The sequence below is a fragment of the Sarcophilus harrisii genome, chromosome 2 (assembly GCF_902635505.1).
Source record: "Sarcophilus harrisii chromosome 2, mSarHar1.11, whole genome shotgun sequence".
Taxonomy (NCBI): domain Eukaryota; kingdom Metazoa; phylum Chordata; class Mammalia; order Dasyuromorphia; family Dasyuridae; genus Sarcophilus; species Sarcophilus harrisii.
In genome coordinates, this window is record NC_045427.1 from 310,703,223 (window position 1) to 310,960,869 (window position 257,647).

The 257,647-nt window shown below is 35.3% G+C and overlaps 1 protein-coding gene across 4 annotated transcripts; it reads left to right on the top strand.

Annotated features, from left to right (window-relative positions):
- The first annotated feature begins 48,366 nt into the window (after window positions 1-48,366).
- SMOC1 (SPARC related modular calcium binding 1) lies at window positions 48,367-242,703 on the top strand. 4 transcript variants are annotated; one of them, XM_012548162.3, is made up of 13 exons: window positions 48,367-48,808; window positions 145,246-145,411; window positions 147,505-147,617; window positions 171,850-171,949; window positions 173,653-173,700; window positions 187,016-187,105; window positions 193,815-193,895; window positions 225,367-225,559; window positions 226,337-226,419; window positions 228,846-228,951; window positions 240,602-240,849; window positions 241,792-241,845; window positions 242,336-242,703. In XM_012548162.3, exons 1-13 carry the CDS (start codon window positions 48,710-48,712, stop codon window positions 242,350-242,352), a joined length of 1,398 nt encoding a protein of 465 aa, XP_012403616.1. In that variant the 5' UTR covers window positions 48,367-48,709; the 3' UTR covers window positions 242,353-242,703. The 4 variants fall into 4 exon arrangements, with proteins under 4 accessions (XP_012403616.1, XP_023358204.1, XP_023358207.1 ...); XM_023502436.2 differs by having other exon boundaries at window positions 242,339-242,703; XM_023502439.2 differs by having other exon boundaries at window positions 187,049-187,105.
- Window positions 242,704-257,647: the final 14,944 nt, after the last annotated feature.

Genomic DNA, 257,647 nt, shown 5'->3' on the forward strand with positions numbered 1-257,647 from the left:
ACCGCTCTTTTTCCATAGAAGCTGTCGATGTTCTTTTCATCTTTTTATTCATGTTTTAAAGCCTTTAGGGTAGGTCTCCTAGGCAAGGGGTTACCGCTTCCTCTGGAAAAGTAAACATTTTCCGCTAGGTATGGGGTCTCTGAGGAGGTTTTCCTTTCCCAACAGGAAGTGGATTCAGCACTGGCCGAGCTATCAAACGCTTAGTAGGGCTGGGGTTAATTCCCTCGGCGAGACTAAGGGGTGAAATGTCACTGCCCCCAGGCCGGGCCTTGTGGGACTGTATTGGGCAGCGACCCGGGACCAGCCCACAAACTCTGCCCAGCCCCGCCTGATGCTCGGCCCTGGAAAAACCTTGGCCCGCCGAGCTCCCCACTGCCAGATTAGGTAACCCGGGGCCCCTCCCTGCCGTGCAGGATCACAACTGCCCCCGGGAAAAGCCCCTCTGCGGGTTGGGGCTGCGCGCTTGTGAGATCTGGCCTTCACCCTCGTTTGGACTTTCCTCGGAACCAATTTTCTCTCCCTGTCGCGTGATCTCCCCCCCTTTTGGAACCAACCTTTTTGGGGACTGCAAGATTTTCTTCGCCAGTGGTTGTTCTACCTTATCTTTACAATTGTAGCGTAAGACTATTTTTGAGGCTCATATAATATTGATAAAGAGGGAAAAGAAAGAGCTTAGAAAGTGGGGTGTCTTCTCCCAAATCCGCTCCCCCATTTGTAATTTTTTTCATCAGATTTGCTCAAAGAGGAATTCAGGGATTATTTCCTTCACAGAGAAACTTTCTTACCCATAAAGGGGGAAAAATGGGGAAAGGGGAAAATGAAGGAAAAACAAAGAGTAGGGGAAAGGTATAAGAAAGGGGGAGGGCTGTTTGAGGGAGGTGGTGGTCAGAAGCAAAATATTGGGGAGGAGGGAAAGGGGGAAAGGAAAGAGAAAAGTATAACGGGGAAAATAAGATGGCAGAAAATATAGTATTAGTCATTTTAACTGTAAATGTGAATGGGATGAACTCTCCCATAAACCAGAAGTTTATAACAGACTGGACTAAAAGCCAGAATCCTATAATATGTTGTTTACAAGAAACACATTTAAAGCAGAATGATACATACAGAGCAAAGGTAAAAGGCTGCAGCAGAATCTATTATGCTTCAGGTGAATTTTTTAAAAAGCAGGAGTAGCAATCTTGATCTCATATTAAACAAAAGCAAAAGTAGATCTAGTTAAAAGAGATAAGTAATGAAACTATAACTTGGTAAAGGATACCAGAGATAATGAAGTCATATCAATACTAAATATATATGCACCAAGTAGTATAGCATCCAAATTCCTAGAGAAGTTAAGAGAGTTGCAAGAATAAAGAGACAACAAAATTATGCTAGTGGGGCATCTCAACCTTGCTCTCTCAGAACTAGATAAATCAAACCACAGAGTAAATAAGAAAGAAGTTAAGGAGGCAAATACAATTTTTTAAAAGTTAGGTATGATAGATCTTTGGAGAAAATCGAATGGAGACAGAAAGGAGTATATTTTTCACCTGCTAAAATTGACCATATATTAGTGCATAAAAACCTCAAAATCAAATGCAGAAATGCAGATATAGTAAATGCATCTTTTTCAGATCACAATGCAATAATAATTCTATGTAATAAAGGATCAGGAAAAATGACCAAAAATTAATTGGAAATTGATTCTAAGGAATGAGTGAGTGAAACAACAAATCATAGGCACAATAAATAATTTCATCCAAGAAAATGACAATAATGAGACAACATACCAAAATTTATAGGATGCAGCCAAAGCAGTTCTTAGAGAAAGTTTTATATCTCTAGATACTTACTTGAATAAAGTAGATAAAGAGATGATTAATGAATTGGGCATGTAACTAAAAAAGCTAGAAAAAGAACAAATTAAAAACCCCCAAGTAAATGCCAAATTTGAAATTCTGAAAATAAAAGAGGAAATTAATAAACCTGAAAGTTTAAAAATGTATTGAACTAATAAACAACAGTAAGAGCTGGTTTTATGAAAAAATCAACAAAATAGATAAACCTTTAGTTAATTTGATCAGAAAAAGGAAAGAAGAAAATAAAATTGTTAGTTTCAAAAATGGAAAAGATGGACTTTCCATCAATGAAGAGGAAACTGGAGTAATAATTAGAAGATATTTTACCTAACTATATAATAATAAATATGATAATTTAAGTGAAATAGATTAATATTTACAAAAATATAGATTGCCCAGATTAACAGAGTTGGAAATATATTATTTAAATTTCCTTTTCCAAACTATTTGGAAAAATAGGGAAAGAAGGAATTCTACCAAATTCTTTTTATGACATAGATATGGTGCTGATACTTAAACCAAGTAGGGTCAAAACAGAGAAAGAAAATTATAGATCAATTTCCCTAATGAATATTGATGCAAAAACCTTAAATAAAATATTATCAAAGAGATTACAGCAAGTTATCCTCAGGATAATATGCCATAACCAAAAAGGATTTATACCAGGAATGCAGGGCTGGTTCAATATTAGGAAGACTATTAACATAATTGATTATAGCAATAACCAAACTAACAAAAATCATATGATTATCTCAATAGATGCAGAAAAAGTATTTGACAAAATTCAACACATATTTCTATTAAAAACACTAGAGAGTATAGGAATATTGGACTTTTCCTTAAAATGATCAATAGCATCTTGGAAACAATCAGCAAGCATCAGATATAATGGGAATAAGCTAGAATTATTCCAAATAAGCTCAGGACAACAAGATTGTCCTCTATCACCATTACTATTCGGTATTGTATTAGAAATGTTAGCTTTGGCAATAAGAGAAGAAGAGATTAAAGGAATTAGAGTAGATAATGAGGTAACCAAATTATCACTCTTTGCAGATGATATGATGGTATCTTAGAGAATCCTAAAGAATCAACTAAAAAAACTATTAGGAACAATTCACAACTTTGCTAAAGTTGCAGGATAGAAAATAAATCCACATAAATCAACATTTTAATATATTACCAACAAAGTCCAGAGCATAAAATACAAAGAGAAATTCCATTTAAAATAACTATAGATAATATAAAATATTTGGGAGTCTACCTGCCAAGGTAAAGGAAATAACTATATGAACACAATTACAAAATGCTTTCCACACAAATAAAATCAGATCTAATGTCTTGGGAAAATCTCAAGTGCTCATGGATAGGCTGAGTTAATATAAAAAAAAATGATAATACTAACTAAATTAATCCACTTATTCAGTGCCATATCAATCAAAGTCCCAAAAAATTCCTTCACAAAGCTAAAAAAAATAACAAAATTCATCTGGAAGAAGAAAAAGTGAAGGATTTCAAGAGAATTAATGAAAAAAAAAAAGCAAGTTAAGAAAGCCTAGCTGTGCCAGATCTAAAACTATATTATAAAGCAGCAGTCATCAAAACCATTTCATAGTAGCTAAGAAAGAGAATACTCAATCAGTGGAAAAGATTAGGACAGGACAAAATAATCAATGATTATAGTAATCTAGTGTTTGACAAACCCAAATACCCCAGCTTTTGGGATAAGAACTCACTATTTATTAAAAACTGCTGGGAAAATTGGAAACTAGTGAGTCAGAAACTAAGCACTGACCCACACCTAACACCCTATACCAAGATAAAATCAAAAGAGCTCATGATTTAGACATTAAGAGTGATATTATAAGCAAAGTAGAATAACAAAGAATAGTCTACCTCTCAGATTGTGGAGAAGGAAGAAATTAATGGCCAAAGTAGAGTTTGAATGCATTATTGAATGCAAAATGGATAATCATGATTATATTAGGCTAAAAAGTTTTTGAACAAATAAAACCAATGCAGACAAGATTAGAAGGGAAACAATAAACTGGGAAAACATTTTACATTCAAAGATTCTGATAAAGGCTTCATTTCTAAAATACATAGAGAATTGACTCAAATTTATAAGAATTCATGCCATTCTCCAGTTAATAAATGGTCAAAGGATATGAATGAGCAATTTAGATGAAGAAAGCAAAACCATTTCTAGTCATATGAAAAGGTGCTTTAAATCATGATTGATTAGAAAAATGCAAATTAAGACAACTCTGTGGTAACACTACACACTTCTCAGATTGTCTAAGATGACAGGAAAAGATAATGATGAATATTAGAAAACTGGAATACTAATATATTGTTGATGGGGTTGTGAACTGATTCAACAATTTGGAACTATGCCCAAAGGGCTATCAAATTGTGCATACCCTTTGATCCAGCAGTGTTTCTACTGAGCTTATATCCTAAAGAAATAATAAAGGAGGGAAAAGGACTCACATGTGTAAAAAATGTTTGTGGCAGCCGTTTTGGTAGTGGCAAGAAATTGGAGTAGATGCCCATCAGTTGGAGAATGGCTGAATAAGTTATGGTATATGAATGTTATGGAATATTATTGTTCTGTAAGAAATGATCAGTGGGATGATTTCAGTGAGGCCTGGAGAGACTTATATGAACTGATGCTAAGTGAAATGAGCAGAACCAGGAGATCATTATACATGATAACAGTAAGATTATTCAACAATCAATTCTGATGGACATGGCTCTCATCAGCAATGAGATGATTCAGGCCAATTTCAATGGTCTTGTGATGAAAGCCATCTGAACTCAGAGAGAGGACAGTGGGAACTGAATGTGGAACACAACATAGTATTTTCACTTTTTTAGTTATTTGCTTGCATTTTGTTTTCTTTCTCATTTTTTTCATTTTTTCCTGATATTTCTTGTCTAACATAATATTTATGGAAATAAGTATAGAAGAATTGCACATGTTTAACATATATTGGTTCTCTTGACAGCTTGGGGAGGGAGTAGGAAGAAAGGAAGGGAAAAAAATTAGAACACAAAGTTTTGTAAGTGTGAATGTTGAAAATTATCCATGTATATTTTTTGAAAATAAAAAGCTTTAATTTTTTTAAAAGGGGCATTTGATATGGTAGAGAAAAAAATGTAGACACTCTAGTTGGCATAAAAATAATTATTGAATAAAAGTAACTCTAAAATTCTTCTGTAGACTATGCAATACTAAGTCACTTCTTTTTTTTTAAAAGCTTTTTATTTTCAAAATATATGTATAGATAATTTTCAACATTCACCCTTTGTTCCAGATTTTTTCTCCTTTCCTTCCCCTCACTCCACCCCTAGAAGGCAAATAATCCAATATATGTTAAATATGTGTAATTCTTCCATATATTTTCACAATTAAATTAAAAAGGAAAAAATATTAGAAAGAAAACAAAATGCAAGCAAACAATAAAAAATGAAAATACTATATTGTGATCCACACTCAATCCCCACAGTCCTCTCTGTAGTTGCAGATGGCTCTCTCCATCACAAGACCATTGGAATGGCCTGAATCACCTCACAAGGGGACCCCCACTTTGAAATCTTCATTGCATTGTTTTGAATGTATGTAATATGGATCATTCGAGGCCAGTACTTAATATGTTTTATTTCTTTATTGAGAAATGAATGCTGAGGTTGCAGAGAGAAACAAAGCTATTACAGAAGAAAAATAGTTCAATATAAAGCTCTCAATTATGAGGTTACTTGTCAGTTATTGTAATAAAAATTGATTAGCAATTTCCTTAAAGTGAAAGGGAAAAGGGAAATGAAGTATTCTAAACTCTGTTATTGTGGCAGTAGGAACAATTTGATCTTCAGGAATCAATCAGGAATAAATACTTGTTTGGGCATTCCTCTGTCTACTGAGGAAAGGGCTGGTACCAACAAATCAGCATCTTTAGGTTGAAATAAGACCCAGAGCAAATCCTACTATGTGTCTCTTCTATATAATCTTTTCATGTGAGTGAAATCTAGTTAATATATACATCAAGGTAAGCTTTTAATTATTGGAATCATGTAACAGGTGGATGTAAGATAAAGGAAGAAATCTAAAGGGAAGAAGTGTTATTAAAGATAAACTTAGGATTCAGTATGCATGAAAGAAGGAAAGAGGTTTTTATGGCCAGGCAGCCAAGATGAATCCTATGAACTACTTTATCTTTTCATGGTAGAATGTACGTATTTGGAGGAAGGACAGGGCATATCATAAACTTTATAAATATAGATACTATATGACACACATATACATGCATGCATAATACATATATACACATTTATATGTATGTGTGTGAATATCTTGAATATCTCTCCTTTTTAAAAATTAATAGCCAGAAATTCATGTTCTAGGTTGCAACCTCAACTACTTGATCTCCATAGCAGAATGGCCTTCCAGCTCCAGTCCCCAAAGCTTACTAGAGTAAAACTGGGGGCTAGCAACTATCTAAAGTCATAAAAGCATAAATTTAGTTAGTAAGTCAGTCCTTTAGTCAACAGATATTAAGTGCTTATTTCATGCTAGGCACTGTATTAAGTCCTAGAGATACAAAGAAAGATAAAAAGACAATGATCTCAGTTTAATGGGAGGATCATATAAAAATAATTATATACAAACAAGTTACTTATAGGATAAATAATCAACAGAGATAAGGTGTATCAGGAAATCATTGCTATTTAAGCTAGGATTTTAGCTGATAGTTTAAGGAAGCCAGAAGGCAGAGATGAAGATTTTAGGCATACAGAACAAACCAGTGAGACAGTGTCTTTTGAGCAACAGCCAGAAGACCATTGTCATTAGATTGCTAAGTACATGCCTGGAAGGGATTTTGGGGTACAACCCCTTCACTTTAAAGATAAGTGGGCCAATGATATCATGGGATAAGGTCTTTACTTGGGCCTTAATTGGATTTAAGTGAGGCAGAGTTGCATAAAATCATCAGTTATACTCTTTTTTTCCAGAGTCATCAATGTCCAGTGGCAAGACAAATGTCAGGATGACTGGTAATGATCCAGGATGCAGTGAATGACCTTGGCATCTCTGATACCCAACCAAGCTCTAGAGACTCCAGAGTGCCTGCATCAGTCATCTGTTAGAACAACTTGTTCATAATTGCATGAAAGGTAGACACCAAAGGTGAATGAGCAGTCCTGAGAAAGACGTGGCAAGGATTCCTATCAAAGGTGCATGTTTCCATATTGAATTATAAATAATTAATTAACCAATAAGCATTTATTAAATAACTATTGTGTGCCAAGCAATATGGTATGAGGTATACAGAAAGAAAATTCTCCTCAAGGAGTTTGTCTTTGATCAGATAAGGAAACTGAGGTCAAAGGATGATTAAAGTCTCATGGATAACATGATATTCTAGTCCAAAATTCATACTAACTTTGTGACTTTGGGCAAAGGGCATAAACTTTTCTAATCCTCAGTTTCCCAATCTGTAAAACAAAGAGTTGAACCTGATGTTCCCCAAGGTAACTTCCAGAGCTAAAGCTTAGTTCTTTAAAAGAAATATTTATATTGCCCAAATTTCTCCCTATATACTTTTCTCTCTTTCCCTGTCCCCCCACCCCCATCCAAAGAGCCATCCCTTATGATAAGGACTTAAAAAATAAAAAGAGAAAAATTCATCAAAAAATCAATATATTGAAAATCTGGCATTATACACGGTATTCCATATGTGGACATCCTACCTCTGCAAGGGAGATGGGGAAGTTTCAGCTCATATCTCTTCTTTGGAACTAAGCGTCTTCTTTTTTAAAAGTTATATGATAATTCTATTATATATTTGTAAGAAATAGCAAGTTGTACATAATAGATTTACATTTTCATGTGCAAGCTACTTTTTCTAATTCTACTATATAATAAAATGCTTGTTCTATTTCATAAAAAATAAAATGTATATAGACACACATATACATATGCATACATACAAACATATATGTGTGCATGTGGCTTTCCCAAAGGGATGTGCTTATCTACTTTGAGGGAAGCAGTTTTCTCCTTAGGTACATTTTACCAAAGCCACAATCTCAATCCAGCCTATATCCATAAAGTATGGACAAAGTACCAACATTATCTTCTTACTGTAGCTATGTTTGCCCAGAATCTTGATGGTCCAAAGGATCATCTCCAATCCCCAAAATCAATTTCCCTCTAGCCATTTTGGTGACCTCTTCTAAGGAAGAACCTCTGAACCATGGCTCCCAAGGAGAGCTCTCTGTTCCTGCTCTTGAGAGGTCATTGGTTTTGGACCTGCCCCAAGCACTGCATCCAGACTTTCCCCTGGGAATGTCTGTTCCCAATCCTGGCTGACTACATGCATCATGAATCCAAAGCAATGGCCAAGCCTGATGAGCTCAGGACAGACCTTTCAAATTGTGTTAATGCCAACAGCCAGATTGACTTTTCATCCTGGTGAGCTGATGACCTTTCTTTAAGCTTTTATTTTCAAAACATTCACCCTTGTAAAACCTGGTGTTCCAAATCTAAGCATCTTCTTTATAATTTGAAATATTCATTTTATTGTTTTGTGATTGTTCTTTTTATTGACATTGTTGTAGCCACTGTCTAATTTCTTATCCTGTTTATTTCACTTTTCATCACGTCTTTCTGTGCTTTTATATATCATTTTTGTTGTTTCTTGAAGAATGCTAATATTTCCTTTCATTAGCATACCATATTAAGTTTAGTCATTTCTCAATCAATGGGCATAACTTTTATTTCCAGTTCTTTGCTACCACAAAAAGTTCTGCCATAAATATTTTCAAGTATCTGAATTCTTTCTTTTTGCCAATTACCTCTTTTAGGTATATGGCTAGCAGGAGAATTGCTGCAATGGGTGAACATTTCAGTCACTTTATTTGCCTAACTCTAAAATGTTTTCCAGAATGATTGCACTAATTCACAACTCCACTGAAAACTCATTAGTGTGTCTGTCTTTCCACACTCCTCCAACGTTAATTATTCCCATCTTTTTGTCATTTTTGTTAAGTTTACTGAATGTGAGGTGAAACCTCATTGCTTTGATTTGCTTTTCTCTTGTTAGTGATTTGGAGGATTCTTTCATATGGTAATTAATAGTTTGCAGCTTTTTTTTTTTTTTTTTTTTTTTTTTTTTAAGAACTGTTTGTTTATATCTTTTGCCCACTTATCTCTTAGGGAATGGCTACACCCTAATTCTTATGTTTTAGCTTTATTCACTTTACTAACCAATCAGAACTTTGTGATCCTGTAACAATGATCTCAGTGCTATTGCTCAGACAAGATAGTCCATTTTCACTAATTTTCCCTATGCCTGGAATTCTCTTTCTTCCCACTTCTACCTCCTCTCTTCACAGGATTCCTTCAAGTTCTAGCTAAAATCCCACCTTTTACAAAAAGCCTTTCCTGATTTTCCTTAATTCTATTGCCTTATTCTGTATGTATCTTGTGTGTGTACATAATTATGTACACATTGTCTCATTAGACTATAAATTCCTTGAAATCAATGACTGTTTTGTGTCTCTACTGCTTAATACGATACCTGGTACCTGGTGTATGTTGTTATTGTTCAGTCATTTTTAGTTGTATCCAACTCTTCATGACCCTATCTGAGGTTTTTGTGGCAAAAATACTGAAGTGATTTGCCATTTCTTTGTTCAGCTTTGCTTTTTTTTTTTTTTTCTTAACAGATGAAGAAACTCTTGCCCTGGGACATATAACAAGTAAGTATTTGAGGCTAGATTTGAATTCAGGAAGATGAGATTTCCTGAATCCAGACCTAGCACTCTATTCACTGGGGCATCTAACTGCCCTATGTCTGATACATAATAGAAGCTTAATAACTGTTTGTTAACTGGCTGGCTATCATGGCTTATCTGAACTTGTATTTAGATTTAGTTGTGCTATATAATAGGAAATGAGATTTTTCTCTTCTATGCACTCATCTTTCAAAGTAGGAGAGTTGATTTTACTTGATTTTTTATTTAAAAAATCATATTGGTGGTTTGGAGTTGTGCCCAGGGGGCTATGAAACTGTGCATACACTTTGATCCAGTGGTCTCATTGCTGGGTCTGTCTCCCAAAAAGATAAAAAAAGAGGGAAGGGGATCCATATGTGCAAGAATGTTTGTGCCAGTTCTTTTTGTAGTGGCAAGGAACTGAGGATTGAGTAGATGCCCATCAGTTGGGGAATGGCTAAAAGGTTATGGTATATGAAGGTAATGGAACATTACTATTCTATGGGAAATGATGAGCAGGCTAATTTTGGAGAAGTCTGGAAAGACGGGCATGAACTGGTGCTGGGTGGGGTGAACAGACCTAGGAGAACATTGTACACTATAAGAAGATTATATGATGATCAATAGTAATGGATTTCGCTCTTCTCAACAGGGCAATGATTCAAGGCAATTCCAATGGACTTGGGATGGAAAATACCAATCACATCCAGAGAGGGAATCATGGATACTGGTTATGGATCAGGGTACAGTATTTTCACTTTTTTGTCTGTTTGTTTGTTTTTCTTGCTCATGATTTTTTTCCCTTTTGGTCTGACTTTTCTTGCACAACATGACAAATATGGAAATATATTTAAAAGGATTGTACATATTTAGACTATATCAGATTGCTTGCTGTCTTGGGGAGGGGGAATGTAAGGGAGGGAGGGAGAAAAATTTGGACATAAGGTTTTATGAGAATGAATGTTGAAAACTATCTTTACATGTATTTGGAAAACTAAAATGCTATTTAAAAAAGAAAAGCAGAATATCAAGAAAAAAATCATCTTGGAGTTTGAAAAGTCTTGGACTAAATGAACATAATTTAGTGGGTTAGAAACAAGCAGGGCTTCTAGAACCCTAGTTTTTGCCAATTCATAATCTTTAACCTAGCATTTTTTCCATGTGTTCTCCACATGTAGAAAGAGTGAAGCTAAAGAGACAGTCAATATGATAACATACTGGCCATCTAATATTATATTGTAGAGTGATCTACATTTGCATTACACATGTATACAAACACAAGAACATATGTACACAAATACTTCTTTATACACATGGAGACTCTTTGTATAAAAATCATAATCCTCTCCAAGTTTTAGTAGATGATTATCATGAATTTCTGTGACTAAAAAAAAAATTGTCATGTGATGTCCTTTGTTGTTGTTGTTTTTAAACTCGTGTGTTTGTACATTTTTGTGCCCTTTTGTGGGGAAGTGTGGCTTGTGTGAGAAAATATGTAATATTAATTGTTATTCAATTCTATTTAACTCTTCATGAGCCCATTTAGGATTTTATTGGCAAAAATACTATTTTGGCTTACCATCTCCTTCCCCAATTCATTTTTCAGATGAGGAACTGAGATAAAGAGAGTTAAGGGACGTGTCCAGGATTACAGAACTGGTAAGTGTCTGATGCTGGATTTGAACTCCTATTTTGATTTCAGGTCTGGTTCTCTGTCCACTGAGCCACCTAATTATCATGTAATCTTAATAGTTTTTCCTATATACATATGTGTTTGTTCAAGGAATGGAATATGATAATCTAGTCAAGCTTAACTCCCTTTCCCTGAAGGGAAGATATAGAATATGTTGACAAAAACAGCCAATGTAATGGTAAAACCTCCAATCTGCCTCTCTGAGTCAACTCAAGGTTAAGAAATGAATGTTCTTTAGGGTACATGATTGGCAAATATTTCGATGTGTATTTTGTTCTCATAACAATGTCTTGTAGCTTGATAAGTTCTCAAAATATGAGCCATGTCTTTTTCCTCCCTTGAAATCTTTGATTATAATAACTTTCTCCAAACTTAGATATGTGGGTCCTCAGAGAATAGACCCACAGAAGGAGTCACCAAGATTATAATGAAAGCTATTCTAGTTGGTAGGACCTATGAGATCATGTGTTCTACTTTCAAGCCCATGAGCACCCAGAGTCACTTACATGTCTTGATGAAACATTGGAGTAAGGTTTTAGTTTTACATGGGGATCTAGGGGGCACAGTGGATAGAGTATTAGGCCTAAAGTCAAGGAGACTCATTTTCCTGAGTTTGAATCCACCCTAAGACACTTATTAGTTGTATAACCCTGGACAAATCACTTAACCTGGTTGCCTCAGTTTCCTCATTTGTAGAACTGGAGAAGGAAATGGCAAATCACTCCAGTATCTTTGCCAAGAAAACCCCAAGAGAGGCTCTGAAGAGTTGGTTATGACTGAAAAATGACTAAGCTCTTTTGCTTGTACTAGATAGAATATTTAGCGGTAGGAGTACAAAACATAGTCCTTATTCTCAGAGTTCACAGTCTAATAGGGAGACAATGTGTAAGTAACAAATACAAATATACACAAATAAACACATAGCAATACATGATTGGGCAAAGACTTACAACACACAAATAGATTTACATTAAGGAATACATTCACAAGTGTACAGATATAAAATGTGTATAAAATATATGCACATAGCATATACAAATAAAAGCAAACCCCCAACAAATATCTGTACATATGTTCATACATATCCCTTACATAGCATACATTTTTCCTATTTGTCTCTTTAACCACTATTTCTTGCCATCTTACTTTTGTTGCTAAAAGAAACATTTTTTAAAAAGTTTTACAATTCTTTTTTTAGTGGCAAAGAACTAGAAATTGAGTGAATTCCTATTAGTTGGGGAATAGCTGAATAAGTTATGATATATGAATGTAATGGAATATTATTGGTCTATAAGAAATGATGAGCAGGTTGACTTCAAATAAGCCTAGAAAGACTTACAAGAACAGATGTTAGGTGAGTAGAATCAAGAGAACATTGTACATAGTAATAACAAGATTATGTGATGATCAACTGTGATGAACTTGATTCTTTTCAACAATGAGGTGATTCATGGAAATACCAATAGACTTGTGATGGAAAGAGCCATCTGCATTTAGAGAAAGAACTATAGAAACAATGTGGATCAAAGCATAGTATTTTTACCTTTTATTATTTGCTTGTTTTTTTTCTTTCTCATTTTTTCCTTTTGATCCAGTTTTTTTTTGTGTGCAGTTTGATGAATATGGAAATATCTTTAGAAAGATTGCACATGTTTTAACTTAGATTGCTTGCTGTTTGGGGGAGGGGGAAAAGAGGGAGAAAAATCTGGAACACTTAAGTCTTACAAATGTGAATGCTGAAAACTACCTTTCATATATTTGAGAAAATGGAGTATTATTTTAAAAATACAAAAAAAAATACTTTAATGGTGTTTTTTGTTTGAAAGATAGTTAAGCACCACATAAGTCATCAGCATTCTTATATATCACTAACAAAATCCAACAGTCAGAGTTACAAAGAGAAATTCCATTTAAAGTAACTACTGATAATATAAAATATTTAGGAATCTATCTGCCAAGGGAAAGTCAGAAACTTTATGAGCAAAATTACAGACCACTTTTCACACAAATTAAGTCTGATCTAACCAATTGGAAAAATATTAAATGCTCTTGGATAGGGTGAGCAAATATAATAAAGATGACAATATTACCTAAACTAATCTATTTATTTAGCGCTATACCAATCAGACTCCCAAAAAACTATTTTAATGACCTAGAAAAAATAACAACAAAATTCATATGGAAAACAAAAGGTCAAGAATTTCAAGGGAATTAATGAAAAAAAAAATCAAATGAAGGTGGCTTAGCTGTACCAGATCTAAAATTATATTATAGAGCAGCAGTTACCAAAATCATTTGGTATTGGCTAAGGAATAGATTAGTTGATCAGTGGAATAGGTTAGGTTCAAGGGATAAAACAATCAACAAATATAGCAACCTAGTCTTTGACAAACCCAAAGATCCCAGCTTTTGGGATAAGAACTTACTGTTTGATAAAAATTGCTGGGAAAATTGGAAACTAATATGGCAGAAACTAGGCATTGATCCACACTTAACACCGTACACCAAGATAAGGTCAAAATTGGTTCATGACCTAGGCATAAAGAATGAAATTATTAATAAATTAGAGGAACACAGGATAGTTTATCTCTCAGACCTGTGGAAGGGGAAGGACTTTATGACCAAAGCAGAACTAGAGATCATTACTGATCACAAAATAGAAAATTTCGATTATACCAAACTGAAAAGTTTTTGTACAAACAAAACTAATGCAGACAAGATTAGAAGGGAAGCAATAAACTGGGAAAAATATTTTTACAGTCAAAGGTTCTGATAAAGGCCTCATTTCAAAATATATAGAGAATTAACTCTAATTTATAAAAATCAAGCCATTCTCCAATTGAAAAATGGTCAAAGGATATGAACAGACAATTCTCAGATGAAGAAATTGAAACTATTTCTAGTCATATGAAAAGATGCTCCAAGTCATTATTAATCAGAGAAATGCAAATTAAGACAACTCTAAGATACCACTACACACCTGTCAGATTGGCTAAGATGACAGGAAAAAATAATGATGATTGTTGGAGGGGATGTGGGAAAACTGGGACATTGATGCATTGTTGGTGGAGTTGTGAACAAATCCAACCATTTTGGAGAGTAGTTTGGAACTATGCTCAAAAAGTTATCAAACTGTGCATACCCTTTGATCCAGCAGTGTTACTATTGGGCTTGTATCCCAAAGAGATTATAAAGAAGGGAAAGGGACCTGTATGTGCACGAATGTTTGTGGCAGCCCTTTTTGTAGTGGCTAGAAACTGGAAACTGAATGGATGCCCATCAGTTGGAGAATGGCTGAATAAATCGTGGTATATGAATACTATGGAATATTACTCTTCTGTAAGAAATGACCAACAGGATGATTTCAGAAAGGCCTGGAGAGACTTACACGAACTGATGCTGAGTGAAATGAGCAGGACCAGGAGATCATTGTATACTTCAACAACAATATTATATGATGACCAGTTCTGATGGACCTGGCCATCCTCAGCAACGAGATCAACCAAATCATTTCCAATGGAGCAGTAATGAACTGAACCAGCTACGCCCAGAGAAAGAACTCTGGGAGATGACTAAAAACCATTACATTGAATTCCCTATCCCTATATCTATGCCCACCTGCATTTTTGATTTCCTTCACAAGCTAATTGTACAATATTTCAAAGTCTGATTCTTTTTGTACAGCAAAATAACGTTTTGGTCATGTATACTTATTGTGTATCTAATTTATATTTTAATGTATTTAACATCTACTGGTCATCCTGCCATCTAGGGGAGGGGGTGGGGGGAGTAAGAGGTGAAAAATTGGAACAAGAGGTTTGTCAATTGTTAATGCTGTAAAGTTACCCATGCATATAACCTGTAAATAAAAGGCTATTAAATAAAAAAAAAAGATAGTTAAGCAAAGAAACCCAATGCAGTGACAACATATCCAACACTCTGTTCCCATTGTCTTTCATCCCTGTTGAGAGGAGGGAAGAATGCTTCATTATCTATTTATTGGGATGAACATCCAATCATAGGATAATGGATTGTCAGACCTAAGGAAAGTAAAATGACTAGTTCATTGTCACATAAATAGTAAGAATCTAGATGGATTTGAACCAAGCTCTTCTGACTCCATTGTTCTTTGTGCCAGATCACAGTGCTTCCAGTCAATGGGATACCCACTTGGTTTCTAGTTCTTTTACTTCCATATAAAGTATTTCTATACATATAGGTTTATTAGATCTTTGTCTCTGGCTTGTACTTCAAGTGTACTGGGATCACTAGTTAAAAGAGTGTGAATAATTTTGTGATTTCTCTTTCATAATTCCAAATTTGTTTCCCAGAGAGCTAGTTCAGCTCATAGCCAAAAGACTGGTTTTTAAAATAGAGAAGACATGGGAATGTCTCTTCTTCTCTTCCCCCTCCCCCTGCTTGGCTTCCCCTTCAACTAAGGGGGTTATGCTGGCCTCTTTTGCAGAGATAAGTTGTACTCTCTGACTTCATTAGCTGTTCTACTTCCCCCCGCCCCTTGCTCCCCATTCTGGGACAAAAAATAGGGCCCTACTGTTCAAAAGCACACATGGAGTCCCCATTAATATAGCCCTAATTGTGTCAATTCAAAGCCCTTAATAGCTCTAATTAAAACCTGTCTTGTGCAGGGCACTGAACAGTAACAAAGCTGTCATCCCAAACAATCACATAACAGAGTAGGAGCAAAAGGGGGGAAAATGTTATTCCTGCAATTTTGGGTGGTGGGTGTTATGGGAAGGGTCATTGGGAGAGGATTAAGGTGGTGGTGATGGTGGTGGGGAATCTTTCAAAAGTGTCTCTATCGTTGGATCACAGTTTGAAATCTGAAGACCTTTAACTACTTTCTCCCACCCCCACCCTCAACCCCTTTTATGTCCCTTGTCTTGCAAGTAACACCTGCAAACAAAAGTCCTAGGGGCCACGGTCACCAGACACACGGATACCGCAAGTTGATTGAAACATCTGAAGGAAAACACAATATACACACCACATACACCAAAAACAGAGAGAGGTTCCTTCTCCCTACGACCTTGTCCTTTAGGATCCGGCAGTGCTTTCCTGTGGGTCATAAATAACTCCTGCAATTACTTTAATTGGTTGCATATTTGTTGACACGAAAGGAGGGAGAAGCCTTTGCTGTTGTGGAGGAGGCGAATTTCAGCTGCAATCGAACACTTCTCCTTTCGGCCATCCCTTCATTCCTCACCCCTGGTCACTCCGTGTAGTTGGTCCTGACAGCGGGGGGAGAGGGGAGGGACTGGGGAATTGACAGGCTCTTTTACTGAATGAGTTTTGACAGCCCCCACCCTCCACCAGCCAGATGCACATCTGTTCTGTTGGATGTCCCTGGATAGGTCTATCAATCAATTGGAAAGTTTATATCCCCCCCTGGGATCATTGAAGAGCCTGGTTCCTGGCAATAGTAAATGGTTTTTAATCCCCCTTCAAGGGATAGAGGGTTGGGGGGAGGAAGGGAGGGTGATATAGGGTGGGAGGGGGAGTACGAGTTGTTGTCAGGTAACTTATTTAGCTCAAATGAGAACTGAGCCAAACCTTTACATAAAACCACAAGGCACCAACTGCAATCGTGTTACTCACCCAGAGGTTCTTGTCTGACATGTGTTCTACAGGTTTGACAAGAATCTTAAATCAGACACCCTGGGAGGCCGTGGGATGTGTGTAAGCTAGCACACTGTATAAATCAATGCGGGAGAATTGGAAGGCCTAATTACAAAACAGGACCCCCAGCTAGAGCTGTAACTAGAACAGTGTGGTAGGGCCTTTGTCCCAGGGTGTCTTAATTTTGAGAGTCCTGAAAGTTCCCTGCATCATTTGTACCCCAGGTGAGTTGCTCTTTCCCCATTCCAGGTGTAAAAATCCTTCCTTCAAGCTCTGTCCCCCATAGCAAGGATGGGGGCCCAAGGTCTCGTGAAGGAAGGTAGTGAATTATAATGCTACAAGCAGGCCAATAGGAATCAGACTCAATGCCAGATGTTTGGACCTCAGTATGAACTCCAGATCACAGGCTTTGGCAGTTCCCAAGGGTGTGGCTAGGAAGGGAGGCCCAGATGGCTATTTTTCCCTTAGCCAGTGACAGGAATGAATTCTTGTTTTCCTCCCAGCATCTCCAGGTGAATGATCACCTTTTCCTTGTTGAATGGGCAGAGACCAAGACAAGAACGTCTGGTTTTCAAATTCTCTGACTTGTTCAGATGGAAGGAACAATGTTAATTGAACACAATTTCTCCTAGTCTAAGCTGCTGTTCTTGGCAATTCTATCTCTATAAATACAATCTTATTTAGCACCAAAGAAAAGTGAGCTGTATATAAAAAGAGATTTATAGTTTCATGTATATCCCCCTCTTTGTGCTCTGTTGTATCTGTTAAAATGCTTGTTTTAATTAACTTTTACTAAGTTTGGAATTGTTCATTCTAATTGTTGGTTCCTATTTTAAAACATGAGGAGAAAATCTCATTTGGTTCTAGAACTTCATCTATTATCTCTTTATAAATGGGTCTAGATCCTCTGTTGCTACTTCTAACACTTTCTCCTGAGTACCGGTCCTCCCCTGCCAAACACCTACCCAATTGATACCCCAAAGGGAGATCTTCTCTGCCTTTTACCCTAAAACACTCTCCTCCTGCTAATTTCCTATTCCTGTCAATTGCGTCACTATTCACCCCGTCTCCCATGTTCCAGATATTGGTGTTATCTTTGGTTATTTCCTCTCCTTCACCTCTAATCAGTTACTATGACCTGTTGATTCTATGGGCACAATATGTTTGACATCTGTTCCTTCCTTTCTATTCCCACTGCACTCTCCTTTTGCAGGCCCTCATTACGGTTGCCTAAACCATTTACAATAGCTTTGTTTCTGCTCTCTCTCTTCTCCATTCCAACATTCATACAACTGTGAGACTAATCTTTCTCATGCATAGAATAGGTCTAATAACTCACTTTTGAAAAATGGTGGAATTCTAGGTCTTCCAAAATAGGGCATCATGCCACCATTTTAGCTTAATATTTTACTGTTCTTGCCACTTACTCTGTCTTCTAGCCAAATTATTTATATTATTCTTAGGAAATACGCTGGGTTAAGTAGCTTTACTCACTGTTCCCTATTTCCAGAATACTTTTCCTTCTTTCCAATTGCATGTTCAAATTTTACCTATTATCTTAATATTCAATCCAAATGCCACCTTCTAGATGCCTTCCCTTATTTTCAGATCTCATATAATTTTTTTCTGTTTCTATCTTTAATGCATTTATCATCAGTTATTTGTATTCCAGTTATTCATGTATGTGTCCTAAACATTTGTTAATCTGCAGACCCTATAAAGACAGAGATTGATATTTAAAACTTGATATTGCCCTTAGCACCTACCTCTATATTTGGCACACAATAATGGACTCTTAATAAATGTCTGTAGACAAGCAATGAACTAAAGAAGACTTGAAATGTGATCTAGTTAAATTCCCTCATTTTGCATGTCACCTGTGATCCAGAATACCCATAAAAACTGTTCACTCACACTGAACAGGTTCAGTCCTGAGAGCTAACCTAAAGAAATGATCTTCTTACTTAAAAGGTCTTTAGAAAAATCTCTAAATAAATCTTAGATATAGAGTTTATTTCAGTATTTCCCCAGAACCCAGGGGTTCCCAGCTTCCTCACAAGTATTCAGTGTTCTGTACAATATATAGGCATGAGGTATGGGCCCAATACAAAAAATTCACAAGAGTTAAAAGACTTCTTGACAATCTTTATGCAGATGATTTTCATTTATCTTTATCCAGATTTAACTTCTCTTTTGACCACCAAACTTGCATCACCATATTTATATTGGATATCTCTAACTGGATACTTTGTAGGCATCTCAAATTCAATATGTTCAAAATAGCTATTTATATTCATTTCCCCCAAATATTCTGTGATGTTGAACAAATTGCTTAACCTATCATTATCTAAGACTGTAAGTTGTAGAGAAACAGAAAGGTACATTGGTAAAGGGAATTTCTTCATTGCAAATTTCCTAATACTAATTATACATATACATATACACACCCATATCTATATCTATATGGAGGGAGAGTGAAGTAAGCAGTTTTCTTTTATGATTATTTAAAATATGATGTTTATATTCTTTGTTCTTGATCATGAGTTTAAAGTAGTCCAATGATTCTTAAATTATCTCTCCTTTAACTATTTTCTAGGTCAGTTGCTAATGCTATGAGATATCTTTTATTTTCTTCTATTTTTTCCAGTCATTTAACCTTATTTTAATATTTCTTATTGATTCATGAAATCAAAAGGTTCATATTATCATTTTTCAGGGAGTTTGTTGCTTGGTCAGGGGGTTTATACTGTGCCTCATGTACCAAATTGTTAATTCCCTTTCTAAACCTTTCTTCAATACCCTTTGTTACTTTTCAATTTTTTTTTTTCTAGAGCTCTCATTTTACTTGTAAGGATAGTTGTATCTCCTCTAAATTTTTTAAAAATTTATTTGTTTATTTCAGGAATCCTAGCTGAATTTGTATTGAAGTTGTGTTTTTTCTTTTGAGGCTTTACTTGTAGATATTTTGGAGTCATTCTTTTTATCTGTTTTTGTATGTGTGTGTATGTGTGTTTGTGTGTATGGGCCAATGCTTTTTTTATTGGATGATTCTTCTTATATATTCAATTTTCTAGCTGGATTCTCTATGCTTCTATTAGAAGATTATTTGTACTGTTTTTATTTCTGCTTTCTTGGAGTATTAGAATATTGAACTAGTTAATAAGAATAGTTGAATTCAAAAATAAATATGCTAATTATAAATTATCTTATTTATAAAATTCTTCATTTCAGCAGGTTATATGCATTTATATGTGATGCATGGTCTATATGGATATGTATACCAAAATAATACTTACTTTAAAATGTTTAGTCACATATATTTTTATTACTTTAGATTTATCCCTCATTGTTCACTTTCTTTCCCAATCAAGGGAAATTATGAAGCTTTCCATACTTAGGCACCTTGGAATCTTCACTAGAGAAAGAAGAGTTAGTATTAGAGAGAGAAATAAAGAAGGAAAATGGGGGAAAATGGAAAATGAGAAATGAAAAGCAAAGGGGAAATGGAAAGAGAAGGAAAGGGATGAGAGAGGAGGAGGGTGAGAGTGAGAAACAGAAAGAGATAGAAAACTGAGAAAGTTGAAAAGAGGAAGAGAAGGAAAAGGACAGAAGAAAAGAGAAAAGAAGAAAAATAGTAAGGGGAAAAGGGTCTGAGTACAAGAAGCCAGGCCTCTGTTATGTGCATTACAATATTGGAAATAAGAATTTAGAAAAAATTTAACGTCCATTTTTCCTAAAAACAAAGGTGAGGAATATAAAGACCAAAATTTATTAATGTCCCTGCAATAGGGTCTAGATCAGAGATATCAAACCCAAATAAAAATGGAGGTTACTAAATTATATATAATGGTCCTTGTGGGCTCCATATTGACTTAGAAAACCATACCTCTAATTTTTTTTATTAATCATCAACACATTAAAACCAGATTGAAACCACATTTTAATCTGGTTCATGCTGCACTTGGAAGTGTTGTGGCTTGTGGCCTATGCATTTGACACCTCTATCTAGCCTGGATTTTCCTTTAAAAAGCAAGTGTCCTCAATACTTGATTGGTTCCAGGCACTAATACAAGGGAAATGAGCAGCTCAAGTCAAAGACCAGCTTTCTGGATGCCTAATAAAATAAGCCCTGTACACAAAATATCCTCAGTTTCAGATTTGATGTTGTTGACCCACTCTACCATTTGGGAGTTATATCTACCTGAATATGCTCTCAATGGCATGGTTAAACTAACTTCTTTTAATTAATCATTAGATATTCTATGAGTAGTTCATTTTATTCCATCCCGGAACCTGAGCCACTGAACTGATGTGAGTCAGGTATTATCCACACCATTCAGCATTGCTCAGCAAGATTGAATTAGAATAATTTCATGGCTAAAGTAGAAAAAAGATAATGCAGAGAAAGGGAAACTTCAGGCAATCTGATGCCTTGATACTGGAGCATTGCACCCTCTATCTACCATGTTTCTGGAAGAGCTTCTACTTGTATTTCTGTTCAAATGTTTTCAGTGACCTAAGAGCATTAGAAAATAAATTGTTGGTAGGCATTTAACAAGGAGAGACAGATGTGAAGTGTACTGAATCTTTAAAAACATTGCCTTGTAGATAAATATTGTAAACTGTAGTTTATTGAATTTAAATACATTTATATCTGAGAATGATTTGAGATTTATGTCTAGGATTATCAGATAGAGTAGGCTTCAGTGCGCCTTGAAGACTTAATTTAGAAAGCCTACTGAATAGAGTATTTCAGAGTTTTAAAATAAAGCCATAAATAACAATTGTGTTGCATGGGTTTTAAGACTTTAATGCAAATCACTGATGAAGTCATTGAGAGAGAGTATTTGAGTTTCCCCAGACTTATATGGACCTTTCTGGAATTATAAATATGGACAAATGTGTTAAATATATATCAGTTGATTTTCTGAAGATGGGAAGGTTTCATCAGTTTAAAAGAAAAGATATATTTGTTCTCCTTCTGGAACTATGGATTGTAAATCTCTTTCCTACTGGAATATCCAGTGTTAGCTGGGTGAAGAACTCCAGAAGAGTAATCCCCAGCAGATGTCCAGGCATCCTTCTTTAGCCTAGAAGAAATGGCAACTGCTTGTGCATGGCAGCACCTTTACTGATGTAAATAAACTTGTGACTGCCTCTTCTGATTTATGTCTCTTTCCTGAGTACAAGTGAGTGAATAGTAATCTTTAGATGGACCTTCCTAGCATTGACTTTAGCCTTATGAGAGAACTACTGAGTCTTCCAGTAAGAAATGATGGACACCAGAATGGTTATTTTGCATAAGAGAAGATTATTATTATAATAAGAGATGCCCACTTCCTTGACTGGCTGGCCACAATCTTATAAAATTACCTGACCCATTATGCATGTCTATTTCTGACCTTAGTATTGTAGGAATTAGAAATGGTTATTTCCTGAGCTGTGGATACTGAAAGTGCACAGTGCAGCTCTGGTCCAGGAGGTTAATTCATAGTTCAACACAGTATTGCTCTGGTAATTTGCATGAGGTCCAGTGACAATACTTGAGCCTAGACATAGAGAGACATTGCTTGGTCCTCAATATAGGGACACAAGGGGCTCAGTTTCAATAAAAGGGAGCAGAGGTTGGACATTATTAGCACAAGAATAGTGGTAGGGGGAAGGTGCAGTAAGAACAGGGGGATAGAGCTCAGGTTCTGGCAAAGGCGTGGTCATTGTCAAAGATATAATAGGATATGGCAGGCCCATAGTATCTCTTTCTTTAATATAATATGGGATTCTTAAGGCTCTTCTATATTGTTGCCAGTACACCAGTAGGCACTAGCCAAAACAATTCCTTCTTAGGAAAGATCTGAAGGACAATGTCTTCCTTTCTAACAATAAAGGAAAGACAGTTGGCTGATGGGTTAAGGAATATCAAGTGGGTGGTACAGAATGACTCTTCACACTGAAACAGGCTGCATTCAAGAAGGTAAAGGTCTCTTTTTAAAATTTATTTTTTAATTCATTAAATATTTCTCTACTACATGTAAAAAATTTAACTTTCATTTTTTAAAATTTTAGGTTCAAAATTTTTTCCCTCCCTTGCCTACCTTGAGAAAGCAAGCAGTATATATGAAGTTATACAAAATATTCCATATTAACTATGTTGAAAAGAAAACACACACAAAAACAAATCAGAAAAATAAAAAGTAAAAACAAAACAAAAGAAAACACTATGCTTCGATTTATACTAAAGTTTATCAGTTCTTTCTCTGAAGATGGATAACAATTATCATATGTCCTTTGGAATTGTCTTGGATGATTCATTGTCTTGATCATAATAGCTAAATAAGGTTTTCACATTTGAACATCCTTTATAATATTGCTGTTAATATGCACAATGCTTTTTTTTGTTTCTGCTCACTTCATTTTATATCAGTTCATATAAGTTTTCTTTGGTTTTTCTGAAGGCATCCTGACTGTCATTTCTTAAAACATAATAGTATTTCATCACAATTATATACCAAAACTTGTTTAGCCATTCCCCAACTGATGAACATCTACATTTCCAATTCTTTGCCACCACAAACAACAACAACAAAATACAACCTGTCATAAATATTTTTTGTACAAATAGTTCCTTTCCCTTTTCTTTGATAGGTTAAAGGTCTCATAGCTACTAACTTATGATGAGGATTGGTGAGTGTGGCAGACGTATTATCTATGACCCTAATGCTTCTAATATTGCCTCCATTCCTCATCACTGCTTTACACAGTGGGACTCACTGCAAACTAAAAATATTTATCATCTTTGGACCAGATAGTTAAGATTCAAGATTCAGTCCTTTAAAGAGAAGAGACAAAACCTCAGATTTCTGACCTTCATCCACTTTGGTCATCACTTCAAGAAGCTGTTGTTCAGTTGTTCAGTTGTTCAGTTGTGTCCAATTCTTCATGACTGCATTTGTGTTTTCTTGCCAAAGACCCTGTAGTATTTTGCATTTTCTTCTCCAGTTCATTTTACAGATGAAGAAACTGAGGGAGAAATGACTTGTTCAGGATTAGGAAGTGTCTGAGGCTGAACTCGGGAAGATCCGTCTTCCTGACTCCTGGACTGGTTCTCTATCCATCATGATCCCTAGCTTCTCTTCTTCTCTTTCTTCCTCTCTCTCTCTCTTTCTCCCTCACTCTCTTTTTCTCCTTCTCTCCCCTCCTCCTCCCTTTCCCTTTTTCTCTTCCACTCTCTTCTCCCTACCTCCTTCCTTCCCTTCTCCCTCTCCTCCTCTCCTTTTCTCCCCCTTTTCTTCCCTTTCCCTTTTTCTCTCCCCCTCTCCTTCCTTCTTCCCTTCTTCCCTTTTTCCTCCTCCCTCCCCCTTTTTCTCTCCCTCTCTTTCTCCCTCCCCCTCTCTCCTTTTCTCTCTGTCTCTTTATATTTGTGTTTTTCTTTTATTGAACTAAGCTCTTTCTCCATTGCTACCTATGTCAAGTTATCTAATAAAGTCTCAAAGGCACTTAAATGGAAGCAAGTCCTCAAGAAAACCTTCAGTACTTCATTGCCAAAGAGTGGGATTTAGTAGAAGGAATAATATCTATGGAGTTTCTTGCCACATTGGCTAGGCTAGATGTTTCCTGAAAGACAATGAAATAATTGTTGAAACTAGATTGTTGTAGGGAACTAAGACTTGAGGTGTTGACACAGCTTAGTTGACTTTCTATTTAGTGGTAACTTGTTTGATCAGTGGAGCAACCATCCAGTGGAGAGTTCAAATCCAGCCTTAGACACTTGCTACTATAGAATCTTGGGCTAGTCCTTTAACTTCTGTCTACCTCAATTTCCTCAAATGTAAAATGGGGATCATAATAATACCTGTATCTCACAGAGTAGGATCAGTTGAGATAATATCTATAAACCATTTATCATATTTTCACCTGATACATAGTTGGTATTTAATACATTCTTATTCTTCTCTTCCCTTCCTGATAACCTAAATGATTTTTTGTTTGCAATGACTGTAACCTTAAAATGTTACAGTAACTTCCAAAGACTGTAACTTCCAAAGCTGAGATGCAACAAATTGTGGATTGATTCTCTGCTGCTTGTGCTAATTTTGGCCTAACAATTAACAAGAAAATACAGGTTTTCCATCAGCCAACAGCACACCAGCCATATGTGGAACCATCAGTTACAGTAAATGATGAAGTTTTGAATGCAATGGATAAGTTCTTTTACCTTGGCAGTATACTTTCCAAGGATGTTTATATTGATAGTAAGATTAACATACTCAGTGCCAGAGCTAGCTCAGTGTTTGGGAGACTCTGAAGGAAAGTGTGGGAAAGGAGAGATATCAGGTTGATTACCCAACTGAAGGTCTATAGAGCCATTGTGCAGACTTCATTATTGTACACCTGTGAAACCTGGACAGTATACCAGCGTCATGGCAGGAAAATGAATCACTTCTATTCTGATTCTGAAGAACACCTAGCAGAAAAAGATATCATGGAGGTCATTTTCAAATAAACTGCCCAGCATTCCAACTCCATTGCAGAGTACAACTCCATTGGACTGGACACTTTGTTCAAATGCTTGCCTCTATTTTCTTATTTGTAAAATGATTTGGAGAAAGAAATGGCAAACCACTTCATTGTCTTTGCCAAGAAAAGCCCAGATGGGGTCACAAAGGGTCAGACATGATAGAATTGACTGAGCAACAAAAAACCTTTTTTTTTTTTTGGTCCACAATTTCCTCATCTATAAGGAAGATACTCTGAATCTGTGATGCTGTAAAAATACCTCTAAAGTAAATTATTAATTGTGATAGTTTTCTTTATGAACTTATTATCAAATCTCTTCTTAGGGATACTTTGAAGGATGGGGAGACTTTCAGAGAAATGAGATGACAGTCTCTTAAATGCTCTCCTTTTAGACTTATATCTGTTTCCTGCATGCATTCCCCTCTCTCTCCCTGGTTGTCCCCACTCCTCCACTCCCCCATTTCTCTACCTTCTGCTCCCAGGTTTCCAGGGATGCTTTGCCACAAGCCTTCTGTTGAGCCTGCAAACCCTGCCTGAGTGTTTAATCTCCACCAGGCCTCCAAAATACTGTGGCTGCTGGTGTGTGGTCTTTCACATTGATGTGCCTCAACAGCTGGAAATAGTGAAAAGGGGGGGGGGAATCCAACATAAAACCCTGGCACTTTTCAAAACAAAACGGAAAGACTCCAGCTTTTAATCAGTTTAGGGCTGCAGAAGGAGAATTGTGTTTGGTTTTAAATAGACAAAGCCCTTTTTAGGTCTTTGCTTTCAGGGTAGTCAGTGACTGGTCTCCTTCCATTCAAACAAAGCAGAAACAGAGTGGGCTTGAGGCCTCTGGGCTTTTTCTGTCATAAATTAAAGCTAAGGACTGACTTTGAGGAAGATAGAATCCCAAAGAGTCATGATTTGGACTTTAATCAACTAGAATTGACTTTTTTTCTGGCATTGATAGGGGCTGGGTTGGTCTAGGTGCTAGGAAGTAACAGAGCCTCTTTTCATGAAAGAATATTTTGTGGTCCACAGGAGCAAGGGCAGTGGGGGCTATCGTTGTGCCTTAATTTACATAATAGATGGACCTTGGGGGAGTTGAGTAAATATATGATGTTAAGAAATTAAAAGGTAAAGGTACAACTGTGCAGTGCAGTAGATAGAGTGCCAGGCCTGAAGTCAGAAAGACTAACCTTCCTAACCTCAGATTTTAACTGTGTGATCCTGGTCAAGTCACTTCATCCTATTTGACTCAGTTTCCTCATCTGCAAAATGAGCTGAAGAAGGAAATGGCAAGCTAGTCTACATCCTTCTAAAGCAAACCCCAAAAAGATTCAGCAAGAGTTGGATATGACTGAGCAAAAACAACAAAAGTTATGTTTATCATATTGAATTAATTATCATTTTGAGATTTTTCTCACCCTGGAGTCCAGAAGAACTGAATTCAAATCTGACATTAGATATATACTAGCTTTATGACTCTAGGAAAGTCATTTAACCATGTTTGATCAGTTTCCTTATCTGTAAAATGAGTTGGAGAAGGAAATGATAAACCACTCCAGTATCTTTGTCAAGAAAACCCCAAATGGGGTCACAAAGAATTGGATATGACTGAATATCAAAAAATAAATTAAAATGCATGTTAAACAAGAAGTTTCTATTTAAAGGAATAAGATAATAGATCTTTTGGCTAAACAATCATTTTCCCTAATTTGGCCTTTTATATAAATCCAATTTTAACCTATTAATTTGATTTAAAGTGAACTGATTCTAGAGTAGTGCCTAGAGAAATGCATTGTTAGTATGAAAAGTGCTTTTTTTCCAGTTCTATTTCTGTATGAATGTCTTCTGCTCTAATTCTCTAACTCCCTTTAGGTTTTCCTTAGTTGTTTTTTTAGAGTTTCTGCCTCTGGCTCTGTGTCTCTTGTGTACTCAAGGTACTTCCTTTCTGCACTTTCTTATCCTTTCAATATCTCATTCTTGGTATCTTCCTCTTCTACAATCACATCCTTTTTTGCTTTGGGGCACTTTCATCTTCTCTCTCACCTCAGCCCCAACCCTTTCATTCCCTTCCTCATTCTCTGCCTTTTTATTAATCCAGAGACCAGAAAATTGCTGAATATATGACTATCTTACTAAGGGTGGTACCTTTGACACTCTAATGCATATGCAAACTTTTCTGTCTTGAAAAAAATCATTCTTGAAAGATGCATGATAGACCTCTGAATAGGTGCCAGAGACTGGATTGGAATTTGCATGTTAGAAAAATTAATGAAAAAGTATTGAGGTACCTATTATATGCTAGGTACTGTGCTGGATAGAGGAATATAAATAATAAAAATGAGATTGTCTATGACTTCATATATCTTACATTTTAGTGCCCCTTCTAAGTAAATCTTCAAATACTACTCATAGTTTGGATCACTTGAGGAATGATGATTTCAGTTTCACGAGATTCTGTGGTTCTATACTTCTAAAAATATAGTTCATGAGCCCACCGTAATACATTTACTTACAATAATCAGCCAATTTTGAAAGCTGGGAAACAATTTTTATAACCAATGTTTCTGATAAAGGTCTCATGTCTAAAACATATGGAGAATTAAACCAGATTTATAGGAATACATATTAATTGATAAATTTATTTTATCACCCCACAGTGATGAATTTTCTCTGTAGATGATTTTCTGATGGAGTCAGTAAGGGGAATGGTGAATCCCTAAAATAAATTATCAATTGATATGAACAGGCAATTTTCAGATGAAGAAATTAAAGATAGCTATAGTCACATAAAAATGCTCTAAATCATTATTGATTAGAGAAATGCAAATTAAAACAACTCCAAAATTCTTCCTTATACCTGTCAAGTTGGCTAATATGACAGAAAAGGGAAACGATAAATGATGAAGAGGATATGGGGAAAATGGAACACTAATACATTGTTGGTGGAGTCATGAACTGATCCAACCATTCTGGAGTGCAATTTGGAACTATATTCAAAGCGCAATAAAACTGTGCATACCCTTTGATACAGTAATACTACTGCTAGGTCCGTATCCAATAAGATCATAAAAAGGGAGAAAAGGTCCACATATACAAATGTTTATAGCAGCTCTCTTTATGGTGGGAAAGAATGGAAAATCAAAAGGATGTCCATCAACTGGGGAATGTTTGAACAAGTTGTGGTATATGAATGTAATAGAATACTATTGTACTATAAGAAATGATGAGTAGGAGTATTTCAGAAAAACCTGGAAAGACTTAAATGAACGAATTGATGCTGAGTGAAGTGAGCAGAACCAGGAGATAGAAGCACCAACATTTTGCAATGATCAACTTTGATAGACTTAGAGGTTCTCAGCAATAAAATGATATAAAACAATTCCTAGAGGTTCGTGATAGAAAATGTGATCTATATCCAAAGGGGAAAAAAATGAAATCTGAATGTAGATCAAAGTATACTATTTTCACTTTGATTTTTTTCTCATGTTCTGATTCTTCTTTCATAACATGACTAATGTGAAAATATGTTTAATATGATTGTACATATATAATAATCTATATTAAATTGCTTTTCATCTTGAAAAGGGAAAAAGAGAAGGAGATTAAAAAAAGAAATCAAAATCTTATAAAAGTAAATGTTGAAAACTTTATATGTAATTAGAAAAATAGTGGGAAAAATAGCCAAGCAACTGACACAATTATATCAGAATAGCAAAAGTTGCTAAGGTGGGAATTTTTCTATGTCTAACCCCACAATGATGAATTTTCTCTGTAGATGATTTTCTGATGGGGTCATTAAAGGAAGGGGTGAATTCCTAAAAGATGCAATTCATGAATTAGATTTATTTCCTCTTTCTAATCCCCTACCCATATCATGAACAATTAATTTTATCTTTTGAGCAGACTGACTCTTGAATAATGTCAGGCATGCAATTCAGGCCTCATTGACATAGTACCTAATAGAGCTAGAAAGATCAATTGGCAAAATTTGAATGGAAAATTGGAACATATCAGGCAGCTCTCCAGGAAAAGACACCTGTCCAAACAAATAGGTGGTCTGGTAATGGTGGGAGTGACACTATGTTTCTTGCAATGTTAAGTGGGTAAAGAGTGACATTATCTTCTCCGAAAAGAAGCCTTGTATAAGACTCTTAAAATATGGAGTTCAAAAGATTACTGATCATCTGTAGGATGTGTTGGTAAAACTGTAATGTACTATCTGAAATAGAGGCAGTAAGGGTCTTCCTATCTTTCTCAAATTTAGCTTATTCCCTTAAGGTTCCCACCCACGTTGATAACTCTGAACTATTCAAGTCTTTGTATTCAGATTTCATGAATTCAGGATAAATCTTCACAGGGAAAAAATCAGGTTTCCTTTTGCAGCTTGGATTGTTCTAAAATTAAGACTGCAAGGAGCCTATAAGCCATAACCTTGAATTGTAGTGGCTTCAAAAGGACATATAAAGGAATCAGTAGCAAGATTACTATAGTAGTAAATGACTCTTAGTTGGATCCATAGAAGCACTTCAAGATCCATTAAGGATTTTGAGAAGATCACTGAGGGTAGTGGTGGTTGTAAAACCAACCATCTGGGTAACAGTTGTGGTGATTAATCAGAGTGAGTAATTTGTGAGAATGAATATTATATATTTCTAGGAGTTGTTATATCATTTCTTTTTTAATGATGGAAATGAAGGAGGCTGAGGTATTTTATCATATAAATTCATTTATAATAACTGTATGTGACTGGTGGAAAAGATATGTATGCTACCTGAAGGATTACAATATGTTATAGGAATATGAATAATTATGCCAATGGCTGAGGCCATTCTTGACTTTGTCAAAATGATGGACTAGATAACGTAAGTAGGTGAGTGATAAGATTTTTCCAGTGACTTTTGCCTGTATTTCCATTACTGACTATTCATCAGCAATTTGTCTTTATAAGGAAAAGACTGTGGTAGAGTTTCATTGTCCTTCTTCATGGTTATTTTCTTTATATTGCCACATCTAGTGTGCAGAGACTTGACATCTCATTTCCTTAGGGGACTGATGTTCAACATTGTTTTGGTGATGTATTGATGATGTAGTATTGAATGTTAGAGGCCTTCAATCAAATAGTAGTTCATATGAAAGACTAGAATTGGGAGATCAAATTCAGGGTCCAGCTCACCCAGGTGAATTTGGAGGAATTCCAATTGGGTGGGGAGAATCCAGATGATTTCAAATGTAGTCCATAAAAAGCTGTAGACAGCATTCCTCCACAGTTGCAAAGGGAAACGCAAATGAACTCTTCAAATTCTGAAGTATTGGACACTTTGATGGTTCCCATCAAAGATAGTTTCAGACACTATCTGCATGACCCTGCCTGCCTCACTTTTCCTCATCTATAAATGTGAATAATAACAGCATTTACTTCTCGAGGTTATTGTAAGAACCAAATAAGGTAATAATTATAAAGTGCTTAGTTTATAACCTAGCAGCACATAGTAAGTGCTAAACAAATATTAGCTAGTATTACTGCGTCATTTGTAAATACCTCTTTTGACTGGAGTTCAGCATAAGTTATAGCCCTAGAGGACTATCCAGAAGACTCTTTCCATGGGTCTTTATGATGGATGTGGAGACTATATTTTTCAGAAGTCCTGATTTATAAGGGCAAGAATGAATGGAGTTTTTAGTTGATACCAAGAAGTGGTCAGATTAAATGACCATTATGCTTCTGCAATTGTTAATTCCCTGAAGCATAATCTAGTCATGATTTTTGTTTTTGTTTAGTCAAATAGTTGTGTCTGACTCTATTTCCTCACTTGGGGTTTTCTTGGCAAAGACAATGGAGTGGTTTGGAATTTCCTATTCTACCTCATTTTACAGATGTGGGAACTGGGGCAAACAGGGTTAAGTGACTTGCCTAAGATCACACATCTAGTGTCTAAGGCCAAATTTGAATTCACCTCACCTCAGAGCTGGCACTTTATCCACTGGGCCACGTGGCTGCTCCTCTAGTCTTGATATCGCTTTTGAAAAGCAGTTGACTCTTGTTGCCACTAAATGGTAGCATAGTTTCATATCATCACTTTTGTTCCATAACTATTCTCACTGGGTAATACAACAAGATCAAAGAAGATAGCAAAAGATTTCCATCATTAAATGGAAATGGTATATTTAAGACAACATTTCCCAGGCTCCTTGTGGGTTGGTACCTTTTGTGAACAGTTTATGATTTGTTAGAAGTTGAGACCTCCAACCCTATCTACAATGTTTTGCTGTCTCTGCTAATCCAATAGGCTACATCTCCATCATTAGTATGGTAGTAGATATGAATACCTTTATAAAGTAAGGCCTCTTTCAGGTGGTTTGCTCACCAAAATGGCAATACACAGGAAATTCAAATAATCCTTAGGAAGGACAGTGAGAAGGTATTAAATCTCTTCTTCTATTCAAGAAATTCAGCACTTAAGGAAAGCTTTTTTACCGACTTCACTATTTGCTCTGCCAACTATGAGAGCAATATGCCACTGGACCTTAGTTATCATTAATCCTGTAACAAGGTATACTCTGGGGTCCTCGTAAATCTTTCTATTAAAACAAACTGTAAGCCATATGGCTAGCACGTGAAAGACATTTTAAGAATGGAGCAGATAAGATCTTCATTAATACTGATTCCTGGGCAATAGCCATGTGTCTGCATGAATGGTCTGAACCCTGGGAAGAATAGGAGTGGAGAATCAAAGCTTCTTCCCTTTTGAATTAGGACTTCTAAAGGAATTTTGCCAAAGTTTTCCACTAAAAACAGCTGTTTTTAGTAGAGCCTGTTCACATCCATCACAGACCACATGCTCAATTTTGAGCTGATTAATCAAGATGATGCCAAAAGAATGATAAAGATTGATCCATTGATAGAGGATCCATTATTGATCTAATCTGGATGTGGGAGCTATGATCCCATATGGCATGGTTGGTATGAGAGCACATGACTGCCACAACTAAGGATTAGGTATCTCCTTTTCAACAGTGATCCTTGCATTGAATAAAGCAATGCAATAAGGATGACATGATTCTTCTTAACCTGTTTCTGACTGAAAACTGATCATACCAAACTCCTGAGCCCATATTAGGGCAATTAACACTTGTTCAAGATATTGCTTTACAATGTCAGTCAATTCTTTTTCCAAGGAAACCACCATCAAATCTCTTACAAAACTTAATTTTTCTTCTTTGAATCCAAGCCTTTATCTCAAACTATTGGCTCTGGTTAGAACACCTATCTCACTGCAAATGAAGGTCCAAGATTGAACATACCTTTGTCACATTGATGAATATTTTAATCTTTTTTTTAAACAATGGCAGCGATATATTCAGCATTGTTGAATGTTTGAATAGATTCTTGAAAGAATAGCTTCAACTTCAAACCCCTTCTTATAGGGCCTGGACCTCACAAAAGCTTTGTCTAGGACAAATTAGCACTACTCCAGGAAGGAGAAAGGTTCTGCAGTCTAGCAGTTTCTTAGATTTGACCTCCAGGAAAACTTAATTGATAAGGAGGAACTATTTTTAGAAATCATTCTGGTTGACTTTCTCCAGCTCTGCCTTATTTTTCCCTTGCTTGTACTCCCCTGGGTCTTTAGGTTTTTTTCTCTCCCCAGAAGATTCTACACATGCCAGGGAAATGACTTAGGTTCTCTACTTAACTGGCAAGTCTTCTTTCTTTCTTCCATCTCCCTCTTCAGGATATTTTGGATAGCTCCTTTCTAGAAAGTTTGCAATATAAAAGGGGTGGAATTTGGGAGGATTTTTTTGCTTTCTAAAAACATATGGGAGGCAAAACCGTCTTTATGTAAGTAGGGGGATATAAATTCATTTGAAAGAAAGGAGCTTATTTAGCCTACATGATGGCAATTCTGTGATACTGATGAAAATGTTAGGGAATCTTTATTCAACCCCTGTAGAAGAAGGTGTTTAAAGGGATAAAGACTGTTATATTATCCCCTTGATGGAGCCCCAGGGAGAAGATAGCTTTGATTGCTGGGCCAGGGAATACTAAATGCTTTATGTCATAAAAGGGGCTGATAATTGCCCTATTATTACCTGATAATAAAGTATTTAATTGTAGAAATGTGTTATGCCAAGTGATTACTCTATAGCTTATAAACATCCCTTTGCTTTCTTTTTTTTTCCTGAGGTAATTGGGGTTAAGTGACTTGCCCAGGGTCACATAGCTAGGAAATGTTAAGAAGTGCCTGAGACCAGATTTGAACTTAAGTCCTCCTGACTTCAGGGCTGGTGCTCTATCTACTGTGCCACCTAGCTGTCCCTCAAAAACACTTTCAAGGAAGATGGATCCTGGCAGCACAGAAAAGAGCCATCTACTGAAGGGTAAACTGACCAAGGAAGACACCTGAGCTATAGTTTTAGAAGAATGGTCCCTCAAGATGTTCCCTTGAAACACAATGGAGCAGTTCAAATCCTGCCTCAGACACTTATTATTTGACTAAGTCATTTAACATCTATTTATTTCAGTTTTCTCCATTCTAAAATGGAGATTAGAGGATCACCTACCTTCCAGGGTTGTGTCAATGAGATTAGATAATATTTGTAAAGCACTGAACACTCTGGCATATAGAAACTCTATGTAAATGTTGACTGTTCATCATCATCATCATCATCATCATTATTATTATTATTATTATTAATCTCTTTTGGGATATACCAGAGGAAAAGCTACACTTGGATTTTCTTTCATTTTTCCCCCTTGTTTAATTGACATCACTGGTGATTGTCTAGGGCAGCAACACCAGACTCAATTTTATTAGAATTAGCTATACAATTCTATAGGAGCCAAAATAGTGTAATTTCAGTTGTGTTTCCTTTGTTTGCTTTTGCAAGATAACTAATAGGATAGGAATAGAAATAAAGAGAGGACCTACAATTTCATTGATATAAGAAATTTCTGAATAGGGAAACTCCCTCCACCGATGCAAGTCAGCATCTTCAGTAGTTTGTCCAGGATCATAGCAGTATTTTTCAGAGCTGAGACTTGAGCCTAAGTCTTCCTGGTTTAGAGATCAAATCTCTATCCACTATGCCATACTGACTTTCTTAAGATTATTAATAACAATTAACACTTCACATTTATCTTTAAAATTTGTAAAATGTTTTCCCTAAACAACTTTATAAAGCAGCCTTCAAAATTCACTTCATATTCCGTCTCCCCACCATGAAATTACTTTGTATCAGTTTTGAATTTTTTTAAGATCAGATATGTTGTTTCCCCTTAGGAAATTATGAACTCTGTGAAGGTAAGGATTATTTAATTTTTGTCTTTGTATTCCCAGAGCTAATACAGTGCCAAAAAACATGGTAAGTATTTAATAAAAACTCAATCATTGATTAAGAACAAAGGCTGATATTTGGTTCTTAAATATCCTTGTGCTTTGTACATTTTAGAAAATACCTAATAAATTTTTAATTGAATGGAATTGGAAGAGCTTTTGACTTCCAGACAAAATAAAATTCTTATAGCTCTTATATTTTCCTATTAGACATTAGCATGGAAAATAGGTAAGAGTTGCCTGCTCAAAGATTTTCCATCTTAATTAAGTCACCAAAAAACATAAAAAATGCAAATTAGTGAATAAATTGTGAAATCCACAAGGAAGGGAAATAGAAAGGATGGTATTCTTCACGTGTTAAGTTTTAAAGTATAAGGACTTATATTATGTCAAAATTATAACTAGTCATTGAATGTCTTAGCCTAGGCTCCAGACAAGTAGCCTTCTTGGAAGAGTCATTCTCTCTAAAGACTTAAGAGCAACTTAGAGGAGGAGCAGTAGCAGAGGAAAGGGCCAATCCAATAATAGAAACAAAGTGAATAAAAACAAATTGCTAAGGACTTATTCACAAGTATGTGCTTAATTCTCAGTGATAGCAACTGGCAGTTGGTTTGTTCTTTGTGGTGATTTCTAGTCATCTTCCTACAGAATGACTTGGCTTTCATCCCAAGATGTTCTCAGTTTCTTATGAATTGAAAGTCCTTAAAGGAATGGATAACAAAAGCAATTTGGGGGAGGTGGTGAGGTGAAGTGGTTTTTTGGTAGTCCAAATGTCCTATCCTTAGGCAATTAAAATCAGTGACAATGGGCTCAAGCAGCCCTGAAAGGACTGTTCATTGAAGAGCTCAGAGCACTTGATAAAAGTTTCATACTTCCTCAATAGGGTTGTCAGGAGTAATAACCCTTAATTAATTTTTTCTTGATATTCTATATTTAAGGACTCTCAGGGTGAGTCATCTCATCCAACTCCTATTATAGATGAAGAAACTGAGACACAGAAAAGGAAATGATGATAAAGCATCATAGCATCTTAGAGTTGGAAAGTACTTTGGAAGTCATCTAGTCCAATTTGTACCTGACTGAGAACTTTTTCTGAAATAGATCTTTAGGGATACCTCTTTCTGAAGGGAAAACTTTCCAAGGCTGTCCAAGGAATACATAGCAATTTAGAAGTTGAAAAATACAGGCAGGAATTTTGGAAGTAGGAATGCTGAAAAACAAGTTAGACAGACGTTCTGCTGTTTATCCTTTGTTTCTGAAGACAACCAATGATATAATAATGGGATAGGTGACGTCTTGATTTGTGGTGGACTGGATTTAAGTGAAACAAAGTTGTGCATAGTAGTCAGCTTCACTCTGTCTTACTGAGGTAATTCAGGACAAAAGTCACAAGAATCCAGCAAAAGGGAATTAATGGTGGAGTGACTGACCTCAGTCAGGTGGCTCGCTTTGCTAGCAGGTCTGCTAAAACAGAGTATTCAAGATGAAAGGGGCCTTGGGATCAGTCAAACGGGCTAGGCATAGAACTAAGTGACAAACACAAAAGGAATGGCAAAAATAAAAATTAAAATGGCAGTCTCTGCCCTCAAGGAGCTCAAAGTCCAGTGGTGGAGTCAATATGACATGGAATAAGCTGGGATCAGAAGAACCAAGGCAGACTGGAAAAGGCTTCTTGGAAAACTGGGGATTTTACTGAGACTTGAAGGAAGCCAGAGAAGCCAGGAGGACAGATGAGGGAAAGAATTCCAAATATGGAGAACAGCCAAAGAAGGTGCCCAGAACTGAGACACTGAGTTTCCTGTTCAAAGAACAGGAAGAAAGCCAGTATCACTGAACCAGAGTGTATGAGAGGAGACAATGAATGAATCTCTCATGGCAAAGTGTTCTTTGCCAGTACACTGAAGATTTAAGCTGGGAATGCAACAAACAGGTGAGAAACTCAGACATGCAGAGTTTTCTTTCAGTAAGAGTATTTCTTATGTCTGATGTATTTTGGGATCAGTGCCTTAAATAATGAGCAACCTTTGTTAATTTTTCTAAGAATGTATTTATATCACTACATATGTACAAAGTAAAATTTATAATTAAATAAATGTATACATTTTCTTTTATATTCAAATCAGTATTTGTGCCAGACATATATGTCCAGAGAAAGAACCCAGGAAATCATGTCTTCTAAGTTCCTGAGCTTAGAGGTTATTTTTCAATACAGCACTGGGCTTTAGTCACAACCCATTTTTATTTGTGAGAAAAACCACAGTGGGCAACAAATCTAGGACACATGTTCCAGACACACTTGATCTCTAGAGCTCAGCTCAAGTCCTAATTTCTCCATTAGTTACTTGCAGTAACAGGGGATTTTCCCTTATCCTACTGCTATGGGATGGATCATTAGTACTCTTCTTTGACAACTTTTTAATGCATACAGAATGAGTAGAGAATTGGACTTGGAATAAGGAAGAATTGAGTTCAAATTTTGTTTGATCACTTACTGTATGATTATGGGCAAACCATTTAACTTCTTTCAGCCTCAGTTGTCTCATCTGCAAAATGGGGATAATCATACTTGCAATACCTGCAATACCTATCTCATAGGGTTGGTGGGAGAATCAAAATGAAATAATGTATGTAAATTGCTTTGCAAACCTTGCAGCATTATATAAATGTCAATTATTATTATCATTAATAATAATTATCTCTCCATCTAGGTTGTAAAAATCTTGAAAGCTATGACTTTCTCCTTTGTAACTTGTAACCCATAGTATCAAGCACAATATTTACAATATAGTAGAAACTCATCTTTGCTGAACTCAACTAAATAATAATAACAATAATAATGACAATATTATTGTGGATATTTATAGAATACCTGAAGATTTGCAAAGTCCTTCACTTACCTTATCTCATTTGATCTTCATAACAGTAAACTCAATTCCAGGACTATTACTAAAGACTATTTTACAGAAGAGGAAACTAGCCAAAAGAAATTTGGGTCTTACCCAAGTTTATTGAAGTAACAAATATATCAGGTGGGAATGAATCCAGGTCTTCCTGACTTTAAGTTCAACAATTTATGTGCACAGTAAAAACTAAATAAGTGCTTTTTCTTTCGTTCACATGGGTGGCAAATTGGAAAACAACTCAGAATCTTTATAGAAAAATCTTTTCTTAGGAAAATTTACCTGAATGAAAGACATAAATTCCTTCCCCCCACTTTTCTAATTGAAAAAGCCACATAGAAATGAAAATCTGATGTGATCAGATAAACCAGAAGCCAGGACAGCTGGACTATTTTTGGAATATACACCCAGCCTCAAGGGAAAGGACAACCCTGTTAGCTTCACTTTCTAACTTGAATGGTTTGAGAAAACCTGGTAGAAGGGGGGTTTGTGTGGTTCTAAATTCTCTGGAATTTTTAACCTTGTCTGAGCTTGGTAGGACTCAGGAGAAGGAAATGCATTGTTTGAATGGCAGCCATGGTTACAAAAGGTCTCCAAGCCTCTTATGCCAACTAGAAAGAAATAAAATACTTGGTGAGTAGAGTAATTGGAAAGCAATTGGTCATGTGTTAAAGTAGGTTGCATGGGTGAGATCCAGAACAATGAAGACTTCTGGCTTAGTAACCATTTGGAAATAAGATTTCTGCCTGGAAGGTAATATTTGATGTTAAAAATGGAAAGGACTATCACAATCCACTTTATGCTTGCTCTTCTTCCTGCCAAATCCAAGACTGTCCTCACTAGGTCATTTAACAATATTTGCTGCAGTCTCTTACTCAATAATCCCATTAACAAGACATTGGCCAGCTTGATGGTGACAATCTGCCCAACTGATGTGTCCAAGAAAAAACTGTCAGGCTGATGAATGAAACCTTGTGACATCTGCTCAATCAATAGGACTCACAAGGAATATAGTGAATTAGAATCAGGGTTGGAAAATTGCCATTCTAATAGGGATGTATGCAGTCCTTCTGGGCCATAACCTTTTCTCTCATCATCTTCCCAGAGTCCTTTTTGAAACTCCCACCACCATGTGTTTATGCAATCAGGGTCCATATTAGGACAAGATCATTAATTTGTTATGTCCTTTTTACCAGTGGCACCCAAATAGAAACAGCATATGAAGATCTCTACTGTCAGCATATTGACTTAGAAAACCACTATTTTATTCTTGTTTGTGTTAATAAATATATTCTAATTTCATTTTAATTTGATTCTGGACTCACTTAAGAATGCCATCAGTGAGCAGTATGGTTGCTATCTCTGCAAAAAATCATGGAAAATGGGAGGTTCTATAGGACCGGAGGAAGGCAAATGTTGCTTTAATTTAAAAAAAAAAAAGCTGGGGGAGGGAGAAAATAGAGTCTACAAACTAGAGGCCAGAGAGTTTGATTTTAATTCTTGGAGGAGAAAAATGGTTAATAAGTTAATCAGTCAGCTAGCATTTGTTAAGTGCTTTTACCAGGCAGAGGCAGCTGGGTGGTTCAATCGATAGATCACCAGGCCTGGAGTCAGAAAGATCTAAGTTCAAATATGGTTTCATACTAGCTGTGTGATCCTAGCCAAATCATTTAATCCTGATTTGCCTTAGTCTGCTAGAGAAGAAAATGGCCAAGAAATTCCCATGGAGAGTATTGGGGGACTATAGTCCACAGGGCCACAAAGAGTTTAACAGGATTGATTGAGTGAATGACAGCAAAAATAATGTGCCAGGTGCTGTGGTAAATGCTAGGGATACAAAAAAGGGCAAAACTCACTGTTTAATGGGGGAGACAACATAATACAAGCAACTATATACAAACAAATTATGTACAGCATAAATCGGGAGTAATCTCAGGGAGAAGGCACTAAGATGAAGGAGGACTAGGAAAGATTTCCTGCAGAAAGTTGGGCTTCAGGTAAGATTTGAAGGAAACCAGGGAAGCTTCCAGAATATCAAGAAAAGGCAGCATTGACAAAAGAAGGGAAAGGAGGAGGGAGGGAGGGAAAAAGAGGAGAAAACAAAAGGGTGGGAGGAAAGGGTTAAGGAAGGGAAAGTAAGGGAGAGGAAGAAAAAACAAGGATCACAAAAAGTTAATGTGATTTCATCAAGAGCAGGTTATGCCAGATTAATATTTTTCTCCAGTTTGATAGGTGAACTAAATTGTTAGCTCAGAGAATGTTGTAGATACAGTTTATCTTGATTTTTAGCAAAGCTTTTAACAAAATTTTTTATGCTATTTTTGTTTGAAAAAATGTATAAATATGAGCTAGATAAGAGTACAGTTAGATAGATTGTTGATTTTCAGTCATTTCAATCATATCTGACTATTGGAGTTTTCTTGGCAAAGATGATAGAGTTATTTGCCATTTCCTTCTCTAGTTCATTTTTTTACAGATAAGGAAACTGAGGCAAACAGTTAAATGATTTGCCATGACCCACACAGTTATGAGGCGTCTGAGGCCAAATTTGAACTCAGGGAAATGAGTCCTGATTTCAAGCCCAGGTTCTATCCACTATGATATACCTAGATGGATTTAGAAATTATTAAATGACTGGTTCTTAAAAGTTCTTAAATTTTAATGTCGACTTGCAAGGGAATTACCAGCAGAATGCTCCAGGAATCTGTTCTTGGCTTTGTGCTATTTAACATTTAAATTAAGGACAAAGGCAAAAAAATTAAGGACTTAAAAGGCAGGTTTATCAAATTTGTTTATGACGTGGAACTGTGAGGAAATACTAACACATTGGATGACAGATTATGTGTCCAAAAAGATCCTGACATTAGAATATTGGACTAAATCAAAATTTAATAGGGATAAATGAAAAGGACTGGACTGAAAAATCAGTAGTACTAGAAGTGAAAAGGCATGCTTGGACAACAGTTGGCTTGAAAAATATCTGAGGGTTTTAGTGAGCTGTAAACTTAATATGAGAAAGTACTGCGGTAGACCTGCCAAAAAAGCAATTGGGATCTTGGAATGCATTAAGGGAAACCTAGCTTATAGGAGAAAGACAGCAATAATTTGACTGTACTCTGCATTGGTCAGACCACAGTTGAAGAATTATGTTCAATTCTAGATACCATAGTTTAGGAAGAGTGCTGATAAACTGAAGAGCATACAGAGGGATGCAATTAGTATAGTGAAGGGCCTTAAGTTCATCTCATTTGAAGTCAGGTTTAGCATTATCATGTTGGATAGTTAGATTAAAAAAATACTTATTAAGTACTTACTAGATGCTAAGTAAGTGCTGGGAATACAAATAAAAGAAAGCAAGAAAAGTTCTCCCTTTATATTCTAAAAGCAGAAGAAAAAAGCATAAAGCAGTGTGAGAAAGAGGTTGGGAAGTAAGCTTATGAAGCCACATGGAAATAGTGGCCCAAAAGTGAAATAGAAGGCTTATTCAGGGCAAGATAAGGCAAAAGTTTCTCTATTAGAAGAGAAGACTGGAGGGTCAAGAAGAAGGGTTGATAGCTGTCTTCAAGTATTTGAAGGACTGCCATATTGAAGGATTAGATTTGTTCTCTTTGGCTTTAAAGAATAAAACTGATAAGAAGGGTGATAATTGCAAGGAAGATTTAGATTTGGTGTCAGGAAAACTTAATAGCTACAGATACCCAAGAGTGAAAGGAGCTTCTTTGGGAGTTACTAGCCTCCTCTTAATTGAAAATCATCCAGCTTCTGCTGTATTGTGGTTGAAAGTATTTTTGGTGTGTGGATTGGAAAACATAGTCACTGAGGTCTTTCTCCATTCTAAAATCTGTAAAAAATTTGAATGTGCTAATATTAATTCATTTTTAGTTTTGGTTATTGTAAAAAATTTTTCTCTGAAAGAACTATCCCCAGGGGAAGATAAGTATTTTTTCTTCATGTCTAGTTAAAGACAGAGATGGAGGTGACCAAGAACCAGGAAGGATGTCCAATATACTTTGATTCTATGGATCTGCCAATAAGTCCCCTAGCAAAAGTAAAAGGGTGAAGGTAGAATCAGAAATTTTTAACACCAAGAACAGAGACAGTCCATTAAGATGTAACTATTAAAATTTTATTCATGTAGTACAAGTGAAGATAGACAGCACAAATCTAGACAAGAGAAAGATGAATGATACCTGGGCCAAAAAAATGTCATTCTCCCAAGGACAGGTGAGAGGTGCCATGCCAGAAACTTGAGGATAACACAGGATGATCAAGAATAATCATTCTGGCATGAGTTTTGGTAAGGGGAGAAATAAGTATTTCACCAGACTTTAGTCAATATTGGAGCATAAAGTATCTTCATGAAAATGTTTGAAGGAGCAGAACAAAAATTCCATCCATGTCTTTTTTTTTTTTTAAGAGACAAGTAGATAGTGTGGTAGATAGATCATTGTGCCTAGGGTCAGGAAAACCTCAGTTAAAATCTACCCTCAGGCATTTATTATCTGTGACTTTATTATCTAAGTGACTTTGGACAAGTCACTTAACCCCTATCTGTCTGAATTTCCACAACTGTAAATGGGAATAAAGTAGTAGTGCCTACTTTATAGAAATATGAAGACAAAATAAGGTAATATTTGTAAAGCATTTAGCACAGTACCTGGAACACAGTATGTCCCTAATAAATGCTTACTTGCCTTCTCCTTCCCTCTTATATATAAAGAAGAATCAGATTAAGGAGTATTAGGATACCCATAGTCTTGCTAACCCAGTCCATAATTAGAATTTATCTAATAATAAGGACAAAACTTAGAACAAGTCAAGAGGGAAATAAAGAGCAAGACAGTAATGTCAAGTAGTTAGTATATAGAATCAATTAATACAAACCATTACAACTTAAAACTTTATCCTCTTCATCTATTGTTAAATTCTTTGCTTAAGGTTTATCCTTCTAGTACTTTATACTAAATCTTAAAAAAAAAACAATAGAAATAATATTCTTTTTAAGTAATGGGGAGGAAGTCAACTTGTAATCTTTCTTATCTCTCAACCTCCAGAGGAATCTATCTAAGGAAACTTAAGACATGAAGGTTCTTGGTGAAGAGCACTTAGTTAAAGAGCAATGGAAACAGAAAGAAGATGATGTTATTACAAAAGAGACTAAGGGGCAGATAGGGAGTACTGGGCCTGGAGTCGAGAAGACTTATTTTCCTGAGTTCAAATCTGATCTTAGATACTTATTAGCTATGTGATCCTGGGCAAGTCATTTAACCTGGAATGTTTGCCGCAGCTACCTGATCTGTAAAATGAACTGGAGAAGAAAATGCAAACCACCTTAGTATCTTTGCCAAGAAGACTCCAAATAGAGTCACAGAGAGTTCACATCCGAAAGATGACTTAACAACAACAAAGTAGGTAGAAGACATTCCCAAACTACAAAAGGGGAATATTTTCATTCATTAATTCCACAATTTAATTGTTCATTCAACAAACATTTATTAAAATCCAATGATATGGAAACTATAGAGATTAATATTTTTTGGTGACAGGGCTGGGAGAGGTGGCTGGTATACAAAGGTGAATGAGAGAGAAAAAAACAAAGATGAATGAGACATTGTCTATAATAGAAACTTTACAGTTTAGAAGAAAGAGATAAATATATATGCACATAACTATAATGCAAGGTAGATTATGAAATATAAAGAAAGCCCCATGGGAGTTCATATATATATATAGTAATTCATGCATAGTAACTCTGAGTTCATAGGTGCAAATTATATCTCTTACACTTATTACCTATAAGACTCCACACAAGTCACCTCACTTTGTAGCACTATGTCTATGATTTGTTGTTCAATTGTTTTCAGCTGTATCCAGTTCTTTGTGACCCCATTTGGGGTTTTCTTGGCAAAGATATTGGAGAGATCCATCATTTCCTTCTCCAGTTCATTTTTTAATTGAAAAAAACTAAGACAAACAGGATTAAGTGACTTGCTCAGGGTCACACAATCTGAGATCTGATTTGAACCCAAGAAAATTAGTTAGAGCCCAACACTCTGTACACTGTGGTGCCTTCTAGCTAAGAAACTAATTATATTATTTCTGTATGGGAGGCAGTTTAACTGAATGGAAAAATCATTTAACAAGGCAATTAGGAAATTGTCCTAGATTTACCAAGTTGGATGACTTTGGGCAACTCACTTCATCATACCTCTGGGTTTTATTTCTTCATCTTTAAATTGCGTGTGTTGGACTAGATGATCTCTAATGCATTCCTGCCAGCTGTAATATGCTATGGTTTTATAGTTTTTCTTGACTCAAGAAAAGAATTCTGGATAAAGTTAACATTTAAAATGAGGATAGGAAGAGCCAATGGAAGAAATAGAAGAAACAATTATAGAAGGAAGGGGAAAGAAAGAAGTCTAAAGAAACAATGCCAGGACAGTTAAGGGAGAAAGTAGCTTTTAGGAGAGATGGTTAGTTGTACCAAATGTTGTAGTCATGTCAATGAAGTTGAAGATGGATAAGAAGTCATTAGATTTGGTGATTAAGGCATACTTTCATTAAGGATGGTTGGAGATAGAATATGGATTGCAAAAGACTGAAGAGTGAATTATTGGTGAACAAGTGGAGGCAGTGAGTATTAAATATAGACTTTTGGGGAGGAATTTATAATGGAACAGGACAGAATAAACTGATGGTAGCAGAGTACTTGCTAATCTGCATTGGTAGAGGGCACTTCTTCATCTGGCAGATCCCTACACCAGTGAAATCTCAGAAGGTATGTGTAGAAGTGTGGGGAGGAGTAACAAGTATATTTATAAGCAAATAGATAAGAAGCAGTATTGCTGAAGAAAAATAAAGATGTGAGAGAACAAGAGAATATTTAATGAAGGAAAGATCTGATGGATTTGGGAAGGGATAGAATTGAATAAAGATATAAAGAAGTTATCCTTTGAGACAGAACTCGGTCATCATAGCTAGGGTTTTAGACAGCTAAGTGGCTCAGTGGGTAAGTGTTGTGTCTAAAGTCAGGAAACCTGGGTTCAAATCTAGCTTCAGACACTAGCTGTATGACCCTATGAAATACTTATCCTGTTTGCCTCAGTTTTCTCATCTATAAAATAAGTGGGGGAAGAAAATGGCAAATCATTTAAATATCTTTGAGAGGCAATACTTATTTGTGACCCCAAATGGAGTAATTTTATTATTCAAACTATTGAAATAACCTCATTACTCTATCTGCTTCTGGTCTGTCTCCAATGTAGTCCTTCTCCATATAGCCCCTAAAATTATTTTCCTAATGAAAATATCCATGTCATGCCCCACCTCAAAAATTTTCCATGACTCCCTATTGTCTAGTAAATATAATGCAAAATCCTTAGTCTGATATTTAAGAATATCCATAATCAGCCTCCAGGCTTTCCAGCCTTATTCCACAATATTCCCATTATTTCATTTCACTTAGCAAACAGTCTGAACCAGTTCATCTCACCCCAATCTCTGCTTCTATCTGTACTTCCTATTTGAACAGTCCACTCCCAGGTCATTCTTTCAATCCCACTGCTTGTTGAAATCCTATTTCTCCAAAGTATAGCTCGAATGCCACCTCTTTTCCCTGATTCTCTTGATGACATTGATTTGCCTCTGCTCAAGTTTTTTAAACCATTTGCCCAGATCTCCTCTTTGCCTTTTTCGCATTCTATCTTATATTTGTTTATTAGGCAGAGGCAGGATGGTGTGCTAGAAAGAATAGTGGACCATCTAGAAAGTCTTGGTTCCAATATCCTCTCTGATACTTAATTGCTCTGTGACCGTGGGGAAATCACTTAACGTCTCTGAGTTTTTTCTTCATTTGTAAAATGGGGATAACAATATCTGTAGCACCTACCTTAATAAGTTTTTGTGGTCATCAAACAAGATAATATAGATAAAATATTTGAATACACTGAGCACCATATCAATATTAGTTGCTATTATTGTGTTATCGTGTATGTGTGTGTGTGTGTGTAAATCTTGCACCTTTCCACCCTCATTAGATTTTTAAATACTTTGATGGCATGGATAGTATTTCAAGTTCCTGACACGTTATTCGTTTCAGCTGTGACCAACCTTATTTGAGGTTTTCTTTGCAAAGATACCAGAATGGTTTGCTATCTCTTTCTCCAACTCATTTTACAAATGAGGAAATAGAGGCAAATGGAGTTAAATGACTTGCCCGGGGTCACACAGCCAGTAAGCATTTGATGACAGACTCAAACTCAGGAAATTAATCTTTCTGATTCCATTCCTGGTGCACTATCTACTGTGACACCTACATGGCCCTAGGAAGAGCTTGGGAGCTTCTAAAAAGGAGGGAGGGTGTTGAATTGGGAAGTGTCAGGAGGAGATTAGGGTAAGAATGTTGGTGTTGGAGATAAACTCCACAATTTATCTGCTCCCAAATTCTAGTTACAAGATAACTCTCCCAGCTTAAATTCATCACCTCTAATCTCATTCCCATGTGCTAACTCATGCCTTTATTGATACCAACTACTTCAACCTTCTCTCTCTCTCTCTCTCTCTCTCTCTCTCTCTCTCTCTCTCTCTCTCTCTTTCTCTTTCTCTCTCTTTCTCTCATTGGGCTGAGGATGGTGGAATACCAAACACTTTTCAATGCTTTTTCATTATAAAAGGGCAGAAACTGGATTTTACAATGTATTCCATTCTCTATATGCTTTTCTGTCAGGTTTCATCTCCACAGAACAAAATATCTTTGGGTGTCCCTCTCCCAACCCCCTCTTTCCTGTCTTTTTGTATTTTATTGGCTCCCATTTGATTGTAAGCTGCTTGATGGCAGAAATTGTTTTCTTCTTTATTACTTGCATGCCCAGTGCTTAGCACAGTGTCTGGCACATATGTGCTCAGTTAATTTTTATTGATTGGACTGGATGTGACCAAACTTCCCATGTAATCAGCTGGTCAAATATCCCTGGGATCTCAACCCCTACCATGGAATCCACTATTGTAGGCAATAAACAGCCACTTTGTGTTTTTAAGAAGAACCACAGCATAAACCTTATAATTCATCAAGTCCAAATCCTCTCACTTTATAGATGAGGAAATGGAGGCCTGCGGTGATTAAATGGTGTCATCCACCAGATTTGCCCAACATCATATAGGTAGTAAATATCAGAGGGAGAGTTCAATGGAGGTCCTCTGACTGAAGAGCTAGTCCTTTTCATTCTTATATATTTTGACAGGACAGCATAATTTAAGAAAATAGATTTGGAATTAAAAGGAACCTTAGATATCAGCTAGGTTACTCACTGGATCGAGTGCTAGATCTGGAGTCAGAAAGACCTGCATTCAGATCCAACCTCAGACATTTTACTAGCTGTGTGACCTTGAGCAAGTCACTTAATCCAGTTTGCCTCATGTTCCCAATTCACAAATTGGGAATGTACTGAAGAAGGAAACGGCTCCAGTATCTTTGCCAAGAAAACCTCAAATATCTCACAAAGAGTTGGCTGTGACTGAACAAGAACAACAATATAACCCCTTGGATTTTATAGATTAGGAAACTGAGGCAGTGAGAAGTGACCTGACTTGCCCAAGACTCCACAGATAATTGTCAATAGAGCTAACTTTCAAATAAAAGTCTTTGACTCCAAATCCTATGTTCTAATTGATTGGAGAGGGGAGAGGAAGGAGCCTGTTAGAAAGTTGTGTTTTATAAGGAAAGATGAGAATCCTAGATCTGGGAACTGGAATTTAGCAACTTACTTAAGAGTATTAGAGCTTTTTTTAGAGTTGGAAGGGGTATTATAGGTCATTTAATCCAACCCCATCCAATAAATTAATGTCTCATTACCAACCAGCAGGCAACCAATCCTCCTTAAACACTCTCATGTTGTGTAATTTAATTTCTCACTTCCAGTGATACTTAAATCAGTTTCCCACTCTAATCTTTCCCATGCTTTTATTAACAACCCTTTCTCCTTCTCTCTTTTGCTTCCTCCAAGAAGGCATATACAGTACCCTTTCCTCTTATTTCATCTTCTAATATTACGGGATACAGAAAGTAGTAGAAAGAATAGTGGACAACAAGAGAAGTGACCTGGGAGGGAGGGAGGGAGGAAGGAAGGAAAGGAGGAAAGAACGAAGAAAGGGTTTGAAGCCCCTGTCACTATTACCACCCTTGGTTACTACCCTTTTCCTCCCCTGCTTCTCCCCCTCCTGCCCCGCCCCTCCTTAGCTTCAGCTTCCTTATTTTTAAAATAGGGACACTTAAGAGTACCTACCCACCAGGGCAGTTCATAATAATTTTTTAAAAAGTATTTCAGTAATGGTAAAGTGTTTTGTATGATTATTATAACATTACCAACCAGTTGCTGCTTTTCATGAGATAATGGAATAGGAGGTGGAAGTGTATTCTGTACTAGTGTAAATCCTGTTGTCCAAGTTGAGGGTGGAGTGTCAAAGGAGAAAGCAGAGAGCAGAGGTTTTCTTTTTATCCTCTTTACTCACGTATTAGGCTGGGCAACCCAGTTCCTTTGACTAAGTCCACTGAAGTAGCGGAGGAGCGTGGGGGAGAGGAGAGGGAGGGAACGACCCCTCCCCCTCCTTTCTTTTTCCCATTGGCTTTTACTTGTCATCATTTCGATCGGTACTGGCCCTCCTAGCCGTCCATCAGACCTGCCCAGATCCGCCCCTCCCAGAGTTTATAACGGGGATTCTCATGGCCCAGGGATAAGGCTTTTAACCTGCTACCTCCGTGGGACTGGCAGAGCCCAGCCTAGCCAACTAAGAAGAGCACGCGCTCGGGGTCGGCTGCAGCCCAGACTTTCCGACTGCCTCCTTCGCAACCCACCTCTGCTCCCTGTTTCATGACAGTGCTTTTTGAAAGCAGCCTCCAGGAGCACCCGAATCGGGACCTCTCCTGTCCTCTCCCTCGAACCGCGAATCTCCACCAGGGGCGAAGCAGGGGGTGGGGAGGCGGTGTGTGCGGAGCCTGCTACCCACCCCACGACCGTCGCTGTCAAAATGCTTCCCGGGCGCTGGAGCCGGCTGGTGACTTCCCAGCTGCTCCTGGTGCTGGTGCATCTCCCGCAGACTTCCAGCCACAGAGCTACTGGACCCCGGGTAAGTGCGTGCCTGCGTAGCCTTCATCCTGTGGACTGTGTTCTCCCCGGAGCAGGCAGAAGGACGTATAGACAGATCCCTGCCTTTGCTCCTCCATTCCACCACCTCTCACTTTTCCATCTAGGAAGAGGCAGCTGTGCTAGTTTCGATGGCTATTTCTCCGTACCGCTTAAAAAAAGAGCTAAGGTCCGTTTTTCCCCACTTTCCAATGCGTGCTCTTGTTGACTTAATTTGAGAAGAGGTTAAAACAGAGCGGGTTTTCTTCAGCTGCTTCCGCAGCTTCTATGGGACTGTCAGATTACTGGTATAAGCTAGATGAGAGATGTGTTTTCCTCCACCTTGCTTCTCCAGAAGTATTTTGATCCAAAGGTACTCAATGTCCCTTCCTGCTTTGTGATTAATTACTAGTTTCACTATCTCCCCAGACGTTTCAGCATCCTTCACTTCCACAATTTACTCTGCGGATTGCCCCAATCCCTGCTGATTCCTGCTATGGAGTCTCATCTAAAGTATGGGTTTCCTGTTGTCACAACCTGCAACTGCTTCCTCAGTGCTAGGGGCTCTGGAAGGGAACAGTACTCTTCCTCGTCCCCACCTTCTCCCTGCCCCCCCCCATAGTTTTGAGTTATCTGTCCAGTAGCAAAACAAGATCTTGTGGGGTTTTTAATGAGCATTTTTAATTAAATCAAAACAGAAAATCTTAGTGCTCATATGTAGGGCATAACTGAAATGCTAGAGGTGGGGGGACTGTCGAATAGCTATACAGTGAGGAAATAGAAGGAAAAAATGTGCAGTATGAAGTAGCAGCTCTACATGTTTCTAACACCACTCTGTTTGGAAATTGTATGAGTGTGACCTTTGCTCTGTTTGGAAAAAAGGATAAAATGCAATTCTTATTCGGAGAACAGGATTGTCCCTAGTACTCTGCATTGACAACTTGTGAATTTCCTTTATAGATATCCCTCCTACAATTTTTTAAAAAAGGGAAATCATCCTGTAGTCTTTAACACTTTATTTATTTTTTTTTGCAAACTCCAGGCAATCTCCAGTCCAGAAATGACTGCATATAGGGATAGCTGTTATACCAAGTCAACATGAATGTTTGATGAGTTAAAAAAAAAAAAGAAATGTTTTTTATGAAAGCCAACTGAGTTTCCATCAGTGTGTACTTCTATAGATAATCTCACTGGCTTTCCCCTTATATCTGTTTTAAAATCTCAGAATCTTTTAAACCTCTCACTGCTATATAAGAATCATCTTCATAGCAGTAGCCTAAGTGTGAAAAAAGAAAAAATGGCAAGGCATGGAGAGACTTAATCACTCATCAGACATAGTGATTTTGTTTGAAGCCCTTTTATCATTGTGAGATCAATGCTCTAGGCATTCTATGGAAGAAAAGTGCTTGTCTGTGTTAGGTTGTACCTTGCTTTTATGACCAGATGTGTAACAGCAGCAGTTAAAATGTGGCAGATTAGACCCAGTATGTGTCCTAAATCCTTGGCAGCAGGATTTTCAAGGTTAGAGCAAGTAAGGGCTCTCTGTGTAAGTGACTTTTATGGATGTAGATGAGGATGCCTTTTAAATGAAGCCACTTGATTTGATATTAAAGCCTCTTAAACTGAGAGGTTGGTTGAACAAGGGTGTTTCCTCCAACTAATTAAGAACAGCAAAGTCTGTAGAAATAGACTAGAGCTCTCTCAAATAAAATAAAGATGCCAGCTTCCCTGCCATGATGGCCAAAATTAATTTATCTAAAAATGGTTTGGGAGTGAAATCTTGCTTTACAAAATTCCTACATTTGTAAATCATCTCCTCTCTATTACTTAGAATAAATTGTTTTTGAGAAAGGCAGCTCTTATGTCTTTTATTTCGTACTACAGTTATTTATGTTTTTATTATTTCCCCATAATACCATGTTTTATACACAGGAGGTTCTTACTAAATAAAAATGAATTGAGCAATTAATAAATCTCCCCTTGTTTACTCCCCTCTCCCAGCTTCTTTAACTCATCAATTCAATACAACTAGTGGGACATAAACAATAAATAGAATAGACTTCTGTGCTTTTCAGACATTCTCTCTCTCTCTCTCTCTCTCTCTCTCTCTCTCTCTCTCTCTCTCTCTCTTTCCTCACCCTTCAAACATGTAAGCCTATGGTATTTTTAGGATTGTACTAGGAGTAAATCCTCTGAGTTTGTGGTTATTTTAAGTTATTTAATAGATTCTTAAGCATCAAAATTATACCTATATAAAGGTCTTACATGCCAGACTTATCTCAGATTGTCCTGGAAGTTCAGATTTGAAATTGGAATAAAATAAGATGCTTCTAGACCATCTAACTGTTACCAAAAGAAGATCTACTTATCCTTGGTTGGAAAGGATATAGCACTGGTTCAGATAGATGCTGCCCTCTTTGTCTCTGTAGAGAAATATATCTAGTTAGCAGAGAGGGATGGCTCTTGTGATAGTGGGATCTCTACCAAGTCTGAGGAGACTCTGACTCTCTGTAAACAGGATTCTTTCAATGCTCTTAAGCAATGAGGAAGCCATAACAATGGCTCAAACCTTATCTTTTAAGGGTAAAACTAGCATAGGTAAGATTTATAAAGTACTTTAAGGTTTATAAAGTATATTAAAAATATTATCTCACATAATCTTCACAACCCTGTGAAGTAATGATACTATTATCTCTAGTAATGAGGAAACTGAGGAAAGGAGAGGATAAGTGATTTGTTCAGGATTACATAGTAGTAAATTTCTGGAATCAAGTATAATTTTCATAACCCAATACACTTTCCACATGGTAGATACTGTACCTCTCACATATCATACAATGGTGGCCAGGTCCTAGAGGTCTTCTAGAGAACCTTTCACTACTTAAATGATTTCAGACTGGGAAATACTAGCCTTTGAAAAATAAGAAGCTTGACATAGAAAGCACTGGAGAAACAAAAGAAAAACTAAAACAAAAAGATAGTCACTCTTAGCACCATATAAATTACAAATAAGCAGTGTAAAGATCTCCAGAAGTAGAATATGAAGGAGAACAAAAACCAAAAATCCTAGCTTTCATATCCCTATCCCATGAAAATACTGAGTCCTGGATGATACGAAATCTGTAGTTCACAGTGGGTTTTCTCACAAAAATCTCACAGTTTCACAATGAGTCGTGATAAAGAACAGGAGCAGCACTAAGAACATCAGATCTTCAACACATGACACCCCAATCTAAAATTCTCATCATGTCTCAAAGTCTTCTGGAGTAAAATAACTCTCTTGTATATATTTTGTCCCAAGATCTGAGTTGATACTGAAATTTCTCCTAACAGCCATTCATTCATTATTCTTTGGCACATCACTCCAAATCTCTTCCTCTGTGGGAGCTCTATTATATAAAAAAAATAAACTCTTTGCCTATTTGGAGACCTCTGCTAAGGGGTTATTCCCTAATTTTACAAGATCTTGGTAAATACTCCTCCTCATGTTCATCTAGGGACTCAGGTTTGCCACCAAGTTGGCTAATGGATCTTCTTTTTATCTTAGTAAATTTGCAGTGATCATGGTTATATAGCTTTGCCTTCCCATATATTGTTAGAGACCAACAATTCCATTCTTTTGTCCCTGAAACAATTTCCTAGAAGTTATATGGACTGTCCTATAAGAAAGAAGAACTGCCAAATAAGTTATTTCCTGCATTGAACCCTCTGAGGGATCTGGGACCTTGTGAAACTGTATAGGAATGGAATAATGATGGAATAATTGAAGCAACTGAGATGATGTCTAAAGTCAGTTTATCCTTATCTGGTAAACTTTCCAGAAGCCAGTGAACCAGAGACATTTGCCTCTTCCAGTAACGAATGATAGAATGTCCAAAATTATTTGTTCATTAGCTACTTGGTCTCAGGAGTAATTGAGTCACTGCTTTTAAAAGTGGCATCAAGAATGACCATTGGGGGCAATTCTAGAAGCTGTAAGCCTGCTGATTGTTTGGTTTGACCATGCCTAGATGCCTGCTAAAAGCTCTATCCTCTTCCTCATGTGAAATAAAACCTTAAAAAACAGACTCCTGGACCTTATACAGATCTTTCAAACTTGTAAACTGTTCTGAGCTACAGCACAAGAAGTAGATATATGGGTGACTTTAGTAAATGAGACCATTAGCCAGATAGAAAATGTAAGTTCTCCAAAACCCAAAGAGCCCAATAAATCAGTAGATTTTCTTTTTAGATTGTGGGAATGTGGTTGACTCTATCCAGAATCATCTGAGTTTTTGCTATCTGTTCTTTCCCCAGAATTTGACTAAATAATTGGATACCTAGATGTTTTTAGGGATATATTTTGTTCGGGTTTTACCTAGCATATATATCATCACGGTGAAGAGATGAATATAGATATCTTAAAGAAGAAAAACTTCTTTCAAATTTTTGCTCCTCAGACTATCCCAGAATTCAGGAAGTTCAGGTAACCAACCCTAAAGAAGAATGGTGAAAGTATAGTAGATTCCTTTCCAGGTGAAATTTAACAACTTCTGAATAGTTTTAGGGGGAAAAAGCATTAATGAATTTAGTAATTCCATGCCTTTTCACTAGCTGCCTGGGCTGTCAGATCTCCTATGTTGATGTGACCAGGAATGGTTGCCATGATGAGTCTGAAAACTTTGTTCAGCTATTTTTAGTTCACTATGTACCAGGCACCATTTGACTTTTTCAACAGCAGCATAGGGTTGTTGTAAGAGCTATTGCAACTTCTTTCATCTCCATTACTTTGTTGTTCTGTCATTTTAGTTGTGTCTAACTTTTTGTGACCCCATCTGAGCTTTTCTTGGCAAATACTGAAGTGGTTTGCCATTGCCTTCTCCAGACCATTTTATAGATGAGACAAATAGGGTACCCATTTCTACTATACTTTAAGCCACAGTTGTGATGGCCATTCTGCTGGGATCTTCTCACATTCCTTGATATTCTGTCCCTTGAAGTCTTCCATGCAAAGAGAATGGAATGCCTTTATGATCCCATTAAGGTCCTCCTGGTATAATGGTATAATCTGGTTACCAGTGTCTAGAAGGTCTAATAGGCTCTTCCCTTTCCAAGCTAGTATGGCTTGTGCACATAGCTCTGTTGCCTTTGAAGTCCTACATTAGGATGAACTTAGCTTTAAGAGAATTTTGGCTTTGGCCCTTGTCCTTCAAGCTCTTTGAATCTGGGTAGAGTCCAGGACTTCAAATGGGTAATGGCTTAGGGGACAACTTAAGCTTAGGTGGGGCAGAAGAACCCTTACCTATCTGACCCCAGATATCAGAAGATAATTTCACTAGCACTCATATAAGTTGTCAATCTATTGATTCCCTTTCAAGTTCATGTTTAATGAACCACACACAAAGCTTCCTCTGAGAGAGAAACTTTTCCACCTTAGCTGTGGCATACGACTCCTCCAACCATTTCCAGAATTACTATTTGCACTGACAACCGTATTTGTCCACTACTATTCTTGATTTTCTACTCATATGTCACCTATTAATATGCATAAGTCCATAGCTAAAGCTTGATACCATTTGGGGATAACTCCATCCCAGAAGATGGGATATAATTGTCTTCTGCACACATTTGTCAGAGAATATGTGTGCTCTCTGTTGGTATTAGAGTAGAACTTGGGGAACACATTGACTTGGTCTACCAAACTCTTTTAGGTACTTCACCTCCTTCCTTGCAGATGCACTTTAGACAACCAGATAAATGGGAATCTTTATGGAATCAGGTATGTAAAACTCTCCTTTTTAGGTACCTCAAAGAGATAAGTAATAGTTCCTATATGGGGTCTCTAACTGCTTTAATTTGCTTTGCAAAAGTAAGTCTTTAGTAAGCTCCTCAAGTCTTTGGAACTCAGCTGTGGAGATCTCTAATTTGGCTCTATTGGACCACAACCTCAACTATAATTGTTTCAGTGGCTTATCAAATTGTGTTTAAACTTCTGCAACTTCCTTAAGTCCTTGGTAATAAATGTAGTTCCCCACCCCAGTCCCAATCCCTGAAGGGAGAGGTATAGATAATAATAATATATGACCAAAGCTTTTGTACCCCCCATGAAGGTTCCCAATTCTCTTCCCTTTGGTTCCTATTCTCTTACTTTACAGCCTGAATTTCAACAGGATTTAACACCTTTTCCAACAAAACCTCTGAGTTAGAGACCATATGTCCTGCCTGTCACCCGACAGTCCCACCCCCATGAACATTACCCCTCACTTATACTGTTAATAAATCCAAAATCCTTCTGACCTTGTGTCATGATCCTCAAAAACCAAGAACTTGCTTGTTCTTAGTCGTTTTTTTGTTTTCATTTTCCATGTTAGCTATCCAGCTTTTTTAGAACTTTTTTAGAACATTGAAGTGTGTTCCTTCTGGCATTATCTTTAAACTCTAAGTCAATCTCCTTTAGTATAAAACAAATTTATTTCCTCAGTGGGAACCTCTTTTTGTCCAATTGAGAGGATTTTCCATACCTCACTAAAAGAGTTTTTTTTTTTTTTTTTCCCCCCATAGGGTGCAGTGTTACTGTATTTGCATCTGCTAAGTCTTTCCTCAACTTCAGGTGTGATTCCTTTTGGAATCCTGACTTAATATCATCCAAAACTGAATCAGTCTGGTATCTCAAGTTCTGGATTGGAATTAAATTTAGATATGAATGGACAATCTAACAATAAACAAAGGAGATGTACTTAGCCATAGAATGGAAAGGATCTTAATAAAGATAGAGGATTGGTTAAGATGGATTTATCCCATCTCTATTCCTTGTCTCCACAGATAAATATATTTTATCAGCAAGGAGAGGAGATTTCCATGGCAGTAGGTGATCTACCAAGTCTGAATGATGCTGACTTTTCATAGATGGCCCTCAGACAACAGGAAAACCCCATAATGGCTCAACTCTTTAGCCCCCTGAGACAATCAAGTCTGGAGTGGGGGTGGAGGTTACATAGATGCTTTTTTTGAGGTATGGTGGAGGAAGTAAATTCTCCTTTTACAAAAAGAATGGAGAAGAAATAAAAAAATATTGAAGTCAAATGAGTCTTAGTTTAACTATGCTATTATACTCTCCTTGATATTAAACTTTTCATTTTCAGAGTCTTAGAATTATCAAAGACTGTTTTGGTTCTGTCTCTAATCAATGATTGTAGAATGACCAAGATCAACAGTGTAAGAAGAGTAAGAAAAAATAACTATCTTGTTGCAGTATTCCTATAGGGAATCCCTGTGTGTCTTGCTTTATTTTTTGAATGATAATAAACAGAAAGTTGTCATTTTCCATGTTCTTTCTAGGAATTTAAGACTGTGCCCTTTGGGTTTAACTTTATCTAACTCACTAGATTCCCTTGAGGGGAACATACCCCTAATGTTTGCTTCATTTATTTTGTGCTTTTGTGAAATTTCTGATTTTTGTTTGACATTGGATATTAGTGAATATTAGATGTCAAACATATGCCTACGTTAAAATTTTATGATAACACTTCCAATTTTAGTCCTATTCACACACAATGCTAAAACTTGATTTGCTATTCTTCACTGGTGGTGGTGTTTTCTTCTTTTTATCCCACCCTCATCCCTAACTCTGAATATCTCTAGTTTACTAGTTATAATAGCTCAAATTTTATTTTTCTTGGTCTAGAAAGGTAATTCTATTAGTTGGATGGGGGACATAGAGAAAAGTTCCTTCCATAGATGTCAATCAGCCAATTGCCTTTAATTTATAGAAGTCTGAAGGAAACTGAGAAGTTGAATGGCATTCCTGTAGTCACATAGCTAGTATATTTTAGACTTAGGCTTGACCTGAGTCTTTCTGACTGGAAGATCAACCTTACATTCATTTTATGATACTGCTGCTCTTTAATAAAAATAATCCTGCACATATAACATAAAAAAAATTCACATTTGCATTTTCTATGGGCCTCAGAGTTATAATGGATGTGGTCCAATAGCAAATTTCCAATCAGCCAACAATCAAGGACTTTGGTGAGAACAATGAGAAGTTAGTAACTGAAAGTATGGTACTCTGACTTTCTAGTTGAATATTCCATCTCAGTCAAAGATAGGAATGGAGTCAGAAAGTTGAATTAGTGCCTTTATGGTCTCTAATCATCAGGATACCTGCCTTTTAGATATGGAAGTAGTATGCTTGAGAAGCTCCTAATGAAAATGAAAGACAGACAATGCTGTAAAGTTACCCATACATATAACCTGTAAATAAAAGGCTATTAAATAAAAAAAAAAAGAAAATGAAAGACAGAGGGATCTAACATAAACACTTTGCCTGCCTTAAGATTTTCCCAGCTCTCAGCCTTCATTCAGCTAAATTATTTAGATGATTTAGTCTGATCAAGTTTTATCAGGTCAGTCCCCCTGCTTAATAAACTTCCTTTGGCTCCCATTGCCTTCAGGATCAAATACAAAATACTGTCTGACATTCAAAGCCTTTCATAATCTAGCCCTCTCCCATCTTCCCAGTCTTATATTTTATCTTTTTAATCTAGTGACATTGATTTCCTGGCTGCTCTAGGTACCAAATTCTCTATCTCTTCACTTCACCTGGAGCACTCTCCTTCCTCTTCTGACCTCTTTGGTTTCCTTTAAGTCCCAACTAAAATCCCATCTCCTATAGGAAATCTTTCCCAATGCCTGTTAATTCAAGTTTTTTTTCTTTTAATTATTTTCTATTTATTATGTATATGTATACACATATTTGTATCTGTGTATATATATCTTACTTTGAATATATTTGCATGTTTTTTCTCTCATTATTTTATAAGATCCTTGAGGGCAGGGACTGTCTTTTACTTCATTTCACATCCATGCACCATGCCGGGTACATAGTTGATGCTTAATAAATATTAATTGAGTGGCAAGGAACTGGAAACTGTGTGGGTGTCCATCAGTTGGAGAATGGCTAAGTAATGGTATATGAATGTTACAGAATATTATTTTTTCTATAAGAAATGATTAGCAAGATGATTTCAGAAAGGCCTGGAGAGACTTACATGAATTGATGCTGAGAGAGGTGAATAGAACCAAGAGAACATTGTATACAGTAATAAGAAGCTTATGTGATGGGATCAACTGTGATGGACTTGGCTCTTTTCAACAATGTAAGTGTAAGAAGATTCAAATCCAGCCCATGTACTGACACAACTCCTTTCTTATCCCAACTTTTTCCTGAAATTCATTCTCCCTTCTGCCTATCCTCTGCCTCACTCTTAGATAGATTATCAAAAAAAAAATAGATACTCCAATTCTACTGTTCTATGCAAGTCAAGCAAAGCTCTGCATCCTTTTACATCTCATTCTGTTCTTGAAAAGGGAGTTATGGCACTAAGATGAGTCAGGCCAATTCCAGTACACTTGTGATAGAGCATCCAGAGAAAGATCTATGGGAAGTGAATGTGGATCACAACATAGTAGTTTCACTTTTTTGTTGTTGTTATTTGCTTGCTTTTTTTCCTTTCTCATTCTTTTCCTTTTTAATCTGATTTTTATTGTGCAGCATGATAAATATGGAAATATGTTTAGAAGAATTGCACGTGTTTAACTTATGTTGGATTAGATGGGGAGAAGGGAGGGGGGAAAATTTAGAGCACAAGTTTTTGCAAAGGTGAATGCTGAAAATTATCTGCACATATTTTGAAAATAAAAAGCTATTATTTAAAAAATAAAAATAAATATTAATTGATTTATTGGGATTCATATGCAAGGCCCTGGTAAAAGTCCCATTAGCTGATTCAAATGGTAATCTTAATGATACCTTAGATAGGTATCTAGCGGGTAATTAAGTCAAAAGCTTCAGATTAGAAAACTCATGCCAAAAGATTTGCTTCTGAGCTGATATTTTCCTTTCCTCTTAATGCCCTTCCCACCCCCCCTTTTTTTTTAACCAAGAGACAGCCATGCCCTATTTATCTGGTGTAGGTCCCCTTTCTCTCTAAATCACATAGAGGTTTAATTGTTCAGGTATCCAGGTTTCTGGCATTGTTGTTTGGAGCATCAGGCTGGAAGGCCCCCCTCCTTCCACATTTGTCACTGAAGAGTTGTTTCAGGAAGGACAAGGGTTGATTTGCTGAAGAGAAATCGATCAGTGCAGCTCCCAAGGCCTGCTAAACAGGGTTAGCATTGTACAATATTTGCTCAGCAGGGATCATGATTCAAAGTATGAAATAGTCTCTCTGTCTCTCTCTCTCTCTCTCTCTCTCTCTCTCTCTCTCTCTACCCCTCTGTCTCTCTTTGTCTCTTTGTCTCTCTCTCTCTTTTTCTCTCTTCTTTCCCCCACCTCAAAGTAGAAGGTAGTTAGAGGGTAGATGGAAAACTGGATCTCCATTTAATGTCTCTATTTTCTTCTTTCACTCCTTAAAAAAGGCTAGTAATTTCTCTATGTCTTTGTCTGTCTTCTGTCTGTCTCTCTCTTCTCTCTCTCCCCTTCCCAAAGTAGAAGATAGATGGAAAATTGTATCTCTATTTAACACCTCCATTTTCTCTCCCCAAAAAAGGCAAACGATTTCTCTTTTTTTCTCTCTATTTCTGTGTCTGTCTCTGTGTCTCTGTCTCTCTGTGTGTCTGTGTTTCTGTGTATGTCTCTCTCTATCTTTCTGTCTTCCTCCCCCATCCCAAACTAAGTTCTTTTTTTTACCAATTAGTTGATTTTACTTTGTCACATATATTTTCATTTTAATATTAATATTTTCTTTGAGCTTCTTGTGTTAAAAATGTCTAGTAGATGTTTCATTTTTCAGCATTTGAAGTAAGATTGTGATTTCATTAGATTAGGGTACTTTTGGTAAGGAAATGTCCTCTACAATGTAGATCAGCATACAGTCTTAATATTATTTGAGTCACTTAGAAATGAAGCCACTTCCCTAGGATCATATTGCCAGTATACTTCAGACACTTATTAGAAGCATTAAATCATCAGCCCTAGTCCTTTTCTGGAAGATCAATAGCTGCTCTATGAGGAGCCCCAAATATTCTTTTGGAGTTCCTCAATAAATTTCAATCAAACTTTTGGCTAGATAGCTTCATGAAGTAATCCAGGCAAATCCCAGGATACTCTAGGAATTCCAGAGCACTATCCTTTGTTTATCTGACTCCACAATGGAGTGTCCTCTAAACGAGGCTGGAAAATATGTTCCTCATGTCTCTTATATATTGCTCTCCCCTAAGGCTGATAATACATTTGAATTGGTTCATTGCCAATGCCTCTGTCCTGTAAAAGATGGTTTTTTTCCAGGTTTTACAAATATGTATTTATAAGAACTATTAAAGTGTTTTTTGTTATAACCCAGTTAACTTACCACTTTATTTACTCTTATTTATTGCTTTACCTAATAGTCCAACTCCCAAATTCAAGTTATCCTTGAGATGATGCTGAGAAAAATAGATTTGGTGAGAGAACTGAGATTGTCTAGTTCAATTTTTCACTTTACAGATAAGGAAACTGAGCATAGGGAGATTTTTTTTTTAAGTTTTAAAGACTTTTATTTTCAAAACATATGCGTAGATAGGCTTCAACATTCACCCTTGCAAAACCTTGTGTTTCAAATGTTTTTTCCCTCCTTTCCCCCTACTCCTCCCCTAGACTGAAAGTAATCCAATATATGTTAAAAATGTATAATTCTTCCAAACATATTCCCACAATTATTATGCTGCACAAGAAAAGCAGATCAAAAAGGAAAAAATAAGAAAGAAAAAATTCAAGCAAAGAACAAAACAGTGAAAATACTTAAAGAAAACATTAATATTAAAATGAAAATATATGTGAAAAAGGAAAATCAACTAATTGGTAAAAAAAAAAAAAAAGAACAGTTTGGGGTGGGGGAGGGAAGATAGACAGAAAGATAGAGAGAGCCACACAGAAATCAATTCCCATGGTCCTCTCTCTGGGTGCAGATGGCTCTCTCCATCACAAGACTACTGGAACAGACCTGAATCACCTCGCTGTTGAAAAGAGTCTTATCTATCAGAATTGATCATCGTACTATCTTGTTGCTGTAGACAGTGCTCTCTTGTTTCTAGTCACTTCACTTAGCATCAGCTTATGTAAGTCTCTCCAGGCCTTTCTGAAATCATCCTGCTGGTCATTTCTTATAGAACAATAATATTCTATAACATTCATATACCATAACTTATTTAACCATTCTCCAACTGTTGGACATCCACTGAGTTTCCAATTCCTTGCCACTATAAAAAAGGCTGCTATAAATATTTTTGCACATGTGGGTCCCTTTCCTTTCTTTAAGATCTAGAGATATAGGCCCAATAGAAACACTGCTGGGTCAAAGGGTATGCAATTTTGAATATATGCATTCCATAATGTACACTAGTTCTTCTTCAGCCACAAATTCCTTTCTTCTTCACAGAGCTGAGAGCAGACGATCTTTCTTCTTCTAATTTGCTTATAGTATCACTCTTTATGTCTAAATCATGAACTCATTTTGGCCTTATCTTAGTAGGGGGTGTTAGATGTGGGACAATACCTAGTTTCTGCCATACTAATTTCCAATTTTCCCAGAAATTTTTGTCAAAAAGTGAGTTCTTATCCCAGAAGCTGAGATTATCATCTCTAGATTACTATAGTTATTGACTATTGTGTTTTATAAACCTAATTTATTGCACTGATCAACTACTCTATTTCTTAGCCAATACCAAATGGTTTTGATGACCACTACTTTATAATATAGTTTTAGGTCTGGTAAGCTAGCTTATCTGGTAAAACGAGATTATATAAGTAGAAAGCTGGGAATTGAGACCAAGTTAGAGGATCTAATCTAGAGAATTCTAATCTAGTGATTACAGAAGAACAGTATTGTAAGGGAAGTCCAGAGAGCACCTAGTCTAGCCTGTTCCTATATAGGAATTCTCTTTACAGATGATCATACCCCTTTTTTCTCAAAGACATCACTACAGTGTCCTTTCCTCTATTACCCCATTTTACTTTTAATGGCTGTAGCTGTTAGGACATTTTTTCATTATCTCAAGTCGTTTTTCAATTATATCTAAATCTTCATGAACTCATTTAGGATTTTCTTGGCAAAGATACTGTAGTGATTTGCCATTTTCTTCTCCAACTCATTTTACAAATAAGGAAACTAAGGCAAAAGAGAATTAAGTGATTTGTCCAGAGTCACAGTAAGTATCTGAGGCTATATTTGAACTTGGAAAGATGAGTCTTTCTGACTCCAGGTCCATCACTCTGTGTACTATGGTACCACCTACTTGCATTTACTTCATACCAAATATTCCTATTTCCTTTAGTTGATTCTCCTATGGCATGGTCTTCAGTGCCTTTACTATACCAATCAATCTCAGAATACTCTCTAACTTCTTAATGTGTTTCCTAAAAATGTAATAGCCAGAACTGAAACCATGTTTCATATATGGGGCTTACCAGGACAGAATAGAGCAGAAATGTTACCTTCAGAGTCTTGGATGCTAAGTTTCTCTCAACGCACTCTCAATTTTTTTGTCTACTATGTAGCATTGTTGACTTAATGAGCTTTAAGTCCACTAAAAACTCTCATCTAACCATTGCTCTCCCATCTTATATTAGAGAAATTGATATTTTTAAATGTGAGTTTATTGCTATTAAATTCTGTCATATTTATCTTATCTTTATGGCATGACTTTTGGGGTCTCAGCTAGTGTCCAGTGTTATCTATCTTTCTAAATTTTGTGTCATCTATAAATTTGATGAATGCCATCATATGCAGTATACTTTTGTTCAAGTCATTGACAAGAATATAGCTTTCTACCTCAGGGATAAAAACAGGTCCCCAGGGTGTCCTAGTAAAAACTTCCTTCTAAATTAATATTGGATTGTTGATCATTCAAGCAATTTTGGATCTACCTAATGCTGCTGTTCTGCTACTTTTCTCCCCTTCTTGCTGTGTTTTTTCTCTTTCTCAATCTTTTCTCACCAGAGGCAATGTGATGTAATGGATAGAGTACTAGGCTTGGAATTTGCAAGATTTGGTTTGAATCTCACCCCTGATACTTACTACCTGTGTAATCACAAGCAAATTGTTTAACTTTTCTGAGTTTCACTACGGGTGGTTGTGAGACTCAAAAGAGATAATATACATAAAATTTTATGAATTTTAAAGTTCTATAAATGATAGCTTTAATTTAAAAACTTTTTATTGATTTGATTTCAGTCAATTAGCTAGCAGTTATTAAATATACTACTGTACCAAGTGCTAATGATGTAAATACAAGTAAAAAAAATCAATACTTTCCCTCAAGGAGCTTACATTCTAATGGGAGATGATGTTCCATAAAGAGGAGCAAAAAAATTGGGAGTAGGGAGAAATACAATCATAGGGAGAATTGGTGACAAAAGTCTGGAAAGTCAGAAGCACAGCCAAATGGGGAATGCAGGATGACCATCCTGAGTTTCCCCCTAAAATGGAGGCCCAAGGAGGAACACTTCAATGATGAAAGGGAATTATAGAGGTTAAGGTATGGTGATGAAATCTGGAGAGTCATAAGCAGAGCCGAGAGGAATGAAAGATGGCCCTCAAAGCATCTCACAAACATTCTTTCCCCTCCTCTTTCCATACAATGTACTTCCAGTTGAATCATTCAGGATCATGTTGTTTTATTCCCATTTAAATTTGTCATCTTTTATATAGTTGAAATCAGATATATATTTTTGTAAGTATTATTTTCTTCTTGCATTTATTCTTATTTAAATTCTTCAAATTTGCCATTCTTTATGGCACAATCATATTTTATTTCATTCACATATCACAATTTATTCAATCATTCCCAAAATTTGTGGCCCACAATTTTCCAATTTATTGATCTTATGAATCGTGCTACTATGAATATTTTCATCAAAATCAGTCTTTCTAATTGTTGTCAGATATCTCTTTTATAATAGTATAAACCTGTTAGCAGTTGGTTTGACAAGTGAACAATTCTATAATTCTTCTTATATTTCCAAATCATTTTCCAAAATGGTTGGATCAAATCACAACTACCATCAGAGAATTAATGTCCTTAGTTTCCTTCATCCCTACCATTGAATTTTTATCTTTAATAGGTGTGAGGTGATCTTTTAGATGTATTTTTGGGTATTAGTGAACTTAAACACCTTTTTTAGATAGTTGTTGATAGAATGTGCTTCTTACTTTGAGAATTATTCTGTTCATAGTTTTTCTATAGGGAAATTTCTTTTGTCTTGATTTATATTAATTCCCTATAGATTTTGGATGTAGGGTTTTATCAGAGAGTTTATGTAAAATCAATGGATTATATATTTAGAGCTGGAAAAGACTTCAATTTAAACCAGCCTTCTCATTTTATAGATAAAACTGAGATCTAAGAAGTTCAAGTCATATATGTTATAGGTATCAGAGGGAGGATTAGAAGGGTCACTAGGTGGCATAGTGGATAGAGTGTTGAACTTGGAGACAGGAAGACTCATCTTCCCTAACATTAAATTTGGCCTCAGACACTTATTAACTGTGTAACCCCGGGCAAGTTACTTAACTCTGTTTGCCTCAGTTTCCTCATCTATAAAATGAATTGGAGAAGGAAATGGCAAACTGCTACAGTATTTTTGCCAGGAAAATGAAATTGGGTCACAAAGAGTCAAACATGATTTAAAATGGTTAAATAACAGTCTTTTAATATAGAGCCAACTTTTTCTTAATCCACATTCTTTCTTTTTATTCCAATTTATTTCTTCAAAATCCTTTTTATTTTCATTTTATTTAAGTAGTCAATCTTAACCATTATGTTTCTCTGTCCATAGCTATAGAAGAGCACTTTTTTGTGGCAGGATTTTTTAATAATACTACCTTTTATATTTATGGCATTGATCTGTTTTGAATTTATCATTGTATATGATGTAATATATGGAATTCAGATTATTGTTCAGCAAGTTTTCTTAGTAATTCTTGCAAAAGAGTTCTTTCTTTACTACTTTGTATTCTTATATTTATCAAAGATTAGAGCACTGAATACATTTCTTTCTAAGTCTTAATCAAAGATTCAGCAACTTTTGAATTTTTTATTCAGTGTATATAGTTTCAACGTATACTTTGTGATATAATTTGAAATCTGATTACATAACTCCTTCATTTATGTTTTTTCATCATTTCCCTAGATATTTTTGAATTTTTTCCCATTCTATAATAAATAAACTCTGGTGGCTCTCTATAACCTCTAGTGTAAAAATTCACTGACTTTTAAAGCCCTTTTTGATGGGACTTTTTTCTCCCTTTTCAGTCTTCTAATACCTTATTCTTCTCTCCAATGTTATCCCATATCCCCTCTCCCTCAATTACTCTTTGATCCAGTGATACTGACTTCTTTGCCTTTTCTTGAATAAGATACCCCAGGCTGTCCTCCATGTTTGGAGTTCTCTCCTCTTCATCTCAGCCTCTTGGCTTCCTGGCTTCCTTCATGTCTCAGCTAAATTTCTAGTTTCTGTGAGGTTTTCCTAGTTCTCCTTCATCTTAGGACCTTCCTACTGAGATTACCTCTCCCAATTAATTTTTTATATATCTTGTTTGTGCAGAGTAGTTTGCAGGAGAGAACAGGAATTGAGATTTTTGGTCATTTTGTTTTTGCCTTAACATAATGCCTGATATATATCAGGTACTTAAATACTTGTTAACTGTCTGACTATTTTATTTTGTCTAATAATGGAAAATATTCCATTAGTATGGCATTAAATCTATAGTTAGTATAATGAACTGATGATTTTTATGTGGTCTGGTTGTGAACATTAACTATCTACTTAATCATCTTTTATTTATATTGAAATAGATTTTTATAGGTATATTTGTTAAAAACAATTCTAGGTTAATTCCAGGATATTGAATACAAAATGTAAATTTTGTTATTTTAAGTTCTTTTTTTCCCCTCTTTTGGTTTTTATTACTAACATATAAAGATGCTGATTTATGCATTTGTTTTTCTCTCCTGCTAATTTGCCCAAACTATTGATCAACTTGATTAATTTTTAAGTTGATTCTACCAGATTTTCTAAGTTGTTCATCCACTGTATTTGGTTTTCTTTTTCCCTACTTCCATTTGGAGGTTTCCATAGAAGAAGCAAACTAGCTAAGGATGCCAAAAGTAACAGGTCCTTCTTTGGCATGTTTTACTTGTACCAGGAAAGGTGCTTAATAAGACATCTGGAGGGAGGGTGTAAAGAGAAGAGGAAGTCGTAGTGGGGTGGAGGTTAAGATATATCTGGATCATAGTCACTGGAAAGACAGGGATTCCACTTAATACTACGTCCATGATTTAGGTAGCAGGGGTCCTCGGTGAGATGATCTGCAAATAATAGCAAGAAGAGGAGGGCCATGAATGACTCAGTGAAAAGTGACCCTTCTGACTTGGCATATGGACTATACTTCCTCCAGTTCTGTTCAGGCATGTCTGGGTTTTTCTCATAATACAATTAATGTAAAAGAAGGTTAGATGTTTTATATAAAAGAGTAGAGTATCAGTCAGGTGAAGATGGTTTTCCATATCTTGTGTCAGGCAGGGAGAAGTCAATTAGTGGTCATGGAAGTTTCAAAGATTAGAGTAATAAACTAAAGATAGCCTATTGCAAGTGTAGGCAGCAGGTGGCACTATCGAGCAAGTTAGACATGAGCTGCCAGTGGGCTAGGTGGGTGAGTTTATGGAAACATGACTTTCTTTCCATTTCCTCCTTCATCTATAGAATGACTTCCCTCTGCCCCCCAAACTTGACTTTCAAAGAATGACTATTAGTGGTTTGAAGATGAGGGTGCTCTTACCCCTAATTTGTTCCTCAAAGGATTTTTTTCTTATCAATTCTAATTTGTTTCTAGGAGTAATTGAATTTTGATTTAATATGTCACTACCAAGTTCATCCTTTGTCTTAACATTTCAAAACCCTTAGATTACTCCCAATGATCATATTTTTCATCTCTAACAAAAGGAATCTTCTCTACCCACTTTCTGTTGCTAAGTCTTAAATAACGTAAACCACTATTTCTACTGGTCAATATAGTTTTATAGTAAGCAAATAAGGTCTGATTTTTGAAGACAAGGGATAAGAAAATCACCAGTTTGCCAACTTGGTTAAATGGAAGGGGTAAGAAGATGGAGGGGTTATAATTTTGCTAATGGGTAGAAGGGTTCTCAGACCTACCCCATTCTTTGGGCCAACTCTTAATGCCTTGGACATATGTATTTCTGACTCTGGGGTCCCCACTTATCTCATATTATCCATATCCATATTCAGCTCTCTAATAACTTCTTCCTGCTTAATTAACTTTTCTGTCTCTTCTTCTCATAACTTGTCTTCAAAAGGAAGGGTGGGGTAAGCATGGAAGTCAAGCTTAGTACTTCCAGTAATTTCTGGTCAAAGGCTGATTACACAAGAAAAGTTAGGTTAGAACAAGATTTTTTTTTAGACTTTCCCAAGAACAAACCCTCATATTGTTGACAAATAGAGAGTTTTGCCTCCTTTTTTAAATAACTGGCACTTATATAGTGCTGTAAAGTTTGTAAGCACTTTATATGCCCTATCTCATTTTGTCTCACAATAATCCTATTAGAGAGATACAAGTGATATAAATATCTATATTACAGATAGATAAATTGAAGCTCAAAGGTTAAATAACTTATCCATGGTCTTATAGTTATATGTATATATAAGAGATAAGATTTGAACCGAAATCTTCTAGCTTAAGCATTATTTCCTTTAAGAGGCCTTTCCTGATTTCTCTAGCAGATTAGGTGGATATTCCATGGGTGATTTTTTTTTAAATCATGCAAAATTTTAAATCATGCAGCTAATTGCACAGTAGATAGGGTATCAGGCCTGGGGGAAGAAAGACTCATTTTCATGAGTTCAAATTTGGTTTCAGATATTTACTACTTGTATGACCCTGGGCAAGTCACTTAACCTTGTTACCTCAGTTTCTTCATCTGTAAAAATGAGTTGGAGAAAGAAATGGCAAATCATTCCAGCATCTTTGTCAAGAAAAACTTTAAATGGGGTTATAAAGAGGCAGGCTTGAAAAAGGATTGAACAACACAGCAGCAGGATTAGGAAGTATTGCTAAATTACATTTTGACCTTTAGAGGTAAAAAGATGAGATCCATTAGAATAAGAAATAAGGTTGTATATTGAAGAACGAGAAAATTAACTAAGCAAACAAACAAACTCAAAATATAGTCTGTACTTATATTATAAAGTCAGAATTATAAATAGTATGAGACTAGTATAGCTTTGCCCTCAGGAAGAGGATCTTTAAACTACTGCTCAGAACCAGATCTTTCACCTGCCTGTTAAGAATGGTTTTTATATTTTAAAATACAATAAAACTTTATAAATGTAAAAATCTTTCTTTGTTTCATAAGTCTTACATTTTTTAAAAGTTGCTGACTCCTGCCCCTAGACTATGAACATCTAGGGATGGAGTACATTTTCACGCTGTGAGGTAACTGGTCTGGACAGACCATTGCTGTCCACATGGTGATTACTGCTACCTTACCTATCCACTTTTTGGTTCTCCCCTTGACTATATGTGAAGGTCACTTTCAGGATATTTTCCATGCTCTCCTCTCCCCATCCTTATCTTTTCCATCAACCTCACTAAATTTCCATTATTGTGTTACCTCTCTTCTAGATCTTCTCTCTTTAACCTTCTTTCTTGATCTCAACCCATAATTTCTCTATGGATCTCAATGTTGAACCATCAACTGACATGGTACAAGTTCATACACAAGTGCATATACATGGACTGAGATCTGTGCTTTCTACAACTATTTTTTTGCCCCTAAATGTGATTCTTGGTGATACCAGTGATCTTTCCTTCCTCACTTCTCACATAAGGGAAGCATATAGCACCACTCTGAATTTTGACTCAATTTTGGTGAGATAAAGGAAGCATATAGCACCACTCTGAATTTTGACTCAATTTTGGTGAGATAAAAAGTGAAGAATTTGGAGTAACTCGAATTATATAGCAGGGGAGTTGGCTTTTCTTTCTTTGTAGCTAAGAGTAGAGAAGTTGAAGGCAAGAGGAAAGAGAATTAATTGATTTAAATCCCCCAAATTTATAATATATGTAACCTTATTGGGACCTGATTTTGAACCTTTTTAATACTTTTTAACTTGGATAGTGTGAACAGAAGAATTATTATACTTTGATTTTTTTTTTTGCTTCTCTGGCATTGTCTCCATAAATTGATTGGGCTGACATTACATTATGGCTTTAGCAGAGGATTTAGAAATAAGGCTTAACACTTCAATGTCCTTTTAAAAAAAAATAAGTAATACTTTATACCTTATATAATTCTGCCTGAAATAGGTTTGTATAATTTTCCATTGGCTATTAGCACTTGGCATCTTCAGTGGAGGAGATTTCAATGTTTTTATGTCTTTTTCAGGGATTATAAGACAATGTTATATGTGGAGTTTCATGTTGCAGGTAGAGTAAGGCCTGTATCTTTATAGAAATCTGAGCAGAAAGGATTGGATCTTAATTGAGAATCTAAGAAGGAAAACAATTCTAATTTGGGGTGAAAGGAACAAGTTTATGGCCACAGTTATAACTAAGTCTCTGGGGGTTGAAAGCTGTATGTTCTTCCCAATGCAGCGAAGACTGAGACGATTAGTAGCTGATTGGGATAAAATGGTGCTGTGGAGAAGTTGACCCGATAACCCTTAAATTAATTGATTTCCTTCCAGGTTAATTGAATGGAAATATAGAATATAGAAGAGAAGTAACAAAAACAATAAGGTCTGAATCTTTTAAAATGTATTTTCATTTTGTATCACATTATGAGGTATGAATAAGGTCTTAGATCAAACTCAGGGTATTAGAGGGTAGCTAGTATTGGTTGGCCAAAGGCAAGATGTGTTCTGTTGGCAGTTAGATGAGGTAGAAAATAATTTTGAATTTTCTGAGATCTGTAAATTGAGAAGATAGGTAGTTATGGAATACCCCAGCACTTGAAAGGGAATAATTCATTGACTCTGGGGAAAGTTTTTTTCCCTTCCCTTGTCTCACCCCCATTGAACCTTGGAGTAGAGGTTATCCAGTAGGCAATACCAAACCTAGCAAGAAGCAGGTCTAGGAAGTCTGGCATTTGTGTTGTAGGTAAGGGATTGAGGGAAGGAGCAACATTAGGATATCATGAGAGGAGAAAGGACATTGAGACACTGTAGGATGAACTCTTTTGCTCACAAGTATTCCCTACATATATACTTTTCTATTGATGTACACTGCGTATTTGTTCACTTTTCCAACTCCAACTGTAGGAGAGTATACATCAGGTTTAGGTAAAGAATGTATTATAGCTACTGTTCTTATAGAACTATATCAGTAAATGTCTTCATTTTGAGTAATTATGTCAGCTGGCAGACTTAAAAATAAAAAAGACATCAGTGGGGGCTTATGAATCTTTTTTTCCTTTTGAGAATGCAACCCCACAGAGTGTCTAGAATCTGGGAGTAGTAGTGCTGCTGAGCATCTAATTATCAAGGTCAACTCTGAGATGATGTTGCAAAGAGAATAGGCAAAGAATAAAAGCCTCCTAAAAGAGGCGGACAATATGAAAAAGAAGGAAATAATATCAGAAAGGACCTTAGAAATTCTTTATTCTAATCCAACTCATTTTATAGATGAGGAATCTGAGATTGGGAGATATTAAATATACAATCATAGAACTAGTCAGGGAGAACTCTGGGTGTGGAACCACGTGGGCTTTTGAATATTTATTTGGTTTTCTTCTGTCCAATGTTAACCTCTAAAAACTCTATTGGAATAGCATGGAATATGGCAAAAATTCAGAAGAGGGGAGAAAATGGTTTATGCTTTAGTGGAAGATTATGTTTCTGAGTTGTTTTTGGCTAATACTGTGACAGAAATTGGAACTTATGGCTAAAATTCTGAAGCAACTACTTTGCCCACTCTGAGTATGGCTTTGTTATTCTTTCTTCCTCAAACTCTTCTCACTCTGAAAAATGAATGGAACACCTGGTTTGGCAAAATGTAAAGACCTTGCCTATGAAATGGTGCTGCTTTTTCTACCTTTTGACTGTTTAAAGAAAAAAATCAGGGGAAAAGTAAAAGCTAATCTAGTTCAGTGTAGATATTGAAAAGATGAAAAGATATTCATGCATAATAACTAAATTAATTTTTTTCTCAAGTTATCCAGAACCTAATGACTAATGGGCTTTTTTTTTTTTTACAATGCCTAGTACAATAGAAGGGGGGAAAAGTCATGTTTTACACTGAAGATGGGTTTTGTCTGGAAGCGTTTCTATAAAATAAAGCAAATTAGAATTTATTTAGGGTGAAAAACAAAATGTCTAAAAATGGATTGTTGGTCACCTATTGATTTTTTTGTACCTGCTTCCAAGGGGCTAACTTTCAGGAAGAATTGTGAAGCCTAACACCACAGTCTCTCCTTCCCTCTACCTTCTTTTCAATGTTCTGGGATAGCCCATCTTCTTTCAATCCTATACAAAGAATGTTTTGGCAATGACTTTAATTTATCACTAACCACAACACTTCCTTCTGAAAAAACTTTCAGGGTTTTAAAATGGCAACAGTAATAGTAACTTATATAATACTTTGAGATTTGTAAAATTATTTCTTCACAATACCTTACTGGGGTGGATGATAATATAAATATCCCTCATTTACCAGATGATGAAAATTTTTACATAATTTATCCCAGGTTCCAGGTAGCTGGGGTAACACAATGGTCAGAGTGTTGGGTCTGGAGTCAAGAAGATCTAGATTCAAATTAGCTTTAGGGACTTTCAACTATATTATGCTGGGCAAGTCATCTACCTTCTCTCTGCCTCAGTTTCCCTTTTCTGTAAAATGAGACTGTAAAAATAGCACCTATCCCTCTAGATTATTGCGAAGGTCAAACGAAATATTCCCCTACCCCATTAGATTGTAAATTCTATGAAGGCAGGTACTATCTTCTGCCTCTTTTTGTATCCCCAGTGCTTAGCAGAGTGTCTGGCACCTGAAAGTGTTCAACAAATTTTTATTGATTTTCATGGGTTGAAAGAGCACTGACTCTGGAATCAGGGGATCTGGGTTTAAATTGCTCTTTTCATGTTTTCTGCCTTTTGACATGTCATTGAGCTTGTCAGGATCTCAGTTTCTTCATCTGTAAGATAAGGAGCTTGGATTTCATGGCCTCTGAGATGCCATCTAGCTCTTATAATTTGTGATGCAGTTCATCTTGTTATATAACATAGTAACTATATTACAGTTAATTGTATAATATTAATAAATATTATATAAAAATGATAAATAGCTGACACATCCATATATTATCTAATTTCATCTTTGAATGAAGATAGGAGAGTCATATAATCTGAGCTAGTCTCTCCAGCTATAAAATGGCAACAGTAGTAGTAATTTATATAATACTTTGAGGTTTGCAAATTTTTCTTCACACCAGCCCATTGGGGTAAATAGTACAAATATCCCTCATTTACTAGATGATGAAAAAGACTTTGAGATATTTGCATTATTTGTTCATGAGCAAAAAAATAGGTGATAAATGTTTGATAAGTTTTTTTTTTTAAATACAAGCAAAAATAATGTTCAGTATTCACCTTTTCAAAACCTTATGTTCTACATTTTTCTCCCTCTCTTTTCCCCTCGACATCAAGTAATACGATATAAGTTAAACATGTGCAATTCTTCTTTACATATTTCCACATTTATCACAGGATACACACACACAAAAAAAACAGCTCTAAAAGGGGAAAAAATGAGAAAGAAACAAATAATGTAAAATACTATATTGGGATTCACATTCAGTCCCCATAGTCCTTTCTCTGGATGCAGATGGTTCTCTCCATCACAAGTCTACTGGAATTGGCCTGAATCACCTCATTGTTGAAAGGAGACAGGTCCATCGCAGTTGATCATCATATAATCTTGTTGCTATGTACAATATTCTCTTGGTTCTACTCACTTCACTTAGTATCAGTTCATGTAAATCTTTCTGGTGCTAAATATTTGAAATGGAATATGGTGAACTCAGGTTTCCTGATTCCAAGTCCAAAGTCTATCACTAGGCCACAATGCCTATAATATCTATATGAAAAAGTGTGGTATAAGCAAATGGAGTACTGGCCTTGAAGTCAGGAAAACCTGTGGTCAAGTCCCACTCATAACACAAATAGGCTTTGTGACTTTGGGCAAGTCCTTGGTGCTTTAAGCAAATTAGAGAATTGTTATAAATCAAAAAGTATGTGACAATAAGGATTGTTAAAAATTCCCTTAATCTCTATACTATTAAAATCAGAAATTGGGAAGAAAGAAAGAAAAGAAAGGAAGAAAAGAAAGAAAACAAAAGAAAGAAAGTATATTAATATCTACTAAGAATTTTTTCCTGCCAATCATAAGAGTTTGCTTTATTTGAATTTTGTACAGGGCTTCTTCACAAGTTCTACATAAAATTGCACAGATTAAAGTAATGCTTGAGGAAAATGTAGATAAGAAAAGGTAAGATAGTAGTTAAGAAAGGTATAATTGGGATATCTTGTCATTGTTGTGTTTTTGATTGCAAATGCTAATAAATCATTCAAGTCCCAGTGTTTAGATAATGGGAATCAGAGTAGTGAGGAGAGAATGCTAAATTATCATTCTCTGAAGACCTGGACTAATCTACCTAACTAACCATAAAGAAGGACTTTCTCTCCCACTTTCATTTGAAATAAAGGCTCCTCATTTTACTTTTAGTCTTGACAATGATACTTATTTTCCTTAAAGATTATATGTTTTCAAGTGAGTTCAACAAACATCTATTAAGTACCTACTCTGCAGAACATTGTGTCCCTCCAGGTGAGGAGATTCAAAATCTAAATAAAGCATTCTTTCAGCTTTCACGGTAAGGAAATCTGCCACTAAGGTAAATAACCACAGAGCCCCAGAATAAGTTTATATGACAGATTTCAAAGTGTTGTGAGGTCCAAGAAGGATAGAAGGAGATGTGGATCAATCAACAAACATTTATTAAGCATCTACTATGTGGCTGGGACTATGTTAAGTGCTGAAGATATAAGGAGGCAAAAGATAATCTCATGGCAAACCCTTCAGTATCTTTGCCAAGAAAACCCAAAATGGGATCATAGAATCAGGCATGACAAACAACAGATGTGACACCAACAAAAATCTTTACCAAGAAAAGTCCATGGACAGTACTGGCATGTAATGGTCCATGGAATCACAAATGATTGAACAACATTGAAGGTGAATGCATTGCAGGGGCATATGAAATCTGTTTTAGGAGTACTGATCAACAGAGTACTTTGAATGTTAGCTGCCCTCCTCCCTGCCTTCCCACCAAGATCCAACCTGGGAATTGTAGAAGGTAGGGTAGTCTAAAGAGGGCACTAGATTTATGTTAAAATAATATATACTCTAGCAGACATTTAAAAACTATATCCCTGCTATCGCCTGGGAGACATGTCACATCTAAGAAAATCCATGAGCCCTACTTTGTGAAACTATAGGAAATATATATTTCCACATAGGGACAAAAACAGAGAAATGTCATGTCAGTTAACTGAATTAGTTGTACATAAGATATTGAGCCACTGAACCAATAAACTGGTAAAAAAAAAATCATCCTAAAACAAGAAGTGGATAAAAAGTAATTGTAAGCACTGAGTGTGCATGCTTAATGAGTTAATGAATATTAACTTTTTTCTCCCCAAAGGAGTTTCTGCCATTTTGAACATGGAAATATATGATGAGGGAGGGCATGAGTGGAGGAGGAACATGCAGTGGGAGAACCAAGAAATCTGTTAACTTCCTCATTCCCAGCCAATTGGAGCCTCAAGGGAAAGACCTTGTGATTCAGGATAAGAAAAAAGTCTCATTCCAGTATCTATAAACATGGATCCACCTAGTTAATGTCCCTGAGTATATCACCCTTTCTTGCAAGAACCATCAATAAGCTTACTTACTTCATATATTCCTAACTCTTTTTTTATCTTTGTAGCATATTCCCAACATACCTTCAAAGAGCTTGTAGTCTAGTAGGACAAAAGAGACAAATCTGAGAAGTATAATTCAGTAGGAAAAGTCCAGGATTTGAAGTCAGAGGACCTGGATTCAAATCCTAAATCTGTTATTTTTTTTACCTGGATGATCTTGGAAAAGTCTCAACTTTTCTGGGCCTTTAGTTTTCTTATATATCAAATGAGGTTTTTTAATAACCATTTAAATGATCTTCAAGATTGGCTCTCTAGATCTGTCAATCACCTGTGAGCCTATATCTCAGGTTAGTATAAATGGACTCTGTGGTAATGGAAATCTATGGAATACCTTGCAAAAATTTTCCTTGATGGTGGTAGAAGGTCAGTGAGATACATAGCTAGAAAATGAAACTAGATGTTGGAGGTTGAATGAGACTAGACATTATATTAGTTATTCTTGTCTGACTACTATCCTTTCTTCTTTCTTCTAAAAGAAGAACATTTTGAGGTGATTCAGGCCAATTCCAACAGACTTGTGATGGAGAGAACTACGTACATCCAGAAAGAGGAATATGGGGACTGAATGTGGTTCACAGCATAGTATTTTCACATTTTTTGTTGTTGTTTGCTTGCTTCCCCTCCCCCCCCTTCTCACTTTCTTTCCTTTTTGATCTGGTTTTTCTTGTGTATCATAATAAATGTGGAAATATTGAGGGGGGGTGAAATTGTGTTCCCTTTAATCTGTAAAATTAAAATTGTGTATCCTTTTATCTGTAAAGAAGAGAGATTTGAGTCTCAGGCCCTCTTAGGAAGCATATGTCTCCAGACTCCAGAAAGTCTATGAGAGCATATCCTCTTGGCTGGGCCATTTCTAAGGCAAATCACCTCTGTTGATAGCTGGATCTCTATTCAAATTCAGGCTGAAAAAGCCTTCAAAACAATTTCATTTGGGAGATCATGGTCTGTTCAGCTCAAACTGCCCCAACATCCCCCCACCCCCTCAAAGTCTGCTCATATAATAAGTTTGTTTACTCATTTCTTTGTAAAAGGTCAAAAGCAGCATGCTCTGCCTCTTTGGTATAGCTAATAGCTACAAGGACCCTGCCCGCTGAGAAGACATTCTTTTCTCAGTGCCAGCCTCCATTTCCCTAATAGGACTTTGCCACTAAAGAAGTCAGTTTTTTTCTAGCAGAGCTGACTTCTCATCCAACAATAAACCTTCGTTTTTGCCACCTAAGACTCTTTGGGTTTGTGAATTCTTTCATGAAGAACCTGTGCCTCCGACCAAAAGGGGATTTCCACAACTCTCTGACTGCCACTAGAACCCCATCAATATGTTTAAAAGAAAAAAATAGCATTTTATTTTGTAATTTTTCTTTCCTTCCCCTCCTCCCCCTCTCCTTTCATTTCTTTCTCCCTCCCTCTCTCACTCTCAGCTCTCTCCATTTTTCTATCTCTCTCTCTTTTCTCTCCTTCCCTTTCTCTCTCCTTTTTTCCCTCTCTTCCTTTATCCCACTTTCCCTCTTTCTCTTCTCTTCTGGTAGAATGAATCCTAGCCAGTATGCTGCTAGTGAGGAAGGATTAGATGAAGTTAAATTGGCCTTTTCTCCTGGCTTTAAGCTTAAGTACCATTGCAGCCAAAATCTTACAAACTTTTTTTAAGAATCTATTTCTCCATTGTAATTCCATTCAACAAATACTTATTCAGCACCTATTGTGTGCAAATCCCTGTGTTTGAAAGATATTTTTAAAAAGAACCCTAAGAATGTTAATTCTTCCCTTTTTCCATTCCCATTCTACCTCATCCTTGAACAGGTTCTTCATCTCACCTGGCCTTTTGCAATTATGCTAAATTATGTGTGTTAGTAATATGGTCAAAAAAAACATACACATGCAGGGAACTATTTCTCTAACCTCTTTGTATCCCCAGAACCTACTATGACCTACTACACATCCCCTTTCATACACACACAAACACACACACACCATAAAAGTACACATTCAGTGTTCTGTAAATGTCTACTGATATTAACTGGTATTGCAGTAGCAGAGAAGAGTGTGTGTTTATTTTAAAAAGTTTCCATGGTATTTCTGAATTTGGAATTTATGTTGGTTTTTATTTCATTAAGAATATCAGTCTAACTAATACATTGTTGGTGGAATTGTGAATGGACCCACCCATTTGGCTGGGAGCAGTTTGGAACTATGCTCAAAAAGTTATCAAACTGTACATACCCTTTGACCCAGCAGTATTTCTATATCCCAAAGAGATCTTGAAGGAAAGGGACCCACATGTGCAAAAATGTTTGTGACAGCCCTTTTTGTAGTGACAAGAAACTGGAAACAGAATGGATGCCCATCAGTTGGAGAATGGCTGAATAAGTTATGATATATGAATGTTATAGAATATTATTGTTCTATTAAAAAATGATCAGGAGGTTGATTTTAGAGAAGCCTGGAGAGACTTACATGAACTGATACTGAATGAAATGAGCAGAACCAGGAGATCATTGTATATGACATCAATATTATACGATGATAAATTCTGATGAACATGACTCTTTGCAACAATGAGAGGATTGATGCCAGTTCCGATGATCTTGTGATGAAGAGAACCATCTGCAACCAGAAAGAGTTCTGTGGGAAATGAGTGTGGAGCACCACATAACATTCTTGCTTTTTTGTTGTTGTTCACTTGCATTTTGTTTTCTTACTCATTAACTTTCTTTTTTTATCTGATTTCTCTTATGCAGCAAGAGAATTGTATAAATATGTTTATACATAATGGATTTAACATATATTTTAACATGTTTAACATATATTGAATTGCTTGCCATCTAGGAGAGGGGGTGGAGAGAAAGAGGAGAAAAATCTGAAACACAAGGCTATGTAATGTGAAATTATCCGTGTATATGTTTTAAAAATAAAAAGCTTTATTAAAACAAACAAACAAACAAACAAAAAACAGAGGGTAAAACAATTGATACTGGCTTCTTTCTACAGACGTGGGCTGAAACTACTGGTTGTACTATTGAAATACTGGTTATATATTAGTTTATTTGCAGTTTGGGGCAGGGGAAGATAAGGGATAGAGGAAGAAAAAATTGGAAAACAAAGAATTACAAAAATGAATGTTGAAAACTATCTTTACCTATGTTTGGAAAATAAAATGTTATTAAAAAGAATATCTGTCTGCCATTATGGGATGTGATAGTAGCATGAAATTTTAGGACATCTTTTTCCTCTTTGTCAGAGGTCATATTTTTGGCTGATTGACATCTTCTTCACCACAGTTATTAGTGTATTATCTCATCATGACATGGAAATCCTTTGAGACTATGATGGCAGAGGATAGGCAAAACTAAGAACAAAAGGAATCAAAAGGAGTTTATGAAAAGTATATCAAAATAGTAACACATTGAAAAATCAGCGAGGAAATCAGGAAGGGATTCAAGAAGAGGCCAGCTTTTATTGATAACTTTCATAATAAGATTAAGATAATTTGGATGGATCCAGGCCAGCAAAAGAGGATGGACCATTTTATCTTAGCTCTTCTCCAAGGTAGCAGATGTGTGATAACTGCCAGGTATAAACTGGCAGGGGGTGACTTGCTATAGCAAAGAAAAATCAAGTTTCCTTTTGCACTCATGCGCAGTGGACTTTTTCCTGCCTCACCCCCATTGTCACTCCTCTGGCATCTTATGATAACTGTTACTTTGTTAAACCTATTATGGTTTAATGGGAGTGTATTGAAGCATAGTAAGTATCTTCCTCTCTCTACCCACCAAAATCTACTTCTTTGTGGGTACTTCCAAGATGGAAAGTGTTCAAATGTTTTTTTTTTCCTTGGAAGAGCAACATTACTTAGCTTAGAAAAGCTAAATAATTGTAGGCTAAAGTCAGGATAATACATTTGAATAATCTTATCTGGACCCTTCTTTTACAGATGAAAAGACAGGAGGAACCCAGGTTGAGCGAGCTGTCTCACATGTACTAATGGTAGAGCCCAAATGAATCTAGGTTCTGTAAACTTCAAGTTCAGCATTCTTCTCACTGAATCACAACAATTGACCGCCAGTTAGATTGCCTACTTAGGTTCCTGCAAACAGCTTCCATTGATGGAAGAAATATCCACCTTGATTGAATGAGATATCACTAAATTATAAGATATCTCCTTAGTGTTTTTGTACCAGATTGATGATAACTTGGATTTAGAATTAAGAATATCTTAATTCTATTCCTGTCTTCTTTGCTTATTATAAGACTTTGAGTAAATCATTTAACCTTTTTCAACCTTAGTTACCTCATCTGTAAAATGGGGATATTAATAAACCCCTATCTCATAGGGATTGCTGTAAGGATTAAATGAATAAACACATGCAAAACTTTTTGCTATGCAAACCTTAAAGCTAGCTATTGTCATTATCCTTTCAAAATAACTCAAGGAGACTTCAAATGTAGGCATATGAATCTTTCATTACTACATTCAGATGATGAGAATATCTAGCTTGGAAGGAGAAGGTCATAGGGAAAAATAGTTCCTAGTCAGATGTTATATAAAAATTTTTCAAGGTTGTAAGGTCCTTTGAAAATGTGTTTATACTCCTTTTGCAAAGAGTTATTTTCCTTTTGAAAACATTTTTGGTTTTAAATTACGCTTTGAAAAGAGTTTTCCCAAAAATTTTCAAGGTACCATAGGAGCTCAGGATAGTAAAACTTTTGAAATAATGTCCTGCCTCCATCATACTACAGAATTAAAAAAAAAAGATTTATTATTGATCATAGAATTCCAATAAGATGTGAATGAGAAATTTAAGGAGTTAAGTAATCATTGTTTTGATATAAAAGGTTAGCAGTTCTGAAAACTTAAACTAAAGACTCCTTATTTGGAGTGTCAAGATTACAAAATCAAAACTTATTACCCTTATGAAAAAATATATAGGAATAATTGACTTTTTCTCTTCCCTTACACTTATTCATTTCTCTTAACCAGGGTCTTTAAATCTAAAGCAAGAATCCTTCCCATCCCCACTGATGGCCTCCATCACTCATCTTTGCTTAGTGAATTAGCCAGAATTTTTAGGTTTCTGTGGGGCTCATGTTATTAGGAAAAAAATTGCCACTATCTAAATTAGACATGTTGGAACAAATGGGAATCTTAGCTATTAGAGAAATAGAAACAGGCTGCCATGTAGCAACTCTCTTCTACACTAAAAAAATAATAATCTTTTTAGGGTGGCCACAGTGAAAGGCTTGGAGCTGGCAAAGCTGCCTTGGCTCAGTAAGCTCATAAGACAGGCTCTGTTTACTTTTGTTTCCCAAGATTTGCATGCCAACTATGTGGAGGGCAGTAGCAGTGATTTATGTCTAAAAGTTTATTTATTTATTTATTTGCTTGACAAAATGCTGCTATTGCAGTAAGCCTTGGGTACCTAACTTCTAATAAACCACACAGCCTAAGCAGCTGGGTGAGGTCAAAAGAGACAGACTGTGTTTATACTGAGGAGGTGTCAAGTCAAATGTGTTACTTGCCAGAAATCCATCACAGATGAATTTGCCATGTCCTGCCAATTCAGGCACCCAATACTTCCAATGTAGTCAAGAACAATGTCTATGGAGGGCTTCCAAATGGAGAGACATCACCAAGGACACCTTTTGTAAAGGCTGAAACTAGAGACTTTCGTAGCAGTGGTTCTGTATGTATATATATATATATATATATATATATATATATATACACATACGTACATATATATATATGTATATATATATATATATATATATATATATATATATATATATATATATATATGTATGTATATTCCAGAGAGAGTTTTCAAGTACAGAATCCAAATCCAAAGCAATAGATTTAGAAGTAACAAGTTGAATTGTGTCCAGATTCAGTGTCAAACCAGGCAAATTCTCAAATTCTGAGAGAAAAAGATTAAAGAGAAAAAAAATAAGAAAAAAATAACTGTGGAACTTGGTACAAATGTTTATTCATTGACATGTATAGAGAATGTTGTTTTGCTTAAAGGACAAGACTGTTTTTCAAAAATTCCTCATTATTTCTGACTTTTGAGTACAAAATTGATTGGAATGTTTCAATATTTGAGTATTAATTGTTTACCTATTCTTAGAACAAACATAATGTAATCCTTATTTTCAAGGAAGTCCTTGTGAAAACTTTTGGCTTACATATGTATGCACAAATGCACAAATTTGGGGGCATAACTGAGACTTGGAGAAGAGGAATGGAATATAATTCTGAAATAATATGGCTTATTATTTTGGTTTTTAAGTAATTTTCTATGTTATTATATGACCTGCTTCTGGCATATCATGGCCTAATGACCCTTGCCAAATCATTTTACCTCTCAATTCCTGAGAAAGCTTTCTAAAACTATATGTTATAGATGGTGCTGCCCTGCATTGGTAGAGGAAATTTTTTCATTTGAGAGAACCCTGTATTAATGAAATTACAGGTCCAATTCTTGTCCTACTTCCCTTCTACCACTTCAACACTTATTTTAACAATTAAAAAAAAAAACACAACACTCCTTCTAACAAATATTGGTTGGCAAACAAAACAAACTTTTATATTGGCCATGTCCAAAAAGGTAGAATTCATTTTGCATTTTAAATTCATCACCTCTTTAATAGAAAGGGTTGTATCTTTCATCTTCTGTCTTCTAGACTCATGTTTTATGTTTACAGTGAACAAAGTTGTTTTCTATAATATTGTCATTGCATATATTTTTCTCATAGTTCTCATTTCACTGTACCTTAGCTCCTGAAGAATGTTTTACCAGTTTCAATCAAAATTTTTCATTTTGTAATTTCTAACAATATCATAATATTCCATTATGTTCATATCCCATAATTTGTTTAGCCATTCACCAATATGTGGGAACTTCCTTAGTTTCCAGTTTGGAGCTACTATGTTACAAAAACAATAAACAATGTTACAATAAATATTTTTGTACATACAAGTCCTATTTCTCTTGGATCCTTGGAGAATAGACCTGGTAGTAGTATGGATGGGACAGAGACATGATTTAGTAACATTTTTTTTTTTTTTGCCGTGGTTCTATTTTGCTTTCTAGAATGGTTGATCTCATTCACAAATCTACCAGCAGGACACTGTTATGCCTGTTTTCCCACAGCCTCTCCAACACTTGTCATTTTTCTTTTTTGGTCATCTTTGCTGATCCTGTGGATATGCGATGGGAACTTAGAGTTTAATTAATGTTCTTCTTTCTTCTTTCTCCTTCTCCTCCTCTTCCTTCTCTTCCTCCTCTTTCTTTCCTTTTTCTCTACTTTCTTCCTTTCCCCTCCTTTCCCCTCCTTTCTCCTCCTTTCCCCTCTATTCTTTCCTTTCTTCTTTTCTTTCCTTTCTTTCCTACTTTTCCTTTTTCTTTCCCTCCTCCTCTTCTTTTCCTCCTTTTTTCCTCCTCTTCTTCTCCTCCTCCTCCTTCTCCTCCTCCTCCTTCTTTTCTTCTTCCTTCTTGTTCTCTCTTTTTCTTCCTTTTTTGATGAGACAATTGAGATTCTTCCAGCTCCACTGTGTATATTTTTAGAAACATTTCATTAATGTTCTTTTTTGGGGAGAGGAGCAATATATTCACCCATATACTTGGTAATTCCTGGTATCTTCAAAACACAAAAAAACCCAAAAATCTCCTTTTTAACAAATAAGTTTAGTCAAGAAAATAAATGCAACCATTGGCCATGCCTAAAATAGATGGTGCACTCTGTACCTTTGAGCCCTTACCTTTTTGCCAATAATGGGGTCAACATAATTCTTCATCAGTCTTCCACAGTCTCAACTGCTCCTTAATCAGTGTTCTTAAACCTTTCAAAGTTGTTTTGATTAGTAATGTTGTAGTCATTGTGTACATTAATTTCCTGGTTCTTTTCACTTTACTCTTTTTGTTGTTGTTAGTTGGTTCAATTGTTTGAGTCATATCTGACTCTTCATGACCCTATTTGGGGTTTTCTTGGCAAAGGAATTAGAATGGTTTGCCATTTCCTTCTCCAGGTCTTCTGACAGATGAGAAAACTGAAGCAAAGCAGGGTTAAATGACTTGCCCAGTGCAACACAGCTAGTATCTGAGGCTGAGTTTGGACTCAGGAAGATTAAGATGAGTCTTCCTGACTTCAGACCAGCATTCTATTAATGTTATCATGAGTTGTCTTACTTCACTGTACATCAATTCATACATCTCTCAAGGATTTATCTTAATCTCTCTTTTGACATTTCTAATGAAATAACAATATCCCATTATAGTTAGGTGGTATAATCAATTGATGGTCACCCCTTTGTTTCTAATTCTTTATTTCTTTGGGGTACATGCCTGTATTATCAGTGGGTTATTGGGAATGCACATTTTAGTGACTTTAGGGATAGAATTCAAAGTTTTTTTTAGAAAATGGTTGGACCAATTCATAACTCAGCCAGGAGTATAGTAGTATGCTTCTCCTCTCACATCTTCTGGAACAATTTTAATTTTTCTTTTTTGTCTTTGTCATTCAAACAATGGAACTTCAGAGTTGTTCATTTCAATTTGGATTTCTCTCATTAGTGATTTACAGCATTTAAAAAAATGTAGGTGTTCATAGCTTGCTTTTCTTCTTTTAAGAATTACCTTATTCCTTTTCTTTTGAAAAATGATTCTTAGTCTTATATTTTTTAATCAATTCTTATTTATTTAAGATGTCAGTTTATCTGAAAAATTTGTCATAACAAAAATTATTCCCAGTTAGTAGTTTCTCTTAAAATTCTAAGTGCATTTATTTTGTTGTGCAAAAACCATTCAATTTTAAGCAACTAAAATTTCTCCTTTTATTATCTCCTATGATCGTTTCCGTCCTTTGTTTGGTCAAGCATTCATCCCCTCTCTGTACTTATGAAATTTCTTTCCTTGTTCTTCTTAAATGTTTATACTATGAGCTTTTATATTCATGAAACATTGAGTCACCTTGACCCCCATTGCCTGAATTGCTATATTTCATTCCTCTTTCAGGGTTTTCTGGGAATTTGGTGTAGGTTTAGGCTTTCTACAAATGTGCCCAGCCCTAATGATAGTTGTAGGGTATGGTGTTCTGAACTTCACTTCCATTTAGCTACTTGACAATAGAATTAGTTTTTACAAAGAAATATTTATTTCAAAAGGTATAATTTTAAATATACAAATTTGTTGCCCCAAATTTGATAGAAATAATTTTCTGTCCTCCCTATATTATCTCCTTTTCTGAGGTAGGAAAGAGAATTAGGTTTACCTCTTAGCTCAGTTCCTATAAAGCCTAATCCAAAGTCTAAATCTAAAGTACCCCTCAGACTTACAGTCACACTGGTTGGGTTGGCTGTACCATTCCCCAGCCCGTCTCACCAGGAATCCTGACTTCTAGATTGTCATGAATCAAACTCCTGGATCTAGTACACTGCCTGTATCTCCAATTGAGAAGTACAAAGGACATAGAACAGATGCAAATATGAATATCTCTATGCCCATTTTTCATCTAGGATAGTAGAAGTAGAAGACAGCCTTTCCCCTTCAGTAGTTCAGTTCTTGGTACCCATGCTGTACATGAACTATAATCTTTATTCTTTGGATATAGTAGGAAAGGGTACAAGCCAGAAAGCATGATAGGAAGAGCAACCATTTCAGTTCTGAAGAAGATGAAACTTGTTCTGATTAGATAGCCGATCAAAGGAGGCTATACCAGCCCATATAGTAGGGGACATAGAAGCATATTATGTTAGCCTATCTGGATATATTCAGACAATCCTGAGTTAAATCTAGGGTCTTTATCAATTTGGAGTCTTGTTACTCCAAAAATTGGAGTTTGGGGTTTTTTTCAAACATAATTTTTTCATGTTAGATTGCTTTTATAACAAATATGTTCTGATATTCAACTTTTGTATCTCTTAACAAATGCCAAATGGTTTTAATAATTATTGCTTGGTAATAAAGTTTGAGATGTAGTTTTCAAAGCCATATTCTGCCCTTTTTTGTCCCTTTTTAAAAAATTTAGCATTATTAGCCTTTTGTTTCAGTAGATATTTTTCTTATTTTTTTTAAAATAACTATCAAATTACTTCTTGGTTGTTATAATACTGAATCTGTTGATTAAGCGATATTGTCACTGTTGTTGTAGAGGTATGGCCCAAGTATGGTCAATGAACAATTCTTTAATTTTTTAAAAAATCTCTGTAAAATGAGTTTTGTAGTTATACTAATGTAATTCATGTATATCTTAGTAGGTAGATTCCCAGATATTCTTACTAGATATTTCTAGGTATAAATACAACATGATTTTGTATTCAAAAGATGGTACAATAATTGATGTATGTGTTGAATATGTTGTTATAGTCTCTTTACTAATATCCATTGTATATATTTGTTTTCATTATTCATTAAATATCTTGGCATATATATCCATATATATATATCCATATATATATATATATATTTTTTTTTTTTCCCCCTCTATTTTGCCTCTCCAATGTATCAGGACCATATTTGTTTCCTGGAAAGAATGTAGTAGAATTCCTTCTTTTTCTGTTTTTGTAAACTACTTATATAATATTGGTATTTTAAAAAAATTTTGACAGTTCACGTCTGCTCCTTTATTTTCTTTTGTAATTGATATGTGACTTTTTCATTTTCTTTTTAGGAAATTAGATTATGTAAGTTTTGTAACTTTGCTATTAAACAGAATATTTCATAGTTTAAAATGTTTTCATCCATTTCATTTGTTATTAGTTTTGTTGACATGTATTTTGACAAATTTTTAAATGTCCTTTGTTTTTTCTTAATTTGTTGAGATATTTTTTTCCAGTTTTGATATGGTAATTTGGTCATTCCTTCCCCATCTCCACTCTATGTGTGTCTGTCTCTATGTGTGTTTGTCTGCCTCTTTGTGTATCTATCTACTTCACTTCTAGCCTTTTGATTTTGTTCTAATATTTCTTGGTGTCTTATAGAGGCCCTTGATTTCTGTTTTGTCCATCCTTATTATGAGGGAATTAGTTACTTGGGTAAGATTTTGCCCTTCTTATATTGAATTGCTTACTTTCTTTTCCTCTAAAACTCTCATTTCATTTATGATATCTTTTTATTACTTATTTTGGAATTATAACAAAATTTGTGGTAAAACCATATCTCTGAGGGTTTTTCCATAGTTACTATGGAATAAATTCAAATATTTCTTCCTCTAGGCTTTTGTCCTGAATGTCTTAAGAGCCATTAAATCTCTTGATCATTAGTGTATTTTTCCTTTTTATTCACATTTCCAGCTTTACTTTCTGAATTCCTAGAACCTTTAATCAAGGGTCGATTTTAACTGTTCCTGTACACTTAGATAGGATGATGGGACTCTGCATAGTCCTATTTTTGTCATCTAGGTCCTGATATTGACTTTTTTTTAAACAAATATCCACTATACAAAATACTGGAAAGTCTTAGGCTTGTCTACATTACAGAACTGTTTAGGACTATCAGCAGCAGTTCATGTCAGCTCGTTTCAAACTTTCAAAGCCCTTAACATATATCATTGTCTTCTTGGTAGAAATATTACTGATTCTCATATTAGACCCAGAGCTCTACATTACCTAACTATGAAGCATACTAATCTGCAAATCTCCATATATAGAGCATACCTCATTCTCTGTGGGCTTCTTGATTACCACATTCCAAGGCTATTAGAGCTGGAAGACCCCTAAGTGTTATAATGATTTGTCTAGTTGAATTATCTTTTTTAGTGCCTTCAGGCTTCTGGTGTCTTCTTTTGCTGATGTTTATCCTTCCACTTATCACCAGTATCTTTTCTTCCACAGCATATTTTCTCAAAAAATAAGGATTAAACTCAGATCTCTCAAATGTCTTTTCAGAATTTCTCAAAGAAAATATTTAATTCACTTGGCTTTTCAGGAAAATTCTTTCAATCCTTTCCGAGTTTGCACAGTTCCCTTCTAGCTGGGATAGGGAAATCTTTACAAAAAGGCAAACTCTAACTCCTTAAGTTTCTATTCTTTCTCTCTTAAATATATAGTAGTAATGTAAACATTTCTGTGAAAGAGTTGACCTAAAACAGGTTTACATAAGCATGAGTTTTGATGTTGTTTTTGTTGTTCTTTCACTCAGATACCTCTTTGAGACTTTTATGTAATGGAGATGAAACAAAAGGGAGTAAATAAAGAATACTGTATCACCATTTATACAGTATCTACTTTACAAATGTGGGTATATAAAATAAGTGTATCGATTACTATGCTAAATACTTTTTACAGATTATCTCATTTGATTCTCACAATGGCCATGGAAGAGAGGTATTGTTATTATTCTCATTTTACAGTTGAGGAAACGGAGGTGTAGAGGGATTGAGTGACTTCCCTAGTTTATTATACAGCTAGCAAATATCAGGAGGGTAGAGATAGGTAAAATGTGCTTTTTCCCACAAGATGTATAAATATAATAAAAATCATTGACATTTACACAGTGCTTTTAATTCTTCAAGATGTTTCACCCATATTATTTCATAGAATCCAAGAAATAAAGTTGGAAGAGAACTTAGATATTATCTAGTCAAATTCCTTCATTTTAGAGATGAGGTAACTGAGACCTAGAGAAATACCCAAGTTCATGCAGGTAAGAATTAGGGTTTTAAATATAAGAAGTTCAAAATCATCTTCTTTGAAGATTTTTATTTAAATTAGAAATGATTTATCACATTTTCCCTCATATCTCCCCTTTCTCTCATGTTTTCACTTTTCTTCAAAAGAAGTTTTTGTTGTGGTTGAGTCTTTTCAGTTGTGTCTAATTTTTATGATCTCAACTTCTTGTTGTTGCTTTTTTGGCAAAGATACCAAGAGTGGCTTGTCATTCTCTTCCCAATCTCAATTTGTGAGGGGTGAGGTGAGGGATGAGGAAATAGAAGTAAACAGGATTAAGTGACTTGCCCATCACGCAGTATACTGAGGCCAAATGTTAACTCAGATCTTCTTATCTCCAGGAGCTGATTTTAATACTACTGAGCTGTCACTGTTCTCAACTTTTATTTTATGTCATGAATTCCTTTGGCAAACTGAAGAAATTTAAGAACCCCTTCTCAGGATAATATTTTTCAATACATAAGATATAAGAAAATATATTATTTTGAAAAAAGAATGCGATTTTTCTATCCAATATCTAGATTTAGAAGATCTGACTTCAAAAGTAAGTTCAGATGCTTACCACCTGACTTCAGACAGTCATTTAACCTTTATTTGCCTTAATCCACTGGAGAAAGAAATGGCAAATCACTCAAGTATCCTTGAAAAGCTCATGAATAGTATGGGGCATGAAGTCACAAAGAATTGATATAATTGAATGACTGAACAATGACAAAAATCAGGCAAATCACTTAACTCTAGGTCTTCATTTTTTCTTCTGTTAAATGTAGGGTTTTGTTGAGTTGACTTCTTAAGGATCCTAAATGAATGATTCTATGATATTCTGGAATGTGAGGTATTGCCTTATTGGATATTCCCCTTAGCTAGTAACTCTCCATATCTATTTAGGATTTATTTTTTTTAAGATTTTGGGGAATGAAGGGGCTAGTCTTTTCATGATAGTGAGAATTTCTGATGTAATGTAAACATTCCATAATTATATCCCAATTGCTGTTCCATAGTCATCATAGGATTGATGGAAATTTCCTCAAGTAAGATTCAATGATGTCCACTGGAAAAATGACTTTAAAAACAAAACAACACAAAATGAACCCAAATGCTATTAAAAAAGAGAAAATTATTTGAGACAAAAATTATCACCAGTTCTCCTTCTGTTCTCTTCTTTTTTCGTATCTCTCCTTGCTTTTTCTCGTTTCTTTTTTCCCTTCTCTTTCCTCCTCCACATCTCCATTTGATCCTGACTCCAAAAGTATAATAATAATGAAGTTATAGTTTTGATTAGTTTTATCAAATTGTTAAGATTTTGAGTAAGTAGGTATGAAATATACACATATACATATTAACATATGCATATATATTTATGGGTACATACATGTATACATACTTGTATATGATATGCATATAAACATATACATACATACATTTTCTAATCTCCATTTAGCTAAGTTTAAAAGGGGCAGCTAGTTGACATAGTGACTAGAGTGCTGCTGGGTGTGAAATCAGAAAGATTCATCTGGTTTCAGATACTTACTGCTATGTGACCTTAAGCAAGTCACTTATCCCCATTTGCCTCAATTTTCTCATCTATAAGATGAACTAGAGAAGAAAATGTCAAATCACTCTATTATCTTTGCCAAGAAACCCTCAAATGGGGTCATAAATAGTCAGACACAATTGAAAATAATTGAAGAAAAACTTTTTGACTTACCAGCTTGACTACATGCTGATAAATTTTTTGGTCATGACAATTCTGTTTTGCCAGAATTCTTTTTTGTTGGGGGAGGGGGGAGAGACAATTGGAGTTAAGTGAGTTGCTCAGGGTCGCACAGTTAGTAAATGTTAAGTATCTAAGGCCAAATTTGGACTCAGATTCTCCCGAATCCAGATCTAGTGCTCTATCCATTGCACCATCTAACTATCCAATTCTCATAGTTTATGACATTATAAAAGGGATTTCAAATTGCAAAAGTAAAGGGTAGTTGCTCGCACTGTTAGAATTCAAATCTTGACATACTAATGAGATTCTGTTATGGAAAGCTTCTTCCCAGTTCTGCCTCTACCTTATATAATTTTGAGGTAGAAAGAAGATGTGTTTCAGAATGGTCTTTCTCAAATTAAGATAATTCAACAGACTGTCTTAAGTGGACTCTGATCTTTCTACTTCACAACTTGGAGAGGAGAGAATTAGTAATGTGAGAAGGAAGGGAAACTTTACTATGTGTGTTTTTACTATTCAATCTTTATGTGAAATCCCAACCCTATACCCTTCCTTGCCTTTAAGGTTTGCATCTATGTTACCTGTTTGGGTTGGCATTATTGGCCATTTCCTAGTTTTAAAAAAAGGCTATTTGGCACACCTAGAATCAATGGTATGCTATGGTATGGAATTCATTGTGATCGGTTTGATAGAAGAGCAGTCTTCATAAAGTTGGGGTTTTAATCCAGATCTACTTTATTTGAAATAGAGTTTAGCAGGTTATCCTTTTTGCTCTATGCTTCTGGTTCCCCTATCCTGGTAAATGGAGACAATACATTCTTCCTTTATAGTGCAGACTGTGGGAGGGATATATGAGATCATGTCTAAGTGAAAGACTTTGAACTTTGGCAAGAAGTTGTATAAGTACCAAGGAGGATTCTCATTCTTCTATCCCAACAAAAAGACCATCATCCCAAGAGATGGGGTGTACTCTTAAACTGGGTGGTCTCTACAATGCTGTACAGCTGGATTCAGAGCTGAAATTTATCATGCATTTTTCATAAAAAGGTCAGAGAAGTCTTGGGAACAGCTAGGGCTTTCTTTCATGGAAATAAGCCAGAAACAGCAGGTTAAGAATAAATTAGAAACTAGAATGATAGAGCAAGACAACAGAGGGCTGGCTAGTTAAGAGTTAGTGTCTCTGGGCCCCTGAAGTGCTGGTGTTAGAGAAACACAGATGGTGTGGTGGTATGAATTATTGGCTGGCTCTGGCAATGTAATGTTCCTTCTTCTTCATGCTCCAATTTCATTCTCTCTTCTTATCCATAAAAAATAAGGAGGACTTCAGTTAATAAAGTAGATTATCTTTTTTCTCCCCTACTTAGCTTCAGGTTGTATGAACTACGATCTATAATATTATAGTTACCTTATCTAAACCCCTGATTAGGAAGCATTACTGTTAAATGAACTTTTCTTAATAACTTGAAATTTCCTTGGGCAATTGATTTTATGTGCTCAGGTAGCCACCATTCTGGTGTCTGTTACAGTAAATATTTGATATACTTCATGGTTTCATGAACTTGATTGATGATTTTATTTTTAAAAAATTTTTTCTTCCCTATCTGTATTTTATTTTTAATGTAATTTTATTTTATTGTATGTTTTCTGAAAATTGCCACCTCCTCTCATTAAGAAAGCTGTAAAATAAAATCCATTGCCACCATGTATTGATCAATGTATTGACCAGAGTCTTTTAGGCCTAATTATCTTTATAGTATTGCTGTTGCCATAAAAATTATTATCCTTAGTCTACTCAGTTCACTTGACCTTAATTTATATGAGTCTTCTTAGGTTTTTCTGAAACCATCATCTTGAGCATTTCTCATAACACAATAATATTTGATCATATTTATAGGCCATAATTTGTTCAGCTGGTCTTTGATTGATGGACATCCAAAAGTTTCCAATTTTTTGTTCTCACAAAAAGAGCTATTATAACTTCTTATACATATGGGCCCTTTTCCTTTTTTTCAATCTCTTTCAGATATAGAACTTGTCATTATTCTACTACTAGGTCAAAAGGTAGTTTGATAGTTTTTTGGGCAAAAATTGAAATTGTTCTCCAGAATACTTGACTATTTCACAACTCTACTAATGGTGTATTAGTGTACCTATTTTCCCACGTCCTCTTCAACATTTGCTATTTTTAGGATCATCTTAGCAAATCTGATATGTGTGATAAAGATCTTTTAATTTGCATCTCTAATTATTAGTGTTTCAGAATTTTTTTCTGATGATTTCCTCCTCTGAAAACTGCCTATTTATATCCTTTCACCACTTATCAATTGAGAAATGGCTCCTATTGTTGTAGGCTTGACTAATTCCATTTATATTATTTTAGAAATGAGATATTTATCAAATTAATTTGCTACAAAGATTGTACCCCAGTTTACTATTTTTCTTTTTTAACTTTAGCTATATTGGTTTAGTTTGTGCAAAAATTTAACTTTCATGTAATTAAAATGATCCATTTCACCTCCTGTGAACCTCTTTGTCTCTTTTTTGTCATAAACTTTCTCCCTATCCATCAATCTGATAGGTAATTTCCTCCTTGCTCTACTAATGTGTTTATATCTTTTGATATGTTTATGTCTAAATCATGTATCCATTTTGAGCTTATTTTTGTGTACAGTGTAAGATGGTAGTCTTTGCTCAGTTTCTGTCAGACTACTTTCTAGTTTTCACAACATTTTTTATTCGATCTTGAATTCTTCTTTCAAGAGACGGCTTCTTTGAGTTTATCAAGTATTGGGTTCATGTGATTGTTTGCTTCTATAAATTGTGTACCTACTCTGATCCGCTGACCTATTTTTCTGTTCCTGACCAGTTCCAATTGTTTTGATTACTGCTTTACAGCATAGTTTGACGGCTCATACCACTGATTCCTCTTGATTTTTTTTTTCATTGATTTCTTTGATTTTTTTATCTTTTATTTAGCCAGATGAATATTGTTGTTATTCTTTCTAGTTCTATAAAGTAACACCTGGAAAATATGATTAATATGACACCAGTTAAATAAATTAATTTAGGAAGTATTGTCATTTTAATTACACTGACTTGGTCTATCATAAGAAATCAATATTTCTCCAGTTATTTAAATCTGTCTTTTGTGAAGAGTATTTTGTAATTGTGTTCTTATAGTTTCTATGTATCTTGGTATATAAACTTTCAAATATTTTATGCCTTTTGTTGGGGTTAAGTGACTTGCCCAGGGTCACACAGCTAGCAAGTATTAAGTGTCTGAGACCAAATTTGAACTCAAGTCCTTCTGACTACAGGGCTGGTGCTCTGTCTACCAGCTGTCCCTTTAAATGTAATTATTTCTAATTTTTATCTTAAATTTAAAAAAACAACTTTAAAATCTTAATGAATTTTGTTGGTAATACACAGAAATGCTGATACTCTGTGTGTATTTATTTCCTATTCAACAGCTTTTCTAAAGTTGTTCATTGCTGTGATTAGTTTTTTATTGGATCTCTAGGATTCTTTAAAAAAAAAAAAAAGCCGTCATATCATCTGCAAACAGTTTCATTTCCTCATTACTCAGGTTTATTCTTTCAATATTTCTTTCTTATTTTATTACTATACTTAGCATTTCTTAATAAAAATGGTGATAATGGACATCCTTGTTTTACCCTTGAACTTATTGGAAAGACTTCTATTTTATCTCCATTATAAATAATTACATTTGCTTTTAAATAGACACTATTTATCATTTTAAGAAAAGCTCAATTTATTCCTGTCTTCCCAATATTTTTGATAAGAATGAATGTTTTTTGTCAAAAGCTTTTTCTGCATTTATTTATATGCCCATATGCTTTTTGTTGTTTTTGTTATTTATTTGGTCATTTATACTTATGGTTTTTCTAATTTTGAGAATCAGTTATAAATTTTTTTGTTTGAAAGTCTGTATTATACTTTATTTAGTACATGTACAATTTTTAATATAATTATTTCATTTGAATCTCAGAAAGTTCTAGGAAGGAGGTACTATTGGAATTTCTTTTTTGTCTTAAGATAATTTCATTGAGATAAATTTTTTCTGAAGAAATTTTTTCTCAATAGCATTTTATTTTTCCAATTAAGTGTAAATATAATTTTCAATATTTTTTCTCCTTTTTAAAAATTTAATTATTTTCAAAATATATGCAAAGATAGTTTTTAAAATTCACCTTTGCAAAATTTTGTGTTGCAAATTTTTCCCCTTCCCTTCCCCCCATACCATATCTCTGGACTAAATAATCCAAAATATGTTAAACATGTTCAATTCTTCTATACATATTTCCACATTTATTACACTATAAAAAATCAGATCAAAAAAGGAAAAAAAAAAGAAAATAAGCAAGCAAAAAAAATACTGTGTTGTGATCCACACTCAGTCCCCACAGTCCTCTTTCTAAATGCAGATGGTTTTCTCTCCATTACCACTCTATTGGAATTGGCCTGAATCATCTCATTGTTGAAAAGAGCCATGTCCATCAGAATTGATCATCACATAATATTGTTGTTGCTGTGTATAATGTTCTCTTGGTTCAATTCACTTTACTCAGCTTTAGTTCTTGTAAGTCTCTTAAGGCCTTTCTGAAATCATCTTGCTGATCATTTCTTAAAGAACGATAATATTCCATAACATTCATATACCAGAACTTATTCAGCTATTCCCCTACTAATGGGCATCTACTCAGTTTTCAATTCCTTGCCACTACAAAAAAGCTGCTGCAAACATTTCCACATTAAAATTTGTCTTTGTAAGTTTTTAAATTCCAAATTTTTCCTCCTTTCTCCTTTACCTTCCCCCTCCCCAAATCAGTAAGCAATCTGATATAGATTATACATGTACAATCATTTAAAACATATTTCCATATTTGTCATGTTGTAAAAAAGAAAAAAATCAGAACAAAAGAGAGAAAAACACAAGAAAGGAAAGGCAAAGAAAAAGGAAAAGGTGAAAATATCATGCTTTAATACTCATTCAGTCTCTATAATTCTCTCTCTGGATGAGGATGGCATTTTCCACTCCAAGTTTATAGGAATTGTTTTGGATCACCACATTGCTGAGAAGAGCTAATTCTATTATAGCTGATGATCACATAATCTTGTTGATATGATGTAAAATGTTCTCCCAGTTCTGCTTACTTCACTCAGCATCAGTTCATATAAGTCTTTATAAGGCTTTTCTGAAATCAGCCTCTTAATCATTTCTTTAGAACAATATATTCCACTATATTCATATACCATAACTTATTTATCCATTCTCCAATTGATAAGCATACACTCAATTTCTAATTCCTTGCCACTACAAAAAAAAAAAAAACCTGCTGCAAACATTTTCCTCTCTTATGATCTCTTTGTGATAAAGACACAGTAATGGCACTTACTGGATGAAAGGATATGCCCTTGGTTTACAGTTCCAAATTGTTCTCCACAATCAGCCATAAATTTCTGGTAAAAATGCAGGCTAGTTACAGTATAGGATCTTTGTAACATATTATCATAATTTCTTTTAATATTTTATTTTAAAATTTTGCATCAGAATTCATTAGTAAAATTGGTCTATTGTTTTATTTCTTTGTCTTGGCTCTCTCTGGTTTAGGTATCAAGACCACATTTGTATAATGGAAGGAATTTGGTAGATTTCCTTCTTAATCCCCATTCCAAACAGATTTTAGAATTTTAGTTTTAGAATTAATTATGTTATAAATATTTGGTAAAATTCTCTTATAAATCCAATCTAGGGTTGTTGTTGGTTTTTAAGAGATTTCATTTATGGCTTGATCAATTTCTAAGATAGGATTATTTAAGTATGCTATTTATATTCTATTAATCAGACTATTTTTATTTTTGTAATTTCTTAATTCCTTAAGATTGTCCATCTTTTTGGCATATACTCAAGCAAAATAGCTCCTAATAATTGCTTATATTTTATCTCCTTTGGTCATGAAATCACCTTTTTCATTTTTGATACTGCTAATCTAGTTTTCTTTTAAAAAATTAGTCAATGATTCATCTATTTTATTGCTTATTCTTTAATACTTTTAGTTTCCATTTTCTTAACTTTCAACTTTTGTTAGTCTTTATATTTTCAAGGTTTCTGTTTTGGTGTGGAATTTTTAATTTGTTGAGTTTAAAATTTTTTTAAATTGCATGTCCAATTTGTTGATCTGCTCTCTCTCTCTCTCTCTCTCTCTCTCTCTCTCTCTCTCTCTCTCTCTCTTTCTCTCTCTCTCTATCTTACTTATATGTTTTGAAATATATTTCCACTAAGTTTTTGGTTTGACTATATCCCACAAATTTCAATATGTCTCATTGCTGTCTTTATCTTTAATAAAATTATTGTTTCTATAATTTGTTCTTTGACTTACCCATTCTTTAGGACTAAGTTTTTTTAGTTTCCAGTTAATTTTTAATCTATACTTCCAAGGCCCTTCATTCAATGTAATTTTTATTGCATTCTGGTCAGAAAAAATGCATTTAATGCTTCTGTTTTTCTGTATGTTTGTGAAATTTTTAAGCTCTAGCATAAGGTCAGTTTTTGTAAAGGTACTTTGTATACTTGACACATAGTTTACATTCAATATTCTTCAGATATCTATCATATTTATCCCTTTACTTGCTTATTTTATGATTCAATTTATCTAGATCTGAGAGAGGGTTTAGTTGAAGTCTTCTGCTACTATATTTCCTCTTATAATTTAATTTTTTTATTCAAGAATTTAGATAACTTTATCATTTTTGCATGTATGTTCACTATTGATATTAATTCAATTTGCTGCTTTTTAGGAAAAAAATGTAGTTTCCCTATTCGTCTCCTTTATTTATTTTTAAATTTTAATATTCTGTCTTTGCTTGAGTGTGTTTCTCCAACCCTGCCTTTTTTACTTTTGGTGAAACATAATAGATTCTGCTCAACCCCTTATTTTAATTCTATGTATATTTTTTTGTTTCAAGTGTGTTTCTCATAAACAATATTTTATTGGATTCTGACTTCTAATCCATTATGATGTTCTCTTCTATTTTGGGGTGAATTTATTCCATTAATATTTACAATTATGACTGCTAACTGAATTTCTCTCTGTTCTATTTTCTTATACTTAAGTTTTTGTTTTTTTGTTTTTTGTTTTTTGTTTTTTTTTACTTTCTATCCTTTTTGAGTCAGTTTTGCTTCTGGCCATTGCTTTCTTTAATATATCTTTGATTTTATTCCCCACTCTTTTACTCTTAACTCAATTCCCTCCTATTTCACTGGTGGATACATTTTTACATGTAGCTATGTATGCATATTCTTCCTTCCCCAATTCATATGAGAGTGAGGTTCAAGTGTTGCATACTCCTCCCCACCACTATAACTATCATTGTATAAATTCTTCTTTACATGCCTCATTTATATAATTTTCTGCATTCATCTCTTCATTTTCACCTCCTAGTACATTCCTCTTCTGTCTAATTAGATTCCCTTTAAGACTCTTTGTCTTATAAATTGATGATAAAGTTAGGGATTACAGTTATCATCTCTCCATATAATGTAAAGGTTCTTTTTAAATCTCTTCTGATTTCTCATCCATATTTGTCTTTTTATGCTTCTCTTGAGTCTTGTATTTGAATGTCAAAATTTTCTCTTTCACTCTTCTTTTTATGAGGAATCCTTGAAAGTTTTCTATTTCATTAAATGTCCATTTTCTCCTATAGAATTATACCCACTTTTGGTGGGCAGATTATTCTTAGTTGGAAAACTAAGTCCTTCAAAATATGTTCCAAGCTCTCAGTTTCTTTATGTTGATGACTGCTAAGTCTTGTGTGTTTTGCCTGTGACTCCATATTTGAGTCCTTTCTTTTTGGCTATTTGCAGCACTTCTTTGACCTGGAAGTGCTGGATTTTTGTCTATCATATTCCTGGGAGGTTTTGTCTGGAGGCTTCTTTCATGAGGTAACTAAAGACTCAATCTCTACATTGTCCTTTGCTTTTAAGATATATGAGAATTTTTCTTTATGATTTCTTGAAAGATGATGTATAGGCCCTTTTTATTTTTGTTCTTGGTTTTCATGTAAACAAAAGATTCTTAAATTATCTCTCCTAGACCTATTTTCTAGGTGAGATTTTCCCCTATAAGTTATTTTTCTAAGCATTTCAGATTTTCTTCTTTTTTGCAAGTTTTTTACTTTATTTTGTTATTTCTTGATGCTCTATGCCTTTTATCTCATTTGTCATTCTGTATGGTGACATGTTTCATCTTTAATCCTCTAGATTTTTAATTTATCATTGAATTCATCAGAATTTTAAAAACTTTCAAAATTGTTTTTCTTTACATTGAATAAATTATTTTCCTTTTTTCCCACTTCACTTCTCAAGAGTTTGAAGTTAGTTTCCTTCGTGCTGTCCATTTCAACATTTCTTACGGCACAATAATATACCAATGTAATGACATGCCATGATTTGTTTAGCTGTTCCCCATTATATGGGCACCCATTTAGTTTCCAGTTTGGGGATACTCAAAAATTAGCTGCTATACATAATTTTTTTGCACAATATAAGTTCTTTTCTTTTTTCTTTATTCTTTTTGGAGTATGGGCCTAGTACTGGTATAGCTGAGTCAAAGGATATGTAATTTAGCCATTTCTGAGGACAGGTGTATGGGTTTCTTCTTAATGTATATTGTTGTTGTTCTTGAGCCAATTTTCAGTTGTATCTGACTCTCTGTAACCTCATTTATGATTTTCTTGGCAAAGATATTAGAGAGGTTTGTCATTTCTTTCTCTTAACTCATTTTATAGATAAGGAACTGAGGCAAACAGAATTAAGTGACTTGTCCAGGATTATACAGCTAGTAAGTATATGAATTTAGGCTTGAATTCAGGAAGATAAGTCTTTTTAATTTCAAACATGGCACTCTACCCACTACATCACTTAGCTACCCCTGTATTATACTTTGGATTTATAAAGGAGATCAATCAAGGATAGAGAATGGAAACTTATATTTACTTTTTCATCTAAACCTGTGACTTCATTGGTTAAGGGGATTCCAAGGTAAGGAAACTAACATATAGGCTTAAAATAACCTGGAGCACTCTCTCAAGAAGTCTTTAAGGGACTTGCCAGTATCACACACAGATGTGTCAGAAACACAATTTTAATTCAGATATTTCCAAATCACAGGCTGACTTTATATTCACTGTGCCATGCTATTTCTCTTTCTAAAGAGCTTTTTTTGGAAGAAGCCATTCAGTTCTTCTGGGGATAGAAATAGACAAAAAGAATCCATTTAGTTTAGAAATATCTCATTTAAAAAAACAGATTTTTAAACCAATACCTTTTGTTTTTACATCACCTAGATTTTCTCTTGTATCCTTTACCTTCATTCTCTCCCAGACTCATCTCTTAAAACAATTTTTTTTAAAAGCAAGAGAAAATAAATCAATAAAACTAATCAACACATTGGCAATGTCTGATGTCCCATTCAATGGATGTTTCACTTTTTCTTTTTTCATTTTTTTTCAATTCCTAATGGTTCTCTCTATTTAATTTTTAAAAATTATTTATTTAATATTTTTCCCAGTTACATTCAAAACAATTTTATCACATTTGTTTTTAAGATTTTGAGTCTAGATTCTTTATATTCAGACACAATCAGTTCCTTCTCTGGATATGGCTAGGATTTTTTTTCATCATAAGTCCTTCAGAATAGTCATGGATGATTTGCATTATTGAGAATAGCAAAGTCATTTATAGATAGTCATCTCAGAACATTGCTATTACTTCTTATACAGTATATTTCATTTTGTTCATGGAGGACTTTCCAGTTTTTTTTTTTCCTGAGAGCATCCTGCTCATCATTTCCCAGAGCACAATAATAATTCCATCACAAACACATAACATGGTTTACTGAGCCATTCCCTAATTGATGAGCATCCCCTCAATTTCCAATTTTTTTTATCCTGAGAACTGTTATGAATATTTTTTGTATATATAGGTCATTTTCCTTTTTTTCTGAATCACGTTTGTATTCATATGATGCCTCATTTTTTCAAAGGAATTGTAAGAAAAGAAGTTGTCTAGAAATACCTAATGTAAATTGAGGATTCAATCTTGATTTTATCTGGAAAAAATCCCTAGAAATTAGTTGATTTGGTTTTATTTGTTTTTTATTTGTTTTTATTTTAATTTTTTTTCTAATGAACCTTGGAAGGAAAATAGTGGAAGAAAATAATGTTTATTTATTCTCCTTTTTAACCATATTGTCCTGCTCTTAGTCCATTAGGCAAAAATACATGGGAAGGAATCTACTTGGAAGGAATCTACTCACTCTATTGATGAATTGTGTGACAAATCCTAAAGAGAAAACACTTTATTATAATGATACTTGGGGCCAGGAATGAATTCTTTCTATGAAAAGGCTCAAAATAGTCTTTAATGTCCCAGAATTTCAAGTTACTATATCATGTGAGAAAGGATTCTTTTTTATTCTCCTCTAAGTGTTATTCATGTTTAATCTTTATCATTTACATCTTATCATATTTATTATAAATCCTGGGATTTGAATTCATATGTTTCAATTATCAATTAACGAGATACTTTATGAGCATGCCTTTGAATAGTGGAAAATAAAATTTTATTAGAGAAAAAGTTAATTGGAGATTCTGAAGATCGCAAGAATATCAAGCCAACAACACTTCCTGCTTAGGCTTTTGGACTAATTCAGATTCACTTCCTTCCCTTAAAAGAGGTAGTCAAGCTCTATTGATCACATTTCTGATTTTAGCAACTCATGCTGATAATTTCCATCTTTTCTGGCATATCTAACTTCAATATTTGGTAAACTAACTAATCTACTTTGTTCCCTTCCTACTTTCTCTGGATTTTCTAGAGAGCACTGGATTACCAATCTCTTGGGACATTTCTGATCAGAACTCTGGCAGCTTTCAGACCTCTTGTCTTAAACTTCTCTAGCTTCCCTGGTGGGCCACTTTTCTCAGTTCCTGAGAATCTGTGTCTGTGTTGTATAGTCCTACACTGAATGGAAGGAAGTCTTTGAATTTCTTTATCATTATTCATTCTGATGCTCATTTTAGGTCTCTACAATGCAAATTCCTCACTCTTTCACTTGGAGTTCTTCACAATGAAGCTTTAAGCTACTTTAACAGCCTTATTGGTCACCACACACCCTATATTCCCCTTGCAAAAATCATAGAAGTTGTGCTCCATGCCTGGAATATGTTTTCCATATTTCTTATCTTGCAGACAAAGAGGTAATAGTCTCACTATACATTGTTCTGGTCAAGTCCCATCTGAAGCTCTCCGTTCCTTTCTAAGAATTAGATTTTTTGTTAGGACACAGACAAACTGGGATGTATCTACAGAGAAAATCTTGGATGATGAATGGAGACCATACAATAAAAGGACTAATTGAAGGAACTATGAACGGTTAGAGAAGAGAAGGCTTATGGGAGATATGATAATTATCATTAAATATTTGAAAGGATGGTGGAAGGCATGTTCTTATTAGCCCCAAAGAGCAAAATTAAAACCAGTGATGAAAGTTGTACTGAAACAGCTTTGGATCTTTGCAGCTAAATCAGTTTGCTTTAGTCCTTTTTCATGGCTTACTTTGTTCAAATTGTCTGTGAGCCTCCCTTTGCTAATTTAAAATATCTGCCCCCAAAGCCTAAGAATAATTAATTACTTTTAGGCCTAAGAGACTGAGGTAATCATTCCTTTAAAGGTCCCCTCTGCTCCCAGAGAGAGTGCTCCCAGGGAACCCTTTCTTTATTCTGGCTGCATTAAGTCTTGGAAGGAAATTAGCCTCCAATGAGAAAAGTTAGTTTTTCTTTTCTAATATTGGTAGCTTGTCTCCCTCAGCCTTTGGAACACTTTCCTTAAAGCTAAGTTTTAGTTCACATCTGGGATCTTCCAACAAGGGAAGTGTCCATAAAAAGGTACACTCATGAGCACACATTGACAGACTTAAAGCAGAATTCAGTAACTTTTTATAACTGCATTTATCCTCTCCTAGAAGGTTGATACCTAAATTTCATTGAAACATAAAGGAGAGTTTTAGGTATTTTATTTCTTTTAATCAACTAAAATCTGTCTTTGCTCCCCTTCCCCAACAGAAAACATTAAAAAACAAAGAACAGTACAAATATCTACAGTCAAAACAAATTTCCACTTTGCCCAATTTTCAAGCCCCCTGAGCAGGTGTTGTTGCAATTCATTGTGGCTCTGTTTTGTTGACTCAAATTCTGTGTTCACCAGCCAGCAGGTGCAGGCCACTTAGCCAGTCAACTCCATCTCGTGGTCTTATGATGTTGGGACCTATTTGGACATAGCTCCAAATTGTTCTCTAGAATGGTTGAATCGGTTCACAACTCCATCAATAATGCATTCATGTACTTATTTTTCCATATCTCCTCCTGCATTTTTCCTTTTCCTTTTCTGTGATACTTGCCATTCTGAAAGATATGAGGAAGAGTTGTTTTAATTTACATTTCATATGACTATAAATAATTTTTATTTCTTCTTTTGAAAAGTGCCTGTTCATATGCTTTGGCTATATATCAACTGAGAATGACTCTTTGAAAAATTGGTAACAGTTGTCTATATATTTGAGAAATGAGGCCTTTATTAGAGAATCTTGCAATAAATCCATCCCTGCCCCCATTTGCTATTTTTTTTCTAATTTTGGCTGCTTTAGTTAAGTTTGTACAAAAGATTGCAATTTCATGTTATCAAAATTATCAGTCTTCTTTTAATTGTCTTTCTGTCTCTTTATTTCTGTTTCTCTCTCTTTCTCCCCCTCTCTGTTTCTCCCTCTTTCTCTCTTGTTTGATCATAAATTCTTCGCTTATCCATAAATCTAATAGGTACATTTTTCCATGTATCTCTAATTTACTTATGATGTCATTCTTATATCTAAATCATGTACGCATTTTGGTCTTATCTTGATATATGGTGTGAGATATTTATTGGTCTATGCCTACTTTCCAACAAATTACTTTCCATTTTCCCTAGCAATTTTTGTCAAATAGTAAGTTTTTACTCCAAAAGCTAGGATCTTTCAATTTAGCAAGCACTAGATTACAGACTATTGGTTATAGGCTGCTGTGTGTTGTGTACCCAAGAAATAGCTAGATGGCTCAGTGTATACATTGAGTCTGAGTCTGGAGTCAGGAAGACCTGAGTTCAAATCCAGTTCAGAGACTAATTGTGTGACTCTTGGTAAGTCTCTGTTCACCTTAATTTACTGGGGAAGGAAATGGTAAACCACTCTAGTATCTTTACCAAGAAAATGGCACAGAAAGTATGAGTCCATGAGGTCATAAAGAGTCAAATGTACTGAATGACTGGACAACAATAACATTGTATGCCTAATCTATTCCATGGATCCACTTTGTTTCTTAGTCACTAATAGATTGTTTTGATGATTACCCTTTTGTAATATAATTGGAAATCTGGAACTGTTAGGCCACCTTCCTTAACAGTCACTCCCTTTTTAAAGGCCCACTGAGTCAACACTTCTTCCTGCTCAGTGGCCAATAAGGAAATAGTTGTGTCATCCCCAAAGTACTTTTCAGCATGGATTTACTGGAAGCAGCCAACTGCTTTGTCATCAGCAAAGCTACTCAAGGAGTGAGCTAACACACATGGTCAGCCAGAATCACAAAGGGCCACTCTGTATTTTTCTTTGTTGAACCAATTTTTGGTTACAGTCAGGAGAAATGAGATTTGACCTCAAAAAACAATTTGGGGAAACTCTTCTTAGACCAGAATGACCTACCACACAACTTAATTTTCACAAGTAGATATAGATGCCAGTTTGAATGACCTCTATAATCAGTGATTACAAACCACTGACTATATGATAAGATTGTATTATCTTATTTCCCCCCCCTGGATTATAAATTATAAATGGAGTCTCTTTATTCAAGATGAATGGATGGGTACATTCTTCTGTTATGTTTTAGAGGCAGTTGGATTGTGCAACGGATAGAGCACTGAGCCTGGAGTCAGGAAAACTTGAGTTAAGTTCAGCCTCAGATACTTAATACCTATATGATTCCAGGCAAATCATATAACGTCAGTCTGCCTTGGTTTCCCCAACTATGAAATGGGGGTGATGATAATAGCATTACCAGGGTTATTGTGAAGATAAAATGAAATAATATTTGTAAAGTACTTAGCACAGTGCCTGGCATATAGTAAGTATTTAATAAACACTTATTTTCTTCCTTCCCTCTGTTAGTTCCTAACCATCACGTAATCTTTCAGAGAGCTTTCAAAAGACTGTAGTGCTTGGCTTCCTTTTGGTCATATATTATCATAGTGAGCTAAAAGAAGTTACTCATTACTCACCATTCACAAGAGATAGAGAAAGAAAACAAACAGCTAGTGCACTTTGAAGATGGGTTTTCCTCATACCCGAAGAATTGTGTCCCTGGGAAGAATACTGTGTAGGAGGTGAGTGGGTGGTGGTAAAGAATTCAATATAGGAATCATTGATTACAGATGAGAATTATGATCCAAGAGTCCATGAGGAGAGAAGCCACCTCCAGGGGGAAAATGTTAGTAAGCAAATAACGTTACCCCGGATTAAATGCAGGTGGACTTTCTTTATTGGTAGCAACTGGGTATTTTACAAATTGTTAGTTAAATGAACAACAGTTCATAGAGGGGACATAGAAGAAACAAGCAAAAGTTTGGATCCTGCAGAATAAAATGGGGGAGAGAAAAGGAAATCTTAAAGTTCCTTGTCAGGGCAGCTAGGTAAAAGAGAAGGCTGAGCCTGAAGGCTCATCTTCTTGAATTTCAAAATGGCTTCAGACACTGAGTTCTGTGACTCTGGGCAAGTCACTTAACTCTGTTTGTCTCAGTTCCCCCATTTGTAAAATGAACTGGAGAGGGAAATGGTAAACAACTTCAGTATCTTTGCCAAGAAAACTCCAAATGAGGTCACAGAGTTGGATACACCTGAAGATGACTAAACATTAACAAATCTATTTTCAGTGTTTGCTGCACAGAGAAATTTCTCTAGTTTCTAGCAGGGAGACTACACATTGCACTCCAATGAGAATTTCACAGAATCTCTCTATACTTAATATTGCCACTTACTGCAGGGTGTCAAGGTGATAATCTGAGGAGAGGCTGATGATGGCGGACAAGCAACAACTGCATAAGTTAGCACCTTTTACCCTAGTCTATCTACACAGACCAAGCTAGACAATTTAACCATTTTGTTGCCACATTTTCATACTTAGTAGTGGGCTTTTTTCCCCTTTTGTTAGTGCCAGCTCCTTTAACATCCTTTAAAAACAATTTTATCAATGTCTTTAATTTTTCGTGCTACCATAGTTAACTCCAATTTTAGGTGTTCAATGATTCTGACTACTTAGTTGGAAGTTAGTAATAACATAGTATCTTGCAATGCCCTCCCCAACTCCCGCCCACCAGCCTTTTTGTAACAAAAGAAAAAAACAAGCCTAATCTATCAGTGGAGATAGCATGTGTAGCATTCTGTATGGAACTACAGTTCCATACCTTTCTACCAAGAAGAGGGAATTTTATTTTATAATCTGTTCTTTGAGATCAGGATTGGTCATTGCAATTAATTTGATCTTGATTGCTTCTTACCATTATTTATATTTATATTATTTTAGTCATTATGTAATAATCATTCTCCTATCTTCATTCTACTTCAATTTATATAAAGTATCAAATGTTACTCTGAATTTTATATTTATATGTATATATGTGTGTGTGCATATATACATATTATGCATACATACATATGTATATGTAATTTCTTATGGTATCATTATATGGCATTCATTATATAGTATTCATTATACAATGAAGGGATTTCATTATATCCATAAACAACAACATGTTCAGCTATTTCCCAGTGTAAGGATTCCATATTGATTGCATAGTTTGATTTTTTTGCCATTGTAAATAATTCTCAGGAAAAGACTTGGACTTAAGAAGGATGATGTTATTCACCTTCAGAGAAACAGAGAGCAAAAAAGTGTAGTATGGCCTTACATAGATATACATGAATGTATACGTGTCTATATATATATATAGACAAAATCCAGTGTCTATATATATATATATATATATATATATATATATAGACAAAAATGCATAAGGTTATAAATAATTATCTATATGTGTATATGTGTATGTATATATATGTATGTATAAATATATCCATGCTTAATTGTAGCCTTATTGAGGTAGGTGGAGAGGAGGGAAGGGAAGAAAAAGAGTAAAATTTAAAGGAGACAGCAGAAAACAAAAGAAAACCTACAAGAAAGCAAAAAAAAAATGTTCAGGTCTGAACATAATGCATTGTATTTATTGTATAGGCTTTCTTGAAATGGAAATATTTTGAATTCGCTCTTATGTTCTGCTGTGTACATGGCAATACTTTTTTTTTCTTTTTTGATTTTTTCTATTTTTAAATTTTGTATAAAAATTTTAAAATCCTTCCATATTTTCTTATCTGTAGGATCTCTCTTTCTGTCTTTGCATTCTTTGAGTTATAGGCCTAGTAGTAGATATTTTTGAGTTGCTTTGTATTGTTTTCCAGTGCATCAATATGTCAGTTTTCCCATAACCATTGCAACAATGACTATTTCTATCTTTTCCTCAACTATCATTTGTAGTAAGACAAGCCCACATCTATCTTGGCTATCATTGATTTCCACCTCTAAAACCAGATTTATTGTACATCTGGAATTTCAAACTCAAGAACAGGTGACCCTCCCTCCTTGGCAGAAATGCAAGGCACACACACACTTGTATGGAAGGGTACCAGTCTCACTTCTGTGAAAGCCTGATTTTTCTGAAGTGATTATTGACCTTTAGACAGGAGTAAGGAGGTGGGAAAGAATGAATGGCAGAAAAAAAAAACGAGATCTCATCCCTTTTTGGAGACTAGTGAAGCATGTGTGTGCATACACGGTACTCCAGTTCCCTTTAAACACAAACTTAATTATTTTCAATCACTTGTCTTCAGTAAGGTAACTATAACCTTATTTCTTAGGGTGAATTTATGAATGACTAGGAAACTTTTTAAAAAGTCCTGGAGATGAGTTGGAGTCTCTGAGGAACCAAATTGGTAACTTTAAGCATGTGTCTTATTAGTCTCTACCTAGAATAAATGGCAATGAGTCAGTAAGCATTTATTTTGTAAATATGTATGTGGGGGCTATTCAGGAGGACTAGCATCTCTGATATGAAAACTTTTGCAGCCCTTCTCAGGGCTGCTCATCCACCCTTAATATCCACATGACACTTGACTTTCATCAGAGCTCATATCTCAGTTCAAATCTTCCTGGACTCCAAATTCAGTGCACTATCCACTGCACCACCTAGCTGCCCTTATGGGAACATAGTAGACATTTAATGAATATTGTTCCAATATATATAATTTTAACATGCTAGTTTTCATATCTGGCGTGTTCCAATGAAAGGAATACTCTTCATTCCTCCCCTTTTCTAGATTAATAGTACATGTCAGCCAAACTAAGAAAATCAACAGGTGGAGTGATACATAGATACACCCAGACTTAATTTCAATAGTACTTACGAACGTTGCTGCTAAAGCAAAGGCACTCTCTCTTACTTTTGTGCAAGGTAAAGAAGATGGGTAAAGAAAAAAGGCACAGTGCAAGTAAGACAAAAAATAAAGAGAATGATTTAGGGGTATGAAGAAAAAAAGGGGTGGAAGTAAAAGACCTTTGGGAAATATGTTTGGGGAGTCTATTTGGGTGTCACATGCAGCCTTGTTAATACAGGTACAATCACTTTCATTGGACAGATTAGTGTCATTTAGCCTTTGCTCCAGCCTCACCAGCCACACTTCCACACTATTTATTAGTAAGCTGCATTGTGGAACTTGGGACCTGCCCTTATGTTTGGAGGCACTTTTCCCCCATCCCACTGCTCTGCCCAACTTAGGAGTTGCTGGCTGGACATGTGGATGTGGGCAACTTGTGGTGGCCCTAGGAAAGGATGGTATTCATTCTGCTGGGAGCCACTGTAGCCGCAGAAAGATCCTTACAGTGGTGGGAAGGTGTGAAAGGGTAGTAGTGACTAAACTCTTCCTTCATCCAAAGGGAAAATTCTAACGGGTTGAGCTATAAAACTAGAGAAGTAGGAATTTTTCTAACCTTTTGAAATCATGGAATATTTAGACGTTAAAAATCATAGATTTTTGATAAAAATTTGTCATGGATTTTAGGCACAACCCTAGTCCTCATTAGAATGGGAATTCATAGGCCCCATATTCTATGGTGACTATCTGGACTCTATTAGAAGTTGGAATACCTGAGTGATAAAGACATCCAATCACTCACTTAAGCTGGTGTTCTTTCCCATGTTTCTGGAAAAGGCATAATTTCATACGTCTTCTATGTTAGTTATAAAGCATTCTTAATTATAGCTGCATTGGTTCTATTTAGTAGTGCTTTTTCCTGACTGGACAGAGGCAAATCAGCTTAGCTCAGTTCAGTGCAGGGCAGATATTTCAAGCAAGCATAGATCCCCAGCCAGGTATATCCTTGTTTCCAGGTAGAAGTATGAATTGGGTATCATAGCTTAAGAAGGAAGCATAACTCTTTGCTTGAGTTTTCATAACTTTTCTTGTTCTATAGTCTGTATTGAAGAGATGGAAAGGAATAATTAATTTTCTTCTAATTTTGCCTGTTCCTTTTGGATATGTATGTGAACACAACTAGAATTTGAGGTGGAGCAACTTTGAACATCACATCCTACCTAGATCACAAACACAGATAAGATATCTTAACTCTTTTTCCTTGGTGCTGAAGAGCAACTTATTGCTAATGCAGCCCCCTTCCCTTAGTTAGGGGTTTTGGTATATCATCAATTCTTATGAAGTGGTTACCTACTCACAATATTCTGTTAGGTGGTATATGGTATTCAGGCAAATAGATGTGTCTTTTTACTGAGAGCTTATTATGTTCTGAAATGCAGAGAATTCATGTAGGTCAGAATCTGGTAAATACTTAAAGTCATTTTTGTTGCTGCTGTTTTCTAACGTGGACTATGGAACTTAAATCTTTTGCCTTTCTTCCCAAGAAACTTTCTTATAAACAGGGCCAGAAATTGAAGGGTGTGGTCTGCTCAAAATAAGGAATTTCAAAATTTCCCAGTTGTGTTGTTTGACCCATAGGGGAAAGGTTCTAACATTGGTACCATTTATTGAAATGCTTGATCTATAAATCCTATGACTCCTCAAAGCTTAATACTTTGAATCTAAACCAGAAAGAGATGGGTAGCCTTCAAACTATTGTCAATCTGAGGGACTCTGATGAGACTGAGGGAAAGATTTTAGAGATGGTTTGGAGAGTTTGGGTTATTCCACGGTGACTTTCTGAGTTCCAAACTGAACTAGCTCTTTGGATCTGCCTTTAGTTATCATTTAGATTAACTCGGGGACTAAATTTTGTAAAATAGAATGCATTGGCCCAGACTTTCCTTGTCTACTTTCACCACCACCTCAATACTGCTACTGCTGTTCCTCTGAAATTACAATTTCTCTGTGTATATATATTGTATGTTGCCTCCCCTTAAAAAGGTGTCCCATGATGGCAAAGACCTTATTTTTGCCTTTTTTTCCATATCCCCAAAACTTAGTACAATTCCAGGAGCATAGTAAATGTTTAATAAATACTTGTTGACTGACTGTAATTCACTACTTGAGCAGTTTAGTGAGCTGGGTATTGTTTGTGAGCTAGAATCATCATTGTGTTCTGAAAAGGGTTTTCACTTGACAAGAGCCGTTTACTGATTCTTGAGGAGGCAAGTGGTGGAGATTAGAAATGGCACAGTGAACTCAAGCTTTAAGTCTGGAAGTTCGAATTCAAAACCTGTCTCAGACACTTGTTTTTTGACTCTGAGCAAATCACTCTCAACCTCATGGCCTCTTAGTCTGTGAAACCACAAACTGGTTGCTAAAAACTAAGACTTAGGTAAATGCTTATTCTAAGACATTTTTCAGGAGCAAAGACATCTTTAATAATCTATGCTATTGATTCTCCTGTTTTCTTTTTATCCCTCAATTAGGAACTTCTCCTTTTCCTTTTCTGTGTGTGTTTTCATTCTATGTTTCCAATTCATCCCCCCTCCCAACCTTTCCTCTTAGTGTTATATTCTATGTCCTTTGTCTTGAAATCTGCAATGTTACACCTGAGTGTTTCTAATACTCCTCATCCAAAAATTGCATTTGACAAGACAGGTTATATTTTTGTCTGACTTAGTGAAAACAAGAATTTCTTCATTCTTAAGGATCTAATATTGCATATAGACTTGCTGCCTAAACTGTGGAACATGATAGGATAGAAAGGATGATGATGCCTGATGATTTGTTATTCAAGGGATGACTTTTCAGCCTGCTGGAAAACTGTCAGATTTTTAATTTTGATACAGCAGAAGCTACATCACAATCAGATTAATGTATTTCCAGACTTACTTTTTAGTATGGTTAAATGCTGTCTTTGCTTCTGGCACAAGTAGATTGATGAGCACAAGCAGAGGATGGAGGGTGTTTTGTCAGAGCTCTTAAAGAAGAAAAAGTAAGCTGTCTTAGAAAAGGTTTCCTTTTTGTGTTTATGCCTGACCTATTCCCTCCATTGAATAACTCTGTACGATATATCGGGATTTGCTTGAGTTAATATGAAGAATCCAGTGACAAAATATAGGTCACTATTTTGCTTTAGGAAGAGAATTCTTCGGAAGAGGAAAGAGGATTTGTTTGCTGGAGCCCTTTGGCAATCTAGTAACATCTCAGTGTTTTTAAATAATTGAGGGAAATGCTAAACTTCCAAAAGATAATAGTGAAAATAAAGGGGTATTTTTCCATTCAAATTCATAGACTACTCTGAAATCCATCTGTGAACTCCTTGTAGCTCCCTGGACCCCAAGTTGAGAAATCGTGCTTTAGAGGCAAGATGTAGCCTTTTAGTTCAAATCTTTGTGGAATAATCTTTCCCCCATTGTCCCACCCCATAGCCAACTTAGACAAACTTCCTCAAAAACTTGTCTGACCTAGTTAAAATACATATAGTTCTGTTTTGGGAGTCCCTGATTATCTGTTCTGCCTTGGAATGAACCTCTATTAAACCTAGAGAACTAATATCTATCCTAAATTAAAAGGCTCCATTGGTAAGAACTTATATGATTTTGGTCTTACCTAGTGGATCTGGGCATATCATTCTTTTGTTGAAATCCATAGGTTGAAATTAGACTAATTAGTTGCTGACACTTCAAAGGTTAACATTCATCCTAGTTCATCCTTGATCATGTCTGCATTCCTTATTCTCTGAGCGTTGGTGTTCAACATTAGAGACCTTCCCTGCTACCTGAAACAAGAATGCTGATAAAGAGGGAAAGCTGACTAGAAACAAGGTCCCATCTTTTTTTCTGAAACCTTTTTTGATGCCTCCTTCTTCACTAAAGTCTGTTGTCATTACAACATTAGCTTTATTGCACATTTGTTGTTGTTATTCATTCTTTGACACAAAGAAGAGCAATTGACATTATGGAATGATGTCTTCACCTGTGCATGAATTAGATTTAAGTGAAGCAGAGTTGCACAATTAGCCTCACTCTCCCCTCTAGAGTCATCTAAGTCCAGTGGCAAGACAAAGGTTAAGAATAACTGTTGATGGCCCAGAATGCAGTGGCTGACCCTGGCCTTCTAAGTTAATAATCTTTCCCAAGTCTCAGTTTGTCTGAAGGATTGCCCAGTCAATGACTAAGAGCTGTTATAATTAAGACAAAGATGGCTTAATTTATCATAAAAAATTTCAATCAGGGAGGGGAAGACCCTTAAAGTTTTTGGCCAGGACAGAAATTGGTGTTCACGCTCATTTTAAGTCATTAAAATCTAAACAGTGAGTCACAGAGACTTGGGATGGGTGCTGTTATTGGTTATCCAGTGAAAACCAGAGTGATTTGGGTTTAAAGGCATAGTCAAATACCATTTGAAACATGAAGGAGTTTTTAAAAGCCTGTTTTTCAGAGCTATGTTTCAAGAAATCATGAATGAAAACTTCGCAGGACAAAAAATAAATTGTGTATTTAGCCTTTTTGAACCCAACATAATATATCTTTTCAGGACATGTAGTCTTCTCATCTCTTTATGTATTCTTAGTGATCTCATAAGTTTTCATGGATTAGTGCATCATCTCTATACATATAACTCCCAGTTCTATCTATTCAGCCCTCCTTTCTCTCCTAAACCCCAGTTCTTCCTGACCAGATTCCTGCTAGGCTCTGTAAGTGGCTGAAGCAAGCACCTTGGAGCACTTAGAGTTTGGTCAGAAAAAATCATTCATTAAATCCTAGGACGTTGCCACTTGTCTTTTTTCTTGCCAGTGAACTCTGATGAATCTGGAAAATGTCACAGATGACTGTGAAATTCTGCTTCACTAAAACCCAATTTAGGTATGTATCAGAATGTCATCCCAAGATATCATTGGTCCTCTTTGAAATGAAGGACAAATAACAAGGTTTCTAGGAGCATTAAAAACCACTCACAATCTAGCTCTGATCTATTATTCTAGACTTTCTCCCCATTATGTACTTTTATATCCCATCAAATTATAAGCATATATTCTGTGTCTGGCATTGTGAAAAGTCCCAGGAATACAAAGACAAATTAAACAATTCCTGCTCTCCAAAAGTTTATATTCTATTAAGGGAAGCAATGTGTATACATATAAGTAAATATGAAAAATAAATATAAAGTGATGTGGGGGATGGAGAAAGAGAAAAGCCTCATAGTTGGGGGTAAATAAGAAAAGTCTCATGAAGGAAACGGTGCTTGAGCATTACCATTCTTGTAAGAATTCTAAGGAAGCTAGGGATTTTAAGAAACAGAGATGAATTGGGAATGCATTTTATTCATGAGTAAAGGTACAAAGACAGGAATGTCATGAATACAGGACAGTAGCAGTGTGTTTTGCTGTACTGAAGAATTGTCAAGGGGAGAAATGTATAATAAATCTGAAAGGATAAAGCAGATTAGGAAGGGCTTCACATGCCAAGTTGTTCAAGCTCTCTCTACTTCCAATTTTACTGTGGGTATATTTTGTTTTGATTTTTGTGTGCATATGCTGACTATAGAATGGAAGGTCCTTGAGGGAGAGACTATTTCACTTTTGGCACATAGTAGGTGCTCTATAAATGCTTGTTGAATGAAATGTATATGCAACTAGATTCCACTTGACAAATATTTAATTCCATGCATACTTCTGTGGAAAGCTGCCAAGCCATTGATAACCATGTTGACGTGTGTGTGTGTGTGTGTGTGTGTGTGTGTGTGTGTGCCTTCATAGATTCTGGAACAAATTGTTCTCCTCCACCTATTGCACCAGGGAAAGACTTCCCATGCTTGGGGTAAATATTCCTTTAAATCACTAACAAATTTGAGCCCTATTGATTACCCTCAGTCTGATTTAGCCAAGATATACCCCCCCATACACACACATGTAGATATAAATTGTTTAACCGTTTTGTACATTTCTTTGCTTAGTGTTATGTTCAAAGTCCAAATATAATAAAATGCTTGTTCTTGATATTGTATTGGAGAAGAGTTTCTCAACATCCTTGAATAAGACCTTGGCAAGAGTGTAACCATGGCTGATTTGAAGACTTGGGGATTAAAATTGCAAACAAGGCTGCATTTATGTACCCTTAGCTGGTGACCATTTTATGTACCCCATTGTATAGGAATGTGGATCAAGAGCCTAAAGTGCTTAAGAATCAGTGATGGAATCTTGTCTAGGTTTAGGGGATTTCGCTGGTCTTAAGGACAAGTGTATTACTTTTTCTTCCCATAGAGAGAGCTTTAAAATAATTACATTAAAAATAATAATAATTGACATTTATATTATGCTTTAAGGTTTCTGAAGTGATTTATACTCTATCTTATTGGGTCCTCACAATTCTGTGAGTAGGTACTATTGTTTTCCCCATTTTGCAGAGGAGATACCCACGATAGGGGATAACATAATATTTTAATTTAATATCTTATGATCTATACTTGGTGAAGGACCACGTGCTTCAGCAAAGCTGCTCAGGGAGTTTTGGGCCACTATGACCCACCAGACACATCTGGTACCTGGGCAAATGCACAAAGCAAACAAAGTGTGGCTGGTTCAACTAGAACCAGTCATGAGTGAACTATGTTGAGGATTAATGCAGAGTGAAGTGAGTTGTTTCTTTCTTTTTTTTTTTTTTTAAGCAAGCCTATACATTTTTTTTCTGAAATAAACTATAACCTTGGCTAGCCCATAGCTTTTGGGGAAAGTAGCCAGGGGGTATTTCTTCCTTGGAGTAGCTTTATTATTGCTCAGGATTCTATAAATGTTTCTCTACTGCCTTAGCAGACCTAGAAGTCTACTACATTATTATAGCATCTTGAAAATAGGCTGCTTCCCCTGAGGTACTTCTGGCTGGAGGTCAGGAAGCTTTGGCTTCTACTCCTGGCTCTGTTGCTTGGACTTGGGGCAAATCATTTTGCTTCTTGTATACCTTCTTATTCTTTCTCCTGCCTCCCTTTCTATCTCCCATGCCAAATCCTGAATATATAACCATTTTCAAGTTAGTTTATAAGGGTTTGATGAATAGCTTATGACTTTCCAATCATTTTCCTTTTTCTCAAGTTCTATAGACAGAAGATTGTTGTAAATCTTACACAATAAAATTTGAAGCAGAACTTTACTGATTCAGAACAACTGGAAATAAGGAAAGGTTGTCTGAGTTACAGAATACATTTTAGAGGAGATGGTTTTATTACTTTTTTTAAGGTTCATACAGTAAGTATAGAATAATTTACCTTTAATGAATGTGAATTCATAGGATCATTATTAGACTTAGGGCCACTGGGACGCCCAGAGATCATCTGTCTTGATCTCTTCATCTTGTTGATGAGAAAATGAAAGTTTATAAATAAAGTGACTTGCCCAAAGTTATGTAGAATGTGAGGAATAAAGCCAAATTAAAACCCATGGTTTTTCATTCCAAATTCTTGTTTTTGTACTTACTCTACACTGTCCCCTTTTGTAATTAGCATATTATAAGGCTGATATTTAATATGTACATGGTGTTTTTCACTTTTCTGTGCACTTTCACAGCCATGATCTCATTTTATAAATTTCAAGTCCTTAATGAGTTTATTTTCTTTGGTAGGTTAAATATACCCTTTGTAAACCTTGATTACACCTTTTGCTAGCAGAACCTATTAAGGAAAATTTTTAACTTAAGCTTGGTTAGACTTGAATTATTACAGAGTTCTGAGTGGAGTCTGAAATCACAAGAGTTCTAGCATAGTTATTATTATATTATATGTTATATTATAGGTTTATTATTATTCTATCCGAACTAAAACAAAAATCTTTTGAGTCAAGCAGAGGTAGTTTTGCTACTTACTGTATGACCCTGAATAAGCCACTTCACCTTGATTGGCCCAAGTTCTTTTATCCATAAACTAAAGGAATTGGATGATTTAGATTATGTCTAAAGTCCTTTCTACATCTAAAGCCTATGACCTAAGGGTAGAAGAGGAAAGAATTTTTCTTTCTCAACAGTGAGTTAGGTTTGCCTTGGTTTCCTAAATAATACCTGTAGAATTTGTCATGATTTTATTTACCTTTCCTTGGACTAGTATGAGGTCAGCAGGATTTTTCTCCTCTATTCTAATCACTCCCATATTTGAAAGAAATATTCAATGGGTCAGGGGCTTTGGAGAGGAGCAGTTATCTATCCTTGTCTAGGAGATATAACAGGGATTTTGAGTAGGAGACAAATCAGACTGCCAGTTTCTAGCTACTATACTGTGTCCACATGAAACAGTTTATATGTTTTTTTCTTTAAGAGCAACTTTAAAAGTGTGTGTGTGTGTGTGTGTGTGTGTGTGAGAGAGAGAGAGAGAGAGAGAGAGAGAGAGAGAGAAAGAGAGAGAGAGAGAGAGAGAGAGAGAGACAGACAGACACACAGACACACACATACATACACACACAGACTGGAATCAGGTAGCAGTATGACCCATTTTTTTATTATAGCTTTTTATTTACAAGATATATGCATGGGTAATTTTTAAGCATTGACAATTGCAAAACCTTTTGTTCCAACTTTTCTCCTCCTTCCCCCCACCACTTCCCCCAGATGGCAGGTTGACCAATACATGTTAAATATGTTAAAGTATAAGTTAAATACAATATATGTATACATGAGTATGACCCAATTTTAAGATGAAAGCAGCTCAGAGAACATTTGATAAAGAAATACTCAATACAAATAGATATAGTATCACCGCAGCATGAAGATTATGTAACAAATTCTGTGTGGTTTCTTTTTCTGTTTTCTTTTTCATCTACATTTCATCAAATTTCTTCTTCATAGTTTAATGCTATAGAGTTTGGGAAAAGAAGAAATTTCCAGAAATACTTTCTTTTTCTTCTGCCTGGTTATCTCCCTCCCCTCTAGAAATTGCTGTAGGATGGATATTGGATAATAATAGACTGAATATAAATTATAGGGATAAGCCCTTGATGTTAGTTTCATTGGTATGAATGATGAGGAAACTCCTTCTATCCATATAGCACTCTTGCAACTCAGTCTTAGAGAGTTGCTTAGATCCATGGTATTAAACCCAAAAAAGAAATGGGAAGCTAGGGCAGCTAGATGGCACAGTGGAGAGAGAGAGCCAGTTCTCAAATCAGACTACTATAGAAAATTGGACATAACTGAAAAATAACTGAACCAAAACTTTAAAACCACTTTCAGTTTTAATTTCTCAATTTGTAAAATGGGAATACTTATGAAGAAAACATTTTAAAGTTTTGGTTCAATTGTTTTTCAGTCATGTCCAATTATCTGTGACTACATTTGGGGTTTTCTTGGCAACAATTATTGAGTGGTTTGCCATTATCTTCTCCAGTTTATTTTACAGGTGAGAAATTGAGGCAAAAAAGGTTAAGTGATTTATCCAGGGTCACATCACTGCTAAGTGTGTGAGACTGGATTTGAACTTAGGAAGATCATTCCTGTGTCCAAGCCCTGTGCTCTTTGCACTCTGCCACCTAGCTGGCATTTTGAGGTTTACAAAGTACTACATGTGTTGTTGTCTTGGTAATAATTAAATAGGAATGGGTGTTTAAAACTTACCTGGTGACAAAGACTTGTTAGAGTTAATTTTAACTCTGACCATAATTACTCTCTCAGACATCACCAATAACCTTTTAATCTTCATATCCCAATGTTTTTTTTCCAAGTCTTTCTTGATCTTCATCATTTGACAGTGATCATACTCTCCTTTGTCTTCAGACACAACATTTTCTATTTTGTAACTATTCCATCCCTATTTCCTTCAGTGACTCCATGTCCTTTTCTTAATTTGTCTTTCTTCTTTATTAATTGTAGCACAGTGCCTCACACATAATAGGCTCTTAATAAATTATTGGATCGGATTCTCCCCTCCACATCTCCCAGGTGTCTCCAAAAGCTCATTCTTATTATTTTTCTCTCTCCATGCTATTTCTTAGTCATCTAATTTGTTCTAGCAGGTTCAGCTGCTACCTCTAATCAAAGCCTATTAAAGCTGGAAGGGACTATAAAGTTCCCTCAGTATAATCCCCTCATTTTGTAAATGAAAATTTTTGTCTTCAATCCTAGTCTTTGTTTTTTGAGCTCCAGGTTTCATCCTCAACTGCCTGCAGTGCAGTATGTTCCACTAGCCTTTTCATTTCAATGTGTCCCAAACTGAACTTGTTTTCCCTCTGTCTATTGAATGAAAGAATAAATGAAAAAAAAGTTTATTAAGCATTTACTAAATGCAAAGCATTGTGTTAAAATTTAGAGATACTAATGGAAAAAGAAGGGTCCCTGTTCTTAAGAAGTTTGCATTCTAATTAGAGAAAGTGAGACAGGAAAGTACAACTGCATATAAAAAAGTACAGTAATTGGGACATTGATGCATTGTTGGTGGAGTTGTGAATGAATCCAACCATTCTGGAGAGCAGTTTGGAACTATGCTCAAAAAGTTATCAAACTGTGCATACCCTTTGATCCAGCAGTGTTACTAGTGGGCTTATATCCCAAAGAGATCATAAAGAAGGGAAAGGGACCTGTATGTGCACGAATGTTTGTGGCAGCCCTCTTTGTAGCGGCTAGAAACTGGAAACTGAGTGGATGCCCATCAAATGACCAACAGGATGATTTCAGAAAGGCCTGGAGAGGCTTACACGAACTGATGCTGAGTGAAACGAGCAGGACCAGGAGATCATTATATACTTCAACAACAATACTATATGATGACCAGTTCTGATGGACCTGGCCATCCTCAGCAAGGAGATCAACCAAATCATTTCCAATGGAGCAGTAATGAACTGAACCAGCTACGCCCAGAGAAAGAACTCTGGGAGATGACTAAAAACCATTACATTGAATTCCCAATCCCTATGTTTATGCCCACCTGCATTTTTGATTTCCTTCACAAGCTAATTGTTCAATATTTCAGAATCTGATTCTTTTTGTACAGCAAAATAACAGTTTGGTCATGTATACTTACTGTGTATCTAATTTATATTTTAATATATTTAACATCTACTGGTCATCCTGCCATCTGGGGGAGAGGATAGGGGGTAAGACGTAAAAAATTGGAACAAGAGGTTTGGCAATTGTTAATGCTGTAAAGTTACCCATACATATAACCAGTAAATAAAAGGTAAATAAAATAAAAAAAGTCCAGTATTGGTTATGATACACTGGAATGGACCACCATCTTTGGAAGGGGGTAAGGTCGGCCTCATAGGGATGGGAATGTGGAAGTGATTCAGAACTTTATTCTAGCCAAATTAAAACACAGAAAGGGTTGGGGAGAACACTGTCCAGTCAAGATGGAAAGAAGGGAAAGAAAGGAAAGAGGACTTGATTAAAAGGTTAGGACCGGGTTTGGGGACAGAGAAACAAAGCATGTTTCTCCTTGGTATCAACCAAACCTACTTTCCCATAGGCCATCCCAGACTCCTCTGGGAACACTTGGAGGACCCCAGAATTGGGATGTGCCAAGTGGGACCACCATCTGGCCTACTTTCTGACTTTACTATATATCTGTGATACTGGCATTCTACCTCTTAACTCCCACTTTAAATTTTTGGTGTTACTTGACTTTCTTACTTCTGACATTCCCAATAAATTATAAAATTCTGGAGTTTTTTTGGTTTTTTTCCCTGAGGCAATTGGCGTTAAGTGACTTGCCCAGGGTCACACAGCCAGGAAGTATTAAGTGTCTGAGGTCAGATTTGAACTCAGGTCTTCCTGATTTCAGGGCTGGTGCTCTATCCACCTAGCTGCCCTAAAATTCTATAAAATCACCTCTTTTGTGTTTCAACTGCATGACTCTAGGATAGTTACAAGTTGTAGATTTAGACCTGGAAGAAGCCTTAGAGCTCATTTAGGTATTACACCCTCATTTTCAGATGAGAAACTTTGGCCCAGATTAATTTAATAATCTGCCCAAGATCACACTGGCAGTAAATAGTAAAAATGATTTTCAAACGTAGGTCTTTTGATTACAAATCCAGTCATCTTTCTACAACCTCCCTTTATTTTATTACAAATCCATATAGCCTATTTCAACAGCCTCCTTACAAAATCATCTGTCTCTACTCTTTGGCTCTTTTGGTACAGCAGCTGGGTCAATTTTCTTTAGGCATAAATGAATTTGGCTGCATCATTCATGTCAATATTACATTGAAACTCAGAACCTGGAGCACAGTTGTCCACAGTGTTGCTCATTGATGAGGGTGAGTGTGGATACTTCACCCCTAACACATCTCAAAAATTGTATTTGAAGGACTCCCATGTACCACAGAAACCTCTTGATCCTGGGGTTTACAACAATTTGGTTCTGAAAGGAATTCAACAACAGTATTAGAACATTCCATTTCACTGCCCATTAAAACTGGATAACCATCCCCAATTGGATAACTCATAGACATCTTAAACTTACCATTGCCTTCTCCAATTCATTTTATGGATGAAGAAACTGAGACAGAGTTAAGTGACTTGCCCAGGCTCACACAGCTAGTGAGGGTCTGAGGCCAGATTTGAAGTAAAGTCCTCCTGATCTCTCAGCCAGTATACCATCAGCTGAACTGCCTAGCTGCTCAAGTGTATGCACAGTACTTTATAATAATAAATTTATAGGATTCCCCCTAATTGTTAGGGCTTACTTCTTTCTCACATTATTTTGATTTGGCAGATACATGGTGCAATGGATAGAATGCTGTACCTGGAGTCAGGAAGACCTGAATTCCAATCTGAACTTAAAATACTCACCAACTCTGTGACCCTTGGCAAGCCACCTAACCACTGTTTGCCTCAGTTTCCTCATTTGTAAAATGAGGATAATGATAGTACCTAACTTCCAGGGTTGTAGTGAGAATGAAATGAAAATATAATTATAAAGCATTTAATGCAGACTGGCACATAGTAAACCCTATATGAATGTTAGCTATTAGCTAGTATTATTTTAGTTATCCAGTTATATGTTACATTCCCTAAGCTATTTGAGGACAGAGGTTGTTTTTTTCATTTTATCTTTGCATCAACAGTATTTAACCCAGCACCTTGCATAAAAGGAGCTGTGTAAGATTCTTTATCTGAGCTGAACTGGTCAAAAATCTTCAGTGGCTAAAGTAATGAGTATAGTTTTAAAAATTCTTTTGGTTTTTAAAGCCTTTTGTGATCTGGTGTCACTCTACCTTATATCATTCTATTGAATATTATCCACACAATATTTTATCCAAACTGGATTTCTTTTTGACTTTCCCTTTCTCTTCTTTTCCTGTTGATTTCTACCAAGCATCTAAAACCCAATACAAAAATCCACCTTCCTCATCAAGAATCCTCAGATTTAGGGTGGAATGAATCTTGGAGACCAAGAATTGAAGTCTGGAGCAGTGAAAGGAGCCATTTATTCTCTGTTCTTACTAATCTTAGATTTGATATACCTTTTCCTCTGAAGAACTAGTAATTTGGTCTTTTCTAAATTTTATTTTATTTTTGCATGATAGTGTGTGTGTGTGTGTGTGTATGTGTATGTGTGTGTGTGTGTGTGCTAGTGCTATTTTACTTTACCTGTGGAAGTTATATATGTCCAATGGATCTCTTTGGATGTAGCTAGCATGGAAGCAAGAATAGATATCTCTAGCATCTCCTATCTTACCCTTCTCCAAGGGAAACTTTGGCTCCTATCAGGAGGCTTAGCAATATAACTGTCTGTCTATCTATCTATCTCTATCAAATTTCAATCACTGTAAATTTTAAAGCAAAAAAGCACAAAATAGTAATAAGAAGAATAGGAGGTTGAGGTCAGAGGTATGAACATTCTACTTTCCTCAAAGAGAAGGAGTACTGGGCTAAAATTATGTCAATGTAATCTATTAAATATTGTTATTCTGCAGAAGTAGATTATAGTTTCAAACTAAGTTCCTGATTGTTCTTTATTAATGGAAAAGAAAGTTGAACCCCTTTATATCAAATACCATTTCCATATTAAACACATACAGCAAATTACAAATAAACCCATTTATTCAAGTCAGTGACAAAACAGAAACCTGGAAACATATATGTAAGAAAATACACAAGAATAAATAAATTGTCTCATTGGGAACAAGATAGCTGAAATTGTTTCATGATTGAATTATCAGCCAAGGGAAAATTCCCCTAAGTCCGTAGTCCCCATGCTAGGGATAAGAACATGTTAGAGAATGTCAACTTCTCTATATATCAGCTTCTTCCTAGAGTCTTTTTCTCCTTTTAGCAATCTGGAGAGAGATTGAAGTTGAGCATTTTCTCTCTTGAAGCTGAAAGCTGAGAAGTGCAGACCTCTTCTTTTGCTCAATTCTGCCCACTCGTCTCAGGTACACTCATTGAGTAAGCAATTTTTCACCAATGAGGAGAGAGTCCTGTACAACTGACCTTATAAGCCAAGCATAATGTTATTTTATTTCACTTTTTCTAGGCAACTTTGTAATACAGCAGATAGAGTCTGGTATATAGAGTTAGAAAGGTCTAAGTTCAAATTCTACCTCAGACACTATCTGTGTGATCTTGTGTGACTTAGTCTTTCTGTATCTTAGTTTCTTTGTCTGTAAAGTGAAGATAATAATAGTAACTAAATCACAGAATTCCTATTAGGCTCAAATGACTTAATATATGCTAAGCACTTTGTAAATTTTAAAATACTATATAAATGCTAACTATTATTATTTTGTTGTGTTTTTTCTTTTGTTCTGATTCTTCTTTAACAATACAACTAATGAAGAAATATGTGGAATATGATTGTACGTATAACCTATATCAGATCGTTTGCCCTCTTGGGGAAGGGAGGGATGGAGAAAAATGGAAAAAAATCTTACAAAAGTAAATGTTGAAAATATATATGTGTGTGTGTGTATACACACACACACATATATATGTAATAAAAAACAGATCAAAAGGAAAATTATTTTGTTCATGATATATGGTTGAAATATGATCATTAAATATGACAATGTACTCTATACAAGCTATGCGCCTTGAGTACCCAGAATTTTTCCATAGGGTTTCTTAAATTTGTTTGTGTGTTAATATTAGGCGGATGGGTGGGAAATGTTAAGAGAATCAAACAATCTATTTTGGAAAGCATATAGAGTAAGTAACAAGAAATGAAATGAGAAAAGGCTGAGATTGTGAGTGTGGAAGGTTTTGCACATAATAGGCACTGAATTAAATATTCGTTGAATTGAAAAGATTTTGTGCCTTAAACATTAGGCAATAGAGGGTCCTTTTTGAAAAGATATATAAGAATTGTATCTGTGCATCTATTTAAAAGAATGAATTAAGAGGGGGAAATAGAGATTGGGAGAAGGACTTAAAAAGTACTAATATTGGATAAAGACAGTTTTTAGTTTGGGAATATTGGATTATACATATACATATTCATCTCTATATACATATATATATGCTTATATGGGTGAAAATAGAAATATGTATACACTTTTGTATATTACATATTTTAATCTTTTATATTATATATATATATATACACACACATATGTGTGAAAATATATACCTTTGTTCATTATATATTTGTATCTTTTATATTATATATACAGACATGTTTATATGTATATATACTTGTATATATTATATTTTTATCTTTTATATCAAACACACATAAATGTGTATATATATATATATATATATGTATATGTATATACACACACACACATACACACACACACACACACACACACACATACAGAGTTTATTGCTTTTTCTATTTTTTCCTCCTGGGTCCATCTTTTCTATGCTCTCACCAGGACTGAAGTCATTAAAATATTCTTATAATCTTGGAGCATAAAGAATCTCAGGATTACTATTAGTAATATTTCAATGACATTATGAGTTAGGTAGGCTTTTGTGAGCTTGCCTAGGTACCTATTCATTATTTTTACCTTGATTTCTATGCAAGAAAATCTATTTCTTATTATTGTTCTGTAAGAAATGACCAGCAGGATGATTTCAAAGAGGCTTGGAAAGACTTACATGAACTGATGCTAAGTAAAATGAGCAGAACCAGGAGATCATTATACATGGTAACAATATTATATGATGATCAATTCTGATGGAAATGGCTATCTTTGGCAATGAGAGGATTCAAATGAGTTCTAAATGATCAATGATGAAAAGAACCAGCTACACCCAATGAAAGAACACTGGGAAATGAATGTGGAACACAATATAGCATTTACACTCATTCTGTTGTTGTTTGCTTGCATTTTTGTTATTCTTCCCAGATTATTTTTACCTTCTTTCTAAATTTGATTTTTCTTGTGCTAGAAGATAATTGTATAAATATGTATACATGTATTGTATTTAACATATACTTTAACATCTTGAACATGTGTGGAACTGCCTGCCATCTAGGGGAGGAGGTGGAGGGAAGGAAGGGAATAGTTGGAACAGAAGTTTTTGCAAGAGTCAGTGTTGAAAAATTGCCTATGCATATGTTTTGTCAGTAAAAAAAAAAAAAAAAAGAAAACCTATTCCTATTTAGCACCAAGAAGCTGGTGTGCAAAGAAATTTTTGGAACATGATGCGCTGGGGCTTTCTTTTCCTAAGATCTCCGTGACATCCCTAGGTGGATAAAGAGAGAATTGAACTTAGGAAGACACGAGTTTCCAGTTCTGCCTTATATACTTAGTAGCTGTGTGACCCTGGGCAAGTAAGTCACATAATAGCAACAATAATGATAATAATATTAGTAATACTAGTACTTGCCATCCCAGCACATATATAAGCACTTACTACATGCCAGGAACTGCATTGAGTGCTTTACAAATATTATCTCATTTGATCTTCACAACAACCCTGCAAAGTGCTATAATTATCCCTATTTTACAATTGAAGAAACTGAGCCAAACAGATGAAGTGACTTCTCCAGGGTCATACAGCTAGTAAGTGTCTGAGTTGGATTTTACTTTGGCTCTTATTGACTCCAAGTTTAGAGCTCTATCCCTTGTACCACTTACCTGCCTTGGCTTAATTTGGCAAAGTTGCTCAAATATGTCTGGACAACAGAAGCCTCATCAGTAGAATGAGGAGTCTGAATTAGATGCTCTTTAAAATCCTTTATTCTCCTTTAAAAGCATCAGTGTTCTCATTCATTAAAGAGAAATAACACTTACCTCATAGGGTTGTTGTGAGAGTCAAATGAAATGCTTTGCAAAGCTACATAAATACCAGATATTATTATGATGTTGATATATGAATGACTATGATATACAAATTATGTTTTTACTATTATGACAGAAATAATGTGATATTATTGTGATTATATTATTATGACACATAAATGATGATGATGATTATTATTAAATTACATTTCAAACTTTGAGCCTTTCAAGTAGCCACTTGCCAAGGATGAATAACACTACCTATGTTGGGAAATAAAAAAAAAAATCTGATGTTACTGAATTTTATTACTGAACTCATAGGATGTTAGAATCATAGATTTCAATCTGGAAAGGACTTTGAAGGTCATCCAGTCCAACCTCATTATTTATCAGGTAAGAAAACGGAGGTCCAGGGAAATTAATGACTTGCCTAAGTCACACAGTGAGTAAATAGCAAAGGAATTTAAGCCCAAGTCGTTAGCTTCATGTCCAGTATGAAGGGCAGACTAGTCATAATAAAATCAGACTTCTGAATAAAGGGAAGATTGTACTCTGCCCTTTAAGCCCTATCCATGATGCAGGGAAAGAGTACTATATTTACAGTCAAACAACCTGGGTTAACATCTTGACTCTGTTTCTTACTGCTTGTGTGATCCTGTTGGCCAAGTTACTTGAACCAATCTGGGCACCATATCCCTCATTGGTTAAAGGAAAGGACTGGACTAGAATCAGGACTTCATAAACTTTTTCTACTCGTGACCCTTTTTTGCCTGAGAAATTTTTATGTGACTTTGACATATAGGTTTTTAAAATAGGCACACAAATCAAACACGGATAACAAATAATAATTTCACAACCCCTACATTCAGTTATGAGACCCCATATGAGGTTGTGAATCACAATTTAAGAAGCTGAGGACTAGATGACCTTTAAATGATTCCTTTTGCCTGAGAAATTTTTATGTCACCTTGAGCAACTTTGCTAAACTAAGCCCAGGCAGGTGGGTGGTACAAGATAGAGCTCTAAACTTGAAGTCAATAAGAGCCAAAGTAAAATCCAATTACTAGATGTATGACCCTGGACCTATATAGATTTTTAAAATAGGCATATAAATCAAATTCTTACTGATAACAAATCATAATTTCATGACCCTCACATTCAATTAGAAGATCCCATATGGGATGGAGAACCCGTTTTTAAGAAGCTGGGGACTAGAGAACCTTTAAAATCTTTTGTTCCTATATATCCTTTGTTCCTATGTAGCTGAAAGAAATTTTAATTGGGAATACAAGGTAACTTTGACCCTCTTTTTTATTCTCAACTTTTTTTCCCTTCCCATGTGTATGCATGTTTTAGCATTTTTGTTCAGAATTCTCTAACCTTTTATTAGTCATTGCTTATGATTCAGAGTTAGAAGTTTTTGGTGGCAAAATTTGAGGAAAAAAGAGGATGGAGCTTTCTCGAAACTTATTTTATAAACTCTACCTAGTGTGTTATATTCATTTCATTTCTACCAAATGGCAAACAAGCAAAGGCTTCAAATACTGATTGAAAGATTTATGCTGTTCCATCTGTCTTACCAGAAGTTTACATCATAACAGGCAAACTCTACAAAATATGTTTTTGTACTGTTAAAGCTCACGAATCCAGAGAAATATTGATCCCTTTCTTTTCACCTTTATCTCTCTCCTACCATGCTCAACCATTTGCTTTTCTTATTCCTATCTCCTCCTAGTAAATTTGCATTTATAATCCTATAATCTCATTGGTTAACTAAACCAAACCCAGCTATATCATGAATCACTCATAAAATAACTGACAAGTGGTTCTATAACTTCTTTTGAAATCTTCCAGTGATGGAGAACTCACCCCTCTTCTAAGGCAGTCCTTTCCAGTTCTAAATATTATAAAAATACCAGGCTTAAATGTTTCTCAGCAAATTCTACCCACCAGTTCCCTTCTGCCCTTTAAAATTAGTCCTCTGATGAGTGATCTTTCATATATTTGAAGGTAGCTAACATGCTTTATCTTCTTCAGTTTAACTATGTTTGGGTTTTTTTTCATAGAGTTCTCCATATGGTATGTAGTCATTTCATTTTAAGTCTCTTGCTCTGGGACAATGAAACACATGATTTTTTAAAATCAAATTCTACCTAAGCCTTTTGTTTTCTGTAGTTTATTATAAACACTAGGAGCACTTGAGTCATCATCCTCATTGGCAGTCTGATAAAGCATATGGATCCCTTTTCAGAATGATATATTTAAATATATGTGATACATAGGATTACAAAGAAAATCAATTATACTAAAATAGTTATCAAAATACTCTTTAAAACAAGTTTGCAGATACTGATAAGAACCTTTAGCCTGGAACATGATGCAACTTAGTCTAGTACAGTGCTCAAATGTCTAAATGATTGACTAGGTCTAAGCAGGATGAATGGATTTGTTAAAACGGTACAATATCTTTGGGGGTGGATCTTAAGGGAATGCCTTTGTGAATGTTGGGGTCCTTGAATGTTTGCTAAGCCAGTTATCATACCTCAAAGAGACTCACCTTTCCAGAGAAAACTGAACCTCTTTGAGCTATGTCTTTAAAAGGTAAAGTCCATGAGCCTTTTAGTCCCTACAGGCAAGAGGGATAGATGAGAAGGGAGGAAAAGATGAAGTTTACGTGGAGAAAGAGAGGAGAGGAAAGAAGAGGAGAAAGAAAGAGAAGAAAACAGGAGAGAGAAAGAGAAGAGGAGGAAGAAAAAGAAGAGAAAAAGGAGGAGAAGAGAAAGGAGAAGTGGTCCATTTGGTGATTGGAGGGGGAGGGGTAAGGGAGAGAAGGCTATTACGGGGCCATCAGAAACAGTCTCTCAGATGTGCCTATGGAAACAAATAAGCTCTGCAAGCTTGTTTAGCTAGCTCCCCAGGGACTCTGAAGGTTTGGCCTAAGTTTCACCTATGCATTTATTTCCAAGAGGCTGGCTGATGGTTTGGGGACTTAGGAACTCTTTTAGACTCAAGATCTTGAGCAAGATTCCTTCTCTATGTGTTGGTCAGTGTCTGAACCCAGAAATCTAAACGCTGAGTGCATTTTCTCTACTGGCAGTTCCACAATGCACAACCCCAACACACACACACACCCCACTCAAAGACTCTTGTTCTAATTAAACCTGCCATGTTGTCTTAAGATTGCTCTTCAGTCCACAAAACCACGATGAACACAGAAGGGAGAAGGAAGAGGCAGAGGGACTACCAGATCCCTTGTTTTGGCTTGCAGAGACCGGTCAGGACTTTCCTGGTTAAAATAACAGAAGTATTTCCAGCTTCCCAACAGCTGGAGACGGGAGGCTGCTTTCTCACAGTGTGGTGAAGAGAGCTTTAATCAGTGTTTTGCTGTTTGTCAATCCAGGCAATTGAGGTGTAGAGAAGAGCAGATGTGGCTTTTGTTGGCAGATCTCTCTTTCCCTTTGACCTCTCTTATCTCCCCTCTTCAATCTTCCCCAGATCTCCGTCTGAAGCCAGCCAAGTTAGGGAATCTCCTGTGCACCTGTGTAAATGCCTTTACAGTGGGGGTCAGGGAAGGGTTAGAGTTAACAGAAAAAATAGTGATTTAAATTTCCAATGCAAATTGCAGATTAGATAGTGGTGGTAGTAGGAGCTCCAGTCAAGGGATGCTTAACTTAATGGTTTTTGTTTCAAAGGATTCAGGCCATTGCTGGCTCCCTCAGGAGATGGACTCCATTACTGGAGGTCTTCAAGCTCACTTTTTTGAGAATTGTAGAAGGAATTTTGATGCACAGAAGGGATAACCTAGATGACCTCTGAAATTCCTTCCAACTTTAAGATGACTTAAGGCAGCTGGTGACCAAGTGGATAAAGCTTGAGCCTGGAATTGGGAATACTAGTCCAAACCCATCCTTAGATGGGTATGTGATTTTTGAGCAAGTCACTTAACTTCTGTTTGCCTCAGTTTCCTCAACTATAAAATGAGGAAGATAGTAGTACACACCTTGCAGGACTGTTGTGAGCATCAAGTGACATAATATTTATAAAAAGCACTTAGCACAGTTCCTGATGAATAATATTACATAAATGATTATTCCCTTTGGAATTCTTTTGTCTTTCATCCTGATTAAATGACAAAACTCAGAAAAAAGAGGATTAAAATGAATTTATTTTAAAAAATATTTCAAGGTAGCAGTCCATCAATGTATTGTTGCTTTGACATATTTTAAAATAAACTTTTTATTAAAAAAATTCTTTTTTCCTGAGTTTTGCCTTGATGATCAGGATGAAAACCAGAACAAAAAATTGTCATTTTAACACCTTCCCTTCACAGCTTTACTCCCACCCTACCTCCCTACCTAATGAAAATAGGTCTTAGTAATGGGGAAGCTCAATTCTCAAAGCAGAGACAAGAAATCTAAAGTGTCTATTCTTTATCTCCTTTCATATAGCAATCCTTAGAGTATCTTGTCTTCATCTAGACAGTAAAAAATAATGTCAGAGAAGTCTTTCATAGACTAAGTTCCAAAAGGATTTAGCAAAGGACCAAGAAAAGGACATACTTTTACATTTTCACTTGAGCTGTTTTTCTGTCCCTTATGTTATTGATTCTGCTCTTCATGATCTATGATGAGAACTGGAGGATTAGAAAAGGACTCTAAGAGTTCTTTCTTCAAATTCTATGATGGGATTGAGGGCTAACTTAATTCTAACCTTTTCCTCTCTAGCTTCTTTACAGGACTTCTTCATTGATCTGACAAGTCAACATTTTTTCCCTATTTTTACTCTCACTCTTAATACCCAATGGTATTAGTAGCCAATGGGGATCATTAACTGATAGATTTCATAATAGAATAAAGATAAAATAGCTTGTATTTACTTAGTGCTTTAAAGTTTGCAAAGTGCTTGAAAAAATATCTAATTTTATACCCACAACAATTTTGGAAGACAGTTCTATTATTATCTCCATTTTACAGATGAGAAAACTGAGGCAGACCACAGTTAAATGATTTGCCTGTGATCACACTATAAATTAGGAAAGACATAAATTCAAGTTTTCCCATTTCCAGTACTCTAGCTGTTTGGTTACCTAGCTACCCAAGTGGAAGTGATGAGGTTCTCAGTACTGGGTGCAGTTGACAGAGAGAAACTATAACATTGATGGAATTGTTCTTTGGGGCAGGCAGAGAAAAGGCTCTGATAGAGCTCTGTGGTCCCACCTTCTGGCAAAGTCATCCAGTCAGAAATCCAAGCTATATCAAAATCTTTTGTGAGTCCAGGGCCATAATCCAGTTGTGTCCCATTAGAAATCCCCATCATGTCCCCCGAGATTAAATTACCCCTATAAATTTGCTCATGGTCCATGCCATTTTTGCTGCCCTCCTTTGGTGTCTTTCTCCTTACCTCTCCTCCATGCCATGTGGTGTTTTTCCTAATCTTACTATGCCTTATGGTGTCTCTCTTCTCAAAGCTCACTTCTCCTCCTTAAAGATAACTACCTCTGTTAGGTGCTAAATCCCTTTTAGGATTTAGCTTGCCATTTAAGGGTAACCCTCAACCTCATGGAGTGTTTCTTTTCTTCTGGCTAATTGGGAGGTTCTACTAGGGAACTTGCCCTTTCCACCATTAATTGTTAAAACCTCTTTCTTGGTAACTATATGCTCTCCCACTCTTTCATATTTACCATTCCTGGCATCTATTGTATCTCTTCATTTTGTCTGTAACTTCTTCTCCTAAATAAAATCTATCTTTTGCCAAAGAGAATGGCCATTGTGAATTCTTCACACGACTAAACCCCAACATTTGGTGCTTTTTCTAAAGCTTATCATCTGGTCCTACATCAGGCATATCAGATGGAAACCTATATGTTATTTAGTATAGTGGTCCTCAAACTTTTCCATCTGAGGATAACTTTACACTGTTAAAAACTGAAGACCTTTCTCCCAAGAACTTTTATTAAAGTGGATTATATCTACTAATGTTTACCACATTAAAAATTTAAAAAAATTACAAAAATAAATTTTTACCTCATAAACACTTGAAAGGATGTCGGGGAGTGCTAGGACTTCCCAGATCACACTTTGAGAAGTATTTATTTAGACCAACTCCCTCATTTTACAGATGAGAAAACATGTTTCTAGAAAAATGTCTCTCTGGACAGTTGGGTAACAACACTTAATTAGCAGCTAATTAATGACACTGCCAATTGAAAACATAATGTTCTTAATAAGAAATAAAATGTTCTCTGAGATGGAACATTTCACTTACACTGGTCCATCTTCCATAATCATGGAGTTCAGTCGAATAGTAACACTGAAAACTTCTTGAACAAATAGAAAAAAAATCCAAAGGCCACAGTCACAAGTTATGACTTTGCATCAAAGCCAAGGGGATCAGTGAAAGCCAAGGAGGTCAATGTAAAAGGGAATATTGGTTGAACATTCTTGCTAGAAATGTGGGAAGGTAATCATGGATGAAAACATTATTCACCAATCTATACCTCAGTTTCCAAACAGGAAGAACAGATTGTTTATGAGAATAAAAATATGCTTCTGGAATCTGTTCTGTGACACAGAACAAAGCATTCTGAGTTTGCCTTGGAGTCATTCATTCCTGCAAGTGGAGAGGGGAGGAGAAAACTTTGTTTTCTCCTTTTTGTGTGGTTTCCCATTGTACAATCTTATTGAATAGTTACTGTTTTGTTTCTTTGTGATTTTTATCTGGGAGAGGAGTAGGAGTGTGAACAAACATCTTTATAAATAGAATTAACTTTTTTCTTCCATTCAGAGAATTGCTTATTTGATGGTGGTGATGGGAAGCCTCAAAACTCCAAGGGCCAGAGGAGATACCCAGGAACCACAGGTTCAAATCCCAGCAGGGTGACTCAATCTGTTGGTATAAGGCTTTGTCTAAGTACTAAGTGACCAGGCCCTGTACACACTAGCAGTGGCATTTGACTAGGAACAAGGAGCCCATTTTCAGAATTTTGTTCATCTAGGAGATTGAACTTTGAATTAGTCAATAAGCTTTTATTAATTAATTACTATGTACTAAACCCTAGGAATATGAAGAAAGACAAACTACAATCCTTGTTCTTAAGGGGATCACATTCTCTTATGGGAGACAACATAAAAACATCTGTATTAAAATTATGTATACAGAATATATCAGAGGTAATCAACAGAGTAAAAAGTACTACTAGCATTAAGGGGGATCAGGAAATCATTGGTTTGTCTTATTTGACAATGAGTAATAAAAATTTCAGGCTATTAGGGAGGGAGAAGAAGTTTATATTCCCAGATTTAAGTCAATTTTTACTTCCCACCCAACAGTGTATGAATTATTCTGAAATCTTAAATTTGGAGGAAAGGGAAACATTTAGCCTGCTTATAAAGATGGATGTTTTTCTGCAATGTCTTGAACCTGTGGGATTATAGACATTACCTTTTTGCTTCTGAGAAGCTTTTCTCTTGCAATACATGGCTATTGCTTTTCAGCTGAGATAATGGATTTTATTTCCAAGATGCTTTGTCTTTCATGAGTTTCATATCGGTATTTATATTCTTCCACTTCCAGAAGCAGTGGTTTTTTAAAACACAGGTAACCAATATCAGTCTCAGTTTCTCTCTCTCTCTCTCTCTCTCTCTCTCTCTCTCTCTCTCTCTCTCTCTCTCTGTGTGTGTGTGTGTGTGTGTGTGTGATATGTATTATCTACTTCTTTATTTGGTAGAAGTAATAAGAGGAAGACCTCAGCTACAGCAGGAAAAGAAATTCTCAAAGAAATTTAGGGAGATTTTTCTTTAATAAGGAACATCCAAAAAGATTTGACTTGGGAGAATTTGAGAAATTAAAAGAGGAAAATTAGAGCTGATACAGGAAAGGGAAGAAATAGTTGGGAGAAGAAGGAATAAGATAGGTATATATGTATGAATTCAAGTTCCCAGGTGCTTTTTTTGAAAAATTGTAGAGAGTTTGTGAGAAGTTTCACAATGGAAGGAGGGCAGATGTTCGCTGCCTGTGGCTTGCCAACTCCTTTCTTTTCCCCTGCTCTCCCCGACCCCATTTTTGGAGGCAATGGGGTCACACAGCAAGTACATATCTGAGAGCTGGATTTGGACTCAATTCCTCCTGACTCCAAGCTAGTGCTCCATCCATTGAGCCACCTAGCTTCCCCTGTCTTCCCTTTTACCTGTCTGTGGCCATAGTGAATGCTACAACTTCTTGTAGCCACAGGTGAACGTTGAGTGAATCAGGTGGACACTAAAACTGAATGAGCAGACTGAAAAGGGCTATCAAGTCCTCATACCAGTGATATCAAGTCCTCCTGAAAATGCCATACACATACTAACCAAAAGTTTACATAAGGTCATTTGCAGAAGGGACTGAAAATGAGCCCAGTGAGATAATAGAAGTGAAAAGACAGATTTCCAATTTCATCAGCTAAGTTAAAAGTGCTACAGTTCATTTTGAATAAGTCAAGCTGGGCAAAAATACCACTTGAAAGCAAGGAATCAGAGAAATCACAAGAACTGATTAGTTTGACTAAGTCATTGTACCTAGAGAGATGTTAATCAGGCAAAGTATATGAACCAACTCAGATTAGCAGTAGAAGCATGTTCAGCACAGAAATTACATCTATAAAGGGATTTTTATAGAAAGTTCCTCAGATGAAAAGAAGACACTGAAGTTTACATTTCCAGATTTATGAATTACTCGAAGTACATGGTTTTCTTTGCTTGGGTATCTTGTCAGTTTTATAGATGTGATCACCAACTTTTCACCACAGATGCTGAGCAGTTTGGTGAGAGAATGTTGCCAAAGTTTAAGTGTGGATTGTGATGTATTTATTATTCTTGCATTTGCTTTATATATGAGTATCTGTGTTGTTATATATTTTTTGCTTTCTTGTTTAGTATGTGGTTATGTTTAACCTAAAAATAACACTGGATGGTTTTTAATAAAGGGAAAAATAATTAGTGCAGGTTTAAGAGCTAAAGTGGCTAGTAGAGTGGAATGTATTTCTCCCACGACAGGGTTACTCATAGAACTATGAGAAAATTTAAGGAAGGGTAGAAATGGTCCTTTTTTGAAAAGCTAAACTGTCAGTGTGAAAGCATATTGGGACTGATGAATATAATAGGAATTTTCAAGTATTAATAGGGCTGTCAAGTGACATAGAAATTAGATGTCTTTTATATCACTTTAGAGAAGGCATAGGTAAAAGCAATGAGTATCCATTGAAAACAAATGGACTTGGGCTTGATGGGCTTTTCTTTAGAAAAACTTCCTTCATTGGAGATCTTCAAACAAAATAACAGGTAGCACATATTGGAAATGTTAGAGAACATATTCTTGTTCAAATATTACTTGGTCTAGATAATACTAATAAAGACATTTGACATTTCTGTGAGGAAAGAAAAGAAATCATCTCTAGGTCAAATACCAAGACAATAAAAGTTTTAGTAATGAAAACTTTCATTTGTGAGTCTTGTCTTTTTCAACAGTTGAAAGCTAGTTTGGGGGTAATTTCTCAAATTCTATGTGATCAAGAGCCAATTATTATTTTTTTAAAATTCTGAACCAAATAACCAATAAAATGATCATTTTTATATGCAAAGAATTACATAAAAATAATTATCTATAAAATAACAAATCTCTTTTACATACAGCTTTTCTCTTTTAGGTATATGATAAATTCAACTCTACTTTCAAACCTTTCTTTCTTTGTTTACTTCTGACCTTCTTTCTGCTATCATCTGTGTATTTTTTTTAATGATCCTATGATCTTATCTCTTTTTACATTTTCTTCTTTTAAATTATTTTTGGCTACTCTATCATTACAAAACACTTTTAACAAAACTGCTTAATCAAAATAGATGAATAAATTGGTGATGTTCAAAATTAGGCCTCATCACTGATCTTTTGGAATTGTAGCTGATCCTTACATTGATCAGAGTTCTATGTCTTTCATAGTGACTTTTCTTTGCAATGCTTTTGTATAAACTGTTCAGTATATCCTGCTCAACTTAATCTATATCATTTCATGTCTCTTTTCAGTATTTTCTCTGAAATCATCCCATTTGTCATTTCTTACAGGGCAATAATAATTTTATTATATTCACAATGCACAATTTGTTTGATCATCCCTAATTGATGAGAATCCCCCTGGTTTCTAATTCTTTGCAAAAATAATAATAAATGATAAATGAGTCCCTTTGGTCTTCAGTCTTCTTGGATTATAAGCTTGTAGTGGGATCATGCTGTTAAAGAGTATAAATTGTTTAGGGACTTAATGACAAATTGCTTCCTGGATTAGCTAGACCAATTCACAACTCCTTCAAAACAATGCATCAATCTATTTTCTTGGAGCACTTTTAACAATTGTCATTTTCCTTTTCTGTTATCTTTGTCAATATGATATATATATATATATATATATATATATATGTATAAAGTCTAACATCAGAGTTATTTTAATATGCATTTTTCTAATTATTAGTGATTGGAAGCTTTTTTTGATATGATTGTTGATAGCATGTTTCTCTTTGGCAAATGCTTGTTTTTGTCCGTGATCTACTGGGACATGATTCTTGTTCTTAGATATTTAAATCAGTTTCTTATCTGTCTTGGATGTCAGAATTCTATTAGAGAAATGAACTTCCACCCGAGTTATCTGTTTCATTTCTAATTATAATAGCATTGATTTTATTTGCATAAAAACTTTTAATTTGTTTTATGGAATCGGATTTTTTTTTTTATCTTTTGTGATCCTATCACTGGTATGGTCATAAATTCTTTCACTATTCAGAGTTGTAAAATGATATTTATTTCCTGAATCCTCTGATTTCTATTTGTTATAGTCTTTAATGTCTAAAGTCTAAATTATGCATTCATTTGGATCTTGTCTTAGTTTTTAATAGGAGTGTTAGTCTAAATCTAATTTCTGCCAGATTGCTTTCCTTTTTTTTTCAGCAGATGGTATTGAATAGTAAGTCCTTACCTTAGTAGTTGATATCTTTAGATTTATTGAACCATCTACTACTATGTTAATTTCTTCTGTATATTGTATACTGAATTGTTCCATTGATTATTTTTTTTTATTTTTGAACTAATACCAAATAGTGTTGATGATTACTTTTGTGTAATATAATGTAAAATCTGGTGATGATTGATACCTTTCCTTTCCATTTCCCCCATTATTTCCCTGAATATTATTGACTTTTTTATTGTTATTAACAGATGAATGTTTTTATATATTTCTGACAATATAAAGTAATCATTTAGTGATTTGATATAACATTAAATAATTAGGTTTTGTTTTTGTTTTTTATTTAATAGCCTTTTATTTACAGGTAATATGTATGGGTAACTTTACAGCATTAACAATTGCCAAACCTCTTGTTCCAATTTTTCACCTCTTACCTCCCACCCTCTCCCCCAGATGGCAGGATGACCAGTAGATGTTAAATATATTAAAATATAAATTAGATACACAATAAGTATACATGGATATAACATTAAATAATTAGTTTTTATAATATTGCTCTGTCCCAACACTCTAAAATTATTTAATTCTGTCTTAAATTTGGTAAAGAATGTTTTGTAGTTATAGTTATATTTGGACAGTTTCTATGTATAGGAGAATTGTCAATATTTTATATTTTAATGTTGCTATAGTTTCTGCTTTGATAATATTTTATTTAAAATTTTTGCTTTGCTATTCATTAAGGATGTCTATAGTTTTTGTTCTCTATTTTGTCTCTCTCTGGTTTATGATGCATATTTGTATCATAAAAGGAATTTCATAGAGTTCCTAATTTTCCTATTTTCCCTCCAAAGTGTTTATGTAATAATGGAAATATTCATTGTTTGAATGTTTGATAGAATTCAGTTTTAAATTAATGTCTTCCTGGAATTATGTCTTATTTAATTTCTTTTTCTGAGACTAGCTAATTTAAATTCGCTATTCCATTCACCTTGATATTTTACATTTTTAATCTGTTTCATTTAAATATTTGAGACATAGTGGGATAAAAGTTTGTAAAAAATTTCCCTTTTTTGTTTGTTATGTTTCCTTTCTATTTTTTTTTGTAGAAATTTGGTTTTCCTCTCTCTTTAAATTGCTAATAGTTTGTTTATTTTCCCTCTACCTTGTGAGAACAGATAAGTAAAAAAGTAACAAAAACAAAATTAATTACAAGAGCAAAATGCTAACCTACAAGAGAAAAGGGATAAAAAATAAATGAAGGAAAACTTAAAATTAATTTAAATTAAATATAAATTATTAAATATTCCAGTAAAATGAGAATAGCAGAAATAGCAGAATTGAATAAAGGAACAAAATCCCACAATTTTCTTTATACAAGAAATATATATATAAATAAGTTGTGTACAGAATGAAAATTAGAAGCTAGTAAAATATTTGTCATGCATCAAATGATTTTTTTAAAAAGCAACATTATCAGAACATATCAGGTAAAACCAAAATAAAAATTCACAATGTCAACAGACATATGAAAGAAATTATATCTTGTCTTAAAGATACTATAAGTAATGAAAAATCTACTAAGCATATAAAACCAGTGATATAAATTCATAAAGTAAAAGTTAAATATATAAAAATACATATAATAACAATAATTATGGACTTATAAATGAAAATGAATTTTTTAAAAAAGATAAAAAAATATAGAACTGAACAAATTCTTGGAAGTTACATGTGAAAGCTGTATATAATTTTCCAAAGAGGACAATAAAAATATATAATTCTCAGCACCTCTTGATATCTTTACAAAATTAGATCATGTGAAAGAGCATAAAGAAATTATATGTACCTTTAAAAAAAAAAAGCAGAAACACTAACCATAAAAATGAGTAAGAATTATGATGACTATAGGAAACACAAGCAAAAATCTTAATAGCTTCCTGAGTAATGAGCATGCCAAAGGAAATTATAGAAACAGTAACTATGTGAAGGAGGGTGATAATGCTGAAGCAACATACCAAAATCAAGGGGATGCTACTCACGTCATACTCAAGAAAAAATCTCTAAAAGCTATTAAAACTGACATAATATCATTCCTTCTACCAATAAAAATTCCTAACTGTTCTACAACATGTAGTCTTAGAGAATGTTCAGAAGTACTATGAAGTGATTGGATTGTATTTATCATAGCCAAAACTTTAGCATAAGCCTCACTCTAAGATCGGTTTTCTATCCTTTACACCTTTTACTTTCTCTTGTGAAAACATTCATTAAGAAAATAGAGGGGGGAGAGGAGTTGAGGGACAATGACTGATTAACTATGCATACCATTAGAAAAACTAAAAAATCAACAATAAGCATAGAAGAGAGAGTCTCTGTATATTAGAAGGGATTTTGAATAGTAGATAAGAAATGGGGCAAAATGATTTAAAAGGTGTTTTTAAAGTCTAAAATAAGTGGTACAGTTTAATGGTCTTCATCAAAAGTAAAAAAGAGAAGAAAATAAAAAATCCAGTTCATGGTTTATATTTATATTTGTTCTTTTTTTTGTCTTTATATTCACCAGAGTCTACAACTAATTTCAAAAGAAAAAAAATCAAGAAAGAAAAAATGAAAAAAATTAATATAACCTCTTGAACAATTATATACTAGTATAGCCAAGAATTTAAAGGAAATGGATTATTTTGTATATAAATGTTATCTAACTTAAGAAAAATGAAATGGTTTCCATTCAGTCTTAGAAAATGAAATTGAACAAATTATAGAGAAAGTACAAAAAGAAGCCCCCCCTCAGTTTTACAATTAAGAATAATAAGGTACTAACACCTGAACCTAAGAAGGATAATGCAAAGAAATAGAACTATATCCAATATCCCTAATAAATATGGATGCAAAAAATTAAACCTTAGCAAAAAATATTAAAGTACTATATTGAAAAAGCATTATTTCTATTGACCAAGTAGAATTTATAGTAGGGATATAAGAATGATTCAACATTAAGAAAATAATAAATATAAAAATCATATTAAAAACAAAAATAACCCAAACTATATAATGAAAAAAATTCTTTAATAGAGTATAATATTTACTTATGTTCTTCCCCCCAAAAAAATACAGAGGAGTCATTTTTAAATGATAAAAAAGCAAAAGTTAGCATTATTTGTAATGGGGAAGCGCTAGAAGCTTTTCCAATAGTTGGAAGAAAAAAAAGTATGCTTACTCCTCTCTTCTATATTATATGTCGTAGCTCTAAAAAAGTCAGTGATATCAATAAGACAGTAAAAAAAGACATTGGCAAAGCGGGGGAAAATTCTTATCTGTAGATGACAGTATGGTTTCCTTTACCTAATTTTACTGACTTTTTACTGAAGTTCTGAGGTTTTCTAACTAATTTATAGTTTCATTAAAGTAATAGTATGCAAAATAAATCTACATAAATCATTAATATTTCTATATAGGAATATAAAAACCAGGAGGATATGATAGAAAATTCCAGAAATCCCATTCATAATAACTAAAATTTCCTAAGCTAACTGAGAATCAATCTAACACAGTTCTCATATAAATACAATTCTATAGCATTCCTTAAAAAATCATTGGAAAGGTGTTCATTTTCATATTTGTATTAAGCCAAAATAATAAAAATACTAAAGTATTAATACTAATGAAGTAAATTTAGAGTCGAGTTCTCTACCAATCAAACTAGCAAGGGTTTACTATTATTTTACAGAACAGACAAAATAATAAATTTATAAATAAAGTTCATTTAGACAAAAAATAAATGATACAATAAAATATAAGTTTGAAAAGCAGATCTCAGAGTATATTGTGAAGCAGTTATCTATTTGTGACTGGTTAAAAAAAATTAAGGTATAATAGTGAAACAGAGAAGATGAGTAAATATCTCAAAAATGACCCAGGGTTTGATAAACAAAGACTATTAACTGTTTGGAGGAGGATTATCTTTTCTTATTCTTATTATTAGTATTAACCACCCCCTCCTTCAAGGCATGGATCCCTCCCTTGTATTCTTTCCATACCCTTTGTTTCCCAGTCCACCAATCCCTTGCCCCTTATTCCTTTATAGATTTTGGAGAGTGCTATACCCTTTATGGTATAGTGGCAGCTATTTAACCCATTCCCAAGGTGAGTAGGTTTTCAGAATTAGGAGCCCTCCATTTCCCACTAATGTCTTTGTATCTAGTCTTCCTCTGCACCTCATTTGTATAACATAATTGCTATTTTAACTTAACTCTGCTCCAATCTTTCTTTTGAGCTATCCTATTGCTGGTATCAATCTTAAACATATATCATACATTTCCCATGTAAGAAAAACATAAACAATTTGTCCGTGCTGAGTTCCTTGAAGTTGATCTTTGATATTGGCTAAATTTTCTATTATATTCGGGTTTGTTGGGCAAAAGTTTATGCAAGTTTATTGAATGTCCTTTTTTCTCATTCAATATTATAGACAATTTTACTGGATATGATATTTTTGGCCACAGATGTAGTTCTTTTGATTGCCAGTAGATATGATTCCAAGACCTGTAGCCTTTTTATTGTGGCTGTTTGATAAGTCCTGTACAATTCTAATTGTAGCTCCAGCATATTTAATTAGTTTTTTCCTTGTTTCTTGCAAAATATTCTCTTTGATCTGGAGGTTTTGAAATTTGCCAATAATGTTCTTATGTGTTTTTCACAATGGATCTTATTGAGGTAGTGATCAGTGAATTTTTTCTAGTTCTATTTATTTTATCACTCTAGGACAATGTTCTTGGATTATTTCTTGCATTATTGTGTCAAGATTCTTTTTTTTGGTCACAATTTTCAAGCAGCTCAATTATTCTTATATTTTCTCTTCTTGGATCTGTTCTCCAGATTTGTCATTTTCCTTATATGATATTTCACATTCTGTTCTACTTTTTCATTCTTTGTATTCTATTTTTTTGTTTTTTGTTATTTCTTGGTCTCTCATAACTTCACTGGCTTCCCTTTGCCTGATTCTAATTTTCAAAGTTATTTTCATTTTTGAGGCTCTGTATCTCCTTTTCTAATTGGTTAACTTTTCCCTATAATCTTCAAGGGTGGTTTTTATTTTATTTTATTTTTTCCTCAATGTCTCTCATTTGATTTTTAAATTCTTTTTTTTTTTTTTTGAGTTCTATAAATTCTCTCTTGGCAGGGAGCCATTTCACTGGGGTAGAAACTTTTTTGACTTCAGTGTCCTCATCAAAAGATGAACCCCAGTTCATCCCTGTTGCCATAGCATGTTTTTACAATGGAATTCTTTCTTCTTTGCCAATTCATTTCTTTTTAAATAAGAGGTATTAATGGAAGCACCTCTAATCTTGAGGTGGAGGAATGATGCCTTTGGCTTCACCTTAGCTTTCCCTTCTGACTAGGAGCCCTAAAATCCAGCAAGCCAGCCAGCAGCTAGCAGCATCCCTGTCCCACGGCTTCTATACTCACTGGTGTGCTGGTTCCTTCTTGCCCTGGACCATTTCCCCCCAGCACAGTGGGGCCTGGCATTCCTAATCAGCTAAGGTTCCCTCAGTCTTCCTGGACTCAGACCTCTGACTCCTCAAGCTTTCTAGCAGGTGAAAGTTTCTGTGGTTCATACTGAGGCTCAGCCATACCCAGTTAGCCCCAGGATGTTTCTATGAGCTAGGTTGGAGGTGTTTGCACTGCACATAGGTTAATCCTCCTTCACCCAGAGTCTTTCTCTGGATCTTCTAAGATTGTATCAGGAAGACTCCTCTTCTGCCTCAAGTCTTTTTGATTTTTTTCACTCTAAAGCACAAATTTGTTCTATTTGTGGGGGAAATTGGGAGAACATAAAATTTATCAGTCTACTCTGCTCCCTTCCCAGAATCTAGGAGGAGGATTCTGTATTAAACAAGACCTGCAGGGGGAAAAAAAGATTTTTTAAGTTTCTAAACTATCACCTCATATGTATTCCTCATCAAATTCCAAATATAATTAAACCTGAAAGGTCATCATTTTTTTTTAATGGAGGGAAATAGGTGGAGATATCTTTCCAACTATTACTAAGGGAAGACAAAAAAGAGATGAAGGACATCACCAGAAAAAAAGAAAAAGAAGAATTTTAATTATATGAAATTGAAAAGCTTTTGCACAACAAAATCAAAGTAATTGGATAAGAAGGAAATTTGTTGATTGGGGTAAATTGTTAAATCAAATATTGCTGCTAAGTATCTTAATACTAAGATATATAGGAAGCTAACACAAATATATATATAAAAGCAAGAACCTTTTCCAACGTTTACTTATAAACAGTTCTCAAAAGAAGAACTCCCTGAGTTCAAAAAGTCAACAAACATATGAAAAATTATTCCAAATCAGTCATAACATAAATATAGGTTAAATATAGGCAAAAGCAACTGGAAATTTTATCCAGTAAAGTATCATAAATGAAAAAAAGTTAAATAATGATGAAATGGGTACATGAGGAAGATAAACTGATTTTGGTAGAATTGCAAACAGGTCCAATCATTCTAGAAACTAATTATGTTGAACCAAAAAAATGATTTAAATGTCACTTAAATGGACTATCCAGAGATATCCCTAAAAGTGATATCCAGAAATACCACTTCTAGGCATACATCTCCAGAATATCAAAGACAAACATATATTCTTTGTTGTCTTTTGATTATTTCTGTTGTGTCCAAGTCTTCTTATTTGGGGTTTTGTTGGCAGAAATATTGGCGGTTTGCCATTTGCCAAACAGTTAGTAGGTGTTTAGAGATTTGAATTGAGGAAGATGTCTGACTTTACACCCCACTCTATCCACTATGTCTCCTCCAAAATATTCTTTGTAGACTTTTTTTTTAGTGATAAAGATTGGAAACAAAGTAGATGCCTAATTACTGAAGAATGGTTAAACAAACTGTGGCACAAGAATGTAATGAAATCTCATTTCTGTCAAAGAAAAATTAAATAAGGAATTCAGGAAAATGTAAGAAAATTTATGTGAAGTGATGTCATGAAGTTAGCAGAATCAGTAACACCAGTACACATATTGGCACAATGTGCCAGTTTATACAACAATGTAAGTGCAAAAAACAATAGGAGGAAAGGTGTGTGTTGTGTAAACTTCGTTTAGGAGAAAAATCAGAAGTGTATTTACCTAATTTCATTCAAGTGATTGGGGCCATGGGTATGGAATATTGTTTATGCTGTCAGACACAGTTGATATTTATTTTTGTTGAACTAGCATTTCTTTTTCTCCTTTCAAAAACAATCTTTGTTAAAGGATAATCTTCTGGTAGAAAACTAGAAGGGGCATATTCAGAAATGAATTCTACGTAAACACAAAAGATATCAATAAAATAAAGTTTAATTCAATAGAGATTGAGTAGAGGCAAAAAGGGTTTTGGTTTTTTTGTTTAATGGTAACCTTTAAAAAAGTGGGAAAGAGTCAGACTTATATACTTAGGTGATTATAGCAGTGATTCACATTTCCCTGACAACTCTCCAACCATTGGTTAGCTCCAGCATCGGAGGAGAGAAGAACATAAATCACTGCCTGTTTGCCAGGTAACACCATACTTCCCGATTCTTGTAGACTACTGGCAACCCAATGTGGACTGCTGACATCCAGGTTTGAGAAAGACATCAAAAGCAGAAATGTGGAAGAAATAAGCAGGAAGGGGCTTCTTGAGTTCAGCCTTAGTTTATTGGAGAACTTGATGGGTTAATGCCTTAGGAATAATCAGCCTCCTATCAGATTTTATTCTGTGCTGAACTACTAAATATCCAAGTTTGACCCACCACACTCAGAAGGAATATTGTTGTTCCCTTCTACCACTACCTCTATGAAGGATGGAAATTATTAGTCTCAGAGGATGGCTAAGTTGTCAGAGGAGATAATGATAGGAGAGGAAATTCATGCTGAAAACCTAGTTCCAGCAGTAGCTTAGTGGCTGCATTGGGACTTATCCCAGAAGCTTCAGAACACTGTACTCAAGTGAGTTTAGAGGCTTGTTAGAGCCAATTCAAACCAACTGATTCTTAACTTTTTATCTTGAGCATTTATACCTCAGACATAAGTGAATGCTAAAAACAAGGACTTGGTTTATTGTTTTGTTGGTTTCCCACATTTAATAAAATAATGGTAAAATATTAATAATTCCATAGGTACATTTTTCCCGTGCAGAGCTGATTGTTAAATATTTACCAACTCACTCTTCATTAGTCCTTAGTACAAGAAAGGAGCCTCCTTGAAGTGGAAGGCATAGAGAATATTGAGATGGTAGTTTCAGAAATAAGCTCTGTAAGGTAGGAGTTGGTTACATGAGTGAAAACCCCTCCTACTTGAAAAGCTAGGATTACCCAGAACACTTAGTAAGGTATTATTAGGTAAATGCTGACACAGGCAATAAGATTCTAGACTAATAATTTTTAAAATTTATTTGTTTTTAATACAAATCATTTATGAATCATGTCAGGAGAGAAAAATCAAAGTAAAAGGGACCATGAAAGAGGGAAAGAAAACAGAAAAAAGAAGTGGACACAGCATGAGTTCATTTACATACGTTTTCCAGACTAATAATAATGATCAACAACACTACTATAATAATAATAGTTATCCTTTATAGGAGTACTTTAAAATTTACAAAGTGCTTTACATGTATTATGCTATTTTTATCCTTACAACATCTTTATGAAGTAGGTATTTTTATTTCCATTTTACAGATGAGGAAGCTGAGGCTTAGCGTTTAGGTGACTTATCCAGGGTCATACAACTAAGAAATGTAAGAAGAAAGATTCAAACTCAGGTCTTCTTGACATTAAGTCCAACACTCCTGTATGCTAGTTAGAAGCTAGAATCATGAGGAGGAATTAATTTCTATCCCTGCTCATCATCTACATCTTATATTCTCTTCTGAATGCACAATAATAGCTAATTTTCACAAATATTTCATTTGATCATCAAAGCAACTCTGGAAGATACTATAATATCTATTATATATCTATCATAATCTCCATTTTACAAATGAGGAAACTGAGGACATTCAAGTGTTAAGTGATTTGCCCAGGGTCACATAGCTAATAAGTACCTGAGGCTGAATTTGAATTTGGTTCTCCCCAATTTCAAGTCAAGCACTTCATCCACCATGTTATCTAGAAAGATGAGGGAAGAGAATGTTTATAAGGTCAGAGACATCCTTCTTAATTCAATGAGCACCAGGATAAGGATTCATCCAGGTGGAAGGAAGTAGGGAGAAGAAGCATTTTTTTTGGTCTAGTTCTCTGGATAATTAATATTTTTTAAAAATTTTTATTGATACTTTTTTTAAAACATTGTTGTCACTTTCTCAATTTTCCATCCTTCCAAATAGAACCCTCCTTTGCAACAACAACAAAAATATATATAATTCATCAAAAAAAATTAACACATTGGCCTCATTTTATAGTATATGTTTAATTCGTTACCTAGAGTCTAAGTGAGGGGCAGGTAGGTAGTGCATTGGATAGAGTGCTAGGCCTGGAGTCAGGAAAACTCGAGTTCAAATCCAGCCTCAAACACTTACTTGCTCTGTGACCCAATTTACCTCAGTTTCTTCATCTGTAAAATGAGCTGGAGAAGGAAATAGCCAAGCACTTCAGTAGTTTTGCCAAGAAACCCCCAAATGGGATGATGAAGAGTTGGACATGAACAAATCACTTTCTCTATATGGGCCTCAGTTTTCTAATTTGTAAAATGATTGGTTTTATAAAGCCTTTTGGCTCTAAATCTATTTATCTTATGACCGTAACTTTTCCATTAGTGGAAGCAAGAAGAAAAGATGTATCAGAAAGAAGCACAGAGAATTCTTGGGTTTGTTCCTTGACTCTACTTCTTAGACTTTGTCTTGGTTTCAATGTCTATATTAGGGCAGCAAAGTGGTGCCATACTGCAGAATTCTGGGTCTGGAGTTAGGAACACTCATCTCCCTGAGTTCAAATCTAGCCATAGATACTTATTAGCTATGTGACCCCAAGAAAGTCACTTCACCTTGTTTGTCTTAGTTTCCTCATCTGTAAGATGAGCTGGAGAAGGAAATGGTACCCCAATCCAGTAATTCTACCAAGAAAACCCCAAATGGGGTCATAAGGAGTCAGACATCATTTAAAATGACTGAACAACATCAAATTGTTAAATAACTTCTAAAGTCCTTTCTAGTTCTGTTTCTTGTGTCCATTGACACCTTGAGTAAACTGAAATTGAACGTAATGGATTTATTATACTTTCTTTTTCTTCTTCCTCTCTTTTTCTTGCCTAGTTCCTAATAAGTGATCGTGACCCTCAATGCAACCTTCACTGCTCCCGGTCTCAGCCCAAGCCACTCTGTGCTTCAGATGGCAGGACCTATGAGTCAATGTGTGACTACCAGAGAGCCAAGTGCAGGGATGCAGCCTTGGGGGTAGTACATCGAGGCAGGTGTAAAGGTAAGTATGGATAGCTCTGAATATTCTGGGGGTGAGATGAGGTGCAAACCATAGCTCAAACATTCATAGAGAATTATAGCTCATAAAAGATTGTAGGTCTAAGGATGGAAGGGACTTCAACAACTCTCTTATTTTACAAATAAGAAAATTGAAGATCAGGAATAATTTTTTCAGAGATGTGATATCAGAAGCAAGATTTAAACTTAGATTTTCTGACTCCAAAACTAGTCATCTTTCCTCTGTATAACACTGTCTCCCAGAAGTCCAATGTCCTTTTTGTCAGTATCTTATACATAAGCACTTAGCATCTGTTTCCTTTCTCTCCTTTACTTTTATCTAAGGAAGAAGGACAAAATGGAGAAAACTTCCTCTGAAGGAATGAGCACTTTTTCCATTTCTGATAAGGTTTGATTCTGATAAGAATTTGGAAAAGGAACTGTTGTCCTTATACTTTATTTTTTTTAATTGAGTTATATAAAATACAAGCTCTTAAAAGATTTCAACTATTTGTATGATATGTACACACACACCACACATACATATGCATATATATATATCCTACAGATGGTTAAAATATGTTGTTACAAATATATAAAATATCACACATATATATAAAGATATATAAAGTAAATGGCTTGTAAATATTGAGAGAAAAGTATCTTTTAAAAGCCTAAGACAACTATTTCATAAGAAAAACAAGTAAAAATCGTAAAGGTGTGACTTTTTTCTCAGAGGTTATTGGGAATAATTCAAGTCTTTTGGAAAGATGAGCCTTTTTTTTTCCTTGTTAAATATTAACAACAAGATGAAACTCAGCGTGGATGATGACATTATCTTTTTGTTGTTGTTGACTTGAAAATATGCTGGGTGTATGCTATGATCCTTAAGATGTAAGTGTTGCCACAATATACTCCTTCCTGAGTTTGATGATTTTAGCAGTAGAAGTTTAGACCATATAATCTCTATGATTCCATTTAACACTAAGACTTCATTTGTAAGTGGACTGAATTTTTTGGAGACAATAAAAATCAATCCAATTTTTTTTTTGCCCCCTATATGTAAAGTCAATGAACTTCAGATGAAATTTAAAAAAAAATAGGTTATTTGGTCTCAAGGTAGTAAGTTCTTAGAGGCAACTCAGTATATAAAACTCAGTTGTCTGCAAGAAATTTTCATATTAAATCAGATTAGAATCAGGAGTCATCATTTTAATAGAATTAAGAATGGACCCCAAAGGCTATCTAATCCAGATCTCTCATTTAACAGGTAAGGAAACTGAAGTCCAAAGAAATTGTAACTTGCTAAAAGTCCATAGGTACAATCATAGGTGGATCCTAAATGCAAATCTCTGATTCCAGAGATGTTTCCCCTTTGCTATACTTAATTTAGTGGCAGAGCCAGGATCAGAAATCAGATTTATAGTCTAGTATTCATACCATGCAACCTCAATTTTAGATAAGGCAAAAAAAGGATTAATTTCTTAAGTTGGGTATAAATTTATAATTTGTTTCAATTCCTTTGAGCCTTAATTGACCATTTCACAGAGGAACTAAGCACTCTAACTTTAATGGAAGAGTGTGTGGAATAAGGGAGGAGAGAGATTTTTACTTTTTAATTGTCTCCTTTTCCAACTGTCCCTCAACTGTATATTCTCAGCTGCATTCAAGACTACAATTCTGACAGAAGGGATTCTTACATTATGTGATTCTATATGTTAGAGTTATAAGGGACTTTAGTTCTCCAACTTTATTAATTTACATTTGAAGTAATTGAGGTCTAATGAGAAGGCCATACAGATAATAAATAGTGGAGTCAGAATCTGAGCTCAGGATCTAGACCAGCATTCAAAGTTCTTTCTACTGTATTATTCTCCCTTTTTATGTTCCAATTAGTTAACTTCCCTCTAAGATTTCTAGTAGTATCTTTCCCCTAAACTGGTTCTGGTGGAAGTTGGTCATCAGAGTAGTCTTAACTAAGGAGTTTAACTTATTAGTTGAGTGGCTTTTTTTTAGTGGGTTCTCTCAAATTCACTTTCTCCCTGTCTTGAGGTACTTTTGGTTCAAGTGAGGTGTGGTCTCCTACTCCCCTTTCAGATGTTGGCCAAAGCAAGTGCCGCCAGGAGAGGGCTCAAGCCTTGGAGCAAGCCAAGAAACCTCAGGAAGCGGTGTTTGTGCCAGAATGTAATGAGGATGGCTCTTTCACACAGGTAAGCTCTTTACCATCACTCTTCACAGGTTCATTTTCTGGACTGGGAGATGTTTTCTGTGTTCTGGAGAAGAGAACAGACTTTTTTTTCCTTTTCATATTTTATAAGGCACTGGGTGATTTCTCTCCGCAATGCTTTCTTGGTCATCCCTGTCTTCTCTTTTTTCCCCTCTTTCCTATTGTACCTTGCCAGCTGGCAATGGAATTTTTAAGAGATGCGTGAAATGGGGAGCCAGGAAACCTGGATTTCTTGGTCCTCATCCTCCCTGCTGGCTGTCTCTTCCCAATGCCAGACCTTCATTTTTCTCCTTGTCAAGGAGATTTTTTTTTTCTCATACTTTGCCAATTTCCATGAAATTTTTCTTTCAACTACCTTCTTCTTCTTCTCACTTCCCTTTCTTCTCCCTATACAATTCTTACTCTACTCTGTCCCATACCCAAAGTTCTTTAATAAAACATCGAATTCAATAGGAATCTTGTTTCCTGGAAAGGGGAGAAGGGTGCGTCAGGTTGTAGTCTCCAACAGTCCTTTGGTTAGTGCTATTTGTGAAGGTATTATATGTTGATGTTGGCATGGAGTATTTACAAAATATTATGCTGTATGGGCCAATTAAATACTCTCTTGGTAAAACATTTAGTCTGTCTCCAGCCCCACCTCCTCACAAAGGTTTATCTGACAGATGAAGGAACCTAGCTGGAGCAGAAACATTAGCCATAAGGATAGACTAATTTATTTGGGTGAATCTAGTATTGTGCTCCTCTGTGGCAAGACCCCCCACAACTTCATGCAAGTAATAAGGGGCATTAGACAAAGCCAATTTTTCCTCTGTAAGTTATGTAATATAAGTTTCTTCTCTGCAAGTAATGACGCTGGTTCCCATTGTCACCTAAGATTTCATACAGTACTCTATGCTGTTTCTCTTCTTTATTATTTCAATGGTTAATTGATAGTCTAGTTTATAACCTGTCCTCCTCTTTTTCCCAGACATGTATATCTTTGATATCTTTTATGATGCTGTTTGCAGGAATTTATTGTTTATAATTTGATTTAGTATCATTGTGCTCTCTCTGTATTTTTCTATTTCCCTTCGATTGATCTGAAGTTCTGATTATTTGGAGACTGTAATATCATATGATTCACAATATCACTAGAAAAATATGAGTGTGCAAAATATGAGTGGGGTTTTTCCTCCCTCACAGAGGTACTTAGGGATTTTGAAAGTACCATGCTATTTTCCAGATTCATTCCAGAAACCTCCTGTTGGGTTGTGGATCCAGCACATTGTCCATATGCATTATCTGTCCAAGATGTAGAAAATGATGAACAATCTCGATAAAATTTCTTTCCATTTGCATGTCATCATCAATGATAGATATTCATCATTGACTTTGTTTTTCATATGTGACTTGCCAGACTGAGGTCCAAAATATTTGTGAGCTTTAATTAACAATTATCTTGCTGCACAAGAAAATGCACCATTTGTGCATTGCAATGTCACCAAGATTCAGTCAATGTGAGGTGCAGATAAACACATTTGTTATACTCCTCTCTCCACTCACATTTATAGGAAAATATTTGTAGGGCAGCTAAGTGGCTCAGTGGATAGAGCATGGACTCAGGAAAATTCATCTTCCTGAGTTCAAATCTGGCCTCACACACTTACAAGCTATATGACTGTGGGAAAGTCATTTAACCCTGTTTGCCTCAGTTTACTTATCTGTAAAATGAAATGGAAAAATAAATGGCAAACTACTCCAGTAACTGCCAAGAAAACCTGAAGAGTTGGACATACCTGAAAAGTTACTACACAAACATTCGTACTCTATCCTTCATGACTCTACAAACAAAAAATCTTTGGCAAACATGTCTTTCAGTTATGTCTCATTGCAATATCTATAAATATTAGTTGAGTACTTGCTGTATGTCAAACACTGTGCTATGTTCTAGGAATAAAAATAAAAACATAGAGAAAGACAACCCCTGACCTCAAGGAGTTTATGGGCTACATTTAAAAAAATTGAAAAGGGAGGTCAGGTGGCTCTTTTCAACAATGAGATGATTCAGGCCAGTTCCAATGATTTTGTGATGAGGAGAGCCATCTATACCCACAGAGAGGACTTTGGGAATTGAGTATGGATCAGTATAGCATTTTCACTCTTTTTATTGTTGTTTGCATGCATTTTATTTTCTTTCTCATTTTTTTCCTTTTTGATCTGATTTTTCTTGTGCAGCAAGATAATTATATAAATATATGGATTTGACATATATTTCTACTATGTCTAACATATATTGAATTACCATCTAGGGTCAGGTAGGGGAAGGGGTGGAAATTGGAAACAAGGTTTTACAAAGGTTAATGCTGAAAAATTATCCATATATATGTTTCGAAAATAAAGCTTTAATAAAAATAAATAAAAAGAAAAGGGAGGCATATAGGAAGGATTCATGTTCGGACTGGAGTGTGGTGGAGAAAATGTAGCATTTTAAGAGAGGAATGAAGACATGGCTAACTCAGTACTTTCCTTAAAATATAGGCTTTGAAAGAAACTAACCAGTCCAAGTATTGGACCTAGGCAAAGCATACTTTGATTGTAAGCAGGCCAGGGATGGATTGAACTTCTAGAATAAGGAAACTACAGGAGCAGAGTGAATTTCCACAGTGAGAAGGCTGCTTTGGCATGGTGAAGAAAGCCTGGAAAGTCCTATCTCGACAGGAATGAAGATAGAGATGATCCCTTGAATTGTTTTTTTCTTATATAAGTAATATAATTTGATATTACTTAATATAGTTATTGAATAAAATTCTCTACTAAGTACATTTTGTCTATTTTGTACAAAAGAATCAATGTGAAAGGAAGGTAGCCTAAGACTATCATATCTTAAATCCTGTCACAAAGCAGTAATTATCAAATCTATTTGATACCGGTTAAAAAATAGAAAAGATGATTAGTGGATAGATTAGGAATATATGATTCAGAAGAATATTAACATTAGCATACTGTTAAATAAACCCCACGACCACAATTAATTGGTGCAAAGACTCTTCAACAAAATAAGGTGCAAAATTGAAAAATAACTTGGCATTCATTAGATTAAAACTGACATATTATACCTTATATAATAAGATGTTCCAAACAGATTCATGGCCTAGAAAGAAAAGGTCATATCACAAACAAATCAAAGAAACTAGAAGGGATATTCTTTTGAAATTATGGATGGGGAAGACTTCTTGATGGTACAAGGAATAGAAAGGATGATAGGTTTAAAAAATAGGTAATTTTGTTTCACAAAACTGAAAATCTTTTTTACCCCCTAAAAATGATCACTGCAGCCAAAATTAGAAAACAATGAGTTAACTGGGGGGAAACTGTTTGTAGTAATTTTTTCTGCCAAAGATATGATACGAAAATGTGTAAAGAACTAATTTAAGTAAACAACAGTGCCATTATCCCATAGACAGATGATCAAATGAAATGAACAAATAGTTCTCCAAAGAAAAACAGTTTATTGACAACCATTTTGAAAGAATTCCTCCAAATCATTAATGCTGAGATCAAATTAAAACAACTCTGAGATTTTGCCTCACTTCTATCAAACTGACAAAGACAAGGAAAATGAAAGTTGTTGGAGAGAATGTGAGAGTTCATGTACACTAATGCAATACTGGAACTGGATTAAATTAAACCATTCACCTAAAGCAATTTGGAACTACACCCCCTAAACTACTAAACTCTGAATAATCTTTTATTCACTGATACAACTGCTTGCTAGGTCTATAGCCCACAAAAAATAAAAGAGAGAAAGAACCCACATGTGGGAAAAATATTCAAGGCAAAATAGTTTCTTGTAACAAAGAACTAAAACCCAAGGAAATGCCCATTCATTAAGCAATTGCCTAACCAGTAATGGTACATGAATGTATGAAATATTATTGCATTATAAGAAATGACCAAAACTATAGTTTTAGAACAGTTTAGGAAGACTTAAATGACCTGATGCAATGAGATTAGCAAAACAAAGTTCTTTGTATATGGAAATGTTCATGTTTTAAGGTTATCAAGTGTAGAATACCAAAAAGTAAAGTTTTAGCAAAAAAAAATTTGATAACCCAGTAAAGACTACACTATGTGTTCTGATTAGAACAGGGTTCCATTTCTGATTCTGCCAAATTGTTTACTGAGTTCAGTAAAACAAGGTATCATAGAATTTTTTTAAAAAAAGAATTGGATAAAGAGACCTGAACCTTATATTTTTATTTTATTTTAATTTTTATTAGCTAGTTATGTTATCTATTGTAGATAAGGCACAATTCTTTATTTTCTGATTGGTAAAATTAAAAAATATGAATGTAAATGATCCTTGTGGATAAAAGGTCCATAAGTGTGGTATATTGCATCTATGTTAAAACTTTTTAAAAATATTCATCAGTTTTACTGTTTTTTCCTCTTTTTATGCTTCAAAATATTATTTGTTTTAGAGACAGGAATAGGTAGAAGAAGGAATACTGGAAAAAAATGATGATTAATATAATATCAGTAAGTGGAGGGGAAATATTTTTAATAATTCCAGATCAGTAGTAATAATCTAAGTTTTGAATCAATGGGTATGTTGAAATACTAGGAAGCATAGAAGAGAAAGTTTTCCCCTACAGATTAGATAAGCGTTGGATCAACATCACATATTTAGATTTCTACCAATTTATATTCTATTTTCTGAGCCTTAATTAATGCTATATTGTCCTTACTTTGTGGATGTACTCTTCTCTCAAATTGAGGTTCTGGGATTAAAATAGGGAGGAAGGCAGTTAGAAGAAAGCTTTCTATATTACTTTAGTCCTACTGATAAACCCACTGTCTTCCAATTTGATGACAGCTTTCTCAAACTAATGTTTTGGGAGGTTGGGAAAGTATCGTCTTTATTATAATTGGCTATATATCTTCTCACTTCTGGGGAAAATGTCTTTCAAAAAAAATTTCTTGGAAGACTAGTGTGAACAGATGTAAAGCACTGAAAGCAGATTGAGTATAACTATATAAACAACTACAATATAAATGAAAGCAATACTAAAAGGCAACAAAAGCTCTGATTAAAAGCAGTGCTTAAAACTGATTCCAGGGACCTGATAATGAAATACTTGTCCTATGAGTGCTGAATATTGCATACTGTAGTAGTTATGATTGTTGGTGTGGGTTAATTTTCCTGATTTTTTTTTCTTCTGTTACAAAAGAAAGTTTTATGTGTGTTGGAGGAGGTATTGGGAAATACCTGTAGTATTTTTTTTGGAAGAGACATCAATGAAACTTTTTTTAAAAACACCTTTTGGGAGGGTACAAATTAGGTTATGAAAATTTTCTCTATTTTTTTTTTTTGCATATTTCAAGTTGGGAGGAGCCTCAAAAGCCCTCCAGTTCAATGTTTCATTTTAAATGTGGTTTCTCTATCTCCCCCATGAAGAAATTCCTTTTAAATGAAAAACAATACTAAAATTTGCATGCAGTGTAAATCAACAGTGTCCAACACTGACAATAATTTTACTGTTTCATCTTCATTCTTTTGGGACTCATGACTTACTATGTTAATCAGAATTCTAAAATCCTCCAAAGTTGTTTTTCTCTATTGTTATCTTTACATAGATCATTATGTAGATCTAGATATGCTCATTTTAATTCTTCATTAGTTCACATATTTTTTCCAGTATCCTCAGAAACCATCCATTTCCTTATTTTTATGGCATAATATTTCATTAAATTCCTATGCCACAATTTGTTTAGATATTCTCCCAAAGGAGGACAATGCTTTAGCTCCTAATTTTTGACTACTTTAAAAATATTTCTAAAAATAGTCTTGTTAGAAAATCTAGGTGGTTTAATGATAGAGTACCAGGCCTTTCGATTAAGAGGACCTGAATTCAAATTGGGCCTTTGATTCTCAGTAGTTGTGTGACTCTGGGCAAACTTAATCCTGTTTGCTCATATGTAAAATGAGCTGGAGAAAGAAATAATAAATCACTTTATTATCTTTTCCAAGAAAACCTTAAATGAGTTCAGACACAGCTAAGCAACAAGATCAATAGACACATAATAAGTGTACAGATCACTATACTAGGGAAAATACAAAGTTTACTTAAGATATGGGCTCTGCCCTCACTGAGCTTATAGTCCATTTGGGCCTCTGAGCTCCTTGGAGCAAAGTTTTTGCTATAATGTGTGTCCTTTTACTTTCGGTGAGTAAAGCTCAACAAAACAGTGGTTTACTATAAAAGGCATCAGTTCAAAATAGGTGGGAACTGAAATGTTAAATGTGAAGGCAAAAAAGGTTTGAGGCAGACCCAGGTGGTGGCAGAAAAAATGGCTTAGAGCTGTCTTTTTCATTTGACATTCTAAGTACTACCATGTGCTGTTCAATCAGTAATGTTTGATTACCCTGGTGGGCAGACAGACAGCTAGATTGAAGGCCCATTTCAGCTAAAGTGATGGGAATAGATTTGCTTTTTCCCTTGATCAAAGACATTGCAATAACTTTTTGAAATGAGGCTGTCTTTTCTCGTGTTGCTTCAATTATGTTGATGGCTGCTGAATCCTTTGAGACTTGCCTCTCCTTCCACCCCCAATTTATTCCACTAACTTCTTTTCTTTGTGTGTCTGTAGGTTTGGTTTTCTTCTCTTTTTCAAAAGTAATACCCATCAGCAACAAGTTTCTTCAGGATTCTAAGAATTAATATCTAAATTAATATCTATAAAGAGTTGTAGAGTTTATGGGAGAGAAATGTTTTATCCCAGTTTTTCCCTCCCCACAGAAGAAATATTTGACATTTATAGAGAATTGCTACTGAGTCTGAATTTGACTTAAAAAAGTTGTAGATAGATCTGAGACAAGATACTTGAAGATACCTAGTGTTAGCAATTATGTTACAGTTATGTGTATTACTATACAGTAGAAATGCTTGTACTTTGTTTTTGAGGAAATGAAAGGACCCCCAGATGGATATGATTTGCCTAGCATTGTTTAGGACTTTTGACTGTGATTTGGCTTTAATGGGATTCCTATAGGAGCCAGGACCACATGTACCCCATCACTTCTCCCTTGACTTCATCTCCACCCCACTCTGTATTTAAGGAGAGAATGATATATGTGCCGCTTCCTCTCATTTGTGGATTTTCCCATTCTTATGTCTAAAGACTTGTGCTTCACAATGTTCCCTAACGGCAGAGTAGTATAGTATGGAAGGTTTGTTTGAACAGATTGTAAACTCTATTGTCTTGTATTGTGTTCCTGTTATTTTTTTCTTTAATGTGTCTAATATAGCATGTTAATATAGACAGTATTTGAATCTTTCTTGAGCCACTTATATATTATACTTATTTCTATATACTTTTCATTCTTTTTCTTTACTAGCTGCTACACTTCTGGTAGATAAACATCATGCCCAACTCATTTAATTAAAACACTGCACTATGTGAAAAGGCATTTTGTAAATTTGGAAAGAATGAATGAAAATCTACAACATAACTGTTAAAACCCAAATGTCTCAGTTGTTCCTGTGCTTTGTCCATAGATTATTCTATCTATAATACACAAGTTAAGTGGTATTTTCACAATTATAAAATCCTTGATTTAGAGCTTTAAAGCACCTCAGAGGTCACCTCATTTTTATAATTAAGAAAATGAGGTCTCATAAAGTTAAATGACCTGCCCGAGATCACACGGAAAAAAACCCTTGATTCATGCAAGCCACTTCAAATCTCAGTTATCACTGGAAGAATAGTTATTTTGATACCTGGGAAAACTTGTGCATGATCATAAGATGGTTATAGTTTTGACATAATTATTTGACTGATAACTGTTCCTTTTCCACGCCATAATATGAATTAACCATCAAATTGCCACATGCCTTCTGTATACAAAGCACTGTATTAAGTATCATAGGAGATAAAATGAATCACAGTCCCTGCCCTCAAGGAGTTAATAATCTAATTGTACAGGTAAGACATGAAAAAATAGCCAATATAAGTCAGTAAAAGTGGTACTTGGCTAATAAATGTCATTTTTTTTAAAAAAAAATTACTATATGCTAGTTAGTTACTTTAGTGGGAAAATGCACTCCAAGTTCAAAAGTTATAAAAGGTTAGGAAGCTGCATCTACTGTGTTCATGCAAAGGATGAGAGTTGGAAGGATTGTCTGGTTCATTCCAGACATCAAGATCAAGAGGTCAACCTTTACACCCCTGGTGTCAAACACATCACCTGAGGCCTGCACATGCCCCTCAAGATTACTGAGTGCCATGTGGACTAAATTAAAACAAAATTGGGAAACATCTAACAAAATAAGTAAAAATACAATAAAACATAGATTTTATTAATATATGGTTTTCTAAGTCAATGTGTGGCCAGCTGGGATACCTATGTGTATGTACATATGTATGTGTATATGTATATGTTTATATAGATAGATACTTAAGTGACCATTTGTTTTTTTACTTTATATTAAAAAACTCAATATACTTTATATGAAAAAACTCAATTATAAGCCAAACCTCCAAAGCACCTTGGAAGAATTAGAATGGTCCTCTGCAAATCATCTAATATAACCTTCTTATTCTATAGATGAGGAAATTGATAGTGAAAGAAGTAAAGTGACTAAAGTTCTCCCTTTCTCCTTTCTCTCATCCCCCTACGTCAATCACCTTGAATCTATTTTGTATACAGCTATTCATAGCTGTATTCATTCATTCTGTCCTTGGAAGCCAGGGAGTATTTCTCTTTTGTCTATATATTCTCAAGCCTAACACAGAGCCTTGCTCATGGTAAACTTTTAATAAATCCTTGGGCAGCTAGGTGATGCAGTAGATAGAGAATATAGCCTAGAGTCAGGAAAACTCATCTTCCTGAGTTCAAATATGGTCTCAGATACTTACTTACTATGTGATCCTGGGCAAATGACCCTGTTTCCCTTAATTTCCTCATCTGTAAAATGAGCTGGAGAAGGAAATGGCAAGCCACTCCAACATCTTTGCCAAGAAAACTCCAAATGGGGTCACAAATAGTCAGATACAATTGAACAACAATAAATACTTTTTGATTGAGTCCAAAGCAAATAGCAAACTAGCAGTCTTGAAAAACATACTTTCCTACTTTCAAAGAACATCTTTTATAATAGTTCTTAAAAGCATTTGAATTATATAAATTTAAGCACTAAATTCACAGAACAAAGAAGTTCTATGGGAACTTACATTTTAAAGAAATATATAATTATTGCTTTATTCTGCCTTTCTCTTTGGGAGAGAATTGGGTGTAGGGGTGAAGAAGGAATGGAATTAACTGTAATCTGGGCATACAAAAGATTTTATAATTTTTATTATCATCACCTCTAAATATTTTTTGTGTTCTGTATTTGCTTTTGGTGTGAATTTCCCCTAAATGAAAATAATTTAGGATTTTATATATACCTGTGCATCTGTCTCTGTCTCTGTCTCTGTGTATGTGTGTGTGAAAAAAGTGTATCTATGTAAATGTATATATACATACATATGTATATGCACCTATTTATTTATTTGTCTCTTCAAAGCTCTATCCTTTAGTAAGTAGTTTTTTTTTTCTGGAAAGTTGATAAATATGATTCTGACAGCTTCTTCATACTTATATGTATTATATATTCATATTCATATTGCTCCATTACATGTTTATTATATTCATATTTATATTTATTATTTGCTAATTGTATTTAATTTTGAAATTAAGTTTTATGAACACTTGGTAAAATGAATGAACAGAATAAACACTGGATTTTTAGTTAGGTAAGAACAGAAGTGTTCTGGAAAGTGTTTAGCAAGTGGCTCTGGGGAGGGAAATATATGCATGGCACACCTTCAGGTTTAATGTATTATTAATATTCTCTCCATAGCCTTCTTAAATATAGGCAATTAATAAAGCAATAAATCAAGCCCTGATTTGTAACACTTAATGATTTCCAAGGTGCAAATACTCACAGTGAAAATTTAATAATCATCTCTCAGGAGCTGATGGGAGCAAGCTATAGTACATGAGGTTGAAATATGCCTTTATTTACCTGAATTACCATGGGTAGGGCAAGTAGTTTTTTAGAAGCTCTTTCCTCATTTTAAATAAAAATGATGATACCTAAATGCCTAACTCCCCAAGGGTATTATGATAATCAAATTCAAAAATACATGTAAATTGGTTTATATGGCTTAAAATGATATCCTCATGTCTTATACTAAGTATTAATATTACTAATTATGCTGATTAATCATTAGCAATGAGCTTCCTTTGATGAGAATGATTGTACTCATTAATTTAATCTAAGAAATTAAAGAAATTTTGAAAATCAAAAGATGACAAAACTAACTATAAATTCTCCAAACTTGACTATAATTAATGCAAAGTACCTCAGAGACAGAATCTGATTTGCTTCTATCTTCATATTCTCAGTGCCAAGCAAATTGTCTGGTATGTTATTAGCATTTAAAAAATGGACATTGAAAAGCAAGATTTGGTTTACTATTCTATGTCTTTCTTGATGTGAAAAGAACATACCTGGGGGAAAATTGTGATTAAATTCAGTAAATATTTTTCAAGCATTGTGCTGTACTAGAAAATGGAAACCCAAAGGGAGTAGGTAGGAGAATGGGGAAAAATTTTACATGACAATTTTGTTGTATATTTGAAAGTTATAGCAAGTTGTGCATAATTGGCAATTTTATGTATAATCATCTTTTTTATTATACTATGTTATGAAAATTCAACAAAACAAAAAACTAAGTTCTAGTCAGGTAAAGAAGGTGAACGTAACCCTAATTCTTCTTCTTCCTAAGATTACTCTCTATGTGTGTCTTGAGTGTTTTGAGTGTGTCTGTACATATCAGGCTCCCTTGGGCACAAGAGACAAAGCAGTTTCTGTGTGTGGTTGTGGCTGCTATCCCTGCTTGGGGCTCCCTACATAATGTACAGTGTTCACTTAAAAAAACACCCGCACACACCAAACAATCACACTGTTAAACATGCATGCTTGTCTGTTATTTGGAGGGATAGATAAATAATAAATTGTTTCACTGTTGGGCAAGAAGCTGATTTTTTTAACTGAGTAAGGAAGAAATCCCCAAATTTAGCTAGCATTAAGATAAGATTTGTTCTAGTTTGAGGTTGATATCATTTCACCACCCTCCTTTACTGGCCCCTCAAGGGACAACACCATTTGTGAAAGAGGATCTTTTGGCTCTTGGGAAGGAATAGCTATGCTGCTATCAAATCTTCTTTTTTAAACTATAAGCTGAAAAAAATCAACATTGTATGAACATTTCCATATACAAAGGACAGAAAACATAGATAGTACTTGAAATATCCACTCTATACAATTTAAAATATATATATATATATATATATATATATATATATATATATATATATATATACATTTTATATGATGTGGAAGTTCCAGTATTACCTATTTATACTCTTCTCGTAACTCTCCTATGGTATTCTATCTCTATTTTTTTAAATGTTTCTTTGATGTTCTTTTTACTCCTTTCCCTCCCACTATCCCTATTCCCTTAATTCTCCCCATCCTTGCTCCTAAAGGAAAGGCCTCCTTTGTAATGGATTTTTAGTCCAACAAAATAAATTTGCAATGTTGAAACAATTGTTGCAATGTTCATGCCTTGAAAAGGTGTTCTCATTCAGCAACTATTAGGATACCTTTTTAATAATCTTCTAGAGTTGTGGTTTTGAAGTCTTTCAAAGAAATTTTCTTTTACAATATTGTGGTCATTGTATAAATACTTCTTGTTCTATAAAATTCATTCTGTTTCTGTTCATAAATGTTTTTCTATGCTTCTCTGAATCTATCTCTTTCATCATTTTTATAATCACAATGAAATTTTATTACTTTCATAATTTGTTTAGCCATTGAATCTGTAACTTAATTTAGGTATTACTGTCACTTTTGTTACATTAGTTTGCCCTACCATGAACAAATATATTCTTTACAACTTAAGCATTCCTTAATGTGGATCCTAGATATTCAATTCTGTAGTAATTTTGAATGGGATTTCCCCTCTCTTTTGTTTTAACATGTGTTAAGTAATGATTTATTTGAGTTTTATTTCATATCCTGCTCCTTTTAACAGAAACAACAATTTCATCAATCTTAGATGACTTTCTAGGATTCCACAAGCAAACCATGTTACCTGCAAAAGTGATAATATTTTTTTCTTTACTTATGCTTATTTCTCTTAATTATTTTTTATCTTATTGCTATATCTAGTATTTTCAGAACTGTATCAAATAATAGTGGCAATAGGCAATTTGCTCTACCCTCAATCTTATTAGAAAAGCCTTTAGTATTTCTGTATTATGAATGAGAGGGGTCATAGAAACTATTTGCCATGTTAAGAAAAGGTCCATTAGTTTCTATGATTTCTAGTTTTGTTTTGTTTTGTTTTGTTTTTACAACAAACAACTTTGCTGTACTTATTGGAATAATTATATATTTTATTGCCTTTGTTGTTAATGAGGTCTATCATTTACAATTTTCCTAATATTGAATCAGCCCTGAATTCACAAATCCAACCTGGTTATTGTGTATAATATTTTTAATATGCTGCTATCTCCTTCTTGCTAATATTTTACTTGATATTTCAGTAACAATACTCTTTAGAAACATTACTCTATAATGTTCATCCTCTTCTTTTATGATAAAGTTCTATATTAGAAGGTATGGTATACATAATAGAATATTCAAAGTAAGTGCATTACCTAATATTCTTCATAGCTCAAAATCAGATGTTCCCATCCCCATCCCAGTGATGGGTATATTGGCTTACTTGCTGACTACATAAACATGTATAAAGCCTATACAAGAAACCTAAGATCAATGTGTGTAGAGGACTGACTCTTGAGTCATTGCACTGAGGTCGATTCAAGCACTTAGAGTTAATTACTGATTGGACAATACTCTATGGGCATATGCTTGGAAAATGGTCCTTCCAACTATCTTATGCTGGCTCAATGATTGGTGTATACAGAGGATTGTAGGAGGGACTAGGGGGTGGAGTAAGACTAGCCAGAGTCACTTTGGCCATGGACAGGGAGAAGGCGATCACGGAGATTCTGCTTCATCCTGTTCAATCCTGCGTCTAAAGACCGAGAATAAAGACTGAGGACTTTTGCTTATCCTGACTCTGGCTGATTCTGGGGTGTCCTGGGTGCTAGCGTGGTCATCACAAATGTGACTTTCAAATTCCATTGGTGTCTATTAAGATTATAAAGAAAACTATATTGAAGTTGAAACTCCACATTGAATTTGAAACTATGTTGAAATTTTAATTACCAAAATTAAAAAACAATCCTATGGACTCCAGATTAAGAATCCTTGTTCTGGAAGTTACTAGAAATATTGAATTCTCAAAGGAATGTGGGAAAATAAGGATGAAAGACTTAATTAAGGCTTGGAAGCTATCTATTTCTATTTCCTTGATGGCCATCCCCTCAATTTCCAATATTTTGCCATCATGAAAAAGGCTTCTTATAAATATTTTTGCACATATAGCTCCTTTTCACTTTTGGTGATTTATTTGCAGTATAGACCTGGTAGTGGTATTGGTGGATCAGACGGTATGCACAGTTTGGTTACCTTTCGGGTACAGTTCCAAATTACTCTCCAGAATGGTTGGATTAGTTCACAACTCCACCAACAATGCATTAGTGTCCCAATTTCTCAATATTCTCTCTAACATTTTTTATTTCCTTTTTTTGTCATATTAACTAATTTTATAAATGAGAGGTGGTACCTCTGAGTTGTGTTAATTTGCATTTTTTCTAATTAAAAATGATTTAGAGCTCTTCTTTTTTTCTCTGAAAACTGTCTGTTCTATCCTTTGACTATTTATCCATTGGGAAATGGCTTGTATTCTTATAAATTTGATTTAGTTCTCTATATATTTGAGAAATGATATTTATATCAGATACTCTTACTCTAATTTTCCAACTTCTGGCTTTCCTTCTAATCTTGATTGCTTTGGACTTCAGCTGGAACATAAATAGATTCTGCCTCAACCCCTTACTTTTACTCTATGTGCTTCTCTGCTTCAAGTGTTTTTCTTACAAACCACATATTGTGAGACTCTTGCTTTTGATCTACATACTATCTGCTTCCATTTTGTGGGAGAGTTCATCCCATTCAGATTCACAATTATGATTACTGTGTATTTCCCTTCAGCCTATTTTTCCTCCTGTTTGTACTCTCTCTCTCTCACCTTTCATCCTTTCTCTCTTCAATAGTGTTTTGCTTCTATCTACCACCTCTACCAATCTATCCTCTCTCCTGTCAGTCACCTCCCTTTTACTTAATCTTTTTCCCTCCTACTTCCCTGTCAGATTTCCACATTCAACTGATTATCTATATTATTCTCTTTTTGAGCCAATATTAATGAGAGTGTGATTCAAGTTATACCCATTGTCCACTCTCCCATCTTTCCCTCCACAGTAATAGGTTTTTCATACCTCTTTACATAAAATAATTTATTCTGTTCTACCTCTCCCTTCCTTTTATATCCAGTGTACTCTTCTTTTTCATCCCTTAATTATATTTTGTTATTCCCTCAAATTCACCTTATACCCATTCCATCTAAGTATATTCCTTCTAATTATACTATTAGTGTTATACTTTTTAAAAATGACAAATATCTTTCCATCTAGGTATGTAAACAGTTCAGCTCCACTGAATCCTTTATGTTTTCTTTTCCTTTTTTTACCTTTTTAGGATTCCCTTGAATCTTGGTGTAAAAAATCATTTTTTTTGTTCAATACTGGGCTCCTTATGAAAGCTTGAAGCCATATTGCTGGGTAGTTGATTTTTGATTGTAGTCCTAGCTCCTTTGCCTTCTGGAATATCATGTTTTAAGACCTCTAAACCTTTCTTTTTTTTTTTCTTTTTTTCCTTTGTTTCTTTATTTGAACTTTAAATACACCAGAAGAGGAAAAAACTTTACTATGTGCACTGAAGAACATAGGAGAGTATTCAAAATATAAAACAATAAATTTCCATTTCAAGAAAGCGTATAAAATAAATATCACAATTTGTATTCAGAACTGTCAAACTTCTCTTTGCTTCCTTATTGTTTTGTTCTCTTATGTGCATTTTTTGCTTTATTATTTTCTTCCCTCCTTCCTTTCCTTCCTCAAAAAGGCTATAATTGAGCAAAAATATATTTATATATACATACATATATACATATATATATATATATATTTAGACAGACATCCACAAACTAACATATCTATAATCATATGTATATTCATATACACTTTGTAAAAATCATATTATGCTTGTTTGTCTTCTGTTTCTCTGAAGGTGGAGTACATCTTCTTTCATAAATCTAAGCCTTTCCTTATTTTTCTAGATCTATGAACTCATCATTTCTTACACTAAAGGAATATTCAAATCTATATTGTATAGTATAAAACACTATTGATTAATACTACATATGGTATAGTTTCCCTGTTATTTTCTTTTGATTAAATGTATTTAGCTTTAACTTTAAGATCAATGATTACTACTTCTGCTTTTTAACCTAATAAACTGTACTCCTAATATTTATTATTATTATTGAATGTATCGTGTTTCCTATCTCTTCTGACTCCTCTGCTTTTTACCTATCCACTATGTTGCCTTCCTATTTCTTAATCTACCTTCTCTCCAAAGATCTCTCCCTTTCTTCCTACCCTTTCCCTCCTTATGCCACTAATCTACACACTTTCCTTCCTTATCTTCTCCCTTCACCCTATCCCCTTACCCTCATTTCTTTCTGAATTTAGAAGATTTTTTTACATTCTTCTAGATTACATATATATGTATGTATGTATTGTTCTCTCTTTAATCCATTCTTGATGAGAGTAGGTTCCAGGACTAATAGCCCTTCTCCCCCATCTAATTTCTCTGTGTCAGTTCTTTCTCTCACACCTCATTAATATAAAATAGTTACTCTTTTACCTTTTCCTATGTGGTTTCTTTTTAGAATTGCCTAATATTCAATTTTACCCCAGTCTTTCTTTGGGGCTACTCAACAATTACAATGACAATTGTTGGAATCTTTACAAACTGTTAAGCCATTGGAGTTGATAGAGACAATAATTATCTAATTTGGGATGGTTCAATATGATTAATTTGATCTTAGAAAGAGATATTTTGGGCCAGAACTTGAAACAAGGTACTAAGTACAACTGATCGAAATGATGCTTGTGTTCACACCTTTAGAGAGCTCATAAGTATCTAAGTACTCAATGGAGTTCACATTTTTGGGAGATTTCAGGGATTAGTATGAGATATCCGAATTCACACCTCCCTTGAAGCTTTTAGGGCCAGAGAGCATGCTGGGAGATATCCCACAATCCCACTCTCAGAGAAGTAGCATAAATACAGCTCCAGTGAGCCACTCGAGAGAGTTTCTTGGGAACATTCCCAGGGGTCAGAGAGGAGCACTCTGGGAGGAAGCTCACAAGCCCTATCTTGAGAGAGATTCATTGTATCTTCTACCTTGGTGCTGGCTGGAGTCGGAAGGACAAACCTTTGGATTTGGAGACATTCGGGCGGAGCTCTTAGAACCAAGCAGAGAGATAGGCCTCTGAGCTAACCAGGCTATATTGAAGGACACAGTAAAAGATCTGAATTTTTATCAGCGGGTTGCGATTTTGAGGTGATTATTTACTTGTAACTGAAACTAAGGCTGCCTCCAGAAAACCTCCCCGAGAAACCTGCTTTCTCTCAGAGAGAACTCTTATTTTAAAGAAGAAAAAACACCAACAACAATATTAGACCTATGTTTTAAATTTCCATGTATAAAACATGAACAGTTTTTCCTTTGTCATTAGCCTTTGTTTTTTAGGTCTTTTCACAATCTCAAAGTCTAGAAATTCATTGAATAGCCATTCCTTTTTTTTAGGATTATGCTTAACTTTACTGGGTATAATATTTTTGGCCACAAGCCTCTTTCTTTTGTGTGGCTCTTCAATATATAATGTTTTAAGATCCATGGCCTCATAATATAGCTACTGTTAGGTCTTGTGTGATTCTAATTGTGGTTCTGCCATATTTTAATTTTTTTTTCTTGTTGCTTATAACATTTTCTTCCTGATCTGGAGATTTCAGAATTTGGCTATGATGTTCCTGTAAGTTTTCCTCATAGAATTTCTTTCAGGTAGTGATCAGTGGATTTTTTTCTATTTCTACTTTCCTCTCTTATTCTGGGACAATTTTCTTTAATTATTTCTTGTATTTTTATATCAAGATTCTTTTAAAAAGCATAGCTTTCAGGTAATCTGATTATTCTTATGTTTTCTTGTAATGTCCAGGCTAGATCTCTGGAGGGACTCAGTGAGAGTCAGGATTAGTCAGAGTTCTTGGTCTTTAGGAGGAGAAGTGAAGGAGGCAGGCAATCTGCTATGTGGCTTGTCAAAGATGGATCCTGGACTCTGGAGTCTGGAGCCTGAAGTCTTCCCTGCTGAGTGAGCTGCAGCAGAGAAACTCCAACTCTTCCCCTCAGCCCTCCAATCCTTCCCTAAGATTATCTCACCACACCACATTCAGCAGGCACCGAGGAGAGCCATCACACCACCATATCATCTAAGTATATGTTTATAGAACTATTATATCACATTGAATAGGTACTTAGCCTTAAGTACTCTGCTGTCTTAGATTCAAGTACACCTTTTTAGAGTTCCAGCTCTCTATATTTTCTCTTCTTGATCTATCCTCCAGATTAGTTTTTTCCTTATGAGATGTTTCATATTCTCTTCTATGTTTTCATTCTATATATTTTGTCTTATTATTTCTTGGTCTCATAGTTCTACTGGCTTTTCCTTGCCCAATTCTAGTTTTCAAGGAGTCATTTTCTTCTAGATCTCCTTTTCCAGTTGGTTGACTTTCATTTCATAATCTTGTTTTTCCTAGATTGATATTTTTAAAAAAAAATTCTCCATCTCCCTCATTTGATTTTAAGTCTTTTTAGAGTTCCTTTATGAATTCTTTTTCGGCAGGTGACCATTTAACTTTACCCTTTGGGGGTAGGAGAGGCCTTTTTTGCTTCAGTATCCTCTATTGAAGATATACACTGGTCTATGGTTGGCTTTTTCTCCTTTGCAAGTTCATTTTTTAGCAGTAGTTCATTAGTATAATCACCTCTAGTCATAGAATATGGGGGATGGAGTTTCTGGCCTTCAATTCTCTCTTGTGATCTAAAACTGAAATCAACAATTTTGTTCTCCTGTAAGTGTCCATAGACCTCTGCATCCCCAGTCCACTGCTTCTGTATTCATCAGATGTGTGCTGATTCCTTCTTGCCCAGGTGTGTCTCAGCCACAGATGGCATTCCTTAAAAGCAGAGATTCCTTCAATCTTCCCTGACTCAGATGCTAGATTTCTCCATTTTGTGCAGGAAGTAAAAATTCCTATGACTATAGCTGAGGCTACCTCCTAATACAGGGCTTGCTGCTTTCTATTTCATCAGAACTGGCCTAGAACTGTTTATAATTCACTTAGGCCAAACCTCAGTTCCAGATCTTTCTTTGTATCTTCTCTGTTGTCACAGAAAGACAACTCTTCTACCCCAACTCTTGTTTGTTTTTACTGCTCTATATTCACTTTGAGGTGCTATTTTGTCTCATTCATCAGTAAGATGTAGAGAGCTTGGAATTTTTGGACCTACCACACCATTTTCCAAGAATTATCTCTGATTCTTTAAAATTGCAACTGCTGAGTCCTGAATAATCCTAATTGTGGCTCCCCAACATTTAAATTGTTTCTCTCTAGCCACTTGCCATATTTTTTCCCTGACTTCATAGTTCTGAAATTGCTTAGAGTTATTATTTTGGGATCTCTTTCCTGAGGTGATCAGTGGATTCTTTCAATTTCTATTTTGCCCTGCATCATCATGGTATTTTTCCTTGATAATTCCTCAAAAAACACTGCCTAGATGCTCCTTTTAATCATGGCTTTCACATAATCCAATGATTTTGATATTGTCTTGCAGGACCTATTTTTCAGATTAGTTGTTTTTCCCATGAGGTATTTTACAATTTCTTCTTTTTTTCTTTCTTTTGAAATTGTTTGATTAAATCTTGATGTCTCATAGAGTCATTAGCTTTTACTTTCCCAATTCTAACTGTTAAGGAATTGTTTTCCTCAATTAGCTTTTGTACTTCCCTTTCCAGTTTGGAAAATAAAGAATAAAAACTGAGAAATTGTTTTCTTCAGTGGATTTTTGTATCTTCTTTTCCATTCAACCAATTTAACTTTTTAAGCAGTCATTTCTTTTTTTCATAATTCTTTTGATCACTCTCATTTCCTTCCCTCCCCCTAATTTTTCCTTCTATGTTTCATACATGGTTTTTAAGCTCCCTTTTGATCTTTTCCATGAATTCTTTCTAGGCTTGAGATCACTGAGATCACTTTTCATTTTTGTTTAGGGCTTTTCTCATAAGTATTTTGACATTGTTGATCTTTTAGTTTGTGTCTTGATCTTCTCTGTCATCATAATAACTTTCTATGGTCAGATTTTTCTTGTTGTTGCTGCTCATCTTTTTTTTGCTTTTTTCCTGTCTTTTAAATTTGAGCTCTGCTTTTGTAGTGTCTCAGGTTTCTTGTGAGAAGGACTTCAGGCCCTGGTGGCTTACCTAGTGCTGTACTGATATCACCCTGAGGTCCAAAGGGGACCCTTGTGTCTGGCGCTATATTGAAGGATAGAGGATAGGGTTGAGGGTAACTAGTGCTCTTGGAGACAGTAAGGGTCTGACAGGTTACCTAGTGCTGACCTGGAGTCCCAGTGCTGGTGTCTGGCATGTACTGAGTTCAGTGGGGTGTTTCTGCATTGGCATCTGCCTGTTTCCTGGGGCTACATTGAATGAAGTGAAGGTCTTTGATTCTAGGAGAAGTTAGCTCCATTAAAGGAATTCTGTACTTTCCTAAAGGAAATTCATCCATTCTCTTGCACTTTAATCCTGTGTCCAGCTTACTATTCATTTGTAGTATTTGTCCAATATATATATAAAATAGTAAAAAAAAACTTTCTGGATTGTGTATTATCAGAATGATAGTCATGAGATTACTCTCCAGTATCCATAATAAAGAAGGAGATATTACCATGTATACAAGAAAATACAAGTAGATAACATGAAATTTCATAAATTAAAATTTTTAAACAAAAAAGCTAGATAAAAATTTTATTGGTTTAAACTGTCTCCTTACTCCAATTAAAAAGTTAAGGATATTACATATCAGTATACAGATAATTTGCTAAAAAAGAACATGACATAGAGGGTAGAATGCTTAATGCTGTGCTAGGAAGACTTGAGTTTAAATCTCTCTGATACTTACTGATGATGTGAAACTGGGAAAGTTATACAATTGCTGTCAGATTGTTTCCTCATTTCTCCAATGGAAATAATAATGCCAATAGTTGCTACATCAAAGGTTCTTGTGAAGCTTCAATGATGTGTGTAAAGTTTCTGCTTTCAAGACTTATTATTTGTTGTATCTTTTAGGTAAAAGCTTATTTCCACCAGTTTGCTTTAAAAAAAAAACCCAAAAAAACAAATAACAACAAAACTAAAACTCCAAATAGATCATACATTCTCAGATGTATCCTCTGTTTCACAGAAAAAAAACAAATTTAAAGTCATTTCTTTAAAAAAAAAAAAGTATCAAGCTTTTAAAGTTTGATTCTGTGCCTGTTAAAGGCAATGTTCATGGAAAAAGAAATTCACTTGAATAATTCCACCAACCCTTTGAACTTGGTCTGATCCAGGTTTACTTCAGTTTTGTTCTTTGCCTGAGGCATTCTGCTTTGGAGTGACTCTATACCTACATGCTATAAAAGAGTGTGAATTTTATTTGTATTTAGTCTAAAGAAAATGGTAAACATTCTGTGTATGTGTGTGTGTGTCTTTCTGTATCTCTTTCTCTAAATCTGTCTCTGCCTGTCTCTCTGTGTGTCTCTGTGTCTCTCTCTCTTTGACTGTCTGTCTCTTTGTCTTTGTCTTTCTCTCCTCTCTTTTCCTCTCCTCTTCCTTCCCTTTCTTTTCTCTTTTCCTTCCTCCCTTTCTCTGTCTCCCCTCCATCTTCCTCCATCTCTCTCCTTATTGGATTGGGAATCAATCTCTCATTACCTTTCAACTAACTGTGCTATCATAATCCAATCTAAGCAGTAATTGTTCTGTTTAGCAGCAAAATCCAAGAGCAAGGATGCTGAATTTGAGCATGTATGCTTCCAGACTTTTCCCATGCCTGGAAAGAAATCCTGCATACCAGCTTGGGTTTTATACAATAGGTTTATATGGAGAGTCAGAGATTCTTTGAATAGAAAGAGATTTTTCAGTATATGTAGTCTAACTGATATTTACATAATTCTTTTTAAAAGTTTATAAACTTCTTTGTACACATGATTTCATTTGAACCATATATCAGCTTTATGAGGTTGATACTACAGGTATCATTTCCCCTCTCCCTTTACAGATAAGAAGCCTGGGATTTTAACTTTTCTGTATTCATACAGCTAATAAGATGAAACTCAAATACTAGCCTTACTCCCTTCCCAGAACTTTAACCCCAATACACTAACTTTTCACTCTATAGACTTGGATAGACCTTGCATTTGATCATGTCCCCTGAACTATAGTATTCAGTATAATGTAATTCTCAAATTATGGTTCTCAATATAATAAAAGTCTGGTTTTACATTGTTGAACACTAATAGGGATGCCCCATTCTGTCCCTCAACACCAGGAGATAGTATTGACTTTGGCTATTCACGGTGTTTCTGAGTGGAGGCAAATTCTTCCATAAGTAGCATGAATCTGAGATGAACCTCCAGAGCCAGCTTGGCATCTATTCCCATATCCCTTTTTTCACATCTATTCTCCAAATTCAACAGTAAATCTCTTTGGAGAGAAAACTTGAACAACCCCAGGGTGCTAGACTTGGTTGGCATTGCCTGTTTGGTAGGATACTGCTTCATGGAGCAGTAGGCGTCCAAGACTTTCAAATGGAGTCAGAATGGTCGCATGGTCTCCAAGACACATCTTTCTATAATGATAGAGGCAGAGGAGGGGAAAGTTAACAACCAGATCTCATTAAAATCTTAGCTGTTAGAGAGGGATGATTTCTGTGTGAGTTTATTCTTATGGCACTGAGAAAATCTAGAGGGTCCTCTCCAAGTTTCCAGCTGTACTTCCCACCCAAGAGGTATGACTGGAGACATCTAGGGATTTAGAGAAGCTCTGGGTGTCCGCCACTCTTGATCCAAGAGGTGTTTCTTTACCCAGCTCAGACTGAACAGAACTGGGTCAGTGCCCAGTATCACAAGGGACTTTGACTCAGCTGGACATGTTGAGCTTCCATCTGAAGTCTTTGTTCAGTGTTTGGATCTGTATACAATGGGCTTCTCAACATCGCTGTTGGCTCAAGGTGCCATTGAAACAGCTCTCTTTGAGAATAGATAATCATTTAACTACATCACTTGGGAGGTAATGATGGGGGCTGAAGATGGCAGCAATATATATTTGCCTTTGCAGAATGATACCAGCCTTTTGACTTGTAGAAACTTCCTCACACCATCCTGGGCAGGGAGGTGTAAAGGGGTAAGATGATATTCTTTTTAACCTAGAGGAAGACAAAAATCACTAGGATAACCAAAGGCCTTTTTGTTTTTACAAGTCTAGGATGTGGATAGTAAAAAGGATAGCATACTATACCTGGCTTTGATGACAAGTTTAAATCCTTCTACAGAAACTTACTAGCAGTGTAACTCCCCTAGGCTTAACTCTGGTCTTTCTCAGTTTCCTCATCTGTAAAATAGGGATAATAATAGTATGTCCTTCCCAGGGTTATTGTGAGGATAAAAAGAGATATTTGTAAAGTGCTTTGCTTAAAACTTAAAGTACTACATAAAAAAATAACTATTATTGTTGTTGTTGTTGTTATGAACCACATGCCCATTGTTCCCATAGACATACTATTCTTTATTATGTGACGGTAATCTTGCTAATTACTAATTACATAGAATGTCTTCTTGCTTATGTCTGTTACAGAGAAATCATTGATGTAATCTGGTGATTACTACCTGTGATCTTCAGCAAGTTATTTCACCTAATAAATAAGGTTACAAATAAACTAAATAAAGCAACAGTAAAAACATATGTACTGAGGAAAAATTTAGCTCTTAAGTCAAAGGACTAAGGTTTGCATCCCACCTGTTAAGTGCACTCCCTCTGTGAGTTTAAGCAAATTGCTTTAGCTTCCTCCTGGACTTCAAGTTTTCTATTTGTAAAATGAAAGGGTTGACCTTGATTTCCTCAGAGGCTCCTTCCAGCTCCTGCCTCTGAACTTGTGATTTATCTTAATTAATCTTATTTTCACTTAAGGAGCGTGAAAAGAGTAATCTCTTTGATCCATGCATGTCATCTCCCCAAAGGCAGAGAGTATTTGTTGCCATTCTTAAAATTCTAAGTCCTTCTCCTCTAGGAACCTTCCTGATTGACCCAATCTGACAGTAATTCCCATTTCTCTGTATTCTTTCAACATTAAGACCCTCAAACTAGTATCGTATTAATATTGCAGGCAGTTGCTTTCAGCTTTGTTTTAGGTAAATTACTTTTGAAAGATGCCCCTGCTATTTTTTTCAGCATGTACTCTTATTCCCAGGAATTACTTCATCATACTACAATAGGCTTTTAAACATTATTTATTTAAAACTTAGAATAAAAAAAGAAAAAAAAAATTATCACATGCCCAGCAGAGCATGAAAGGATTCAAAATATGAAACAATAAATTTCCATTTCAAGAAAGCTGATATGGTAAATACTACACATTTTGTTCAGAGCTGTCCATCTCGTTTCTTCTCTTCCTTGGAGATTTTCTTTTGTTCTTTGCTGTGCACTTTTGACTTCATTCTTTTTTGTTTTTGGCTTTTCCTCCCTGCTAGCTCTATAATCATATACCTATACATGTACATTCATATATATCTATGTATATAATGGGCTTTTGATAAATGATTATTGAATGACTGACCTCTTTATGTAAAAACACTTTGAAGTGAGCTGTAGGAATAGAGGGAATTGGCAACAGGTATCAGGTACAAGATATATCTTTACCTTCACAAGCTATCTTGACCCACTGTTGGTGAAGCAATACCTGTGTCTAATAGTCTTTGCTCATTTCCCTAAACAGGTGCAGTGCCATACATATACTGGATACTGTTGGTGTGTCACTACTGATGGGAAGCCCATCAGTGGCTCTTCTGTGCAGAACAAAACTCCTGTATGTTCAGGTACTATGGGGTGGAGGTATGGGAAGAATCAAAGAGTTGGAAAGAGAAACCCCAGTAGATCTGATTGGAATACTTGAGAATGTTGGTCAGGATTGTGAGCTCTTTATTTGTCCTAACAGAGGAACATGCAGCTCAAATAGTCATGCCTGGGATTGTGTAGAAATGATGCCAAGTGACCATAATTTATGAGCTTTGGTTCTAGTCCAGTCCCTTGTTTCTTATCTTGTAAATGCCACATTATTCAGGGTAGATAAACATATGGGATTGTAAAACATATGATACCCTTTGGGTTGGTCCACAAAAAGAGCATGTATTTCTATTTTTCTGTTTCTAATTTTGTAAACAAAAATTCTGCTTGGTTTAGTTAAGATGGTTAAGATGAGATATAGTGAAAGTGACAAAGTCAGTAAGTTTCAGTTCAACTAAAACTTAAGATAGAGGCTTCATGAGATTAATATAAAAGTTTATTGCCACCCAGAAATAAATCATCTACTACTTCCCCTTCATTTTTCTTAATACATCTTCCCCCATTCCCAATGAAATTTCAAATAAACAAAAACAACTTAATGCTACCCTGGCCAGATTTTTTTAACTGGAATCTAATGAATTCCAATACTACTGTTACAGTATTTTTTATTATTTTCTAATTTTTATTTCTAAAATTTTATTTCTAAAAACTTTGGATTGTTCTCTTTCTTCATGACTTCTGTAGATAAAAAAGGGAAGAGAGAAAATGAGTAGAAAAGGAAATAAGTATTAGTAATAGCATACTTAAATCCATAAGGCAATTAGGGATACTTTCTTTGGTATTGCTTTAAAGGAGAATTGGAAAATTTTACTTAAAAAGAGAAAAGTCAAACCTTCTTTGGCTTTAGACATCTTATAAATAAACTGGACATCTTTTTTTCTTTTAAAACAAAACAAACCCAAATTAAGTGAATTCTTCTCTAAGAGCAGTGGAAGAAAGTGATATCATAGGATTCACTGTTCCAAGAAGTGATATATCTAAGGGAATCTTTCCCTAAATGCCATTTTGAAGATGAGTTTGCAATAGTGTTTTTCTTTCTCCCTATCACTCTCTCCTTTTATGGATACAGCTTCTCTAGAATTTACAGGTGCCTCAGTATAACAGGTCTGTGTGGAACATCCACATGTGTACAGCAGCTTGTTTAGCCAAGTGTGTTTGACATTCATTCCCCCAAGGGAAAAGCCCCTCTGTGGAAAATTGTTTCCATGTCTTGGACCATTTTTGCCCATTCAGTTGGATCAACTATTTTCCAGTTAATGGAATTGGAAAATCACTGATTTCCTGCTCCTACCAATAAGATGTCAGTTATTACAGCTGGGATGAGAGAAGTGTTTTCTTTTTAGCTGATTTTGCCGAAAAAATAACCTAGTCCAGATTGAGATGCTACTTAGCACATTTATTTTTTAAACAGGGATGACTAAAGTGGGGTGGGGGTGTGGAATTCCACTGATACCTTGAGTTAGGGAAATGAGAAAACTATGGTATACTTCAGTAGCACTTGGATATTGGAACCACTGATGCAAAATAAATCTCTCAAATATGTGTACTAACATTGTATATGATTATCCCAATTTATATAACATGAACTTCACTATCTGATTGTTCAAAGACTTTAATAGAAGTCAATTTAGAATACATCCTGATATCTTTATTTTTTTCCCCTTCCTTAACAAAGGTTCAGTCACAGATAAACCCTCAGGCCATGGTAACTCAGGAAGGAAAGGTGAGTGAAGTTTTGTGATTTATTTAGGGTTTATCTCCACAGTGGTATAATGGTAATATGGTATAGTGCAATGGTTCTCAAAAGGGTGGTCTGGGAACCCCTGTGTGTCCCTGAGACCTTTTTAAAGGGTCTATAAGGTCAAGTTTTAATATAATAAATATTCATATCTATACATGTATATATATACATGTGTGTTTTATATATATATATTCATTCATATCTATACATGTATATATATACATGTGTGTTTTACATATATATATATTCATGTGAGTTATATATATATATATATATAACTCACATGAACAAAAGGACAGTTAGGTAGCACAATGGATAGAGTGCCAGATCTCAAATCAGGAAGACTTATCTTTGTGAATTCAAATCAGATCTCAAACAGTTATTAGCTGGATGAATCTAGGCAAGTTCTTTCACCCTATTTGCCTCAGTTTCCTTGTCTGTAAAATGATTTGGAAAAGAAAATGGCAAACCCTTCAGTATCTTTGCCCAAAAAAAAATCCTAATTAGGGACATGATGATTCAGACATTACTGAAATGACTGAACAACAACAACATAAACAAAAGCTTTTGGGTAGCTACTCAATAATTTTTAAGAGTGTAAAAAGGTCCTAAGACCAAAAAGCTTGAGAACAGCTGGTCAAGTGAATGGAGTGCTAAGTTTGAAGCTAGGAAAATCTTGATTAAAATCCTATCTCTTAAATTTAACTGGCTACGATTCTCAACATGTTGCTTAATCTTGATCCATCTTCAGCAACTCTATAGGTCCATTAAGTCATCAAGGACTTGTCATCTGCTTTGGTGGAAGGAGTTCCTTATATGTTAAACATGTGAGTGCTGCTTCCTAAGCTATTCTTAAACAGTCAACTTTTAATCAAGCTAGAAAGAGCCTCTTGTAAAAGCTGTAGCTTTCCCCTAGAGAGTCCTTGTTTCTCTCCCCAGCCCCTCCTTTTTAAAGCAAATAATTATTCACAGAAAATTTGGTCAGGTCTGGGGGTATGAGAGCAAACACCTGGAATCCCCAGCAAGAGCCTCGATTGTTAGTCATGTAATAAACACACCATAAATGTTATTGAGCAAGGACAGAGTTGTGTGGTACACCCAGTATGGGATGATTCAGTCTTTCAGTCAATAAGGATATAATATTCATTATCACCCCCCCCACACTCTCACATTCTCTCTCTCTCTCTCTCTCTCTCTCTCTCTCTATATATATATATATATATATATATATATATATATATATATATATATATATGTAACACGGAAGCAAGGAAGAGAAATGTAGTAGCAGATAAAATGGCTCTAGAACTGGAAGGGAACTTAGAGGCTATCTTGTGTAATTTCCCCTTCTACATCCCAGTATAATTAAGGATACCAGATCTTCTTGAAGTTATTTTAATGATGGTTTTTACTTTTCCCACATTTCATGCCTTGAGGAACAGCCTAGAAGGATGTCCAAGAGAAGTACTGTAGAAGTAGATGGATCTTTGTCAAAAAATATGAGTTCAAGTGCCCTGCTCTGAATCATCCTGTGAATTGTTGTTGTTCCATCATTTCCAAGCCTTCATAGTTTTTTTTTTGGCAAAGATACTGGTGGTTTGTAAATTCTCCTTATGGTACTATAGTTTGGGGTGGTTTATGAGGAACTTTGGGGAAATTGACGTTGTGGGGGAGTTTTTCAATTTCCTTGATACATTAGAAATCCTTATAAAAATTAACATTATCTTCAGAAGAGATTTTACAAATGAAATTGACCAACAACAATACAAAATGAGTTAGTTTGGCTTTTTTTTCCCCTAAAAGGAGCAAAGTGGACAACGATGAATGATCTGCATAAAAGGATGGGTTACATAAGGATTATTTATTTACTAAAATGAACTAATGAAGAGATCATTCAGCAGATTTCCAGATTGATTAAGATACCTTCACCTCAGGAAATAACAAATCTCAGAAATAATGCTTCACTAAGCTGTTAATAAAGTTAGGAAGGAGATGAGCCAGGGTTCCTGTGTATTTTATTATTATTAAAAGGGGCTTCAGCATTAGCCTTGTTCTGATGGAGAGATTTGGAATGGCACAGAAAATGAAATCTGCTGGCAACCATCAAAGAATGACTTCTGATGAGGGAATTGTTAGCAATTTCCTTTCTGATGTACCATCCAGTGCTAATTTCCATAGACACTGGTGCTACCAACTAAGATTGTGTCTTTGGCAGAATGACAGCAGTGGAGAATCTGGGGGAATTGTTTGCCTCTGATGAGAAAATCACTGTAGGGCGGTAATGTATTCCCCTGCCTGTCTGGGTAGATGTGAGATAGGAGGAGTTGGTGTCCTTGGAATGTAAAGTCTCCCTCCCTGGCCACCTGGTGGAAATGACCACCCTCGGGCACACCTGTCCAGGAAAGCTGGATTTGAACTGGTGCCCTAAAGGTGGGAGAGGGCATTTGTAATATCCTGAATCAACCTGCCAAGGTTCCTCTTTCAGCTGCCACTTAAGAATGGAATGTGTTTTGGAGGGTAGCAGATGGGAAAAGGACAAAAGACTCCTTGTCTGCTTTCCCTATATCGGACCCTAACATAATCACAAGACACATATTCATCTTCTCCAGTTCTCGGTTTTTGTAGCCAGCCTCAAAAATGCATTAGGAGTGTGGAGGATTTAGACAGTGGAGAGATATAGGAAGAAGGGTTAAAGGGAGGACATGTCCCAAGTTTATGTAATGTGTGCAGGGGGGTAGATTGGATCCAGATCCACTGTAACTTTCCTCCCCCCTCCCACGTACCCCTATGAGCATGACTTATTGACAAAACTAGAAAAGGATTCTTTCTCTTTAGTTGGGAGGATGAAAAGTTGTATTATGAGCCACAGTCTGGTTGCCAATTGGGAATTAGCCCTTTAAAGGAAAGCAGGAGAATTGACAAAAAGACATGGAAATAGGGAGAGAGAAGGAGGGAAGACTAATCACTTACAAGGTCACAGTAGCTTGGTGAGCTGCGGCCCTAGAAGGGAACCTCTGAGTGCCCCCAGGTCCTCTGGCTCCCAGGTGTGAAGCCTGAGGGAGGGAAGGAAAGGGGAGGCAGCAGCTCTGTTATCTTAGAGACACCTGCAGGGACCGGAGAGGAGTGAAAACTGCAGACTATTTACTTAATCTCTCAGAATAGATTTTCCCTCTCTGTTCTTTGTGCTCTGTGGGTTTAACAGACTCTTTTATGGGGCACATGTGTGGTAATTAACACAAGCTATATTAGGTCTTGTGCCATATGTTTGAATTTCAAACAACAATTGATCTGGAAAGATCACATCCTTCCCTGTGTTTCTTCCTTTTAGGGCCTGTTGCTTCAAGATGTGTGTGTGTGTGTGTGTGTGTGTGTGTGTGTGTGTGCGCGCGCGCGCTAATTTTAACAATGGCACCTGACATTTATTTAGCAGTTTGTTTTTTATGATCCCTATTTCTCTTGTATTTTCACATTTGATTCCCAAAACACTCCTATAAGGTAGATATCATTTTATAAATCAGGGATAGGGGACCGTTTTTCTGCCAAGGGCCATTTGGATATTTAAAACATCATTCATGGGCCATATAAAATTATCAATTTATAGAACTCAAGCAAGGGGAGGTGGTTGTACCTTTCAGCTCATCATTGCCTGAAGTTGATTATGCAAATGATTTCACAGGCCATATACAATTGCAGGTTCTCCACTCCTGTTATGGATGAAGAAATTGCATCTCAGAGAAATTGTAACTAGCCTAGTAAATCAGCATCTGAGCTGCGATTCCAGCTTAGGTCACTCTCTTTGCAGGTAAAGAGCATCAAACTGGAGTCAAGTATAACCCAGATTCATATCCTGACTCTGGCACTAACTAGCTATGGGACCATGGATGGGGAACAAACCTCTCTGAATTCAGTCTCATAATCTGTAATATGGAGAAAATGTTGTTCAGTCATTTCAGTTGTGTCCAACTCTTTGTGATTCTATATGGGGTTTTCTTGGCAAAGAAACTGGAGTAGTTTGCCATTTCCTTCCGCAGATCATTTTACAGATGAGGAAACTGAGGCAAACAAATTAAGTGACATGTCCACTGTTCTTTAGCTCCCAAGTGTATGAGACCAGATTTGAATTCAGGTCTTGCTGATTTCAGGCCCAGGGCTCTCTCTATGGCTCCACCTATGTACTGTGATGGAGAAAATATTTTCAGTCATAAAGTTGTTATGGAGGCAGAGAGGGTTTTAGTGGAAGAGGGAAGAAAATTTTGTTAACCTTAAATAATTAATCAAAAGTATATTGTTGTCCAGTATTATTTCAATTATACCACAATGCTGTGGAGCCAGTATCTTCTAGTGGAGATCACATGATAGGAGAGCACAAGAATGTGATATCTAAGAAGAGTTGATAATGCGTGATGAATAATCTTTCCCCCAAACCAAGGAACTCAAATTATTCATTCCTACTGTGACAAATGCCCCAAAGAGATGTGAGTAAATTATCAAACTCTTGAAGCCTTTGCTTTAATTTACTTTTCTGAAAGCTTTACTTAAAGAAACCTCTAAGGGGAAAAAATCAAAACTCCATGTAGAAGCTTTTGTCTTCCTTCCCCCCCCCCCCCAAAAAAAAAAATGGAAAGTAATTTTCTCAGGCTTTCCCTTGAATATCAGAAGTAAAAAACCTTTTAGACCGAAAGAATCATTTTGTTTTGAAAGACTTTCCTGCATCCTCATAGCATTCTCATCCTGTTTTCAGAAATGGAATGAAATACAAATGTAAGCTTTCAAAATAACTTCAGGTAGGAAGACTATTAGAACTTTTTTCCTCCAAAGTTTCTTTCTTCCTCTTTATTTTTAGAGCTTGGGACATTACCTCTAAATCTAGATGTGCAATAGTGTTCCAGGGAGAAGTAAAGTGCAGCCCAGATCATGAATCCAATGGTGGAAAGATCTTAGGACCAATTTTAAAAGACTGTATCCCAGCCCTGAGACATAGCAAACCATTTTTGCTCTTTTTTCCTCTTATGTCCTTTACCTGGGCCTAGTCTTTAGGCTTTTTATTCTCTACCTCTAATCTGACTTAGAAACACTATCCCAAGGCTCCTTTTTTATGATCCTAGGAAATGCACATATGAGAATGTGAATGACTGATCAAAATCTGTCCTCATGCATTTTTAGAAAGTGGAAATATCCATGTATAGGGACTGCATAGAGGATTAGAAAATAATTTCCCCACTTTCCATTCTTCCTTTTTTCCAAAATACTCCCAAACACTCTCAAACAAAAGGATCAGAATAGCTAATAATGGAATTTATGGGTCTTCATGGAGGGAAAATATTCATGGTAAAGATGACCTGAAGAAAATCCAGCCCAGAATGATAGCTAAATAGGCTAAGATTCATTCTTCCATAACTACTCTTCTACAGTATATTTCCAGTCAGATTCACAAAGGAATTTTGCAAACAGGTACTATTTATTCCTTATAAAAGGGAAGTCTTAGAAAAATCATTTCAACATTACAGACCTTGAGGACATAATTTACAGAAAGTCTCTGCCCACTGGTTGTGAAAAGCACAAACTTTCTCTCCCTTCTCCTGAGGAAGAATTAGTCTACTATTACCCCATATAAGATACTTGTCTCTATACATAAAGACATACCGATGGATATATTTATTAGGGGATGATAATAGTCACAATAGACTCTAGAAGAAATAGACAAAAGTGGTTTAAGAGACCAAGAAGCAAAGGGGAACTTTGGCTCACTGAGAAGCCTTTTCTTTGGGGGGGAAGTGTTTGGATCTTGGAAGGGGCAATAGTTTTCTTTTCTTTCCTCCTTTTCCAAGGCTGTGTGATCTTAGAGACTTCAAGAGGTGCCATTAGTATAGAAGACTATTCCAGTCCCTTTGACACATTTGCTTTTGAAGGACCTGGAAGAGAAAGCTCTTTGTATGTAGTCAGAATAAACTCATTGTACACCCAAACAATTAACTCTTCAATTGACTTGCCAGTGCCATGAAAACTGCAGCCCTGCTTCTCTGGACCTTTTAGATTCTATTCAGTCCCTTAAGCACATTTTTTTTTTGGTTTTTGTTTTGTTTTATTCTGAAAAGTTTTTCCCTAGAATAGTCAGACCAAATCAACATTGTCCTCTGCCGACATTTATCTCCACCTGCCACTGAATGTCAATCAGGAATCAAAAAGCCAAACAGAGGAAGCTTTGAATAGTGTCATGGGGGTCGAAGAGACTTCCAGCTGCCTGTGCGTGGGCCAGGCCTTCCTGCAAGGCTAGGAATTGAGCTATTACATAAACCTGCTGTCTGTATTGGTCTATAGAGCCCTTTGGGACTATGATTTCCTCTGGGAAACACCTGCAAGGCAAGTACAAGCCTTTGACAGGAGGGAGAACTGGATGTTGAATTTTGGAAGACCAGTCATATAAACTTCTAAACCATTAGAAAACACTTTTGAATTTCCAAAGCTGCTGAGCTGCTAGGTGAATTTGGACAAATCATCCAAACTCTGTACCTTAGTTCTGCATGTGTTTGTTCTTTGTCTTTTCCCCAGGTGGTTAGGAGAATGAATGGAGAAAAGTTTGCCTCAAATACATTGAAAATGGGGCGGGGGAAGAGAGGGAAAGGAACAAGATCTAATTAAAGTGGTAATTTTAATATTGCTAAATAAATCATTTTAATATTAATATTCTTAACATTTCCAGAAGAAATTCCCCCAAAATGACTCCTTTTTTTAAATTAAATCATTTGAAAAAAATTTTAAAATAAGTAGTTTGTATAAAAATTATATTTTTCCAGTCACATTTGCATAACGTGTAAGTCTGTTCTATTGTTCTAACCCTAACCCTAAATCTATCTATTTAGCTATTGGCAGCTAAATAACACAGTGAATATAGCACCAGCCCTGGGGTCAGGAAGACTTTGTGAATTCAAATCTGTCCTCACACATTTACTATCTATGTGACCGTGGGCAAGTCACTTAATCCTGTGTGTCTCAATTTTGTTAGCTGTAAAATGATCTGGAGAAGGAAATGAGAAACCTCTCCAGGATCTTATCATAAAGAGCTGGACAGTATTGAAATAACTGAACAACAGCAATAATATGTGTGTATGTATGTGTATGTATTATGTGTCTATATATTATACACACATAAATATATATACATACTTACATATTTATATATCCACACACATATGTATGTACATATGTGTATGTATATGTATAGGTACATGTATTCTGCTCTTTTATTTTATAGATTCAGACATCATATTTATTTTTAGATGAGGAAACTTGTGCTTCTTAATCCAAGACCAGAAAATCTTATTCTTTGACTCTTAGTTTCAGACCTGTGGACTGATAATAACCCCTGAAATTCGGTAACCAGGTAGTTTATTCTGACACTTGTTAATTGGCAGTGTACCTGAGCACTCCTGCTGAGTCCTGCCAGGAAAATGGATGTGATCTGCATCTTAAGGTCAGGAACCTGTGTGCCAGGTAGCATGGTATAATGTTTGGTCAAATATTTGATTTTTAATTTTAAGAGACAGAACCTACTGACTTCAGCCTGGCTTTCTGGTTCCTTGGATATTTGGGATTTAACAGTCTTCTGACACAGTAGCATAATTCCTTATCTTATCTCAATATGTAATTTTTGATCTAGTGCTTTCAAGTTTCTGATGATACTGTTCTATGAAGGTATCAACAATTATTTCACCTTATTTTTCATAAAAGAGACTACTACACTTTTTGGTCCTAGTATTTCTGTTAAAAGTTTCAACTAAAAACCAAATCAAAACAAAAAACCTCATTTTAAAAAAATATATAATCAACATCTTCTTGAATGCAGGAATTTATGGGGACTTCCTAAACATAGATATTTGACATTGATTTGGGGGAAATTGAGTAATTTCAGATTCTCATTCTGGTCAATGGAACAAATGAAAAAAATTTTGTCAGTACTCAGGATGTTATTTCCTCAAGAGAGAAATTTGCAATCATAGCATTTTAGTGATCACATTCATAGAAACATAAAAGTCTCCTCTATTAGATTGTTCTTATGATTGATTACTCCTTGTGCTGCAGTGGTAACTGGGGGGAGCTGCAAGGCCCAGTGGATAGAATACCAGACCTGGAGTCAGGAAGACCTGAACTCGAATCCATCCTAAGATCATTAGTCACTGTGTGACGCTCGGAAAGTTATATTACTCTGTTTGCCTTAGTTTTATCATATGTAAAATAAACTGGAAAAGGAAATGGCAAACCACTGCCATTTATATTGCCAAGAAAACTCCAAATGGAGTCCTGAAGAGTCATATGGAAATGACTAAACAACAAGATGGTGACCCTGTGCTTTCATTTTTAATTTATTCTTTTCCAATGTACAAGAGTTTTTTCTCTATTTCTCCTTAACCTCCCTCCAAAAAAGGACAAAATGCAAAATGGTTATAACAAATATGTATTGTCAAACAAAACAAACTCCCAAGTTAGCCATATCCAAAAAAAAAAAACGTATGTCTCAGTTTTCACCCTAGGTCCATCACCTTTGTCAGGAGATGGGTAGAAAATTTTATCATGGGTCCTCTGGAATCATGTTTGGTCACTGCATTAATCAATGGACTTAAGTCTTCCAAAGTTTTGTTGTTAATGATTCTGGGTTTTCAAAGACTATACACAGGTGGAATTTATACTAGCAAGTTGAAAAAAAAAAAACTTTGAATAGAAACTCAGCCATGAATTTCTTCCTAGGACTAGTGTAGTTAACTACAAAAGTCTCTTCACCCAGTTGACTGAAGAAGAATGAATTTTTTGCACATAGCAATTTTCAAAGACATTCTACTAAGTTATATATCATGGTTGCAGGATGTGTCAGTAAGAACTAGCACTGAGAAAGGCAGTTTGGCTTGGTGCAATGAACACTGGATTTAGACAATCAGAATTCAAATCTCAGCTCTGCTGCTTGTGAGATGTAGGCCTGTGGGCAAATAACTTCAACCCTCCTCTGAATCTGCATCTGCAACACAAGGGGGCTGGAAATTAGACAACTGCAAACTTTGCTAGTTCTAAATTCTGCAGTTTTATGCTCTTATATATGTCAAAAATTTCTTTTAAGAGATAGAGAGAGAGGAGGGGTGGGGCAGAGAGAGATAAAAGCTCATGATCAAGTATAGGGATATTTGACCAGAGGTTCCCTTTTGTCCTTTGGCCAAATTGTGGTTCTCTCCTTTGTATATTTAATATATGATATATATAATCATTATATATAAACACATATTAAATATATAAAATATGTGATATATCATCATATATAATTATATGTATTTAATCACTCTCTTAGAATAAAAAACAATTTATTTTTTTAGAAAAAATATAAGAATATAGACAGCAAATATATAAGATTTTGTGTAAATGCCATTTTACCAGGCAGCAACTGAGGAGGAGGGAGACAAAGAGAGAGGAGATAAATTCACTCTACCAGTTTGGCAGCAAATTCTGTCCAGAAAGGTCACTCTTTAAGTGGGTCAGTGAGCCAGACAAAGCTCCAACAGCTCATGATTTTATTAAGTCCAGGGTAGCAATTCCTTTCCTTGCATTCAGGCTTATGGACCTTTCACTGGCATTCTTCTGCATATCGATAGGTCAGTCTGTGGAACTCAAAAGTTTGCAGTTTCCTTATCCTTAGCGGCTTCTGGCTGCCATGATCTCTCTGGCTCTCTTTCCTCCTGAGAAAAACTACACTTCCCATCAGCACCCTGGACATATAAAGGTATACAGGATATATCAAAACTCTTAGTGAAGTTATAAGCTCCAACTACACTGACTTGTGGAATACCCTGTTTCAAAGGTGTCATTCACCTTAAATATTTTGTACGACATTACTCTCTGTTCAGTTGTAAATATTTGTTTTCTGTTTCCTAAAATATTATAGTATTTAGAACTGAAAAGAACTTTGTGGAGATCTAAGTCAGTCCTCTCCAACCTCACCATCCCTTTTATTTAATATTTGGGGAAACAAGTCCAGAGACACTTGTCAAAAGCCACATAATTAGTAAATAAAATGGTATTCTAATCCAGGTCTTGTGGTGTCCTATCCAATTGTCTTTCTGTAAAATGACAGGATCAAATATTTAAATCAGAAAGAGATTGTGTTGTACAATTCCCTTATTTTGCAGCTGACTAAACTGAGGCCCACACAAATTAAGTGTCTTGTAGAATAATGGTAGAGACAGAATTAGAACCAAGGTTCTTGGAAATTACAGATTTACTGTACATTCTACTTATATCTGTTGCTTCTTGAAACTTTCCTGTCTCTAACATTTCCTTTGTTACATGGGGGATAAATACAGACAAGGACAATAAACAGGCAGAGAGGCCGAGCGTACACAGGCATTTAGAATATGAGCTTCATATCCAGCAAGAGCAACCAACTGTATGCTGGAGCAGCCAAGAGGACTTGAGCGGTTTCTTGAATTGAATGGAAAAAGGTGTTAATAGAATCAGGGGAAACGATGCTATAAAAATGACATTGTGTGGCTCTGTGCTGTGTTTATTTTCCCTCAATGACTTCCAGATCAACCTTGGGCAGCTTAGGAGTCAAAAGATCTTTGTTTCAGGAGCCTGCCTAAAACATGCAAATACAGCTGGATTTCTTTCTTTCTTTCTTTCATTTTTTTACTGCTCTGGCATTTGACCCTACTCTCCTCCAACTTCCAATATCACCCCCTCTTCCTCCATTAACACATACACAGCCCAGGAGTCTGCATCTCACTGGTTACTACAGATAATTCTATATTCTTTTGAATCCTGCGAGTCAATTAGGAGTGATCATTTATATACATATATATATATATATATATATATACACACAAAGGATTTAGGTTTTTATTTTTATTAATATGATTGGCCTTCACAGAGATCAGCCTAGCAAGAATTAAATAACTGATTTTTTTTCTAGAAGGATAGATAGCCCTAAGCAATATGACTCCCCTCCTCTTATTTTGATTCAATGTTAAACCTGAGGTAGAGTCCTGTTTGCTCTAGGGATACCAATATCTGGAGAATCTGTTTCCTCCCTGTCTTGCTGTCTCCATTCCTTATGATTTTCCACTAAATCCTGTAGTGAGAGTATGACCACATTTTGTTTTTTCTTATCTGACTGGAGGCCACAACTCCAAGGCTGCTGTCACTCATCATTTTTTTCAAGGTTCTACCTTCCCCTACTGCTTTATCCTTTTCAGTGTACCATATCATCCTTTCCTGATTTCAGGGGCTGAGGTCAGAGATAGTTAGCTTTGCCATGGAGGTGCTAGACTCTCTGGGGGATGAATCATATATTGATTCCTCTTTTGGAGTTATAGAACCTGGTGTCCAAGGTCAATTTTCTTCTGTGCTATTCCTAACTCTTGAATTTATTCTGTATGCAAGAATTTCTAGTTTCAGCTCTAGTTAGATCAAAGGATTCGAGAGTCCCAATTGCTGACTTTTATTACTGATTAATTATTTCACTAGTATTCTAAACAATATGTTTAGTATTTATACTTTTATTTAGTATTAATAATTGGTATTATAGTATTACATTATACATATATAGATATAGATATATATACACACAATGAGATCTTATCAGTGCTTTCCTGGTACCCTCATGATAAGAAAAAAGCAATAGGAAAGATCTCCAGCAAGTTGGATATACCCCCAGTGATGAACTTTTGGGAGTCACACCAAATGGACAGGATGGGGAGGGAGGGAAAAAGCACGTATGAAGCACCTACCTACCTTATATCAGGCACTGCACTAAGTACTTTACAGATATCTCATTTGATAGCCATGGATGAATTGCAGTCTGTATCAACAACAGGACTTCTCAAATTAATGAGATCACAGAATCATTTGGCATTACATGAAAACAATTTTCTTTTTTTTATGAGATAGAGGAGATATATAATAACACAGATGTCTGGGATCATTGTATTATTGCCTATCTCTTTCCTCCAATCCTGATCACCTTCTGGCATTGTTGACACTTTAAACAAGGAGCTTCCTGTTGTATAGAGCAGAAATGTCAAACATCAACCAGTATGCAGCTCACCACTCTGCCAAGTGTTGTTGAAACAGATTAAAATGTAATTGAGAAATATTTAATTAAGATATAATAAAACATAGATAATGTTAAATTTTCAAATTAAGTTAATATGAAGACAGATCTTTATGTATGGATTATTGGCTCCTAGGTACCACTGCAATAAAGAAACAAAAATCTTTATTTCAAGAATGACAAAAATATTTGCTCCTACCTCTATGTTAAGAACGTAACACAAAATGAAATCTCTCTGTTTCTTTAACATTGTAGGCCATGATGAGATGGATTCTTTATATCAAAGTAAAAAATGCCTGTGTGATGCAATAAATAAGAGTGTTGTTCCTCAAATTAGGAACTCTTGAGTTCAAATCTGAGCTCAGACACTAACTGGGTGATATTGGGTAAGTTACTTCACCCTGTGTTTGCCTCAGTTTCCTCATTTGTAAAATGAGTTAGAGAAAGAAATGGAAAACTACTCTAGTATCATTGCCAAGAAAACTCTAAATGGGGTCAAGAAGAATTGGAGAATAGAGAAACAACTGAACAACAACAACAACAAAAATTCCCAGCCATAATTATTCTTATTCCAAGTCATAAGAATACTACAGGGGGCTTAGATGATGGCAAGATGAACTCTCTGTTTTCTAAAATTGGTGAGCACCAGAAATGGAAGCTACAGCCAAGGACTATGGGGACAGAATCATCAGAACCATTTTTAACCCCTTGTTTGTCCACAGCTATGAAAGCGCTGGGGCTGGTTTTATATTGGTAAGTGTCACAGGAAGGGTGGGGAAGACATGAAGGAAAGAGGTCTTTATCTTTTTGTTTACTATTCCTTGTCCTCTATGAGAGCAAGAAATAGATATTGCAGGGCACACTTAGGTCTGCCTAAGCCTTGTGTACCATGTCTACTAATCTTTCTAGTATCTAAAATGGGGAGAGATAAGAACTGGCAAAATAATTCTTTCCTGTGCCATATTTTACTTGGGAATTGAAGTCTCTCAAGAAATGAAGGCCCACTTCCCTTTATTTACCTCTTTACCCTTTGAAATAGCAAGTGTAGGATTTTGTTTTTTTATGGATGTCTTCCTCACTTTGCCCTTTTTTCTTCACCTATGTTTTCCCTCTTTATTGTCCTCATTCTGGACTTGGCCAGGCCATGTACAAACCCCAACCATTCAACTGTTCTGGAGAGTAGATAGTAATTTACCTCAATAATGGTAGTTTCTTTTCGTTTCTTTTTAACTCTCAATTCAGATGATGGGTCTAAGCCAACGCCCACGATGGAGACACAGTTGGTGTTTGATGGAGATGGTAAGAGCTGCTTTTTCTTTTCTTTTTACTTATCACCTTAGTTTCAGGGGGATCTTTCATTTTTGCAGAGTTAAGTATACATTTTCAAACTTTAAAAGAGTTAACTCTAAGAAGCAAGTAATCTATTCATCTGAGTTTTAGCCTTTATTTTTTTCTTTCTATGAGGTCCTATTCTATGCCTTCCTCTTCTGGATCTTGGTTAATCATAAAAATCATAAAAATGAGCATTATCATCTACTAAGGAAAAGGTGGCTCCTACTTGGCTGAAGTAATTTATCAACAAATTCCCTAACCTGCCTCCAATCTCTCCTATTCCATTTTTATCTTTCATTCTGCTATCAGTAGATAAGCATTCTTCCTCATGCTTCCTATAACTTTCATGTCAATCTTCATTGACTCTAGGCTAGTCTGAACTCTACCCTGTTATTCAAGGCTGTCTACAATCTGGCTCCAACCCCCTCCCTCAGACTTATCTCACATGCCTCTTTTTAATGTATTCATCCTCCAGTCACACTAGGATTCTTAGAATCCACCAAGCACATCTCTAGCAATGTTGTGCTCTGCCTTATGTCAGCTTGTTGAACCCTTTAAAATCTCCTAAGGTACCAGAGAGGTAAATTCTCAGCTTAAATGCTACCTTCTTTATGAAGCCTTACCTGATGTTTCTCTCTGATAGAGCCAGAAGCCATATTTTCTTCCAGTCAAGTTGTATGAAAGGTTGCTCCTACCTTTCTCATTCATTTATTCTATTCTATTTACATTATATTTTTGAGTATGTCTCATCTTTAATAGATTGTAAGCTATCTGTAAACTAGGATTGTGCCTCATTGAACCTTGTCTCTCTTCCAGAACCTAGCAGAGTATCTGAAATATAATGGGCAGTTAATGGAAGTTTAAATTTATTTAAGCACCTCTCAGGTAATATACTAGATTGATTACTGTAAGGGAACAAGGGGGAATAGAACATACAGTTCTTTGCCTCAAGAAACTAATAATGGCCTAATAACTGAAACAAGAAGTGAATGTACATTGAATGATTGTCTGAGATTTTTCTCTCTATTTGGCTAAAAGAGTTCACAGAAAGCAGCCTTGTTGGGACCATACTCCAAGCCTTTCCAGCATAATATGATGTACTGTAGCTTCTGCTCTGCTGGTACAGGCTCTGAGAACACAGAGAAAATGAGGTATTGGAATGGGATTTTTGCCATGGATATATAAACTCATCTTAATTTTTAAATTTTTTATATTTAATTTTTTTTTAAATCTCAGACAACAATCCTGGGAGATAGGTGTTATTTTATTATTCCCATTTTGCAGATGAGGAAAATGAGGTGAGGTTAAGTGACTTTTCCAGAGTCACACAGAATCTGAGGCCAGGCCTAAGGCCAGTGTATGAATTTAGACCTTCCTGACTCTAGGTCACCACTGTGTCACCTTGGCTGCCCTGAATTGTCTCATTTTCTGTGCCATTCTGTGCCCCAAAATCTGGGTTTCTTAACCATTCTTATGTCACTAGCTCCTTCTTGAAATAATATTTTAATGCACAAAATAAAATAATAGGATTTAAAAGGAAACCTATTTTATTGAAATATAGTTTCAAAAATATAATTTTTTTAAATTGTCCAGTTCCTAGGTTAAGAACCCCTGTTAAATTACACCTGAAGAAAAAAAGAAAGTAGTAGTCATAGTTCATGGAATGATAGCTCACAAACTCCTTAAGGGACAAATAAATGAACTGACTAAATTGCTTTTGTTGTGTGAACAAAGATAATAAATATTTTGTGGCATACTTGATAAACCTCAGATTGTCATGCTCACAACAAATACATACAAAAACATCATCAAGAATATACTATAACTTTTGCAGCAAAATCTATTGAAAAGGGAGAGGAGTTAGAGAAGTATAATGAAGAAACTTATAAACTCTTCCAAATTTAATTGATACATGCTTGATTATTTCAATGCAAAGGAGGCACAAAATTCAATAGGCAAAAACATGGAGAAAAACATGCCAAAAATGAGTTTTAAACTCTATAGAAGTTTTATACCTAATCCCCATGAACATTTCAAAAAGAAAGTCAAGATACACTGGACATCGTAAGCACTGAATAATTATCACCAAAAAAGTGAAATTTTTTTGTAACAGACAATAATTAATTTGTTAAGAAATGGGACTCATTTCAAATCAGCTGTCACTGTACAGGACAAATGGAAATCAATACCAATTAGAAGAATAACCATGAGAAGACATGAAGTGAAATAGAGACAGTTCTAACAATGTATTTAAACAAAGTTTGAATGAGGGGAAAAATGGGAATTCTTATGAAGTTTAACCTGAGGCCAATCAATTGTCACAATGAAGAGGACAGAAGAATCCAGAAACTACTTCAGTCAGTATACATTCAATCTCCCTGCCAAGTGGAGAAACATACTGCTAAAGAACAATTCCAATTTGGAATATGAATCTTTTTCAGATCTTTTAGAGGAGGATGGTACAAGATCATGAATATTCTCTCACAAAATAGAAAGATGCAAAGGAGGAAAAAACAATGTTACAAAAATATTAGCACAAGAATCAATTGAGCTAGATCATAAGAGCTCTTAAAGATGAAACTAAAGAGAGGATAACAAAAAAAAGGACTATCAAAATTTCTATAATTTTTCTGTCAAGGACTCTTAACATTATAATCCGAGATGTGATGCATGAAGAAGTAAATGTGTCACCAAAGAAAATAAATATGGAAAAGCAGCTTGAATTGGAGCCAGTATTCCTAGAAAAGGTCTAAACTGAAGGTAATTTAATTATGAAGTCATTGAGGGATTAAGTCTCAAGATACCTGAAAGAAGAGAGAATACCAAATACTTGGATCTTATTAACAAACAAGGTGATCAAGAAATTCCCATAACTTTGGACACATATACCTACTTTCCCATCCATACAAAAAAATTCTTTGAGAATAACTTACACATGCATGAATAGAACCTTTGGTAGAATATGAACAAATAGGTAAGCTTGTGAAAATTGGGTTCTAATGTGTGCTACATCATCATAGGCACACAATTGGCCAAAAAGTACAGAGAATACAAGGTCCATCTCTGTATGTGTGTGTGTGTGTTCCCTATTAACTATAAGAATAATTTTGATTTGATTTCCTTTGTATATATTAAAATCACAAGAGACTCCTTGACATTTTTAACAGAGAATTTTTTTACCTTATGAGTATCAATATAAACAAGAAATAAAACAAGATATCTACTTGCTAAAGTCTTTTTTTCCCCACACACATTGACTCATATTGATTGTGTGACTTTAGGAAAGTGATTTAACCCTCCAGTTCCCTAAACAGTTCTTAGTTCTAATTTGCTTTGGCAAAAGCAGTTCTTCACCAGTAATTCTCTATATCAAGTTCCATTCAAATAAAAGGGTCCGTTGTCTGCCCAAAGCTCAGATCAAACAAGGACACTTTAATAGTGTGACAACCTCCAGGTATTCCTGTTTACATATGATACTATGCTGTTTTGTTTCAAAGCCTTGAACATATAAATCACTAATTGCTAAATAAAATTGTTAAATAAAAAATAACAAAAAAAAAACTAAGTGGATTCAATAATACCTATCGTTCAGATTATGATATACAGTGGGGTGGACAGCTCATGAAGCTTGTCTATCAGTGTATAGAAATAGATAGAGCTAGCTAACCAACATTGTCAATTATAGATAGATAAACATATCAATAAGTAGATAGTCAATTTTGAACAAATAAATAGTGAATAGACAATGAAAGGGACTTAATTTGAAAAGAAAAGAATTATATTTGGGAAATAATTCAGTGATTTTAACTGGGAAATAAAAAGCCCATTAAAAAATCAGTACTCTTCTAGTGAGTTTGTACAGTTGCATATGGGATACTATAGTTTCTAAAAATTTCAATTTAAAGACTACCCAAAAGATAATGGAGAGGAGGATTTTAAAAGGCTTCAACAAAAAATTCTGCATAAAAAGAAGTCATAAAGGAAATCATCAGGAGGTATATGAGGAGAAGAAAAGGTGAAGAGAAAAAAAGAGACTAATAGCTCAAACATCCTATATGCATCAATGTCAAGATTTATTTTATTAAAAAACAGCACATCAAGTAGTTTCTCTTTGGGAATTTTTTGGGAGGACATAAACAATAGTTAGATGAAATAAAACAGTAAGATTTCATTTCAGTCTTCATCATTGAAGGCAATAGTCACCTTGCTGATAATCACAGATCCATCAAAGTAAAATGCAAATAAATACTAATTGAAGAGAAACTCTCTTACCCTCTCTATCATGGAGATAATAACTTTCTATTTCTTTTATAGCCATTTTTCTGTGATAATATCAGTCTATTGAGAAAAACCTTTCCTCTTACTGTACTATACAGGTCTGTCACAACTTGTTTTTATCAGACTCAGCTGTCAGCAATCACCTCTCCATTTGGACAAGAAATATAGGTAGTGCAGTAGATTTCCATGATGTCTGTAAGCCAGTGTTCTTTGCTTCTGTATAGAAAAGTGTAAAAATGGCTGATTCCCTTATGGCCACTGGGCAAGTGCCTGCCTGTCTGCTCCTAGGATTGTTCCACCCTGGTCAGCAGCTACTTACTTGGTTTTTCCTTGTGTACTCAAGTTATAATATTATATTTTGGTTTTTTGGAATAGCTATTCGTTTGACTATTATGCATTTGGCAGAGAAATGAGGCTGTGAGTCAAAATACCTGAGTTTTAATCTTTATTCTTTCCTTGCTTAATGTACAATGTTATTCAATGTCTTCCTCTTCTGGATCTTGGTTATTCTTGAAATAAAAATGAGCATTATAATCTACTTAAGGAAGAGGTGACTGGAATTGACTGGAATAATTAATCAGCAACCTCCCTAAACTGCCTCTAATCTCTCCCACTCCATTTTATCTTTCACATAGCTATTAGTAGGTAAGTATTCTTCCTCAAGCTTCCTGTAACTTCCATGGCAATCCTCATTGACTCTACTTTAGCTTAAACTCTTTATCCTCTTATTCAAGGCTGTCTACAATCAGGTTCCAACTCACCACCTCAGTCTTATCTCACATGCCTCTCTTTAGTATATTCATACGCCAATCACACTAGGATTCTTAGAATCCACCACTCACATCCCCAGGGACCTTGGCATCTGGCAAGGTTGTTCCCTTTGGGTTCAATGTCCTGCTCTGCCTAATGTCAGCTTGTGGAACCCTTAAAATCCTCTAAGCTTCAGCTCAAATGCTTTATCTGAATTGCCATTCCAATAATTTCTCAGAGCCAGAAGCCATCTTCTCTTCCAGAAGTTGTGTGGAAAGTTGCCTATATTTTTCTCATTTACTCATTCTTTTCCATATTCTATTTATATTATTTTTTTGTGCATGTCTCATTTCCCTTAATAGAGTGCATGCTACTTGTGTACTACGACTGTGCCTCACTGATCTTTGTTTCTCTACTAGTATCTAGCAGAGTATGTGAAATATCACAGGTAATTAAGAAAAGTTTAAATTTATTTAAGCACTCCTCGGGTAACACTATATTATTGCTTACCATATGGAACAAGGAGAAGTAGAGAATATAGTTCTTTGCCTCAAAGAACTAATGATAATAATAAATGAAACAAGAATTACATGTATAAAGTTAAATAACAGTATGAGATTTTTAAAACTAAAATAAAAATAGAAAAGAGAGAACTCTCATAAAATAGTTTAAAACTATATATGCCATCTTTAATCAGAAATGAGCTGATATTGATCAACCTGTTAGATTTGGTGTTTAGGGAAAACTGGATAGCAAAGCTGTTTGAGTTTGAGGTAAGGCTTGTCTGAGCCCAGCACCTTGAGAACTTCAAAGAGACCTGGTTCTTTGACAGTCTTAAATTTCCTGTAAATACCAATTGAGTTTGGGGGGACAACTCGGGAATTCAGATGACCTGTGGTTCTGGATGCCCCTGGAAAGGAATGGATTCCATACCTCTGAACTGTTCATTGAGAGACCCAAATTAGTAGAGGCCCTAGAACCAACCTTATTTTCCTAGATTCTTCAAGACAAAGGAATCGTTGAAGGCCAGTCTGGATCAGGCCTACCTTGAGATTTTGGTTGATTGGAAAGACGACAAGAGACAATTTATATGACTATTTCACTTTCTATTCCTTGTTGGTAAAGTCTCAACCATTCCCAGTTAAAGCGGTCTCTGTGGCTTGTTTGGAGCAAATTTTGTTGACTTATCCCCTTTAAATCTTCTCCCAAGGAAGCAGCTGAGAGGAAGTGGGCTTGGCCCAGCCTTCTTCAACTCCTGGAATAATATTTTTATTACTGGTCAGAATGACTTAGGGCCCCCAGCCTCTGACCACTGTGGACAGTCCCCACTGTACAGTGCAGATGTCTCCCCCTGGAATCACTAAAGGGTGGGGAGGGAGTTAAACTTATTATCCTGAATCAGATCTTTTGAGCTGATTTAGGGAAGAGAAAAAAGGCAGAAGAAAAAAGATGAGGGCAGGTTTAGAGGAGAGAGAGGTATCATCTCATAGATTTTAGGAGATACCCCAATCTTAGAATATGTAGCCAAGTCAGAATCAAGGAATGAAAGTTCAGAGTCTGACTGTTCAACTTCATGATTATGGGAATTTTATCCTCTTTGTTTAATTTTTAACCTTTTTCATTTCTTTCTTCTTCTTTTTTTTGAAAGAAATCACAGCCCCCACTCTGTGGATTAAGCACCTGGTAATCAAAGACTCGAAGCTAAACAACTCTAATGTAAGAAATTCAGGTAAATGATCCTTTGGGGAGAGTATTCTTTAGCCCATATTTTTTGCTACTAACTAGCTATGTGACCTGACCACCCTGATCCTCAGCTTCTTCATTATAAAATGAGCTTCTACAAGATGCCAAGCACATGTGAGATGGCCACTAAAGTCTATTCCAAATTGAACATTCTATGATATGTGTGGTTCAACTTCATGTTTTAATTTTGTTTACTTTCTAGGGCAGAATAGCCCAGAATCTGAAAGAAGCAAGACTATTCATAAAGATATCTACCAACTGACCCTTAAAATTCTTACTGGTTTAAGGCACAACTCACTCAGAACTGTTCACTGTCTTTGGATGCTGACAGTGGATATTCTTTATGATTAGTTCTTTTGGACCTTGTTTAACATTGATTGGATCTTCCATGATTATGAACTTGGTGAGATATATGTGAATCTTTGAAGATTAATAGGTTTTGGGGAAATCTCTGATGATTTTCCTTATTCTGAAAAGTAACATTGGATTAATATTCATAAATAGGCAATAGGATAGAAGAATAGTTTTCAAAATTTTTTTGCCTCAGGATCCTTCTAATATGCTGAAAAATATCGAGGACCCTAGAGAGCTTTTGTTCTTGACATATCTTTTATTATTAACATTGTACTATAATATATTAAATTATTATATAAAATTAAATTATTACAAATATCTAATATTGCTAAATTAAAAATTAAAACATCTCATGATGTTGAGAAAAATAGTGTCTACCTTGGGAATGCACTAAAAAGTCTCAAGGATCCCCAGGGATCCCTATGTCATACTAGGAAAACCACTGGGATAGATAAGAACTAGAAGTAAGATTTCATTGATATAGGGAATTTGAAGCAATTCCCTCTTCTAATTCAAGTCACCACCTTCTTAAACTTAGAATAAGGATTCTTATATACTTAGAATAAGTATATAAGGATAACATACTGATGTTATGGACTCCTCTGAAAGTCTGATAAAGTCTTCTCAAAATAATGATTTTAAATGCATAGGAAGAAAACTAATTATGTTGAAGTTTAGTTATCAAATTTTTTCTAGAGGTCATAGACTTCGGGTCTTAACCCAAAGAACTCTTAACCCAAAGAATTGCCTAGAACACTGAGAGATAAAGTGATTCTCACAGAAATGCACAGCATTTCAGTATGCATCAGAAGTGGAAATTTGAATCCCAAGTCGCCTACTATGTTCTGAGCCACAAAAAAAGACAAATAGTGGAGAACCATTTGAAGATTATCTTAAGGACCTCTGTTCTTGAGGAATTCACAGTCTAATGAGGGAAAAAAAACATCTAAACAATTTTGTACAAACTGTTTACAGGATAAATTGGAAATAATTAAAGGAAAGAAGTCACTAGAATTAAGGGGGACTGGGAAATCTGTAGAAGATAAAAAAAGGAAGCTAGGGAACTCAAGAATTGGAAATAAAAAGGGAAAGCTTTTCAGACTTGGGGGACAGCCAATGGAATAACATCTGGAAATGAAATGTCCCGTACAAGGAAGAGTAAGGAAGTCATTGTCACTGGATCATAGGGTATGGGGAGGTGAGTGGGATCTAAGAAGACTGGAAAGATGAAATGAGGGAAAGATATAAAAGGCTTTGTAAACCAACTTTATATTTTATATTTGATCCTGAAGGTAATAGGGAATTTACTGAGTCGAATGGTGACAGGTTCAGACTTGTGTTTTAGGAATATCACTTTGATAAGTATGATTTTTATGAAAGTTGATTAAGGACAGAGACTTCCCTAAGAAATATAAAATTTATATATACTTCTGAAATTCAAAAATACCAATGTGTACAAACAGTAGTGACTACAAATTAAGGAGACAAATAATTATGGTTTATGTGTATAGTTTATATTGATGATAGAGAGAGAGGGATTAGGGATGATGATGATGATAGTGATTCAGGCAGAATTATATTTCTTTTTTCATGGGAAAATTCAGGCTTTTATGACCTCAAAGCCAATTTGTTGGTGTGGGTTTCTATGTTACCTCTCATGGTGGTAAAATGTTAAGGGAGATTTATCTTGGGAATACCTAGAAGTAACCTCTGGAGATTGTTACTTTATCATTAATGCTGGACAGGGCCAGATGGCTCTGAAGGAGAAAATAAGGCTTGTGATCTCACTTAAATACAATTCACTTGCATGTCATGGAATCACCTCCCTGATGTCATGGGGTTTTTTTGAGACTTAAGAACAAACAACAACAGGAATTCTGGAAATGCCTTTATTCCAGGGACTAGGTAATTGGATCCCTTCCATCTCAAGCTAAACCAAGGAGCATTTAATAAGGTTCTGACACAGTATGTATGACCACTTCGCTGGGAATACAAAAAAAAAAACCCTCAAAAACATCCCTGTCCTCAAGATTTTGTATTTTGCAAGAGGATAGGAATTGGGAAAATAGTACATGTCAACAGATAAGTTTACATGGGAGGAAACGGGAGAGCACTAATAACTAAGGAGATCATCACAGACTTTCTATAGGAAGTTCTGCATAAGCTGAGCTAGGAATTCTAAGGAGGGAGTGTATCCCAGGCAGCTAGGTAGTACGGTGGATAAATCATTGGCTCTGGAGTCAAGAATTGAGTTCCAATCCAGCCTCAAATACATATTAGCTTGTGATCCTGGGCAAATCACTTAATGCTATTTGCCTCAGTTTTCTCATCTATAAACTGAAATGGCAAACCACTCCAGTATCTTTGCCATAAAAAAAAAAACCCAAATGGGGTCACAAAGAGTCAGAAACGAATAACAACCTATTTCAGGAAAGAAGAAAAGTCTGAGCAAAAACAAAAAAAAAGGGGGGGGGGGGGGAAGTGTTGCTCACTTTGGCCAGGATGTAGAATGTTAGCAAAAACAGTAAAATGCAATAATCTCAGAAGACTCAATTGTAACCAGATTGTGAAATGCCTTAAATGCCAAAGAGGAGTTTGTATTTTGTCACAAAGGCCCTTATAGGTTCTTGAGCAAAAGAGCAGGATGGGCAGCCTTATTCTTTCCCGAATAGTATGGCAATTATTTCTCCCTTATCTCTTTTTTTCAAGAGAGATGCCAAGATTCCTTTTTAGAAGGAGCTGAACTCTTACTGTTGGCTCTCATATCCTTTTGCATTGCTTCAGTTGACCAAAGGTTGTTTCAGTAAGAAGTATAAATGAGGTCATTATGTTTATTGTTTGGGGATGTGGCAGCTTTAGGGGAGGACTGAAATGGTGATTCCCCCAAAAGAATTGAAACCAGCACTAATTTTCAAGGGTGGGTGTTCTGGGAATTTGCCAGTAAAAATTATTTTCTTCTCCCTGACTTCTGCCTGGAAAACACTAACTTTACATTCCTTCTCCTTAAGGAATTCCTTCTTTCTCTCTCTCCTTTTTTTTTCTCTTGAAGGCTAACTAGTTCATATGTCACTGCTTTAAAACAATAACAATTCCATAAATATGTATTAAGCCTATATTATTTGCAAACTTAGTCCCCACTGTTGAGGGCAAAAAAAACAGACGTGAAATAGACCCTGCCCACAATGAGTTTATACTCTCATTGGATAAAGGGAAGATAGCCAAAGTGTTTAAGGAGTACAGTAGTACTTGGAGTCAAGAAGACCTGAGTTCATGGTAGCTGTAGGACCCAAGGAAAGAAACAACTTCTGTTTGCCTCATTTACTATGTGCTGGGCAGTATACTAAATGTTTTTAAATTATCTCATTTGCTCTTCACAACAACCAGCTCCTGGAGTTGTTGTGAGGATCAAATGAGATAATTTTAAAACACTTAGTACAGTATTCAGCACATAGTAAATGCTATATGTGTTAGGTATTATTTAATTAGGAAAAATGAGGAGAGAATAAGTAGGAGAAGTATATCCCTATTGAACAAATTTTGTGTATTTTGGAGTACCATAGAATTATAAATTTGAATCCTGAAGAGACCTCAGAAACCATGAAATCTGACTCTATTTTAAAGAAGAGGTAACTGAGGCACAAAATGTTTAAACGACTTGCCCAGTGTCATACAACCTGAATGTGGATCTTTCTGACCCTAAGTGCAATGCTCTGTGCACTAACCCAGTAGTTTTTCTCCAGATTAAGTGAAATGTCCCTAAGTGACTGAGGCAAGATTCAAATTCAGGTTTCCCTTTCTCTTAGTACAGCACTCTTTCCAACTGCCTCAGGACTGATCCTCAAAGAAGAAAAATTCTGAAAAGTGAAGAAAAGATGGTATATTCCTGGTATGAGGAAGGGATTTTGAAATTGCACAGAAATGAGTGCAGATATCAGCCAGCTGTCCGAAATGTAAAGAATGTGAAGGAAAGATAGATAAATCAAGTCTGGAGAGGTAATGTGGAGACAGAAGGCCTTGATTACCAGGTGCAGGAGTTTATATTTTATTTTAGACTAAAGGAGAGAGGGGACCCTTAACGGCTTTTGATTATGCTAAGTTACGGATACAACTTTAGGAAAATTATTTGGAGAGTTGTATGAGTGATGAATTATAGAGGGGAGAGATGAACAGGTGAAATTAAGAGGCTTTTATAATAGTTCAGGTAAAGGCCCTATAAGTAAAGAGAAGGAAACAAAAGATGTCATGGGGCAGTATTGCTACAACATAATGGCCAGTTAAATGTGGGGGTGGAGGTGGGAGGGAGGATAAAATATGAAAGATGACTTAGATTTTGAAAATGGATTATGGGGAGGATGTTGGTATCTTCAGTAGAAATAGGTCGTTTCTATTACCTATGAGAACAGGAGGAGATGATGAATTTGGTGGTGGACTTGTTGAGTTTGAATTGCTAATGGAAAGCGATGTGAATGAATTTCAGGGAATAATATGGTACTAGAATTAAGAAAGAGTCAGATACATAAATTTGATGATGATAATAAAACCCTTTAGAATAGATGAGACTTCCATGACAAATAATTGGATGGATACCCACATTTAATAGTATGGAAGACTTCATGATGACTCAGAAAAGAAGACTGTGGAAAAAATGACCAGCTAGGTAAGTGGGGAACTAACACAGAGTAATACCAAAATAGAAAAGCGAAGGGGAGAATATCAACAAGAAATATTAAAGGCCATAGAAAGGTCAAGTAGCATGAAGACAGTAAAAAAAAAAAATTGTAAACTTTTTGAAGGACAGAGCCAGTCAGTTTTAAATTTCTTATTCCTAGCATCTTGTACACAATGGGCATTTAAATATTTATTGAAGTCAGTCTCATTTAAGAGACTGTGTCCTCTTCTAAATATAAAATGCTTCCTAGTTTTATCCAAGTAAACCAATGCCCTGAAAAAAGAAAACTACCAAAAAAAAAAACTTATGATTCTTTGGCTTTTCTGTTATTTGACCCGTATGCTCAGAAGTAGCCTGCAAAGTTTGATGGGAACCTGGAGTTTTAACTTCCATTATGACGCCAAGGGTGATGTCAATGATACTCTCTTAGGGTATGAGAGAGAAGCCACTTAGTGAAGTAGGTAGAACTTGATACTGATTGTGTCTTGTTCAGTCAGGTATCTGGCAAAAATGTGTTTTGTTTTATTTTGGTTTTAGTGAAGATTTGATTGTAGAAATCCTTTCAGCTCTTGGGTATTTCTAATCCTTCCACCCTGGGAAGCTCCAGTGGGAACAAGAGGAGTTACCTGTTGGTGATAACCTCTGAGTGTGATCTTCCTGGGGTGATTTCTCTCTTCCCTTTACAAGAGACTGAAGGAACATCCCAGTTTCATTTTCTTCAAACATCTTTTTTTCCACGCTCAGACTGTATAATTCTATTTTTTTTTCTTGTTGGATTGGGAATTGTTGGTATTGGAAATGCTCTGCAAAGTGGCTAGAGGTTTTGGAAGCCATGACACATCTTCAGACAGACTCAGCCTGCCATCCCTCACCCCAAACCCTCCCTGCCCACACTGACACACTTTTCTGCCAGGTATCTTGGTCTTTCAAATCCTTAAGCCTTTGTCATATTCTCCCATAGTCTGTGTCATCCTTTAGATGTTGGACTGATTTTTTTCCCTTTAAAAAAAGTCTTCCTTTTTCTCCCTCTTTTTCTATGGGAAACAGCTTGGTGCAATGGTAAGAATTGAATTTTGCCTCTGCCATTTAGTTAATTTCTCTGGACCTCAGTTTCTCTATGTGTAAAATAGGAGGATTATAATAGATTATCTTGTGGTTTTTTTATAGCTCTAGATCAGGTTTCTATGAACTATATAACCTTTTCCCTCAATTTGACTGGAAAATTTCTTTGATTTTTTTTAAACAATATGAATGCATGCAAGTAAGAATGCTTTAGAACCTGGGAGTTTGCTTCTCTCAGAGCTAAGTTTAGCCTAGATCTCTGTTCTCTTGCATTTAATCTTTTGGGTTTTTGAAGAGTTTAGCATTATTTACAAATTTCCTTAGCCTTGTTTTGCAGAAGAAGAAAGTGGGTTAGTGGCTGCCTTAGAATCACATCAGTTAACACAATAATCTTAATAGCAAAACCTAGATTAGAACTCATGTTCTTATTTTTGTAGTTCTCTAGAATTCCCTCTACTCTTGTACTTTTATTCACCCTTTCCAAACCCTGTTGTCTGGTAAATCCCTATAATCTTTCAGTGTCCTTCTTTTCCTTCTATATATCCTAAATGGCAGTGTTTCTCTCCATTTGTCTTTGAGATTGGCTTCACAAGTGAAGACATGTTCATATAAATCTTCCTCTATCTACTAAATACAATATGAGTATATAATGCCCTAAAGGGTTACTATGGAGAAAGATAACAAGGTGTAATAGATATAATTCCTGTCTTGGAGTCAAGATCTGTGTTTGAATCCTGACTATGACATTAACTAAATATAACCTTTCTGAACATTGGTTTTCTCTTCAGTAAAATAAAATTGGCAAAAACTCTCTCATTCCATTATTGTTGGGGTCAGATGAGAAAATATATGTAAAATATGTTTGAATTTTAAAGCATTTATATCATATCACATCATATTATGTCATAATGATAATATAACATCATTATATTATGTCAGTTATTATTCTGTTCTCATTCCTACCTAGACTTTTCCTTTGAATTCTTAAAAGGCTTTGATAAGGTTGTTTGGCTTTCATCTATTCTGCTTGAACCATTTCTTCATTTTCCCCTACCTTTTGGTTTGATGTACACCTGCCTCGGCTTTCCAGGAGATCTCATCTTTTTAGATGGTGATGCCATAAAGTAATATTTTGTAGTATAAATAGAGAGAAAGAAGAATAGAGATAATAAGGAAAGGTCATAGAGGAGCAGAAATGCCAGTACAGGCCATTCATTCAATGAATCCTCCCTTTATTGGGTAAAATACACTATTGAGCACAAAAATGTCTGGAACTAGACTCTATGGGCTGAATCAAAAATGATCCTGACTTCTTTCTTTGCCTAATTGGTTCTCATTGTCCCTTGGTCTTCATGTACAGAAGGAGTCCTAAACTTCTCATGCCTTCCCTTACAGATATTGTAGTTTCTAAAAATTATTAACATCATTCTTCTCCTTAAGTTGCTTGCCACTTGTTTATAGACAGACCAGTGCTTACTTTTATCTAGGTCTGTATGTGTCAATGGTTACATAAATTTTTTAGCATAAACACACTGGGATTTAGGATGCTCTTTATATAATCTCTGACTTGATGCCATCAGATCTTCAAGGTTATAAGCCTATTTTTCCTTCTGACAGAGAATCTATTGTCTTTAGGTTTTGATGGCTCAAAGGCTGCTGAGTCTAACCCTTGTGCTCTCTCACCCCCTAAACTCCGTTGGTCTGCATTGACTGCTTGCAGGAAAACCACAGAGTGATGTAATAAGTTGAGGTCTGGAAAAATAAACAGCTCTCAGGGAAACCAGTGGTAGTCACCATAAGCAAATACCCCACAGCCACCTGGAGACTTGCACATGACGTGATTGGAAGGAAGAATGAGTAATCCATGAACGTTAGCAGCTGAGGACCAGTCGGGTGCATGTACTTTAAAAAAAATGTTTATTTCTGGATTGCTGCTGGCCTTCCCTATGCAGGTGACTTGATTTAGTTATAGTCAACAATGGTTAGAGGGAGAATGGCAAGAAGAAACATGGCACAAGGGTGTGAAAAATAATTCAGAAGCCAACCTAGTTATAACTTTTCTTCACTACTACTAAACCCATTTTGCTCTCTCAAGTTTTCCCTCTGCATAATAGAATGGTAAACAAGGCTGGAGGCACCAATGTGGTTATTCCCTTCATTCCATTTTTACTCTGTTTTAAAATTAGGCTTCCCATTTGATTTTGCTAACTCTTTTCCCTGAGTGCATCTATGGATGGATGGTGAGATGGGCTGGTGAAAGTCACATGTTTCATTCTTATTAACTTATTGCCCTAAGGGAAAAAATTTTTGAGTTTTGAAGGTTAATTTATTAATTTGTACAGAATTATTCTCAGGAAAAAAGTGAACTACAAAATCCATTGTGTTTCCTTGTGGACTGATCTGAAAAACAAATTTACTTCCTCAGTTTTCTTTAGCTGTTCTGCTCCTGAGTTCTGTTTTATTCTTACATCATCATTAAACAACACGTAAAATACATTATAGGAGGATAGGCCATAAATCCTAAATTTATATGTATAAATTGCTCCTTTTATATATCTTAATCTGCTTAGGAAATAAGATGGGGCAGTATAAAATTTAAAATACAAATAAGATATAGTCTCTGCCCTCACAGACCTTAGCATTCTAAGAGGGGACCTTTAAGACCAGCCTTAGTTTCTAAAACATAAAACAAGCATAATAATATCTGTAGCATCTCCCTTATTCCATTGTTGTAAAGGTCAAATGAGATAATGTAGATAAAACACTTTTTAGACTTTGTTGCTCCATATCAATGTCAAATTAAATCAAAGCTAAAAACAAGAAATTTGGGCAACTAACCAAAATATGGGGGGTGAGAGAGAGAGTGAGGAGTTTAGAATGATAACAATGAATGTTATTGAGCATGGATGACTGGGAGGGTGATGGTGCCATCAACAGTAATAGGGAAGTTCAAACTTCCTTATTAGGGGAGTTAGAAGAGAGAGTTGTGGGATGATAACAATTAAATTCTGACTTCTCCTTCAAGGTCTTGCATTATTGCCAACTGGTGTCAAAGAAATGTGATTTTGTCAGTGGGGAATCTTTTACTTGCCTTAGGATCCAAGGAGATAAGTAAATTGTTCATGGTAACACAATCAGCCAAGAGTCAGGATATGAACCTAGTTAATTCTTCTTACTCCAAATTTAATACTATCTATCATTAAGAATACAGTTGTCCCTTATACAGCACCCCACAATCCACATAAAATGTTTTGGTTCTCCTTTCACACCAGAGGAAAAGTCTGGGTTTTTTCTTTTTCTTTTATGGGATGTTTACAGTACCTTATTGTAAATTTTGGAATAAGTATTTGGTTAAAGGCTCTGTGTCGTCTGCTAGCCCAATTGAAGCTTCTGCAAAACTCCCACAAAATTCCCATTTAATTTCTTGTGCCAACCCAAAATATATGGAATCCATGATGGGAAAATTTGAAATGTGCAAGGGATAACTGTAATCTTCTCTATTCCTCCAATTTTTCTCAAAATTCATATAAGCTTTTGGTAAGACTGCTTGGCTTGGCTTTTGTCGTTGTTCCTAAACTGTTGGATTTTAAATTTTATTTTTCTCTCTCCTAAGTTAATTAATGAAGAGAGAAAGAGAACTGGTTTGGGGGGAAAGATGACTTCAGTTTGAAGGTATTAAGGTTAAAATTCTACAGTGACAATTATGTGGCAATATCCAGGGGAGCAATGGAAATGAGAGATTGGAACATAGGAAGGTAGAATTGGGAGTTCTCCATCTAGAGTAGGGTGGTCATTTTCTTCTTCCTAAAGAAGTTAATTTATATAATGGTTCTTCCATTCTCAATCTTCCGTCCCAACTTCATTTTACAGGGACCAAAATTTCTACATTCCTGTTCTAAGACTGAGTTCACTAAAACACACTATGAAAAAAAGGTAGAAGAGAAAGGATGATTATGAGTACCTTGAACTGAAATTACAATTCAGATGTTACTCAATGACTTTCCTAAGAATATGAAGCCAGCACACTAACAAGAGATAATTTTCCATAAAATTGGAGAATAAAAGAATAAAAGAAAAAAATCTGAATCATAGAGCACTATTTTTCCTATCTATTCCTAGCCAAAAAAGGTCAGATTTACCTCTCTCTCCCTTTTCCCTCTTCCCAAATCATTTATCATATAACTGGTTAGTATACACTTAGTTGTCTTTTGGGTAGTGCATATGTTTCATTGGGGTTATTCCTACAGCTATTGGTAGCTTCTTACATCTCTTAGTCTATGATATTTCCCTTCCTTTCTCCCCTCCTTATTCCCTCATTCCTCCCTCATTCATTTATCCCCTTTGATAAGTATCTACTTTCCTACTAGTTTTTTGCTGCTACAAATAATGCTTTTGTAAGTATCTCCACATTTGTGGGCACTTTCCTTTTGCCTTTGTCCTCTAAGAACATTTTTGCATCTTTGTTTTGACATAGAACATTGAAGCTATGATCCAGTTGGTTCACTCCCAAGCCTGACCCCAAATGACTTTCAGCTGTTTGGATTTTGAAATTTGGAGATAAGAAGCCTGCCGAGTAGGAGCCAGAGAGACAGATAAGATAGGAGCAGGTGAAAGACAGCTTAGGGACAGAAAAATTCTTCTAGCTAAAAGATATTGACGCCACTGAAGCTAGTTAATCCCACCTGTTAAAATGTGTGATGTACTTAAGTAGGAAAAGTAACGCAATATACCAGTCAGGTGGAAGCCATAGGTGCTTAAAAAACATGTTTGGCTAAAAAAAAATAAATGGGATCCCTCTCGTTATTTCATGAAAAGGAAAAGGAAGGGAGAAAAGTCATGATGATAATGGTTTAGCTTAACCCAGGAGTAGAAAGTTACAGAAAATATTGAAAAGATCTTCCAGAACTTGGAATAGGTGATGTCACTATGAGAAGGAACCTAAACTGTACTACTAACAATGATGAAATCTTGGGCAAAGAGACTGAAGTCCCTAGAGACAAAAATGTTGTTTTCTTACATGTTGAAGGCAAGAGATATACAAAAATAAAACTAGTTTGGGAAGTGAATAACTAGGCTAGATGCCATGGAAACTAGCTATAATATAGGAAAATGAACATTGGTAAATGCTTTCAGAAATCCATGGCAGAATCCAAGGAAGGAAGCCAATAACAAAGTCCATACCTTCAGATATCTACACACAAATGAATTAACAGTCCTAATTACAAAGAATCTTTGGGTACCTGAATATCACTGAGACTTTGGATGAGTCCTCACAAATGGAATATAGATCTGCTGAAAAGATATGCTCACATACAAACAAGAGTGGGTAAATTAAGTTGAGAGTATTTAAGTGACTATCAGGAGTATATAAGATGTGACATAGAGTAGAAAGTTGGTCTTAAATCCATGAAGATCCGTGTTCAAGTATTGCCTCTGTTATATACTGAATGTATGATCCTGGACAAGTTGATTAATTTCTAAGTGCTTTAGACAAGTTTTAAGAAAGATGATGATGTGCATCAGTAGAGGGCATTCTTTACCTGGAAATTAAATCATAGTGCTAGTCCCTAATCCTATCAATAGAAATAGAACTAATATTGTTCATCAAATATGTTACAGGCCTCCTGAGAGGAAATGATGAGTATTTTATAAAATAAATCTCAAGATTTGCATACAGGCAAAATATAATAGTGATAAAAGAATGATTAAATTCTATGTGATTAAACAGATTGTGCTGGAATTTTTTCTCTCCCTTTTTCTTGCTCCCCACAGTGGAGCTGCTAATAACTTCTTGACTTTCCTTAATGATGATTTCATTTTCAAAAGGTCCAATGTGGGAAAATTATATTTTGGATTTGATTCTCATCAACAAGAAGCTGGATATTGGAGTGGGAATTATAAGGAACCCTAAAGGCAGATGAACACTTTATTTTAGAATTTGGGATCTATAAGAAGAGAAAATCTGGGCATTGTCTAACATGTAGATTTTTGAAGATGAGATTTCACATAGTTGAGAGAGAAGATATAGGATCCCATAAATTAAAATTCTATAGGGAAAGTCAAGGAAGGATATTAAAAGCTCTCAAGAATGAAATTCTGAAGGCACAAAGACAGAACTTCCAAAGAAGACAAAAAGGTATCGTCTAAAGGGTTTTGCATAGAGAAGTTATCAACCAAAATAGATTTTAAAAGATCCACATAGGGACGACTAGGAAGCACAATGGATAGGGCCCTGGATTTGGAATCAGGAAGACTCATCTTTATTAGTTCAAATCCAGCTTTAGACATTTACAAGATGTGTAATTCTGGGCAAGTCAGTTAACCCTGTTTGTTTCCATTTCTCGTCTGTAAAATGGACTAGAGAAATGGCAAACCACTCAAGTGCCCTTGTCAAGAAAATCCTAAATGGGGTCATAAGGAATCAGACCCAACAAAAAGGACTCATCAGCAATGACAACAGCAACAAAAACAACAGATTCACTGAAGACAGAAGAAGTAGCAAATAACAGTTGATGAATAAAAAAGCATAATATAATCCTTTAAAGAATATTGTCAGATATGCTCTTATTGTTACTTGTCCTTCATTTTAGAAGACAATCATGATAGTTAAAGCACATAAAGAACTAAGACTAGTTGATTTTTCTTGTGCAACTTGACAAATGTGGAAATAAGTTTGGGAGAATTTAACTGTATCAGATTACTTGCTGTCTTGGGAGGTGGGGGAGGGTAGAGAGGAAGAAGCATTTGGAATGCAGAATCTTGAAGAAATTGGGTGTTGAAGACTGTCTTTACAAGTGTTTGAAAAATACAATACTATTTGAAAATTTTTTTTAAAAAATTAAAGATAAGACAATTAATAAAAATAAAGAGCTGAAACTGGTGAGGAAAGCTAAGCAACAAATAATTTTTTTAAAAAGAAAGAAAATCAAAGAAAAGAGGACTATTGCTCAGGGAGGCTGAATAATCATTACAAACAATGGAAAGAGGGCAGAACTATTAACTCTCAAGTTAACTTTTAATTTGCTTCAGTTTTCTCTGCCAAGGAGAATGATCTTTGAAAAAGACAGAACAAAAAAAATGGCCAATAGAGTAGTATTGCTAACCAAGAAAAGTAGTGAGAAAGTATCTGCCTGCCTTAATGTATTAAAGTTACCTAGCCCTGAGGAATTAGGCAATTATTGAATGACTGGAAAAGGTCCTGAGGCACTGTGCATGATCTTTGAAAGACTGTGAAAAATTGATGAGGTAATACAGGACTGGAGAAAGATGCAAGTCCTGATTTTTTTAAGGTAGAAGAAATAGGGGAGCGAATGGAGTTTGCAAATTTTAGGTCAGTGAGATTATGATTCCTGGAAAAAAATTATAGAATGTATTATTTAAATTTTGGTCAGTGAACAAATATAATAGAAAAGAAAACTGCTACATACTAGTTTGACTTCAGCAAGAACAGATTTTCTTTTTTTAACAGGAGTATTATATTCAAATCAGTGGAATGCTGTAGACATAACTTATCTAGATTTTGGTATAATATTCAACAGTCATTCTTACTATTCATTTAGAAAGGATAGATAGATATGGACTAAATGATAGGTGGATTTGGAACTTGATTAATCAATGAATACAGTATTTATTATTTATATAAAGCCCTATACTAAGCAGTAGAGGTACTAATAGAAAAAAATCTTTGCTTTCAAATATTTTCCATTCTAATGACACAGATAACATATGAAATTAGATGGAAATGTCCCATTATCCTGAGGATACAATGGCAAAGAAAATGAGGACTTCTTCTTTATAGACATTTCTGCTAATAAAATTATATTCATGTCTGATGTCATCATTCGAAAGTAATAAGAAGTTTGGAATAAGATCTTTCTTTTCTGGGTCTTTAATAATTACTGCTTTAGCACTTGCAGGAGTAGTTGCCAGACTGCATCTCCTCAGGAGTTGCTTTTTAGGATAATGACTGAGATACTCATCTATAAATATTGCTCTTCCAAAGGCTTTGAGTTCTCAGTAATCTCCTCCCAGGTTTAATGGCAGTCATGGTGATTATGCTTTGACCTTCCTAGAATACAGTACTTCTCATCTCCTTCAATGTTCCTTGCCTTTCTGGTAGGTAGGTATAAATGACAGTCAATGGGAATTAATAGGTCCCTTCTCCTTAGGAGTTGTCTCTGCAGATGACGACTGTGAGGGCTGGACCAGAAGTAAGACTGATAATTGATTTGTAGGTTGCCAGTCCCAGGGCTCTTTTACTTATGTGTGAATTGGAGACCGTCAGTAGATGCTGATATTTAGTGATGAGGAAAATTGACTTCTTTCCCCAGTGATTTTTCTCAATGACAGCTTCATGGACTGGGCTAGAAGCAAGTCTGGTGACATAGAGGACATGCCTACTCCCAAAGCTCTTGAATTGTGGATTATTTCTATCAAAATATGCAGGAAGTTGGTGATTAAAATCATGGTAATAATGGCTTAACTTCACCTGGGAAAGTTGTAGAAAGACATAGAGAGGATCTCCCAGGACTTAGATGATCGCTAACTATTTTAAGGAATTCATGTGAGCACAAATGATGCTATCAGAAGGAACCTAAAAAGTACTACTAACAATGATGAAGTCTTAGGCAAGAAACTGAAGTCCACAAAGACACAATTATTATCTTTTTCATTGTTGCTTTTTGAAGCTAAAAGAAACAGAAGAATAAAACTAAATTTCAGAAGTGAGTAACTATCTTGAATGGGTTGGATTTCTAAATCACAGGTACAATATAGGACTGAAAATTTCTTGGCCAATAATGGAGTACACTAAATAAAGATAAGTAAGAATGTATATTTCAAATCTTATAAATTTAATCAAAAGGGATTAAAATGAAAAGGATGGTAGGATAAGATTGCTTATATTTATCCCCAAAGTTAACTATCATGGAGAATAGCTACAATGAAGACAGAATAGAAACTGGAACATTCACTGAACACAAAAATCAAGAAAGTGGCCATGGTTCAAGTGTCTATATGCAAACACACAATTGAAGCAACACATAAAATAAGCTAGTTATCAATGAGACTTGACAGGATGATACCTGATATCAGACCATGGTTCTGTAAGGGCATACTTTATTCAAAAGAAGTGTGATAAATAGATGGTGGTAAGAAGGAGATGGAATTATAGATTAAAATAGTATGCTCATTGAGGAAATCTAGGAACCAGAGAAGGGAAGAATGGCAAAGATAATGGCAAATGGGTATGGGTAAAAGGATGAAGAAATAGAAATCATTTTTTCATTGAAGTATATTACAGACCTTCTGGACATGGAAATAAAGATGAGAAATTTGAAAAACAGATCATAAGTTCATCACAGATTCATGAAATAATGATAAAGAACCTCAGATGTCTTTTGCAGCTGTTACTCTTTCCCAAAGGTAGAGCATCTAATAACTTCATGACTTGCCTTAAATAATTTCATCTTGCCAAAGGTGGAGAGATTCATAAGAAGAGGAAGTTCTATTTTGGATCTAATTTTCCCTAACAGAGAAAACTAACTAGTTGCTGGAATGGAATTGAGAGGGAAATGGCCACTATATCCTAGAAGTTATGATAGAGGAAAGGAAAATTAGGCATAGTTTGACATGTGTCCTAGATCTTAGGAAAACACATTTCAGTAAGTTCAGATAATAGATTGATTGGATATCATCAAAGAGTAAAATGCTTCAAGTGAAATCAGCTCAAGAAAGATGTTCAGGTATGAAATTCTGAAGAAATAAAGGAAAACAGTCTGAATGAGGAAGGAAAAAACATGAAGAGACCAATAATGACGCACAGGGAATATACAAAATCCGTTTAGATTTTACTATCTTATGGAAGATAGAAACAAGGCAAGGTTACCAAGGATGATATGAGTGTAGAACAATCCTATGCAAGTAGTGTCAGTAATGCTAAAGCTCAAAATGTGTTGAGGCAAGCAAAGGAAGGTCAGGACAACAAAAAGGGATTTTTAAAAATTATATTGAAAGAAAAGTAAAAACAAAGAAGGGATCAGACATTTGCTTAGAATAATTGGAACAATGATACTGACAATAGAGAACTAGAAGAGCAACTTGGGTCTTATTTTGTTTCTATTTTCTCTCCTAAAGAGAATGACTTTTATACTGGAAATAACAATAAAAATGACTAATAGGGAGGGTGCCCAAAATAAATAAAGAGGGAATAAAAGAGCATTTGGCTTCTCTTTATGAATTCAAGTCACCTGGTCCATATTAACTTCATCCTTAGATCCTGAAAAAATCAGGAGTATGCTGGTTCACCTTAGAGAGAAATTAGTGTCCAGAAGTAGAGAAATTATAGCTATTTTCACAGGACAAGACATCAACAAATCTAATGAGGGAAAGCCTCATGAATCAATGGTCGAGACAACTAATCCCTAACACATTTAGCATCCCTATCCCACTATTTTTCACTCTTGAGCAGAAAATATTAACTTACAGACTTGTACTTTCAGACCCATTCAGGGATTTTTCTCATGCTTCAGTCTCTGCCAGCATACAGCATTCCCCCATCTCTTTCCCAATATTTTCTTAATATAACACACAACATACCTAAACTCTGCCCACTCACCAAGGAAAGAGGGATGTGAGGGAGGGGAGAAACACGATTCTTCTTTTCTTTCTAGGACAGTCCTAGATAATGTAATGCCAAAAACAACAGAAATTCTGTCCAGAATACCTACTATGCCCTCCTCTAAGGCTACAAATAGTGCCAGACACAGATTTAGTCTAGCCAGAGAACCAGAGAACAGATGGAAATTGGACAGGAGGTCACTATGTAAAATTTCACAATGCCTGAAGGAAAGGAGACTAAAATCCATCTGGGGATGGACTGGTTTCAGACACTTTCTATCTGTGTGACCCTGAGCAAGTCACTAACCCCTGTTTGCCCCAGTTTCCTCATTCATAAAATGAACTGGAGAAATAAATGGCAAAGCATTCCAGTAATTTTGTCAAGAAAACTCCAGGGGGGGTCATAAATAGTCAGACATGTTGAAAAATGACTGAACAACAACTATATATATATATATATATATATATATATAGAGAGAGAGAGAGAGAGAGAGAATTATATATATATATATGTATATATATATATATATATATATATATATATATATAGTTTTCTTTGTTCTGCTTATTTTGTGTCATCAGTTCAGATAATTTTCCCATGTTTCTCTGTATTCATTATATTTGTATCTTACAGCACATGTAACATCATTACATTCATTACATTATAAATGATTGGTCTATATGGAAACTTTCTGTCACCATTCTCTTTAGGATATATGTCACTTCTAGGACTAAAAAGAGTGAAATTTTAGTCATTCTCTCATACAATTCCAAATTTCTTTCCAGATTATTAGACCAGGTTTACCAGTGATGCACTCACATGTCCATCTTTTTACAACTCTTCTAACATTGACTTATCATTTCTTTTATCATCTTTCCCAACTTGCCAAGTGTGACCTAAAATCTAATAGTTCTTTTACTTTAGATTTTTCTCATTAATGCTTTGGAGCATTCTTTACTTTTCAATAGTTTTCCATTCGTCTTTAAAGGACCATTTCTTCTTTATTTGGCCATTTCTTTATTAGGAAATGGCTTTCAACTTTATATATATGTTACCTGTTTATATATTGTATATGTCAGATCCTTATAAAAAATATTCGATATAAAAAGATTTATTTCCTACATCAGTGACTTGTCTCCTCTTCCTGTTTCCAGTAATTTTGTTCAGTAAGAGTATCTCAATTGAAAGTATCTATTTTATCTTTCATAATCATCCCTATCTCATGATCAGTTAAGAACTCACACCTTAGATACAGGTATGGAAAGCATAATTCTTCTCTTTTCTTATGATATGTGTTTTAATATTCAGATCATAAATGCATTTTGAACTTTTTGTGTTACATAAACTATTATTCTAAACTTATTTTCTGCTAAACTGTTTTCCAATTTTCCCAGCAATTATTTTCAAAAAGGATTTTTTTCCTTGATATTTTATGTTTTCATGTTAATTGAACAACGGATTTCCAAGTGGAATTTTTCTGACTCTTCATAATCTAGTATGCTTCATTAATCTATTTTTTAAAAAAAACTAGTACCATATTGTTTCTGTGATTACTATTTTAAAGTGTATTTTGAAGTCTGGACATACTATTTGTTTCTTTCCTACCAAATTTCATTATTTCCTTTGCTGATTTAGATCTCTTGTACTTCACATCAATTTTTTTAGTACTCTCACTAGTTTATAAAGGATTTCCTCAGTAGTTTAATAGGAATAGCACTAACTCTTAGAATTGATTTTAGTAGCATCATCATTTTTATTATATGCCATATACAAATTATAAATGCTCCAGCCATGAACACTGAAGAGACTTTCAATTATATAAGTTGTTCTTTCTTTATACCAATATTGAATGTGCTTTGTTAAATTGACTTCCAAATATTTCCTGCATTTCATAATTTTTGGCTGGGTCTTTCTATCATAATCTCTGTATTTTATTACTCCATAGAAATGCTATTGATTTTCTGGGTTTATTTTGTGCCTTGAAACTCTACTGAAATTATAATTTCATTTAGTATTTTTACTAGTACCTTTGAATTTTGTAAGTAAACCATCATGGCATTAGCAAATATGTATATATTTATGTCTTTCTTTCCTACCCATTTGTCTTTATTTCTTTCCTTATATTGTTTCTACTGGTAACATTTCTAGGCTTTTGTCAAATAACATCGTAGGGGAAAGGATATCTTTGCTTTATTCCTATATTTATTTGGAAAGATTCTGATGTTTCCCATTTGCATATAATGCTAGTTTTTGGTTTTAGATAGCTTTTTTTAATCATATTAATAAAAATGTCTTTCTACCAAAGGTACTTTTAAAAAATCTATTGATAGAATCATGTTGTGTAAAGTTTTTAAATTTTTAATAAATAACTACAATAATTATTTTCCCAACATGATGCTATCCTTTCATCAGGTATAAATCCAATATGATCTTAGGATTTAATTTAATTTTTAATCAATATTCATTAATAATTTTAGATTATTATCTTTATTTGCTTGATTTTTCCTTGGTTTAGTCATTAGAACTGCATTGCCTCAAAAGAAGGTTGACAGAGTGCTTTCTATCTTAGTTCCTGAAAATAAGTTTTTTTAGTATGTGTTAATTTTAATCATATTTTAAAAGGTCAATATTATTTTTCTATAAATCCATCTAGACCACTGGTTCTCAAAGTATGGTCTAGAGAATCCTGGGGATCTCTGAAACCCTTTTAGAGGGTCTACAAATTCAAAAATAGTTTTTATTTCCAATATGGTAAATGTCTATAAATATAACCCAGTTAAACAAAAACACTTTGGAGATATCCTCAATAATTTTTAATAGGATAAAGATACTGAAAACAAAAGTTTGAGAACCACTGATCTAGATCAAGATTTTCCTTCTTTGATAGTTACTTTACAAATACATTAATTTCCTTCTCTGAGATTAAATTGTTCAAGCTCTATATTTAAAAGTGTTCTGTTAATTTGAGGATACATACACACGTGTGTGTGCATATGTATATATTCTGATAATTTTTTTTATTTTCTTCACAGCTTCTGATAATTTTTTATTTCTTCTCTTCAAATTTTGATTTTTTTTTTATTTTGTTAATAGCATTTCTCTAGTTTGGTTTTAGCCTTTAAGTTTCTCAATTTTTTAGTCTTTTCAAAGAATGAGATTTCATTCTTTATCAGTTCCAAAATCTTTAATTTTTTTTTCTCTTCTCTTTATGGGTTTATTTTGGGAGTATCTATTTTTAAAATTTCACAGTCAGTTCATTAATGCTCTCTTTTTCTATTTTGTTAACATATATTTTCAGAGTTATAATTTTTTACTCTGAGGACTGCTTTAGCTGCATCCCAGAGATTTTGGTATGTTGTCTTGTTATTATCATTGTTTATCTTTCAAGTAGTTCATAATCATTTTGATGATTTGTTCTTTAGGCCCACTCATCATGTAGTATATGTTTCCATGTAGGGATATGTTTTTTTTTGTGCTTCATATGATCATTGTTATGGTCTGCAAGAGACATATTTAATAGTTCTGCTTTTTTACATTTATTTCAATTTCTCCATGCCCTAATACATAATCTGTTGTGCTTTTTTTTAAAATAAAAATCCCACATGATATTGAGATACATATTAGGACATGGAGAAATTTCAAATAGATGATGAATTAGGTAAAATCATTTAAGTTATTAAAAGAGGCATATATTTTTATGATGTCAAATTTGTGTATCTGTTTTAGTTTATTATGAATATTTGTTATAAAAATTTTATTTTTCCTTTTTCTAATGGAAGAGGATAAGAAGAAGGTGCATTAGCATTAGTAATGTCAAAAAGGACAAAAACAAAGTAATGAGAGTCACTGAAGATTGTTTTTTCTGCAGAGAAGAGAAAAAGGAAATTTCAAAAGAAATAGATAAGCAGGGTGGCTTTGAAAGTAATACTGTATAAAAACAAAATATACATGGTATATTTTCATGTTTGTTCTCCCTCATTTTTTTTGCTGTACTTAGTATGTGAAAATATTCATTATATTTAGTGTTTCAGTTCAAAAGTAAATTTTTGATTTTTTAAATGATAATTTTGTAATTTTTTGGAGGATTTTGTACTCATCCTATTTTCAAGTTTTAAGATATTCTTTGTTGATTTGTCTACTTCATATTGGGTGATTTTATTGGGTTTTCTTTCTCTTGAATTCTTTGATGTTTATAATTCTCCTTTACTCCTCTTTAACTCCTTCACCTTTGCATTATTGCTGCATTTCCAGGGTTGTACTACATCTTCTACCTCCTGAGTTAGGGTTTTGGGGGTGTTGAGATGGGTCCCTACCTTGGATTTCTCCTAGGATGACAAGACTGAATACAACTGAGCCGTCATTTCTTCAGGTTAGGAGTATCCATGCACATTGCCTCCCTGCTTCATTTCCTCTCTTGGCTTTTCTCCTTTTCTTTTCCATTAGAACTAAATCAATATTTGCCTCCTTTTAAAGGATTGGGTTAGGTCAAGGAGTGTTTTCTGGGAACTCTCTTTAGCCTTGGGACTTCCTAATGTAAGGGCAGTCCTAGGTAGAAAGCAATATACTTTCTTCCCTTGTTTCTTCATGCTTCTGGGAATAGTCAGGATCTTCCTTGTTCAGAAGAACATGATGCGAAAGATGTTAATTTGCAGCAAGATGGCATTCCAATATGGACCATTGGCAGAAGTCTCAGATTAGTTTGTTTATCTGAACTCCAAATATTAATGCTGGTTGGGGCAGGCCATTGAGTCAGTTAATTCATAAGAATTCTATCAGATTCACCATATCTCTTTTTTGTCCTGTTGATTTATTTATAATTGTTTTACATCTGGTGCATAATTATACATTTTATAGGGTGTTCTTTTAAGAAGTAATTGATTCTAGTTTAAAAAAATATCTTGTCTGCCATTTTGGCAGACTAGAAACCCTAATTTTTGTTTCAGGACAAAAAAGAAATAATTCAATTTATTATTAACCTTTTTATTATTTTGAACTTAATAAGCATCCACAAACATGAACATTTCCATATACAAAGAACATAAAAACAATTACCAATGAAAATATCAATCTCCATTATATACAGTTGTGTTTTTTTTTAGAAGAGAGCAGAGAGAGGAAGGGAAAAAAATTTGGAACCTCCATGTTTGTGTACTTTTCTTTTGGCATACTCCAACTTTGAAAAAATACTAATGTCCTCTTTTTCTTCATTTCTTCCCTAGGACACTCCTCTTCCCTCCCTTTTCTTTGCTCTTTCAAAAACAGCACAACAGACCAAAACCACACCTCAGTCCTATATTTGTCTTTCCTCACTTCTTCTATGACCCTTGAATTCACTGAAATTCTGAAAAGACACTTCTTTATTTTCCTATATTAGAATATAAACATTTAATAATCATTTAGTCCCTTCCACCTGTTTAAATATGATAAACTTTCTAATTTTTTTCTTCTGAACTCCTTTATGAACTTTCATGTCACCATCTTCACCAGAAATATTAAAAGTTAAGAAATTTAACTAGCTATAAAAGAACATATAAAAAGCTTTACTTTGGCTTTTCCTCCAATATTTTGTTCATTTTTGCCAGAAGTCTAGAAGGATTAGATTAGCGGATGAGGTTAGGACTAATTGTAGGGAACATAGCTTAAATGTTTCCTTTATTTTCTTAAGACCATATTCATATCCTACCTCCTACCTGTGGGTATATCCCCCAAGTTCTGTTTTGGATCTTCTTTTCTATTTGCTGTCTTCTTCCAGTGTGCCATGGTTTTACTAATGGTATATCTAGCTGTAGTTTCTGTTTTTAACTTCAGTTCAACATTGCAAACTGATGACTGGATTTTTCAAAATGGATATTCTATAGGTATCTTCAACTCAATATGTCAAAAACAGAAGTCATTATTTCCTTCCCTAAATCCAACTATTTTCGGAACTTCCCTACTTCTGTCAAGGATGACATTTACTCAGATTTATAGACAGTATTATTCTTAATTCTCTAACTTTCCCTTACCCCTCAATTGCCAAATTTTTTAGTTTTACCTCAATGGCATCTCTTGCATTTGTGCCCCTTTCTCCACTTAACCTATCACCATCCTAATTCAGTCAGTCAGTCAATAAACATTTATTAAGAACTTACTATCTTTCTGGCACTGTGCTAAGCTCCCGGGCTACAAAATAAGGCAAAGTTCTTGCCCCTAAGTAGCTCATAAAATAACAGATAATGTCTTACAACCTCCCATATAATCTTATACAAACAAGATGTGTGCATGTGCAAGATGTGTAATAAAATGGAAATAATAAGGAAGGCACTAGGATTAATAGGGATTATTTGGAAGGTAGGATTTTATATGGGTATTGAAGTAAGAAATAAAGGCAGAAATGAAAAGAAAGAACAGGATTTTATATGTGATCCTGGAGATGATAGGGAGCCACTGGAACATATTGACTGAGGGAATGACATAGTCTGCTTCAGGAAGACACTTTGACAGCTGCATAAAGGATGATTTGGAGTGAGAAGAGACTTGAGACAAGGAGAACAACCAGAAGGCTCTGACATAATTTATGGTGGTTTTAGTATCATATGAGAAAAAAAGAATCATATGAGAGATGTTAAGAAGATAAAATATACAGGCCTTGGCAATAGATTGGATATAGAGGGTGAGATATAGCAGGAAGGTAAGGATAACATCTAGATTACAAGTCTGAGATGGTGATACCCTTCACAGTAAAAGAGAAGAAAAATATGAGTTCAGTTTGGAATATATTATCATATTAACATATTTGAAATGGCTAATAAGCAGTTAGAGATGGGATACTGGAGATCAGTAGAGAGGGTAAGGCTGGATAATTAGGTTTTAGATTTTAACAATTTAGAGATAATAATTGAGTTCATGGAGAATCACTATGTGAAATGGTATTTAGAGAGAAGAGAAGAGAGGACCTTGGACATACCCACGGGAATGACCTGGATGAAGAACCAACAAGGGAGATTAAGAAGGTAGGAGGACAAGACTGAATAGTGTCGATGAAAACCTAGAGGGAAGAGAGTATCAAAGAGAAAAGCATAATTATCAATGTCATAGTTGCAGAGAAGTCAGAAAGATGAGAATTGCAGAAAAGGCCATTAAATTGGACAAGAGTTCATAAACAACTTTGAAGAGAGCAATTTCAGTTTAATGATGAGATTGGACTTTGGAGAGTTAAAAAACAAAGAGAGGAAAGGAAGTGGAAACACCTGTTATAGATGGTCTTTTCAAAGTGTTTAGCCCCAAAAGGCAAGAGATATGGAATGATAGCTATAGGGATTGGTTGAATCAAATGAAGGTTAGTTTGTTGTTGGGTTTTTTTTTTTTCAGATGGTGGAGACATGATCATGTTTTTGGTTAGTAAAGAAGCAGCAGCTAGTAGCAAGGGGAGACTGAAGAATAGTAAGAGAATAGGACATGAAGATAGAATGGAAGAGAATAACATATACATGGAGATATTTGCCATGGCAGAAGGACTATCTCTTTGTGTGAGGCAAAAGTGAAGAAGGAAATAGTGGCAGAAGGGATCTGGGTGATTTGAGATGAAGAGGAGGGAAGAAAAAGCTCTCTGCAAATGACCAATGACCAACTTTTTTTAGTAACATGTGAAGTAAACACCCACATCCAGAAAGAAAACTATGGAGACTGAATGTGGATGAAAGCACAGTATTTTCACCTTTTTGTTGTGGTGGTGATTGTTTAGTTTTATTTTCTTTCTTGTGTTTTTCCCCTTTTGATCTGATTTTTCTTGTGCAGCATGATGATTATGGAAATATGTTTAGAAGAATTGCACATGTTTAACCTATATCAGATTGCTTGATGTCTTGGGGAGGGAGGAAAGAAGGAGAAAAATACATATATATATATATTTTTTTAAATAAATATATGATATGTGTACATGTTCCAAATATGGAACACAAGATTTTGCAAAGGTAAAAGTTGACAACTATCTTTACATGTATTTGTAAAAATAAAATACTATTTTTAAAAATATGAGGCAAATTTCTCAGCTAAAGGGATGGGGGAGTGAAAGCTATGGAAGACTTAGAAGAATCAATATATGGAGTAGAATAGTGAATTAAGTAAGGAGATGTAAAAGGATTGCCTTGCTGTAGTGAGAGCCCCGCTAACATTACATAACATAAAATTGTACTGGATTCAGTCACCAGTTTTATTTCCTCCAGCTTCATTAAACAGAACAAAATCATTTTCTCTTGGCTAATTTTAATAGCTTCATTGTTGGCATCTCTACTTTTAGTGTCTCCCCAGTCCAATTTTTCTTCCCATGTTATTTTTCTTAAAGCTTAAGCATGACTGTATCTCTCCTCAACTCAAATTCTGGTGTTTCTCTATTATCTCTTAAGATCTCTGCTTTTCATTTAAAACCTTTAACAATCTAGCCCCTATGTGTCTTTCCAACTTTTTAAAAATTATTGTGGGATCTAATCTTTGCTTTAGAAAATCCCTCTGGTATCATTAACCTGAGGCAGCAGGTAATCTTTCTGCTCTTTCTGTTGAGCTCTTGAGATCTGACTCAAATAATTGAGTCCTTGAAATCAGTCAATAAATTATCCATGTACTTGCTAAGGGTCACAGAAGACATTTATATAATTTTCAGACACATGATATGAGATGATTCTTGTTCTTTGGGGGCTTACAATGTAGTTGATAAAGGAAGGAAATAAGTAAATATAAAGGTTAGGCACCATGCTAAGCATTTTACTTATATATCATTTGATCCTCACAAAAACCCTGTGATGTTATTGCTATTATTATGCTCATTTTACAGTTGAGGAAACAGGCTAACAAAAATAAGGTAACTTACCTGAGACTACACATTTTATTTTAATTTAAATTCAAATTTAACTCAAATCTTTCTGAATGCAGGCCCACTGCTCTATCCATTGCAACTACTTAGCTACTGATGTTCTCTAGTTGGGAAAACAAATGTCTATTTGTCCATGTATGTAAGTGTATTTTAAAATAAATACATGATATGTGTAAATTAGTTCATTGGCAATAGTATGTCAACAAACATTTATGAAATGCTTTGTGCTGAACTCTAAATTAAGCTTCTTTATTGGTGTCCTTTTTGTAGCCTGAAGATTTTTTAAAGACAAAAATCCAAAGCAAAGTCCCTACTCTCAAAGAGTTCACATTTTAACAGGGGTGATAACACATGAACAACTATACAGGGAAAAGATATATTCAGAGCAGATAGAAGGTAATCTCAGAAAGCACCACAGGGGAGAGATGACTTGCAGAAGGTAGGTATGATAAACATCATATGTTTGACAATGATGATATAGGTTTTAAGAGTTTAGAGACATGATAGGAAGTATTCAGAAGGTGATATTTGAGTTGAACTTTAAAAGACAAAATATCAAAGATATTTCATAAACTTATAACCCTAGGACAAGGGTTGGCAAACTACAACTTGAGGGATAAATTAGTATAACCCTGCAAACCTGCCTCTTCTCTAGCCCTCTGGTCATAGTTTGTAGACTCTTGCAAAGAGTTGTCCAAGTCTTGGTGGAATTCAATGACACATAGCTTGTAAATACCAGAGGTTGGATTTGAACCTGAATTTGAAACATTCCCCTACATTCTTAACTTTGAATTATTAATAGGATTATATACTATTTCCTTGCTTTGTGATGTCTTGTAATTCTCTCTAGTCTGTCTATACGGTAAATGCCTTAAGAAATGGGTTTTTGTTTTTTATTGTTGTTCTTTGACCTCTTCTGCATTATGTTTATCACTTGTTTACTTGGGATAATGATGATTATAATGGATACCCACTGTAAGCCTTTTGTTTAACTAGAAAAATGTCTCAGATGAGAAAGTGATCTGTGTTAGTGTTCCTGTACCAAACACTAACCCCTAGTGTCACTTAGGGTCCTGATTCCCACTGTGAGACATATTGCCCCTTTCTGAACCCTTCCAAGAAAAAGCAGGTCTTTAAAATAGTACCTACTTCTAGAGAGCTTTTTTCAAGCTACAAGTGATTCATAGATCTTGAAAGGCAGTAGATGCCTTTGTGGGTACTTCATCCCTCTATCCTTGGGAGAAGTGACCAGTGTGGATTCAAATATTCTTTTGGTGGAGAACAGAGTAAAGGTGGAACACGGCAGACAGTTCAAGTATAGAAAATCCCAAAGCAGCTAGGATTGGGGTCTTTAAGCATAGGACAGACTGAATCTAGTTTTTTCAAGTAGTTCAGAAAGAAAGGCAATGTTCCATCTGTACAGAAAAAAGTTTAGCCAAATTATCATCTCTAGCTGGTTATTGGGATAGTTCTAAATATGGACAGTGGAGAAGGGAAAGAAATATTTATATAGTGCCTACGCAACACACACACACACACACACACACACACACACACACACAATCTTTATATATGGGTGTCTATATGTGTGTGTGTGTGTGTATGTATATATGCATATAGTCTTATTTAGTGCTTTACAAAAGTTATCTCATTTTATAGTTAAGATATTTATATGTGTGTGACCTTTAGACAAGAAATAACAAATGAATTAGTGAAAGCACTTCATTTCTCTTCATAGTAGAATTCCATAGGATCATAAATTTAAACAGAAAAGGATTTTAGAAAGCATGTATTTGTAGCAGCTCTTTTTGTGGTGGCAAAGAATTGGAAAATGAATAGATGCCCATCAATTGGGAAATGGCTGAATAAGTTATAGTATGAAAGTAATGAAATATTATTTTTCTATAAAAATAATTAACAAGCTGAGTTTAGAAAAGCCTGTAAAGATTTCCATGAACTGATGCTGAACAAAACAAACAAAACTAGGAACATATTGTACACAGTAACAGCAAGATTTGTGCAAAGATCAGCTATGAAAGACTTTGTTCTTCTCAGTGATTCAATGATCCAAGGCAATCCCAATAAATTTTGGATAGAAAATGCCATCTGCATCCAGAGAGAGAATTGTGGAAACTGAATGTAAATCAACACTTGTTATGTTCACTTTTTTTCTTTTTCCTCTGATTTTTTTTCCTCTCATGGGTTTTCCCTTTTGTCGTGATTTTTTTCTCCCAACATGATTCATAAAGAAATGTATTTTTTTAAAAAATTAGTGTACATGCATAACCAAAAAAAAAAAAAATTAAAGAAATCATCTAGCCTCTAGATGGCACTGTGAATAAAGTACTACCCCTGAGTTCAAATGCCATCTCAGACAATTTAACACTTACTAGTTGTGTGTCCCTGGGCAGGTCACTTAAGCCCAATTACCTTGTGAAAGAAAAGGAAGGAGAAAGCGAAGGAGGAAAGGAAGAAAGGAAGGAAGGAGGGAATGAAAAAAGGAGGGAGTGAGGGAATGAAGGAGGAAGGAAGGAAGGGAAGAAGGAAGGGAGGAAGAATGGAAGAGAGGGATGAAAGGAGGAAGGGACAGAAGGAAGGAGAGAGGGAGGGAAGAAAGGAGGGAGAGAAGAAATCAATTACTCTAGAGAACCTTCATTTTTCAGAAAAGGAAACTGAGGCCAAAGTTCACACAAATGTTAGTCAGAATTGAATTTAATTGAACTGAATTCCAATTCCTGCACTTTAATTCGTGTACTTTCTTTCCTATCTCTATATCAAGTGAAATAATATTTGTAAAAAGCACTTAGCACAGTGCCTGACATATAGTAGTCACTATATAAATTCATATTCCCCTCCCCTTCCTAATTTGGATCCCGATAGTATAGAATAATTGAATTGGGACTAAGATGAAATTGTTTGCATTTCATAAAGGAAAAACAGATTTTTCAAAGCAAAACCACAAAAAAAAAACCTCAAGAGGGATTTTTTAGTCTACATATTTAAAATGTTATTATTTTTAAAAGTTAATATTTCTAAGTATATAAATCATGCTTAGGTATTCTTTAAAGAGGAGCCTCTTCTTGAAAGAATTTGAGTGAGTTGAAAGCAACAAACCTTAAACTTTTTAAAGAGCATTCTATAGTTTTCATGTTTACTAATTCAGATTAAGCTTCTGGTCTCAATGAACTAAGTCTTCTATACTTATATTTTCAGTTTCTGAACTACTTTCAGAGTATATGACATTTTGATTGACCTGTGAGTCACTAAGCTCTTTGTAAACATTTGAGAATACCTGTGAACAATTTCTAGAAATCTCCCAATAGGGACTATTGCTTTTCTTGTCTTTTATAGCAAGGTGGTTTATTTAAGGCTTTGTTACACATATCCACAAGAACTGTCAGATAGTGATAGTAGATTCTGATGATGGAAATTTGTATCTCATATTTTATTCTGTCTGAAGAGTTCTAACTTTCAATTCCTAGTTTTTCTTTCAGTCACATTTATTACTTCAGAATGGTGGCCTATATAATACATTAATTTAAAGCTCTAGTCAAACAGTTATATTACATAAACTTCAACACTTAAAAATATCCATGATATCATCAGTATTAACGCTACCCCTCCACTGATGTAGATAAAGCCCTTCTGTGCACTAGACATTCTTTATAGGCTGCTATGGCCAAAAATAATTATCACCTGGTGACCAATCTTCTGGCGATAAGCCTCTTGCAATTTAGCTAAACTGGTCCTAGGAAAATAGTCACTCCATTTATTACAAGGTTTATACTTGAAGACTTCTTTGCTTGGAAAAAGACTTGTCAATGTTTGTACTCTATTGGTATAACCTTGGAGAACTTAATATCACCTTCTCCCTACACTGAGACACTGTAGAATACATTATGTTAACAAAAAGCTGTTGTTGGTTTTGTTGGAGTTGAGAGTGATCAATACTTTCCTTGTGTTGCATTTTTTTGTGTCATCAAATGTGAGTCAAAAATATTTTTAAATGATCTTTGGATTTGGTAATCTTAAAAAGTACTCAAGGTACTCAACTCTTCTTAAGTTAATACCAAAGTATCTTAGCTAGAGACCTCAGTTTAGAAATTGAGACCCCAGTCAGTTTTGCTAACTTTCCACTTACTATTTTTTGCCCTTCTTCTCAAGTATCATGGGAACCAATGGGTAGTGGTTTTATACCCATGGTCAGTTAGCATTTCTAGGATGTCAGGAATTTAGTCTCATTTTTCTCTCTCAATAAAAATGTCTTTCAGTCCAGAAAGAGTAAGGTAAATATGTATTAGAAGACCTTGAAGAACAGAAATAACACTGGTCTGGTAGTCAAGAGCTTTTTTTTCCCTAGAATATTATTAGTGATATCTTAGGGGTCTCTACTAGTTGCCATGGTCTGGAACATGTTTGTATAAAATTTCATCATTAATTCATTTTTGTTATATACTTTATAACAAAGTGCAGTCTTATGATAAAATGTATTTAATATGGCAAGCTAAGAATTTTCCAAGATTCTCAAGATCCTTATCACAATCACTATCTTTAAAAAGGTTGTGAAAGTTGATGGGTTACAGTCTTTAAAGTCTCTGTAATTGCATTTAAATGTCTTGTTTGTCTTAAGTCTAGATTGACTTCCAGATGTCTCGTAGGCCTTTACAAATGGAATTTCCCTTTCTATTATTTTCTCCTACATTTTGTTATTGGTATATGGAAATGGTCATGATTTTTGTGGACTTATTTTGTATTCTGCTACTTAAAAAAGTTTTTGCTGCCAGTTTCTTTACTTTTCTAACAAGTTATTATATCTTCAGCAAATAATTGTTTTCTGTTCTTTGTTGATATTAATGCCTTTAGTTTCCTTCTCTTATTGCTATGGCTAACATTTCTTCAAATATTTAAATAATAATGGGGATAAGGGATATCCTTGCTTTATACCTATATTTGTATTGGGAAAGTTTCTAATGTTTGCCTGTTGCAAATAATACCAGTTTGGGGTTTTAGATATATACTTTTATCGTTAAATAAAGGATGGACCTACAGTATTGCAGGTTAGATGTCATGACAGAATTTTTCAGTAGACTACAGCATATATTTTACTGAATCACATTTCGTGACTTTAATAACAATACAGAGACCACCTTGAGTGGGAGTATATTCTGTAGTTCTTGCTGATGGAGAGGCTGAAGCTAGTGGATCACTTGAGCTTTGGAGTTTTTGAGCTGGGATAAGCTTAAAGCTGTTTAGGTATGTACATTAAGTCTGGAGGTGTTAGGCTTGAAGTCAGAAAGACGAATAAAATCAAAATCATAACTATCAGAAATATAACTAGTTGTATAACCCTGGACAAGTCACTTAAATGCCATTTCCCTCAGTTTCTTCATTTGCAAAATAGGTACTTTAATAATAGCATCTACTACTCAGGCTTGTGAGAACAAAAAGAGATAATATTTGTAAAGCATGTAGCCCAGTACCTAGACACTATTAAAATTGTATCTGTTCTTATTATTATCAAGGTGGTGGACCCCCAGAAGAAGCAGGGTACCAGGTTGCTTAATGAGGGACTCACTGCTCTAGCTTGAAAGAAATTGAGTACATTAAACTTCCTTGCTGATCATTGCAGGGATCTTGCCCATTAATGGTCATTGTACTTCCAGGGTGGGTGAAATAAAGACCTGGCTTTAAAAAAGCAAAATAATTGCTAAATTGGCAGATATTAGGACAAAATTATTGTAGGTGCCATTGTGTTGGAATAGAAAGACCCCTACATTGATGTCTTTGATAAACATATTCTTTTAATGTTATAGGCCAGGTTCTCAAATTTTAGTTTGGAGTCTTGGTCCAGTAGGTAGATCCTTGAGGTGATATGACGAGATATCTGTCTTTATTGATTCTTATAGAGAAAGTCCATTCATGTGACCAGGAAAGACAGAGTGCACTAGAAGAGGCTCGTCAGAACCCCCGGGAGGGGATCGTTATTCCAGAGTGTGCCCCAGGAGGGCTTTATAAGCCAGTGCAGTGCCACCAGTCCACTGGCTATTGTTGGTGTGTCCTGGTTGACACAGGACGCCCACTTCCTGGGACTTCCACTCGGTAAGACTGACAAGCTGCTTGTCTCAGGTTTTGAATTAGAAACTGGGGACTAGAAAAATGGTAAGGATGAGAGATCTATTCATGTTGCCCAAAAAACAGTCTTCCTTTTATAATGGTTATACATGAGTCTTGCCACCTGGGTTTTGTGCTTCATTGGTAGTTAAATTGCCTAAACTAGGATAATGACCTTTCAAAAAGTGTTTTTGTGATCCCTTTAAAAAAGACAATTAAAATAATACAATTAGAATCATTTCTAATGAGATTTATTTAGTTTGTGGCTTCCTGAAGATTGTTGTGATCAATGTATAAATTGCTCTTCTGGTTCATCAGTAAAATGCTAAATTAGTTGCTACAAATGTTCCAAGTTTTCCAAATTCTTCATATTCATCATTTCTTAAGGCAAAACTATATTCTATTGTATTCATTTATGACAATTTGTTTAGCTACTACCCAATCAATGAGCATCCACCTTCCTTACAACTCTTGGCAATTACAAAATGTACTGCTATAGATATTTTTGTATATATTATTGATTTCCCTCTTCCTTTGACCTCCTGGGAGTAAATGACTAGTAATGAGTTTACTGAGTCAGAGGATACTATACAGTTTAGTGATTTTTAAAAAATAATCCCAAATTATTTTCTAGAATAATGAGATTAGTTCATCACTATTTATATGATTATAAAAATAACGACTGGATGCTCTGTTATGAATGCTAAACCCACAGCAAAGCTGCAAATTATTAATCAAACTGAAGCACATCTTTATCTCCTTCAGATATGAGACTCCTGTATGTGAGAGTGACGCCAGGTCCAAGAGTTCAGAAATGGATGATCCATTTAAGGAAAGAGAACTACCAGGTAGGATGAAATCTGTCTCTTATCTGGATCTTTTTCTCCTTTTCCTTTCACTGAAAAACCTCTCTTCTTCTCTATGCCCCAGTTTTCCCAAGTATGGATGCTGACTGCTTACCCATCCACTGACCTACCTTGGAATGGATGAGAAATTAACTGTGCAAGTGCTTTGGGACTCCACAGATAAAGGAAGTCTATTAATGCAAAAATGGCAATAATTCATTCAGTTTTTAAATAAGTAAAATACATGGTTTGCATAAAATATATCAGCCAGATTCAGGTTGAAGAAGTCTCTCATTCTATGGCCATGTCATCCACCTTGTAGGTAATAGATTGACTCTCACTATAGTGTCAAATAGCATGGAGTTGGACTCAAATGTGCATATCTAAGCAGGTGTAGAAGTCCTAGAGGTGATAAATGTCCAGTTTGCAGCCTGACTTTTTTTTTTGCATTCCCTTCTTGCAACAAGGTCAGAAACATGTGGTTTGGAATACTAATAGTACCAGCCTTGCAGGCTCTACATTCTATCCAAAGCATGTTTTCCTTGGTATCAGTGACTCTAGGATCCAGGTAAATCTGTAAAACTATATGTCATAAGATGAGCCCCATTTTGGGTTGGCCTTTTTGATATTGTTGGAAGGATTTTCATGATAGTTCCTATCAGATTAGATTTAAAGGTAGAAAAGATAACATGAAATCTTTTTATTCCCCTTTTTCTACATACATACACACACACACACACACACACACACACCCTCACCTTTATAACAAAGAACTACAATTAAGTGAAAGAGAAATGTTGGCATATCTGACACTATCTATTAGCTCCCATCTGAGGAAACATATTTCACTGTACTGAAATTAACTTTGATTAATGCACTGAGCAGAATTCTATCTTTCATTGTTATTTTCCTTTACATGATCATGATCAACATATAAATTGTTCCAATATTCTACTACATTAATTTATGACAATTTGTCCTCCATTCCTCAATCAATAGTCATCCACTTTCATTATAGAAATTTGCAACTATAAAATATACCGTTAAAAATATTTTTGTATATATTATTCCTTTTCTTCCACCTTAATCTCCTTGGAGTATATGCCTAGTAATGATTTTGTTGAGTCAGGGACTATATACATCTTAATGATTTCTTTTTTATAATTCCAAATTATTTTCTAGATTCATTTGTAGTTCACAGATAAACCAATAATGCATTAACGTCCCTTGCTTCTCATAATCCTCCTTAACATTGATTATTCTCATAATTTGTTATCTTTGCCAGACTGATGGGAGAAACTTAAGTGTTGCTTTAATTTGCCTTTCTCATATTAGTTGTAATTTGGAACATTCTTTCATATGATTATTAGTAGGTTGTATTTATACTTAAGGGAGGATCTGGGAATCACATTGTGTTCCTGGCTTTGTGAATTGAGGGGAAAATTAAGCCTGACATTGCTAATTTGTTAGGAGCACCTGAGCTTTAGGGTCCTAGGTTAGTCTACTTACCTATGGAGGTCAAAAGAACATTAAAATGACATGGAATCATTTGAAGGTAGGAAAAAATCTCAGAAGTAAAATTATCTGATCAAGGAAAGGTAGGGAGAGATGTGGTAATCTCATAGGCATAGCATATCTGGATATTGTTCCATTCTCTTGTACTCTGGTCAGATCTCAGCCAAAAATTATATTTCTGGATGTCACATTTCAGAGATATTGACAAACTGGAGTCCATCTAAGGAAGAGCTACTAAGCTGGTGAGAGACCATGCATGTCGAAGATCACTTGCAGGGATTGGAAATGTTTAATTTGAACAAGAGAACACTTGTAGTTTTTCAGCAGCCTGACTCCTTGTGAACCCATTTGAAATTTTCCTGGCAAAGATATTAAAGTGGTTTGCTGTTTCCTTCTCTAGCTCATTTTATAGATAAGGAAACTGAGGAAAATTAGGTTAAGTGATTTATCCACTAACTGTGTAAGGCCAGATTTGAACTCAAAATGAGTCTTCCTGATGGCAGGACAGGCACTCTACTACGCCACTTAGCTGCCCAAGAGAACACTTAGGGAGACATATTCACCCTCTTCAGATATCTGAAGGGAAGACATTAATTTTGTTCCCAGTAGGCAAGAACCAAGATTAACAAGTATGAGCAGAGTTAGTTTTAATATAAGGAAGACCACGAAAATAATTAGCTTTCCAGAAATGAAATGTGCTGCCTGTACCAAAAGATTCCCAGTCATTAGACACATTTGTTACATCTGTTTGTTAGTAATATTGTAGAGGATACTCCTTCATAGGATCAGAGGCTAGACTATATGGCTTCTAAAGTTCCTCTAATACAAAGAATTTTCCATTCTAGTTGGGAGAGGCAGTTTCCTTGCCTAGCTAATATCTATCATCTATTTTCCCTTATTATTCCCTCCTGTAGGCTGTCCAGAAGGAAAGAAAATGGAATTTATCACCAGTTTGCTAGATGCCCTCACCACAGATATGGTTCAGGCTATTAATTCGGCAGCACCCACTGGAGGTGGGAGGTAAGTATGACTTTTTTTGACTTAGCAGGGAACCTGGAGAAAGTATGAGAAAAGGCCTTAAGGACAGAGTAAATTTTTTTTCCTCATTATGAGTTGAAAACTTTCATTTTCCCTCTCTCCCCTAGTTAATCAGAATTTATTGCTCTGTAGCCTTTTAGTACTGTTTGTAAGCCAAATATCTTCTTGTTCAAGAGAGTGGTTGGATTCAGATGTAGAGAGCTTGAAATGGAAGAAAAGAATTGTGTGTATGATGGAAAGGATGTAATTGGTGAAAGTAAAGAAATACTACACAGAATTATTGAAGAACAGAATAGGGGGTAGAATGTTAAACATATGATATGAATTTTTTATTTATTTCTTTTTGCTGCAGCAATTGGGGCTAAATGACTTGCCCAGGGTCACACAACTAGGAAGTGTTAAGTGTGAGATCAGATTTGAACTCAGGTCCTCCTGATTTTAGGGCTGGTGCTCTGTCCACTACACCACCTAACTGCCCTGGTATGACTTTTTGCATCAGAAACAGCAAAGGGCCAATCAGTGAATCAGCATTCTGGACTTCAGGATTTTATACTCTCATAGAGAAATCCAAAGTTATTGCCTCTTTGACATGGTATTTGAAACTGTTTTTGCACAGAAATATGGAGCTTACTCTCAAGCTCTAGTTGATGGGCCTCTTATATGGATCAATTCAAGCAATAGATTCTGTCCTTCACAAATAGTTGGACCTCCAGATTGTCTAGCTCATAATATGCCAGTTCATAAGATCTGTTTTCACATTGAGCATGAGAAACCCCCTTCCTGTTAGTCCTACTGCTATACAAGCTATTTTTTCTTGTCTTGATGAGAAATGAGTTGTCCTAAATTCAAGTGAGTTTATCATTGTATCATCTATATTATTTAAATCTAGGAAGTAGGTCAGAGAAAACCTAGAGCAAAGATCTCAATTAATTATAAATTCTCAGTCAGAAGCTATTAAAAGAAGCAATTTTCAAGTATGTTTTTTTTTTAAAAATTCTCAAACCCCATTGCTTATTTACAGAGGTTTTCATCATGGCCAGGTTTTACTGTGTAACATGGCTCAGAAACACATTCCCCTTAGTTTAAGAGGATATGATATTGGGGCTTGTGACTTGATTGATTATTAATAAGAAAGCAAAATGTACTAGGCAGTCTGTGGTGGCAACCTTAGAAGTACCAGGATGGTAAATGGGAGACCAGACAGAGGATATGTAATTCCCTGAAAATATTTCTCTACCCAGGAGCTTAAGGGCAATGTTGAAATCTGTCAGTTTTGATTTCTTGGCAAATCCATGATAATTCCTATCTTCTCTTTCTGAATGCTAATAAGTTATTCACTTAATCTACTGGAAAATTTTTCTGAGGATGTATTAATCTCATTGGTCTATGGTTTTCAGAATTTACCTTTCTATTACTTTTTTTGAAAATTGGAACCTTGTTTCTCTCCAATACCTCTATCATTCTCTATAATTACTCAATGGTTATAAGCAGCAATTAGAAATCTCAATTGTATGTTTTCAGTGTTCTGGGATAAACCATATGTGAGTTTTAAAGACAAACTTATTTAGATTAACTAGATGCTTCTATTACCTTATGTTCTTCTTAACTATATTTGTTTTACCCTATACAAATAATTTTCTTTGATAGGGAAGATAAAAGCTTTAAAATTCTAAGCACAGAATTTAAATCGGTCCCTTCCTTCTGTCTTCAGCTAATTTTGTATCATCTGCCTCAGAATTTTAGTCTCATATCTAGAAATAAAATAGAGAGCAAGGCATGGCATGAGGTTCACTTTAATGTGTGTGTATACTATATATTTTAAATGAACATATATACATATATAAGAAGAAGAGAGACACAGAAAGATCACTTACTTTGAGAAAAGCACTGTACTGGGTGGTATGGAAGTATACAAAGATACAAAGGATATGGCTCCTGAACTCTGTAGTTTAAGACCTACTACAAAGCTTCATATAACTAAAATATATGTAAGATTGTTACAAAGTATTTGAAAGATTTGGAGCCTTGACTGGTTGAAGGTATCAAAAAAGGTTTCATGGAGTAGAGTATCATGATGCATGCTAGTAATCCCAGCTGCTGGAGATGGTGAGACTGATGGATCACTGGGGCTTGGGAGTTCTCAAGAGGTCTAAAGTTGATTCAGTGTCCTCACTAAGTTTGGCACCAATATGGTAAGGGCCTAAGAGGGGTCCACAAGGTTCCCTAAGAAGGGTCAAACCACCCCAGGTAAAAAAAAAACAGGACAAGTCAAAACTTACATGCCTATGAGTACTGTGAGGGATCTCACTGGATTTTGACTATAATGTTTCTAAGAGTTTCATTTGAAAATTGCTTTCAAGAAGTGGCCAGTGTAACTTTTTTTTTTCTTATTTTAACTTTGCCTTCTTGTTCTATGAAATCTGGGCAATTTTCTTTGAGCCTACTTCTTCCCTTGGTTATTATTTTAGCTCTAGGCTCTGAATACTTCTGGAGGGAATGTCTGGACTGGTCTAGCTCCTGTTTTATTGGGATATTGAATGTTGTGTTATTCTAGAAATCTTGAAATATAATGTCTACACTCTTTTTTTTTAGTTGTGACTTTTCAGCAATCTTTAAATTATCTTTCCTTAATCTGTTTTTCAGGCCAATTTAAAAAAAAATATTTTGTTCCTTTTTCAATTATATATAAAGACAATTTTTAGCATTCATTTTTAGAAAATTTTGAGTTCTAAATTTTTCTCTCTCCCCAAATTCTAAAATGGTAATCAATTTGATATAGATTATATATGTGTAATCATGTAAAACATATTTCCATCTTAGTCATAGTTATGAAAGAAGAAACAAGGTCAGTTGTTGTTTACTAAAAAAAAACATTTTACATTCTCTCTCTCTCTCTCTTTCATCTTATGGAATCGTTGGCTTTTATTTGGTCCATTCATAGTTTCAGGGAGTTAATTGCCTTGGCAACATCTTATCTCTTTGATGCCAAGCTATATACTTTCCAATTCTTTCTTTTATTAGCTTTCATTTCTTTTCCTCTAGCTTTCTTATTTCTCTTATAAAAACATTTTTGGTTTTTATTTTTTAAATTCATCTCTTTCAGGATCTCTAGTCAAATCTGCTCAAGATGAGTTATTTAAGACTTTGCTTATAGATGTTTTAAAGTCATTTTCTTCTTTTGAGTTGTATCTTGACCTTCCCTGTCACCACAATAGCTTTTTATAGTGGGATTCTTCGCTCATTTTCCCAATTATGTTAGAGCCAGTCTCTGAAAATTTCTAGAAGGAATGTCTAGAAAGGTTTGTTGATGCTTTCTTGAGATATTGAATGTTGTGCCATTCTATGATTTCATGAACCGATAAGCCTGGAGATCTGGGAAACCTGAAAGCTTACGCACTGGACAGTTTGATTGCTGGCCTTCTTGTTCTAAGCTCTACAAGTTTCTCCCCTAGATTTGGGATTAAACAACAGGCCTCTGGACCTGCCCCATTTGGAGTTTCAGTATATCATTTTAGGATTCAACTGCTATCCTCCAGCTAGAAAGCTCCACTGGGTCAGAATGACTTACTATAGGCTTCCCTTTGCTTTAGCATTTCTGCCCTGGTTATTCCTCTGCAGGCTTCAATTGAGCCAGAAGCTGGACCCAACTCTACTCCTAGGGTCAGAACCATAGATTTGCTATTTGCTTTTGAATTTGCTCTTAGATCGATAGATAGATTAGAGCTCATGATCACTCTTTCCTGTAATGTTTACCCCAAGGTACAAATCCCTTCCTTAGTCTGTCTTGAATCTATAACACAAAACTAAGTAATGAGTAACACAGCTGCCATTTGGCACCTCACAGAAGTTTAGGTCTCTCCCTGCTGGATTTAGAATATCTTCTTGCCCCCAAAACACACACAGCCTTTCTCTACACAGGAACATTTTGTTCATGGCATATTCCTTCAGAACTCTATTCCCAATGTCTCTGTTTATCTTCTTATGTTGACCTGGAGTGGGGAAAATGATCCAATTGAATTTTTTAAAAATTCCTGATCATTATTTGGTCTGGTACATTTCCTAGATCTGTTTTGGAATAATTGTGGGTGCAGGATATGGAATGAGAGGAGTCTACTTCCTGATACTCCACCATCTTCCATGGGAGAGACATGATTAATCTCATGAAAGTACTCTCATATTTAGCAAGGGATGAGTTAGATGAGGATGAGATTGGATATTTATAGAAGCCTACTGCCATAGTTTATTTGAAAAAACAATGATCTGAACTAAGGCTTTGTCATGGAATGAATAGGGGGAAATATAACATAGGTAAAATTGGCAAAAGAATAGTGATGGGGGGGAGAAAAGGACAAGATTGACTGAAGATTTTGAACTTTTACAATTGGAAATATAGTGATACCAGTAAGAGAAATAGGAAACTCAAGCTGAGGATCTGGTTTAGAAGGAGTCTGAAGTGACTTCAGTTTTGAATATAGAATTTGTCTGCATGAAGCCACTTAGGTCAAATCAGACTTGGCCTATTTGTTTGACCTAGATCTTTCTAGCTCTAGGTTCCAGTCTCTGGTGGGATATAGGTTAAAGTTCCCTGCATTTCTGATGGAGGAAACTTAGTTGAATGAGAGGACTTTGGTCCTAATAACAGCAACAATGAAGAGAAAATTTTCACCTCACTTACTCCATCCATAATATTTTTAATATTTTGTTCTCTTCAAAACTCTCTTTTGCCACTAACTACTTTTGACCATTTAATCTTCCCTGACAGAAAATGTATTGAAAGCAAGCATGGATGAAATTTAATATGTAAATATTTCGATGGAAACTTCTACCTTCTAGTGAGGCTTGAGAATCTTGACTGGTTTGTGCTCATGGGACTAGTTGGGGCCCTTTGCTAATGTTTGGCACCCTTGTCCTTTCCCCTCAAGTTCCTCAGAATAGCAAAAATGTTTGATGCCATATTTGCATTTTAATTCTGCTGGATACAAAAAGATAAGTTTTCATTCTAGTTTTGCCATTAGCCAAGCTGTTTGACCTTCTACATGTTGTTATGTCAGTCTTGATCTTGGTTTATTCATTGGGAAAAAGAGGTATTTTGTTTTACAATTCTATAGATATTGGAGGTGAAAAATTGAGAGTCTTTAAGCATAGAAAGATTTTCCATTCCACAGTTTTCCCCTATAAGAAAGGAAAAGGGAAGAGAAGGAACCAAACTTATTTAACATCTACTATGTGCTAGACAACATACTAATTGTTTTACAAATACTACCTCATTGATCCTCACAACCATCTTGAGAGGTAGGTGCTATTATTTTCCCTATTTGACAGTCGAGTTAAGGAGGACAGAGGTTAAAATTGGCCAGTGTTTAGTAAGTGTATGAGGTTGGATTTGAACTCAGGTACTCCTGACTCCAATATGCTGTAGGACTTGCTACATCATGGTGCAATGGAACTGAAATGTGAACAGTTCAACTTATCTTCAAAAAATACATGTCCTCTGGAGTGATATTACATTATGGGTTATACTTTTTAGTTTTATCTCACCAAGAACAAGACAATCAGTGTAATATTTTTTGCCCTATCCTTTTTCACTGTGATCATATACAATAATGAATTGAGAGAAGGCATCAGTAAGAAAAGAAAAATAAGTTGAATGAGTTGAATAAGTCTCTGGAGATTTAGAATATTTGCTTGGCTTGGCTAAGCATGCAAGATGACCTTTTACATATTCCTGAAAAGTGCTTGGCATAGCAGAAATAAGCTCGAGATGTTGGCCAAAGCTGGTTGCTTTGAAGTAAGAGTTCCTGACATTCATGTTCCTTACCTCACCTAGAGTTTGTAAAAGCTATGGCAGCAATTAAAGATAGAAACTTAAAAATAGAAGGGTGAAATTTCACCCTTTCCAGAATTCAGAGAAAACCTCTAGGGAGGGACCTTACTAGTTTTTGCGTAGATTCCCCAACATAAGTAGACAAGTACTCTCTTCTTGAACAACCTTAAATGATCAACTACAGACACAAGGAAAATAATACAATTAATTAAGACCTGAAATGGATCCTATCCAAATGTTTTTAGTTTTTTGGAATACCCTAAAGACATAGGTTTCTCCTATGAATTAACTAGGTGGCACAGTAGATAGAGCACTGAGCTAGGAGTCAAAAAAAAAATCTGAGTTCAGTACAGCCATGAATATGAGCAAGCCACTCAACCTCTGGATGCCTCAGTTTCCTCAAGTATAAACTGAGGATAATACTAACACCTATTTCACTGAGTTGTTGTAAGGATCAAGTGAGATACTAGTAACACAGTGCCTAGCAAATAATAAATGCTGAATAAGTATTTGTTTTCTTCTCACTTCTGTGACATAAATGTAGAGGACAATATAGTGACCTTTAGAGTACCAAAGCCTTTAGATAGGAATCTCTAACTTTTTAAAAAAAAGAAAATCAATTTTGTGACTTCCCCAAAGCCTTTTGGTTGCTGATTAATTATCAATCATCAGACCTATGGAGAGTACAAAGAGGTAATAGCTTCTTTTGTGGAAAAGCAGCTGCCACCCATATTTGCCTAATGGCAAGGAATCGCTGAAAACAAGGGAACTGAGCAAGATCAAGATTTAAACTCAATGAATCACATTTCTTAAATTGGAAAGCATTAATCTAAAAGTAAGATAAAAATGATTCTAGTCTATAGCAGCATGGGAGATATGTACTGATGATGTTTTCTTTGCCTTCCCTCTACTGTGTTTTCTTGGGGAGTGGCTGACACCAAGCCTCTCTCTTATGATGGCATAGTCCTGTGAAGGACCACCAACTGAGACCCAGATTGACTGATTTATCAAATATCACATAGGTAGTAATCATCAGAGGTAAGATTTTAATCCAAGTCCTCTGGCTCTAGATGTTTTTTCTTCCAACTAATGAACTCTTCCTATAATATTAGTTCTAGATGTGTATTCCATTTGATGTGCACACATCTAATTCTCATGATTTGATTTGGAGAACTTAACCAATATTCTCATTGATCATATTTTGCTTATGTTGTGTTAAGTGATTGTTTTTCCTTGGATTTTAAGATGCTTCTCAGTCAATAATGTAGTTCAGCTGATTTTCATTAAATAGTATCTCTCTAAGATCCTCCTCACTATTCTTATAACTTTTCTAACAAAATGCCTTTTATTGGATACCATTCCTCTTTTTGTGTTGTCCTCCTACAATGGAATGTAAAGTCTTTGAGGGAAGGGACAATCTTTATTTTTAGATTTGTATCATTAGTTGGCATATAATAAGCATATAATAAATGCCTTTTCATTTCTTCACTCAAATTGCTTTTATGACTCTCCCTTCTTTGTGCTTTGGACCTGGAGATGGGAAAACATATTCATGAGTTCAAATCCAGCTTCAGACAATTATTAGCTATGTGACCATGGTCAAATTGCAGAATCTTGTTTGACTCAGTTTCCTCATCTGTAAAATGAGTTGCAGTAGGAAACAGCAAACTACTCTAGTATCAATACCAAGAAAATCCCAACATCACAAAGAGTTAGAGAAGACTAAAAAATAACAACAACGGAGATATGACAATTACTCTGCCTTCCCCCAATCTCTTTGGGTCTATTTTTATCTTTAAATATTGCTCTGTATTTCCTTGCCTTCCCCTATCCCATGATGGTTTATTTCTCTCTTGCACTGTAGTGCCAATGATTTTGACTGCCAGGACCATTAGGGCATTAGATAGGACACCTGCTTTTAATCTGTCTTCTCTCAACAATAACAGGAGCCTTATTGCTTAGAAGTAATTTTCCTCATTTTAGGATTACATTTACTTTTGGGGGCAAAAGGAGGACAGTAAAGAGTCACCATTGTATCACGTTGATTATGCTGGTGAGGATACTTGAATTCCACATTCTGTATGAGTCTAAGATGTCTTAATCTCTTTTGGTATCAGTCAAAAAGGACATAATACCTTCATACCATCTGTTCAGGGGACATTATAGGATCTAATAAGGAATTGATTTATATGCAGTGGGGGAAAAATATCTGAGTGTGTATTGTTCATTCTAACTAGGTTTGGAAGAAGTGACTTGCCCAGAGGTTGAAATAGGGACCAGTACTGGAATTCTTGCATATAGAAGTGATGGTGGATCCATGATTTGGAGTATAGGCTCCTAAGTGAGTCTATGTCTATTCAGGGGTTTTTGCCCACAAATTGCCCCCCACAAAAAAGGGGAGGTTGGGCAGTGAGGAGGAGTAATTGAAGTAAAATAATCTGAGTGATGCCAAATTATGAACAAGAAGCAAAATGTAATTTGAGGATGGTAGGTGGATAAGGTTTGAGAAATGTTAAATTCTAACTTCTATACTTCTCCTAAGGATATTAGGAGAAGTACAGAAGAGTTGTTGATTGGTGTGAAGTGGGGGAAAGTAAGATGGTTTATTCCTATGGAAAAGGCCTAAAAGAAAGTAGGGAAAGCTTCTGTCAACTGAGCAGCTAAAACCTGGACAGGACAGAGTCCTGAGAGCATATGTTGGAGGGAGCAATCTTTCCCTGGCAGGATCAGTGGGTCGGATGACCCACTCTTTTCCATCTTCCCCGACTGAGGCTTTATTATTTCATCCTGTAGGTGAGACATTACGTTATGCTAATCCTAAAGGTTAAAGGAAAAGCTCGATTTTGCCTGGGAATCCTATGACCTCCCCCTAGCAAGGGAGAGACAGACAGTAAAACTCACTGCTTCCGGATTAGCAGCCTTTCTCTCCCTCCTTAGAAATGCTTCTGATGGGTTAGTAGATGTCAGATGTTTTTTTTTTTTTTTTTGGCATCCCTCCTCAGTGTCCTTTCCTCATTGGGTATGTAGGGATATTCTAGGCCAGTTGGCTGGGTCATATTTAAAGTTGTAACTTAGACTACAGTCTTTCTCTTTCCTCCCACAAAGAGCTATACATGTTATAATCTCAATAGAATTTGCTTGTTATAGTCAAATGCTAAGGACCAGCTATGCCATTTATTCCTTTAACAAATGCAGTAGGATACTGAAGATAACTTGAAGATAAAAATGCCCTCACCAAATCTCCAAACAATTTGTATTTCCTAGAAAATTTTGATGTTTAAGGACTGTATGCTGCCTGTATAGATAATACTCCCAAGTGTCATAATGGAACAGTTTTAGAACTCCCAAAGACAACATTAATGAGATCTTATTAGTATTAAACTATTAATCCACTTTGGATTAATTCCTTTTTAAATTGCAGCTATAAAATAGATTATAAAGCTATCCCAAATTTCTGTGAGATGTTATTTTTTATTCCTCTAATTTGTCCTGTTGCCATTGATGCCTTTTTTTAAACATAGGTAGCCATAGAAAAATTTCTGAGCAGGAGAGAGACTACTACCATTATCATATTCCCCATATAACCCCCTTTTTGGGGCATCTAAGCAAACCAAAGAGGAGAGATGGATGTGGTTATGCTTCCTGACTTGGAAATCTATCAGGTCAAATTTATCCATCCACTAGTTGATCTTTATCTATGGTTTAATAATACAGAAAAGCCTGTAGTGTAATGTCCTGGATATCTGTTGTGCTTATCAAATACGTAGATAACTCAAAGAGAAGAGATAACTCACACATTTGACAACAAAGTTGGGATCCAAAAAGATACCTGTTAAATTTAAAGATTAAATCTAATAAAATGAAAGTTAATGGTGTTGTATTATCCTTGAATTAAAAATAGAAACACACAATGGAAGAGTAATGACCAAACAACAATTTAGATGAAAAAAGCCTGAGGATCTTCATTGGATTGTAAGCTTAATAATGCAATCCATCAAAAATAATTCATTAATAAGAGCACAATGTCCAAAATAAAGGGAAGCTATAAACCCATATAGTTTCATCATGCCCTACTCAGGATGATAATCATAGTTCCGACTGCTGTGTTTAACTTGGGTTGCCACATCTAAAGAAAATTTTGATAAGCCAGAACACATCTGTGAAGGATGAGAAGAAGAATAGTTAAAGGATTAGAAACCAAACCATAGGTTATGTAAAAAGGAACTGAAATTGTTTAACCAAGAAAAAGGAAGATGGCATTGTCTTCATGCATTTGAAGTCCTGTTGTATGAAAATGGGATTAAGTTGTTGTTGTTTGTTGTTTTTTAATTTGGCTCTAGAAGGTAGAACTAGCAGCATTGGTTAGAAGTTGTATCAAGACAAATTTAAGTTTGATATAAAAAGAAAATTTCTTAATAGAGCATCTAAAATTGAAATTTGGGAAAGGGAGAGAGAAAGGGGCAATAATATTTCCATTTCTGAAGATCTTATAATAGAAATTGCAAATCCACTTTTCAAGTTGGTCCTTTTAAATTTTATCATTTTGATTCAATAGTGAAACTCTAGTAGAGTACCACATACCCATCCCTCTCTCCTTCTTAGCCAAATGTTTGTACTCGTGATAACCTTCTGCCTTAGTGAGCCAGAAATGTGAGAACTCTTGGAATCTTGAGTGTTTTGGCAAAGATAATTGAGTACTTTGCCATTTTCTTCTCTAGCTTATTTTACAAATGAGGAAATGGAGGCAAATAAGGTTCCATGATTTGCCTAGGGTCACAGAGCTAGTAAGTTTGAGACTAAATTTAAACTCATGATGAGTCTTTTTGATTCCAAACCCATTGCGCCACCTAGCTGCAAGTACTCATTCTACAACCATTTTAATGGGTTGGTGACCAAAGCTGGGATTAAAAACTACAAGGTTTTGTCGTATTCCATCAGATCATACTCATGGAACCTCATGCTCAGCATTATCAACACATCTAAGTGAGGTGCTTCTTTTCAGTTGCATGTATGCTAAAGGTGCTGATATATTTTGTTCCTGATTTTGTAGTTATTTCAATATGAGGTAACTATCCAAAGCGGGAATAATTTCCATGAACTGTGAGTGTGAATGAGCCTTGGGAATTTATATTCACATCATGGCCACAGGGCATAAAACCTTTTATAAAGTTTTCTTTAACTCTTCTAACCTTCACTCCTGACTTTTTGTTTTTTACTTCTTTTCAACAACTTTTCAACTTAAATGGCACTTTCATTTGTACAGAGTGCTTTTTATAACAGCTTTGAGTGAAAGGCAGTGCAAGTATAGTTATTAATATTTCACAGGGGAAGACACAAAGCAGTTGAATAGGGACCCGAACTCGGGTTACCCAACTTCTTAGACTTTTCCATGGTACCTCAATAATAATAATGTCAAGTAGACTGCAAGGTCTTTGAGGGGGAAGGACATGTCATGAAAAAGGCTAGCATCCTTGTTTTAGAAGGAGATGCAACCTTTCCTCTGTCTTTGACTTTTCCACTTATTCTGGGGAGACTCAGCAAAGTGTCTCGTGGCCTGTCTAGCTCAGTTGGGCAAGTTGGTTTGCTGAAGGTTCTCTCAGTTTGTGGGTTCTTGAGAAAACAAATCTCTTGTGATTCAAATTGAAGGAGGGTGAGTTAGACATCCTCAGTGGCTGACTTGGGACAGAAATAATGCCTCTGCCTTACTCAGCCCTGCTCCTTGGGAATGATCTGAGGTAGTTGTGACCTTTCCCTTGGGAGACTTTCCAAGGGATCTGAGTGCGGGGAATGGGTATGCTTTGGGCCTAGGTTCTCTGAGCCAGATCCAAGCCACACTCTGGAGGAGCGGGTGGTACACTGGTACTTTAGCCAGCTGGATAACAACAGCAGCAATGACATCAGCAAGAGAGAGATGAAGCCCTTCAAAAGATATGTGAAGAAGAAAGCCAAACCCAAGAAATGTGCCCGGCGTTTTACAGACTACTGTGACCTGAACAAGGACAAATCCATCTCACTACAAGAGCTGAAAGGCTGCCTGGGAGTGAGAAAGGAAGGAGGTAATTGGCTACTACAAGTGGGGTCATTCATGGTAGTCTGATGCCTTGAGCCTCTTCTGATGGCTGGTTCAAGTCTTAAGTGTTCTTGATTTTCTTTACCTCAATTTTCTTTAATAATCCAGAATGTTTTCATTTAAAGACGGATAAATTACAGCAGGGTATTCCCATGGCCTGAGAAGGTCTTACTCTCTTTAAGATGACTAGCCAATTTTAGTTGCCAGACTAAAGGATAACATAGGCTCAGCTAGCTACCAGACATAAGCACTTATTTTCATGCTCTTGTAGAAAGCAGACATAACATTTTTCCAATGAGATGAATCAAAGTGAGGTCATAGGTTTTAAAGGTGGAAAGGATTTTAAGATCATCTAAGCCAACTGTCTCATACAGATGAGGAAGCTGGAATCCAGAAAAATGACTTATCCAACATCATATTTGCCCCAAGGCCATCCAGTTGATTAAGAGGGACACTGAAGCTAGCCAACCCAGTCTCTTTCTCTCCAAGTTTAGAGATTTTTGCACTGGGCAGAAGGGGGAAAGAGGGGGAGAAGGGCAATGCAGAAGGGACATGCTAGGGTTGTGAATTTAGTCTGAATTAGACTCAGCCCTTGTGTCATTTTATAAATCAAAAGTCCCCTATATTCACAATAACCTTGAGGGGTAGGTGCTAGTATTCCCATTTTTCAGATAAAACTAAGGGTACAAAAGACTCACACAGAATCACACAGTTCCTAAATGTTCCAAGACCAGATTCCAACCTAACTTTTTCTGACTGCAAATGCAAGATGCAAGGAAAAATAAACATAGCCACTCAATTTCCACCTGTTTCCCATACTCACATTTGGAGAAAGGAGCCGGACTAGGGAACAAAAGACCAGATACAAATGGCTGCCCCCTCTTTCTCCTTTGGTGATAAAGTACCTTCATGTTCTTGTCCTTTGCAGGTAGCAGCATGAGCAGCTTTCCTCATGGAAAAAGACAAGGCATTAACCCATTCAGTAAGTCACTTTCCTCTTTCTTTCCCTTTTCTATCAGTCCTTATTTTCCCTTGACTATTTCAAAATCCTCTCAGGAAACTTATTCTAACTCTCTTATTTCATAATGAGATGCTACAAAAGAAACTGGAGGCTAATGTTATTATTTCCTCTCCACCCTACTCCAGTCCATGGTTACAAGCAACTCAACACAGTTGAGTTTAGGGCTCATATGCAACCATCTTGTGGCAAACTTTTTTTTAGGATAAAGAATGAACAGTGAGAACACTGAGAGTCCCTCTTTTAAATCTGTAAAATGATTCCTCCTGAGGCCAGAGTGGTTAAACCCAAATAGGGTTTAACCTATTTGCAAGCCTAGGTTAAAGTTGATCTTTTCACCCAGCTCTCTTTTCTTCTTCTCTTCACCTCCACCCCCACAACCATCTTACCTGAAGCTCCATGTGACTTTTGCTTATATTTTATTCCTTCTCTCTATACCTATCCATATTCCCAGTAGGACAACTGGTCTAAAAGCAGAAGCGCAGGTGGAGAGTCCGTGAAGAGAGAATGGATCAGAGACCTTTGACCCTGACAAGTCACATCCTTCCTACCAGGAGAGGTGCCCACAATGTTTGCACTTTTAAATCATTCTCTCATGTGTGTGTGTGTGTGTTGTTTTGTTTTGGGTCCTGTTTTTTTTTTTTTAACACTGTTATTGAATACCACAGTGGGAGAAGAGAAGAAGAAAAAAAGCAAAAGTTTTCTCTTTTTTTGACTCAGCTACTGACAACTTTTAGAGTTTTGTTTTGTTTTATTGGAGTTTGTTCAACCTTGAGAAGAAAGAGATTTATATACTGTATATAAATATATATGTGAATTGTACAGTTCTTTTGTACAAGCTTCAGAGTTGATGTTTTCTTTCCTGCACCCTACTAAAAGCTTTCTGGAAACCAATCATTATCTATCCTCATTCTGCTTGAAGACTGACCCTCCCATTTTATTTTCTTCTTCATTCTCTTCAATAATGCATATGGAGATATGAGTCTTACCTTTTTTATTGGAATAACTATGGTGGGATTGCTGATTGTCTTCCCGGAGGAGGAAGTTGTCTCTACTGTCCCAATGGAAACAGTCCCTAACCTGGTAGTTCTTGAGTTATTCCTCCTTAGAATAGTGTTTGGGTTTCAACTTAGGACACAAGTTGACACTTAAACCCTTTATCAGGTTATGGAGGGTAGAAATATTCAGCAAGCATTTGGGTGAAAACACTCCCTTCTTTCTCTGGAAAAAAAATTCATTGTAGCATAATAAAATCATGAAAATTATAGAATTGGAGGTAGGTTAGCTTTCTTATGTATATTAATGTAACACCAAATTTTTAGCCAATTGGGATTAGGAACAGTGGAATTCAGTTGATTGGAGGAATAGAGGTAAAGAAAGGGAGAGGGGAGGGGAGAGGAAAAAGGAGAAAGGAGACAGGGAGCAAAGGAGATAGAAAGCTTTTTTCAGGACTAGTGCATCTTAAGGTTCAGAGAATTGCAAATAGTGTTAGAAATTTATGTATGGGATAGATTCTTAGCACACAAGAAAGGAGATTACTGGTAGCAGCAGCATTTTGCAGCAAGGATAGGATTTAAAAGTCTCCTCCCTCTTCCTAATTTGGGAGAATGGGCATAGATGGAAAAAATGGTTATTGGATCAAAGCAGAAAGTGACTGTACCTTAATCAAGGTTCTCTGTGTTTTTATCAACAAAGAGGAAAGTGTAAGGAACTGCGAAAACTATTCTTATATGTTCAGATTAAGGAAACCCTTAGTCATCAATATATTAATAATCTCAGCCCATTGGTATGGGCTTCAAAAATGAGTGTCAATCTAGGAAATTTTAGATCACTTACTCAGAATATAGTGTTATTCCAAATGAAAATGAAGAATTAAAGAATTAAAGCCATCCATCCTGCAGGAATTGCCTAATTTACAGGTTGTTCTAACATCTTTAGGACATCTGGGAGTCCATGGATATGGTGTACCTCCTTTGATGTAGATGGCAATGACTGTCTTGAGTTTCTGTGGCCAAAATAATTAACTATCTGGTACTCAGTCCTCTGATGATGAGCCTCTATGTGTTTCATTAAGCTGAACTTGGGATGGAAGACATAATTCATTTACAAGCACATGGTCTCAGATCTTTTCACCTTAGGAGAATCTCCCAGACTTTGCACTCCCTTGGCATGGCCAGTGCCAACCCAGGATCACCTCTACACAATGACCAATAATAATGATAGCCTACACTGATGCAATTCTGTGTCATCAGCCAAAGTTAGCCCGTCCAGTCCTGCCTCTAACACATACTAGCTGTATGACCATGGACTAATCATCTAAAACTATCAATGCTCAGGAAACTAATACTGTAAGTTGTATTTGTCAAGTCATTTTTCAATTGTATCCAACTCTCTGTGACTCCATTTTGGGAATTTTCTCAGCAGAGATGCTAGAGTAATTTGTCATTTCCTTCTTCAGTTCATTTTAAAGATAAGGAACTGAGGCAAACAGTTATTAAGTGGTTACAATGTTAATAACTGTCTTAAGCCAGATTTGGAATTAGGCAGATAAGTCTTTCTGGTTTATCCACTGCATCATCAAGCAGACCATAAATTGCCTAGCAAACAAAAATATGCATTAATACAAGGAGTTTCTATCCAGGGGATTCCCAATACCAATAAAAGTAGAAGACAACAATGCTATGATGTAGACAATGAGGAAAATTCAGAGGCATTTGTGACCTGATGAGGGTCACTCATTAAGTGTCTGGGCCAAGTCTAAAGTCAGGTGTTCCTGACTTGAGTTCAGTGCTCTGTCATACCGTGCTAGTTCTCAGAGGCTTGAGGGATAGGGCTTTACTGCATCATTCAAGCAGCTACATTATTTTTAGGTTAGATTTACAGTGGTTCTCAAAGTCTGGTCCAGAGCATCCTGGGAATCTCTGAAATACTTTCAGAGAGTCTACAAATTCATAATTAGTTTTTATTTTTAATGTGATCAATATCTATAACTATAAACCACATAAACAAAAACTCTTTGGACAGATCCTCAATCCTTTTTAATAGGATAAAGATATTGAGAACAAAAGTTTGAGGACCACTGGGTTAGAATTTAAGGAATAAGAAAACCCACCCCAAACATAAAGTTAATTCATATTATAGCTCTTCTCCTCACAGTAGATTTTTCCTGGATCTCCTAGAAATGTAGAGATAAAAGTCAGAACTATTGAGAAGTTCTACAAACATTCATAGGGATGACATCTTTGAGGTGTTGTATTACCATTCTCCCAACCCAAAAGAATCATTTAGAGCTTGACTTCCTTTTATTTAGGTCAGACAGGCCTTTGCTGCATTTAATTTCTGGGTAAGAAATGCAGTCTGTGTCCTACTTAAGTGTAAATTAGCCAATTTGTCCACTAGCCCTTGTTTCCCCCCCCCCACCCCAGCCTCCAGTAGCTACACTGATTAAAACCTAGAGAAAGTTCATCAACTGTCTAGATAAGAGGGCTTAACATAGGGGTTCTTGGTTCCCTTATCTGTAAAATGATCTGGAGAAGGAAATGGCAAACCACTCCACAATCTTTGCCAAGAAAACTCCAAATGAGGTCACAGCACAACTGAATAACAACAACAATAACAACAACAACCCTTTTTTGTGTCATGAAACTCTTGGATAATCTGTTAAAAGCTGCAGACCCATCACAATAATGTTGATAGGTTTTTTTGTTAATAATAATTGAAGAAAATTCTAAATTTCAGTCAGAGATTAATAAAAATAAAGATGTAGTTTTCTCCCCATTAAGTTCAAATCTATCCATGGGCCCCAGATGAAAAACATCCAACTTAAAGGTTTACCATATGGGTTGGGTGACCCAAGCCAATTCGGATTGAGGAGTCCTCATGTACCTCTCATCTCTCGCCTTAGAAGGCAGTCAGAGCAGCCTATCAGGGTGTCCAAAAGTTTGCTCTTGGACCTGCCACTATAACTTGGAACAGACCTTGGTCATCTAACACAGATTGATTAGAATGGGAAAGATGCTGAGTTATAACAAAAGTGCCTCTGGCTTCCCAGGAGAGGCTGACTAGAGGGAGGATGTGCATTCCAAGATGGATTCATGGGGACAAGTTATTATCTTCCTTATCTAAATGGTGCCCTGGCAACTTTCAGACTACACATTTCCCTGGAATTACTAATGGAACATAGCTTCTAGGAGAGACAGAACTAGGGAGGTCCCCCTGACCTTGGGTGCTTCTGTTCTAACAATCTGTCAGTGATCTAAAGTCTTCTGGTTTTGGAATCTGTGATCCCGAGGTTCCCCCTCCAAATCTTGGAGTGCTATTGTTCTGGCAGTCTGTCTGTCGATGAAAGTAAAAGTCCTCTGACCTATGAATAAAATAATAATTCTTGCCTTAAACTTTAGGGAAGATATGTTAGTGATCCTGAGACTCTCTCACCAAAGAGTGCTATTGTTCTAACAATCTGTGTCAATAATTCTAAAGTTTTCTGGCTTTAGGGTAATCCTAAGGGTCTGCTGGTTAGCCATAGCCAAATTGCTGAGACCACTCCTCAATTCTACCTCTACACTTTAAAATTAGTATGTCAGTGACATGAAGAACTGGATAATATGCCTCCTTGTTTCTGATTCTTTGCTAAATTCTTTTGGAACTTAGCCGACTTTAATTGGTGTTACAATTACAATAAACTTTGTCCCTTGCCTTGGATATGGGCTCAAGCCTGCAAATTCTTTTGAGATATCTCGTGACACTGGTCTGAGACCCCAGCCTTTTGGGCTCCTTTCCCAACCTCGACATCTTAACTGGACTGAAAGCAGAATTACCGATAACACTTCAAGGCTTTACTCTCTTGTAGTGGTTTGGGTTATTTGTGTGTGGAAGAAAGGGATTTGGTTGTTTTCTAAATAAAAAAAATGGATAAATCTCAGTGTCTGCATTCTTTGTCTCTGGATCCCTATTTCTTAGAAAGGCCCGTGATTTTTCTAAGCTGGCTTGAAATTTCCCCATTGTGACTTTAGAATCCTAGGATTCTGCCCTGTTTCTTTTCCTTTCTGCAATGCCCCGGCAAGAAAGCCAAGATATGGCCACAAGATGGCAATGTTTGCTGCCAAGTCAATGGAAAAAGTCTTCCTGATATACTTGGGTTATTTTTGAGGATGCTTACTTCTTGATAACTCACACTTGCAAAGATACCTTATGGTTACAACCAACAGGTCTGAAAATCGTTTAGTGTTAGAACATCAAGAAGTTGCATCATTCTCCAGAAAACAAATTTATTCCCTACCTGGAGGTTGGAAGACAAGGGCTATGTCCTCTTCTGCTCTCATCCATGAAGGATATGTGGCAAGGAAGACAAATCTGGTTAACACCTCCAAAGTTCTCTATTTGTTAATTATCTCCTCTTGCCAACTCCCTTCCTCAATGCACTATGACCTTTACCACTAGACTTCTGGCCAGAGAGCCACTACCAAAGAAGTCTTTGCTACTGGCATCTTTTACTTTCACTCCTTTTCTAAGGAAGGCCATATAACATTTGTGGGACACTGGATTTGCAGTTGGAGAATCTGGGTTTGAACCTCTGGCTTTGCCAAGTCTCTATTTCCCCATTTGTAAAAAGGGGGAGAGATGATAGTAGGCTTAGATAACCTGTAAGGTTCCTTTTAGTTCTAAATCTAAGATCCTAAGATCTTGCTGCCTCTTATTTGTTTTCAGTCCCCTGTGAAACTAGCAGATCCGTGGTAGATATTCAGCCTGAAAAACCCAACTTTCCTTCCCTTGCCTTTTGAGGAGGAGCTGGTCTTCTAAAAACATGGAGAAATATTGGTAAAAATAAAAATACTGGTAAAGTTTCTTCTTCCACCCTCAGCTCTAATCATCTCCACAAAGGTTTTCAGTCTGAACTTTGTAGCAATCAACAGATATTTATGTGCTAGGTACTGGAAACTCAAACATAATGGCTGAAAACCTATTCTCAAGGACATTGCATTCTATAATGTATGCATAAGTATATAATAAGTATACACAAAATAAAGTATACACAAATATAATGTATACTATAAGTATACTTATAAATATACACAAAATAAATACAAGATCATTTTGACAGGTGGAGCCATTAGTAACTGGAGGAATTCATGTGTTTTTGCTTGCCTTTCCCCAAGACGTTTGCTTGTTCATCCTGATTTTTTATCATTGAATATACTATATGGAAAGTAATCACTGTTTCAGGATAGCCAGGGGAAGGGAGAAAGATAGAATACATACTTCTGGCTTCCACTTGGCAACCAGAAGAACTTCTTGGGTCAAGGGAATCAGACAAGTGATCCTTAGGTTCAAAACTGTGGCTCCTGGCAACAAGGTTGGCAGGCTGATCTATTTATCTTTTATCCACAATATGGGCATTACCCAGACATGTCTGAAGCCTTTTGTCTTTCCTAGCCATAGCTTTTCATCTCTAATCTACATTTGTTCCAACTGGGAAAGGTAAAGCTTTATTTGGGAAAGTAACACTACTTCATGGAATCAATCACAGAATTTCAGAGTTGGAAGTGACCTCAGACCCCCCCCCTGTAGTATGAACTATATCCATATATACCCATATTTTGTTATCTATCCCACCCATCTCTATGGTACCTGCAAATGTGATAAACAGGTTGTTTATGCCTTGTCCATGCCATTGATAAAAATATGCAGATCTCATCCCTGGATTGTTATTTTTACTTAGGTGACTCCTCAGAACCAAAAAGACTCCACTCTGATTTCCCCAATCTATTAACTCACCCAGACTTATTATCAAGCTCCTTCTATCACTGTCCCCCATTAGCACTCCAGTCAGCTAACTAGACCTGGATTCAGGAAAACCTGAGTCAAATCCTTCTTTAGACATTACTATCTGTGTAACTTTGGGCAAATCATCCATATTCCATCCACCTTAGGTTCCTCAATTGTAAAAAAAAAAAAAAAAAATCTCCCAAGGTTGTTGCAAGAATCCGATAATATTTGCAAACCTTAAAGTGTTATGTAAATGATAGCTCTTATTAATATAAGTCCCTCTTTCAGCAAAGGAAACCCACCAGGGAAGCTTGCTGCTCATCCTTCCTTTTCCCCAACCATGCATTTAGCATCAGTAAATGGGAGTAGGAGGGAGAAAAGTGACACAGGCTCTATTTAGTCAACATAACATGGAGGAAGGTGGAATTTTGGAAACAATGAAAATCCTCTCTAATATGACACCCCAGGATTTCCTACCTCCTTTTTCCCAGTTTATAGGGCCAACTTTGTTTCCCTACCAAAATAATAATAATAATAATAAAGCTTTAGATGTTTGGGGAGTAAAGGAGCAAAAAATAAAATGAGTTTTGTTCATTGAAAAAATCAAATTTTTCACTTAATAAGGTTTATCTGTTTACATTCCTACATGAGAGGATGATGCTTGTAACTCATTAGAATTTTCTCATTATTATGGTGGTTAGAAAAAATATATATAGACTGAGGCCATAGGTGTAAGTTGAATATGAAAGGATAATAATTTTTTAAAGTATGAAATTAAGGGGTGAGAGAAATGTACTGGGAGAAAGGTGCATATTAGCTATCATTAAAAAAGAAGAGAAGAAAAAATATATTTTTGAAAATGAAATTAATGGAAGAGAAACAGTTCTATCACAAAGCTCCCCCCACTTCCCATTCTATTCCTATTCCTGAAAGCTTCTGGGCCACATTCTTAATCCCCCAACTATGGTTCTGAATGCTGATAGTTCTCTGCCTTCCTCACTATATAAACACTCCTAAATTTTCAGACCATGCTAGGATAGCCCACAAGTCTGGAAGATTCCTCACGTGGTACAATGATGTTACTACACAGCTTCATTCTCATTTGGAAAATTGGAGCTAGTAAGAGGTTAGTGGAAACTTGATTAAATTATAGGTTCTTAATCTGGGATCCATGAACTCCAAGCAAATTTCAGGGATTCAGTGAATTTGGATGGGAAAAAATTATATCTTTGTTTTGTTTTCACCAATCTCTAATTGAAATTTACTATTTCTTTCGATTATGAATATAGTAATCAATAACAATATTTTGAGAAAGAGTCCATAGGCTTCAACAGACTGCAAATCCTCAACACACAGAAAAAAAAAAGATAAAATATCTGGACTAGATGAATCAATGCTATGGGTATAGAGAAAATGATTGTCAAGCTTTCCTGGAGACAGTGGTATATAAATGGTATCCCTCCAACTACCATTCTCAAGAGCCAATATCCTCTGTTCCCTAACTCTGGTCTCTCCTCTGTTGCTAATCCATTAACAAAATCTCTTTTCATAGGTCAAATCCTATTACTATGGACAGTAATGGAATACAATCCCTTTATAAAGAAGAATTCTAAGTTCTAACTGTAGCCCATCGATATTAAATGGTATTCAGCACTGAATTATTTTTAGTCCAGTTTGAAAAGATATGGGGATCATTGAATGATATTTATCAGAGGAAAAAAAGTCATCCTACCTTGAAACTCTTATCCTAGGATTTCTAGAAAATGTGCTCTCAATGGTCGAGTCTCTTGGTCTGAAGAACACATACCCATAGCCCCTTTATAAAATAACAGACTCTAAAGAATTGATTTGTTCTTTTCATTTTTTCCCCAAGGGGCAAAGATTTTATTATGCTGCTAAGAGTAGGCTAAACCCATAAGGGTTTTTAAGCATGAAAAAGGGGTTTTTAGCAAATAGCAAGAGGAAAAATAAGTTCCTAAAAATAACCAGGAAGACTATACCATTATGATTTGTTTTTTTCAGTGAGCACGCTGAAAAAGCATGTAAACAAAAAGTACAATTATGTTACCTCATCATTACTCACTGGTTTTTGATATCTCTCATTCATCAACCCTATGTCTCAGTCTCAAATTCAGGAGTCCTTATTAATTAGTGGATCTTACTAGATGGAAGAGGATCGTAGCTTCCTCTGTGGAAGTCTTTCTACAATCCTTCAGAAGGTAAAAATCAAATCTCATAAGATATTACAGGATAAACAAATAGCCTAGCCACCTTTTGATGTGCTTCTAGTATAGACTTCCCTTCTTCCTCAAAGAGATAAATCTGAAAGTGGCATGATATAGAATTTTGGAGTGAAAAACTAGCTTCGTTATGTAGGAACATTGACTGAGACCTAGAAGAAAGCAGCCTACACATTTATCTTTCCTTAATGACCTATGGCTAGAACTAATCAGCCAATTGGTCTTTTTTAGAGTCACCTGAATTGCTTCAACCAAAATCTTCACTTCCCAGAGTGTTTGGGTCCCAAAGGAGTTGTATTACAAAGCACATTACTCTGGACAGCCAAATACAGTCATGATTGAAGGGGAAAGGGGGGTGATATTGCAACCAACTCTTTCAAACTAACCTATAGTTTAATTTTATTTGTAAGCATTTATACCTCAGAACTCAGCAAAAGCTAAAAATTATAGCCTTGATTCATTGTTTTGTTGATTGTCTGGACTTAATATAGTTGATGGAGAAAATATTAAAAATGAGCACTAAACTTAAGTGTGTCTTGTATATATTCTTTTCTTCTAAAGCTGTTAAAACACTAACACCTCCCTGCAACCATCTCATCTACCTCGCCCCTAACAAAAGGAAAACAGGACAGCCACTATTCCTGTTCCTGCTCCCTCTTAAGTTTTTCTCTCTCCCACATCATCACCATCACAGTGTCTCAGCCTCCTTCCTACAGGAACAGATCTTTCTGTTCACGATGAATTGGATCATAAGTTTTTGAGAAGATTTCCAAAAACAACCCCAACTTACTGAAATAGGGAATAGAAGCCAGATCTCTTAAGTGACTCTGAGCTTCAAAGCCACAGAAGAGAATGAGGATCTGGTATTGTCAAGTAGGCTCCCATTGATTCATCCTATCACCACCTTTTCCCCCCTTTTCTTACACTTTATTCCCCTACTCTTTGATCTGGGGACACTGGTTTCCTTGCTGCTCCATAAACAAGACACTTCATTTTTCAACTACATGCATTTTCTTTGACTATTTCCCATTCCCAGAACCTTCCTAAGTTCTGCCTATGGCTTTCTCTGGCTTTCTTTAAATTTTACTTCCAGAAATATATTTCAAGAAATCATAAAGAACATTAAGATTCAACAAATAGACTATGCCTTTAAACCCAAACCACTATGGCTTCACTGACTGGCCAGAAATAAGTCCCTGTCCAAGCCTCACCTCCTTATTGCTTGAATCTTGATGGCTCAGAGCGGGAGTAAATAGCAGCTGTTTCTGTTTTGGTCAGAAACTCTGAAGGATCCTCCCCTCCCAGACTGATCCTTTTGTGAAGGAAAAGTAGACCATCTTTTACCTGTTGTTATCCTTAATTACTGAATGGATGTTGCCTCAGATAAAATAAAACCTGTTGGAGACATTAGCTTAAAAAGGCCAAGGTCTCCCATTGCATCTCCAGTCATCCTTACCTATGTCCTGCTACTGAAGTCTGATGACATTGGAGGAGAGAGTGAGGAAGATGATTTTGCATAGTCCTACCTCATTTAAAACAAATTCACCACTTGCAAATCATTAGTCCTGTTCAAGAATAAAGGATAAACCACAATTAAGTCCCAACTAAAAATCTCATTTCCTTTTGCAAACCTTTATCCATACCTTTTAATTATCATGCCTTTCCTTTTCTATCTCCTACCATGTCCTTCCTATAAGTATATAGCTTATTTTTACATATTTATTTATTATCTCTTCCACTAGATTGCGAGATCTTTGCGATCAGGGACTCTTTTTGCCTATATTTGTATCCCAGAACTTAAACAAAGTGCCTAGCATATAATAGACACTTAATAAATGCTAATTGATTAACTAACACCTAGGGGCTCCATTTAGGCTCATAACTGAGGCAAGTGACTCAAAGGAAAATGGAGAGGAATGTGGTCAGTGTAGATAGGTTGCAACCTGTTACTAATGACTATAATAGGACTAAAAATGGCATAAAATATCCTCAGAATATTTATGACTAGAAAATAGCCAGAGTGAGGGATAAGACTATGGACCTATAGTGGGAATGGACATTAAAGATCAACCTGAGATTTTACAGGGGAAACTTGGACCCAGATGGATTCAATGGCCTGCCTGTGGTCACATAGCAAGTGCCAGAGAAGGGATTTGAATCCCACTGATCCCAGAACTCTTTCTACTTTATCTCAGCAATGGTATTCATGAAATGTAAAAACCTAAAGAAAGGTCTTTAGTATGTAAGATAGATTCTCTATAACATATTTGTGATGACAACCTGACAAAAATAGAAATATGTTTAAAAGGATTGCACATATTTAACCTAATATCAGATTACTGATTTGGGGAGGAGATCGCAAGCGAGGAGGGAGAAAAAACTAGAACACAAAGTTTTACAAAAATGAATGTTGAAAACTACCTTTATATATAATATATATATATATATATATATATATGTTGAAAAATATAAGATTATTTTTTAAAAGATTTATGAGCAGTCTAGACCAAAATTCATTAATTGAATTAGTGTTTGTGAGTACTTGTCTGAACTTACATAGAGAATGTCCATGTTGATGAAATCATAACATCCATTGATATCTTTGTAGGGAGGATAGTGATTACACTGCTGGTAAGAAAGCAGAACAAAGATCCGCTGAGTTTATGAATTCAAATTAGTGACCAGGGATATGATGGAAAGTGAAAGGAGTTTTCTCACCTAAAAAGATTAGGCTTAATTTAAAGAATAACTGCCTAGGCAAAAGAAAAACAGTTGAAAAACAATAAACAAAAACAGGGTTTCTCCAGATGGCTGGGCAGCTACATAGCTGGCTAATGGGGAAGGGGATATAGGAGTCTGAGCCAACAAAGAACTGATAGACACTAGGTAATTAATTAAAATAGCTAAGAATATTCCCACCCTCCACCCCCACTCCCCAGGTCAAGGCCATACAGATGCTCCAAATAAGGAAGAACCATCAGAGAACTCAGCAAAGCTACCAGTAGATGTCACAATAGCAGAAAGAATAGACCAACTGAAAACTGCAATTTGAGGCAATGGAGAAAGCAGCTCAAGCCTTAATGACATTGCCAACCTTAGCAGATGACTTTGCTGGTTATATGGGAAGCAAGATGCAGTTCTGGTCCAGAGAACTGTATTAAAGGAAATACAGCTGGAAGGACATAAACTGCTCTAGCCTAGGTGTTCTTCCACCGGCTATGGGAGAAACATGGTTATTTTCTATGTCACTTATTCTCAATGCAGTTTAATGTCTTATGCTTTGAAGTAATGTCTTCTGGTTGGAATGGTTAAAAGAAACATCAGTGGGAGTTTGTGAGATGTATTCTGGAGGAGATGCTTACCCAAAATAGGACTTGAAATTATGTGTATATTTCAGGGGACTCACATATGAGAGACACATACCAAGGTTATATTCACACATAGGTCAATTGATGGATCAATCAATGTGAATTTATTCAATCTCCCTAAAGTCCTTGAGAACAGAGAATGTTTGTCCTTATCTAAACTATGATTGTCTTTGCTTCTCTCCCTCTCCCTCCTTCTGTGTGTGTCTCCCTCTCCCTCTCCCTCCCTCTATATGTCTCCTCTCCCTTCCCCTGTATGTGTCTCCCTATCCCTTCTCCTATATGTCTCCCTCTCTCTCCCTCTCCTTCTATGTGTCTCCCCTCCCTCCCTCTGGGTGTGTCTCCCTCTCCCTTCCTCTGTGTGTGTCTCTTCTATGTCTCTCTCAGGGACTTTGTTGCTTTATCTGCAAAGTAAGAGCTAAATAATTATGGAAATGGAACTACATAATCATTAAGGTCCCTTTTAGTTTTAAATGTCTATGATACTCTGTTCTGAGGGGGGGGGAATGAATGATTCAGGGACATCAAGAACTGGATGTGAGCATAGAAAGTTATAGTGGAATAGGGAATGGAATAATAAATGGCATGAAATGATTCAAAGGGCCAATTGAGGGAACTGAAATAGCAGTCTCCTTCTTGATCAGATCGAGAGAGAAAAGTTGAGAGTGATAGATTTGGAGTAAGAGGAGCTGATTTTGAGTTCTGATCCTGCCACTTAGTATTCGTGTCGTTTTAGTCAAGTCAATTGGGCAGCTAGCTGATAAAGTATATAAAGCGCTGTACCTGGAGTCTGAAAGATCTGAATTCAAATCCATCCTGAGATGCTTCCTAGCTGTGTGACCCTGGCCAAGTCACTTAACTCTGCTTGCCTCAGTTTCCTCATGTCAAGTGAACTGGAAAAAGAAATGGTGAACCACAGTATTCTTGCCAAGAAAAATCCCAAATGGGATCACAAAGAGTTGAATACAACTGCAAAATTAGTAAATAACAAAGTGAAGTCAATTTCTCTGGACTTAAGTTCTCAACTCTATAAAATGAAAAGATTGAACTTGATGGTTTCTGAGGTCCTTCCTGTTCTTATTCCTGGGTTTTGATAAGACTATCTAATCTAACCCCTTTACTTTAATATTCACTAATGATATTTTAATTGTGAGAATGTGTACCTTGGAAATTGACAAATGCTACAAACCAGGTTTTGATTTATTATTGACTGTCTAAACTTGAAGAATGATAAAGAAAATTTTAATAATTCTAATTAAACTTAAAAGTATGTCTTGCATACATTTCAGAGAGCTGGTTGTTAAACATTTAACAGCACACCAAGGCCCAAAGAATGCTAGACTTAGATTCAAGGGATCCTACTTTGGATCTTAGTTAATTCTTTTGGGACTTTGGCCAGGTCCTCTCTGGGTCTCAATTTCTTCATTGATAAAATGAAGACATTAAATTAAGCTACAACTATAATTATTTCCATAATCTATGCTCTGAGTGGTATATAAAGGTCACCAGCTGCCAAAATCAGGTTTAGAACCCAGATTCTTTGAGTCATAGTTCAGAAAATAATTAGGAGCATTTAAAGAAAAGTACATTTGGGGAAAATAATGCTAGAAAATGGGATGTGACAAATATATAAATGGACAGATACAATGAGATTCCCAGAGAAAGTTATATGAACAACTACTAGTCAGGATAGTCCATTGAGATCTAGGGATATTAAAATTCTCTATAAATGTAAGCTTTTGTCATACAAAGCCCCCCAAAATCATTCAAGGCTAAAGAATAAAGTATATGCCTAGCATGTGGGAAATACCATTCCAGATGTACTTTAAATTAGTCAGAAAACTTTTGGATTACTGAGCTTAATTCTAGATGGACAAGAAATTGACAATGAATTTATTCAAAGGGAAGCAATCAAGACAGTATGGGACTGCAAACCATCTCATAATACAAAAGAGTTGAAGGAATCGGTAATATTTAAGACTAGAAAAGAGAAAGCTTGAGGCAAATATAATAGTTTTTTTTTCAAATATTACAAGTACTGATGTGTGGAAAGTGGGCTAGTTTTTTGTTTTGCTTTGTTTTGTTTTAGCTGAGGCAATTGGGATTAAGTGACTTGCTCAGGGTCTCAGCCAGGAAGTGTTAAATGTCTGAGGTCAGATTTGAACTCAAGTCCTCCTGACTTCAGGGTTGGTGCTCTAACTGCTACACCAACTAGTTAAGTGGGCTAGTTTTAATGTGGTGCAGTCCCATAAAACTGAGAGCCATGAATGAGAGGCCCAGGAAGGAAAAACTCATCTATAAGACTTTTAATTAGAGTTGTCCAACAATGGGAAAGAATATTTTGATGAGGAGTTCCCTATTTTGGGGACTGTATAAGCAAAAGTTGGATGACCATCTGTCAAGGATTCTTACATAATTGTCTATGTCTAGCCAGCCCAAGACCATGCTTTACATCATCCACCCAGAACATATTTCCCCCTACCCTGCATATATATGCCTTTCTCTCAAACTTTTTCCACTACTTTCTTCAGCAATAATAATCAAAATAAAGTTATCATTGCCTTGGGAAATAGTCAATTAATTAATTACCCTATGGTTCCTGTGATTTCCCTAAACCTGACTCCTTTTTCTAGTCATCATTTTTCAAAATATGTTATCTCCCCCATTACAATATAAATTCCTTATGGGCAGGAATTATTTCACTTTTATCTAGCACAGTGGATAACATAGTAGGAACTTAATATTTTTTCCTTCATTCATTCATGCTACAGAAAAGATTCTTTCATTGGTTCGATTCATATTACACCACCCGTGTCTCTGTTCCTAGATCTCTCCTAAACTCCCTACAAGTTAATATCCCCTCATATTAACTCTATGTATGTTTTGTATTTTCTTTTATGTCCATATTTTTGCTTTCATTAGAATATAAGACAATAAGGAGTTATTTCATGTTTCACTTTTATCTTTGTATCCCATTACCTAGCCCAGAAGTCAGTAGGTTATTAATAAATATTTGATCTGCTGATGTACTTTTGGTGAAGCTGGGAATTGGTTAAAACATTGTACAAAGCAATTTGAAAATAAGCACTGTTACTAACTAGGAATAAATCCAAAAGTCAAAGAAATAGAGAAAAAACCCATGTGTACAAAAATATTTATAGTAGCTCTTTGTTTTGTAGCAAAGAGGATGGGTGCCAATCAGTTGGAGATTGGTTGAACAAATTATGGTATTTTGACATCATGTAGTATTATTGTAGTATATAAAATGATGAAATGAGTGGATTCAAAGAAATCTGAGATTTCTGTGAACTGATATGGAGTGAAGTCAGCAGAACCAGAAAAGCAATTTATAAAAAGACTGTAATAGCATAAAGGAAAACAAGACTTAAGCATTTT

What these genes read in the sequence shown, in the direction of transcription:
- SMOC1 (XM_012548162.3), top strand. Translation starts at nt 48,710, where the DNA reads ATGCTTCCCGGGCGCTGGAGCCGGCTGGTGACTTCCCAGCTGCTCCTG. An exon ending in AGGATGGCTCTTTCACACAG is followed by an intron (nt 147,618 to 171,849) that starts GTAAGCTCTTTA and finishes TTCCCTAAACAG; the next exon opens with GTGCAGTGCCATACATATAC. An exon ending in GCACCCACTGGAGGTGGGAG is followed by an intron (nt 228,952 to 240,601) that starts GTAAGTATGACT and finishes CTTTGGGCCTAG; the next exon opens with GTTCTCTGAGCCAGATCCAA.